At 45.9% G+C, this 243793-nt stretch overlaps 2 protein-coding genes and 1 pseudogene across 4 annotated transcripts; 2 read left to right on the top strand and 1 right to left on the bottom strand.

The window, feature by feature from the left end:
• The first annotated feature begins 6611 nt into the window (after nucleotides 1-6611).
• Ankk1 (ankyrin repeat and kinase domain containing 1) lies at nucleotides 6612-18173 on the top strand. 2 transcript variants are annotated; one of them, XM_036194106.1, is made up of 8 exons: nucleotides 6612-6876; nucleotides 11855-12149; nucleotides 13199-13350; nucleotides 13588-13637; nucleotides 14123-14272; nucleotides 14874-14992; nucleotides 15599-15635; nucleotides 16514-18173. In XM_036194106.1, the coding sequence occupies exons 1-8, from the start codon at nucleotides 6656-6658 to the stop codon at nucleotides 17809-17811; spliced, it is 2322 nt and encodes a 773-aa protein (XP_036049999.1). In that variant the 5' UTR covers nucleotides 6612-6655; the 3' UTR covers nucleotides 17812-18173. The 2 variants fall into 2 exon arrangements, with proteins under 2 accessions (XP_036049999.1, XP_036049998.1); XM_036194105.1 differs by having other exon boundaries at nucleotides 16511-18173.
• A 7734-nt stretch (nucleotides 18174-25907) lies between these two features.
• On the bottom strand, nucleotides 25908-93220 carry Drd2 (dopamine receptor D2). 2 transcript variants are annotated; one of them, XM_036194207.1, is made up of 8 exons: nucleotides 92849-93220; nucleotides 38724-39039; nucleotides 34345-34454; nucleotides 33308-33444; nucleotides 31905-32095; nucleotides 30871-30957; nucleotides 29034-29364; nucleotides 25908-27219 (listed from the first exon to the last, which is right to left on the bottom strand). In XM_036194207.1, the coding sequence occupies exons 2-8, from the start codon at nucleotides 39006-39008 to the stop codon at nucleotides 27026-27028; spliced, it is 1335 nt and encodes a 444-aa protein (XP_036050100.1). In that variant the 5' UTR covers nucleotides 39009-39039; nucleotides 92849-93220; the 3' UTR covers nucleotides 25908-27025. The 2 variants fall into 2 exon arrangements, with proteins under 2 accessions (XP_036050100.1, XP_036050101.1); XM_036194208.1 differs by lacking the exon at nucleotides 30871-30957 and having other exon boundaries at nucleotides 25914-27219.
• Nucleotides 93221-115292: 22072 nt separating this feature from the next.
• Nucleotides 115293-184224, top strand: LOC118587583 (annotated as a pseudogene).
• Nucleotides 184225-243793: the final 59569 nt, after the last annotated feature.

The raw sequence follows: 243793 nt of genomic DNA, 5'->3' as shown, positions 1-243793 counted from the left end.
GTTAGAATTCTGCCCTTACTCCAGGTGTGTGACTGCACATGCACAGTTCAGGAGTTAAGCAAAGGCTCTTGTGTCTTATATCATCAGTGTGTGCTGGTGATTATGTGCGCACGGCATGTGCGCAGGTCATGCAATCAGCACATGCCTGGTGTAGCTCTATAAACCCACCTGTGCATGTTCACTGGGAACCCTTAAAAGCTGGACGCAGACCCCACCCTCTCTCTCTGTTCTGCTCAGTCTCTTCCCCACCATCTTTCCCTCTTACCGAATGTGCTCTTTTCCCAGGCCTGGTTCTTCTCCCCCACCCCTCTCCCTCCTAATAAAGCTCAAAAACTAATACTGGGTTCTGTTGTGACTGTGACCTTTCCATGTGGTAACCAGCACCTCAAACAGCGCGGCTTATCATTCATTTCACCTGCTGCCGTGGATGTGTTCTAGTATAAGGCATTGGGACTCTCTGAAACCAGGAGGCAAAATAAACCTCTCCTGCTTTAGGTTGCTTCTCTCAAGTGCTTTGACCACAGGAATGAGAAAAGGAACCAACACAGAAAGCAGCTGGTGCTTCCAAACTCATCCCCAGGGTAGCTTACCCAGTCGCTGACAGCAAGCACACACTCCTTACAAGAGTTTGCTCAGTTCCATGAGTGGCATTAATCCCTCTTAACAGCTTGATCTTCTTTTAATGCTCACCTCTTCTCATTCCCAAACACTCGTTATCATAAGGCAAAACGCGGTGATTCCACCCAGACAACCCACAGAGTCTTAGCTTGGTAGCCTGGAGTCCAGCTGTGAGCCAAAAAAAAAAAAAAAAAAGCAATTCCTTTCTGAAGTTCAATGACAGAGACCTGGAGAGATGGCCCAGTGGTTAGGGGTGCTTGCTGCTCCTGAAGAGAACCAGTTTGGTTTCCAGCACTCATATCAAGCTACTCACAACTGCCTACAACTCTACATCCAGGAAACCGGATGCCCTCTTATGGCTTCTTGTTGGCACCTGCACACACATGTGCATGGACACACCTACAAGTGCATACACATACACATTAAAAAAGCAAAGTTCAGTGGCAAAACAGACTTAGAATAGGTATTCCTAATGCAAAGGAGAGACATGGGCTGGAAGAAAGGGGTTACAGTCCCCCCAAGCAAGTCCCAAACCCAGGGCAGCAGATATTAAACCTTAAACCTGGAAGACAGTCTTTCACTTCAAAGGCCCTCTTGGGTACACTAAGTGGTCAGACGCCCTGAGATAGCACTGACCCTAGGGTTTTTCTGGGCTCCCCTCTCAGGCTGGACTCTCATGATTCCACTCTCCCCTGCAGGCTTTACATTGTGGTGGCTCTGTGGTTTGGAGGTTTCAACAGTGCTCTGGTCACCATGGCCCCACCATAGATTGCCCGGCGACTCTGCAGCAGCTCCAACTCCACATTTCTTCTCAGCCTGGTCCTCTTAGGGGTTCGTGTCTCTGTCCGAGGAGGAAGGCCGTGACTCTACGGATCTTGTTTTATTTGCCTGTAGAAACACCACCATGTGTGTGCCGTGGAGGCGTACAGTTTGTACTTCAGTACCTGAGTCAAATGTTCTTCCTAGGGCTGGCACTACTTAAGCCATGTTTGGTTAACCAAAGAATAATATGCCAAGATTTAGGGAGCAGAGACCCAAGGTGGCCCTGGGCAGGGATCTCTTCCTGCACTCAAGGTGCTGGAGACAACCTGGGAGATCTCTGAAATGACTTCAGAACCCTCCCAACCCCCTCCCCCAACACACCTGGCTCCCTTCCTTCCTAGCTTCCTTGCTCATCTCACAGTTAGAAAACAGTTCCTCAGCTGCACACTTGCATACCTTTTCTCTTTGTATGGCGGGCTGGATTTTCCAGGTGTCTCTGCCCTGCTTTACTTTTAATTATAAGTTCTGCCTCTAGCTCATCCTTTTGTTCTCACAGATCTCCGTATGTGGGCCGTGAACAGCATGAAACAGTGTGAATGCTTTGCTGCTTAGACGGTTTTTCTGCCAGACTTCCTGGTTCATTGCTCTTAGTTTGGACCTTGCACAAGATCCTCGGACACAGAGAGAATTCAGCTAAATTCGTTGCCAGTTTGTAGCACGAATGGCCTTTATTCTCAGTGCTCCACCATTTCTATTTTAGATCTCACTCACTTGTTCTTAATGGACACATTTCACAAGTGTTTATACCAGTTACCTTGCATGCCGTAATAAACCACCAGACTAGAGTATTTATTTGGGATCCCAATATAAGGGTGGACTTCATCATTGCAGAAAGGACCTAACAGCTGGTCACATTGCGTCCCCAGGAAAAGATGAATGGTAAGGCTTAGCTTGCTTTCTCCTTTTAATTTAGTCTAGGGCCCTAGCCCATGGGGGACTGTACTGCCCACATCCAGAGGGGTCTGGTCCCCTGAAAAAATGAATGCTATTTTATTTCTTGTAGATTTGTCTCAAGTTTGCTGTGATTTCATCACATGTAGATTCATGGGTCAAGACAGAGGACAGTATCCTCATAAGGATTTTGCAGCTGCATCCACATTCCTCTACACCCCACTTCCGACGCCCACCACCCTGTTTTCCATCCCTATGATTGTGTCATTTTAGGAGTGTGAATGGGGGTGTACAGTATGTACTCCTTTTTTTTTTTTTTGAGGTGAGGATCAAACCCAGGGCCTTGGTCTTGCTAGGCAAGCGCTCTACCACTGAGCTAAATCCCCAACCCCAACGCCTTTTAAAACTGGTTTTGAAAATCATTGTCATTCCCCAGAGGTCAACTAAATTGTGCCTATCAATAGTCACTGGGAACTGCTCCATATTGCGTATCTGCCTCAGTGTGTTTAACCTTTCACCTGCTCTGCTATTTCACATGTTTTTGCTGTTCCGTAGGAAACAACAATTCACATCATGTGCAGTGTTTGATACGAACATGGTTTTCATTTCTCTGGGATTTATTTCCCCAGAGGGCAATTGCTAAGTCATTTAGTAATTATGTATTTAATCTTCTCAGAGACTGCCTCACTGTCTTGCAGAGTGGCTGATCCATTCTATATCCCCACTGGCAATGCATATGTGGTCCATTTTCTCATGCATATTTGGCCCTGTTATTTATTTTACCATTCTGTTGCATATACACCGACATCATCTCATTGTGGCTTCAATTTGCATTTGCTTATTAGCTAATGACATTGAGCATCTTCTCATGTCTGTATTTGCCATCGGTATATCTTCCCTGGTAAAGCATGTTTGAGTCTCTTCCCCATTTCCTAACTGGATAACTGTAATGATTTTTTCTTGTTTGCCATTAACTTTGAAGATCTCTTTATATATCCTAGGAACCAGCAGGACATGAATATCCAGGATTCAGTTCACAAATATTTTCTCCCTATGTGTGATTTAGCTTCTCATCATCTTGTGTGGTTCTTCCCAGAGTGCACATTTTTCATTTTGATGTTAAGTTGATTAATTCTTCATTTTATGAAAAATTTAAGTCTCACGGTTTTGTTTTTATTTGTTTGTTGTTGTTGTTGTTGTTGTTGTTTTGCCTTACCCTTGGCCAGGAATATTATATTATAGGGTCAGGAGGAATGACACACACCTGCAGTCCCAGTACTTGGGGGGCAGGTAAGAAGATCATGAGTTTAAGGCCAGCCTTGGTTACATGGTGATCTCAAGATCAATCTAGAACTCATAGTAAAACCTGCCTCAAAAAGGTAAAGGAAAAAGAGCATTTTTTCCTATATGTTTTATGTTTCTATTCCATATTTAAGTCCATGCTCCATTTAGATTTAATGTTGGTATAAGTATGAGTGAATGGATATTCCTATCACCAAATCATTCTATTTTACAGATGGAAAAACCAGAGAGATCTGGAAAATAAAAATAAGGCCCAATAACTGCTAAGGAGAAAAAAGGCATCCATTATTGCTATGGTTGGTCTTCTCCCCTCCCCTTCCCTTTCCCTTCCTTTCCTCCCTTCCCCTCCCCTCCTCCTCTCTTCTCCTTCCCCTCCCCTCCCCTCCCCTCCCCTCTCCTCTTCTTTTCTCTTTCTCTCCTCCTTCTAGAGCATATGTCCCAGCTTCCTGATCGCATTCATTCCTTTAGGGTGACCAGCCCTCCCCTCCACACACAGGCTGAGGTCAGAACACACCCAGCATGCCCTCTGCAACACGTTTGCAGTGTGGAGGATGAAGGCAAATAGGGCAACTTCCCTGTATGCAAATGACTTGTTATTCTGGTTTGGAGAAAGGCTCCACTGGATTTCAGCAGTGCCCAGATTCTTACAGGACTGCTGGGTCATTGCACTGACTCACAACCTTGACCATGCACCCAGGAAGGCTCACTTCTCCTAGAGTTCATCCAGTGACTTTGTCCTGGCCCACGTTAGAGAGACCAAAGGAGGAACACTGTAGTTACTTTAGACAAATGCTTCATATGTTGCCTGATGTCCCAGAGTGCTCAAACATACAGCTGGCCTGTTTCCACAGGTGGCTCGGCATTAAATCCTGAGCTCTGACACATCCATATACCTTGCCCTTGGTGAGAAACCCATAGGGTTGTTTTATTTGAGGTCCTGGCAGCCTGCCTTGAGCCCTGGGTGTTCCCTCTTCCAGGGGTCATGCTTCCTTCAACCCTCCTGTGAACCTCTGAATACAGCATGGATATCTTCCAGGTCCTGATCTTCCTGGATACCCTCTGCATGTTTGACTGGGAACTGCCAAAATGATCCGCATGGCTTGTCGCTGTATTTTCCTCCAGGAACCTAAACTGGTCTTCCAAATGTTGGAGGAGGTCCAGGTCTGAGTGAGACTTCTTGGGGACAAGGGGCTGTTCAAGTTTCCAGTCTCCACATTTACTCACTTAACAGGAGCCCAGAGACCTCCTTCTGGCCTCCAGTTCTCCCTTTCTCAGCTTGCAGTGGTCTTCCAAATCTCCCAGGATCCTGGGAGAGGAGAGGCAGGCAGGGGTGCTCCTGGGGCCCTGCCTTGGTCCAGCCTCAGTGAGCCGGAGTTTTCCCTCTGACATCATTTCAGGATACTGCTCTGTGTAACAATTACCTAAATTATTCTATTATTAATAAAACTCGGGAGTCAAATAATAGGGTATGAACCTAGTAGATCCAAAACATGATGGAGGAAAACCCAGCCGACCCCTCTCTCTGCTTTTCCAAGATCCAAAAAGGCCTGTGAAACTCCTAAACCCCTCCTTCTTCCTCCCTGTGTCCCTCTCTCCCCATCTGAGTCCGCCAAAACACTCTATGGTTTATTCTGGTCAGCTGAGCATGGACTCCATCCTCTGAATCAAGGTTCAGTTTATTGACAGTTTCAGGGGGCAGAGTGAACAAATCCCCCCAAACAGCCCCCTTCATCTCCACCTTCTTCCAGAGAGCACAGCTCATACCACCATGCCCAGGCCATTTCCAAAGGAACCCAGAGATCTAGGTTTGAGTATCAGTCACCACTTAATCCAATAGCTATGTGGAATGAACTGTTTTCATACCTAGTTATCTCGTCCGTAAATAGATGTTGACATCATAACACCGTTGTGGGTTTAAACAAGAAAATGTCTATAAAGTACACATAGTAGGCAGATAGCTACTGGTCCTGGAACAACCTAATGTTCAGGCAGTAGTGGCCATGCCTGGTCCCCATGACAACTGTCTCCAGTCTTCAGCCCTTAATCATTCATCCTGGAGAGTCCTTGTAAAATGTTATGGAAGGGGCAAGTTGCCCAGCTTCCACTGAAACTGCCTTCACCTTTCCCTTTCCTAGGAGCTCAGTGAACTAAGGTGTGCCAGGGGCTTCTGGAGATTTGGGTGTACAATCTAGCATTTCCTCCTCTAGTGGTAGACTCCTCAAACATGAACTTAGTCACTCTTCAAGTTCCCTGCAGGCTTCAGCCCATCTGTCCTGCTGCAGGTGAGGTAGCATCGGCCTGCTGTAATGTCGCCCGCAGCACCTGCCTCAGAACAGTGGCCGGCAGACAGGAAGGAATGTTCCTTGCACACAGTCTGGCTGTAGCCCATCTCTGCTCCAGCTGACCTCCTTGCTGACCTCAAGGATGTGAAGGCTAGTTAGCAAACAAACAATACTAACAAGAGAAGAGTTAAACCAGTCAGATTCAGACCAGGAAAAAAAAAAAAACAAAACAAACAAACACAAACCCATGGCATATTCCACACTCCATGCATTCCAAGGAGAAAGTAAGACTCAGGTCTCCACTCTCAGGAACACTAAGTTCTCTGTAGAGGGGAGCAAGAAGATCAAAACCAGCCTGCTCCCACTTAACACTGGACCACAATGCCGGACCAGCCTCTCCTGCTGCACTGTGGCTTCCAGCAGGAGCAGGCACAGCTCTGCCCCTCCCTAGCTCTGCTTAGGTTGAGCTAGTCTAGGCTGAGGAAGGAAAACCTACCTCAAAGGGACACCCCCACTTCCAGGACCAGCTCTCTCCCTCCCTTCTACAGCCTCAGGCTCTGGACTGGTATGTGTGTGTGTGGGGGGGGGTTCCCCACCTTGACAGGGAGAGAAGTGGGGAGGACCTTCTCACCTCTTCATTCTCACCCTCCCAGACCTGAAGAACAGGAAGCAGAGGCTCCCGGGGCCACCACCCAGCTTGCTGCCACAGCAAGGTGAGGTGCAGAGGTGCATGGGAGTGTATGGTGCCACACGGGGCCAGGAGGCCTCCGGACCCCATGGCAGTCAGCCCCTTGGAGCAGCAGCTGGGCAGCCTCACCATCTTCACCCAAGATGATTTTGAGGAAGAATGGCTCCGAGTAGCCAGTGGTGGCTTCAGCCAGGTGTTCCAGGCAAGGCACAAGCGCTGGAGGACCCAGTACGCCATCAAGTGTTCCCTGTGCCTCCAGAAGGAAACCACCAGGTAGCTGACAGCCCGCTTCCACAGAGGAGAGACTGAGGCAGAACAAGCATTGGTCTGGGAGCTCAGAAAAAGGGATGAGCTGGGGTTGAGGTTAGCAACTGTCTAGGTGCTTTTAAATGGGCCTCTGTGATCTGAATTCTCCAGACTAGGCTTTATCTCCGAGCCCACAATTAAGTAGATAAATAATACCTGCTTGTTAGCATCTCAAAAGGTCATAAGTGACTAGGAACTACCTTGCAAAAATGCCTCCGTCTGTCTGGCTTCTCAACCTTACTCTGCCTCCTTCCTCTTGCGTGATGATGCTCAAACACACTCCTCCTCACCCATCTTTTCTGGACAGGACTGAGCTTTCCAAGAAATGTGACATTTTGCTCAATGACTGTAAGTTATCACCTTCTCCCTTTCCACGTCAGTCACTGTAGCCTGAAGAGGACTGGAGACTGGACACTGGCCCCATAGGACATCACCAGGTAGCTGATACCATACTGCTGGCCTTCCACAGGAGATAAACTGAGGGCAGGACCCACCCAAGCCCCTTGCTGGGGGACATAAATCCTGCTGGAAAGTCAAGTCCAAAGTCCCATGATATCTGCCTGTTTTGGACCCTGGCTGTCCTAGTGTGTGTTACAGCCATTCTTTTCCTGCCTCTGGCTTTACTGTGTGTTCCTGCTATGTGTTCCCCCATTACAGCCGGGAAGAAAACACCTGGGATGTTAGGCCTGGGTATGAAAACATGTCCTCCCAGAAAGCCTCCTGGGACACCAACTGGAAAGCCAGTGACTCTTACTTAGGTGCAATTTGTTCTGTTTTCTGTGACTTGATAATGTCCCCCAACAGCGGCTTCTGTACTAGCTCTTCTCTGCATCCAGTACTCTTGGCTTTGGAGTAGGGCCAGATGACTCTGGTTGGTGCTATGACTTGGCATAGAAGGGCATTTTCAGCCAAGCTCGATCCCCAGTACCCATAGGTGGAAGGAAGAAATTGACTCTTGCAAGTTGTTTTGTGACTTCCACACTCATACATGTGAGTAGTGTCACATGGACATTCACACACACACACACACACACACACACACACACACACACATGCACACATGCACTCAAATAAATAAGTTAATAAATAGTACAAGGAAGTGAATGGCATTGACCTGCCTATACTGTAACTATGATTAAAAAAAAAAAGGCCCCTAGTTTTCCTTCCCAAGTACTTAGGAGTGGAAAGAAATAGTAAAATTATTAATTATTAATTATTAATTATTAATAACTGTAAATATTAGTAATATTTATATATTAGTAATAACTGTAATTAGTGTGTGTTATGTATGAATGGCTATATGTGGAGCTTTATGACTACTGCTTTATTAGATCATCCATCCATCCACTCATCCACCCACCCATCCATCCATCCATCCATCCATCCATCCATCCATCCACTTGATGAAGGCTAATTGCTCTCTATGGGCCCAGCACTATACTGGACCCTGGGAGGAAATGACAAGTGCAGCAGATCAGAGTGAGAGAGACATTAACCACATAATCTGAGTGTGCACCTGTGACATGCACGGGAATGAAAGGTTTACGGTTGGTCGTCTGAGCTCTTCCCAACAGTTTGCCTGAGATCAGAGAACCTTCTCTGAGAAAGTTACCCTGGAGCTGAAATGTGAAGAATGAGTGTGACTTTAGTAGCTGAGGAGAAAGTTTGTATGCGATGGGCATATAAAGGACCTGTGACAAGAAGGACACAGTGTGCACAACGGTGAGGACAAAGGCCTTACAGCAGGAGCTGAAGACATGAAGGAGCAGAGGAAAGCCACTGAGGGCTTTGCAACTAGATTGAAGGACAAGTGTGGAAGGGAAACAACCAGCTGTGCAGCTTGGGGGACAGACTGGAAGGGGTCGAATGGATGCTGTTCTTGTTAGGAGACTCGTGTCTTCAGGCAGGAGATGATGGAGACGCCGACTGTAGAGCTAGTAGTGGAGACAGAGTGAAAGGAAGGGAGGCAAGGAGTAGCACGACCTCATGCTGGTGCTAGCTGACCACAGGAAGCATAACACAAAAGGGTGCTGAGGTATACTCGGCATGCCAGAGGAAGACAGGACCCACCAGAATGTCACTCTACAACAATAGGAACTTGTGTCAGTTTTGCTCACTGCTAGTGTCTGGCACATAGTTATTGTGAAGCAGATATTTGTCGAATGATGGTCTTGGCATAAAAGAGATCATGAATTCCATGTTTGAGGAGGACTGTCCTAAGTCCACACATATGCTGAGCATAAGATGCCCTTCTGTCAAGAAGAGTCAAGTATATGTCAGAATAAAGACTGGCGCTAACATTGTTAACATTCACAGGCTGTGTGCTTTTGGTAGTAATTGAAGCCAGGAACCATTAAGTGAACAAACCTGAGCCCCTGCCCTCATGGAGCTTAGATTCTAAGAGGAAACAATGGTTAGATAAACAAATGCAATTTTTATTTATAGCACGCAGGACTACTGGGCACTTTCTTGATTGATATACCTAAGAGAGTTGAGTAGTGGTGTCTTCCAAGGTTAGATCTGGTCTAGAAGTCTTAATCTGTGGGTCATCTGCATGTGCAGGGATAAGGATTGGTAGAACTGAGGTAGAGATGCCATTTACACAGGCTTGTTTCTGAAGCACTAATTAAGGCAATCTGAGTTGTCTTTGAATGGGCAGGCCACGTGGTTCTGTGAGCGAAGGTGTTCTAGACAGAGGAAACAACACATGCAGAGTTCCTGAAGGGACAACACACTCGGCATGTGGGCAGAGAAAGAGGGATGGGTTAGCAAGCAATGACGTCAGGGAGCCATGGCAGGGGTGGACGTGAGGAGACCACAAGGACCTTTGTCAGGCTTGGAGAGACCCTTGTCTTCAGCTCTGAAGGAGAAGAAAGCCATTGGATGGCTCCCAGCAGAGCAATGTTTTTGTTTTTGTTTTTATTACATCTGTGTGTGAAAGTGGGGTGTGTGTATGTGAGTGCAGTTGTCCACAGAGGCCAGGGACATCAATCTACCTGGATCTGGAGGCACTTCATGTGGGTGCTGGGAACAGAACTCGGATCCTCTGAAAGAGCAGTATGTACTGCTGAGTCATCCATCTCTCCATCCCATACTATGTATATTTATATTTAAAAGTATTTGTTTGGAGGAAGAGGTAACAGCAGAAAGGCCATGTAGGAGGTTTGGGCTCAGAGGCAAATGACAGAGGTAGTAAAAAGTAGCCAGATCCTTGCCGTACTTCAGTGACGGGACTGGTTGTAGGAATGATGTAAGGGGTCAAAGAGGAATCCATCAAGGACTGTCTGAGGCCTGGAGGCTGGAGAGCACATTGGCTGGGGCGCACAAGGCAGTCTTCTGGGGAGATCAAGAGTCGAGCTTCAGACATGCGACGTATTGAAGCATCAAATGTCTGATTGAAGATGCTGATCATGAGCAGAGATATTGGAGTGTGAGGGGAGATGAGCAGAGAGCTTGAAATGAGAGCAAGGGCTGAGCATTCTAAATTAGCAAAGGAGACAGAGAAGGAGAGCAGAGTGACAGTGGGGGACAAGGCCGGGATAGAGGAAGAGAGATTTGGACTGTGCGCTGAGGGCTGAGGGCAATGGGAGCTGAGGCCAGAGAGACAGAAACCCACTGAAGAAGTCTGGGTGTGGCTGGGAGCTGAGGAGGAGCATTTGCTCTCATTCTCATTCTGCAGGTTAAAACCCAGGTCCAGAGAGTCCTGTCCAAAGTCATGCACATCTCAAGTGTTAGAACTAAGCCTTGAGGTCAGAACAGTGTTACCTAAAGCCCCCATAATTTGTTCACCTTGAGGCAGATGTTACTCTGGTTTCTATGTACCCAAGAGAAAGAGAGGGGATGGTTTAAAAAAAACACTCCCAGAGCTGTCTGGAATAACAGAGAAGAGCTAGAGGTGACTAACCCTGAAGTAACCCCCTCTTCAGATGCCTGAGGAATGGTAGATGTTCCTGGAGGCCAGACCCTCTGGCTGGTTTCCCAGGGTGATCCTGAGAGCACATCATCAGCTGTCAGCAGCATCCCACTGCAATAGCAGCACAGCTTGGCAAATACCTTGCTTTTTCAAAATGCCATTCTTCCTTAATCCCTATCCCTGCGGATTCCCAACCAGTCTCTTGCAATTTGCATATTTACAGCTCTGTGGGCATACACAGTGAAGTGAGAGAGAGGGCCTGCCATGCTTGTTTTACAGGGCTTCCCCTTAAGTCTTCAGTTCACTTCCACAAAGACATACTGTGCAGTGCATGGCAATGCGTGGGGGGTGGGGATGGGACAAAGAGTACTGATTACAGTTCATCCATAACACAGACTACCCTGCGTCCATTAAAGACTGCTTCAGGAGAATAACAATGCAGGCACTCCAGAGAAAGGAGGAAGGAGTGAAAGGGAGAGAGAAAGGGAAACGAGATTCCTGGAAAACATCAGAAAAGAGCATACCACAATGTTAGTCAAGGCCAGCTCTGCGAGGTTAGATTACTGGTAGTTTAATTTTCTTTTTTTACAGCTCTCCGTATCTCCTAAGTTTTCTATGAGGTGCATGTATTATTTTCATAATTAAAATGGTAACAGATGTTATTTTAAAACACACTCATGAAGCATAATACTGGTCTTCCAGAGGCTCAAAAGCTGCTGGGGGAGATGAATATGAAAGCGAGTGGGCAGGATAAATGGCAGGCTGTGTTCCAGGCTTTTTATGGCTGGCTCTGCAGGATGGATGGACTCCCGAGCCTGCAAGCCCCTTGCCTTTTCACTGATAACAGCTTGAGCCCAAGTCCTGGCTGCCTGGGATATTCCTATAGTCTCTCACTTCCTTTCCACTACCTTGCAAGCTTCTGAGGTTTCTCTGGGTCTCCTCAGCTTGCTTCATACTAAGTTGGTATGTTCTGCCCATAGCCCTGGTTATTAGTGTTTCCCTTTCTTCCACCCCATTCCTGGTTCCCCATAGCTCTGAGATGAGTTGTCTCTTTGAAGAAGCAGTCAAAATGGAGAAGATTAAGTTTCAACACATTGTGTCCATCTATGGGATATGCAAGCAGCCCCTGGGCATTGTGATGGAGTTCATGGCCAGTGGTTCCCTGGAGAATATACTATCTACCCACAACCTCAGTTGGCCACTCAAGTTCCGCATCATCCATGAGACAAGTTTGGCCATGAACTTCCTCCACAGCATTAAGCCACCCCTGCTCCACCTGGACCTCAAGCCAGGCAACATCCTACTGGACAACAACATGCATGTCAAGGTGAGGGCCTTTAGTGATGTATGCTAGACCTCCTCCATGTAGCAGGATTGTCTACCTGCCAATCACTGAACAAGCCAAGAGTTTGAGCCATTTTCTGTTTGGATAAATAGTGAACACAGGGGTTATACCTGAAACAGAGACAGGTAAGCAGACAACTTTGGAACACGAGACTGGGGTTTGTGGTGCCCATATCAACACTCTCAGATCCACACTTGTAAGACTGCTAGAATAATCTCTACCCCTCATGTTCTTTGTCTGGAGAAGGGATATGTATATAGGAGATTTTTATGAAGTCATAATGGCCCTTTTCTTCAGCGCTCAAAACCTTCAATAATCTTTTGCCCACAAGAGCTTTGCACATTCTGTTCCTCTAACCCTCTTTTTATCTAGAAAGTCTTAATCATATCTCAACTCTCAGATTGATCATTACTCCCTTGGGGAGAACTTTCTTACTTTATCTCAATGTATACTTTTATATTTCTTATACACTCCCATAATGCATTCGTTACTTCATTTTGCTGCCCCTCGTTGCAGTCTATAAGCATTCTACGAAACCTTTCTTAAGGTTAAACAAAATTGAGTGAGAGCTCCCTGGATCAGGGAAAGGGTCTCAACAAAGAGCGAAACTTGTTCTTAATGCATGTACACCCTATCTGAATACCCACCCACCGTGGTGTATGTGGTTTAAAGAGGTGTCTCAGAACCCCAACTCATTGTCCCTTAATGAATGGTAAATGTCTGAACAGCTGGAAAGAGAAGGATAAACAGATGCTGTGAGTGTTCCAGGATCCACGGAGATGGGAAGAACAAGGCTCCTGGAGGAGGTATACAGGTGTTCGTCCTACAGATGAGAAAACTAGGGCTCTGAGAAGATGAACAACTGGTTCAGCCTCATCTAGTGATGTTAGTAGAGCTGGGAGACAGTGAAGTTGAAAACCTATGAGATGTACTAAAACATCACACACTGATAAGGGCAGTGGGGGGAACCACAGATGGCTTCCGGAAGGTGTTTCTTGCTAACCTGTCCTTGGCATCTGGCTCTCTTCCAGATTTCAGACTTTGGCCTGTCCAGATGGATGGAGCAGTCAACCCACATGCAGTACATTGAGAGATCGGCTCTGAGGGGCACACTCAGCTACATCCCTCCTGAAATGTTTCAGGAGAATAGCAAGGCTCCGGGACCTGAATATGACATGTACAGGTGAGTGGACAGTTGGCTCCATGTCATATGACAGAATGCTACCCCAGTTGGGTCCCTATGGCTAACAGGCAGGGCAGGACAAGGATCTGGACTGAGTCCTCCATGTGCTGATGGAAGGGGAGAGATGAGAAAGACCTGGAGAGGCTTCACCTGCAATTGTAGAGATGGTTGGGTCCCCATGGCTAGGGATCATGGATACTAGACTAAGTCTCTCAGCTAATATATTCCCCATTACAGCTTTGGGATTGTCATCTGGGAGATTCTCACTCAGAAGAAACCATATTCAGGTAACAGATGATCATGGCTCTGTGCCTGTGGGAGGCTGGGGTTGGAAAACACAAGAGGAGAAATGGGTTGTGTGAACCATAGTATGAAAATCTCATGGATTTCTACCTTACTCTGCTTCCTCTATCCCACAAATGCTAGAGCAAATGTCAGCCTTGACCTTGTTTCACAGATCTAATACCCCGAGTCCCCTGCTCTTTAAAATGTAGAAAGCTAAAGCCTTTCCCCAAGCCTGTTTGTCTCTTCTGCTGCCTTTGCCCAGAAAAAGGATGTGGGAATCATGTTGAGTCTTGGCTAGAGCTGGACCAGTGACTCAGCTGTTCAACCGGAGTTTCAAGTAGGTCCCAGACTCAGCTGTCTACTCCCTGAGCATGTATAGGGCAGCTACTGCATTCCAATCCTGTCAGGATCCTCCCAACTTCCACCCACTTGCCAGCCCTCTGTCCTCACCTTTTGAAGTCTGCACAGCCTGGATCTTCCCTTGTAGGGCTCAATATGATGACCATCATCATCCGGGTAGCTGCAGGCATGAGGCCTCCCTTGCAGCCTGTGGAGTGGCCAGGGGAGGTCTATCAGATGGTGGACCTGATGAAGCGCTGCTGGGACCAAGACCCCAAGAAGAGGCCATGCTTTCTAAGTACCTACCCTTCATTCCATGCCAAAGAGCTAGAGATGGAGGGACAGGAGACATCCTTAGCACTAGAGATCAGAAAGATGAATAAGACATCTTCAGGGTGGGGCTGGGAGGCAGACTCTCTGAGCTGCACAGCTGAGGATGGATTTTGTTGGAGAGTGTTCACTGTGTGTTTAAGGGAGATAGAGTCTGCAAATGGGAACAGTAGCATCTGAGCCTGGTCCTGCCACTGAGCTCTGTAGCTATCTCTGGGGACTTTGAGTACTGTGGAGTCTATAATGTCATAGGCTGGGAGGGACGGGGTTATCTGGTCCTCTAGGGACAACACACAGAGGGGTGAGAATCTTAGAAATGACCTAGTCCTTGCCTTTCCCTTTTGTGAAAAAAAGACTTACCTTGGGAGGGTCACTGATTTGCCAAGTGTATCCCGGCCATGTTAAAAGTAGGGCTCAGCTTCCTACCTCATTGTGGGCATATGGGAATATACATGAATTTAGGAATGTGTTGAAGAGAACTCAGGAAACATAATATCTAAAATGTGATGAACTCCATTGAATTTGCCTGTTAACCTCCTTTTTCTCTACCCCAAATCCTTGTGGAGCAGATGTGACCATTGAGACAGACATGCTGCTGTCTCTGCTCCAGAGCCCTGTGGCAGACCCTGAATGTGAAACCCTGGCTCGGAAGGTGTCTTGCAAGCCATCACTGAGCCAGCCCCACAAGGTATATATGGCAGGCTGGGCAGGCCACTGTAGGGATGCTGGAAGCCACTGTGTATCATCCATAGTCTCTGGCTGGTCTGTGAAGGAATAGGCAAAAGCTGTCATTTATAAGGCCACTTGACTGCTGAGGGGAACATGGGAACTGTAAGCCAAGCTAGCCCATACTTAGCTCTCCAACCCAGGGAGGCTATCTGGGGGCTGCCAGAATCCATAGGAGAGGACACATTCCCTTACTTACCTAACTGTTCTCTTAAGGCCATGGGTGCTGTGGCTTAGAGCCCCTGGGAAGAACCTTATCCTAAGCTGTCACAATGTGGATGTCAGCATCATCCTTCAAGTCTCCTGTCCCTACTCTGACATGGGAGCTATCAGGGACTATCAGAGGGTTCTAGAGATATACCCTGAAGTCTCTAAATGAAGGACAAGCCCTAGAACTTCCCTGCTGAGTGATTTCTTCCATACATGTGCTGGAAAGGCAATGGTATAGGTAGGTTTCCCAGGAAGGGTAAGGTATCAACCTGATGGGTAACAGAAAGCATTGGAAAGAAGAAAAGCAGGGAGGACCAGAGCTGATCACTGATGAGCCACCTTGTACATGCCTTCCCAGGTCAGCGAGGAAGTTAATCAGGAGCTTTCACATAGTGGTAAGTCTGTCCTGCTGCGATGTGACCAAAGGCTCCCCGTAGAGGAAAGGGTGGGATTGGTCCATTCTCTTTGCTCACCAGTGTCTCCCTCTCTCTTTCTCAAGCCTGTCACACATCAGGGATGGTTCAAAACCACCTAGGCCCTTGGGGTTCTGGATCAGTATCCCCTTCATGTGTGTGATCATATCCCCCTGTTTCTGTCATGAGAGAGAGAACTGGCTCTTGGTATTGGCTTTGTGTTAGGCTTATTTGAAAAACAAAACAAAACAAAACAAAACAAAACAAAACAAAACAAAACAAAACAAAAAAACCAACGAGAAAAAGGTATGTCCAGGGCCTACCCCAAACAAATCAGAACCTGTAGGGTTGGGCCTTGGCAGTGCTCATTATTCAGTTCTGGTACACAGTAGATGGAGCAGGAGGAGGTGAGGCCTGGAGATCTTATATCACACAAGCCCACATTCTATGCAGTTCTGATTTTTCACAGCCTGCCTTCTTCTTGGACCCTTCTCTGAACATTCTTACCTAATAATCTGTCTTCCCACTGGCAGAACAAGCCAGTATTGTTCATCTCCCCTTTAAAGAGCTGGATGTGGAGGCTCAAAGAGGTCAAAACTAGCAGGACTCAGAGGTTGTTCAGAGGTGAAGTAGGGATTTTCATCCAGGCCTCTGGGTTCCAGCTCCATTCTGCCTCCTCTGTGAAGCCCATGCGCTCCAAGCTCTAACAGAATCAATGACCCTTGATACCATGAAAGCCATTGCCCTCAAGTCTAGACTGTTTCACCAAAGTGTCTCCAGGAGGCAGCAGGATTCATAAGGCGACCTCTGAAGAGGTTATGGGTCAATTTTTTTTTCAACCTATCCCTTTATCTCAGCAGGCTCAGGTGACTCCTTGAAGTGGGTCCTTCAGCTCTCTGACAGCAAGATCCCAAGTGATGAAGAACTACATGTCTATGAGAACAAGATGACTCCCCTTCACTTCCTAGTGGCCCAGGGCAGTTTGGAGCAAGTGAGGCTGCTGCTGTCTCATGAGATTGATGTAGACTGCCAGACAGCCTCTGGCTATACACCACTCCTCATTGCCACCCAGGACCAGCAACCTGATCTCTGTGCCTTGCTCCTGGCACATGGTGCTGATGCCAACCTGGCAGATGAGGATGGCTGGGCCCCACTGCATTTTGCAGCCCAGAATGGGGATGACCATACTGCCCGTCTGCTCCTGGACCATGGGGCTCTGGTGAATACCCAGGAGAATGAGGGCTGGACCCCACTCCACCTAGCTGCACAGAATAACTTTGAGAATGTGGCACGGCTTCTGGTCTCCCGACAGGCTGACCTCAATCCACGGGAGGCTGACGGCAAGACACCTCTCCATGTGGCTGCCTACTTTGGCCACATTGGTCTGGTCAAACTACTGACAGGACATGGGGCTGAGCTGAATGCTCAGCAGAGAAACCTGAGGACACCTCTGCACCTAGCAGTGGAAAGGGGAAAAGTGAGAGCCATCCAATACCTTCTAAAGAGTGGGGCATTCCCTGATGCCCTTGACCACGGTGGCTACAGCCCACTGCACATTGCTGCAGCCAGGGGCAAGCAAATTATCTTCAAGATGCTTCTCAGATATGGGGCCAGACTTGAGCTACCCACACAGCAGGGGTGGACACCCCTGCACCTAGCAGCTTACAAGAGCCATGTGGAGATCATCCGTCTGCTGGTCAAGAGTCATGCAGACCTGGATGCTCGTGGAAGTATGCACTGGACTCCCCTGCACCTGGCTGCCTTCCATGGGGAGGAGGCGGTAGTGTTGGCACTGCTACAGGGCGGGGCCAACCCTAATGCTGCTGAGCAGTCAGGCTGGACTCCTCTCCACCTGGCAGTGAAGAAGGAGACCATCCTGAGCATCATTCACCTTCTGGAGCATGGTGCTGACGTCCACGCTTGCAACAAGATGGGCTGGACACCTGCCCACCTGGCTGCTCTCAATGGCAACACAGCCATCCTCAAAGTGCTGGTGAAGGCCGGTGCCCAACTGGACATCAAGGATGGAGTTGGCTGCACACCTCTGCAGCTGGCCCTTCGAAGCCGAAAACGGGGGATTGTGACCTTCCTGGAGGGCAAGGAGCCTTTGCTAGCTGTTCTGGCAGGGTCTGAGCCTGAATCCCAGACAGAAGTTTAGATATAACAGGGCCTCTTTGCCTGGAAGGGGAGAGGATTGTGAAATGAAACTTGGCTTTGGAGCGGCCACTTCCTATCTGCCTGTTTGACCTTGAGAGGAACCAGTGTCCCAGGTGACAGAAGGAAAGGGAGACATTCCAGTGAGCTTGTTCCAGTGAGCCGGGGAGCTACATACAGAGTGCCTGGAGAACTGGTTCCAGCTCCCCTCCAAGTTGTCTCCAGTCCACCTTGTTCTTCCTTCTTTTCAAGTGAGCTCATGTGCCCATGCTAAGCTTCCTTTCCAGCCCCAGACCCCTGCCACCTTCTGTTGCTTGCCTCAGAATAATGGAACCCTTGCATCCCAAGGAACACCCCAAAATAAAGGCCTAGAGATGAGGATAAAGGGCTCCTCTCAGCTCCAGTTTTGTATTCTAGGTGTTTCACCTTAGACTAGAGCAGGAGAATCAGATACCTGCTCTACATTGGGAGCATGCACTTGGAGCTCAGAGGACGAATCTGCTCACTGTTAGTCTCAGCCAGCCTCCTGTCACAATGATGACCATAGCTTCTGGTGGCACTGGTCTCAGTCTCTGGTATCATATATCTTGGGAGTGATAGAAGAATGTGCCCAAGCTGCAGATATATGCTCACCTATGGGATGCCAGTTTCCTGTCTCCAACCTCATGCTTCTCTGTGCCCATTGATATGGTCAGTTTCCAAACTCCAGAGTGAATAAAGCTGATGATCTCATTCTCCCAATTACACATGGATCAACTGGGTACCCATAGGAGCCAATGGGGTTAATATGGCATATGTGTGTCTGATATGTTATATGTGTGCACAATATATGTGTGTGAGCTCATGAGACAGGAGAGAAGTGGCAGCTGAGGGGAGTTGGGTGACTGTGTGTGCATGCATGTGTGATTTGTCTGGTATGGTCCATGTACATATATGATACTTGTGTGTCATTTTATGCAAAAAGAGGTAGAGCAGCTAAGAGAAGTTGCAGGTGTATACACAATGCATGTGTGCATATAGGATGCATCTGTGAACCCATGTGAGGGAGAAGGCAGGGTAGCTAAAAGGTTATGGAGATATAAATGTATAATACTTGTATGTGTGTATAATTGGTGTGTAAATACATGCAAGGGAGGAGGCAGGGCAGCTGAGAGGAAGTTGGTAGTGCAAGGGGGTTGTTTGGGCTTGGGGTGGAGCTACAGGAGCAGGTACTTCCTTTATCCCCCCCTCAGCTGCTCAGAGAACTGCTTTCTATGAACACATATAGGCCACTCACCCATTGGTCTACCCACTAGTCGTGGGCAGGTTGGGTAAGGGCCAGGGCTGCTAATATCCACTGTGTGTATTTGTAGGTCTGGTGCAGTGATCTGTGAGACGGTGGTTATTACAAGAGTATGAGGAGGGCAGGTTCTCCCTTCTGCCTCATCTCCCCACCCCATCAGCACCCTAGCATCATCATGAGGTGAAAGGTGGGGCAAAGAAGACTTGATACCCTATGTGGCACCCTGCTTAGGGTATGAGTTCATTTTGGCAACCTCGCTTCCTCTGTCCCAGGATCTCTAGACCAGCTCCAGCTGGGCTCTGGACTGCTTTGGGACAGCCAATGGTAAACCTGGGGTCAGCACTTGATGGGCTGTATCCTCAAGAAGCAGCTATCAGGCTAGTCTACACATGAGAATATCCTGATGAGCCAGGTGGTAGTGGCGCTTGCCTTTAACCCCAGCACTCGGGAAGCAGAGCCAGGCAGATCTCTGTGAGTTCGAGGCCAGCCTGGTCTACAGAGCAAGAGATCCAGGACAGGCACTAAAACGACACAGAGAAACCCTGTCTTGATAAACAAAACAAAACAAAAAAATATCCTGATGAGGGATAAATATACCCTCAACCAACTAAACCACAATCTGCAGGGCAGACCCTGATGTGAATGAGCACCACGACTCTGAAGTGGAGGAGCCAGGGCCTAGGATGACCACCAGGACGTATACCCAAGGCTTTCTCTAATCCCTTTCTCAACAAAACCATGCCTATAGGAAGTCTTCCTCAGAGATGTGGTAGAAATTCCTGGGCTCTGGGAATATTCAACAGATTGTTTGTCCCTATATTATGCCAGATACCTGCTGTAATTAAGAAAATACCCCCAGTTCTGTCTCCTAAAACATTCAGTGGGAGGAGGGGAGGGGCGAGTCTGTGTGCCCCTCTTGAACCTGAGAATACTGGTGGAGCTCGAAGTCTAGGATTCCAGAAGAGCCAGAGGAGATACAGGGACCACATATTCACATCTGGGTAAGCTCAGAGCAACCAAAGGGAATGTTGATGATGGAACCGCAGGACAAGATGGCGCCTTGCTTATCATATAAGGAAGGGTGTCAGGATAAACCTTGAAGAAAGGTGTTGGGGGAATGCTTTGGCATTCATTATCCAGTACATGATAAGGGTATCCTGGAAGTGTGGTCAGGACATGGCTTTGCACGGAGATCCTCAGATCCCTGCTTCTTTGAATTACCTCCTCTAAGAGCTAACAGAGACAATAGTTTGGGCTCAGTATGAACAAGAGGACTTTGTTGTCTGCTGTATTTTCAAGTTGCCCTGGACAGATACATATACCATGAGTTTCATTTGGACCCACTTGCCTTCTCAGTTATGGAGGGATATTTTAGGTTTGGGTTTAAGGGAGGTCCTTGAAATTGCTAGAAGTAGGTCCCTGGTAGGTTTATACTGTGTGTAAAGTGCCTCAGGATGGGAGTGCTAGAAATTGGGACCCTAATTTCTTACTGGATATCTCTATAAGGAGGGCCTAGAGAACTCTTAAATTCAAATCAACCCAAAGTGAACATTCTCTTCCCATCCACAAATCTCTCACCCTTTATCCATATCTTAGTTGAAGGTCCCCAAACTCCTAATCTAGGACTGGTATTTCCAATAGGACTGTAAAGGAGGGGAAAAATCTTTGGGATCTATCTTGCTTAGTAGGGTACCACTAGCAACTTGTGGGACTGAGTCCTTGAAATATGGTGAGTGTAGCTGAGAGATCACATTTTTAATATTGTTAAACTTAAGTAGCCATATGTGGATAGAATTAGTCTATGACCTCTCTTCGTTATCCCTTCTCCAGGTAGTTTCCAACATAAGCATTGGGTTGATCAGAAAGAGCCTCCTGAAAGATGTAAATATTGAAGATGACATGGATGGACCTGAGTAGGGCCAGAGGCTAGGCTGGGTAGAGGTGGAGGTACTCCATCTGCTCCAAAATGTGGGAGAGACAGGCTTATTTCTACAGGCAAACAATGTGATGTCTTCTCAGTGGGCAAGACTCTGATGTCTACCTTAAGTCTCACTGTGAGAGGATGAGGAGAGCTCCCATCTCCTTCCAAGTAAAGGATGGACAGATAGAGCCTGAATGTCCAGTGAATTCCAAAGACCTGCTGGGAGTTGTGTGTAATGGGGAAGCTGGATGCTGTGGCAGGAAATTGGGATTCCAGGTTATGACAGAGGATTTAGAGGTGGCCAGAAAAACCTGGGCTAGAGTCTTCCTTTTACACTTTTTTAGCTGTAGACTTTCCCTAGATGTTACCCCTAGACAGGGAGGCCTGTGGATGCTCCAGCTTCAGAGTGTAGAAGAATCTTTGTTGTGAGGATGCTGTTAGATCACACACAGCCCCAGCATGCATGGGCACTCACCTTGACTCTGTTCCTCTTCTGTCTTCCAGCTCCTGTCCTTTCTCTTCAACATTATTCCACTTACCTGATCTGTCCTTACCATGTACAGAGGCGGATTTCTTTCCTATTCTAAACCTCTGCTTAGGTGGCTTCTTGCGCTTTGAGGAGTCAATGGGTGAAACCCTCCCAGATATGAGTCCGGGAAACCAGAAGGAACAGTACATTTTAGCAAGCCACAGCCAAGGGATTTAAACTGCAGGCCAGAAGTTCCAACTGGCTTGTGTGACCTTCTCAGATGGGATCTGCAGAAAACTATTGGGGGCTAGAGACACCTATGGATGCATCCTATAAGCACTGAGAAAGTATGGAGTAAAGATGGGGAAAGAAGAAGCCAATCTGCAGGCTTGTGAGAGAGGGGAGAGCAGTCACCAGAGGAGGTCCCTGCGCTTCTGGACACGCAGATGACTGCTCTGGTTGTCGGTTCAGAAGCATCCTTTTATGGAGCTCACCAGCCCCAGGATAATACCACAACCCTTCATGCTAATGCTGAGTTCCCTTCCCCCTTCTGTGCCTGACGGGGTCCTACATAGCTCCCCCCCCACCCACCCAGATCCAACCCACTCATTTCTACCTATGAAGCTTTTCTTGCTTGCCCTGTTGGAGATGGCCACCCTTCTTGAAAGCATTGAATTGGCACCTCTTGCTGTCTGCCCTATTGCTTGCTCAGGTATACAACCTAACTATTCTTACATCCTGTTCTCCCCCCTCTTAGTGCTCAGGACACCCATGTATTATCCATGGTGCTTAGTCAGATTATAGGCAATGGGAGCTGGAAGGTTTTGTGCAATGTCATATAAAGGGCAAAGGGTGGGAGCCAGGCTAGCATGTGCCAGGGAATGGAAGCTGGGGAAGGAAGCTGGGAAGGAAGCTGGAGTAGGGTGGGCTCTCCTGGGTCACAGCCTTGCAAAACCTCAAGTTGCTGAAAGTTCCTTTGCTTCAGTCACACCACTTAGCAGCGCTTGTGTCCTTAGGGTGTTATCATAGTTAAATCTGATGTCAAGCCTATGAAATGGCAAGGCAGTTAATAAGCACTCAACATTTCAGTTTCTCGCAGTTTCTCCTAAACAAGAGGGATTTTTCTCTTGGAATAAAGCACAGATAATCAGGCTTTGGGGGCCTTGTGGAGAACAGTGCTGTAGAGCATAGCTGCCTAGTTTCCCATGCCAGTACATTCTGGAAAGGAAGGGTGAGTCTTTCTGGGCTTTGGGATGGCTGTGATCTTAGAACACATCTACAATAGTGCAGAGTCACTACAAGGTAAGGGCAAGCCCCTGGCTCACTAGTTGTGACTGCAGACCACAGTGTTAAGATGATCTTCAGACTACAGTACAAAAGGTTCCAGCAGTCAAACGCTTAGTGTAGGTCAAGCCAAAGCACCATGTCTGTGGCCATAAGAGCAGGGCAGGGTGCAAGAGGGGACTCTGTGTGTAATAAGGGGCAGTCAGATGATGGATGGAGCAACTTCAAGAAAAGGATGGGAAGTAGGAAGAGGATGGTGGTACTGCCTGAGGATTGACAGGAAGGAAGGTTGGGATCAGGCCCATGCTGCCAGCCCTTCTGGCTCTGAATGTGACTCTGACCTTCTTCTCTTGGTCACCCCATCTTTTCCCCTGCCCTGGATGGAGCTCAGAGCATGGCCTCCTGTGACTCTCTTCCTCATGCTGTACATGCCTGGGGCAGCAAAATAGTGTTTGAAGGTGAGTCTACCCAGATAACCCAGAAGGTAATAAATAGTATGGCTTCTTAGCTTGGTGACTTCATAAATGCCGTCTTTCTTATCCCCTCAGTGGTTTCACTTCCTCCCCTACATAACTGCACCTATCAACTTGATCTCTACTTGGGTGGCTGGCTTTCTCTCTCTGTCTCAGCTCTGCTCTGAGTCTTGGGGTGGAAGGTCATATGTATGCCTATAACACAAAGTTCCAAAGTAATGTTATGGTCATATAGCTGGCATTTTCCTTCTCTTTTCTTTTCCTGAGATAGGCTTGTTAGATGGCCCTGGCTGGCCTGGAACTTGCTATGCTAGCCTCACACTTGCAACAACCCTCCCAACCCAACTTCCTTCCCAGTGCCAGGATTATGTGAGTACACATGTGCATGTATATACTCCTGATGTATGTGGTCCTAAGGACTGAACTCTACTTGGGGCCTCATGGACACTAGGCAAGCACTCTACCAACTGAGCTATACACCCAACAACCTCTATGGTGAACATCTTTTTTTTTTCTTTTTTTTTTTAAATTAACTTGTGCTCTCTCTGACTCCACCTGGGGGTAAAGGATCTCTCTAGAGAGAGCAGCAGCCATTATTACCTTGCTCCCTGCTCTGGAAGTAACCTGGGCAGAGTGAAAACAGGAATAGAATCTATTCTTATCAGGGTCTTCTCAGCCTTATCCATAAAGCTGGGGATGGGTCACTTAGGTTTTTTCACTTAGAAGACACTGTGTTTTCTCTCTACCAGCTTCCTGCTTCGTTTGGTATAGCAAAGCTATAGGCCTGTAATAAACAGGAAAGGACCCTCAGAAACGTAAGACACCAGACTCTAGCCTCTTGCCATGGCTCACTTTGTTCCTGCTCATCCACCAACACCTGCTTCTAAGTAGGAATAGTTGTTTGCATGGACCCTTAGGTATCACTGTAAAGGTCTTGTCTCAAACAGGTTTTCTTTCTCTAAAAATAAATAAATAAACAAACAAATGAAGAAATAAAAATAAAATCTTGCCCACATTAGCCACTTCCAATTACACTGCACAGTCCAGGCCTGTCACCCAAGCAAACCACCTCCTCAAGTGAGTTCAGAGCACAGGAATGAGCCCCCTGGGACTAGGCAGAGCAGACTATCCGGGAAGGAAAAGTCCAAAGCTGCTCTGTACAGAGAGATTCTGAAATCACAGGTACAGACTCTGCCCTTGTACCCAGGAGGACAGTGAACCATTTGGCACAGGGAAGACTAGACAACAGGTGAAGGAAGCCATGTAGTCTCTAGAGACAAGGATGGTCTAGGAATGGGCTCCAGGTATGTGGAGACATCAAAAATGTCAGGGAAAGAAAATGGGGAGGGAGAGCTTTGTGTACTTCCTTCCCAAACCCACCAAGAGGAGCAGGGGCGGGGCCTTTTTGGGGTGCAGGAGCCTGGGATACCCCTTGCTGCTATGTGTTTTCAGGTACCACTCCTCACATCCCTTTGCTCCCAAGTGCTCAAGGGGGAGAGGGCGGAGACCATCCCTCCCCCTGCCCACTCTAGCTGTCAATCTGCTGTCTGGAAGAAAGACTTGAAGCCTCCTGACAATTGTGGGCAACTCTCTCCTGCCCCGCCTCCCGCCCCTGCCCTGCCCTCTTCCCCTCTTCTCTCTGACAGGGCTCTTCTCTGATTGTGCTGGGGCCTGCCTCCCCACCCCACTTTCAGGCCTCCCTTCCTCTTTCTCTTCTCTCTCCCTCTTTGTCATCTCCTCCAGTTCTTGAAGCTGGTAAACTTGAGTGTCCTCATAAGACTTCTAATGACGAAACAAACTTCGAATCTCCCAGCCAGGTCAAGATCATCCATCCTCAGGCTGACGGCATGGTGAGTGCACACATGTATGTGTTGGGGGGGGGAGGTCATTGATTATTAGGTGGGTCAGCAGGAGAGATTCCTAGGGCTTCTGGACTCAATGGGCATTTGATCCACTCCAGGAGATGGCCACCAAGTTATAAGTGGCCCTGAGCTACCCTCGGGGACCTCTTAGCCTACCTTCTGGCAGCAGGGTGCTCCTGGGGACAAGAGCCTTTCCCAAGGCTTAGCACTACATTCAAGTTCAGCAAGAAGATCCAAGTCCATAATTAAATGCTCAGGGCAAGTTAAGTGCTCCAAAGTTTGGTGCTAAAAATATTATATTTAGCATGCAAATTATGCCCTGACAGCTCCCCAGAGCCTGAGCCCGTGGGTGCCACTACCATGTTTGTCATTATTCCTGATTTTTAAGGTGCCAAGAACATTCCCCTTTCACTGGGTTGATTTCTAGCTCTCTTTTAAGGAGACAAATTTCTGCTGTCGGGGCAATGCCGGCCTGCAGACCCTGAAAGCTTGGAGCTGTGAGGAGCCTGGAAATGGGAAGAGGGGCATCTGTCCAAACCACTACCTTCAGGTGTCCCTGCCTTCTCACACTACCCATGCTAGAGACTGGACAAGGGACAGACAGATTCAAGCAAAGCCAACATCCCAGGGGACACCTCTACCATGGAACTATCTTGGCCCTAGTGGCTAAGATTGGTCCTTCAGAAGTACCAGGATCCAGGGAGGAGGGGGGTAGCTGGGCTACCTCTTATTGTTGTCCCCTTTATGCTATATCTAAATGTGAAAGACAGTGTTGATGGTGTTCCAGGCCACCCAAGGGCCCATGGGAATGACTCTTGTCAAAGTTTTATTGGTTTGGTGCATGTATAGTGATGTTACAGAGTTGGAGTCCAGGGCCCTCCAAGCTGCAGCTCCCCTCCCACTTAGGGCTGGACCACACCAGGCCCAACAGTGTCAGTGGCTTCCTACCTACAATCTCCTCTGAGGCAGAGGCACTGGAAAGGAAGAGGAATTGGAAAGAGAAGAGATCAGCAAGGAAGTGGTAGGAGGCTACCCACTCCCCCACAGAGCTCCAAGTTATCACCTCCAACTTGAGCCCCAACATTGATCTGAGGCCTGACTTCCCAGGATGGCCAGCATTTGCTGTGAGGAATGGATGTGTCCAAGACTTGTCAGAGGGTGGCAGGCTGGGTTGGAGGATAAAGGAAGATCAGCTGTTTTTCTCCTTACAGTCCCTCTAGGGGCCCATGAGGATTAGAGTTATTCCCTTCAAAGGGTACAGAAACCACATGGGGTACTATAACAGGATAGGACTCAGCAGTACCCACTGCTATGAAATGTAGGGGTTCACACTGGAGTGAGGGTGGAAAACAGATTTTTCAGCCTCAATTTCTCTGGGGTCCGTGGAGCTATCTGGTGTTTATGTGTGTGTGTCCCAACACTAACATTGCCTGGGGGCCTTGGTATGTCCCTGCTTTCCTGTGTAGTCCCTGTGAAGTCTGAACTGTCCTTCCCTCCCACCACCTGATCCAACCTGGGCAAGCAAGGGCCAGGTCAAGCCAGCCATCGGCATGTGCTTGGCCACCGAGCCAGATTCTGGCCTCAGCAACTCCAGTGCTCCCAGGAAAGGTCAAAGAAGGCCGCTGCATCTTTGGTGCCAAGGAGACAGGGTCTGGAAGTGAGAGGGGGCACTCTGTGAGCTGCCCTGAGCCATGAGTCCAACCCCAGAGCTGGTAAGATACCAGTCTTCCTGGCTCTACCATTGCAGGAGGAGGGTGTGTGGGCAGAGAGGGGCACCGAGCCAAGCTAACACAGCAGGGCTGGCAGGGTCAAGAGAAGGCCAAGTCCATCTGGGCCTTTCTGCCCACAACTTGCAGGGATGAGATCTGGCCTGCCTAGGCAGGGAGGCAGGAAGCAGTTGCTGTGCAGGCGAGGGGCAGACTCTGACTCAACAGTGCAGGATCTTCATGAAGGCCTTGCGGAACTCGATGTTGAAGGTGGTGTAGATGATGGGGTTCACGGCACTGTTGACGTAGCCCAGCCATGTGAAGGCGCTGTAGAGGACTGGCGGGATGTTGCAGTCACAGTGAATATTCAGGATGTGCGTGATGAAGAAGGGCAGCCAGCAGATGATGAATACACCTGGGAAGAGGGTGGGGTCAGGCTGGCCGCAGGCCAAGGAGAGGCTGGCCCTGTATGGGCCCTGCTCCCTATACACCGTCTGCTCTGTCACAGGCTTTCCTGGAGCACCAAGACTGCTAACTGCATGTGGCAGCCCAAGGATCAGAGCAAAAGGAGCTCTGGTCTCAGATCTAAGCATCCTGTTTGCGACACTTATCTGTAGGGAAGGGTCCCTGTACCTTCCTCAGCTTCACTTTTTTTTTTTTTTTTTTTTTTAATCTCCCGAATGGACACGACAGCTGCCTGATAGGGAAGGAAGTTACTTGAACACAAGTGGGAAACATTAGCCTTTTGACTCTAGTTGGTCTCTGCAAATGCACACACAGACTACTTCCCAGTTACTGTTGGGGGCAATGGCATCCTCAAGCTGGTGATGCTGGAGGGAATTTGTTCTCAGCAGTGTGGGACATACAATTTAAGAAAAGAGAGAGATAAAAATCCATCTTACTTAGTATTCACGATGACCTCTTGAATTCAATGAGAAACTAAAGTTCATGGAGGTTCCACAATGTCCCCAGGGGCCACTTTGCTCTAGTAACACAACTGATACCTGGTTCTCATTTGTCTGGGTCCTTCACATGGCAAGGTTCTTGCTCCAGCCTTTCCCAAGATTTCTCAGTGTTGGTAGACACCTTTGTTGGTCCTACTGGAAGACCATGCCTTCTTACACAGGCAGGCCTCAGAACCACTTACTCCAGTTGAACACTCAGTGTGGACATGTAGGAGGATATTTTAGGGACAGAGCATTGTCTTGTAGTAACAAGACCCTAGAGAAGACCTGGTGGACTGCCACATAGAGCGTTGCTCCAAACCCATCCTGCCACATACCCAGATAAATGGAAAATAATCCCTTGCCCTTCTGGGGCCTGTGCTTCTGAGAAGGAGGGCATTAGAACCTGCCCACTCATTTGCCAGCATTTCCAGACCATCAATGGGGTCCCAGTGTTACAAGGATGGCACACTCACACCCAAGCCTCCTTTTCCCAACTGTCTGTATCAGTCTGCTTCCTAGGTCTTTCATTACACAATTTTATAGAAGTTGAAAGAAATTAATTGCACGTGTGCGCGCATGTGCGCATGAGCATCCATATGCCACATGAAGATCAGAGGATAACTTGTGGGGATTGATTCTCCCAATCCACCATATAGGACTGAGGGATTGAACTCAGATTAACAGGCTTGGTGGTGGCAAGTGCCTTTACCAGCTGAGCCCCCTCTTCCAGTCCATAGAAGCTGGAGCTACCTCTCAAAATCCCATCTTATTTTTCAGTTTTATACCATGGGGACTTGGTTAAGTGAAAATGTAGATTTCAAAATTCCTCATCAATAGCAATAGTGTCAAAACACACAACTCACCTATGTGATGCTTTCCCAACCCTGTGCTACCCTGTGACAACAACCCTGAGAGGCAACTTACTCCACAGACTGGAAGACCAAAAGGAGAAGACACCAATGCGGAACAGGTTACGGTGCCTTACCATACACCAGTGAAGCTCGGACACTGTGGTCAAACTGCCTGAGTTGACATAACCATGGTCAAGTTAGGTAACTACACAAAGTCCTGGTTTTCCCTTCTGTACAGTAGGCACAATAGGAGATTCTACTGAGTACTGACTATTTAAATGTAATGAGTGTGACCTGTTACTAAGGATGTACCCAATCCATGACCCTCCAGTCATGGTTCTCAAAACAGGTCTGGGACCTTCGGGGGTCACCCTTTCCCCTGCCAAGGCTGGATGTGACAGGGCTGTAGCCATCAGCCAGATCTGACTCACCCAGCACAATGGCAAGCATCTGAGTGGCTTTCTTCTCCTTCTGCTGGGAGAGCTTCCTACGGCTCATTGACTTTAGGGAGGTCCGGGTTTTGCCATTGGGCATGGTCTGGATCTCAAAGAACTTGGCGATCTTGGGGTTGACAATCTTGGCATGCCCATTCTTCTCTGGTTTGGCAGGACTGTCAGGGTTGCTATGGAGGCCATGGTGGGATGGATCGGGGAGAGTTAGCTGGTGGTGACTGGGTGGGATGGGGCTATACCGGGTCCTCTCTGGTGGACTGGTGCTTGACAGCATCTCCATCTCCAGCTCCTGAGCTCGGCGGGCAGCATCCTGTGGTGGAGGCAGAGAACTTAGGATGAAATCCCTGGGCAGAAGCCACCAAGCCTCCGTGGCTTTCCTGCCCCTCTGCACACTCCTGCAAACAACAGGGTTACTCTGACAGGAAAAGAAAGAAGACCATCACTATCACTGGGGAGGTAGGGGTCATCTGAATACAGCACTCAAACTTATGAAAGTCACTCCTGGCCCACTTCCCAGAGCAATCCTTGGAAAGCCTCAATACCCTAGAAACACTTGGGTGCAAAGTATCCAGGCACTTCTCTTTTTTTAGAACCTAAGTGACACTTTCTGGGTTCTAACTAAGGGCCAGACACCAATCCAGTTGCTAAGATAAGCCCCTGACTGACATTCAGACTTGGCTAACCTTTCAAGAACTCAGTTCTGACTACAAGAAAATCATGTTCCCCGTCCCCCACTGCCAGGTTGGAGTATAGACTCCTGTGCCAGTATGGACCTGTGGGCTGACTAGCCTGATCCAGAAACCAAGGGCTGATTTGGGAGTTCCATATCTTCCCTGTTAGGCTGACCTGGAAGGTCCAGCATAGATCCACACAAGGCTTCCAAGTTCCTCTTTAGATTCTCTTGTCCTGGACCTTGGTGGTCTTAGACCAGCCTCTGAAATAGAGCCTATATGCTCAGATAGTGAAAATGGGCTGCTGCCTTGAATATAACCTGAGATCTGTTTTAGTACCTGCTTCACAAACAGCACATTAGAGTCCTATCCATGGAACACAGGCAAATTTGTGGGTGCCCTGCTATCTATATTGCTGGACTTTACATGTTCTCCTCTGTGGGTTCAAGGCCTGATTCTTGAACTCTGGTGCTAGCTAGTACCAGGAAACTCTCAGGTATGCTATAAATCTGTACTTATAGGTTCCACATTTAAGATATGCTTCTTGCCCACCCCAGCTGCTCTGCTCCTTCCCTACCCCATCACCAGCCACCATCTGCCAGCCCCAGAAGCTGCCTATCCAGAAGGTAGCATATGCTGAATGGAACAGTTTGAGTATGAATTCAGAAGTCACATAGATCTGGGCTCCAGTACATGTCCAATGCTAACTGTTCAGACTTGGGTGAGCTACCTGTACTCCATGAGCCTTGGCTTCCTCTTCTGTGAGCTGAGGACCAATAAGATTTACTTCCCAGGGTCACATGAGGATTTGATGAGATGGCAGAAAGCATGGCAGGTGTTTGGGAAGTGGAAATGCTCCTACTGTCACGTGTTTGGGAAGTGGAAATAGCCCCTATTCACTTGTACTAGGTTACATGGGTGGGTCATGTAAGCTTCTGTGGATCTGTGCCTTGCAGAACCGAGGTATCTCGCTGCACCCATATTTGGAAGTGTGCGAGGTGAATGTGCTCTCAGTTGATGCAAAGTAGGGGCGCCAAAAGGCACTTTTCCCTTGGAATAGCTAACGAAGTCCCAGCATCAGGGACTGTGGAATCCACTGGGGGCAGAAAGATGGTGGCATTTGGGTCCCTGACCTGAGCACTTACCATTCTCCGCCTGTTCACTGGGAAACTCCCATTAGACTTCATGATAACGGTGCAGAGTTTCATGTCCTCAGGGTGAGTACAGTTGCCCTGTGGAGTGAGCCAGTACATGGGTCACACAAGACAGAGGGGAGCAGAGGTGGTGAGGGGACAGAAACCCAAGACAAAGGAGTCCATGGAGAACTCAGACCCTGAGCAGAGGCTCAGCAATTAGAGGACTATGGCTGCAGCAGACCACTGGGGTGAGAATGAAGGTTGGCACTGTGAGGAGAAGAAGTGGGCAAGGTGGGCGGCAAAAGGAACTCATTCTTCATTGAGGAGGGCCTGCTCAGGATCATGCTAGGCATATGCTCACATCCCTTCTCACATCAAATCTTCATGACCACCCTGTGAAGTGCACAGGACTCCCATTTAACAGACCAGGAAACCGAGGCTCACAGAAGCTAAGCAACATGCCCAAGGACACACATCAAAAAAAGGTGAGGATACCAGGATTTGGACCTGATGCACCTAACCCATAAGTTCTTGTTCTTTCCATACTGTCTTTGTTGTGGAGTGATGAGTGGAAGAGGGAGATTGGATGATCAATGGGCAGGGAAAGGATAGACGGACAGAAGAGGGAAGTAGAAAAGAGGAGGCAGGAGTGTACGTGGAGGGAAGGGCAGAGCATCACAGGCAAAAAGAACAGTATGGAGAAGATGGGGGTGGGGACAAGGAAGCAGAGAAGTCAGAGTGAGAAGACAAAACAACATGAGGAGGAAGAGAGAAGCCAAGGACCAGACCAAGCAAGAGCTGCTTTGTTCAGTCACAAAGGTCTTCACGCAGACAATACTAGTTAGCTTCCACTATGGACCCCCATCTTCCCTTTCCAAAGATTCCTTCACTCAGCTAAGGTCCACACCATCACCCAGCCCCCAGAAGCTCCCCCAGTCTAGACTTCCACACTGCTGTGATGTCGCAGGTCCCCACCCAAGTGTAGTATGAGCTCTCTTGGTAACGCTTAGGTAGGGACCCTTGTCGGGGCTGAGTCTGAGGACCTTGAGTGGGGTCTTCAGGTTGGCTCTGAAAGCTCGGCTGCTGCGCTTGGTGTTGACCCGCTTGCGGCGCTTGCGGAGGACGATGTAGATTTTGATGTAGACCAGCAGGGTAACGATGAACGGCACGTAGAATGAGACGATGGAGGAGTAGACGACAAAGGCAGGGTTGGCGATGATACACTCATTCTGATCTGGGGGAAAGGAGAGACCCATGTGGTCAATGTGTCAGCAGGCCCACCGGACCATTGCACCACCAGAGGACATCCATCCCTTTGTTGGGAACCAGAGGCAACTTTTCAGACTAGGTGCTGATGATTGCCTGGAAATGGTAGATGCAAATAAATGCTCAGTTTAAAAAACAAGCTATTAAATCCCCAACTGTTAGCAAGAAGTAATGCTGGTACTACTGACTGCTTCCAGGTTTTTCATTCCTCTTCTCTAATTACTTGCTCATTAGTTTTGTCATTTCTAAGCACACAGGAGAGCCATGATTCAGAAGAAATGACACAAGGAAACATTTTCAAAAGAGGAAGCCATTACTTTAGCCTTTCATTTGTAATGGGGGAAGGAAAGACCCTGTAACTCCATAATTTTGGTAACAGGATAATTTCACCTACTTACTGAACTAACTTACCTGTGTTCTAGTGTTTAATATACATCCATAGTCCCTTCCGGGTAGACCAGATGTCTGTTGATATCAAGCCCATTCTGTATTAATTCAAGTATAATTAGCCTTTTCCCCATTTCTAGGAATCCCTGTGGCACCTGTATTCTGAACTACACAATTCTGGGGCTTCACTGTAGCCTATGAACCACAGAGGTACCTGTAGCTTTGTCTCTCTGCTGAGAAGCAGCTCCAAACTATTAAGTGTTCTGTTCCTCTTTGGTCTGGGATGCTCCTGACTCTGCCTCACACGGGAAGGGCATTGAGATTGGCTCACCTCCTACTTGTTTCTAGCTTTTTGCTCCAGGCATCATGGGACCTTCACTCAGCTGACCCACTCGATTTAAATCTCCTCCCTCAAATATCACTGTCAGACATGGATGAAGTAACCTCCTCCCTGCTAAACATACATCAGCATACACACACATGTGCAAGGCTGTCTGGCTTGCTTCAACATATTAAATGAAATTGAAAATGGTCAGGCCTCCTTCCTCCTCAGTCATTTTCCTTGCTCCTCACCCAGTCCCAATGTGCCTGGAGCCATTGTTTCCTCTCCTGCCCAATATGGAACAACTCTGAGTTGGGCAGGATCTGGAGGGATGCATCCAGCCTCCTTGGGGATAAGAATGGGCCATCATTGGGCTTCCATCCACATCTGTATCAAAGACTCAGCCACTCAGTGTCCCAAATAGAGCAGAGAGATGGAGATATCTGAGCCCCAGGCAAAGGCCAGACTTGCCTGTGTTGTTGAGTCCAAAGAGCAGTGGGCAGGAGATGGTGAAGGACAGGACCCAGACAATGGCGATCATGACAGTGACTCGACGTTTGGAGCTATAGCGTGTGTTGTACAGCATGGGCATGGCCACAGCTGTGTACCTGCAAAGGTGGAGATCCTAAGTCTCGGTTGCAGACCAGAAGACCCCCTCACTCTACAAGATGCACCGCAGATGCCCCTTCTACTTGGTTCTATGATGCCTGACTAATGCACTCACTCAATCCTTCCCCTTGTCCCCATAGTCAAGCACTTAATGAGCAGCAGCTACTGTGGACTCCTGGGTCACTACACTAATTAATTCTCCCACCTGGATTGCAGAATTTCTGATGGATCTTTGCACATTTGAGACCATGCTCACTATCCTGGACTGCAGAAGGTAGAAGATTTTGTTGATAACTGGTATTTCTGTCCCTCAGAGCAAGCAAGGCTCTAACCCCATTTAGCAGGAAGTGATTACAGTGGTAACCATTTTTAATCTTCCCTCACATTCCTCCACCAAGCTCTCCTCATTCAGTAACATCTGATCTTCCAACAGTCCTGTGACAGGGAGCTTCAGGGCCTTTGGAAACCTTCATGACATGTCTGCACACAGGAGTGAAAGGCTCTAAGGATACAGCCTAGTAAAGTGGGTGTGGCCTGGGCCCCCTTGACCAGGTGGCTTGTGCTGGACACAAAATTCAAACTCAGTACAATGGTTTAAGGGATGAGTGTCCTTTTCATGTCCAGAAAACGAATCATGGAGTTCAAATAATTTTTACAATCTTCCCATGAGCTCCAGTCAGAACCAACTCTTTTATACAAGTTACAGTCAGTAGTCCATGGGGAACATGCACTATCCTAGCCAAACACACACACACACACACACACACACACACACACACACACACACACACACACACACACGGCCAGAAATTACAGACAGCCTGACCCCAAGGAGAGGTGAGGCAGTCAGCAGAAAGGTGAATGGCCAGAATCACTTCACCCCACCTGGTTGACCTTACCTGTCAATGCTGATGGCACACAGGTTCAGGATGCTGGCGGTGCACATCATGACATCCAGAGTGACAAAGATGTCACAGTGAATCCTGCTGAATTTCCACTCGCCCACCACCTGGCAACAAAACAATGTCATGGACGGAAAGCAGGGCTGTGGAGATGACTTCCCAGCGGCTCACTACTAGGGAAGGTTGCACAACAATGTCAAAGGGACTGCCCTAGTAGTTGTACTAGCTACATCCCCCCTTTCTGTCACAGAATACCTAGCAAAAGCAATGTAAAAAAAGGGGGGGTATTTTGGCTCACAGTTTTAGGACACTGTCCAACATGGTGGAGAAGCCCTGGTGGTCAGAGCTGGAGGCATCTGCTCATGCTGAGTCAACAGTCAGGAAGCAGAGAAAGATGAATGCGGGTGTTCACCTTGCTTTTCTCTTTGCATTCAGTTCCTGTGGTCCACATCCTGGGATAGCAATGCCCACGTTTAGAGTGGGTCTTTCCACTTCAGGTAACTGAATACTGGAAAATTTCTCATAGACAGGCCAGAGGTCTGTCTCCTAGATGGCTTTAGATCCCATCAGGCTGACATTCCTATTATCCATCACAGAAATCTTGCAGGTCATCAGCTGAGCAGCACTGGGGAGCAAGTAGTACCTATGAGGATTTGGGGCCCGTACCTCTGACCTCCCTTCTTTCAGACGTGTGAAACTACTTTTTGCCAAGAACTTTGTGTTGGAAGAAAGATGACTCATCCAAGTGCCTCAACTTTGAATTTTAATCTGTAAAGCACCTGGGTGATTAACTAATGATCTCTATGAGTCTTCTACACATCCAGTTTTGTCTAGCTAGCATCCATACACCACAGAGACAACCATAGTCACCATACTCTTTGATTTTTGGCAATGCATCTTACAGATCTAGGGTGAGGTCACCAAACCCAGGGCTAGCTAACTCTGCAAGACTGGAGTAGCCCAACCATAGAGGAAACCCTTGGCTTCTACTCAAGAACAGAGAGGGGTGAGGAAGAGCCACCCACATACTGGAGCAGGGAAGCACCCACTGTGTGCTCCCTAGCTCAGCAGGGCCCCATACTAATTGCCATATTGCTCCTCGCCAACACTGCCCTTTCTTCCCTTTCCAGACACAAAACCAAACACCACCATGTAAGCTCCATTGGGGGTGATAGAGTTACCACCACTTCCACAGATGGAGCAGCAGTTTTTCCGTGTACTTCTTCTGGGGGTTCACATGAACCTGTTCCTGCATTGTGGCAGGGCTGAAAACTACTGGATACCCGGCTGTAAACAGACAGGACTTCCATGATACAGAATTTATTTTCAAAGGACCACTGGGCAGGGCATTAGGCCCATCTGGTTCACACTAGCTTTGGAGGCCTTCCTGAGACTCATAGCTAGAAGCTGCCTTCATGTTCCTGGGGACTCAGGTCTTAGATGTCAATGACCTTTCCCCATCTTCTCTGCCCCTCTTCTCTCCCACCTGCCATACATCCTTTCTAAAGATATCTATTTAGCATTGTGCTACACTCTGGCCTAAACTTCTGGATAGAGGGGGTAATGGTCCAGATTGTGCCTGCCTTCAAGGATCTCTCAAATCTGCGCCTCTCCAGCTAGCCTGGAGCCAGGCTGAAGAAGGCAGGTGCTGTTTCTATGATCCTAGGAACAGTGACTCTGGAGAGGAGTTACAAGCAGGGACTCCTCCTTGCAACAAGCCTTCTCGCTACTTCCTGCCTGGATGCATGTTCTCAGCCTCCTGTTGAGACCTGTCCATGCTGCCTCAAGCAGACTGTATGGTGTAAGCCCTCATCAGTTTTTATCATCCATGGCATGGTACTTCCTCCCAGGCTCAAGGGGTGAGTCGGAGAAAATGCTCAATCAGGGTCGAAGAAGCAATCAAACGACTCTGAAACCTCTTTGTGATCTCATCTCTTCTAGACGAGGCTCACAGTGGCTCTCTCTGTGAAGGGTGAGAGACCTGGAAGTCCCTAGGTAGGCAGGCGGTCTCTCTCTGTCCTCTCTCAGTAATCACTCCCTCAGCTATCTAAGTGGAAAGGGGTAGAGTCAAGAAAGCCTTTCTGCACCTTGACTCTTGAAGCATTCTGCTTTACCTCTAAAATAATGGTGAAAAATTATGAATAAGGCCTCTTCTTGAGGGACTGAGGTTCCTAGAGATCCCAAGACAGTTGGTGTAGAGATTTGTCCCTACCCCACAGTCTAATAAGGACATGGAAGCTGAAAGCCAACAGAACCCGTGTATAGCCCTGAGCAGAACATGTTTCACTTCTGGAAAGAAGGGGGAAGAGAAAATCCTTTTTTTTTTTTTTTTTTTTTTTTGGTTTTTTGAGACAGGGTTTCTCTGTAGCTTTGGAGTCTGTCCTGGAACTCACTCTGTAGACCAGGCTGTCCTCGAACTCACGGAGATCAACCTGCCTCTGCCTCCCGAGTGCTGAGATTACAGGTGTGCACCACCACCTCCCAGTGGGAAAATCTTTTCTAAGCCAACTTTGTTATACACTATGAGCCATGGACCATTCTAAGCACTTTTTATATAGGGACTCATTTGATTTTCAAACAGTCCTGCAAGGGAGGGACTGCTGTTCTTCCTAACTTACAAGCAAGGGAGCCAAGGCACATGGAGGCCATTTGTGCTTCTATGTCCCCAGCGCCGTTCCATGATTGCTCAAGGTGTAGAACCCTCCCTTTTTCTAGGGGAGCAGGGGCAGATCAAGTCTGAGAATTAAGAGGTTCTTTGGGGAAAGTTCTGCACATGGCTCGGGCTGGACAGAGTCCAGGGCCCTCCCAAACAAGAGGGTCAGGGAGGAACTGCAGTGGGGCCTGTGGTGGCTAGTTCCAGTTGTCGACTGATGCAGCCTAGGATCACCTGGAAAGAGAATCCGAATGAGAAAGGGTTGGCTTGTGTCTGTGCCTGAGAGGGTCTTGGGTTTTTTGTTGTTTTGTTTTTGGATGGGTTAATTGACATACAGTGACCCACCTTGAATGTGGGTGGTTCTGTTTCATGGCCAGGGACCCGGACTGTACAAGAGTAGAGAGAGCAAGCTGAGCATGCATGCATCTATTTCTTTCTGCTCTTGCCTGAGGGTGAGATGTGACCAGCTGCTTCAAGTTCCTCCCTTGATTTGCCACAGCAATGGTCCGGAACTTGGAATTATGAGCCAAAATAAACCCTGTCTGCCCTAAGTTGTTTTTTTTTTGTTGTTGTTGTTGTTTTGGTTTGGTTTTTTTTTTGTTTTGTTTTTTTGGGTTTTTTTTGGGGGGGGGGGGGTTGTTTTGTTTTTGTTTTTGTCAGAGTATTTTCTAGCAACAGATACAAAATGACAACAATATTCAATATCCAACCATCTTCCCACATACTCAGGCTTGAGACTGCCTTCTGCCCTGGACAGGTCGTCCTAGGCTCCCAGGCAGAGAAAGCAGTAGCACCTCACTTGTGCCCACAGAAATTCCCCAGTTTCCCATATCCGCTTGCCAGGCCAGGAGCATATCCTCAGGGAGAAGGGATCCACTTTGGGACTTCTCCACCAGCAGCTTTGCCCTTCACTGTGAGGCTTGGGTGGAGATGGACAGCATCTCCTCAGAGCCTCTGATTCCTGTCCTAGGAACTAAGCATAGAACTGGCAGTTCTCAGTTTCTCCATCAGTGTCCACATTGTGTCAGCCACAGGCCCCTCAGCAGGGGACTACCTGCTCTCCAGTTTGAGGTACAGCTGGGCTCTGTCCTGGGAGGTTGCACAATCCTCCCCGGGAAAGAGGTTGCAGCATGGGCTGCCCATGGTTGCCTCTACCAGGATACAGACACTAGATTAAACTGGGAAGAGGAGGTAAGGACCCCACAGAATAGCAGCCCCAGTTTCTGAGATGGGACAGAGTGATAAAGAGTTTCAGGCCTTAGAGCAAAGACATTGGAGCACTTAGTAATTCTCACCAGCTAGTACCACTTCTAGTACAATTAATTCCAGGGCAAGACAGAATTCTAGCTTGGAGCTTCCAATTGTGTGAGTAGAGAAGACATTTATCTCCTCTGCCCAACACCCATCATCTGCAAGATAGTGACAATGCCAGCTTCCCAGAGCCACTTTGAGGATCCTAAGGAAGATTTGTGTATAAAATACTTACTATGGGGCCCTGCACTTAGAAAGTACACTGTGAATGACAGCTGTAATTATGACTATCTATTCCATAAAGAGAAAAACTGAGTCCAGAGGAGAAGAAAAGACTCTGTGTGTGTGTGTGTGTGTGTGTGTGTGTGTGTGTGTGTGTGTGTGTGCTGGGGGGTAGTGGCAGAAACTGCTGGGGTTTAAGAATCCAGACTCCAGTACAAGGTCCTTCTACAAGACAGGGATCCAGACCTACCTCCAGGTAGACGACCCAGGGCATGACCAGTGTGGCTACCAGAAGATCGGCCACAGCAAGGCTGACTATCAGGTAGTTGGTGGTGGTCTGCAAAGCCTTCTCTCGGGATACAGCCATGCACACCAGCACATTGCCAAAGACGATGATAAAGATGAGGAGGGTGAGCAGCATGGCATAGTAGTTGTAGTGGGGCCTGTCCGCCTTTCCTTCTGACCCATTGAAGGGTCGGCTCCAGTTCTGCCTCTCCAGATCATCATCGTACCAGGACAGGTTCAGTGGATCCATTGGGGCAGCGGAGCCACTGGGTGGCAAGGCTCTGGCCAGGAGAAATGAATACAGAGAGTGAATGGGAGGACTTTCTGGGCAGGCTTCCCCTCAGCAGGGTGTTCCCTGAAGAAAAACCAAGCACCAGCAAAGTAGAGAATTCTCCAACCTAGGGTTTTTATGCTCATATTCAGTGATCTTTTAATGTTGGGACCTGCTTCTGTTCTTCTAGCAGATGGTATAGTAAAGGAAAAACATACATTTTTTCAAGTATAATAAAATAAATTTCAAAGGATCTGCTTATCCATTCTTTCATTTGTTCAACCCACTCACATGCACAGTAAGCTAGGATGGGAGTTCCAGCATCTCTGGTGGTGAAAACAGGAACAGACATTCATTAATGCTTGATGCCGTAAACATTTATTTATCATCATTCTATATGTGGCTAGAAAATACAGGCAAACAAAATAAATTGTTTTGTATCTTACATTCTAGAAGAAATATAGCTACTGTGCTCAGTGACACAGGCCTGTAATTCCAGTTTCTCCCAACACTGATGCAGGCTAGCCTGGGCTACAGAGTGAGTTCAAAAGTGAGTCTGACAACTTAGTGAAACCCTGTCTCAAAAATTCAAAAAACTAAAAGATGTTTTGGTATATTTCAGTGGTAGAGTGTTTGCCTAGTATCCACAAGGCCTTGGGTTCAATCTTTAGTACTATAAAGAAAGAAAACAATAGCCAATTAATCAAGCAATAAACTTTGTGGTGGTAGGGAATAGGAAAAGGAATGGAGAGAAAGATACACATCTTACTTTATGTACTCAAGCAAGGCTTTCTGATGGAAGTGACATTCAACTGAAATCTGAAGGTTATGTAAGAGACATGTAGAGAGCTGGAGATTACGGTAGAAGTCCAGACAGAAAGGCCCAGGTGCCATGTAAGAGGGCTTAAAAGAGATTTGAGAAAGCATAAACCTAGAGGATCTTGGTGTGAGTTGAATCAGAGCAACTGTATAGGGAAGGTCACAGAGGGCCTGAAAAACCATTTAGACTTGATCTAAGGGCAGCAGAAACCACATGTTCAGATCTGCCTTGCAGAGTGATAAATCTGAGCATAGTACAGAGTGGATGGGAGAGGTCCACAGCAGAAGCATGATACCAGAAGGAAGCCATTGCAGGAATCCAAGCAAGAAATGATGAGGTTCCACAGAACACACCATGGGGTAGGCCTGAGACAAAGTAGGAGAAGCCTGCTAAGCGACTAAATGTTAGTAGATGTTTCCTCCAGGGAGAACATAGCACAGTCCCAACAGCAAATAATTCTGTTCAACTAAAACTGTAGGGCATGGCAATAAGGTTGAGGAAAATTAAAAGAGGGACATTCATCAGCCAAAATGACTGAGTCTTTTCAATCGGGAGTTTATGAAAACTCAGGAGTAAAAGAATGATAGCTTTACATTGGGGTTCTGGAAAGTTCCGTGGCTGCTTAGGGTGGAAGAGAGTGTAGCGTGAAATGAGGTAGCCGTAATCCTATAAGAGATGCCAGTCACTGGATGGAAGCAGTGGAAGTGGATGTAGACAGACCTTAGCAGTCAGTGCCGTGGAGCCTGGTGATAGAGTGGATGGAGACAGGAGAGGGAAGGAGGCTAAGAAGGCAAAGAAACACCCGTAGCAACTCAGGGGTTTCCCTAGCACTGGCAGTGATGCACTCACAGAGAAAATGTAGCCGGGGGCTCAGGAGCAGACTTGAGTGGTATCAGGGCTTGGCTCGGGTTATGGTTGTGATTGAAACAGTGCACACATAATATAGTCTCAACAATGCTAACAAAAATGTTCCCATTTCATCAGATGCAATGAAATGTATTGGCATTCCGAGGCATTCCACACAAACCACTATGACCTCCAGGTGCTCTGCCACCCAGATGGCCTTAAAAGCAGACAATCAATGTCATTTAGGATAAAAATGGGGGGAAAGCAGATGGCTGATCGCCTACTCAGCACCACCACTCTGAGATCCCTGGGGAAACGGAAATGTCTAATTCAGTGTGGTGTGACATGGAGTGCCATCCTGCAGCAAGTTTCCCAATTCAAAGGCAGTGAAGCATCATGTCTTATTGATGCTGTATTCAGCAAAGCCAATGGGTACCTCTTCCTACTTAGAACACACAGCAGGAGACCTGTATGTACATATTGATCAGGCAGCCTAGTTGCTTCTGACATTAATTTATTCAATCAGCATCTATTGAACCTCCTACACACGAAGCACGGTGCAGTGCGCTGAAATCTGGAGAACTCTCCACTCCCATCCTGTTTGCTTGCTTTCTCAGCAATGAGGAATTGAACTACGGATTTAGTACCTGCTAAGCAGCACCTCGGAGCCACCTTTTGGTCCTTTTTCTCTTTTCAGTTTGAGACAGCCTTACTAAATCACTTGGGCTAGCCTTAAACTTACTCCATCGCCCAGGAAGACCTTTAACTAGTGGATCCTCCTGCCTCAGTCTTCTCAGTCACCGGAATAGCATGACTGTGCCAGTAGGCCTGCCTCTACCCCAGATCTCTCTGTTCCCCTTCTCATCACTTTTAGTCCTTCTCCTTGGCTGGCTAGTGGTATCTGCCATGCTTCTCAGTTCCCTGTATCCCCGCCCTTCACCCATTCTCACAACAGATCAGAGTTGTGGTTCTACCACACAGTGGTGAGCAAAGATGATAGAGCCATATACTTGTGGGCTTGAGAGTTTGCCAAGTGATTTTTGGATACACTGTCTCAACCTCTAAACAACTGTCTGCAAGCTTTCAACATTACCCCCCACTTCATAAACAAGGCAAATTATCCGGGAAAACTCCAGTCTGAGCATAGGCATGCTTCAAGGACTGACTCAGAGTTCTCCTTTCCTGGAATTAGCCTGGATTATTTCCCACCCTCCTTGCGGTTCCTGCTTCTCCATTCTGGGTTCTGTCCTGGAATACTTGTGTGTCTGCTTTCTCACTGATGTGCAACCTTGGCTGCATGCATGTGTGGTTCCTGCATGGAGTAAACACAGAAAAAGCACACAGCTTTGTTCTACTCTGTGATCTGCAGGCAGTGGGTATTGAACAGATGTTTGCTGAGCTGAACCAAAGGTCCCACTAGTAGACCTGTGAGGAAAACCCCTCTGGCCCTGAAATGTGCTTACTAATACTGGCCACTAGATTCACAAATGTCCCAAAGTAATGAAGCCCAAGAGCATCCCAGACATTGAATGGTGGTTCCAGTAATGGGCTCTACTGTGTTTCTCATGTCTGCCTTACAAAATTCATATGTTAAAGCCCTAACCCCAGTATCTCAGAAGGTGATGGAGATAGGACCTTTAAATGGGAAATTAACTTAAAATGAAGCCGCTAAGAGGCTCTACTCCAACCTAACTTGTATCCCAAAGGAAGAGGAACTTTGGACACCAAAAGAGTTGCCGGGGCTGCATGAACAGAAGAAAGACCACATGGGGTTGCTGTATGAAGAGAAAAATGTTCCACGATGAGGTAAAGCCTATGCCTGGGCCATGGCTACAGGACAAACGCACAAGTGAGGGGGCAGCTAGCCTGAAGGATTCTCCTTTTCTGGGTCTCCTGCTCTAGCCAACTGCTGTAAGGCCGACCACATTCCTTAGGCTCTCAGAGTGGGATGTAGGCTTCAGTGTTGATTTAGGCAATACTGAGAAAGCAAAAGAATACCATTAAACTCCGGCACAGACCTCAGATACTGTCAGTTACAGAAAGCATTCTGACTTTATAGACACTGAAATGGGAGGGAAGGCATTGCACCTGAGAACGGATTCATCAGAATACCTCTCCAGCACCTTGAGAAAGGCCAAGAAAACCTGGCAGGATCAGATTCCTGCATGCATTCATCCCCTTCCTCTTTTCCTCCAATCTTTGGATTGCACAGGTTGTTGGACCCTCCAAAATACCAAGAGACACAGAGCACCTGGAGGACCCTCCCCTCTGCCCCAGGTCTTTTCCCTCTAACCTTCTGGGTTTTTTTCCATCCTTGTCAGAAACTATCCCTGTGGGGCAGACAATGATAACATCCATACTGAGGCAACTTGAGGTTCCTCCAGGTATCCTGGGCTGGCTGTGACTCTAAAGGAGCCAGATGTGGTCAGCCTCTGCTCCAAGACTTGTACACAGAACACTGGATTGGCCAGGAAAGACCAAAATCTTTGTTCCTTCTTTTTCTGAAAGTTTCCCTGAGTGAATTATTCTTCTGGTCATAAGAATTTTCAGATAAATATGGTCACATGTTAGGACAAAGATTTTTGTTCAGGTTTTAAAAATACAAAGGAATTGCTCACCAGCCTCCAAATGCAACCCCCATTTACTTGTAGGTGGCTCCTACCTCCTGCAAAAGTACAAAAGCTCCCTATTCACAGTTCCCAGTCAATGAGTACTTACTGCCCAACAAATGCAGACATGGCCGTGGCCATAGCTTAGCCTAACAGGCGTAGCCCCAGACTGTGTCTCCTGGGAAACAGATGAATGAGATGGTAGGCTCATTAAAGGAGTGTCTGGGTCAGTCTCCCTAAAGTACCCGCTACATCTCTGTGAGCATCAAAAGGGTGGTGACAATTGCTCTCCACCCACCCCGCCAGGAGACAAGGATCCATGGGTATCACCGTGAGACCTCTGAGGCTTTCCTTCTCGGATGATCCCATGACAGATGGGAACATAGGAAAGGCTCTTATGTAGGTGGCCTACAAGCCTCAGGCCACTGAAGCAACAGAAACCATCTGCCCCTCATCTGTTCCCAAAATTCACTGTTTCTGCCCTTGTTTAGAAAGGCAAAGGTCAACTGAGAGATCTTCCAGAACTGTCTATTCTGGTGCTCAGTACCTCGCCCCACAGGTGTCCCTCCAACATCCAGCCGGCTCCAGCCCCCATTAGTTAGCAGTGGCCTCTATCGGAGCTTAGAGCAGATGTCTGGAATGAGCTGGGGTATATGGAAATAGCAAGCCAAGAAGACGGAGCTAGAGTATCTAAGCTTGGTAGCTTCTACCATTTGCCCCATGGGCCTCATGAAGGCCTACTTCCTGTGTGTTCCCTAATTTGGAAATAAGCCAGCTTTCCCACAGAGAAGCTGAGAGACAGGTTGGTGCTGAGCTGAACCCCAGGCAGCCTAGACTGACACCTTGCAGAGACCACCCTCTGCTGAGTCAAAGACAGGGGGCACACAGAGCATTGGGCAGGGAGGAGAACAGAAGTGACGGTACGGAGGGCCCCCCCCACCTCTCCCAGTCACATCCCAGAGACAGGCAGGCTCCCAGCCTGTCAAAAGAAGCGTCTCCTCACAAGCAGGTTGGGAAGGGGAAAAAAGACTTCTTTGAGATGCCACAGTTGAAGGATGACTCCCAAATGAGGCATTTTCTCAGGGACAGAACTTGAGGGAGGTGATCCAATTTAGTCCCCAGACAGCTGGGGTGAGGCCAAAGGGTTCCTTCCATCTGTTGGGACACCTTGGGTCACCAAAGGAAAGTTGGTTGGTCCCGGCAGGTGGCATCATCCTTTCATGCCTGCCTCAGTGTCTTCTCATTTCTGCTCAAGGACGGAATGCAGAGCTGGCAGGTGGTGAGGGAGCAACTTGAGCGCTGCTGCCTCATGAACCCAAGCAGCCTGTTTCCTGTGCTCTCCCCTCAGCTTCTCTCAAGCTGCCTCCTCTGAAGTTTGGCACTTGAAGGAATCTAATTGTCTAATTAAAATTTAACAATCCCTTATCAGGCTCGATGGCGGGTGAGACACTGCTGTCTTAAACACATCAATTTTTTTTTCTTCTTTTCTAAGACTTTAAGCATTTCAATGAAAAAGTAAAGGGGGGAGCATTTCTCATTTACATGTCAAAAGCGGTTTGGTGGAGTGACTTGCTGGATGGGAATTGGGAGTGAGTAGGTAGGGTGCTCCTCTCCAGGGCCCCTGGCAACCCAAACCACCACCTCCCACCTCTAGGTGGAGGGACAGGCTGTAGTTCAGGACTGGCTCTTTGTCCAGAGTCTCTGGAGGCTTCAGGAAGGCAGAGTGGGACCAGAGGGTGGGTGGGATGGGAGGGGAGGAGATGTTCCCATCAAGTAACAGGTCCTCATGTATTCTTGACCAGGAAGTAGGCTCAGCCTGGGGGTCGGGGGATGGACAGATTCCCAAAGAGTCATAGGTAGAGCATCTACCAAGGATCTATTACCAGGCACCCATTCCAGAGGTGTCCACCATGGAGACCCATAGACCTAGACCCCAAGAGCCTGGAGTGGTAGACAGAGGCATTAGTGTTATCTGAATGTCTTAATGTTTCTTAAATCCTGGGCTGAGGGTCTGGGGGGTCCATGAAAAGGACAAAGAAGAGGAAAGAGACTGAGTGTTAGGATGGAGCAAAGCCATGGCAAGGGGTGGTGGTGGACATGAGGCAGGGTGTGTCCTGTTAGCTCCTGGCTCCCCCCCACACACACACACACTCATGAGCCTCTTTCTCAGCACCGTAAGCACAGGTACACTAAGAAGTTGGGTCCGTCTCAGGTGTCAGCAAGTGACACGTAAGTGAACAATTTGGAGGGAAAGAGGCTCTGTGGTTTGGATCTTAGATGTGCCCCGAGGTCCAGACGCTGACTAATGGCTTACTCCCCAGGTTGGAATTATTGGGAGGTGGTGATCATAATAAGAGGAAGAGCATGTTGGGGATTTGATAGCACGGGGGTGAGTCCTCAAGAACTCTTACACTTCCTCTTCCTCTCTTTGCCTCCCAGCCACTGTGAGGAGGGGAGCTGTCACTGCCACAGGCTCCTGGCATGATATGCTCCCTCTACACAGGTGCCCAAACCACAGAACCAAAGGACTGCCATCTTTCTCTCTAAACCAGTGGTTCTCAACCTTCCTAATGCCACGACCCTTTAATACAGTTCCTCATGTTGTGGGGACCCCCAACCATAAAATTAGTTCATTGCTACTTTATAACTGTAATTTTGCTACTGTTAGAGAACTGTAACATAATATCTGTTATGCTACCCCCAAGGGGGTTATGACCCACAGGTTGAGAACTACTGCAACCCTTCTTCTTAAGCTGATTTTCTCCTGTGTCTGTGACAGTCTTAGGTTTTACTCTCTGGCTCAAGAATAGCCCCCTCCTCAGCATCAGCACTGCTGTGGGGCATCAGGTCTGTACTGTTTAGAGACCTAGACTGGAGGGGAGGCCTTCCCTCCATGACCCGGCCCACCATTGGGGGTGACAGGTTTCTGTAGAGGAAGTAGGAGAGACCACAGACTGACATCATGTGTTTATGTGCCCCCACTTCTGACATGGGTCATCCAGCTTCAAGTTTCACAGCGTAGCAGCAAAGCACATCTCCTTGCAGAAAGAACGCTGTTAAGGCTTCCTTAGAAAGTGTGGGAAAGCCAAGAAGAACCTCAGGCCCTCTCTCCTTTTCATTGTTCCTGCCCCTGCTTTACCAGAGCCAGAAGGTACAGGCTATCTCAAGGGCCTTCAGTGACCCAGTCTGAGGGTGGTAGTTAAGCCATCAACTCGAAACCCCTGCTTCACCGTTGTCCCCCACTTGCTGAAATTAAACCCTTCCTGGCTGCCTCCAGCCTCCTACTTCATAGGGAAAAAAATGGAAGTTCTCTGTGGACCCTCACCCAACCTGCTGTCACCAAATCTACAGACCTCCAGCACAGGGAAGCACTTGCTACCTCCCTGGGTTTCAGTGTTTCCCTTCCTCTGTGGGTCCAGCCCAGACCTGGGCTTAGTTAGGATCCCATCACACTCAAAGTCCAGCCCCATCCTCAAGCCTGTCTTCCCAGCCTTTCTCCAGGGAAGCTTCGAGGATGCCTTTCATCACAGGATAACTTCTAGTAATTCCAAGGATGTAAGGCTATTATTTGCCAATTGTTTGGTATCCGTGTGTCTTATCAAATGTAAGCAACTTGTTATAAGGATGGCTCCCACCTTGTCCACTCCAGATGCTCACCTTCCAGCACAGAGCCTGGCAACCACAGGTGCCTCGTAAATGAAGAGACGAATGTGGAGCTCGTATCTCATGCAAGGGTACAGCTATCAGGCACCTGACTCTGGGTCTTACCCACCTTGTAAGAGTCTCTCCCCCTGGATCCTTCTCCATGGGACCACACTTCTCTTCTGAGAACTCACCTGGCTTTCTGGGTCCCAGTGACAGGGTCCTAGTTCTCAGGATTCTTCTAGGATATCCCTGAAGTGTACTGCGACACCCAGAGCTACAGTATGTGGGAGAGGGGAGTGCATGTACACATGAGAATACAGGTAGGCAAGAGGTGGAGCCGGATCCCAGGGAATTTGCATCCTGTGTAAAGGGAACCCCCAGCTGTACTCTGGGCTACTGAAGGCTAGGGGGCCTAAGATCTCCTAGCCTCTTGATTAGTGATGCACTGAAGAAGTGAAGTTGTCATGTCCAAGTTGTCTCCAGAGCTATCAGCTCCTAATGGTGCCAAGTTGGATGCTAAAGTATTGTAAAGAAGAACTAAGAGCTCGATTATCTATGGGGCATGGAGAGGAGTCTGGGGTCCCCTCAGATAGGTTGGAGCACACACATTTCTTCACTCAGCCACAGAGGAATCCCTGACTGAGAATCTTCTGGAAGAGAAGGGAGCTGAATGTGGCTGAATGTGAGGGTTAGGGTCATTTGTGTCCCAGGCTGAATGTGACGAGTGTCTTCACCTCCCAGACATACTTCCCTGCTTCTCTCCTTCTCAGGGTGACCAGGTGTCACAGGGATGTCCAAGCATCCCTGGCAATATGGATCTCCCCCAGAAGGCCCAGGCAGCAGAGGACTGATGTCAGAACTTTGTCACCTGCCTTGCTTGCCGGCCTTCAGGGTCTGCATTGGAGTTAGGCAGCACCTGGAGACTCAGCAAGGACAAGCAGGCATGTATGGCTCCCAGGCTCATCCCTGTGGATTTTGATGGCTCCTTAAAAATGTCTCCGCACAAACTGTCAAAGTGTCACACATTAATTAACTGTTAGCTGAGTGACTCAGTGGGGGGTGGGGGAGCAGGGAGAAAAGCTCCAGAGGTGCTAAGCGAGGCACCATTCGGCATGTGCTGCCTTTTGATTAAAAATCTTCACAGTGCGAGGGAAGGGGCAGATCTCCAGGGCAGCTCACGTGCAGCAGAAATTTGACAAGTGGGATGCAGGCGGAGGGGGTGGGGCCCAGAGCCCCCTCCCTGAGAAAGGGAACACGGAGGGGAGAGGGGAGCTTCTGGGAACTGTTCTATTCTCTCTCTCTCTCTCTCTCTCTCTCTCTCTCTCTCTCTCTCTCTGTCTCTCTCTTTCCCTCTCTCTCTCTCCTCTCTCTCTCTCTCCATCCTTCTTTACCTCTCCACCCTACCTAAACACACAAAGAAAAGACCTGGGGACTTGGGGAGGTGAGTCTGATTTTCCCAAGGGGGCCGGTCTGGACATCTGAGCTCAAAATGCAGCCCCAACCAACTCCCCTTCTGCAGGAGCTGGGAAGGGAGGGAGCTAAGCCTCAGACCAGCCTCCTTGACCTTTACTTTAATTTCAGGAAAGAATTGAGAAAACACACTCTTGAAAGTCAAGAGGGAAACAAATCCTGAATCTTATTGCTCTAGAAAGAGAGAAAACAATCCTGGCTATTTGGCAGAAAATTGTTCTGCTTTATGAGAAGGCAGCCTTGTCCATTAAAAAAAAAAAAGGCCACAGACTGCAGAGGCTGGACAGCAGCCTGTGATCTTGTTTCTGGGGACATTCAGGAAGCTGCTCTCCCCAAACGCTCCTTCCTAGGATGCAGCCACTGAGGGCAACAGTTATTTCTGTGCCAGGCCAGAAAGGAGAAAGGACCCCTCCTGCAGTGGAGTGAACAGGCCAAGCAAGACTGAACTTGATGATTCCCAAATAAATAGCAGTTTAGTTTCACGACCTCCAAGACCAATAGACAGTAAACTTCACCAAAGGAATAGAAAATTCAGACAGCAGAACATGCTACAGGGCAAATGTCCTGCTTTCTTAAAAAAACAAATGCCAAGTAAACAACCAGACAAAGAAGGCCTCTAGGATAAGAGCCACTCCGAGATGTTCGTTTAACCAGTTACAATGTGTGAAAGTATTTAGATTCTGAATCAAGGAAACCAGATGTTCAAAGTCCATGACATTTCTGAGACAGTTGAGAATCTTAGCAGGGGATTTTTTTTTTTTTTTTTTTTTTTTTTTTTTGATATGAGGACAATCAATGACTAAGGAGCATTCTGGTCTGGTGTTTTTCTTTTTAAGGTCTCGAGTAGCCTAGGCTGGTCTCAAGGTTACTACATCACTAAGGATGACCTTGAACTCTTAACCTTTCTGCCTCCACATCCCAAGAGCTGATATGGCAGACATGTACCACCATGCCCAGCTCTACTCAGGTTAAATTCTGGTGAGTCCTTGTGCTCTAGAGATACACAAGGAAATGTTTATAGATGAAGTTTCATGCTGCCTGAGATTTATTGGAAGATGATTCTGCAAGTGGAGGTGTAGTGGGGATAAAAGTGACCTTAAGTTGTGGTTGGAAGTGGGTGATGAAGACACTGAGTTTGTGCTGCTACTCCTCATGTTCCTGTATATATTTGAAATTTTCTCTAACAAAATGTTTCTCTTTATAATTTCCTTATCACCCCCTCCAACACTAAAAATGATAAGTACACACCAGAACTCCAGTTCTCTTTCCAATCCCTCATTATAAATGCTGGCTTTCTTTCCAGCCAGGCTGGCCAATTGGTCACTCTGTTGGCCTTGTCCAGCATAAGCAGTACCTCTGGGAGTCAAGAACTGATAAACAGGGCTGGTGTTCATATTTTGTAGTCTGAGATGCCTCCTCAAAAACACATCTCCCGGCCTCATGGATCATGTCCTCTTTCCATAGGGGATGGTAGCTCAGCTGGTCAGAGCAGGAGGCATAGTGTAATTCCTACTTTAATGGCAAATAGACAATTCCTGAGCTCCTTTGTATGCCAGGGATCATGTAGTATGCTGTGCATTGCATTGGCTTTGTGCCTCAGCCTTGTAACATTAAATGATCCCATGGTACCAGCGAAGATGCAGACCTAGAGAAGGTAAGAAACTTTTCCAAGGTCACCCCACTAGACGGACTTATTGTGATGGCTAGTTTTACATAAACTTGATACCAGTATGGTCCTTTTAGAGGGAAGAACCTCAACTGAGAAAATGCCTCTACCATATTGAGCTGTGGGCAAGCCTGTGGTGCATTTTTTGATAGATGATTGATGTGGGGGGACCTAGCCCTCTGTAATTGGTGCCACCCCTGGGCAAGTGGTCATGGTCCTATAAGAAAGAAGGTTGAGCAAACTGCAAGGAGCAAGCCAGTAAGCAGGGTAATTCCATGGTGTCTACATCAGTTCCTGCCTTGAGTTCCTACCCTGACTTCCCTGGATGATGGACTAAGAGCTGTTGGATGAAATAAAGTCTTTCTTCTCCAAGGACATGGTCTTTATTACAGAAATAGAAAATCTAACTAAGAAAGAAATTGGTACCAGGAGTGGGATTTTTCCATGACAGTTAATGGTGCAGGTTGACTTGTATCTAGATACTTCCTCATACCAGAAACAGACTCTGAATCAACCCAGGGAGGAGAGGATAAAGTTCTCAGGCCCTATGTCTGAGAGGCAACTCCAGATCCCACCAGCCTGTTAGGAGGCCACAAGATGCAAAATGAAGCCCTCACAGCCTTGTCGACAAGAAGGTTAGGACCCAGGCCACATCCCTGGATATTTTCCAAAACTAGAATATTCTTGGAGTACCTGGGGTACCAAGATGCTCTGAAAAGTGAACTCTGGGAATCACTGAGCCCAGGGGATTCAGGGTAGAACCAATAGGTATGGGAGAAAAAAGCTTGAGTGACCCCCATTCTCTCTTGGCGGCAGAGCAGCCTCAAAGATCTCCCCCCAGGCCCAGTCAGCCTGACTTCCTCCTGTCCATTAGGGCTTCTACTTCCCTGGGCCATGGCCCCTCTACTTCCCAGCAGTACTATAGGTGTAGACCACTTGCTCTCCTGAGCTGTTAGATCCTTAGAGGAAAACAAGATGTGCATTTTGCAGAATGAAGCCTGGAGGCGGTGGCCCTGTCCCAACTACAGGCTGGGGACATGCACAGAGTTTCTTCCTCCCAACTTCTCCAGTCTTTCAGGGTTTTCTAGTCAGTGAGAACCACAATGCAGTGTGACGGACAAGAATTGATGCAGTCTGTGTTTGTGTGTTTTCACCACAGAGACACACCTGGTACCAGTCTCAGCTTACACACTTCAAGCACTGTGTTCCTCAGGTTTCTGGGTTTTTGGTTTTTTGGGGATTTTTTTCATTATTATTTTTGATTTTTGATTTGTTTGTTTGTTTATTTATTGTTTTTGAGACAGGGTCTCACTATGTAGCTCTGGCTGCGCTGGAACTCACTCTGTAGACCAGGCTGGCCTCTAACTCATAGAGATCTGACTGCTTCTGCCTCCCAAGTGCTGGGGTTAAAGATGTGTGCCACCACGGCCTGGGTTTGTACCTCAGTTTTCTTATTTGGAAAATCAGGCAGTAACTTCCCCCTCATTGGAACTGCTGTGGAATTAGGAACTGTGTGTGACTCCTCTAGTAGCGATAACTGGCAGCTGATATCATAAAGAAGAACGTAACAACTGCCATAGACATAGATGAGCCTGAGCCGTGTAAGGGTTCAAGACAAAAATTAACAATGACATCTCATACCAGGATGAGGGGCTGTGAGAGAGCCCTTTGATTTCTCCATAGCTCCAAATCCTCTTCATGCCTAGAGACTTCAGCCATAAGGCCATAAAATTCCCACCAGCTGAAAGCCTGAGATGTTGAGGCACTTTGCAGTGACCCTTAAAGTCTTCTTGATGTGTGCCTTGCAGTTTGCAGCAGCCTTGACTCTTCCCTCTGAATCTCACAGAAGTAAGTCATATCTAGCCTGTAGTCTTTCTAGTAAGTTGGAAGGAAACAGATATGAGACATGTCCTTCCCCTGAAGGCAGAGGTGGACAAGCAGAGAACTCAATCAGGACCATAGGACTCTGTGATCTATAAGGGCAGCATCAACCATGAATTAGTTTATTCAACTACAGATGTCTGAATGCAGCCATTTAATTGTCCCTTTATTAATCCCTTAATAAGCATGTCCCTAATTCTCGGTTAAATAATTAATACTCAATAAGAATCTAATAACGAGTTCTCTTGTTCCTAATTTCAGAGAGTGGAGGAATCAAATAAAATGATACGTTTCAAAGTGATCTACAAACTTGAAAATCTTACAGAAAGTAGTGTTCTCTTGTCGTGCTGGTTCAGGCCCTCCTCTGGATGTCTACAGATTGATGACGCATGTGCTATCACTAGGTGAGGGTGGTGGCTATCAATGAAGCTCAGCTGATAGAGTGCTTGCCTAACATTCACAAAGTCCTGGATTCTATCCATAGCATTGTATAAAAGTAACATGGTAGCACATAAAATCCTTGTGTTTGGGAGGTAGAGGCAAGATGTTCAGGTTTTTAGGCTAGGGGCAGAAACTTTCTCTGCAGAGCCATCTTGCAAGTCTGGGTATTGTTGTATTGTTCTTGTTTTCTTTTAAGGTTTGGGGGGCACGTATGTGCAGGTGCCTGTAGAGGCTGGAAGATTGGATACCTGGAATTAGGAGTAAAAGGCTGTTGTGAGCTGCCCAGTGTAAATGTTGAGAACCGAAGTCCAGTCCTCTGCAAGAACAGCAAGTGTTCTTAACCAGTGAGCTCTCTTTCCAGCTAGCCATTTCTATTTCAAGACAGGTTCTAACTCTATAGCAAAAACTGGCCTGGAACTTACTATGTAGCTCTGGATAGCCTCAAAGTCATAGTAATTCTCCTGCCCCAGCCTTCTGATTGCTAAGATTGCAGGCATGAACTTGCCCAGCCCAGCAGCCACATATCAAAATAATGCTGTGTTGTTTTTATTTTCCGTGAGTGTTAAGAGTGAAGTTAAGCCTTGCCCATGATAGGCAAGCACATGAACTCACCCACATTCCCAGCCTCCCCCTTTTATTTTGATCAACATATCAACAGTGAACCTCAGAGACCCACTTATGGGACAAGGGAGAAATAGAGACGGTACCCCACCCCCTGGGGAAGTGCCGCACTGTTCTGTGACCCTGAGAACTTCAGAGGCAGAACAAACACTTGGATCTTCTCTCGAGCTCCTGGGACACGGATGAACTAAGTTCCCTGAGCTGTCCTGGCAAACAACATAATGTTGCTAATCAAACTTCCTATGCACCCACCCAATTTTATAAATCAGTCTTTTGATGCACTAAGTGAAGATGAATTAGCAGTAATGAGGCTGTGACAGCTCCCTGAGGCAGAGGCTTGATGAGAGAGCTTTGATGGCTGTGGCACAAAGGGGGGGGGGGACTCCTCTCCTTGCAGGCGTCAGTGTGTGCTACCAAGTTCATGCACCCCAGCTTCCCTTGTAAGTCATACAGTCTCCCTCACACATGAAGTCAGTACCTGAGAAATTCCAGCCTTTACAGATCTGAGAAACTGAGTCAGGCAGTAGCATCAGTCCGTGTTTGTATGTGGGAGAAGATGGAGATCAGTTGTAGCAGGCTGCAGCAATCAAGGCTACCTACTCCCTGGACAGTGATGTTAGCTAATCCTCTTTAGCTCAAACGTGCAACCTGAAAGCCTATGGACCACATTTAGTTTTGCAGATAGAATGTGTTGGGCTCAAACAGTGTTGTGGGGAAAATGGAATTTGTTGCCATTATTTAACATTTGGAGATTTCGTATTAAAAGATGAAGCTCTAGCTTTTCTTATTTAAAGAATGCTAAGGTTTTTTTTTTTTTTTAATACTGGGCCAGCTTATTTATTTGATTTATTTTTAGACATGGTCTTCTGTAGCCTAGAGTTGGCTTTGTATTGCCTATGTTGAACTCCTGATGCCCCTGCTTCCACATCCTTGATGCTGGGATTGTGGACATGTCCCACAACTTGCCCTGGGTCAGCATTCTTGTATGGTAGTAACATGCTGGAGCCCTGCAGAGGCAGTCAGCTTTACACAGACACACTGGCTGAGGAAGGCAGAGGGAGGGCTGTGCATGAGCTAAGATAGTGTTCCAAGAGTGTGAGAAAGGGAGGGCTGCCATCTCTGCCCTATATCCCCTTTTATTTTCTCCTCGGTTGTCTCATCTCAGAAGAGGTTAGACCTCAAGAATTAAACAAAAGCCCATCATGACACCCAGTCTTGGCTGGCTGGAGACACAAGCTCCTGGGTGTGCCACAGACTCTACCAGTCCTTATAACCCTACAACCGACAGGTTTCATCCGTTTGCATTTACTGTCAGGTCCCAGAAAGCATTTAAGTTTGTGTCTCCTGTTTTTATGTTTTTAGAGCAACTGAACTGTTACAATCCTAATCAACAAAGTCTATGTGTGAATGAGACTCTGGTACTCTCCCCTGACCACCCCCATTACAGGATAGCAGTAGAAGGACGAATTGGGGAGGCTGGAGGTAACTCTGGTGACTTTTGGGAGGCAAAGCTAGGCGGATCTCTGTGTTCAAGGATACAGCCAGCATGGAGACACACGCCTTTAATCCCAGGGAGTGACGGCAGAAAGAGAAAGATATATAAGGCGTGAAGACCAGAAACTAGAAGCATTTGGCTATTAGCACAGTTCAGCTGAGACCCATTTGGATGAGGACTCAGAAGCTTCCAGTCTGAGGAAACAAGATCAGCTGAGGAACTGGCAAGGTGAGGTAACTGTGGCTTGTTCTGTCTCTCTGATCTTTCAGTGTTCACCCCAATACCCAGCCCAGGTTTGTTTTTATTAATAATATTTTTTAAGATTCCTGTTACAGGTGGTGGCGGTGCACATCTTCAATCCCAGCACTCAGGAGGCAGAGGCAGGCAGATTTCTGTGAGTTTGAGGCTAGCCTGGTCTACAAAGTGAGATTCAGGACAGCTGGGACTGTTATACAGAGAAGCCCTGTCTCAGACAAAAGAAAATAAAAGTTGTATTTGCTTTAGATTTTCTGTGACTGATCATCTAATTACATCAGTAGCCAAGAAAGTGATTATCTCTCCAGGAACTGGGGTACACCCTGCAGGTTGAAACAAAACATTCCATCTTCCTGGCGTGCAACAAACAGAGGGTAGGCCCTGCCTGCCTTTAATTTTCTATCTTTGCTTTATTTAGTATCATTGTGACTCTCTTTATTCTGTGTAGTGCTGAAACCTCTGAGGGATGGCTGCGGTCTGCTACCTCATTCCCTTTCCTCATCTGTAATTCTAACACACATGCCAAGGTTTGCTGGATGTCACAGGATCCAAGGATTCCACTCCTCTCTAGGATGCTGATAATATAACATGATGTAACATGCACTCAGCTGCTGGCACCTGCAATTTCCATGCCGGGGAGCAATCCTGGGAGCATGCTTGCTGGTACAGTTGGTTCATTTGAGAGAATGATGACAAATTCCTTTCTCTCTGAACAGATGTATCACTCATAAGAGACTACCTCCTCTAGGAAGCTTGCTTCAATCTCTCCCAGGAAGAATTATTTGCTTACTCCCCTTCAGAGAACAGCATATGACTTGTTTTTGATGCTGGGGTATCAAAATCCACAAGTCTGCCTCTTCTGTCTCCTAGGTTCATCAATAGCAAGGTTTATGTTGTATTCCTTCTTAGCCATGTGAGCACGTGGAATTTGCTAGCACGGAGTGGGATCTAGGCAGTGGCTGATGAAAGACCATATGCGTGCAAAGGTCTCCAATGACCTCTGAGTTCTTAGTGCAATGGACTAGCTATTGCTCTCCCATCATTGCCTCAGCAAAGGAAACAGATGGATGCCCATGGCAGGAATACTGTTGCTGGAATGATGCAAAGGTCTGCCCCATCATGAACAATCCAGGGAAGGTGCAGAGCCCTGCCCATCATGCTTATTCCTTGGGAGGATCCAAGTCTCTCCCCATCATCCCAGTACTGGGAGAGCTATAGAAATGGGCTTACAAGGAGCCAGCCACTTACCATAGGCTTTTGAGGAGTAGCAGCCTTGAGTGGTTCATAACACAGAATCAGTCCATATAATGAGAGAGAGGGAGGGAGAGAGAGAGAGAGAGAGAGAGAGAGAGAGAGAGAGAGAGAGATGGTAGTGATGAGAGGTGGGAAAATCAAGGCTGCTGACTACCTGGTCAATCTCCAACAATCCAGAAAGAGTAGTTAGTCTGCCTAGGCCAAAAGGCTGTTTTTGACAATGTCATTAATTTCATACACCACGATATATAGACATCAACTAGTGTTATTGACCCATGACAACGAAATGAAATACATGGTAGAAGTTTTCTGACAAAGATGAATTGCACACAAATTTTTTAATTAAAGCTACAAAAGGAGATGACAACAATGTCAACCATGAAAGAAAAGGGGCTAGAGACAAAAAAAAAAAAAAAATCCTGACTAGTTATGAAGGAATGAGATCACTCCAAAAATTGTTTAAAATCTATATTTATATTTTTTGAAATTTAGATATTTGTTTTCCTTAAAAGCACTGGAATTTGTAAAAGATAGATATACTGCTTCAAATAATTTGAGTTAAACTTCAAATAGTGGACTCAGACATAAGACATACTCAAATAATTTGGAGTATGAACGTACATGAGTGCCATAAGGTAAAATGCAGTGATTAATCTGTTACCTGTTAGTAATTCCCTTCTCTAAAGGCCCTTTTCAAGGAGCCCATTAACCATGCTGAATAAAAAGGTGTGGTGGTTAATAAAATACTGTCAACTTGACAAGATGTAGAAGCACCAGAGACAGATCACTGTCATTTTGAGGAAGCTTCTAGACTGGGTTAATTTATGTGAGAAGGCCAACCCTAAATGATGGGCAGCAGCATCCCATGGGCTGGGATCCTGGACTAGATAGAAAGGAGAAAGTGAGGTGAATGCCAGCATTCATGGCTCTCTGTGGGTACAACGTATCTAGCGGCCTCCAGTTCCGACATTCATGACTTCCCTACCACAAAGGTCTGCATCCTTAAACTGAGACAGAGTAAACCATTCCTTCCACAAGTTGCTTCTGTGGGGTGTTTTGTAACAGTAATTAGAAAAGTAGTTAATACAGAAGACTTGTGTAGGCTGGGTGGCTGCTGATACTGATTATGGCAACTCCATTGATTCAGTACATCTTACTGAACCTGTATCTGCAGCCTTGATTAAGAGCTCTAAGTACACCTCACAGAAGACAGACCAGACCCACTGTCCTTTGGGAGTCTATTTAGTTAGAGTGACTGTGAGCACAAGCTGGCCCAGGGTGAGCAAGAAGGAAAAAGCACACACCTCCTGCAGAGGGAAGGTGGCATGGCTAATGTAGCAAGCTAAACAGATTAACTCGCTGCCACTCCTGTAGCTGCGTAGGATCTATCGCTCTGTAGGGCAGATTCTTGGCAGAAGCGGTATCTCTGGCAGCAGAGAAATATAAGAAAGCAAAGTGTCTGAAAGCAAGCCTGCCAAGCTCCGCACAGCCCGCTCCATCACAGATGTTCAAAGTAGGTGTCACATATTCGATAATGCCTCACTGCAGCCCTTCAAAGAGTCTCAAGGGTCACAAAAGACAATGAAAAAGAGGAGAAATGTCCCAGATTAGAGAAGGCTAAGAAGGCTTGACAGAAAGGCATCTCCTTGCCTCCAGGTGAGAGGTGAAGAGAATGTCATTCTTAGATAGTCAAGGAGCTGTGAAGCTGCCCTTTCACATGGGTACCTGAGCATCAGAGGGACATCTCACCTGCCCATTCTGGGGCATCTGTGGTGTTTGTTTGTTTGTTTGTTTGTTTGTTTGTTTGTTTGGGATAGGATCTCACATACTAAGTCTGGCCTCAAACTTTCTAAGTAATTAAGGATGGACTTGAACTTTGACCCTGCTTCCATTGCCTCCTGAGTGATTGCAGGCATGTACTACCATGCCCAGCTTGATACATGTGCTTTATCTGAGGTAACTTTAGACTTAGAGTTGCAAAAGCAGTTCAGAGAGTTTACATACACCCTTCACCCAGCTTTCCCTAGTATCATCAAGTTATATAACCAACAAACTGTCATTCAATGTTGTTAACAAAAGGACAGATTTCTCCTGACACTGTATCAGTTTTTCAGTAACATCCTTTTCCGGTCCAGGCTCCCACTGGGTCTTCCACTCCAGCTGTCCACCCACCCCTTCCAGATCTGTGCTGCTGGATGTGAGACAGCCTATGGCGCTGCTCTATGGGCTGGGCTGGATCCAGTCTCTAATTACCAGGTCCTTGTCATTGAGTGGTTGTTGTGTCATTTCTGCTAAGAAGATGGGTCCCTTCCACCTGCATTGAGAGACCCACGTGGGGCCAATGTTGGAGAAAATTGATTCTTGTTTACGTTAGGACAACAGTAAGAGTAATCATAATAATGCCGATGATTCAAGTCATGAGCACCATGTTGCCCACTCTATGTACCTCTTTCTCCAGCCCCAAAAGAAGCATAGAGGTAAATATTACTAACACTTTTTTAATTACAGATGGAGCAAGAGATCCAGGCAAGCCAATATCTTAGTATAGCTAGTGAGTAACAATGGAGTACCAAACGTCTGAGTTATCTACCAGCAAAGCCCAGACCTCTGGGAATAAGACCACCCACCACTGTCCTATGAAAGTAAGATAGGACATATGGATATTGTAACCATGTGGCTACCGACCTGCACTCTCAAGTCATTTCAATGGCTGGATTTTCCAATACTGATTGACACAGGTACCTCTGGAAACAAGGCTAAGAATCCTGCAATGTTTCCAATGCTGATGCATGCAGGCATGCTGCTGTCTCTCTTGAGATAGGATGCTGCCTGCCTCCATAAATCATTCCTTGGGAACACAATTATCACATGGCTAATCTATGGTCTCTAACCTGTGATCTCTCCATCAACTTCAGAACCAGGTCCCACTAGCCTTACTCTATACAGGTAGGCAGAAATTGGAATGTGGTGCCATAGTGCTACCAGTCAGGATGCAGGTGTCTGTGTCAAGCATAGTAATACACTGTGTCTTCAGGGAGCCATCACAGTTTCCTACCTGCTTGGCTGCTAAACATGCAGATGGACTGATGGAACAGAATTCCTAATTGGCTGCTACTGACCTGTTTGTGACTTTTTAAATTTAATTAATTTTTTAAATTGAGAATACTTTATTATTTTCTATTTTCAAACTCACAAAAATAGGGCCTTATATATTTAATATAGTGCATTACCCCTATTCAAATGGGAAGAAAATAAATTCAGTGTTTCAAGACAGTAGTGGTTTGAATAAGAATGGCTCCCATAAACTCATATGTTTTAGTACTCGGTCCCCCAGTTGGTGGAACTGTTTGGGAAGCATTAGGAGGTGTGGCCTTATTGGAGGAGGTGTGTCACTGGAGGCTGGCTTTGAGGTTTTAAAAGCTTATCCTTTTCCCAGTCAACTCTCCCTGCCTTGTGCTTATGATCAGGATACAAGCTCTCAGCTACTGTTCCAGTACCATGCCTGCCTGCCTGCTGCCATGTTCCACACGATGGTGGCCATGGACTCACCCTCTGAAACAGTAAGCCCCCAGTAAACCCTTTCTTCTATAAGTTACCTTGGTCATGGTGTCATTATCACAGCAATAGAAAAATAACTAAGACATAGGCCGATATGGCTGTTAATTTCTGTAAATGCCAGCTCAACACAGTAAACTAGAAGACTTGTTTTTAGAAAGTTGACAGCACAGCTAAAGTTCCAAAATTTCAAATATATATATTTGGGTTTTTTGAGACAGGGTCTCTCTGTTGCTTTGGAGCCTGTCCTGGACTACCTCTGTAGACCAGGCTGGCCTTGAACTCACAGAGATCCACCTGCCTCTGCCTCCCGAGTGCTGGGATTACAGGCATGCGCCACCACTGCCCAGCTTATTATATATTCTATACATTGTATTTTATTATACTTATATGTTATATAAGAATTCAAAGATATATGTGAGAAGACCAATAGCTGTACACTGTGCGTCAATAGCAGCAACAGCTTTTTCAGGCTCTATGGTCATTTGAACAAAATGGTAGAGACAACTAGTTCACAACATTAAAAATAATATTAAATAAAAAAGAACCCTGTAAAACAGCTTGGTTATATAACTGTTATGGTACCTGGCATGGTTTATTATTATTTATTATCATCATCATTATATTCTTAGTCATCATCTGGAAATAAAACACTCTGAGTAACAGCATTAAAAACAGCTTTGATGAAGCATGGTCACTACCATGCGTCATAAAGCAGGTACAAGTCCTTCTACATCTGCAGAGGTATAGTGCAATGCCATCCCCACATCTATAACCCTGGAGGATGCAGTTAAAGGGCAGCTTTGAGACTTGAATCTACTTTTCAAGCAGAGCTATCTGTGGCTTTGATGCTTAAGAAGGATTAGTACCCAGCCAAGAGTGTGGCTCAACAAACACTAAGTAAACATAGACCTGTGCAGAAGTCCTCCAGCTCTGGGGAACAGATCTTGCAACATGTTACACCCCTTGAGGACTCAACCTAGCCCACCTCAGTGCTCCAGCCCTTGTAGATAGGAGCCCACACATACTCTGGGTCTGGCTGGAGAAAGGAGTGGGCTGAGGAGATGCACAGAGCTGAGCAGTCAAACCCTGCTCTGTGGTGCCCATGCCAGTCTCCGCTGGAGCAGCTCCAGCCACCACCCAGGCTCTCCTCACCCCTTCCTGCACCATTTTGCAGCCTGCTCTTAGGTTTCCTATTGGCTAGGCAGTTCTTGGTACATCTATGGTACATGATGTTGGACGGGCATGAACAGAAGTTGCTTTGAGAAGCAGAGTGGGAAATGTTTGGCCCTATTCAAGATTCCTATTTGAGGGAAAGAAAAAGACATCTTGGTCCACATTCAGAGAAGATGTGAAGCAGCCAGCCAGCAAACACAGTTGCCTTGAATATAAACAATGCCACACAGACTCAGTTAGCATCCAGGATGCAGCTGGGCCCCTGGGCCAAATGAGGCACACAATACAAAATGGCGGGGGGGGAGGGGCAGATAGGAGGGGTGAGATGTGAAGAAAGAGCTCCAGGTTTAAAGCCAGCACCTGAGTCTGGCCCCAACTCTGTCCCCTTTCCAACTATATGGCCTCAAGCAAGTCACCTTGCTCCTCTGGCCCTCAGGTTAAATACTTATGTCTGTGACAAAGGCTACATCCTCCCAGTTATGGACTGAACCTACATGATAAGGTCTCCAGCCCTGTCTGTGCTTATGAGCCAGTGAGCATAGGATTCCCCAGAATCTTCTGGGCTGTCAGTCATGGGACTTTTCTCTACTGTGGCCACTGTACCTGTCCAGCAGGAGTCTATGGCTATAATGAAAGGTGGGCCTAGCAACAGTGAATGTGAATAGATGAGTATCACTCAGTTAGGAAACCATCATCAGTGTGAAATGGAGCCAGATGAGAAGCTAGTGAATGAGCCACCAGGAATAACAAGTTCCCAAATGGGACGTAAGTCTTACACACTTCCAATTAGAGTGAGGTCTGTAGTTCTTGACAGTAGAGTGTCCAAGCCTGGAGCAATGAGAAAGAGCGTCTAGCCTCGGCCTGGTCTAGCCCAGCCTTGGAAGCAAGTGGTTCATGGCTGTATATCTCAGCTCAGGTGAGCTGTGAGTCCCCTGGTCCTCCGTGATGATTCCAGGAATAGGAAGACTTCTGACTTCCTCTAAGCAGCTCCCCACTCCTGTGAGAACAGAAACCACTACCACACTGTTTCCTACTGCAGGAGGTGGCTTCTAGGTGATGGCGCCATGGGGTTCCTTCTACAGTAGCCCTGAACATCTCTTGTCCCCAGCACCAGCATAACGGAGAAGGAAGTTGAGGAAGCAGAACTACAGGCCTGGTGTTCTTAACCATCCTCCCTCAAGAGCACAGCTTCCTGCTCTGTCCCTTCCTCAATCTGATTCTTGCATGTGGGTTATCCCCAGATATGAAAAATCCATCAATAACAGGATGGCTCTCTCTGAATGCTTTGATTTATTAGAGCCAAGTGCAGCCTATGTCAATGAAGCCAGGCTCACAGATCAGAGCCCGGGTGAGGCTGTTGGGAGGACACTGGATTGGAGGTCTCTTCATCGCCTCCTATCCACTAGCCAAAGCCATGGCTTTATGTTTGAATTGTCATACCTGCCTTCCTAAACTAAGCCTCTGGCTCTTCTCCTGTGAAAAGGCAGGGCTGTATCCGGAGCTGCTCTGTTCTACGGCTTTTCCTGCCTCCACGTATCACATCTTCTTCCCAGGCCCTCCACTTGACTGTCACCGTTTCTCCCCTGTCTAATTCCTGGCAGTCTTTGACTTCCTCAAGGAAGCCCTGACTACTGAGCTCACTGTGCCTCTTCCTTCTGGTCTCTGTGTTCTCACGTAGGGCTCAGAAGAGATGTGTGCAAATGAACATCCTCGATCCCTGGGAGAGCAGGGCATGGCACGCCTTGGGAACTTAGGCAGCTAAGGACGGAAGATCTTGGCATTCCCTCAGTTTAGAAATGTCAAGCATTGGTAGAGTACGAGTGGGCAGTGATCTGCTAGCTTCCTTTCAGTCAGACCAATACACGAGCCGAGGACAGGTTGTGAACAGTATTTCCCCACAGACCACAGGAAGCATTCAGTGAATAAAGGCCTGTGTGAGCAGAGTGTGGCAGTTAATACTATCGTCACCTTGACTGGACTGACACACACTTAGATAATTAGTGAAGCTCATCTCTGCCAGTATCTGTGATGGCATTTCCAGAAACAATTAGATGATGAGGCTCTGACTGAGTCAAGAATTAATCTCTGGACAGAGTCATAATTTGGTGGCATTATATGGAGCTGCTAGAAGGTAGGCAGTAGGTCACAGGTAACAGAAGTAGCCTCCTGGTGGAGGGGTGTACCTGGGAGCTTTATCTTGCCCTAACCCTTTCCCATGCTCCTTTTCTCTACTTCTTGCCCAGGATAATGTGAACTGCTTTGCTTTGTTGTGATAGATAGACACCTCCCAAAGTATAAGTCAAAGTAATCTTTCCTTGATGTACATTGTTTATGTGTAGTTTTTGATTCCAGCAACATAAAGTAACAGTACACAGAGTGACAGTCATGACAGAGATGTCTCCACCAAGATGATGTCTCCCATAGAACAACTATTAGGAGGTTAGGCCCAAGATTTTTAAGCTGGAGTGAGAGTGGAGGAGAGGTCAGGAACGGCCTTCATATTTGGCAAGTGAGTAGACTCAGAGACAGGCATGTCATCCACAATTGAAAGCAGAGATGCTATCCAAATGGATAAGTATCACCCAGAAGTGAAAGAAAGATGTTTGGGAGACCGAGGAGGAATGGGAGGGTGGTTTTAGCAAAGGAAGGCTCATATCCATCAGGGTAGAGCTGATTGCTTCCAAAACTACTGCTCAGACTGGAGCAACTCTAGTGGCTGGCTATACTGGACTCATCCCACCTCCTTTTATTTGCATGTACCTGTTCCTGGGAGTCCTCTCAATGAATTCAATATCCATGAATAAATAGTGTAAAAGGGAAGGACCATGGACATAATTAGTCCCTTGATTATGTCCTACTATTAATGTATGAGACTATAACAGAGTTTTCTGTATTTCCAAAGAATACTGAAATGTGTGCTTTTGTTTGAAATCCCCTTAAATTTGGAAATGGTTATAACAAACTGACAGTACCCTGTCAGCCAAAGCTCTTTCATGGGGCAGATCCAGCTTGCTCTCTCTTTCCGAAGCCAAACAGTAGCCACAATCAAGGACATTATACTCTCCAAAGTCATCATAACAGTCCTCTTTAAGTGTTGGAGAAACTGTTCTCAAAGAGGCATATCAGTTTGTCCAGAATCTTTCAGCTACTTAGTAGAAGAAGCAAGGCCAGAACTTTTCAACACTCTCTCTGTAGCACGTTTTAGATTCTGCTGTCTCCAGGCTGGAAAGGACAACAGAGCCTTGGTATTAGGACAGTCTGAGACCTATGGCTAGTCTTGATATTCTTAAAGTAGAAATGGTGAGGCAGGCTGTTGCTTTCTCACGCGGTCTCTAGAGACAGAAGAGTTCTAGATCAAATGGATAGATGCCTCCTTTGGATCACCAAAATTGAGTCATTTCTTAGGGATACCAGATCCTGTTGAGGAAGGTCCCAGCTTCATTGTCAAAAGCCACAGAGTGATCTTTTTGCCAGCCTTCTCCAAAGGGACCTCTGGACTTTAGCAGGATAACTGCACATTACAAAAGGTCTTTGGAATGTACTGGGTACTAGGACTAGTGACTATGAATGACACTAATTCCCAGTGGCCCAAGACATCACTGTGGGTCTCTAGTCCACTAAAGTATTTATGATCATGGAGTCAATGAGCTTTGTCTTAGATCCTCCTCCCAGGGGGTCCAGAAGATCCCCCAAACCAGCTTTCAGTTATCCCTCTGGTTTTTTAATTCATAACTGAGATAGACATATCCAACAACATGTGAAATCCTCCATAACACAGGACCAGCTAAATTTCTTAGAGTTGTTAAGGGTGATGTTATCTAAGGATATCTAAGGGTCATGTTAACCCAGGGAGCTGTATTTTATGTGTTTAGGGTTTGCTGCCCCATAAGGTTTGTCCAATATGGTAGATATTAACAAGAATAAAACCTGAAAACATGCAAAAGATTCCTACTTTAGAAAAGATTAAAATAACCCTATGCTTTTAGATTGTATTGAGTCCTATAATCTACAGAACACTGTGAATTATATAGCAATCTCATGCCGGCTGATATATGTGTGTAAATATACATACATCTTGTTTGCTTTTTGCATTGGTTTTTTAAAATAATATTTTATTTGCATTTTGACAATTACATCCATGTATCATATATATAATATTCATACCCTCCTTTCCTTCTCTTACTCCCCTCTACTCCCTCTGAACCTCTTCTTCTCACCCAGGAACACCTCTTCCCACCTTCATGTGTTTATTTTATGTGTCTGGCTCACTGAGTTTAGTTGGGGATGCTTGCACGCAAATGAGTGTGCAGTCACACAAGTGAGTGTGCAGTGATTTACTAGAGTGTAGGCATCTTCCCAGTGGCTCTGTGACTGAATAAAAAATGAACCTCCTCTCCCCCAATAGCCACTAACTGCCATTAGTTCCCCAGCTCGGGTTGGGTTCTGAGAGGCCCCTCCCTGTCCGTAACATTCTTTGATTTTTCTGAGACTCGTTCTTGCTTTATGACACAGACTATCTTGGTCCTCACTATGGAAGGCAGGCTGGCCTTGAACTCCCGAAGTTGCCTCAGCCTCTCAAGCGCTGGGATTACAGGCATGCACCCCACATTCAGCACAGGCATTTCTTGTACACTTTTGGGAAGCCAACTTTGTCATCTCACTGGTTCCCCATCTAATGAATTATGCAAATATTTGGCTCGTATACGTTTGAGAAATACGTTTTTAACCTTTTGAAAAGTATTACTTTAACAGCTTACATGACTCAAAAGAAAAACAGCTGTAAAGGAATCAGCCAGCTGGATTGGCAGGCAGAAAAATGTCTGGTGTCTCCTGTGGGAGCCCATTTTCGGGTCCCTTGTGGCTTTACCCAGCAGGTCCGCATAGAGAAGGATGATTAGGGTCACCGGCCTGAGTGCAGGTGTCTAAGATGGTCTGCACTTGGCTGTGCTGGGGGAGGAGGTCTTTTGCTCCACCCCCTTGGCGTTTCTATAAATACCCTTGGGGAGAGACAGTCAGGGCCCATTGGAATAGGTTCCAGGCCCTCTTGAGGCTATTCTTTATTTTCTATCTGTTTATCTTTGCACTATAAATCCTTCTATCTAATATTTCCTGCTACTCACACTCAAGAAAACTCTGGGAAGCTGTGGGGTTGGTGGGTAAACGCCCCACAGTCTCCCTTCTTCTCTCACCTGGACCCTGCAGCCTAGCACACTGGACTTCCATCAGCCTCCTACCAGCACCTTGGAGGGTGGGCAGGCTGCAGCATGACCTGCTTATGTATGAGGAATAATGGCATCCTCTAGTCCCAGGCAGCACAACTACACTATGAGAAAGGCCAGTATTGCCTTCACAGCCTGGGGGCAGGTGGCTTCTTTTGGTACTTGTAGTTAGAAAACAAATACACAAGAAAGACAACAGCTACCCCGTCTTTCCCCTGTGGGTCCCATTAGATGGGGTGAGTTTGCTAAGGCTTTTCCTTTGCTCTCCACACTGGGGAATAGGGGCAGGGCCACAGGTGTGTGTGTGTGTGTGTGTGTGTGTGTGTGTGTGTGTGTGTGTGTGTGTTTGAATGCATGTCCATGGCCACAGGTAGGTGTGTGTGTGTGTATATGTGTGCAGCCATAGGTACGTGTGTATGTGCGCGCACGCGCACACACACACGCGCACACGTGTGTGTATAGGCCCAAGCTAGAGGAAGGATGGGAGATGGCACGTGCTGAACAAGTCAGCTTTTCACTCCCCAGGGTACAAAGGCCCACACATTTTCTGCAAGCTTCTCCGACTCCCTGACGTCAGTGCTTCCCTTTTCAGAGCCTGCCCTTGTCATCTAGACTACTGCAGAGCACACTGTCATGCTGGTCATTTGATCAGGAATCAGAAGGTCTGGGTGGCCACCCTGGCTCTGCACCTCGTTAGCCGCACAGTTAAGATTAGTCACTTCACTGCCACCCCACCCCCTCTCCCAAAGCTCGGTTTTATCAAATGATAACAACAGCTACGTTCTTACTTAATGGGACAATGAGCATCAGGCTTGCATCTCGGCTCTCCACGTGCAATGTCAACAGCCAAGAATGTAGAAGTACCTGCTCAGCTGCCACTGCTCATTTCACTCGTGTTTAAGTAAGGTACGAGGACAGTACTGACACTGACGGGCAGTATAAAGACTGAGTCCTTGTCAAGTTGACCTGCGGTACTGAGCAATGTGTGCTGAGTGATTATATCAATGTCTGGCATACCATAGTATTGCAGAAGTGCTAGTTCTTCTAACTATAAACTCCCTGAAGCAGTGGGGTTTGCATCCACTCTGGAGTATTATGTTTATGATTACTTATCTTCTTCTATTATCCTGCTTCAGATTGGTGAGTTTTGTCTCTTTGGGTGTGTCTATTGAATACTTAGAAAAATGCTGGTAAGTGTGAATACAAAAATAAATAAGACAGAGTGCTGGTCTTCCAGGAGATCACAGCTCATGGGAAAAACAAGAGTGGAGGTGACTTAAGACAGTATGTTTAGGAAATGACAGTACCTGGAGGCCATCTGACCAGGCTGAGGTCCTAGGATGCAAGACCAAGTCATGTGACTTGCAAAGCCGACTCCTTGTTCCTCCCATATTTATGTTCTGCTACGAGAATACAGCTTTGTACATCACAGAAGATCAGCATATATTTGTTGAATAAATACAGAGCTGAGTGACCTTTCTTAGTGCATAGGTCATGCAAAGTCCCTCTGCTAGGGAGGAGGAATAGCCTCACTCAGCCCAAGCACCAAGAAAGGCATTTTTCACCTGCACCACTGTGGTGTGCTAACACTCACTGTAGGGATCGCTTTCCCCAGCTGGGCGCTCAGGTGTCTGGCTGGCAGTCTGCTGCAATTTGCCAGCAGCTGCACTTAGGATATTTGTACATGGAAACTGCCAACCGCCACCGTACATGATAGTGTTACCTTTCCTTGGTGTGTTGGCTGTTAAACACTTCTCAGTGAATCTGTTTCACAGATGAGGAAATGAAACCTGAGTCGTTAAGGAACTCAGTCCACTCCGAACCCCATCTTTTCTTGTGGCCCACCCTTTGTCCCTTGGTTGCCTGATGTGGCGTGGGTCACTCCACAGCCTGTACCTTGCCCTGGTTAAAAGGGAAGAAGAGAGGCTCTATTCAGACTCCCCAGAAGGCCCAGAGCTCTCTCGGCCTAGGCCAAGGTCCATGGCAACCCCATGCTATCTGTCTCTTTTATTATCTACTTTAGGACTCTTTGTTCAACTCCATCAGAAAGGATGGACCTATGGGGCAATATTCAGCCTCACTAAGCAGGACAGGCATACAAATATCAGTTAGTGTGGCCATTATGGGAAAACAGAAAAGAATGAGTATTGACAAGGGTGTGGAACAATCAGAACCCTTGTAAACCTTTTAACACAACTGTAAAAAGGTGTGACTGCCACAGTGAGCTGCAAGAGATTATTTTGAAACTACAACTGGGGTTGTCATAAACTCCAGCAATCCAGTTCTGGGGATAGATCTGAAAGAATTGAAAGAACAGTGAGCCACACTTACTACAAGCATTGTTCCCAATAGCAAAAGCTGCGGCAACCCATTGGAGAGATGATAAAGCAAATGTGGGCTGTCCATAAGATAGACTATGACTCAGCCATTAAAAAGAAAGAAGGCCTGGGGGACAGGGAGAGCAGAGGTAAACCTTCCCAGCCACGACTGCTTGATTTTCAACAAGAATCATGAACACACATTACAGAAAGGACAGTTTCTTTAATAAGTGGTTTTTGGAGAAAACTGGTTAGGCACAAGCAAAATAATGAATTAGGACATTTGTATCACCCCTTACTACAAATCTATTCAAAATGGATTAAAATTTAACACTAAAACCTATAACTGTAAAACTACTAAAAGAAAATAAGAACCACTCTAAGATACGAACTGGGGAGTGGTACCTAACCTAGCTTTCATATGGCCCCCAAAACACGGGCAACAAAAGCAAACCCAGGCAAGCAGAATCACACTGGGCCAAAAGCTTCTGAAAAGTAAAGGAAATGATTGGGAGAATGAAGAGACATTGTGAGAGAGTATTTGCAAATCCTTTGTCAGCCAAGGAGTTCACACCCCAAACACACAGGAAAATCGCACTCTCTAGTAACTGGCAAACAAGTAAGCTTTAAAAACTGGTTAGAGCTCAGAGGTCAAGAGTGCTTACTGAGGAATGGAGTTCAATTCCCAGCACCCACACTGGGCAGTTGTGGCCCAAAGGACCTGATCCCCTCTTCTGGCCTCCATAGACATCTGCACATATATGGTACATTATACACACAAATTTATAAACAGATAGAGAGATGGCCTGAGTGACTATTTCTCAAAAGAAGACATTAAAGGTCAGACAACTAAATTAAAAAAACTTTGAGCTAGGCATGGTGGCTCATGGTTGCAATCTTAACCGTTAGGAAGGAACTATGGCAGATGGATTGATGTGAGTTCAAAGAGCCTGGACTGTACAGTTGGTTCCAGACAGGCTTGGTCTACAAAGTAAGACCCTTTCTTAAAAACTAAAACAAATAAAAATAAATCATGAGGAGGAGTAATTTATAATCCCAGGGTGGTACCTCCCACTGTTGGGATGTCGATCATCACCATGGTGAAATGCAATGAGGGTTTCAGGAACAAAGAAAGGAGAACCTTTGTAGGATGGAGAAAGTGTGATGTGGTGGAGCCATCTTAGAAAAAAAGGACAAAGATACTCCCAGAAAATTAAAGTAGGGTCAGCAAGATGGCTTAGGGGGTAAAGGCGCTTGCTGCCAAGCCTGACAGTCCTATTCTATCCCTGGACTCACATGGTGGAAGGAGAGTATTGACTCCTGCAAGTTGTCCTGTGACTTCCACATGTATGTCATGGCACGCGCGCGCGCACACACACACACACACACACACACACACACACACACAAAGTAATCGATATCCATATATGGAAAAGACATCCATTTTCCCACCTGTGTTACAAAATTATTTACAACCAAGATCTGAAAACTAACTTCCCAAGCACAGCTGAATGGATTTTTAAATATGTGGTATGCATATTCGATAGAATATTATTCAGCCTTTAAGAAGACTGAACTCCTCTCACTTGAAATAGCAGAAATATGGAGAGAATTATACTGTATAATACCACAACCATAGAAAGATACACATTACATGGTCTCACTTCTGCCCACAATCTGAAAAATGTTACTGTCAAAGGTAGGGAGCCTGAGTAGTAGTTCCCCAGGTTCTGAAGGAGAGAGGGTGGGCCAGGCAATCAATGCTAGTCAAAGGGTGCAGGTTCCAGCTGACGGGAGGTCCACGTTCTAGCTGTCCACTTCATAGCAAGGTGATTGTCATTAAGAGGAATCCACTGAGTATTTGCACATATCTGAAAGAGTAGATATGAATTGTTCTCACCACAAAGAAGCGGTGGAAAATGACAGACATTAATTTGCCTGCTTTGCACATTCTACAATAAAACCATGTCAAAGCCTCATCCTGCAGTCCTAAATATGTGCAATTATTACTTTCAATAAAAATAATTGTATGGGAGGGGAAGAGTGGAGCAAGTGAAAAAATGAGAATAAAGTTCAATGGAACACGCACATAAAGATGCTATGATGAAGCGATTTTTACACTAGTCTGAGAAGACTAGTGTAGTTTTTAAAGCAGTAATCGCTTTTTTATTTTAAGAGAAATCCTATCACATGCTACAACACTGGTGAATCTAGAGGACATTATGCTAAGATATGTATATATATAAAATACAATTGCACTAATATAAAGTATCTGCAGTGGTCAGATTGACAGGGAAGAAAGCAGATTGGTGGTTGGCAGGTGCAGGAGTCTGGGGAGATTCAGAGCTCATGTTCAATGGTGTAGAGGTTCAGCCTTGCAAGTAGAAAGTGTGCTGGACACACAGTTGTACACCAGTGAAGATATTCTTAACACTGTTCAACTGTACATTTTAAATGATCCATCAGTGGGCCGGGGAGATGATTCCTCCAAGTGCTTGTTGCACGAACAGGAAGACCTGAGTTCTATTCCATGACCTGTGTTAAAAAATGGACAGAATGACACAAGCCTATAATCCCAGCACTAGGGATGCAAAGACTGGAGACTCCCTAGAGCTTGTGGTCAGCCAGCTTAGCTGGATTGATTAGCTCCAGGTCCAGTGAGAGACCTTGTTTCAAAAAATAGAGAGCAATAGAGGAAGGACTCTGTCCTCCACATGCGGGCATACACACACATGCACACACATACAACACACACACACACACACACACACACACACACACACACACACACACAGAATCTTTTATCTCTAGTGGAATTCATACTGCATCCCACACACCTACAAGTATGAATGAATGGATATGGTGGACCTTGTACACATCATCTGAGGGGCATCCATCCCTATGGGAGCTACTGAGATAGAGGAGTCTGGCTTCAAATGACTAAACCAGCTCTGCAGCTAAGTTTTAAAAATGAATGCATATGTTTTATCAACAGGTGCCTATGCCTACTGTATGCAAACCGTAGATGATCTAAAGACAGCACGTTTCTCATCCTGCCTCCCAGTCTGATGGGAGAGGTAGATGATGCTTGGAAAAGTGGGAGTATGCGGAAATCCTGGGTGTGTGTAAGTCCTGACTGTATGAGGCACTCGATCTCTGAGAGGCTTAGGGGCTATATCATAGCATCTCTTTCCCCAGAACCTGGACCATTAAACGGACAATGTCTATTACAGAATGTAGCATGATTCAGTGAGTACACATTCATTTAACTACAGAAGGAGACAAATAACTAAAAAAGGACCTTGCTCTACAGTAAAAAACGATGCTGGAGCCATGACTCAGCCGATAAGAGCACACACTTGTCTTACAGAGAACCCAAGTTCAGTTCTCAGCATCCATGTCAGGCAGCTCACAACTGCCTGCAACTCCAGCTCCAGGGGATCTGATGCCCTCTTCTGGCCTCCATGGGCACCTGCACTCATGAATATACTTCACCACACAGACATATAGGCATGTGCATAGTTTTAAAAATAAAATAAATCTCTTTTTTTTTTTAAGATGGAAAAAGGAAACAGTGCCCAGGCTGGGGAGATGGCTCAGTCAATAAGCTTGCTTTAAAGGTATCAGGACCTGAGTTCAATCCCTAGAGCCCAAGTGAAAGCATGTACTCATAATCCCAGCATTGGAGAGGTGGGAATAGGAGATTCCCTGGGGCTCTGTGCTCAGCCAAGCCAACCTGCTTTGGTGAACTCCAGGCCTGGGGACTCTGTCTCAAATGAAGCGAACAGTACACACACACACACACACACACACACACACACACACACACACCACAATCACACATGTGCAGTCACACCCACATACACATGTGCCATCACACCTACACACACAGAAACAGTGCCCTGTGTTCTTCCTGGCCTGTACAGCTCTGCCTGTGCCTAGGCAGTGAACTTAGGGGTGAATCCTCAGCATCTGCAGGATCAAATGAGATCCTGCTGCAGTAGAGTGAGCTCTAAGACAGCTTGTTTTCCCTAGCAAATATCTCCTCCTACTGCCAGAGACTTTAGGAAGTCAGAATAAGGCTTTAAAATCACACACACACACACACACACACACACACACACACACACACACACACACACACACACACACACACACCACATCACACCCAGAAGCAGGACCAAAGCATCCAGGGACTTTCTGGGAACTAAAGCTCCATTTGCATCTAAATGAATGGGCTAGTGTTGGGTCTGCTTGACTATGAATGAAATCAGTTCCCCTGTCAGATTTCTGTGTCTGCCTTTGCCAGCTTCTGCTGGAGCTGCCTCGGAGCTTTGTCTGCACCACAAAATAATCCAGGCCTCAGAAGCATCTAATTTGGAAATGATGGGCTGTTTGTGGCTGCTCTCCAGGCCACCAGCTTAATCCAGGTCCCTTTGCAGGCAGCAGTTCTAACCAGCCATAGGCTCTGTCACCTTGGTTCTGCTCATTAGAGACAAGACCAGTTACCCCCCAGCCTGGCAAGCTGACCTTCTGGCTCCAAGGGCTGCCCCATAGTGGGTGGAATCTGGCAGGTTAGGCCCCAGCCTGACAGGAGGCAGCTATCAAAAACTTGAGCTCTACAAGGCAGTAGTACACAGGGAGGCTAGACATTAAGATAAAAATAATAATAATAATAATAATTAGCTTAGCTCCCCGAAGGCTCCCAGCAAGCCGGTGACACAGTCAAGACCTGTGATTAGGAAAACAACTACCTGAGGCTATGGCCCAGATGATGAAACGGTGTCTAACCTGAGCGTTTAGCAGATTTCATACATAAGCACACACGTCCCTGAGGCACAGAGGGCAATGAGTCGCCCTTTTAGAACTGTTTTCTGAAGTCCTTTCTTGCTTGAGTCCCTTCTCCTTGGATTTGGTATTCTCTGGCCTATGTGGGTGAGGTGGTATGCCAGGTCTGGACCTACAGAGAGACTTCATCAGGAAAGTGCAGGAGAGAGAGAGAGAGAGAGAAGTTGTGTCTAACTGCTTCTGCAGGAGGAATGTGGTCCTTGATAGTTTCTGATGGACAAGCCACAGGGGTCAGCCATGCACTGCGGGTATCCCTCCTACTTCCTCCCAAAGCATCAGCTGAAATTAAAGCCTTAATTTATTTGAAAGGATATGTACTGTTAAAGAGAATGCAATATAAGTTTTTGGTGTGTTTGGTGTATGTGTGTGAGTGTGTGAATTCACATGAAGACTGCACACTCTTCTTGTACATGGTGCTGTGGGCTGTACTGACACATTTTTTTCTTATATAAGTCTCTAAGTTATCTGTGTTTTAAATCTGCCATTTCTTCTCTCATGGAGGCATTATCCAAATGGTCCTAAGAGGCCATCACTAACCTCTTGTGCTGGGCCACTGATGGGGCACCAAGAAGAAAGAGGTGATCCATGATATTACCTTGTACTATAGATTGTAATAAGTGTGGAAAAGAGCAGAGCGGCCCCGGGGTAGAGTTGAACGGGACTCAGGGGTGTCAAGGCCAGGCTCCACACCAGCTTCAGTTCTCATCGCCAGTGCAGGCTAGAACGCAGTCTCTTGAGTCTCAATGTCCTCGTCTAAGAATGGGAGTGATAATTCGAATCCTTAGGGGTGGCTTTCACAACTATTGAAAATAGCGTGGATGGATAAAGGAGATTCTCTCTCTCTCTCTCTCTCTCTCTCTCTCTCTCTCTCTCTCTCTGTGTGTGTGTGTGTGTGTGTGTGTGTGTGTGTGGTTAGCCGACACAACACCATTTTGTAAAGCTCCTCTGTTTTGGTTAAATAACAACTGCAGGAATTAGAGTAACCGGGTTTATAATTAAAGTAACTTATTGATCTAGAATTTTGTCTTCTCCACCCTATTGACCACCAATAATGGAAGCTGAAAGTCCTGTTTACAGTCTCTTGGCATTTTTAACTCACTAATTGTCTTTAATAACTGCCAACCATAAGCCAAAGAAGGAAAAATCTAAACCCTCTCCTTCCCCTTCTACGTCCTACAATCGCCCAGCCTGTTAGCACAGCCTGTACTTTCTTGTGATTTGTTGTGGTTGTTTGTTTGTTTGTTTGTTGTTTGTTTTCTTTTGCTAGAGATCTCCAACACTGCAGGATTTTTTTTCAAAATGAAAACCTGTACTACCATCAATTTCCTCGTTTCCTTGTTTGGTGTGTGTGTATGTGTGTGTGTGTGTGTGTGTGTGTGTGTGTGTGTGTGTGTGTGCGTGCGCGCGCGCCAGAGAAACGAGAAACTCAGGGGCCAGTAAAAGCCAGATTGCCTGTCTCTACCTCACCAATACTCTCTACATTTTTTTTTTCTTTTTTTCAGACAAGGTCTCATTGTGTAACACTAGCTAAGCTGGAACTCACCATGTAGACCAGGCTGGCCTTGAATTAACAGAGATTCACCTGCCTCTGCCAAGAGCTAAGATTAAAGGGATGCACCGCCATGCCTGGCTATACTTTTAAATCTTACATACAAACACCCAAAATAATGTGAAGAGGACATCTGTGTGGGTAACTGTGTGGGAGCTGGCAGTTAGTAGTGTCTATATGTGAGCAAGGTTGGGGACCCTCTAATGCAGCTTGGGGTAGAAGGCTGTAGCACAGAGCAACTGTTAGAAGTGGCAGTCTGTTGATACTGAAAAGAACTTTACCCAATCACACTCATCTTTCTAGAAATAAGGGAGAAGGGAATGGAAATTTAACTCACATAGGCTGCCAGTAAGGGTAGAGAAGTGGAATTAGAACCAGAAGGCCTCAGACCCCAGAGGCTGCTGGGAGCCCCACAAGATGGACACACACAGGCAGAGCCTGCGGACGAGAGGCAAAGAGCAGAGCCACAGTTCTGGAAGACATGCACTGGGCTCCAGCTCTGCTTGTCATTTCTTTGTTTTTTTTTGTTTTGTTTTGTTTTTTGTTTTTTGTTTTTTTTTCCATTCTGTTATATTTTCCAGAGACTCTGTCTGGAGGGCAGAAACTTGGAAACTGTCATTAGAGACACTATCAAATTGACTGTCCAGACAAGTGGCTCATTTCTGTCATCATTACAGTTCACCTGGTCACACCGTTCCCAGGGCCAAAGAAGCTATTCAGTGAAGGCTCTGAATCTTCCCAGGCAGCCATGTCTCCCATGCCCTTATCTATCCCAAATCCTACAGAGCATAGGAACTGCTGCCAGCAGGCAGGATGGAATCTAAAGAACTTGGGGACCACCAAGGGTGTGTGTGTGTGTGGTGTGTGTGTGTGTGTGTGTGTGTGTGTGTGTGTGTGTGTGTGTGTGTTGGTTAATTTTGTCAACTTGCTTAGATTAAGAAACACCTGAGACATTATTAAGCACACCTTCGGACGCACCTGTCAGGTCTTCCCAGAGCAGACAAGAGGATAACGGATGGTTAAGATCTGCCCAGGATGTGGGCAGCAACCTCCTATGGACTGGAGTCCTGGACTGAATTCAAAGAGGAAAAGGAAAAAGCCAGCTGGATATCAGCACTTATCTCTCTACTTCCTGTCCTGCTGAGATCTGAGGAGGCAAGGAGGCTCAGGACACCCATTCTCCACCCCTCCTTTCCCACCACGGTGGACTGTACAACCCTGAGCCAAAATAAGCCCTCTTTCCCTTTGGTTTCTTCACATCAGGTATTTGACACAGGCAATAAGAGAACGAAGTGACACCGTGGGCTTCCTGGAACCACACAGAACCTGGGTTGTACCCCTTGAATCTAATTCCCACCTAAAGAAGACCCACATACACACAACTCACAAAACTCTAAAAACCTCCTGGACACAGATATTCCCCTTGCTGCTCAAGAGCCACCCGATCGTTGTTGTTTTAGTTTGCTCGTTTGTTTTCTGGGCAGACACATTCCCAGAGGCACTGAGTAGGACCCTCAGCCTCGCCCCTCCTCCCTGCCCCACGGCCAATGGCAGCTGCGCTGTGCAGCAGCAGCACATGGGCGCTGCTGGCCACGTGCCCTCCTGCCTCTGCCCTTTTCTCCTCTCTCCTCCACCAGAACCATAAGCTTAGTGGCTGTGACATTACCATGGAGACTGGGTAGAGAGAGATGTAACAGAGGGCAGGTAGCCAGCTGCTCAGGGATGCAGGGGATATGGAAGCCAGAGGAGCTGGAGGCAATGGGGAATGAGGGCATCGCCCTAGGAGTTCAGGATGCCAGTGCAGGTTATGAGCCGCATCCTGGTTGGACCCTTTGAGAACTGGAGTCCCATCACTGGGCTGAAATAAGATCTAGGGAACCCCACCACTCCCATCCCCTCACTTCCTTTCCTATATCTTCTCTCACTTGCTGCAATGAGGACATTCAGTCTACCCTCTGGACTCAAGCGCCATTCAAGTGGTCCGTCCAACAACAACCACAACAAAAATCTCCTCGACACTAGTAATCTCCCCTATGTCCTGGCACACTGGCCGACATGGTACACTTAATGCAACTCCTCCAGGCCCCACTCGTCCGTGAAGTCCTCTCTCTTCTCCATGCGAGCTTGCTTCCTAGCTCTTTCCTTTGTCATTCCTGGTGAAGCTGAGCTTAATGACAAGAATCCAGAAGCTTCCTTGATCCTCCCTCTCCCTCCAGTCCTGACACAGCAGAAGTATAATGACTTGTGGAAACAAACACCATTCAGTCAATCCCTGTCCAGATGTGGGAATGCCTTGTTACCTAGAGAAGCCACAGGTGCCCTTGGCAGACTGCAGCCTGAGAGAGAAGAACTCAGCTGTGTGTGACATACACTGAGACTTGGAAGCACTGAGTTTGGGGTCATAGACAATTGCCCTGGCCTACCAGGTTACCTGTCAAATAAGTACATTAGATAGAACCTAATGCTCAGATGGGATTAAATAAATGCTTGTAGAATGGATATTGAGGGAACAATGCCAAATCTCGGAGTTCTCTGAAATAGTATAAGGAACCCAACATTTGCACCCAGTCCTTAGGATCACAGGGTGCCCTGGACCTCAGGTTCCCATGGGCCCCTCCTTTCTGGAACACTCAAAGGACTCCCATCTTTCCCCTCCACACTAGCCACCATGCCAGCAGGTCAGTGAATCCCTTTAATCCCCAATCCCAGTTATACTAATTGCTTTCTCTCTTGTCCTTATTTGCCTTCCAACTTGGGAGGTAAGACTTCAGTTAGGTGCATGAGCAGCTGTTCCCAAATACGTGACTGGGAGGGAAGTGGTCCTACCCTGGAGGAAGCAAAGGATGCCTATAGGGACCAGGAGCAAGGGAATCAGAAAGCTCTCTACACTAGGTTGAAAGAACCCAAATTCATGGCCAACCCGGACTTCAGAATGTTATTTCATTTGGGGAAAGTGCCTTGGTAGATGTAGTTAGTAGAGATGGAATCATGTTGACTTGGAGTGGGACCTAAATCAGTGACTAGTATCTCCATCATAAAATGGAAGCAGAGACACAGAGAAGACAGTGTGAAGATGGGAGAAGACACTGCTGGAGTGATGTTCCTACAAGCCAAGAAATGTTAGGAACCACAAGGAGCTGGAAGGCTCAAGAGAAGCTCCTCCCCTAGAAACTTCAGAGGATGCACAGCCCCACCAGTGTGCTGACACTAGACTTCTAGCCCCCCAGAATAGAGAGATAATTAAATCTCTTATGTTAAACTTCCCGGTTTGGGGTATTTTATTATGATAGTTACATGAAACTAATAGATCCCTCAAGTTCTCCCAGCCCTACCACATTTGAGCACATGACTGTGAGCTTGACAGGAGACTTCCCATATCCCTTCTCCCTCTAGAGAGTCTCTTGATGCCCTAGGCCTTTAGTGCCCCAGTCAGATGTACAACCACCATGGCCCAGGTGCTTTTTAATATTTAGTGGTGTTGGGGATGGAGCCCAGGGCTTTGTGTACACTAGTCAAGCACCAAATACTCAACCCTCACAGGACCCACTCTGTCTTTGAGCAAATTTCATTTGCTCATGTATCTAACATCTATTGGCCTGGGAATGGCTTTTTCTACTGTTCTGTCCTTAGTACCCAGTGCTTAAGATCTGACTAGTGACATGAGCCATCAAGATACTTGGTCTATTATTTTAAATGACAACTAGATAGCATCTAATTAGTCATGGATTTTTGTCTGTTCATTTGTTTGTTTGTGTTTTGTGACAGGTCTCAAGTAACCCAGGCTGTCCTTGAGATTGATATATAGCTGAAGATGATCTTGAACACCTAATCTTCCTGCCTCTACCTCCTATGAGTTGGGATTGCATACATGCACCACCACACTTGATGATAAGGATCAAACCCAGGTCCTTGTGCATGCTAGGAAGGCAGTCCAGCAACCAAATTACATTCTAATCTTGCTAATGAACTTTTTGTGTGTGTGTCATTTGATATACAGAACACCAACCTGCCCACCATGTGCTTTTTTGTGTGAGATAATGGGAACACTGGTGGCTCTACAGTCCTGACACTCAATGCTATCAACCCTCCAAAATGTGTAAGTGCTATCCTGACTCTACCCAATATCTCACTTCTCTGGGCTTCCATGAGATAGAGTATGCAGCTAAATAGTCATCAAATCTAAAACATAAAAAGACAAAGAGGGTCGGGCAGTGGTGGTGCGTGCCTTTAATCCAAGCACTCGGGAGGCAGAGCCAGGAGGATCTCTGTAAGTCCGAGGCCAGCCTGGTCTACAGAGCAAGAGATCCAGGGCAGGCTCCAAACCTACACAGAGAAATCCTGTCTCAAAAAACAAAAAAACAAAACAAAACAAAACAAAAGACAAAGAGATTGTTCTTAGAGGAGTGTGAAGTACCTCATCTTTGGCTACAAGGCCCATGTCAGGGCTTGTTTGGTAAAATGACCTAGATGGGTGACATGCCCAGGGTCAGGATCTGGTCATCTGCAAAGCAGTCATGGGACTCCAGTCACATTGCTATCATCTCTAAGAAGGATGTTTTCATCCATAGGCAAAGAGTGGCCTACATCCTCCAAGTTCTTTACACCTTTGATGTCCTGAGATCTTTCTATACTAAACCATTTGCTGGAGGGATTCCCAGGCTGCCTTAACCATACCAAGGATTTCAGGAGCAACCACAAGACTGCCAACTTATGATTAAACATGTGTGTTGCTGGGGGTCCTGACCACCATCCCACTATGGATAGTTGCAATGGGCTGATGGTGTCATGTTGAGTGATGACCCCAATCCAGGCTGGCTGGCCAGGCAATGTAGAAAGGAAACCCAGAGAAGGCTCCCTAGAAAAGGAGATGTTTGTGTTCAGTTATAAAGACTGAGTAGGAATCAGCCTTCAAGGTCAAGGGCCCAAGCATTCATGTTGAGAAATATCATGTTAAGTGATTGGTTTTTATGTACTTGGTGCAGAGAAGCAATGAACGCAGCTGATCTATTCTCTTTCCCTTCCTACTAACCTCCACCCCTTCCATCTCTCATCCCTCTTTTTCTACCAACTCGCCACCCTCCCTCCTTGTTCTCTCATATTCTGCAGATGGGAAGGGAATTAGATCTAGTGAGTCCATGAGCTAGTGAGAAAGCAAAAGAGAAAAATGGTAAGACATGAGTCAGGGCAGAAGTATGGATCATGTCTCAGAGCAGGCCCACCTCTCCCAGCCTCATCTAAGGGCATGACTTCCTCTGAATTCTCTCCAATTCCTGTGCCTCCTTATCACTGCTCTACTCTCTTGTAAGGACACTGGTCTTCAGGGGCCTGTGCCACCCATCACAGCATCTCCATCACGCTTTGTCACAGTTGTCTATGAATTCCTTGTCTGCTCCCTGCTTCACTGAAGCCTTTGGCACCTAGCTTACTGGTTTTCACCCAGTTTCTAGTCCTTCCATTGATGTGGGTGGAATCAGCTTTCCACACCTTGATGTTTCAGATCTGTGACCTTCAGACCTGCCAGTTCAACCTGTGTTTCCCATGACTGCATCTTGGACCCTGCATCATCCATTCTGTGTCCCTGCACTGGGACTACAGCTGCCTCTGCATCCCAGCACAATCACTCAACAAGTCCAGCTTGTTCCAGATCCCTGGCAACATCAGCACCAACAATCTGTTGATTCTACTTCCTCCTGTATCCACAGCCTGACTCACTGATTCAGATTTTTGGCCCAGAATTGAGACACTTTTATGAACATCCTTAATACACTATGCCTTATTGTCCCATAACCATCCTTGGCTTCTCTCTTCATCTCATCCTCTACATCCCACCAGTTACCAGACTCTATTGTTTTCCTAGCTCCATTGTCCACCTTTGTCCAGGTCACCTACACTGCTGTCCTGAACAATGACAAACACTTTTCTGTGCCTCTGCCAGTACGCCCTCTCTGTAATTAGTCCTCCCACACAGGAGCCTCTGCATTTTTAATGCAATTCGAATCAATGAAGCTATTCTTCTGCTCAAAATCCAACCCTTCAAAATGGTTTCTTGGTGCCTTCATAAGACCCGGAGGTTCACAGTATGATCCCTGCTGATACCTCTGGTCATACTTTGGACCATCTCCAACTCAAAATCTACTCTTTATCCATTGAATTCCTGAAACATTCCATACTCTCTCCTGAGAACCACTACACAGAGGGTAAAAGAAAGGCCTGAGGCAGAAGAGGGTGCAATTCAGCCGACTGTTCCCTTGCTGATGACACTGGGATCTTCAGGAAGAGTCGAGTCCTACTTGTCTAGTTGCCTTGTCTGCAATAATGTCTTTCTTCTCTCCAGAAGAGAAGAGAAAATGCAGAACACACATTGGGGAGGGTCCTGCAGACATCCCCATGCATCCTGATAATTATAAGACAAATACCCGTAAATGTTATTTTAATCACGTATTTGTTTGTTTTGTGTGCATATATGTGTGCCTACATGAGTTCATGTGTACCATGTGAGTGCAACACAGGTATGTAGAGAGGCTCGAAGAAGATTGTGATCCCTGGAAGTAGAGCTACAGCTGATAATGAACTGCCTGATGGGAAGGCTAGGAACCAAAGCTAGTTTTCCCTTCCAGAGCCTCAAGTACTCTTAACCAGAGTCATCTCTTTAGACTCCAGTAAATGCCATATGTCACATGCCAAGCCAGATAGTTGATATACATGGTTCATTGACTTAGCACAAAACCCTATCTAATAAGTGCCGCCATCATTTTATAAGAAAACAGAGAAGTCTGTATCTCAAAAAGGTGACAGTAACTTCAGCAACATCACCCAGCTCACTAGTGACTGAAAGGGAAAAAAGAAAAAGATCTGAGAGGAGCCTTTATCACTCTGGCTTCCAAGTTCATATTTCAAATTGCTTTGTAATACTAGATGGTCTATCCCACTTTGTGTGTGTGCGTGTGTGTGTGTGTGTGTGTGTGTGTGTGTGTGTGTGTGCCCGTGCGCGCGCGCATGCATGTGTAGAGGCCAGAGGTTGACATCAGATATCTTTTTAAATCAACTCTCTCTCTCTTACTCTTTTGAGTTGGTCTCTCACTGAACCTGAAGCTTGCTGACTCAGATAGATTGATGGCTAGCTCCAGGGATCTCTGTCTCTGTATGCCTATCCAGCTCTGGGGTTGTAGTTAGATGTACACCACTCTTCCTGGATTTACTGAGAATCCTAACTGAGGTCCTCATGCATGAATGGCAAGCGTTTTACTGATTGAGCTATTGCCCCATCACAATATACCATTTTTTAAAATACTCTTAAGAAACAGAGGTACAAGATCTTCTTGTTTCTGGAGAGTCTTGGATTAACTGATGCTCTTGAAAACTGATGATTGGCCCACCTTGCCAAGCTATGAGTCTCAGCTTCAAAACACAGGCTCTACCAAGAGTCCTACAAACAAACCCCAAGAAGCACACCTCCACCCTGAGCGTCTTGGGTCCCCAAACTGACCTGACCTAATATACTTGTCTATGTTTTCTTGTTTCTCAGTACCTTCATCTTGGTATGAGTGTCTGGCTGATACAGGCTCTACTAACTCATTATCTTGCCTTCCCACAGGCTATAGCAACTATGAAAATATTTCAGCCAAGCCACAACATGGCTATGGCAGCCAGCTAGTATTGGTTGAGGATGAAGAAGTGTGAAGTAACTTGTCGATCCACTAATATGGAGGACACTGTACACACTGCCAGACTCTTGTTGAGCTTCAAGTGAATAGAGAGTATGTGAATCTGTCAGGAAGTAACATCACTCACTGACCCACCACTCACCCGCTCCACAATTTAAGCGACTACCAAGTGCTCAGCATCATTTTCGGCCATAACAATTTCCAGGGGTATATGAGACAGGTTCGCCACTTCAAAACCCTCATGGTCTGGGGGGGGTGGGGAGATAAGAAATGCACAATTAAAATATTAACATCACGATGGCAAGTAAAGATCTGGGGGAACAGCTCACTGGGAAAAGTGCTCGCCATGCAAACCTGAGAACCTGAGTTCAGATTTCAAGCATCCACATAAAAGCCAGGCATGGCAGTGCACATCTGTAACTCTAGTGTTGGAGTGGGTGGATGATACAGATGGACCACCCCTCAGGGCCTTCTGGCCAGCCAGTACAGCTGAAACAGCGGGTTCTCAGTTTAATGAGATACCTCATCCCAAAAAAGAAGAAGAACAACAGAGGAAGACAGGAGACATTGACCACTGACCTCCACATGTGCACACATCAGTGAGAGCACACACACACACACACACACACACACACACACACACACACACGATTTTAGAAAAGCAAAATGTCAATACAAGACAGGACTATGAGGGCTGGGAGTGTAGCTAGGTGGTAGAGCTCTTGCTGAGCATCCTGGGGGGCCTGGTTCAGTCTCAGCACTGAAAACACAAAAGTGTGAGATATCGTGAGGCTGCGACTGGCAACTCTGAGCCAGTCTTCACAACAGGTCGTAATGACTGTCTCAGTGGGTTACTACAAGGAGCTGTGGGGACAGCATACATGAAAGTGCTTCCCAGATAAAAGAGATTATTATTGCTTGATGAGTTCTGAAAATTAAAAGAGGATTCTGAAATGCAGAGTATCATCGCTATTGTTTCACAGGGAATAAGACAATTATTTTAAATGCTTGGTAGTGAGCACAGACTGGATGATTCCACTGTCTAGAATGTCTGTTTTTCCCTCAATGTCTGAACAGCTCACTTCCACATCCTTTAGCTCTGTCCCTCGCGTGTCTTTCTCTCCACGGGGTCCATCCATCCTGCACATCTTATTTATTGCTACAACACTGCCTCTGGTTCTGCACCTCCACATTCCAGATCACTGTAATCCTAATCTGTTCCCTCTGATGTTACCTTCTGTTACCTTCGGACATACTCAGTAATTCACCCTTTGTATTGTTTACCATTTGCTCCTTCCAGTAGAATATAAATTCCAGGAAGGTAGAGATCTTCGTTATGTTCATGAATGTATTTGCAACCAAGATGAGTAACTGGTAAATAGGAGGTGTTCAATAATGCTAGTTAGATGAGAGAATAAGAAACAAAATTCATGCTGCATGGCTACCATAGCAGAGGATATCCAGAGCAGAGGGATTCCAGAAGACAGAACATGAAAACCAGAAGCAGGTCTGAAAAGGTGATAATGGAGGGGATTTGTGGCCATCGTGTGTAAAACACAAGCTTCCAATCTTTAGGATAACACAAGCAAAGGCCACTGAGGAGGCTTACAAAAGTCAGGTACTTTTTTTTTTTAATTATATTTGTGTTTTAATTTTACACATCAGCCATGGGTTCCCCTGTCCTCCCCCTCCTGCCCTCACCCCCTTCCCCCCATCCCCTCCCTTCCATTCCCATCTCCTCCAGGGCCAAGACTCCCCTGGGGATTCATTTAAACCTGGTGGATTCAGTACAGGCAGCTCCAGTCCCCTCCTTCCAGGCTGAGCAAAGTGTCCCTGTGTAAGCCCAAGGTTCCAAACAGCCAGCTCATGCACTAAGGACAGGTATTTTTATACAACAGGCAGTGATAGACTCCACACCATTTCAGAAGACAAATTGGCATAACCATAGAGAATAATTTCTGACTGTGTATCTGTTTATCCATTGTTGCACAACCAATTGTCCTAGAACGTAGCAACTTGGAACAATAAATACATTGTAGATACGTAAATAGGTGTAGATTCTGTAGGTCAGGAACATAGAGAGCTCAGTTAGGAGATTCTGCCTCAAAGTCTTTCAAAAGGTTCTGGTGACAACGTTGGCTACTGTTGCTTGAAGTAGCTCCTCTGGAGAGGAAGGGCCTGCTTCTAAGACAGTTCACCTTTACTAAAGACTGAAACTTTAGTTCCTCACCATGTAGATCTTTCCAGAGGGTTCTAGACATATCCTCCTGACATTTTCTAGCTCTCCTCAGAAAAGCAATATAAGACAGGACCTGGTAGAAGCTGTGATCCTTTTTGGATTTATCTTTAAACATCACATTCTGTCCTTCAGGCCTCAAGCTATTGGTTCATAGGTGTTCCCTGCTCATGGAGGACCACTCATAAAGGTTGACTACCATGGATTGTACCTAAGGAAGCTGCCAGGATGATTAGATGCCAGGGTTGGTCCATGGACATTACCGGTTTCCCCAGAACCTAGAGAACACTGGCCACAGACGTGTTGTCTCCTATCCTGAGTCATACCAGGCCCTCAATTATATACGTCACTGAAGAAAGCCTGTGTATCAAAGCACAGATCTACCTTGGAGATCCTTGCACCTTTTGCTTGGGCCTTGAATGCTAGCTTCTGCTTTTCAGTACTTCTTTCGTTGGACCTGCTGTAAGTGAATGAAAGAGCTGAAGAGGTTCAGAATGTAAAACAGGAACAACTGAGGATGCTGACCTGGGAACAGAATCTGTACCATACCTTCCAAAATCTCTTCCCATCACTGAGAAGCAAGCACATGTAATCGGCCCACAGCCATATCACATACAAGAGTCTCTCCCACAGAAAGATTCATGGACGAATGAAAAGGCCCAGGAGGATAAGTCGCTTTCTGGGGATTAGAAAGCATCAGCACCAGAAGCTATTAAATCCCACTTCTTTCTCAAGCAGGACTGTGCTTCATCCAAAACGTGAATGGCATTTGCTTCTGCTACTAACCTCCCTGGAAGATGGAAAATACATGGGCTGAGTTTTTAGTGTGTGTGTGTGTGTGTGTGTGTGTGTGTGTGTGTGTGTGTGTGTCCATCCATGTGTGCAGGGGAAAAGGAGGATGTTGGGTGCAGGGGAGGTCTTGTTCTTTTGTACTCTGCCTAATTCCCTGGAGATGAAGTTTCTTACTGAATGCAGGCTGGAATCCAGCAAATCTGAGCTGTAGTCCTGTCTGCCCACCCCATGCTGATGTAATTATAAAAGCACATGATCATGGCCAGCATTTTACATGAGTGTTAGAATTCAAACTCAGATCCTCCTGCCTGTACAGCAAGCAGTCATACACTGAGCATCTCTTCAGCCCTTAGCTCTTACCTTAAATTAAACACAGCCTTTTTCAGAGTGCACACTACACCACACATCTATGCCAATCAGGAAGGATAAGCCACGAGGCAGCAGGTAAAGGACTTTGGACACTATGGGGAGGTGAAGGACTTGGGGTGGTTGGGGGATGGGATGAGGCCATGTAAAACCATCACAAGGAAGACTGACATCTCCTGGCTTCTGTGGGGTGGTATGGGAGCTCAGCAGTGCCTAATTCAAAGGGTGACAAGCAACTCAAACCTTCTCCCTTGGAATGAGTAAGCATTCTTGACAGGTGCCGGCCAAATAATTTTGGTAAGGATAAATGTGGAGCATCAGAAAGAATTCTAAGTTTGAATTCTATAGAAGTTTTAGGAATATCATTTCAGAGATGTGAAATCAGCTTTTGAATTAGGGGGAATGGTAGTTAGCAGTAACAGCCCCCACAGTGAGCACCCAGAGATTGCCAAACAGGGTTTAGCAATTTCAATTTTCAAAAATTAAAAAAAAAAAGGCATTTCAAATACCTCATTTTGTCTGTTACCTTTCAGTGACTATCACCAAGCAATCTTAGCATTGATATCCAACCATATAGAAGCCCAGGATGATCGAGATTAATCAGTCAACCTCTGACCACAGAGTAAAAAAGTGTCGGAGTAAGAACCAGACTCCAAGTCTCTGAGGTCAGAGTCTGCATGCTTACCTGCCATCTTAAGTTATTTTAGGGAGTTAAGTAAGGGACTTGTTGGTACAGGTCAGAGTCTGCATGCTTACCTGCCATCTTAAGTTATTTTAGGGAGTTAAGTAAGGGACTTGTTGGTACAGGTCAGAGTCTGCATGCTTACCTGCCATCTTAAGTTATTTTAGGGAGTTAAATAAGGAACTTGTTGGTACATGTCATCCATGTACACATGGTGAGATTCAACAACAAGCTAGACACCTTCTAGCTTCTTTCAAGATAAATATCATTTTTTTCATCAGTTTAATGGCGCCTCTGGTGCTGTTGAATCCTGGGGCGATTCAAATGTGTTAGGAAGCATATTGGCTCCCTTATTTTGTACCTGGAGAAACTCATGTGTAGGTTAGATCAATGATACCCTATCTCTGCCAATCAGAAAAGCACCAATCAGCTAGTCCTTAAAAGGCTCTCAGGAATTTCCCCTCTATCGGTTGGATCCCAGGACTGTCTACCCCTAGCTATTTAGTCAAGAGCTGAGTCCAGGAGACTAGTGACTGTTCGATTGGGTGTCTATTAGAAGAAAGCAACAAACAGGCATGAATGTTGACAGAAGTTTGCTTTCCATTCTGTAGACAGATTGAGTCACTCAGGTGTGGGAAAGAAGGACACATTACCAAGCTTCGGTCCAGCTCGAGAGACACTCTAGCCACCCTTCATCCCTTGCCCCACCCTCCAACTTGGAAGGCTGGAATGATGTTTCTGGCCTTGATTCTGTCCCTGCCTCCTGCACCTAGGATTCTGTTGCTCACTGAGATATGGTCCTGGTGTACCGCATCCAAAGGAAATCAGAGCCAGGATGGAGCAATACTTCTCAGCTGATCCCTAAATTTAAGATCACCACAGAATAAGTCCACGCATCTCCCCTTTCCTGGTAACATCTGCAAAATTTACTAGCACTCCATTTATTAAAGAAGACTTATCCTGACTGAAGAGATGACTCAGTAGTTAAGAGCACTCGCTGTGCAAGCTTAAGGACCTGAGTTCACATCTCTAGCGCCCACATACCATCCAGCCAAAGCCATGCATACCTATAACCCCAGCATAGGAGTGACGGAGGAGGAACCAGGCAGTCTAGCTGAAAAAGGCAAGCTCCAGTTTCAGCAAGAGACCCTGTTTTGAGGGAACTAGGCAGAAAGTGATTAAGCAGAGCACCCACAACCCCTTCCAGCCTCTGCACATATGTGCAAGAGCACATGAACAAACACACTTTTCTCTTTCCCTCTCCCCACCTCCCCACACATGAAAGAAATAAAAGAAGACTTACCCCCATCCCCATTCTTCTCTCTTTCTCATTATTTATGCCGCTTACATAAGTCAGCAAGGCCTATTATTTAACCATCACACAGCCCAGCTTTGAATCTTTACCCCACACCTTAGCTGTGTGACCTTGTATGAGCCACTTATTTCTCTAAGGACATGTGTCTTTCTCTGCCAAATGGGGATAACATTCTAGAGCTCTTACATGATGGTAAGTTGAAACGGAAAACACAAGCCAAGTGCTGAGCACAATGCCCTGCCCTCAGCAAGTGAGCCCTAAATTCTGGACGCTATGATGATGAGGCCAGAAATGGGGGGGGGGTGCTGGGGAGCAGGCCCACTTGTCATAAGCAACCATTCTAAAGAAACTTGTGAGTAAGGAGGCTCTTTCCCAGACCCAGGGTTCCCAGGGAACTGCCCATGATGTTGCTGCCTGGGGTAACAGGAAGGAAGTGAGGCAATTATACAGTATGCACCAGAAATAATTTCATTTCTAATGCCTTTCTCCTGCTGGGCCACTTTAGACCCAAATAATAACAAGGCGGAGGCAGGAACAAGAGGGGCAGGCACGTTCTGAGGGAGCTCCATGATGAATAGACGGGTCCACAGGACTCATTTTGTCTTCCAGACATCTACAGCGGAGAGTCCCTGGGGCCACAGCTGCAGTTCTGTGCTGCAGTTCTGTCCCTTGAGCCCTGGAGCTAAAGCCTCTCCATGGGAGCAAGCTGACATCATTCCAGGGCTCCAGGGAAGCCAGGAGTCCTCCCTTCTCTTCTTACCTAGGCAGACAGCGGACTTCCCTCTTCACCTCCTGGGAAAGGTAGAAGCCCTTGCAGGTGCCTTAAGGTTACAACACAATTGCCCATATTGCATGAAACTGATGCCTATGTCAGCGTATCCTGAGAGCCCCCACAAGCAAGCAAGCAATTCTCCTCGGCTCCCACCTTCACACACACACACACACACACACACACACACACACACACACACACACACACAGCCTATAATCTCTAAAATGCTCCAATCAACCTCCAAGTCTCTTAAGTTCGGAGCTTTGCAGCAAAATAGTCTTTCCTACCTAGGGGAGTTCAGGGAGTCCCCAGGTCCTAGTGACTCATCTCTGGCTCCTCCCTGTACACTGGAGCCAACAAGAGCTCTGGCTCCTCTGAAGAAGGACATCTCTGTGTCTCCTAGGGAAAGAATGAGGTACTCTCTCCCAGGAGTAGCTTGTCTGCCACGGGTGTTGATTTAACCCATTTGTCAGATTGAACTGAAAGGGACAGAGTGAGGCAAAGCCTCTTCTTGCCAACAGGCAAGTTTCTCTCCTCTCTATGGACTCCTCTGCAAACTGAGCGGCCGAGACTTACAGGCCTATTTTTCCTCCATCCTCACATACTGACAAGCTATTTTCCAAGCCTATGCATTTAGATAACATGATTCTATTATGTTTTTTAAATAAGAAAAAAATCTTCAATTACACTGATAATGGGGAGAAGTGAAAGGCAGAGAACATTAGCACTGGACTCCAGCACTCTTAGAGGTATTAAAAATATGGTGATAACATCAGTTTACCAACCAGACTTGGTGAATAAACAGCTTACACATCCCCAGTCTCTCCATAAATTATCACGGAAATCTGGGAGGATGCTTATGCCAAAGACAAACTATGACATTCTCCCAGGGCCCTAAGGTATCTTTTGTGGATAAAGGGGAAGGGGCATGATACAACACATAGTTGTAAGTGCAACACAGAGACATACAGAGGAGGGTTCCTGATGAGAAGCTGAACCAGGTTGTTTCCTTTCTAACATATGTGTTTGTTTTTCAAGCATTTCCTATGTGCCCAGAAGAGTCCCTGCTAAGCAGAGCACCCAATAAGTTTGAGATACTTTGGTCAATAAGTCAAATCCAAGAGTCCAGAAACTGAAATTTGACACAGTTCTTTTGGGAAGGAGTTATAGGAGGGAAGTTCCGTATTTGGGGACAGTTGCCCTGTTTGGCCACAAGATCTTTTAGGATAACCTCCAAGGATCCCAAAGAATCTAAGATTCTAAAGTCCTATAAATAGTATCTGAGAGAAATATGAATGACTGGGCTATATTCTTAGTTTTCTCCAAGACCTACAACTTTAGGTGATAGTGAGTGGTTGATATACAACATGATTCTGGAAGGTTCTGCAAATATGGCTTCAAAAAAAAAAATCTCAGCTTGGATTCTACATAACCTGTGAAGATGTAAAATCACCTTTCCTGCTCTAATTCTGTAGATATTATCCCCAAAGGAAAGAAGGATTAGCAAATAAGAAAACACGAGTCTCTGTATGAGGGAGGGTTGGCTCATCACACATCATTCTCATCCCATGTGCTCATGTATGCATGAGTGTTTGCACACACAGAGATGCACGTATACAGGCACCACATGGTGTTCACAGCCATACTTCTTCTTAATATCACAGTGCAGCTTTTGCCAGCAGGGGGGATGGAGACAGCTCTCTCCACGCAGAGTCCATGCATCTTTCCCCTTGCTCTTGTTTCTCAGAGAACAGTGACAGAAGAACCATTTGGCCTTAGGAGATTGATCCAGGGACTATTTAAAGCAGACTTTCTTATGAGACTCTGAGCTTCCCTCCACTTTTCCCTGGTATCAGAAGAGAAGCCAATGAGTTTCTCTCACATTGAAGTTCTTCTAAATTATTCTCAATATTGCATTTGCATGTTATAAACAGAATTAATCCAGCTTGGAAGCTAGAAGACTGATGGCTGATTCATCCCCACAAACCTTCCAGTTTATGGAACAAAGACTCAAATCAGCAGAGTTAAGGAGTCACTGCCAAGAGGGCATGAGTGGCTACCAGCCTTGGGAAGCATGCCATGTACTAGGCAGAAGTAATCATGTCTTGGCATTTCAAGAGCAGTTGTGCTAGCAGGAAAGACTATCACTCACAAGAGGGGGAGGCTAGGAGGCACACATTAGGTTGGCCTCTGGAGAAAGACAGTATTTACACAAGGCCATCTGCACCCATATATAGTGAGTCTTGGGAAGGGGAAAAAATCATTTGAGAAAAATCAAAGCCTGAAGAATCCTGGGGAAGAGGAAATTGGGGTGTACCTTTGCTGCCATCAAAGGGACTAAATCAGATGAATGGTTCTTCCACCTTCAGGCCCATATTTGAAGAATTTAACATGAACTTTAGGAGAGTCGAATAAATGAGAGGTAATTTTTGATGGATAATTTGTATCTATTAAAAAATGTTCACAGACTCTCTTAGAAATCTAGGCTTTCATGAGAGGTGATTACCCCAAAGCATGCATATATATAAAATACATACATACATATATATGAAAATCACCCATATCCCTGTTAAAACATAACTTCATAGGCCTTGGCTTTAGATTCTAACTCAGCATCTTATTTGGAAAAGAAGCAAAAATATTCATTTTTAACCAGCTTCCCAGATGATTCAGATGCAAAATTCTTCTTTGCAATCCCTCAGGGAAATGCTGCCTAGGACCTCTACAGCAGATCAGAAGCTTTGTGTTCCAGGCAAGGAAGGTAGATGGAACTCAGATCATTCTTTAGGAGACCAAAACTGAGAAATGCTAGGGATGTATCTCAATAGTGAGGCACTTGCTTGGTGTATACAGAACCCTGGGATTGATCCCCAGCTCCACAAAACAGCAAGAAGACCACAGCTGAGAGGTCCCCACTTATTTCTGGATCTTGCCCTCCCAAATCTCCTCCCTGTTCCACATCTGAGCTCAGAAGTATTATCAAATCCCCCGGAAAACAAATTTGCAGTGCATTTGTGAATATGAAACAGTGAAGTCCGAAGCTGACATCCAGCAAATCAGCTTCCTGATCCTCTTGAAATTGGTTGCATTCACTTAGGCCGCTCTCTGCCCACCCTCATCAAACAGCAGCACATGAGAAAGACAAAAAGAATGCTTTCTCAAGTGGCCCTAATGCAGCAAGATGAATCAGAAGTAAGCACAGTATTTTCATCTGAAGCAGGGTTGGGGGGCAACACTGAACATCTGGTTCCCAAGGAGAGGAGCAAGGATTAGCCTAAAAGGTTTGTAGCCTCGTCAGAAGCCATAAATGTTTGGATGTATAAAAGGACCTAGAGAGGGAGTCCACAAACTGGCTCGCACCTCATCCAACCTCAGGAGCTCCAGAGCAGAAAGTAGCAGAACACCCAGTGAGGAAATGATGAGTCGCTGAGGCAGCTTCCCTGTGGCTGAGAACCAGGGCCTATCCCCAGGGAGCTGCAATGCTGTGCCTTGTGTCCATGGCGAAGCCTGTTGTGTAAACGGCAACGCAACGTGCTCTCTTACCTCTGCTCCTCAAGAGGAACCTCACAGGCTGCCCGCTGCAAAAACGGATAGGGAAGTGCTCTGCTTGACGCTTAGAGAAGAAGCTTTTCTTCTCCGCGTTGGGACCTAATGGGCCTCTTGCTCCATCCCAAAGATGGACAGTCACCCTCTGCCTCTGTCTCCCGCCCCCACTGCCACCTGCCCTCCCGGGGGAAAAGGTTCTGAAATCCCTGGCTTTCTTCAGGACTGGGTGACAGAGAAGTAGACAGAGAACAGACATTCAGCACCAAGGACAGCGGAAAGCCTCCCGGTGGAAGACTGCTCTGGGAAGCCGCTTCTCCACCATCCTTGGCTTTTGCCCTTTCAAAAGTCTCAGTTGCACCAATAACAGGGATGTCAAAAGGCAACCCTTCTTCCTTTGGGGTGGTGGGAAACTCTGATGCGGGCCTGGGGTCCTAAACTTACATGCCAGGAGGACAGTGCCCTACCAAAATCCTCGGGGGTGAGCCACCCTCCGAAGCCGCTGCTACAGCCCCTGGTACCAAGGATAAGGACTCCCACCCAGGCAGCGCAAGGACGCCAAGGAGGAAGGAGAGGAGTTGGCATCTGCCGGGTTTCCAACGCCCGGGACGCAATCTGCCCGACGGAGACTCAGAGGAAAGGGTGCTCCGGGACAGGCGGCGCTAGAGTGGCCTGACAAACTTCTGTTTCCGAACGCTCAGCTCTGGACGCTCCCTCTCCTCTCCCTACGACCCTTGCAGATGCCACGGGCGACTTGTCGCTCCATCCCGCCGGTGCTTACCTTCAAGCCATAGGGCGCCCAGGGGCAGAGACGGCGCCGGCTGCTCGAGGCTTCCGGCTCCCGCCGCATCCACGCACGGCCGCCCCTCCAGCAGCCGTCCGGGGCCGCCGGTCCCCTCCGCGGGTCCCTCGGCTCCCGGCCCCGCCGCGCCGTTCAGATCCCCGGCGGGCAGCCTCTCGGCCGACTCCGGCCCGCGGGGAGCAGTGGACGGGCAGCGGCGGGGCAGGGCGGGGCGGGGCTGGAGGGCGGGAGCGCAGCGCGGGGGACCAGGAGCGGAGGCGGGCTGGCGGCGCTGCGCGCGAGAGGCGACCAGCTCCGGCACTGAGGCTGGACAGCTCCGGGAGACGGAGCGCCGGGAGCGCGGGAGGAGGGGGCGGGGCCGCCCTGGCCACGAGGAGCCGGGAGCCCCGCCCCTGGAGCAGGCCCCACCCACCCTGGGCCCTAGTGCAATCTCTGCATTGTCGGGCCAGGGGAAAGAACCCTGGAGCGCTGACACAGCGCACCATCCCTGGCTTTGGATAGAGGATAGCCTGAGCTCTGGACTGCCCACCAGTGTGCCCCTACACTCATCAAGTAGCACCCTGTCCATCTAAACCTACTCTGGCCCAGCACTGGCAACACCAGCTGGTCGATACCCCTCCTTTGAGGAGCCAGGGCCAAAGACTAAGGGTGCTAAGGGTGATACATCAAGTCTTGGAAGGAGAAATAGATTCCGGAAGGATGTTCAGGGTCTGTGTACAGACCTCAAGATCACAACGGTTAGTCCTGCTGCTGTGTTTTCCCAGAGGAAGGCCTAGACAGAGCTGTTATTCAAAGATGGAAATGATAGAGAAAGCCCGGGGGTCCCAGATCACCCTTGTCTCAGCACTGAGGCGCGCGTCTGGGACAGCGGGAGGAAGAAGAGGAAGAGAAAAGAAACCGCGCTCTTCTTCAGCCCTCCCCATGGCCGTTTCCCACACAGGGGAACCTACTGTTCCTTCCTGCCTCTCTCTTTCGCATCTTTTTCATGCAGTTGGTGCTGTCTGCCCTGCTCCCATTGGCCTCCACGTCAGATTCAGAAGTCACAAAGAGGAATGAAGCCAGGTCACTGTTCTCACGTAGGACCAATCCACCAAAGCTGAGACTTCCGAGAAAATACTTGGGCTTAAACAGGTGATGTGGAGCATCAAAAGGGAGCACTCACAGGAACTGAGTATTCAAGGGCCCTTGCAAGTCCCTTAGGAGAAGGTGGCTCAGAATTCCAACAGCAGCACAGAGGACTGTCTGCATGTAGCAGGGAGTCAGCCCTACATAGCTACAGTCATGCCACTTAGACACAAAGAAAAAATTTCTTCCATCGGCCCACACAATGCTAGAAAATTGGGATTGGAAAAAGACGTGGTATTCAACTTATTCCTGTTTGGTTTCGAAGGGGAAAACTGGGCCCAGAGAGAAGGTGTGCCCTTCTAAAGCCCGCGGGGACTGAGCAGTGGAACAGTCTCCTAAGACGTGCACATTTTCCTTAGACGTGGCTATCTAGGGAGGCCTTTGGAGGAGAGGAAACTGTGAGGAAATGCAATGCTGTCTCTCCATGCCCACTGTCCATTATATATGGCTATCTATGAAGACCGAGGAGGTGAGACTATGTACTGCCCTGTTCATTATGCTATGGATCTAGCCTTTCCCTGCTCTCCTTTAGGCTTGGTAGGGAAATGTTAGGATGACCAGAAGCATCAGCATTTTTCACATTTGCTTTTAAGGCATTCAAACATTACAGATATGGCTGAATGCCCCGTGTCCCTATGTGTCCTCGGCATGTTCTTATGATCAACTTAAAGGGTCTTGGTACCTCTCAACCCACCACCTCTATGAAGTTTCACCTAGCCCAGAGTCCTGCCTCTGTCATCTACCAGTTGTAAGATGTTGCCTAAATTATTTAATCTTTCCGGGTCTCAGTGTTCACATCTTTACATTGGTACACACGGTGCCTGGGATACACTGAAGATAATAGGTAAATTCTCAGTATAAATTAACACTCTGGCTGCTCTTAAATGGGGAGGTTAGTTTTGCTGATTGAGGAGATAGAAATAGGAGCCAGGTGACCTGGGTGAAGAGGCCTCCACCAAAGGATACCACACCTCCGCACTGCCTTTTTTCCCCACATCTTGCATGGCTGAGTGATTTCATGCTGGCTGTGAGTGAGACGGATGGATCTTTTAGTTTTCAATTAGCAAAAGCCTTGCTTTTTAAACAAGCACTACAGCAGGCAGATGCTCTGGGTGATTGATGGCAGGGAACATCTGTGGCCAGGCAATGGCTGTACCATAGACTCCCATCTTCCCGTGCCAGGGCCCTCTGGGGGTCATTCAGTGCCTCTGCTACCACCAGACCAAACTGGATCCAATCCAAGTAGGTCAGATGGTGACAAGATACCCCCTTTCCTCATAAGCTTCCTGGAAAATGGGGGGGGGCTACAAAAATTTTTTTAACTCCTTAATTGTATACTGCAGATCTCGGGGGTTAAGATGTTCTACCTCACATGCCTCCTAAATCTTTAGTTTACCTCTCTCTACCTTTGGTGTGTGGGGAAAGTAGATACACACATTTGTGTGGGCCTGTGTGTATGTGTGCCCGTGAATGCCAGAGATCAATATCAGGTATCTTCATCAGTCTTTCTCCACCTTAGTTTTCAAAACAAGGTCTCTCATTGTACTGAAACTCATCGATCTGGCTAAACTGGCTGGCCAGTGCTCCACCTGTCTCTGCCTCCCCAGTGCTGGAATTATAGGCCTGAGCTATTGACTTTTGCTTTCGAGTGTCCTGGGGGATCTAGGATAAGGTTCTTGTGTCTGTGTTGCAATCACTTTATCGACTGAAATTTCTGTCAAGTCCAAGATCAAGGCACTGGCAGATTCAGTATCTGCTGTGGGTCTGCTTCCCAGGAAGTCTAGGGAGGGGATTGGCTGGGCCAGGGGATGAAGCAAAACAATGTACTTGGCCTTTTGTGCCTGGTAGTGTCTGTCATGATGCAGAAACCCTGAGAGAGGTGCAGTGTTCCTAGTTACTAAGGTTGCTGAGAGCCACAACCCTCATGGACAACCTTAGTGAAAGGACTGATGGTGGCGTAGATGAATCCCCCTGATGAGGAGGAAGGCTCTTCCTGAAGGACAGGGGTTCAGGGCACTGTTTTTCACCAACACAGGAGAGCAGTTACCTGAGAGCTTTGACAGCTGGGTGTGAACAGCACCCTTACAGACCAATTTCCTTAATAGCAGACTCTAATGGGGCTTTGCGCCTCGGTGTGAAATGGACATTTGTAGATGTTTCTTGCATCCTTCTAATGACAAATAATAAAGATACAGATGTGACCCACTTTAAAAAATTTAACTGTACAACTCTTTCTAGTTACAAAGCAGATAAATTAGAGTGTAGCTACCCGTGTAGTTTATTCCTGAAAGTATGTGACTTATTTATACACCCATGCTCACAGAAATAATGTTTTTAGTAGGTGACTTTTACTTTGTCTTTTTTTTTTTTTTAATTTTTGGCAGGCAGTTCCAATTACCTGGGCTGGCCTTGAACTTGTTGTGTAGATGAATATGACTTTGAACTGCTAATTCTCTTGCCTCTACCCCCTAGTACTAGTATTATAAAATGTCTAGTTCTGTGCCTGGTTTATGTAGTACTGGAGTTTGAACCCAGGGCTTCATGCGTGGTAGGCAAGCGAGCACTCTGAAACTAAGCCACATCCTTAGCAACATTAATAGTAGCCAAAATGTAGACATGATATCAACATGGATAAGTAAAACATATGTACACACATGGAATATTATTCTGCCTTTAAAAGGAGGAGTTTCTCACAAATGATACCATGTGGATGAATTCTGAAGACATTATGTTAAATAAGTCACTCACAGAAGGACAAACACTGCCTGGTCTCCCTTACACAAGAAACCTAAAGAAGCTAATTCATACAGAGAGTGGACTGGGTTTTGCAAGGACTGGGGGCAGAGGTGAATGGGGAGCTATTTGAAAGGCTCTGAGTTCAGTTTTGGAAATTGCAGTAGTTTGAGAGGTGGCTGGTGGTGATGGTTTCACAAGAGTATGTATGCACTTAATGTCACCCAACTGGACACTTGCACAGTAGTGTGTTAGTAAGCAGGTATCCTGTAACAGTGACTATGTGAGAAGTTACTTCTTACAATGTGGTGGTCTGAATGAGAATGGCTCTCATAGGCTCGTGTGTTTCAATATTTGGTCCACACTTGGTGGAACTGTTTGGGGAGGATCGGGATGCATGGCCCTGTTAGAGGAGGTGTGTCGCTGGGGGCTGGGGTGGGCTTTGATGTTTTAAAGGGCCTATGTTCTCTCTGTGTCTGTCTGCCTATCTGCCTGCCTGTTTGCCTCTCTCTCTCTCTCTCTCTCTCTCTCTCTCTCTCTCTCTCTCTGCCTCCAACTTGAAGATCATAGTAAGCTCTCAGTTACTGTTCCAACACCACGCATAACCACCTGCTGCCATGCCACCTACCGTGATGATCATGGACTAAACCTCTGAAACTTCAGGCCTCCAATAAACGCTTTTTTCAATAAGTTGATTTGGTCATGGTGTCTCCTCAGAGCAATAAAAAAGTAACAAAGACATATCGTGTGTGTGTGTGTGTGTGTGTGTGTGTGTGTGTGTGTGTGTAGGTACATATGCATGTATGTGTACACATAAATGTGGAGGTCAGAGGTCAACCTCTGGTATCATTCTCAAGAGCTTCTTACTTTTTAAAATTGATTTATTGATTGATGGATGGATTGATTGATTGAGATAGGTCTCTCAGTTTCACTGGAACTCACTGATTTGTTAAGCCCAGCTGGTCAGCAAGTGGCAGGAATCTTCCTTGTCTCTGCTCCTCAGCTCTGATAGTATAAGTACATGCCAATGCACCAGACTTTTATATGAGGGTCCTGGAAATATAACTCAGGTTCTCATGGTTACATAGCAAACACTTTACTGACTGAGCCATATGGGGGGTCTCCATGACTACCATGGCCAGCGAAGTAATAATCTGTGGGAAGCAAGAAGGTAATTCAGTTCAACATGACTCAGTAGCCAGTGTTGTAGCCAAACTTCAAGTATGACTTCGAGCAGTTTATTTTAGACGTATTTAAGCACAGTACAATTTGGTGAAAAGTTTCCTGGTGATAAAAAAATTCAATCCTATGCACACAACAAAACTTAATAAGACATGACTACATCAAAACTCTTTGTAAAGTAATATGACATCTTTCATAAAGATGGATTCTACAGACTGACTAAAATACACGAGTTCATGATAAAGATCTGGAGGAGGGTCCAGTGTGGAGCCACACAGACAGCACAAAGCTCACCTGGCTATTAACCATGTATGCTCCCAGCCTTCTGAGAAGAAAACAAGTTATACAACTCTCTCTTTAAAGAGACGACCATCTGTGTTTAACATCCCTGGTTCCCTAGTGCTTATGTGGGGACACAAGAACCTCTGTGCCTCCCACATCTCCCTCCATTTTTTGAAAGAGAAAATTGTGGCTATAATAAAGACCAAGGTTGATTACTACCTGCATGGCTAGTCTAGCATAGGCAAGCATAAGGGGTAAGAATAGCCAATAGAGGACCAAGTAAAGGGGAAGCCATCTTAACTATGATGGCCATCCAAAGGTCACTTGAGAGATTTTGTTTATCTCTTTCTACATACCATGAATTTGACCATCCACAGTATAAGAAAAACCTGACACATTAGCAATATATACTAGTAAGTTGTTGACAACCAAGATTATGCTTGAGCTAAAAATAATCTATAGTTGCTCTATTTTGTAAAACTGTGGTTCTCAATTTGCCCATCTCTTGACTAATTTCTGCTAATGTTTTTTGCTTTAATACTAGTTTTACTAAATATAAAGGCCATTTTTGAAACCTCTTTTCATATTCCAGTAATCATTTCTGGGACTGGCAAGTAAAAAAAAAAAAATAGTTGTGCTAGTAGTACTCCATTGTGTATACGTGCCACATTTTCTACACAATGGAGTACTAGGTTTGCAGGCAAATGGATGGAACTAGAAAAGATCATCCTGAGTGAGATAACTCAGACCCAGAAAAACAAACATGGTATGTACTCATTCATAAGTGGATACTAGATATAAAGCAAAGAATAACCAAACTGCAACTCACAACTCCAGGGAGGCTACCTAGAAAAGAGGACCCTAAGAAAGACACAGGAATCGCCCAAATGACAGAGAAATGGATGAGATCTACATAAGCAAACTTGGGGTGAGAAGGTGTAATAGAGGGCAAGGGTCAAGGCAAAAAGAGCTTAGGGGAGAGAGGGGTCCCAGCTGGATCAGGAACAGAATGGGAGAATGAGGAGGGAGATACCATGATGAATGAAAACCCCAGAGGAATAGAAAAAGTAGAGTGCTAGATAGGTCCCCAGAAATCCACAAAGATACCTCCATCATAGGCTACTGACAATGGCCGAGAGAGTGCCTGAGCTGATCTACTCTGGTGATCAGATGGCCGAACACCCCAACTGTCATGATAGAACTCTCATCCAGTGACTGATGGAAGCAGATGCAAAGATCCACAGCCAAGCCCCCCTGAGGTGGAGCTCCAGGAGTCCAATTGGTGAGAAAGAGGAGGGATTATATGAGCAAGAGATATTGAGACCATCATTGGAAAAAGCACAGGGACAAATAGCTAAACTAGTGGAAACATGTGAACTGTGAACCAATAGCTGAGGAGCCCCCATGGAACTGGACCAGGCCCTCTGGATAAGTGAGACAGTTGATTAGCTTGAACTGTTTAGGAGGCCCCCAGGCAATGGAACTGGGACCTGTCCTTGGTGCATGAGCTGGCTTTTTGGAACCTAAGGCCTATGCTGAGACACTTTGCTCAGCTTTGGTGTAGGGAGGAGGGGACTGGACCTGCCTCAACTGAATCGACCAGGCTGGGCTGACTCCCCAGGGGAGACCTTGCCTTGGAGGAGGTGGGAATGGGGGGTAGATTGGGAAGGAAGGCTGGGGGTGGGAGGAGGGAGGACAGGGGAATCCGTGGCTGATATGTAAAATTAAATTAATTATAAAATTAAAATATTTTTAAAAAATGGTTGCAGCTATTACATGATCCAATAGATCAAAGAATCAGCACAATATTCAGAAAAAGCTCTCTTAATTCTATAGATCCGATTGCAAAGATTTACTGACCAAAATGGGTGTGGTAGGCCTATCCCACATAAACCTTTATAATCTGCAGGACAAGCAATATAAGTAGAATTTTTTGGGAAAAAAAAAATGGTCCAAAGGCAGCTGTTTACCAAAGAGAAGGGTATGGTTAGTGGTGGAATTGCAAAGAAGAGGGTTATCTGTACATTTAAAGTATAATGTGATTTTAAAAATAAATGCCTACTAGTAACTCCTATGCCATATAAATTTCTCTTTAAGAGGCCAGGAATAGCCAAGTCTCCTCTGATACAAAATGATTGTTCTTGTCAAGTGCTGTGTGCCAAAAGAAGCCAGGGGTTATTTTCTAGACTATTGGCAACAGATACATTATTCTAGGTACAATAACATCAACTTCAGTAAGCAATACATCAGATATTCCTTTTTTGTCTTCATACAACTATAATTTTCACTCTCAGTGCTTTCTAAAGAGTACTTAATTATTGTAAAATCTACATTATTGCTTTTGGACTGATCATTTAGATTAGTACAACCATTCATGTGGCTACATATTGTATACCATCTTTTGTTCTGACAACTAGTCCAAAAGGATAAAAACAGTCCTTAGCATGGCAAAACAACATTATACTGTCTCCTATTATATTCATGCCTTTTATCACCCCTGACAAAAGGCATTTGGATTCTGCATTAATAAGTTGAGCATTAACATGTAATAGAGTCAGTAAACATAGCAGCCTCGTTGGGGTTCAGTAATGTTGTGTTCTTGTTGTCCTCCTGAGTCACTGGCTTATTCTTCCTCTTGAAGCATCTCTTCTTGATGGGTTTGCCATCTATCTTCAGAAGCTTCATTTCTCTGTGGTGATCTCCTGGTCAGGCGCATCAGAGTGAGACCCATCTGGGACTTGTTCATTTTCTGGAAATACACAAGTATAACCTTGCCCTGATGTTAGAAGAACAACAGGCCCTTTCCACTGATTGGTTTTTAGATCTTTTCATTTAATATATACTTTAGATTGTGTCTTCTTTAGGACAAAATGTTTTGGGGCAGCATAAGAAGCGTTATCTTGGGGCTGGGGACTTAGCTCAGTGGTAGAGCACTTGCCTGGCAAGCACAAGGCTCCAGGTTCGATCCTCAGCTCCAAAAAAAAAAAAAAAAAAAAAAAGAAAGGAAAAAAAAAAAAGAAGAGTTATCTTTTAAAGTGAAAAAAAATTGAAGTTAGCATAGCTAAATGTAGCATAGGATGTGGGGATTCGGGTGGATGTATACACCACCTTTTACATTTTTAAAGTTGTCTATTTAAGTATTTGATGGTCTCGTTCCACAATCGCTTGACCCTGTGGATTGTAAGGGATTTCTATAACATGATTAATATTTCATAAATTGCAAAAGTCCCCAAAGCATTTGCTAGTATAAGCAGGACTATTATCAGTTTTTTAAATTGTAATGGGAGTCCTAGAAAGAAAGTGCATAAAGAGCTATTTGACAAGTCAAGTTCAACATGTGACACAATGTTATTTTCCTGAAGCCCCCAGGGCCCATGCCATGCCTGGGGCCATGCTCTACAGCTGACTAGTTAGGGAGAGACACTGTGCCCTCTGGTAGTGTACTCTGAGCACAGGTTTCTACACTCCTGACAGCAGAGAAGGCCTCAGACACAGACATCCCTAGTCCCAGATGTCAAGCTGATGTGAGAACAGTCCGTTACTAATTATACACTAGAAGCTTGGGATACTGTGTAAAATTTGTCTTCAGTGAAGGATAGGCTCTTGTGTGCCTCCTCCAACTTGTCACCTTGCCAGAGTCTGATCATTTATGTCAGACCAACTACAAATGAAACTAAAAATCAAACAAAACCCACTTAATTAACAATGGACATTCATTTCTAAAGATTTAAACCTAAGGCTATTTATGTAAGATTTAGGAATCTTCAAAATTCAGGGCAATTTTAATTCTCAGCTCAGGAAGGCTCTCCTACTGGGTAACAGGATACTCAAAAGTACCTGAGGAATAATCATAGAAAATCCTGAAGGAGAAAACAACTGAGTTTTCCCATGCAATCATGGAAAGTACATACCCAGCTGATTCTGTAAATGAAACAGACATGTGAGCAAGATCAAAGCAGAACAGGTCCATGGAAGGAGAACTCACTGGAGGGCTCTGGTTCTTACTACGTTTTGCAGACTGTAGATGTAACTGTCTTGTTAAATAAGAAATGCAGAGCTGCCGGGTGGTGGTGGTGCACGCCTTTAATCCCAGCACTTGGGAGGCAGAGGCAGGCAGATCTCTATGAGTTCAAGGCCAGCCTGGGCTACAGAGTGAGTTCCAGGAAAGGCGCAAAGCTACACAGAGAAACCCTGTCTCCAAAAACCAAAAAGAAAAAAAGAAAAAAAAAAAAGAAACGCAGAGCCAATTGCAGAGTTAAAAGCCAAGAGGTCAGAGCAATAGCTGAGAGCTGAAAACTTTACCCTTCACTGCTGCTCTGTCTTTCCGCAAGAGACTTACTTCCTGTGTCCTGTCTTTTATATAGACTTTCTGTTCTGCCTTCTCATTGGTTATAAACCCAGCCACATGACCTTCTTCTCACTGCCTGTCTGTACAGACCTCCAGGTCTTTTATGGTTGGTATTGAGATTGAAGGCGTGTGTCGTCATGCTGGCTGTATCCTTGAACACACAGAGATCCTGCCTAGCTCTGCCTCCCAAGTGCTGGGATTAAAGGCATGCACTACCACCACCCAGCTTCTGCTGTGGCTTGCTCTGACCCCAAGGCAACTTTATTAATATACAAATAAAACCACATTTCAGTACAAATAAAATATCACTATATTTCCCCTTTTCTATTTTAATAAAAAGGAAAAAGTTATAACTAATATATGAAAAAACTATATACAAAAGTACAATAACTATATACCATATATACAAGCAATAAATACCTAAACAATGTCTAGCCCATTTGCATTTGACAAATTCAGAGAAAATAATGCCATTATATACCCTATTTTGGTAAGTCCAAAATGTACTTGAATCACTTTCTATCCTAACTTATATTACTAACAGAACTGTCTTATAACGTCTTTCAAATGTATACACTTATACCTCTTAGTGAGTTTCTTTTCTGAAATTCTTAAGGAAAACTATTACTATAACTAACTGATCTTCAACTCCCTCAGAGACCTAAGAAGGAAATAATACTACCTAATAAAAAATAAAAACAGGAAGTGCATGCAAGCAGCTTCCAAAAAAAAAAAAAAAGTGAGTTGACAGAAACAGCCATCTGCCTGGACAGTTTCTCCACAGTGTTGGGGCATCATCTTCAGCCTATACGCTTAGCGTATCTGACAGGCTCATTTGTGAATTAGAATGTACACAAGGTCAACAGTTTGACCTCACTTTTGGTGAGAGCAGTCTGTGTACCAGAAACACCTGAATTCCACTAGTGTCATGTCATGATTCAGGATTTTAAATTCTGGAAATGGTTGATGTTTTTTGAATTCAGCTGTCCATTCTTCTTGGCTGTGTGTGTGTGTGTGTGTGTGTGTGTGTGTGTGTGTGTGTGTGTGTGTGGTTTCATCTTGGCATTTCATTCTTCTCCATATCCCTCTATTAAATGCCAGTCTATTATTGAGAGGGGTGAGCTTAGTTATTTTTCAAGAATAACATTTCATCTGCTGTTCCACTGCACCTCAGAAGCCATTGGCCCACTCCCTGTTCAGCTGCCTTAGAAGAAAAGGGCAGGGTACCTTTTACAGATTGCAAAGGCCACTCACTTCAGGGATGGCACCATATTGTCCTGGCTTCAGAAAATGCCTTTTGATAAAGCCACAACCACACTTGTTTGGGCAAGAATCGGTAGTCCTTTGTTTCATGTCCTGTCTGTCCTGTTTGTCAGCAGTTGATTAAAGGATACTTTGTTCAGTGGCTGACTTTTGCCACAATGAAAGTTAACTCCATATGCAGTTTCTTCAGTGCCCATATTTTCTCTGAAGTAGATTGGTACTGACAGGAGCCAACAGGTCTCATAGTCATAACAAAAAAGAAAAATTTTCTAAGTTATTAAAACATTGTAGGGGCTGGGGATTTAGACAGTCTGACATAACAGATTCTCAGGCTGTACCAAAAATAATTGTAGGTGCAAACTTTGAGAATAATCCAATTCCTACTAACCGCACTTTGATGTCACCCTTTCTGGCTTCCAAGGGAACTTGAGGAACGTGCAGCTGTTTGCATCCCTTGGCCACTGCATTATCCAGAAAAAAATACTCTAAAAAACTTGCTTGACTTCAATTTACCCCCATTTTCCTTTTAAAATCCATCCCAAGACAGCTAGAATTGTTATTTTTACTTTTTTATGTTGTACAAAACACAAATTTTAAAAAATGAAGTTTTAGTAATCATAAATACAGAGGAATCTGGGTGGTGTTTGGACTCTCAGTGCATGAAAGGCCTGGATTTCAAAAGTCTCCACTTCTGATTGTAAAGGACAAGATGAGATTCCTTAGTTTGCTAAAGCACTCAGGTAATGCTGCAAGGTAATTTGACCAAGCTTCAGCAGGGCAAGCATTGCCTCCAGTCTCTGTAACAGACAACTCCACACCTCCGGGATAGCCTCCTACCAGCAGGAGCCACAGCTGTTCATGGGATCCTTCCTAGGCAGGCTCTTTTTGCTCCTGTTGTCTAGAGACAGAGGTGCCAGCAGCTCAGTATTACTGTCATGTTTCAGTAGGATTGAGTTTATTTTCCAACTCACTTTTTATCTTCCAGGCAAGGAAACTCAGCTGAAGGAGCCTACTAACCCTTTCTTTTGTGTCTTTCTCCATGTCCCATCTGTTTCAACCTTCCATTTACTAGACTCCGTCCTAGAGGAGCTCATCCCAAATGTCTCCACCCTTCCTCTCTACATTCACAACTCTTCTGTGACATTCCTTTTCTCTCAGTTCAGCCAGTTCACATTCTCAGTGCATGTTTATCCCATGTGTGCTGGTTTATGGTGAGGTTAGTATGCTGAGCCTAAGTCTTCCTTCAGGATACCCACTTTGTGTAAGAATGTATAAACTGGGCTCCAAAGCTACCCGCCATAACTGGAGGTCTGATTCCTCCTCAGTCAACCCAATGAGCTGCCATCCAAATGTAAATGAACAGCAGGGTCTGTTTTTTCAAGACCCATTTCTGCCTCTCGGCCTTTTCTGTTCTCCTGAGATTCAGGGATCTTGACCACTCTGGCTCTTTCCAGTCTCCTCAGCCTGTCTACCCAGTCCACCATCAGTATGTAAAGAAACAGAGGGAAAGCAGTCTTTTAAGTCAAGTATAATAATGCAATGGCCTTGAGAAGTCATGGTAGGAGCAGGGAGCCCTGGCTGGAGGGGCCCCATTGTTTTCATAGTAGCATTTATGTCCCTGCGATCACCTAACAGCCGAAATTTATTTTTTGCCCTTTTATGAATACAAAAGTAAGGGAATTCCAAGGACCTACTGAAAACTCAATGTGTCCTAGTTACAGTTATTTCTGTACTAGAAGTTGGACCCATTCCAATTTTTCCCCATGAAGCGTCCATTGGTAAATCTGTATTGGGCCATTCCTGCTTTGAGGAAAAACCAAGATCCGAGCCGCCATGGCGCTCATACAGCAGCGGAGCCCCGCCCACCACCGCTTGGAACTCCGGTTGCTCATCAGATGCTGCTCAGGCCATGCTCCAGGCAGCTGAAAGGGATGTAGGGCCCAGGGGGCTCCAAATTCCTGTCAGATCATGCCCCCAAGCTGTGCCTGGCTCAATGACCACAGGTAAGATGGAGTAACTTTGAAGTCCACTCGGCCCGCCCTGCCGAGACCTGGCAAAGTTGTGCAGCTGAGAAAGTTTTTTATGATCCTCCTGAGAAGGTCCAAGCAATACATTACTGTAGTCCAGCTTACAAAATAATTGACAGGGGTTTTGTCCTTCTTCTCATGGGTTCTTTTTACATTAGCTCCTATGTGCTCCCAACAATCAATATCTATGATTCTTTGTTCAGGAAACCAACGTTAAACTTCACAGTCACTTGTACGAAGTTACAGAGCTGTTACTCTGAATATTTTGCTCCTCTCTGTCTTTGCAAACATCTTAATAATTGTATAAAATGCTTTGCCTCAGAGGAATGAGAAGAGCCCATGGTATTTCACTCTCTCACTTACAGTCATGATCCTTAGGTAAAGAGGACTGGATTCCTACCCTCTGTTTCTATTTAAAGAAAAATTTTCTTATCTTCTCTGAGGGCTGAGCCACACAGCTTGGGGGCCAATTGTGGGGATCTCTGTGACCACCATGGCCAGCAGAGTAACAATCCATGTGAGGCAAGAAGATAGTTCACTTCAACACAACTCAGTAGCTGGCATTGGTTCAAACTTCAAGGCTAACCCAAAGTAGTTTATTTTAGAAATATTTAAGCACAGGACAATTTGGTGAAAAGTTTCTTGGTAATAAATAACTCAATCCTGTGGGTACAACAAAGCTTAAGACAAGACTACATAGAAACTTGTTGTAAAGTACATATGACATCTTTTACAAGATGGTTTCTCTAGATGAACTGAGAAAAACAAGCTCCTGATAAAGGTATGGGAGAGGATCTGGTGTGGCTCCCCTAGGGCAAGAACCTCTGTGCCACAAAGTTATTTTGGTATTTTTTTTTTTTAAGACAAGGTCTCACTGTGTAGCTCTGGATAGTTGGCTACTCACTATGTAGACTAGGCTAGCCTCAAAATTATAGGCATCTACCTGCTGCTGCCTCCCAGGTACTGGGATTGAAAGTGTGTGCCACCATAGCTGACCTTTTTCTGTATTTTGCCACAATTAACAATACACAATTCAGCCAGGCGGTGGTGGCACACGCCTTTAATCCCAGCACTCGGGAGGCAGAGCCAGGCGGCTCTTTGTGAGTTCAAGGCCAGCCTGGTCTACAGAGCAAGATCCAGGACAGGCACCAAAACTACACAGAGGAACTTGAAAAAAAACACAATTCTCTTCCAATGGTCACTACAGGTACACACACACACACACACACACACACACACACACACATATATATATATATATCAAACACCTTGATAAATAGATGCAACGAGGCTGTACTGTAGTGCAAAGCCCTGGAATTCTCCACCCTCCTCACCCCCAGAGCATGAGGCCCTTTTGCATTTGTGTTCTCATTACTTTCCAGTGGCCTCATGATGTCAACAATGGACTTGGGAGGGTGCCATGTAGGTTATGAAAGCTTTTCCCTTCCAGAAGGTAAGACTAGGCAAGAATAGGACCGTTTTCACAATGACTTGTGAATACAAGGCTCCAGTAACTTCAGGTTCTGAATGGAGTCGTGCAGCTTACAGATAGCTCTCTGCTGTGAAGAAAGCTCCACCCCAGCTAGATTTATTGGGGATGGGCAGATAAGGAACAGGGGTGTTTTTAGTCTATAAACTAACCAGCATCCAGGGGGTTCCTGCCCCTTTTCCCAGGTGTGCATTACCGTTTCTGAGAACTGCAGCATCCAACTGCTCATGGCCCCCCGTTCTGCCAACACAGTTGGGATGGAATCAGGGACCACAGATGTGGGAAATAGTTCTGGTAATTTGAGCAGAAACAAATTTCACTGAAAATATCATAGTAGCTTGCCAAGTCACAGGGGAGATTAGAAAACCTGGCTTGTAAAATCAGACAGTAACAAAATGCTTAAACTCTTCTATTTTGCAGCAAAATCAAGTCTGAGCAATACTAGCAAGAAGGCAACTACTGTAGCTAAATGAAGGTGCCAGATGGCAGGTCCATGGCTGCTGGCACTGAAGGCTGACATCCTCCAGGCACTCTGTGATGCTAGTCTTCTTGTACACTAAAAGTTGTCTCTGCTTGTGCTACCTCTGTAACTGATGCTCCCCTGTCTTCACTTCTGAGGTTCGTGAATTCCTCAGTGGCAGTGTAGAGTAGCTGCCTGTCACAGGCTGAGCTGGGTCATGAGCATTTCTCAGTGGGATAAGGGCTCTGCCTTCCACCAAGAGCCATATGCCCCATATTCTCAACATAGAAATGGGACGAAAGGTACCACAGAACCAAACACCCCCCTTCAAATCCAAAGTGTGGGGATTCTGGAGTCCTGCCCATTCTACTTTACTAACAGGCCACAAATCAGTCTCCCCATTCCAGCCTCGGCTCTCATATAGTCCAACACACTCCTTTATTCAGATCATTACAAAGCCTTCCGACGACTTCAGCCTCCAGCCGTCTTCCCCACTGGATAAGAACACCATTTCTAAAACATAAATCTGATTGAATCGCCTACTTAAAACCCTTCCGAGTCATTCCTGTTGTCACTGAGATAAATTCTAACCTTACTAAAGTGAATTAAAAGCTCACGTCATCTCTCACTGCCTATCTCCAGCCACTTGCCCGTCATTTCCCTCTGAGGGAATGAATCCGTGAATGAGAGAGTGAGATTCGGAAAAGCAAGCCGAGAGGATCTATACTAGAATTTCCCTCAAGTCAGTGATGGGATTGAAGGCAACAGCAGAGCCTGGAAAACTAAGAAAAATATACATAATTAAAGTCCCAACTCCAAATCTACTAGACCAGAATTTAGAATGCTAAAGCTAGGGTTCCCTATTTCCACAAAGCCATCCAGTGTTTCCAAGCTCCAGCTGGGGTTAGGGGGAGACACATTAATCTATTACCTTTATTTTACACGTATGGGAGCTGAAGGCCAAAGAGGTAAATTCTCAAGGTACATGCATCTCATCTGCTATTGCAATGAAGCAAAAATTTGAGCAAAGTTATTTTGACACGTTTAGTGCTATATAGATTCCTTATTGTGCCATATGAAATTAGGTATAAATGGTGGGTAAGCTAGTCAGGGAGGACTGTTGTTACACTTATAGAAATCAAATATTGGGAGAGGAGGGCCAGCCCAGGGGAAAGGGAGCCATCAGGAAAGATTAGCTGCTGCCCCAAGACCCCACAGAGGCACCCAAGTTGGCAACCTGTGTTCTCACAGATCCAAAGTCAGGTGCATCTGCAGTGGAGTTGATGAGTCCACAGTGGGAACTCTTGGCAGGAGGTGCTTCAAGGCAAGCCCTCAGACAAGAATGGAGAGAGGCCAATACCTTCTGGCCCCTTCCTTTAAAGAGTAGGAAGGAACTATGAGAGAAGAGAAGGTAGTCATTGTGGGCATCAGGTCCTTCCATGGAGAGAATAAACTAGGGGTGGGATTCACAGAAATCCCATCCTCTGCCTATGTTCAGCAGAAGCATCTCCTTGGAATGGAATAAACCACTGTTTTCTGGACACAGTTTCCAGGTCCATGATTTCCATCACCTGAAGTACAGGAACTGGAGAGTGAACTTATCTACTTCCATGGATATTGCATTCTTATGGGGCATGGGTGAGGCTCCCTAACTGTGGGATAACCATCCTTCCCCATCATCCACAGCTCCATGCAGATTCCTACAAATCTTCACTAGAGAGGCTGGCCTTTCCACTAAGCTTCCTGCTTTCTTATACCACTTTTACTCACTAAGAACTCTCTGAATTTCCTGAGAGCTTCGGAAATCCTTAATTACCCCAACGCAGAAATATCTGCTGAAATCTATGACTTTTAAGTAGTTTAGGATCAGTTGCTGCTCAGACAGATAGCAATGAAGAACAGCAGCCACAGTGCATGGGCCCTGATGGGAGGGCTCTCAGTCTCATGTTAAGTGTGGTGAGAATAGCAGCCATGAATTCTGAGCATCTGCTCTGATGGGTTCTGTGGGGCTCTGTGGGGGCTCTGCAGGGCTCTGTTTTGGCTCTTTAAGGCCATTTCTGATAGACACTCTTGCCTAGCTCAGGCCCTCACTTTCACCAGTCTGCACTATTACAATATTACCCTCCATTGCCTCTTAGATCCAGTTTCCTCCAACCTCTAGAGGACCCTGCAAATGCACTAGACACTACCTGTTAGCCACACTGTGATGTGTACTCCTCCTTGTTTGCTCCTGGGAGGTACCCAAGCTGCCAAAGAGTGCCTCTAACCCATCTTCAGCCACATCTTTCACTATTTTTACCTCTCCTTCTCCTCTACAGCAATGCCTGACCATCCTGCAGCCCTTCCTTCACAGGCTCTGCCTGTTCCTCCATCCTTGGCCTGACTCTCACCCTATGAAAGAGTTCTGGAATCTTTGTAGCAAGTCCCAGATCAGAATGGGGGGGCAGGTCCTAAAAACCCCTTGATACCTCTATGTAATCATACTTCACATTAGACTGAAATTATTTTTGACGGTGTTTTTCTAATTAGAAAGGATGCCCCACTGTGTATTCCAGGCTGGCCTAGAACTCATAATCCCCCTGCCTCTGTCTCCTAAGTGTAAGCATTATAGGTGTGCACCTCCATATCTGGCTCTGGAAAGGATTTTCTTCTCCATCTTCAGTTTCTCAAGGCCTAGTATGGAGGGAGCTCCAGAAGAAAATACTTAGGAACATTGAGATGAATTTATCTGCTGAAGTCTGTGAATCCTGTCCAAGAGTCCACACGGTTGTGCCTAACCCACTGGATAGACCATCTGTGTCCCTCCAGGCTGAGTCTCCCTGTGCCTGTGATTGCACCCATCTTGGTGCCTTTTGCTCCATTCTCCAAACATCATCTACCTGTCAGACTAACTAGCTATCCATACATTGCAACAACCCTTACCCTACACTCTGCTTGCTTGACACCAGATGACCTTTATTACCATATAAACTTCTTTTTCCTCTTCCCAGATCTCTACCAGCCATGGCACAGATCATTAAAACTAAACCAGGAAATGCAGGTACCATATGAAGTGTCTTCTGATTCTGGATTGGAAGTGGCTGCCAGGTTGAAAAATCCTGTAAGCTGGAGATCTCTTATCTGCCCTTCCAGGCCTCCTCTCTTTTCTTCACCTCATGCCCCAGCGTGGATTGCATCAAGGATGCTGCTCTGTGCCTTCCGGGACTCTGACTGGGATACTGGAAGGGAATCAAGGGAAGGGAGACCATCACTCCTGGGAGCTAGCTAGCCTCTCTCCTCCATTGCAGGTCATAGCTCAGACCTCTCCTGCTCTTGTCTCTCCTCCCTCCCTCCCTCCCTCTCTTCCTGCCTGACAGTAACTGCTTCCTTTGGCCCCTTCCAATAGCAATGAAGTCCCACTGTCACTAGCCCTAGAAAGCTACATTATTCCTTCTGACCCTTCTACATGTTGTCTTCACGTTTGTAGTAATCTTTCTTACTAAATCCTTTCCAATGATCCCATTTGAGTTTGCCATCTGTTTCCTGCTGAGGGTCTGAAAGCTCAAAGTGAAGATCAAGATACACAGACAGAGGCTTCAATCAAGGAGAAGTCAGTGATCCTAGTCATGAGTATGAGTGAGAACCAAGACCTCACACAGCCAAACAAGGCTAGACATGTTAGGGTGCTGAACAGTATACAAAGCAGGTCCAGTTCATTCAAGCAGCAGGTTGGAGATAAAAGCAGATTTGGGTTTTTTATTTATTTGTTTGTTTTGGCTAATTCTGATTCATATCTGGTAAGAATCTTCCATTATGATTAATTTTTGGGGTATTTTTGTTTTGGGAGGTCTTTGGGGTTTTGTTTGTTTGGTTGGCTGGTTGGTCTGGTTTGGTTTGGTTCGGTTTTTCAGGACCATTTCTCTATGTATCCCTGGCTGTCCTGAAATTCCTTTATAGACCTGGCAGGCATCAAACTCAGAGAACCCCGTCTGCCTCCAACGTGCTTGGATTAAAGGCATGCACCACCGCCCTGGTCTATTATGATTACTTTGGTGGTTCTCACTGCCCAGCCCTCCAGTACATGCTCAGGTAGAGTCTTTGTCTCCCTCCCCCTTGGCAGTACCATGTGGCCTAGAATGAACAAATGGATGCTTATAGTTCTACTTTGCCCCTGGAGCCGGTGACCCTATAGTGAAGAACATTAGGAGTACTGCACAGCGTGATTGGGGTACCCTGTAAGAGATAGTGACATCTTAGACTGTCACTGATAAAAGACATGTGTGTCCCCCTCTCTCACAGCATCCTTGGTGCCTGGCCATCTTCATGCCAAGGTCTTTGTTCTGAGAGTTGCTGTGCCTTTCTATTCAACTGTTTTGCCTATTTATGCTAGCCAGTGTCAAACTCTGGTGTCCACAAGCAAGGACCCTGACTTGTACGACAGCACCAGGTTCTCTGAAAAGGAATCCCGGGAAGGAACTCCATGGGCCAGGCTGAATTTATCCTTGAGGAGACTCTTTAGGTCCTGCCCATCCCACGCTAATCTGCAGCCTAGGACAATTAGACCCTTTGACTTATGCCAGGAGACTCCTCCCAGGTTACTTTACCCAGCTGCATCAGTGTCCTGAGCCCAACTGTGTCACATTGTAGTAACCATTCATCTGCCCTCTCAGTCCACTGGGCCTTTGTACAAATTAGAGGTTCCCCCCACCCCGAAGGCATGAAGGCATTGAGGTTTGCCCTGAGCACAGCTCAGAGATCAAACCTTGTCATTCTAACAAATATAAGACATAATTCAGATGCACAGCAGTAAGAAACCCTAGATAGTGGCCCTGGGATATTATTTGGTTTCATATACTCTGGAAAATCTCTTCATACACTGTGAAAGGGAAAATTTGAGAAGATGATATGCAACAGCATCCAGTCTCTGTACTAGACAACTAGGATCAGTTAAAAACCGGAGCTGACTTCAGCTGACTAATGCAGCCTGACACTGCCTGTTTCTTTCTCATACAGGAAGGTGTCTTAGTCAATGTTCTATCGCTGTGAAGAGACCTTGACTACAGCAACTCTTATAAAGGAAAGCATTTAATTGGGGCTTGCTTACAGGTTCAGAGGATTATCAGCATGGCAGGAAGCATGGTGGCACACAGGCAGACATAGGACTGGAGAAGGAGCTGAGAGTTCTATATCTGGATCCACAGGCAGGAGAAAGGGACACTGGGCTTGGCTTGGGCTTTTAAAACCTCAAAGCCCATCCCCAGTGACACACTTCCTCCAACAAGGCCACACCTCTTAACCCTTCTAAGTAGTGCCATTCCCCGATGACTAAGCATTCAAATATATAAGCCTATGGGAGCTATTCTTATCCAACCATCACAGTAGGGGTACTTGAATTATGTTCCATTTCCATCCCATCTGTTTCAGGACCATCTCTGATTGACTTAGGATGGGGCAATTGTTCTAATGAATCACTCTCCTGGAGCCTCCAGTCTGGACAGACAGTGGAGCAAGGCATTCTGAGTTCAGTGAGAAATGCCTTTTCTCATTTTCAGACAGTTAATGTATGAGGTGGTCTGGTGTAAAATTTCTCTTATTGGTGACAATTAGAATCAACTTGGACTTCTAGGTGTTCTCTGTCAGAAACTGGAACTATGGGATTCTATAGATAGGATTGTGTTATTGGGATTGGGAGCAGAAAGGAATGTGGAAGGCAGTCAGGATGAGTCAAGGACCACGAACAATCATGAGTAAGTGACATTTCAGAGCAACCTACAGTTATGAATGAGGGAAGATGAGAGAGGAGCTAGAGAATTGTTCCGTGGCCTGGGCCATCGATAACCACTCAAAAAGCAGATGTGTAGAGCAGAGTGCACTTCAGTGAAGAGATAGAGCTGATCAGGTTTGGTCTAGGCTTCTTGTGAGTCCAGGTTGGAAAACCCTTCCTGGCATCCTTGAGGCCTGGCCCTGTGGTTAAGATTTCTAATCACTAAGTGATGTATTCTTCCTCTTAGCCTTCCTTCCCTTACCCCATACACATGCACACTTACTGATGGAACCCAAAAAGGCTTTAGTCCTTTCCTCAAAATGGCCTAACACCCCCTCAAACCTAGGGGGATACCTAGTTCAGAACAGTGGTTTCCTTCCTTCTCCCCTGGACCTAAGCCCTCTTCTGGTTGTTTGTTAGCATTGCCAATTGGGGACTCCATCTGAGCCTTTCCTAATTCTGCTAACTTGAAGCCAAGACCTCAAAGGGGCAAATGAGACAGGAGACCACTAAAGCTCAAGGGAAATATTCAATGGTTTATTTAATTATACAATTATAGATTTATAGATTGGTAGATAGATAGATAGATACCTAAGTCAGAGTTAGAGGAAGACTTTAAAGCCCAGATGGTTGATTTCCTGTGCATCCTCTCCCATCCCCAAGAGTCCTCCTGGATCTTCCAGATTCATGGTTCTTCTCAAGATGGTCAGTGCCCTCCATGCCACTTGTAACTCCTCACCTTCCTTTCTTGTTGTGGGCAGTTCCTTTCTCCCCTTAGATCAATAAAAAAGTTGATATTTTACAACTGTAGAAAACTGAGGGAAAATCAAACACAGCCCAAACGGGAAAATAATGAAATGGAAAATAATGAAAAGGCCAACCAAGACACACTCTGTTTGTCTAGTACACAGTCTTTATCCCAGGGCTCCTTGGGCCTCCTGCCTAGGTCACTTAAGGTTTAGTTTTGCATCCAGGTTGGGCCTGGACTCAGAATTCTCAGCATCATCCTCTAAAATAGAGTTACTGACCATGTTATTCCATAGAGCCCTCTCCACACCTTTGCTCTTTGGTACACATCTAGCCAACCACAGTCTCTGGCCCTAGGCCTTCAATTCCCATACCTCCCCTGGGATCTGGGTGATTGGATCATTCACTCTTTCACCAACAGAAGTGTTTCTAGGACCTTGACAAATCTACACTTGACCCTGAGCCAAGTCTGAACTTGATAATGGCTCTGTGAGAGAAGGAAGCTAGAACCCACCTTAAAACAGATTTTTCAGGTGCTCTGCTTCCCCCATTGTTATAGAATATTATTTTAAGATGTGTTACATTTGTTTATGCTGTGGAACATTTCTTTAGTGATGCAAAGTTGTATTGCATTCTTTTATGTTACATTGTTTAACTCTGTGAAGCTGAATGGCTTTGTCTGTCTAAAACACCCGATTGGCCTAATAAAGAGCTGAAAGGTTATCGATAGCGAGACAGGAGAGAGAAATAGGTGGGGCTGGCAGGCACCGAGAATAAATAGAAGGACAGGAACTTTAGAAAGGAGGAGAAGGAGCAAGAAAAGAAGAGGAGGACTCCAGGGGCCAGTCACCCAGCTACACAGCAAGCCATGGAGCAAGAAATAAAGAAAGGTATACAGAAATAGAGAAAGATAAAAGTCCAAAGGCAATAGATAGACGGGTTAATTTAAGTTTAAAAAAAAAAAAAAAAAAAAAAACTGGGAGTGGCTCAACCACGTTGGGAGTGGCTCTCAGCGGGACGCAGGATGGAGGCTGGAAAGAGCAAGCGGGAGCCTGGGGGCCAACAGCGACACAGGGCAGAGGATGAGTGGCCACCGTGGTAGGGAAGAAGGAGCCTCTGAGCGCCTGACCTGTCTCACTCCGCCGGCCCCACACCCCAGCCGCTAGTGCGTCCCCACCCGCCCTGAGCCGGGCTGCCTGGGGCCACCACTGCCGTGGAGCCCCGGGGAGCAAGCTGGTCCCCAGACAAAAAGAAAAACAAGTCCTCAGGGAGAAGCAAGTCTCCACGGGCTAACAGAAGCCGAGTCCCCACTACTGCACGGTCAGAGTGAATCAGGAATGTGAGAACCATCCACCGGGAGGATGAGAGGATCTGCAGCGCCGGGAGTCATCAGAACAGGAGCAAAGGAGAGCTCCGAACAGTGGGCGAGAATGGCACTGGGGCCATTCCCACCAAAGGAGTAGGAGCTCCGATGAGAGAGAGGCCTGTCGGTGGGCAGGGCCCAGACTGCCAGAATCTGCAGGCCCGGGAAGAAGAGAGGAACGAACTTTCATAATGCCAGGCGCCTGCGCTGGGAGGTGGTCACTTGCCCTACTGGTAACAGAAGCAAAGAGGTGTCTGTTAGAGAAAAACCAAGCTTTAAGCTTTCTGGGCCACTTCTTGACGACACCAATAGCTTCCGGGGTGTGGTTATTAAGTACAGCGAGTCCCCAGAAGCCTGGACCCCAGAGAAACAGTGGTGTCTCTACCCCTTTAAAAATGATGAGGTACTTCCGGTCATGTACATCCATCGACAGAGTGCTTGCCTTCCGGGTGGAGATCACCGCACGGCTGCCGACCTTCCCGCCGACCTTCCCATCGACCATCCCTCTTGCTCAAAGCAGCATGCAGTCTTCCAGTACCGGCGTATGGAGTACATGCGTGCTGACGGCACAGTTGGACAAAGGGTGAAACCTCCTCCATTGGCTTCGGCTCAGGCAACGGAACCTTCTTGAACAACAAGCATATTGAGCCACAGAGATACTATAAACTGAAAGAAAAAGATGTCCTTTAATTTGGGTTCATTAGCAGAGTATGTCTTGCTCCACGATTCTTCAGACAGCTCTGAAATAGACAGGAAGAAAGATGAAGAGGAGGAAATGGGAGGCAGAGGCAGAAGGATCTCTGTGAGTTCGAGGCCAGCCTGATCTACAGAGCGAGCGATCCAGGACAGGCTCCAAAGCTACACAGAGAAATCCTGTCTCCAAAAACCAAAAGAAAGAAAGAAAGGAAGGAAGGAAGGAAGGAAGGAAGGAAGGAAGGAAGGAAGGAAGGAAGGAAGGAAGGAAGGAAGGGGAAACCATTCCTACTGGAGGCCGTGGGGCTGACTCTCCAGCGCCTCTCCAGCGCCTCTTCTTGCCTTAAGTCTTTCTTCTGTTGCTGCCCAGCTGTGTTGGCAGTTATGAGAACTCTCACCTTGTGTTTTGTTGACCTCGGCACAGCAGCCGCCTGCCTGTGGGCACTTGTGTTCAGAACAATCTCACCAATTACATACAGTATGTCGAGTTTTGGTCAAAGTGTGTGGCTGTAGTGGGCACCTTCAAAACTGCTGCACAGGAACCTTAAGCCCTTGGAAAGGGGATTGTGGCTTGTTCTCTTTGTACAGTTTCCTATTTCTATGGTCGTTGAGCTTTGTGGACCAGGAGTTTTGTTTTGGGGACAAACCCTGGAACAGAGAATCTCAGTAAGCATTGGCTGTCACCGAAACAACCTCCAGCATACACCAAAGCTTTGACCTGGGTCAGCTCTTGAGTCATAGAAGCTGATTTTGCACTTGGTTTGTTTGGGGATGACTATTTACCACATGACCTCATTATTGACGGTCTAAACAGACACTCTGCGATGCCTGTGTAGACACGACTGTGTAGGGAGGTCATGTCTTCTACTAATGGGTGCTGGTATCATATCATGCACTGGGTTGTGTAGCTGCATACTGTGGGGATTCCTGATTTCCCCATGAAACACAGACATGACAGTTTTGATTGTCTGGTCTTTTTCCTTCAGCTTTGCATTTTTACTCAAATGTTACCTCTCTTTTCTCCCTTTGAGAAACACATTGACTTTGTAGCAGGGGCCTTGCTGTGGCCTAAGGTCGTGTGTCTGTGTCTAAAGGAGGTTGGTAGCTTCCACAGTTCTATGTTTTATCTTTGACCATGTGCTTGTATTTACTTCCCAAGGATGGAAAGCAAGGGGCAACCCAGCTTCTGAACTTCCCACTTGGGGTCTGTATAAGTAGAAAGGAGGCCATTACTTACAGTATGTGTGCTTGTAAGGGGTGTGTTTCAGAGCTATGTGCTGATCTTCATATGGCATTGTTTTGTGATAGAAAGAATACCATATGCTAGGCAATGCCTGCCTGCATTTGGAGAGCAGGTTTGCTGTGGGATGTTCTGTATGTTAAATGTGTTGCTCTGATTGATTAATAAATAAAATACTGATTGGCCAGTAGCCAGGCAGGAAGTATAGGTGGGACAAGCAGAGAAGAGAATTCTGAGAAGTGGAAGGCAGCAGAGAGCCCGCTGCCAGCCTCTGTCATGACAAGTGACATGTAAGGTACCAGTAAGCCACGAGCCACGTGGCAACCTATAGACTAATAGAAATGGGCTGATTTAAGATAGAAGAACTAGATAGCAAGAAGCCTGCCATGGCCATACAGTTTGTAAACAATGTAAGTTTCTGTGTGTTTACTTGGTTGGGTCTGAGCGGCTGTGGGACTGGCAGATGAGAGAGATTTGTCCTGATTGTGGGCCAGTCAGGAAAATTCTAACTACAAAGAGAAAACTCTAGCCACACAGGTTTTCATTTATCTGTATTTTTTGGATTAAAAAATAAAATTTATAAATATAAAAAGAAGAAAAGCTGACTAGAAATAAGTCAGGCTAAGGCCAGGCATTCATAAGTAAGAATAAGCTTCCATGTGATTTATTTTGGAGCTGGGTTGCAGGCCCTAAAGAGCCAAAGAGTAAAGAGTTAAAATAAAAATCAACAATACTCCATTAGCAGATTTTTGTCCCATGGAGTCCTCACCTTCCTTCAGAGTTCACTGACAGTGGGACATCTTTGGGAATCACTTGAAGAAGAGGAAACATAATCCTAAATCCATGAAAACTCAGGACACTGCTTTCAGCCCCTTTTCATGGGCACCTCTAAGTCAGTGACAGCAAAGAAGCTTCATCTCAAATGCCAGTCCTGATTGGCTGCCTGGAGTGATGGGGCAGGAAGCAGTCAACCACATCTGGACTCAATGAGAGAAAGCATGTGATATGCTGGAGGTATCTGGAAATAGCTCCAGAGATTGATGGTCTACATAGGTGCCCTGCATTCACCACCCATGGACTATGCTATTGTGGAAGGCACATGGCAGTATTTCTGTCCTCAGAAACCCTGCTTCCCATCAGTGTCCTGCCAGGAGGAAGTGTTAGCCTCTTCACAATCAGCCTTCAAGCCTCAGCTTTGCTGTTCCCAAACACGGGACATTAAACAAGCTGCTTACCCTCTTTGGGACACAGTCATTTGTACATTGCAGCAATCACAGTAGATACTATAAAGTTTCCTTTCATCATGAACAGAGTATGTGACACGAATGACTTAAAGGAGTGGGAAAGTTTTTAGAAAAACATCAGTCTGGAGTATTGAGGAAGACATGATGGCCGGAGCCTGGGATGGAGTCTTACTCACATGTGGTGGGCCAGGAAACAGAGAACAGCTGGAACTAGGGGTTGGGCTTTATCTTTTAAAGGGCTTCTCCCAGGGACCTACAATCTAGCTACCTCCTAAAGGTTCCAGAGCCTCAAAAATAGTACCTGTGGGAGACACTTAGCTTTCAAACTGTAACACCGACATCATAAGACTTCCGTATAACAAACTGACACAAGGCTCATAAAGCACCAGGCACACCACCTTACTCAAATCGAGCCTTTGACAAGGGATACTTGTTGTTGACTGCCATTCTATTAATGTCAAAGCCTACAAGTACACTGTTGTGGATACCAGCTTCCTGTTCCTATGACCTGCCAAGGTAGAGAGCACCCAGTCTTCCCAGATGGTCTATGCTCTTCTTCAAATGCCAGTGGACTTGTGGTAGCTCTTCTAGGGTCTGTGTTTACCTGGAAGTCCCATTATTCTCCACTCTAGTGTTAGACATTTCAAATCCTCCCCATGAGTTCCCTCCCTTGTTAATGCGATTACACATGGTGATTGTTTCATTAAGCGCCTTTTCATAGAGTGTTTGGTAAATACCTGGCAGAATGTGAAAGCTAATTATCATCTTAATTGGTGAAGATGAACTGGTACATAATATGTGTGATTTAATTATCAGGGCAAGCCCTATGAAGGTTAATGAGAAATGAAAACTCATAAGCAAAAGTTCTGGGATTTCTGGTCAGGTAATTGCTAAGCTTTGGAGACAACAGAGCTGATCTCTATAACTTTTGCACCTCAGGGTGCTAGCCTTTCCCTTTGCCTAGATCAAAAGATGAGGGCTGCAGTCTTATCAATACAAAGAATGAGTCCCCTGGCTGCTTAGTGTGTTCACTTATGTGAACACATTTTTCCTCTCTCTCTGTACATTTTCTCCCCAACTTCACTGAGATACATGAGGTACATGTGAAACAATTTTAAGAGAGAGAGTGTGTGTGTGAATTAGGGCTATTGTATCTTTCAAGGGTATCTGTCATTTCCCCCACATAGTGAGAATCATGGGAATTACTCAGTTAATTGTCTGTGTGCTTTTTTTGGCCTTGGATCCCTTCTTTCCAAAATGCCTGGGATGTTCTTCACATTGACTGTCCCCCCCCACGTCCTTGTTTTCATGTCCCATGACTGACCTCTTTTCTCCCACCATCTTGGACTTGTTCCATCACAACACAAGATCCCAAAGTTTGCTTGAGAACCAATTCTCTGGTAAACAAATGTTGCCTTTCTAGAAGACTCTTCAATCACAGGGACTCTTCACCTTAACTGCAACTCTGCTCTCTCCCAGGGCTGCTGCTTCCCTGCAGGCTCCACATTAGGATCTCTTCTCTCCCTTCTTCAACACAGAGATCTCCATCAGGAGCTGGGGGTGGCATCCTCTACCCTCTCCAGTGTTATGTATGGACATTTCCCTTCCACTCTCAGGACAGGATAGCACCCGTCCCCCAGTCTTGGCTTCCCCAGAGCCCCTGATAACACACTTTCTTCACTGGGAACTCCAACCCTACCTCTAGGTCCCTTGCTGCAACCCCTTATCCAGCTGTCCTTTCATTGCACATCTGTCCATCGCATGGACCAACTCTCTAACGTCTAGGCTTCTCCCAGGACTGTTCTCCTCGGCTTCCACTTCCTTCACCTCCTATCTAACCATTGCCTGAATCTGACAGCATCCCAACAGCTCCTTCAATATCTTATTTACTGTTCCTGCTCAGACACTTGTACCCTCACTCATCTTTATGCTGGTTATCACCCCTTGCTCCCTGTATCCTCTCCACAGCCTCCACTTCCTCCTTCACCATCTGCTTGTGGTTTATCATTTAAATTTAATTATCATTAAATGTTATCATTTATCATTTAAATTACTTTCCTGCCACCATTTTATTCTCTTCCCATTCCAAACTATTACTAACCCACAATTCTTTCTTCCTCCCCCTCTTTGCTATGGATCACTGCAGGCAGAGTACTTCTCCCTGCTTTATGGTGGTTGAGACTGAGATTTCCATGTGACTTGTTTTGAATAGCTGAGTGTGGGCAGGGGTGATGATGTGCTGGTTCTGAGCCAGGGCCTTAGAAGACCTCAAATATTCCTGGTCCTCCTTCTTCAGCATTTGCCAACAATAGGAGAAGAACATGTCTGGGTAGCTTTGGGGTTTGAGGAGAATGGAGCAGACTCAGACACACAAACCTGCAATGTAATCCAGAACCACACATGAGCTCAATATGTGTTTATTATAACTATAAACCATGGAGATTGGAAGTAGTTTATTACATGACATCATTGCATCAGTAACTAATCCTGGATCTCAATCCTCCTTCCAGACCCTTCCCATCAATATTCAAACGTATATCTCTCCCATCTTATAAAGAAAGCTGATTCTCCCCCACCCCTGTCCCCTCTGTGGCCTTTCTACCTGCTGCCACCTCACTGTCTCCTCTCAGGTGAGATCCGCCTTTTCTTACAGTCTTCCAGACTCACCTCCTTTTCTTGCCTCACCCTCCTGCAGTCTGATTGTGTTCCCCACTTCCCTGAACCTGCTCTTCCCGGGGTTTATCCAACTAATATTTACTGGGTACCTGCTCTGTGCTCTGCCTAGGCATCGAGAATACAAATATAAAACACTGGTAGGAGCCTTGACCGTCTGGTGGAGCATTTGGATATGTGAATACCCAACGTACTACGCTACACAGGAGGGAAAAGGATCTGCAGAGAAGTACAAAAAACCTAAACCCAGAGATCAGGAGCTCTTCCCTATCTAGAGGCCTCAAGTTTGACAAAGGATAAGCAGCACTCAGCAGGCAACAAAAAGGTGTGTGGGAGAGACACTTTCCAACCATCGAGGGGAAAGAATTGCCTCCCTTAAAGATACAAATCCCATCACTCCCAGGCTTAAACCTTCATTTTTTGTTTTTGTTTTGAATCTGTGCAGCTGTGTGAGAGAAGATCTTTGGTGGTCATTTTATCCTCACTGTGCTTATCATAAGAATTGGATAAATATCTGATATGAACAAACAAAAAGTTAATGATTCTCTCTGGTGAAACATTAGCATTACTAGACATTGTTACTCCCTAAATTCCTTGGCACAGTGTTATTGATAATTAAGTGCTAGAGTAAAACCAGTATTTGTTTCCTGTCCAGCACAATATCATATGCAGAGTTGGTACTCCATACATGCTTATTAAATGCATACCATGGTTGATATTCAAGAACTTGGGATGTTCTATAAACCTATAGTTTGCAATCCAGTCTCAGGGAACAGAAAGTGATATACTGAAAAGATATAACAATTTTATAAGAATACTCCATGAATAAGTACTGATCTCATCACACTTTAAGCTTCCTGTGGCAAAATCTATGGTTTTCCTCAGAGCAAATCAGGTCAAGATACTGGCAGACTGCAGCACTGAGGGAGTCTCACACAGATGGAACGCGAGCTGGACCTGAGATGTTAGTGGAATTTTGTAAGATGAGATGATAGAGATATACCTGTTCAAATACTGATAAATCAAAACTTGTTGAGAATGGGAACTGATGGCGAAGTGACCAACAGCAACCCTGGAACAGAAACAGTGATATGGATAGATTGGTGGGCTAAGGGTCCACACTGTTATGAAAGCCCATAACAAAAGGCCAGATTGAACTCAACGTCAAATAATAACTCTTGCTCCATGATAGCTGAGTCTCAAATGAACTCAAATGATTGAAAACATCTGGAGCAAAAGGAAAATGTGTTATCATATACACAAATGTTACCAGGCAGAAGAAAGGACACCATCATCTTTTCCCTCTCTATATACAAGTTCCTGTAAGACAGGGACACACATTCATAACAGTAGATATTGATGCACAACTCCCAAATTGAGTTACACCACTAAGACCAGAGATTCATTTCTTAGACAAAGCTGCAAGTCTGTTGGAATTCCTAAATCCTTAAATGGGCCTTAATTAAACTGTCAGTTTAATCTGTTTACAAATCTTAATGGATCAGGAAGTATCTGGGATGAAACAAGAGAACCACTGAAGCTAACAGACTCATCATAAGAGTGCTCTATGGGAAACTGGTACTGCCTGAGTCCCAGCTATGGCTGCACATGGTGGCCAATAGCATCAGGTGTGTTTGTGGGAAGGGAGTGGACACAGCCTTTGTGACCATCCAGAGTTTATTGAAGCCTATAATGTTGATTGATATTCTATGTCAGTTGTATTTACATCAACTTGCTCTTTACAATTTTGAGCCATTTCATTCTTGTATCACAGAGAGATTAGGATTTTCCTGGCACTAAGACTTTAAACCTACATTTTGGTGGGGTTTTGTCCTGGGAACTTTCACTTCTTTATAACTTGAATGCAAATGAAGTATAGGAGAAACTATAGCTGGAAAAAAAAAATAAGGAACGAAACTCAACTAGCTGTAATCCCAGCAACCTGGGATAGCTGCTGTTAACCGGCTGATATATAATTCCCCTGGACCTTGGCATAATTTCTAAAGTAAAACATAGAGCATACCGTGCATATAATTTTATATCCTGATTTTTATTTGACAGTGTACACTGAACATCTTTTCATGTCCATAAATCACTCCCCACACATCTCATTGTTACAGCCATGCAGCGTTCTACTTTACAGGTAATGATAATCTATTGTCTGACATCTAAGTTGTCAGCGGGCTTCAGATGTCGTAGCAGTAAATGATGGCTCAGTGGACCTCTTCATGCATTCTGAATTACCCCCTTGACTCTTGCCCTCCTTTCTGCTCTCCCTTCTTTATCCCTTTGCCTTCCTCTCACTCTCTGTCATCTTTGTATCCAAACTGTACCTCCTAGGGCCTTAAACCACCACGTTCTCTGCTCTTATGCTCTAGAATCTACTCTTCTCATGTCTCAGAAAGTTCTCCCATCACATGCAATTCCTCCCTCACCATCTCTCATTCTAGGTGTAGTAGTATCCCTTTCTTTTCCCTTTCACTGGTTTGTAAGGTCCATGCATTGGGGAAGGGATAATGTCTGCCTTGGTCAACTTCCTGGAAACAATGCCAACACACAAGCAGCAGTCCATCAACATCTGCAGAGTATTCAATGAGTAAATTCCTCAGGACAAGACTGCTAAGCCAAAAGGCCCACTTGTCAAGGCATACAATGCATGTCCTAACTGGTCGCTTGCAAGGCCTTGCACTGACTTGCTTTTGCTCTGACAGTGTGCAAAGTTACTCATTTCCCCACAGCCTTGATGCTTGTGAAAATTCGAGAATCATTGCTCTCTATGGAATCTGTCTAGGGAGCCCTGACTGGAATGATGTGCAGTGGTTCGTGGAGGAGGCTCAGCACAGTAGGGTAGAAACATGAAAGTTCGTGTTTTCCAAGCTTTGCTTTCTGCTATGTTCTGCTGAATTCCCTTTCCCCATCACTTAGTGATATTTTGGGCAAAAAAAATAAATGTTCCTGTCACTTTTAGTTATTAAAAACTCAGTCTATTTAGTACCAAACTCAAAATGTGTGTTTGTTTCAAAGCTCTTCTTCCCCCTGCCATCTCAAGGCCCTGGAAGCTCTCGGGACCCAGAGGTGGAAGGAGCTGTGTGGCATCTGCTTTCACTTCTCTACTTTCCTTCTCTTGTCTTTAGCTTTTCTAGACTTGGGAGTAGGGAAAGGGATGAGGAGATGACAGGCATTTCAGCCCAGAAGGGAGCAGCAGAAGTCATGAGGGGGCTTCACCAATCTTGATCTAATTAGGTCTGATTCTGTGGGAAGTAGTGATCAGCCCTGGTATGGCAGTCCCCATGTGGACTATAGGATTCTTTGTTGAAGCAATGTTCAACTCAACCAGGACTTCAACTTCATATAAGGACTAACTCACTTGGATAAAGATAAAGTCTCTACTAACATGTGCCCTGCCACCTCTGAAAGGAGATCTCATCACTTGCTCTAGCAGCCAGCCTGGCAGGTCTCAGCTCTTGCCCCTCCTAATCCCACACCCCTTTAGGTCAGTCCACAGAAAAAGTTGGTTTTCCTCTCTGTCCTTCAAAGATCAAGGAGGAAAAGAATGGAAGCACCTCCAGTTCTTCCTCCATAGGCCCTGGAGGAAGCTATTGCCTCAAAATGAAGCAGTCCTTCCTCAAGGGTGTGGGGAGGCTCAGAAGATTCAGACAGTACAACTCACTAGGTTCAAGGAGCTCCTGAAAGTAACAGGATTCACAAGGTCCCTCCCTAAGGTTATAGAAGCACCAGCAATGGCTAGAAAGAAGAGATTTAGGCTGAGCTGCCTGCACGTTGTGTAGGAAGCTCCAGAAATGCAGCTTTGTGATTCACTGCCCATGTTGAGGTGGGCTTTTAGATGATGTAACTGCTTTTGAGTCATCCATATTCTTAGAAGTAACTCCTTACCCATACTCCTGTAGGTAACTAAAATACACTACCAGTGGTTTGTTCGGTCTTTGGTACTCTATCTAGGGTGAACAGAGATTTGTTCATGTCTCAGCAACCCTACACAGCATCCTCCTCCTTTGCTGACATGACCTACATTCATAGACCTTTTGCAAAAATCTCTAGACCACAAATGGCCACTGGTTTCTGGCCATGTATGTTTCCCAGGGGAGACAAAGGACATGATACTGCAATTGAAATAATTCTGTAGCCATGTCATCATACCATTTCCTATCCTCACCTTATAGAAATGAGAGTAGACGGAAAGAGGTCAGAATATAAGGCAGGTCAGAGGTGGTATAAGTCAATCCTGCAACCTGGGACTCGCAAACGGCAGTGTCAGAATGTGTTGGCTCTGTTCCTCGGCCTATCTAATTGGAACACAGTCTTCATTGATGTTTCTCTCATGCTTTGGTTTTGGTCTTGGCAGCAGTTCTGGGCAGCATAACAATCTCATCATTTTGCTGCAGATGCGCCCATCCTAAACCACAACAATATTTATGTAATTACTGCAGAAATCAATTGCATATGGCTATATCTTGAAGTAACACTGGGGGGGAAAAAGCTGCAGGTGAGACTAAGAAATTTGCGATTAAAGGGAAAATGTCCACACAAAAGAAGTGAGGTTGAGTCCAGGATCTTGCAAGGTAGGGCTTTGGGAGGATAACGAGTGGCACCATGAAGAAGTACTGGCTCTTGTGCCTCAAGGAGCCTGGAAGGTCAGGAACCTCTTGTTCAGACTTACCTGTTGTTGGGGACAATCAGATGTCGCATGAAAACTGCAGAGGGAGAAGAGGCCCTAGTGAAACACTACACTGACTTTGTCCTCCAAATGCAAGTGCCATATCCAGTTGAGCATAGACTGGCTGAAATCCCTGCCTTCCCACTGTCAATGTGTGTAATGGTCCATTTGGTCACTTCCAGCACCTGAGCTTTTAAAGCCGTTTGAAGAACCCGTGGGTGGGAGAATGAATGGCAGGAATTCTTCCAGCCCCAGTATCCACTGGAAAGAAAATCTGGGACAGGGTCTCAATGAATCATTCGCAATGACAGGGCCCTCTCTTCCTTGCTAGGTGGTCTGTGGAAGTCAGATGCTCACTGAAGCAATTACAGTCAGCATGTTGGTGGCCTTGGGATTCATTAATTTTGACTTCAGTGGCATTGATTTCTTGTTTAGTAATTAGCTTACCAGAGCCCTTGATGGCATAATCTGTCCATTTACATAATTAAAACAGAAGTCTTAGGTTTGGATGGTAGCCAGGGCACTGGAGACTGGACACTAAGGGCAGCAGGTGCAGGACAGCTTGGAGTCCCAGCATTATGGTCTCACCAGCTGATCCCATTTACCCCTGTGACTTCAGTGGCCTGAGAACTTCTCTTTAGGCACATATATTTGAAGGCTGATGCCAAGGAGATTAGCTTACTAAAATTGGACTTTGAGAGAGGCTCTGATTTTTTAAAAAATATCTTCACAGTTTCATTCTTGTTTCTTGAAAAAACAAAGCCCAGTTATCCTTCCCTTTAGTATAGACCAGTCAGTGAATCAACAACAGTGCCCCCCCCCTCTCCCCATCCCTCTCCCCTCCTCCTCTTCCTCTCAATTTGTTCTGGGGTGGAGGAATGATTACTGGATTATGATGCTATTCCAGCAGCTCATTGAAAACCCACACTAGGGAGAAACTGAGGCCTTCTACCAACTAACAGCATGCACTGTTTAGCCACACTAGTGAGCTTCAATGGAAGTGAGTCCTCCAGTCTCCGCCAAGCTTTCAAATGACTGAAGCCAATAAGTCAAGCCTATAAGACCCCAAGAAAGAACCTGCCAGCCAAGTTTTTCCCAAATTCCTGACTATGAGATAGTAAATGTTTATTCGGATATATTTTTTAAAAAATGATTTATTGCATAAGTAAACCATACACAACAAAGGGTTTCATTAAGACATTTTTATTCCTGTACATAATGTATTTCAGTCACACTCACCATCCTATTCTCACCACCATACTCTCTCTTGTTCTCCTCACACTCTTGCTGGTCCCTTTCCTTTACTAATTCACCCTCTTCCACTTCCATGCCCGATGGATTTTATGAAGGCTTCTCACAGGAGCATGGGCAAGGATTTGTTTGCAGAAGCACAGGTACTTTCCCAGAGACTACACAACAGAAGAAATTCTCTCTCTTCTCCACCAACCATTAGCTGCAAATAAATTCTCAGGGAGGGCTGAGCCCCATGATTCCCAACACATACCATAACAGGCTACTGATAGGCTCAATTATGTGCAAATTAATCATAGCTTCTATGAATTCAAGAGTGTAACAGACATGACATGCCCATAAATCAGCATTCTACACTTCCTGCCCATCCTCTGACTCTTACATTCCTTCTGCCCGGTCTTCCGAAGTTCGCTGAGCCCCAGAGGGAGTGATATAGATGAACTAGTTATGACTGAGCATTTAACAGTCATTCTCCTAATTACTTTAACCAGTTATGAGTCTCTGCAGGCAATTTTGCCCACTGCAAAAAGAAGCTTCTCTGACCAAAGCAGACAGGAGTGCTATTGTAGTGGGTCACTGTTCCAGCTTTGACCTGGAAGTACTACCCCCACTGAGGCCTCTGGTAACTATCATGCCTACTTATGCCTGGCCCAGAGGCAGGGCCAAGATGGGAGCCTTAAGACCTGGGATCCAGATGTTCTGGTCTCTTGGTTCCTGGTAATCCTGGATGTTGGTAGACCAAGCAGAGTTCTCCAGAGAGCACCACTGGACTGCACTTCACCTCTCCCAGACCCTGTAACCAACCCCTTTACTTGTAAGTTACCTCCCAAAATAATCCTCCCTTTTAACTATGTGAAGTTGCCTTAATAATTCCACCAATGTGCTATTCTATGATCCTAAGCATAGTTAATTAGAAGGCAGCTTGGTAGGCACATCATGTCTCTATTTAGCAAAATAGTAGCATCCTCACTAGGGCCTATGATCTCTCTTGCCATGGTCTTTTGACTGGGTATACAGAACCAGAAGTAAATTCTTTCCTGTGAATCAGGCCTCATATCCAATCAGAAAGTAGTTGGCTACCCCATAACAGACTGGTTATTATTGCATCTTTGGGCACACCTTGCCTGTCTGGTTAGTATAGCTGCCCACAGGGTCCACAGCTGAGTAAAGCTGTTGATGACAGTTCTCTGTAAGCAGCCTGTATAGCATCTTTTGATACTGTGAGGTCTAGACAGCAGGAAGGAAGCTCCCAGCCCAGTTCCAGCCTGACTGCTCTATGGCCTGCAACCAGGGTAAGACACCAAGTTGTGAGGTAACCTGTTACATACAATAACTAATACATAGAATATTAATTTTTTCAATGCTGGTCTGTTTGTTTGTTTGTTTGTTTATTTATTTATTTATTTATTTAGCCAGAGCTGAAGACTGAACCCAGGGCCTTGTGCTTACTAGGCAAGTGCTCTACCACTGAGCTAAATCCCCAACCCCATCAATGCTGTTTTTAAAGTGTGCATGATTTGTCTGCATGTATGTATGTATGTCTGTGCACCACATCTGTGCCTGGTAACCCAAGGAAATGAGAAGGGGGTGTCTAATCCTGGGAGTAGAGTTATAGAAAGTTGTGAGCATCTGTGTAGTTGCTGGGACTGAAACTCAAGTCCTCTGCAAGAGCAGTCGATGATTATAATCACTTATCCATCTCTTCAGCCCCCAATGCTGTTTCTTGAAGAAAGAAAAAATCTGATCAAAATAGCAAAACAACTGAAGTGTCATGTTCTAGACCATAAATTCCTCTGGCAAGAATTTGCCTTATAAAAATGTGTCTAAGATGTAAGTAATCATATTTATAAAAGGCTCATTGTGGCATCCTCTCAATAGTAAAAAGAGAGAGCAATGGGCATTCATATCAATAGAGTTGAATAAATTACACAGAAAAGCCGAATAATTCCACCTAGGCATTAAATTTGCATTTAAAAAAAAACCTCAGAATTCCAAATCCAGATGGTTTAATTAGTAGATGTCTTAGTGGGGATTTCTAGTGCAGTGACTTTTTTTTTTTTAATGAGCAAAAACAATTTATGGAGAAAAGGGTTTGTTTCATCTTACAGCTTGTGGTTGATTATCCAGGGAAGCCAGGGCAGGAACACAAGACAGAACCTGGAGGCCAGAACTGATGCAGAGGCCCTGGAAGACCCGCTTACTGGCTTGCTCCTCAGGGCTTGTTCAGTCTGACTTCTTACGCTCTCTAGGACCACCAGCCCAGGAATGGTGTTGGTCACAGGGAGCTGGGCCCTCCCACATCAACCATCAATCAAGAAAGGATACCACAGGCTGGCCCACAAGTTTTTTTCAATCAAAGTTCCCTCTTCTAAAAGGACTCTAGCTCCTGTCAAGTTGATGACATAAAACTAGACAGCACTGTAAGTTTACCAGCAATTTATGGGGGGGGGGAGGAGTATAAATCTTTATACAAACAATCTTGAAGAAGAAAAAGAGAGAGGGAGAAGAATTCCCAAGTTAGGCAGAATGTTGATTCTAAAAGTTGACATAAGTAATTTTTAAAAGGAAAATTATATGTAATCATGATTCATTAGCAGACTCAAAAATTTTCAAAAAGCATCTAAGAAATAGCAGTAGGGGCTGATGAGATGAAGGAACCTGCAGCCAAGCCTGATGAGCTGAGTTTGATCCCCAGAACCCACATGGTGGAAGGAGAGAACTGATGATCAGAAGTTGTTTTCTATCATCCATTTATGCAAATGTACTCCCTATAAATATAACACAGAAATGAAAGACTGATTCAAAATTGTTTAAAAAAAAAAAGAGTAAACGGAAGCAACTTACTTTATGGAGAGGTAGTGAGGACTGAGTGTCCCAAGGTCTCTCACTCTCTGCAGAAGGTCTCCACCAAATCCCTCAAACCCCGGGGCTCAGACAACCCTGCGGAAGAGGAGACAGAAGAGCAGAAGAGACCAAAGGGATGGAAGACATCAAGAAAGCAAGGCTTTCCAAACTAACATGATCAAAGTTCATGGGGACTCACAGAGACAGAGGCAGCATGCGCAGTGCCTGCAGGGTCTGCACTGGTAGGTCCTCCACATAGATTTTTATGGTTTCCAGGTTAGTGTTTATATGGGATTCCCAAGTGAACAAGTGGGTCTCTGACTCTTGTGCCTTCTCTTGGGCTCTTCCCCTTCTGTTGTTTTGTTTTGTTTTGTTTTGTTTTTGTCAAATTCCAATGTGTCAGCTCTGTTTTTATTTTATTATTTTATTATTATCCCTGTTTGTTTCCTAAGAAGAGACAGAAAGGGAGTGTGTATGGATGGGAGGGGAAGTGAGGAGGAATTGGAAGGCATACAGGAAGGGGAAATTGTAATTGGGATATGAGAGAAAAAAATCTATTTTCAGAAGAAAAAAAAGAAAAAGAGACCACAATTTTGGGAGGGAGCTGGGGGGAGCATGGAAGGGGTAGGAGGGAAAAAAGAAGGGGGAATGATGTAATCATATTTTAACTAAATATTATTTTTTTTTAAAAAAAAAGAAAAGCCGTTGGGGAAAGCGATGGGGAGAAAAACACATTATTACAAAGTGGGAAATTGTCTCTTGACAAAATGCAATATTTATTGATGATTTTAAAGACTCATTTACCTGGAGAAACACAGAAAGAGTGCTTTCTTAACACTAGAGAGAAATGTTAGGAAATAGAGACAGGTGTTTAATACTAATGCCTGCAGCCTAGCATTGTATAGCAGATCTTGTTTGGAGCATTAATGCAAAAAAAAAAAAATCAATCAAAAATACAAAGATTACAAATGAAGAAATAAAATGTCACTGCTCACTGACAAAATTATTATGCACCTAAAAATTATGAAAGAGTTTACAATTAAACTACTATCATTAATAAAAGATTGGTAAGCATGCTATATACAAAATATGGTATTTTGCATACCAGCCACTAATAGAAAATGAAATTTTGGAATTATATATTTTGTAACACCATCAAAAACTATAAGCATCTAGGAATACAGTTGTCTTCCACTGTGATGGACATTAAAGAGTTTTGCTAAAATGGAAAGAAATCAAGGCTTCTGGGGTTGCATGATATAAGATGCTGCCTCCTTGTGACAGGGTAGGTTAGAGGAGTCAGGATAAGAAATGATCAATTCTACTCCAGAGAGAAAATGACAAGATCACTGGGAATAGTTAAAGGGGTAGTGGGAAAGGTGGTAACTAGAGAGACACAGAAGCACAGAATGGTGAAAAATGGCTTCAGCCATGGCTCTGCAGCATGACAGTGAGTGGGGAAAGACAGCAGCTTCATCGAAAAGGTGAGCTACGCAGATTTGGCAAAAAGAATCCAGGACCCCTGCCCAGGAAAGAAGTCTTCCAGCATAATGGGCCAGCCGTCTAGAAGAGGTTCATTCTATCAGTCACCGTATACTGAAGGGCTTCACTCAGAAACCCTCTTGCAAAGACACCTAGTAGCTAAGACTGAGCTACCCTGAAACCCTGACAACAATAACAATCACAAGTCAAGGATACTGAAGTCAACCAACCATAGGTCCAGGGTGGACACAGGTTTGGGAAGCAGTCTGGAAGATGTAGTGAACATACCAAGAAGTACAGATGCCCCAAGGGTCAGCTTGAAGGATACAGGGGTTGGAAGCCCCATTCTTTGTAGCAAGCCATTGACCTCAATACCTGAGAATAGCTGTAGAATTTGTTAGCCCCAAAGTCAGTGGGTGGCCCAAATTTTGGAACCACCCATTTGTCACAAATTTGATTACCAGTGGGACTGAAAACTCTGAAGTTGCAGTGTCCTCCTTGACTTCTACAGCCCGGCTCTCCAGCACTGTATTTGCTGCTGAGTATGTTTGGAAAGCACAGACACTGATTCTCTTTTTACAGATAGATCTCAGTGATGTTTTCTCCTACTCTTCAATGTACTCAGAAGTCACTTAGCCAGAACACTGGCTCGTTGTGGAATATTACTTTAACAAATACTAAGAAAAAAATCAAAATTAGTTCTTGTATCTTATATCATAGTAGAATAAAACCAGAAACAATTAGCAAAATAAACTAATGAATCTATACAAATATATGAAAAGTTGACCAATATACTCTTGAATGATCAATAGGTCATTGAAGAAATTGAGGAAAAATATTTTAAATCCTAGAATAATAGCACAAGTTATCAGAAATGTTGGGATTCAGCAAGTTCTAAGAGAGAAGTCTTTAGGTAAAAGCATTTACACCTTAAAAATATACACCATGAGGACTTAACGAAGCAAGAACAAGTCAGACCTGGTGGTGCAGGCCAGTAATCCTAGCTAAGGATTTGCAAGTTCAAGACCCACTTGTATTACAGAGTAAGGCCAAGGCCAGCCAAGGTAACTTAGTGAGACCTTGAGTCAAACTTGAGAAAAGAATTTTAAGAGGGCTGAGGATATAAATATGTGTCTCAGTGGTAGAGCACTTGTTGGCACAGATGAAATCTCTTATTGAATTCTAATACTGAAGAAAGAAAGAGAGAAAGAGGAGAGGGAAGGAAGGAAGGGAAAAGAATGAGTAAAACCCAAATCAGCAGGTGAAGAGAAATACTGAAAATCGGGGCAGAATTAATGAAGTGGTGATGGAAAAAAACAAAACAAAACAAAACAAACAAACAACAACAACAACAACAAAACAGCCCAAAGAATCAAGAAACCAATGTGTTACAGCTTAAACGTGAAATGTTCATGTGGTTAAACACCAGGTCCCAAGTGGATGACACCATTTGGGGATGTTATGGTGATATTTTATTTGTACTGAAATGTGATTTTATTTGTATGTTAATAAAGTTGCCTTGGGGTCAGAGCAAGCCATAACAGAAGCTGGGCAGTGGTGGTGCACGCCTTTAAACCCAGCACTTGGGAGGCAGAGCTAGGCGGATCTCTGTGAGTTCAAGGATACAGCCAGCGTGGAGACACATGCCTTTAATCTCAATACCAATCATAGACGACCTGGAGGTCTGTACAGACAAGCAGTGATGAGGAGGTCATGTGGTTGGGTTTACAACCAATGAGAAGGGAGAACAGAAAGTCTATAAAAAAGGAAAAATACACTGAGAGTAGACCTCTTGCAGAGAGGAAAGATAGCAGCAGCAGTGAAGGGTAAGGTTTTCAGCTTTTTGCTATTGCTCTGACCTCTTGGCTTTTAACTCTGCAATTAGCTCTGTGTTTCTTATTTAACAAGACGGTTACATCTACAGGATGTTATGGAATCTTTTAGACCTGGTGCCTAACTGGCAAGTGAAGGCCATTGGAATAGAGTCAGAGAGTCATAGCTAACTCCAAGTATGTCCCAAAATAGCTGCTTCCTGATATGCCAAGATGTGAGCAAACCACCTCATGCTCATTCCGTCAAAGACCCAGACATTTCACCACCAAGCCTTTCCCACCATGATTGTCTGGGTGCTTTCAAAGTATGAACCAAAATAAATCTTTACTCCATTAAATTGCTTCTTGTAAGATATTTGGCCATAGTGACAATAACAATAACAAAAATAACTAATACCAAAAAAAAAAAAAGTTGGTTCTTTGAAAAGCTTGACAAACCCTTGGCCAAACTAACTAAAAGAAAGTGAGGAAAGGTTAGTATTAATAAAATTATAATTAAAGTGGGACATTAAAACAGATGCCAACCAAATCCAGAGACTTTGGGGAATACTTTGAAAATGGATTTCTGAAAGGATAGAAATGATAGATCTGTAGACACGCCTGACCTACCAAAATTAAATCAAGAAATATAAGCATCGTAAAGGGATCTACAATGAGCATGAATCGAAACAGTCACAAAGAGTCTCCTGTGGTGATATATTGTGTCCCCCCAATATATTGTGCATCCTAATAAACTTATCTGGGGTCAGAGGACAGAACAGCCACTAGATAGACATAGAGGCCAGAAAATGGTGGCACACACGCCTTTAATCTTATCACTTGGGAGGCAGAGATCCATTAGGATCTCTGTGAGTTCAAAGCCACACTGGAAACAGCCAGGCATGGTGACTTACACCTTTAATCCCAGGAAATGATGGCAGAAAGCAGAAAGGTATATAAGGCGTGAGTACCAGGAACTAGAGCTGGTTAAGCTTTTAGGCTTTTAGCAGCAGTTCAGCTAAGATCCATTTGGATGAGGACACAGAGGCTTCCAGTCTGAGGAAACGGGATTAGCTGAGAAATTGGCAAGGTGAGATGGCTATGGTTGGTTCTGTTTCTCTGATCTTTCTTTCAGCACTCACCCCAATACCTGGCTCCAGGTTTGTTTTTATTAATAAGATCTTTTAAGATTTGTGCTACAGTCTCCCAATAAAGAAAAGCCCAGGCCTAGGTAGGGTCACCACAGAATCTTACCAGGCTAAATAAAAAAATACAAGTTACATATGATTTCATAAAAAATAAACTGTCAAACTCATTCTTTAAGGACAGTAATATTCTGGTATCAAAGCTGGGTAAGTCATAACAAAAACAGAAAACTAATAGACCAACTTCTCGGATGAACATAAATGCAATAATTCTCAATAGAGTACTATCACACTGAGCTCCACAACACATTAAAAAAGCCACACACTATAATCAAGTTGTTTTCATTCCATGGGTGTAAGAATAGTTCAATATCATAGATCAATAAATGTAGTACAGCATACAGACTCGGGGCTAGAAACCACATGGCTTCTCAAATCAAAGGGATCATGCAGAAAATACATTTGACAGAATTCAATACATTTTACTAGAAAAGCCCCCAAAGAAAGTAGAAGCACAAGGAACATGCCTCAACATAATAAAGGCTGTATGATAAATCCATAGCCAGCATCACATGAAATGGAGAAAAACCAAAAGCATTCCATTTAAAATTAAGAGTGAGATAAAGGGGCCCACTCTCTCTGTACTTACTCAATACAATGGGAACACAAATGGGAAAAGAGGAGTGTGTGTGTGCTGGGGGAAGGGGTGTATCATGCACACTAGCTGAAAAAAAAAAGGAAAGGAAAAGAAAAAGAAAGTGGGAATAAAACCTCCCTCATTGACAAGCAATATGAGCCCATATTTAAAAGATCCTGAAACTCCACCAGGAAACTTTACTGTCAGTTAAAAACTTTCAGCGAAGTACTGGGATGTAAAATCAGCACACCTTAACCGGGGGTTTTTCAAGCCAGGGACAGTGTGGCTCACATGTAATGCACTCAAGAGTCTGAGGCAGAACAGAGTGACTTCCAGGACAGCCTGGGCTATAGAGTAAGTCCTTGTCCAAAACACAAACAAACAAACAAAAAAGAAGCCTTCCTACTGTTTGTTTAGTTTTGTTTGTTTTTCAAGACAAAGTTTCTCTGTGTAGCTTTGAAGCCTGTCCTAGAAGTAGCTCTGTAGATCAGGCTATTCTTGAACTCACAGAGTTCGGCCAGCCTCCTCTGCCTCCTGAGTGTTGGGAGTAAGGGTGTGAGCCACCACCACCCGGCCGGTGCCTTTCTACTTTTACCAACATACTTACTGAGAATGAAATCATGGTGTGTGTGTGTGTGTGTGTGTGTGTGTATGCGCGCGCTGGGGGAGGGGAGACGTATCATGCATACTAGCTTTTAAAAAAAAGAAAGAAAGGAAAAGAAAAAGGAAATGGAAATAAATCCCCAAGGAAAGAGGTGAAAGATTTCTACAGCAAAGGCTCTCAAACAATGAAGAAGACAATGGACAGCAGCAAGCATCCTGTGCTCACAGACTAACACTGTGAAAATGGCTGCATTGTCTAAGTGATTTGTAAACCCACCATAACCCACCCTTCTTTGTCTGTTTTCTTGATGACAGCCACTTTGATTTGGCTGGGATGGCTTCTCAATGACCAGACTGCTGAGGATGACAGGAAACACTTTGTCTCATACCATAACAACTCACTTTTACATATGAATGCAGGCAGCTAATCCACCGTGACTTTTAGCACACGGACACAGACAGACAGACAGACAGACACACACACACAGAGAGAGAGAGAGAGAGAGAGGCATAGCCTACATGTTGACTCAGAACTTCTTTAGAGACTCTATAACAAAACTATCAAGTAAACACCACTGTGTAAGTACATTCTCACTTGTTTCCTTGTCCTATGTGTGACAATGCAAACAATCTGGAAGCAGCTTGGCTGCTCATCCCCTGAGGGGCAGCTAGCTAAATGGTGGTTCATCTGTGGGACACTGTGTTTCAGTTCAGTGAGTTGCAGCTGCATTACTACATGCATACTCTTAGCCACTGCACCATGCTGTATGTCAACCTGTACTATAAAAATCATTGTACAGTTTCAATGATAGAGTATATAACAGCATCATAAAGGACTAATGAAAGGTTGAAACAGGACATTCTCCTGTGAAGACTCTAGTAGTAGTTAAGCAACTTTATCTTCTAAGTCATTCCTATAACCCAGCTGGAGGAGGATGAGGAAGAGGAGGAGGCATCCAAGGGTAACCAGAGTCACTGACCCTGAGGCCCGGGGCAGAAGCAAGAAAGAACCCTGGAGTCAAACCAGGGAAGCAAGCTGAGGAGGAGAGCCAAGCATTGAACAGAGTTGACACTGGAGTTTGGATCTGGTGATGGCAACGGGGTTTATTCATTGAGAATCCAACTCTTACAGGGTCCAGCTGGAGAACAGCAGATAGCTAAATTACTAGAAAGACTTGGACCAGAAAATGTGGGTTTGAGAATCTGGCTTTTCCATTATCTGTGGGGCAAGGTACATGCTTCACTGTTTCATTGTTTGTAAAAGAGGTGGAAGAGTGAATGGTGATAGAGCTAGGTGCCTATCGGCAGCGTTCAGAGGCAAAAGCCATGTTATTAGTATCTGAGTTCATACAGCAGATGCTCAGCAAGGATGACAACAGTCATTATCACATCTTCCTGTGCAGACCATTCATTACAGGTGCTCAACCATGTCACTGTTGGCAACAGTATCATGATGTCTTCTTAGTCCTCGGAGATGAAAGGAGAGAAACACTCTGCCTTCCCTTCTCTCTGTTCCACAGTCCAGGAGCCTCCTGTTTCTTCAGCTTTTATTATCTCTGTGTGCAGCTGGGGAATGCAGCATTTAAACAGCTCAAATGGCTGAAAGCCAAGGGTAGAACTTATCACAACAGTGTCCTGGTAATAATTGGCCCTGATTCATTCAGGCGAAATGGTTCATGTGCGCACTGTGCCGATGAAGACATCAGGGCTTGGGGACCGAGCTTAGGTATCTGGCTCAGAGACAGATTTTAATTACTCTGTGGGGAGGGGGGAGAAAGAGCAGAAGAATAGACAGCAGTTGGAGGAGGAGGAAGAGGAAGGAGGAGAGAGTAGGGAAGAGGAGAAGAGAGACAGAAGAGAAGCCAAGACTGGAGCAAGAAAAGGTTGGCTTTCTCTACAGGGACAAAGTGGATAGAGAGGCAATATGAAGCTTGAGTGTTATTCATGAGAACCGTTTCCATAAATTAGTTCTGGACATGTTTAGATTGAGTGTTCCACTCTGGGACATTCCATGGTTCAGCCCTGTCCTACACTCTGTCTGGTTGGATGAGTTAGATGGCAGGAGATATACCCATGTGCCTCCAGACTGAGAAGCCCAGAAATCAAAGAGGTCCTTCCCCATCCTCTCATCGACTGGGTGAACCACCATCACATCTCAGATGGAAGGAAAGCCTCCAAAAACTTTTCACACTGCATTCCACCTTGTTCCTTTCTAAACAAGTCAAATCTTTTGACTTTCTGTCTCAAATATTCAACAGCCCTCACAGGGGAGGAAACCTTTGCTGGGTTTCCCTGGCAAGTTTGCCGCAGAGCACCACTCTCTTTCTCTGGGTGAAGGAAACCCAGTTTCTTCTTGAGTGCTCATAGAACTTCAGGTTAGAGTCCACCCTCTGTAGTGGATATCTGTTCTACCTATGACCTTGAAGTGCCAGCCCCTGGGGCACTGCCTTAGGGCTACCCTTAAGACTGGAGAGGCAAAGAGAGCGCTCTTCTCTCCCTGGGGGCTTGGATGGTGCAGACTGACAAAGGTGGGACAGCACCTCAGACCCTGCCACCATTCTCCTATTCTGTTTAGTGGGTTTTCTTTCCTAATAAATTCCTTCTACCCTTTAAGCAGACTCCCATGGATTCCTCATTATAGCCCTCCATGAAGAATATCCAACTCCATTGAAACTTCATATTCTGCCTTCATTATGAACAAGTAGCTGGGGTCACCCTACTCTCCATCACCCTTCAGGCCCACCAACATTTCAGAGGTGATGGGGAGAAAGAAAAGAGATGGCTTCCAAGAAAGGTTAAGGTTAGGGTCATCTGTCAACTGGAGTTATCCACAGCAGCCTCAGTCCTCAAGATTCACCTGATTCTTGGATCTCAGCAGCACCCTGCCATTTGCCTTCTTTATAGTACTGTGACCATATCACCTCTCTGTTGCTCCCAACTCTGTATCACTTTCCACAACCCTAAAGAGTAGAGAGTGAAAGTAATTATGCTGGTTGACTTTAACTGTGAGCTGACAATTACCTGAGAAGAGAGCCTCAGTAGAGGCTAGATCAGGTTGGTCTTTAGGGGACTGTCTTGATTGCTGATCAGTGTGGGAGGACCCAGTCCATTGTAGGTAGCACCATTACCTGGGTAGGGGTTCCTGGATTGTATAGGACAGAAGAAATCTAGATGAGTAGAAAGTAAACAAGAAGCCATTCATTTATTCCCTGTTGCTCTTAACCAAGGACATGATGTTTCAAGTTCCTGCCTTGTCTTCCCTGAAAAACAGGCAAATAAATGTGGAACTGTAAGCTGAAGATTTCTTCCCCAAAGCTGCTTTTGGTTGTGGTATTTTGTCACAGCAACAGAAATGAAACTGGAATAAAATTGCTCTCTGGGAAGGCTGGCCAGCCTCTTCCACCTTAGCCTCTTCTACTTCCCTCCCATCGCCGAAGTCTGGAAACTAAAGTTTGTTCGGTTTTATCTCCCTTTGGCAAAAGTCTCGCTGTACAGTGCCAGGATCTGTGGCTGCTGCCCTGGGTTGGCCTTCCTGTCTGTCCATTGCATAACAAGCGCCTTTGTTCCTGGCTGAGTGTCGACATTACTCAAAAGTGACAATGCTTCCTTTGCCTTTGCCCCCCTCCTCCCAGCTCATCAGCCTCCACCCGTCCACACCACATCACTGTGAAAACTGAGTCAGCAGGAAACAACTGGACACTGATATGTGATGCCTGACATGCTGCTCTGGGTGCTAAAGAGAAACCCATGATTGGCAGCTTCTCTTGAAGGTCTCAGAACTGTTTGGGGGCCTTGTCACCTGTCAGCGCACAAGTAATATGCTATTAAAGTTCACCCACCCTATCCAAGTGTATGGTCACTGCAGGACTCGGGCTTCCCTAGTGTTATAGATGCCCAAGAAAGACAGGAATCTGACAAGGTCATTGGGTCCATCCTCTAGTTTCCAGGCTAACCAGACTCTAAGACCAAGGAGAGTCCATCATTTTGTTTAGTCATGAGATCCACAGTGAGGGAGGTATTCCATTCTCATTTCACAGATGAAAGCACCAGCTTTGATGAGGAGACAATCAGGAACACAGATGTAGGCTTGGTTTCAGCAATGGCCTTGAAAACTTAAAACATTTCCAGGTCATTGCCCTGTCTTCTGCCTCTCAGGTACTTCTGACCAAGTGCAAAGACGGTAGGATGGGAGCCAAAGGTCTGAACTCTAAAAGGGTGTTCTTTGCAGAATGGAGCCTGGGGAGAGCCTACAAACATGATTGCCCTGCAGGAGCACCCTCCTAAAGAGGTTACTCACTCTTAATATCTTGGTATGAGTAATTAAATCAGAAGCACTTGTGAGATACAAACACACATGTCTCCAGCCCAAAGGGCAACTGCCTCACTAAGATCTAACCGAAAGGTACCAGACTAAAGAAGCAGGAGGCTGTAGGTGGAAGAATCCAGGATCCCCCACTAAAGCTACAAGCTGCCCACAGACTTGGGTCCCACTCATCAGCTTCTTGCTGAGAGAGAGGTCTCCCTGAGATTGGTTGGGAGCAGGTGCGTTACCCAGAGCTTGAGGATGGGGTTACTTCCCCTACTTGTAACCCAGCTCCCAAATGCCACCGCACAGGCTTTTGTGGACCATTTAGGTTAGAATGTTTGTTTCTCAGGCTGGAAAGGTTTTATCTTTCTTTTTTGTCTTTAGAGAGCAACAAAAGCTATTCCTCTATGGGGGACTCCATTTCTTTGGAGAAATTTGTGGGAGCAGCACCTCCAGCCTTTGTTTATACCTCCACTCCCAGGGCTGCCCATTCTGTGGCTTGAAAAGAACGTAAAAGCAGGGATCCCAGGATTTGAGTAAAAGGAGGCAAGTATAGAAGGAAAAGTACGAGGTGGGGAGGGGTGGAAGCCATGTTTGAGAAAAAAGGGAGGAAAGAGGATGTGATGGTCAATACTGGTTGTCAACTTGACAGCATCTAGAATCTTCTAGAAGACTAGCCTCCAGGCAACATGTCTAAAGTGGATTAGGGTGGGGAGCCCATTCCAAGGGCTGTGTCCTGGAATAAATAAGAGGATAAATCGGGCTGCACACAGGTGTGCATCTTCTTTCTGCTTCCCAACTATGGATGTCATGTGACCTGCTGCTGCTATCATGACTCCTGCCACCACGAGGGACTGCATCCTTGGTCCCTAGGCCAAGCAAACCCTTCCTTCCTCAGGTTGTATTTGCCAGCTGTGTTATCACTGCAATGAGCAAAGTAACAAACACAGAAATGAGGGAGAGGAGGAATCTGGGAAATGATAAAGTGAGGAAGGGGTGGGTGGGTGTAGATGAATTTCTAAGCGGTCTTATTAAATAAAGAACATAGAGCTAAATATAGGGGTGAGAGCCTTAGAGATCAGGGAAATAGGGAGAGCCACCAACCAACCTTACCTCACCAGCTCTGCAGCTCCCAAAAGTGAGCCACTTCCTGTCTTACCCGTGTCTTTACTGCCTTGCTGTTCTGCCCTCTCATTGGCTCTTAGTCCAGCTACCTCACTTCCTTGTCACTGCCTGTCTGTACAGACCTCCAGGTCTCTATGGTTGGCGTTGGGATTAAAGGCGTGTGTTACCACACTTAGCTCTGTCCCCTAGTATGACCTTGAACACACAGAGACCCTGCCTTCCAAGTGATCAGATTAAGGGTGTGTGCTACCACTGCCTGACTTTTGTGTTAATGGCTTGCTATTTCCTCTGATCTCTAGGCAAACTTTATTTATTAACATGCAAATAAAATATCACCACACTTCAGCACAAATAAAATATCACCACAGGTGGGGAAAGAAGATGGGGAGGTGAGTCGCAAGAGCTCTCCATTTCAGTCTGCGTTGTATGACTCTGGCCCTCCACACTTGCTCAGAACTGGCTGTCGCTGATAGTGCTTTCCCTGGAGGGCAACCCAGGCTACACAGCAGAAAATAAAAGCCGCTATAGTGGTGATGATAATATTAATAAATAAAACAGACTAAAGGCAGGGGTTATTAAGTCAAAGAAAAGCTGGCTGCAGGGAGAGCGCCCCACTTCCTGCGCAGCTTTGATTGGCACCTAGGGAGGGTTTTAAATGCCTCAGCCACATGCTATTCCAAAGCTAGGAGAAACCTGGACATCTCAGGGGCTGCTCCACTCCTTCATTTGACAGAGAAGGCTCTGAGAAATTCAATTATTTTCTCAGTACCCCTCAGCAAGTTAATAACAGATTCTGACTTAGGGGAAGCTCGGTTCCCGATCGGAGAGGTGACTTTACAGATATGAGAGTCTGGGAGCTTTGACGCCAGTCAGCTCTGAGTTCCAGTCCCAGCTCTTTCCTCTGGCCCTGTGGTTGGGGTCTGGCTCTTTTAGAGTTTCCTGTGGGAAGAATTAAGTGAAATGCAGCAGTGAAAAAAAGTGGATATCTCTCTTTTTAATATCAGCCTTGGTCAAAATTGCTTTCTGCTGCGTGAAATAGGGTTCAGCTGTGGTTCAGGCCTCCTGTCCTGGTGCTGGGGATGGGATCATAAGAAAAGACCCTTCTGTGTTAGCCCCTGTGGTGGCCTGAATTTGGAATGGCCCCCATGTGTCATTTGAATGCTTGGTCATTAGGGAGTGGTGCTCATTGGCAGGGACTAGGAAGTGTGGCTTTATTGGAGTAGGTGTGGCCTTGTTGGAAGAAGTGTGTCACTGGGGTTATGGGCTTTGGGATTTCAAACGCTCAAGCCAGGCTGTCTCTTGCTTTTCCTGCTGCCTATGGATACAGATATAGGACTCTCAAGCTCCTTCTCCAGCACCATGTCTGCCTGCTTGCTGCCACACTTCCCTCTATGATGACAATGAACTAAACATCTAAACCTGTCAGCCACAATCAAATGCTCTCCTTTATAAGAGTTGCTGTGGTCATGTGTCTCTTCCCATCTATTCAACAGTGACTAAGACAGCCCAAGACTCCAAGAGACCACAGCTCAGAGGGACTCCAGCGTCTCACTATGAGGATAACATTTTTATAAAGGGTCCTTTCCAAATAACTGGGACTTGGAGGTGTTCCTCAGTTACCCATTTCCTATCCTGCCCCAAGCTCATCTCCTACCTCCCCACAAGACAGAGATTGACACCAGCCACTATGATAGCTACTAGATAGAGTGGCTTTTTCATTTAAAGTATTGAGAGAAGATGAAATGGAAAACTCCACACACTGTACTTCAACTGTGACACATAGCTGATGGCTATCACATAGGACATCAGTGGAGAACATTTTTGTCATTTCAGAAAATGCCGCAGCATCCCCCTTATTATCCGCGTTTTCTATTTCTGTGTTTTCTGCATCATCTCTGCTCAGTGTGATGGTCAATCATCAGTTTAAGTGGCTGGGCCAGCACCTAACAGGTTAGGAAAACCCACTTCGGGGTACAACCGTGAGGGTGTTTCCAAGGAGGACTGAGTAATCAGGGATAATTGCCCAGAGTGTGCAAGGCACTATAGCATAGGCTGGGCTCTAACAGGAAAAGGGGGAGGGGTAAAAAGCCAGCTTCTGTCCACCACCATGTGAGTGGCTCCCTCCCACCTGCCCACCCTGCCACAATGGACTGAAACCTCTCAAACCGTGAATTAAAACCCATCTTCTCTTCTTTAAGTTCTTCTGTTAGGTGTTGGTCAAAGTGACAAAATGTCCAACACTGTTAGCTATCATGCCTGGTTCTCAGTTCAGACAATTTTAAATTGCATGCTCATCTTAATGGCTGGCAGAAATTTTGTACCACCCTGATCAGAACTTTGTACTGAGTTTGACTCCTCTCTTTGTCACATTTAGCCATACCATACAATCCTTAGTCACTTAGTAGTCACAGTACCACTATGTCTGCCTTCAAGAAAAAAACTACAAAAAAGCCCCGATGCTGAAGAGCAGTGGACAGTTACCACATGCCAAATCTCTTTGTGTGCCATTAGTGAAATGAGAAGCCAAAAGTTCTCCACAGATATGTGAATACAGAGGCAAAAACATAGTACTTGTAGGGCTTGACATGATCTGTCGTTTCAACATCCACGGAGGGGAGAGGTGTATCTAAAACTGCACCCCACTTGCATAAGGAGTGACTGCTGTACTGCACGTTGATAGTTAGGCCCCTTTCTGGAGTCGCCTTGTTTTCCTTTATGTTTTAATGTGCCACCAAAAATTGCCACAAGCCCAGCTGTTGGCTCCTTTCCAGAACCCAAAGTTTGAGGAAAACGGTTTCACACGCTGCCTCACTGCTCCTGACTGGCTGTGGACAGCTCTGCAGGGGTGCACTGGTACTGAGCGGCTGAGGTTCCTCCCTCTGGAACAGCAGATGGCCAGAAATCAGGTCGCCCCGCGTGGCTGACAGTGTGCTGACTTGCTTGTTTGTGTCTTTTCTTCTTTACCTCCATCCCTGACTTGGTTGTAGCTCCCTGGGGACTGCAGGTTAAACAGCCTGAACTCTTCCTCTGGTGCCAAGGTGCTGCTTGCTGGGTTGGGCATAGTCCAGGGGAGAAGGAGAGGTGGATGCTGAATTAACTGTTTCCTCATTCCCTCTTCTTGCCATGACCTCAATTTCCAATCCAATATATGTGCTAACTGCAATAGCAACCATCACTTCCTGCAAGTTGGAATCTCAAGAGAAATAGCCAGATTCTTGGTTCCAGACAATTATTGGCTTCCCCAAGAATGGAGGAGGAGGAAGAAGAGGAGGAGGAAGAGGAGGAGGAAGAGGAGGAAGAGGAGGAGGAGGCTACAGGGAGGATGAGGAGCAGGGAGGAAGGGAGGCTTGCTCTTGCTCCCCAGCAAGGGTTTATTTTGTCAGGTGGGAAGAAACAAGCCTAGTGGAGGAACATACCCACCAGCTGCCTTAAACAAGTGACAAGTGGGTTCTCTGCACCTGCACTCTGATTTCTTCTTTGCAACTAAACCTGATGAGCTCAGCCATCTGATAGTGGTCCACTCACTCACTCAGTTTTCTGAGCCACGCCTTCCCACTGGAATCATCTGGAGAAGGTTTCTTATTTTCAATGGGCATGATCCCAGTCTGTAGCCCAGGAAAACTGGATCTGAATCAGTGGATGGCCAGAGTGGGTAGAACTGGCTGTGGGCTTGGGTGTTGCACAACATTCTCTGGGCATTCAGTTACTGGCTCCTGGGTAGGAACCCAGTATTCACTCCCCAGGTTGCCACATTCTCAGTCAGCAAACATACCTTGGATGGTAGGTGATAATGGAGCTCATGTTTAAATACAGAGGTTGCCGGGGCTTGGCTACCCATTAGAAACACCCAGAAAAGTTTTGAAAACCCCTATGGCAGACGCCTATTTCCAAAGCAATGACTTCCAATTCTTGGGAAGAGACCCAGGCCCCAGCATTTTAGAATTGCCACTTTAGGATAGGAGAATTCTCTAAAAGCTCACGGGGGGGTGGGGGAAGAGATGATGAAGCTCCCATTTAGCTTTGGTGGGGAGATCAACACAGCATCCCAGTAGAGAGACATAGTTACAGTGAGCATCCCAGCCTGCTGTCTTAATTATCCTCCTTCTGGTAGACGAGGCACAAAGGACCAGCCCAGGGCAGAATTCAAAGGACGTAGTCATGTGTGCTGTCCAGAGACAGAAGCTGCTGAAGTCAGTCAGACTGCAAACTTAAGAATACAGAATCCATGTCCAAGCAAGTTTGTAGATGTGGAGATGTTACCACTGCTAGGGAATAGAAATAGAAGCAGCCATCACTGACATCCCACTCTGTTTACTGCTTGGCAATAATTTCATCTATATTGCATTTGTGTGTGTGTGTGTGTGTGTGTGTGTGTGTGTGTGTGTGTGTGTGTGTGTGTGTGTGTTTATGTGCTTGGGTTTGCACCCAGGGCCTTACATGCGTCGATGAGTGCTCTACCACACAGCTCCATTCCCATCCCTTATCAACACTTTTGAATACCTGCCACAGACCAGACACTTGAGTGAAATGAAATGAAAGAGATATGTCAGCTTTTAGGGAGAACATGGTCTGGGCAAGGGAGACTCCAAGTCTCAGTTTCCTGATCATAAAAGGAGGATGTGTTTGTAACTTGTCTCACTGCTGGGACAAAATCAGGAGTTGAGTTTGGCTTGCCTGTTGAGGGTACCACCCATCACTGTGGGGAAGGTGTGGGAGCAGGAGCCTGAGGCAGCCCCATCACATTGTGTGGGCAGTCAGGAAGCAGGGGTTGCTGCTGCTCATCCACTCGCTCTTGCTTATTCATCTAGAACCTCAACCCATGGAATGGCGCTACCCATAGTCAGCGTGGACCTTTCCACTTTGGTTCACCCAGTCTAGAAACACCCTCACGAACACGCCCAGAAGTTAGTCTCCTAGGTGATTTTCGATCCTGTCAAGTTGATCATCACAGTAGTGATGAAAGTTAATGATGCCAGAAGGTTCCAGTGACTCATGGACCCGTGATACTGTGATAGCTAGCGGTGGAAACAGAAAGATGTTCTTTGCCTCCTACACTGACTTTCCTAAATGGCTGGTGGGTTTGGTTACTTCTCTAGCCGCTGAACAAATACTGACAAGAAGAAGCATCTTGGGAGAGGGAGGTTGTATTTTTATTCCTGGTTTAAAGAAGGTCACAGGCGCCCGTGCAGGCTGTGGCAGCAGGAGCATACGGCTGATTCCAACATCTTGGTGAGTAAGAAGCAGACCGAGAGAAAACAACGGAAGTGGGACTGGACTCCAAAGAAGCATCTTCCAAATAGGCCCTGCCTCGGGTCCCACAGCCTCCCCAAACAGCGCCACCGTGTGGGAACCAGTTGTTCAAACACTTGAGACTGTGGGGCGTATTTCGCACTCAAATCGCTGCTCTGTAAAGTTTTCATTTTTTGTTTTTTACCTACAACCTAGCCCAGCTGTTCTCTTTTTGAATTTTTTGGAAGTCCAAATGACATGTTCAAAGTCAGGTATTTGGTTCTGCTGAGAGGTATATGTTCCACTGAGCCTGAGGTAGTCATGAGATAACACTCTGGCCCATTCCCTCCAGGGTCTCTGCCTCCCTCTGCCAAGCTCGTGGGCAGTGTTGTGTGTGGATCTGTGTGTTTCTATACAGTTTCTTTGTCTCTGTTTTGATTTGAGCCCAGAATTTGGGTGGTTTGCCTCAGCTGAACAACCCTGAGAGCTGTCTCCTTTTCAGAGAAGCCGTGCCTCTTAGGTCAAAAAAAGAAAAGGCTTTCCAGAATCAAAGGAGGAAGGCAGCAGAGCTCACAGTCCATTCTGCAATACCAACCCCTTCCTGTGTTGTCACTCAGTTCCAAGATCCCACAGAAGGACGGCTGTGTGACAGTTGGGGAGGGAAGAAAAATTGGTGTTAGGAAAGAACCGGGTTCAAATCTTGGCTCCTTATAACTAGGCTGAGCCATATGAAGCCAACGACGGTTCTGCACTGCTACCTACAAAAGCAACTATACACAATACAATAGGCTCTCTCATCTCAGTTTCTTCATCTGTACAGCTGGAGTGTACTAGTTACTTGTCTGTTGCTGTGATAAAGCGCCATGACCAAGGGAACTAATAGAAGAAAGAGTTTGTTTTGGTTTATGGTTCCAGAGAGATGCAGGGTAAGAGTCCATCATGCAGTAAGCAGCATGATGGCAGCCAGAGCAGAAAGCAGAGAGGTCACAAGGGGTCAAGTTACTCAGCATCCAGGGGCTACTTGCCCTGAAGCTCAAATAAGGTGATTGTGCCCAGGTACCTGAACACACTTTTTCCCCCTTTGGCAAGGATTTGTTTGAGGTGGGAGATGTTCGTGCTACAGCATTCATGTGGAGACCAGAGGATCACATATAAGATTCTCAGCTTCTACCATATGGGTCCTGAAGATGGAACTTGAGTTGTGAGACTTGGCAGAAGACTCCTTTACCTGCTGAGGGCCAGCCCTGAAACACTTCTTTCAGGTAAAGCTGATCATTCAGTGCATCCTGAATGGGAGGCTACTGACTCAACAATAGCAGCCATCACCACTGTAACAAGCTGCTTGACAGCACACGGGTCATCTCTCCTTGTCCTAAGCCCAGATTTCTGAAGAGGTCTTATCCACAGAGACATAGAAACTGATATTCAGTGACGGATCTAGGTGACAAGCACAGGGTGGCCTGAATGAACTCTTGCTTCCCCTGTCCAGAGCTGGAGCAAGTCAGACCCTCCCAGATCTCAGCCCTCTCTTGGCTGAAGGAGAGAAGCATATGCTTGCCCCAAAGCTTATTTCGAGAACTAAATGATTATGTATGTAAACTGCTGGCAGGGTAGGTTTTTCATCAATGACCTTGGTCACAAGATGCACAGAGTGGGGGTGGGGTGTAAGAAGCTTGGATTGGTTTCCCTACACGTGCTAAGATGTCACTTTGGGAGAGAGGTGTCTAGTGTTCCTGGTCCTGGAAGAGGGATTCCCTCTCTCTGGAAACCATACAGGAAGGTGAAAAGAAGAGAGAGAAAGTAGAATAACCCCCAGGCACTACCAACCAGATGCCGGAAGCAGTTGGGCTCAGAGCCTTAATTGGGGATTAGAAGCTCAACTTTGTCCACACACTGCCTTGGTAGCCTCATTAAAAGCTGGAAAATTCACCAGGCAGGTGCAGTGACCTTTTAGGAAGTGACCTGGAGGCTGCTAGGGGCCCCAAGGAGCATCCTGCCCTCACCTGACACCAATCACCTATTCCACTCCCTGCCCAACATGACAGGAGTCTGCCCTTCTGTCTCTGCTCTCCCACAGCATGCATCCTGAGTGCTAGGGCACAAAGACAGACCGACAGGAGACTGGTTCACCTGGATGTTCCACTGGATGGAGCTTAGGCTTTATACTTCCCTATCCAGGGGCCACTTGGTCTAAACTAAGGTCCCATCTTCGAGCCTTTCGCTTTGTGTATGTGGGGTTTTTCTCAGTTCGGGTTTTGGTTTTGCTTGGTTTGGTGTTTTGAAACCATAAGAAAACAGAAAACTGACTGTTTCATTCAGCCAAAGCTGGCCTCGAACTAACTACACAGCCAAGGGCAGCCTTGAACTTCTGATCCTCCTGCCTCTACCTCCTTGTTGCTGGGATTGCAGGTGTGTGCCACTCCACCTATTTTGGGTGGTCCTGGGGAATCCAACCCAAAGCTTCTTGAGTGCCAAGCATACACTCCACCAGGTGAACTACATCCCTAGCCCTACTAAAACCTTTTAGACTAGACACCTCAAGGTTTCCATTTCAGATCAAAGTGACAGGGACCCCAGCTCCAACGTTCTGAGTGGATCCAGGACCAGGTCATCTTTTTTGTGTCTCATAATGATCCTAAAGGTGAGCAAGGGCTTAAACACAGAAACTGAGTCCAGAAGTTGTCAGGTCCCAGGGTGGAAACCTGAGGCCCAGTCTTCTTGTGGTCCTGCTTTGAAACTCTCCAAGAAAGTAAGCCAGTTTCCACCTGCTATCCCTCAAGGGCCCTCCCCATTAGGCAAATGTCCAGTGACCTTTACTCCCGCCCAGGCACCACTCCCTTTGATCCTCCAGGTTCCAGGGAGAGATCAGTAGATCAACCATGGGATACACTTTGACATTCACAAAGAAGGAAGAAGATTTCTCTTCTAATTTACAGAGTATTCAAAGTATATAGACAGAGAGGTGGCCATTTAAAGCCAGAAAGTGACAACACCACCTCAAGGCATTTATTACTTACATGGGACTGTAATCTCCTCTTTATCTCTCTGTGTAGGAAGCATTTAGATGCCCTGGAGAACATAAATGTAAAGCTAGTGCTGTAACAATATTTTTCATGGTTCGCAAGCTACTTGAGAGAGACACTGTTTTATTCATTTTTTGCTTCTGCACCTGGTCTGGCATGTTTTGATGGCAATATGGGTAAATATTTGTGAATGCTTAAAGGTCATCACACCTTCCCAAAATGTCTGTGGAGGGATTTTCTTTTCTTTAAAGGGAAGGAATCGGAGACACTACCAGGGAAGGTGGCATACAGCTGGTAAAAGAGCCAGGGCTGGGAGGCATGCCATGCCAATTATAAAAAGAGTGTGTGCAGACTGGAGTGGGTGGGGAAGGCCTGGGCCGACATTTTTAGGCTCTTTTATGGTGAGTGAACTCAGAAAAACACAGAAGAAAGAAAGAAGATTCAAGGATGAGATTGCAGGAATAAGATACTGAAGACACAGGAACAAGTGGGAAGAGGCTTGGAGGAGCGAATCCAACTCCACAGGGACAATACCTGGAAGACCTTGAAGGCTAGAGTGGTCAGATGGAGGCCTGAGGATTTATCCTGAAATCCATAGGTGCTGGGTACCATCTGAACCACTTTCCAGCCACAAACAGAAACTCTAAGCCTGTTCTCCTCTGCTAGAGATCTTGGTGTTGCTCCTAAGGACTATATCCTGTAGGTAAAGGGGTCCTTTAACCCCAAGACAGAGCCATATGCTAGGCAACATGTTTCATGCATTAGCAATCTGCCTTAGTTCTTAATGAGAAATATTGGTGCCCACAGATGCATGTTCATTACCAAAGGTGCTACATTAATTATGAACTCCAAAAAGGAAGGGGAAGCTGTGTGTTCAAGCTGAGGAGCCAAGGGCGGCCATCCATTAGGGAAGGATGACCCAAGGGACATGCATGCAACCCTGAGCTCAGCCTCCAAGACTCACACACATTCCCCCAAGGAATGTCACATAGCTCTACATTGATTCATTCATTCACTCTACAATCATTTCTTAAAGATTGTCTTTGCATATAACACCTGTTTTAAGGTCTGGACCTGTGCCCTCCAGAACTCTAGAATGTGGTGACTATTGGCGACAGACTCATGTTCAGATGTTGGAATAAAATCTTTGGAATACACACCTAAATCACAGTACCTTACTTGGTTTGAGGGTGACTAAGTGGGCAGAGGTGTCTGAAACATTTTTCAAAGCACCCAGGGGGCTTATTTGGTGGAGAGAATAAAAAAAGGAGAGTCTCATGGTCAGATGTCACATCTCTCTGAGAGGCACCCAGTACCTTTAGCATTTCACAGCTGTGTTTGCTCCCCACTCTTCTCTTCTTGGACATTGTCTATCCTGGACTCCATCTCTCCAGGGACACTATGTGTGGTTGTGCTACTCTGTTGGAGTTGGTGTGGCCAACACTAGGACAAATGTCTTGAATGCAGAGTGACTACAGGTGAGATCCAGGACTAAGTACTCATTTCATCCCTCTTATCTGCCACCAAAAGGGCTGAGGAGGGTCCTGCCGGCCCAAGGCAGAAGTCAGTTTGCCAGAGCAATGGCTGACTAAGGGATCTGGAACCAGAGGGTAGAGCTGGAACCTTCTGGAGACTGTGCGGTAAATGAAGGCAGAGCAGCTCTGAAAAGGTCTCAGAAAGATCCAAGATCCATGGTTGCAGCTGTCCTGCACTCCTGATTCCCCTCCACAAACTAACCAGATCTCTGCCCACAACCTGGTTTTTGTTCCCATTTGGACCTCTGTCCCATGCTCTCCTCATTTCCTCTACCCATCCCCCTAGGTGGTACAGTCAACAGTATTCTCACACCATTGGAACACAGAGCTCCAGTCTTTACAGCAAGAGGGGAGAGTGGTAGGAAAAGAAAGAAGCTATGACCAACAGCCATGGTCAATGTTGAATGGAAGCCTGGCGGAGCTGTGAATGAATGAACACTCGGGCTCAGCCTGGTCACTCTGCTCTCATTCTGCAGAGGTCATTCCACCTGCCAAGTCCTTCTGAAAGCCTCCATGTGGCACTGACTATAAAGTGCCTTGCATTTACTGGCCAAAGTGATTTAGTAGGGTAACTATGAGTCTAGTATAATGACTGACTAGCCAGTAGGAAATTAGACATCCATAAAGGGGAATATCCTTCTATAAGTATAGTCTCCCAGCTGGTCATGTTTTGTTATTGGTATTGTTGCTGCTACTATTGTTTTTATGTTTTATTTCATTTTATCTGCACACACCCATGCCCTGATGTACACAAAGAGGTAGGAAGATAACTTTTTGGAATTAGTTCACATCGTCCACTCTCTGGGTCTGGGGACTCAAACTCAGGTTGTCAGACTTGAAAGCAGGCACCTTTACCTTTGGAGCCATCTTCTCAGCCCTATCATTGTTGTGAGACTCATGTAGTCCATTTGGCCTCAGTTTACTATGTAGATGAGGATTCTCCTTCCTCCAACTCCCAATTGCATAATCACAGAAGGGTACCACCATACCAGGTTTATTGAGTGCATGATGAATGATAGGCAAGCACTCTACTACTGATCTGAATCCATAGCCTCGGGGTTCTTGAAACACTCCTCTCCACTAAATTTTCACATGACAAAGTTCATGCCAAATGGGCATAAACCCATGTCTTCTGTCACTAAATCATTCAATGACCTACAAATATTCATCATGCCCCCACCAGTTACCAGGCATGCATGATATCCTTTCTCTCCATTACACTATGGTAGATACAGGCCAGAGGCTCTCCCAAACACCCATGGTGGACCATCTCATTCACCTTGTTCATCTCTCAGTGACAGAGGGAGTTCTGCTTGGTGACACACACAGGGACTGGGAAACAATAGATGTGAGCTTCAAAGACCTGCTTTCAATTCCTGGTCCTAGCTCCTTCTATTCCGAATATTTCTCACTGCTCTTAAAAGTAAGATCAAGGTTCTGTTTCCCAAATATGTGAGACAGCAGTAGTTACACTGTACAAACAGATGGATAGTAGAAATTGAGAGAGGGAAGGAAGAGAAAAGAAAAACAATAAAAGGAGGAGATCTTACTGGGTCCCCAGGCAGAATAGATGTCCAGTGGGGCCCTCTAGGAATATTCTAGGTGGTCTTGGCAACACTGAAGAAACACAAGTATTAAATTAGGACCAAATTCTTCCAGGTGGTTCTCCAAGGTCCAGCCATTGGATCCCCTCTTTTCTCTTGGGATATATGTCTGGAAGTCCATCCTTATGTTTTCATTCTGGTTTCCTTTCTGTTACTATAATAAAGTATTCTGACAAGAGCAGCTTAATGGAGAAAGTTCTTATTTAACTCACATTTCTATGTCATGGTTCATTATGGTAAGGATGTTAAGGCAGCAGGAACATGAAGCATATAATCTCATTACATACACAGTCAAGACCAGAGGACAACAAATGCATGCACACTAGTGTTCAGCTCATTTTCTCCTCTCTTCAGGATGCCTTGCCCAGGGAGTGGTGCCACATACAATGCCAATCTTCCTGCTAACCAAGTTATCTCTGAACAGACACACTACAAATCAACCCAGTCTAGACAATCCTTCATTGAGAATCCCTTCCCAGACAATCTAAGATCAAGTTGACAAGATGACACTTAAAAGCAGCAGTCATACCATCTTTGTCTCCTGGAGACGGTGCAAGTAGATAAGTGTGAGGTAGAGGAATTAAGGAGGAAGAAAAGGACTTGAAAGGGTTATGCCTCCAAACCCCATTGCCCGATTCTGAATTACCTCACTGGGGCAAGTGTGTGTGTGTGTGTGTGTGTGTGTGTGTGTGTGTGTGTGTGTGTGTGTAACTCCAGTGTTGATGGAGGCTGGCAAATATAAAATGAGCAGGTGAGCAGGACAACTGGGAAGGAAGTATAGATAATGTTCCAGTTTAAGCCCATAGGCAGCCTGCTATGGAAACAGAAAGAACCAATGTTGGCAGGTGATGTCAGATATCAGTCTTTCTTCAGGCGGGGGTAGGGGAGGGATTGTCCTGTTCTCATCTGGTAGGGTAAGTCCCACCTACGTTATGGAGGGCAACCCAATCCACTCAAATTCTATTCACTTCTTTTATTTTTATCTTAAAATTTTTTGTTTGTTTGCAGTTTGGGGGATTGAGCTCAAGGCTCACATAAGCTAAGTAAGTGCTCTACTAAATTCTACCAGTCTATGGATAATCACATCCAAAGACCTAGACACCCAGAAAAGTATTTGACCAAAAATTTAGTCATCTCACTGCCCAATCAGGTGACTAGCACATTAAGCATATGTGGTGATGAGTGATGAGTTTGAAGATATAATGGCTCCAACACTGAAGCCAAGAAAGGCCCCTGCCATGGAATTCAGGTCATGATAAAACATATCTCACCCACACATCCTTTCCTAAGTGTTCAGGGATCTTACTTAGCCTTGATGTGAGCATGTTCCCATGCTAGAGTGGCCCAGCTGTTGTATTCTATGGAGGCCCTTGTACATGGGTGTCACCTACTACTGAGTCCTGAGTGGTAGAGAATAGGTGCGGCCAGATGCTGGTCACAGAAAACCTGTCTCTCAGCACTGATCAATGAACTGAGCACCTGGTCCTCCCACTCACGTTGATTGCCATTTTCCTGGACCTGATGATGCATCATTGTCCAGAAAGGCTGCCATTATCCAGCTGCTCAGGGCGCTCTTTGCGAGATCACAGAAGGGCTAAGCAGGAAGTGTCACATCAAAAGACTCAACATCAGTCTGACCTACTGATTAGAGGGGCTGATGCACTGCCTGTCCCAAGAAGCCCCTGGCATGTTTATCAAACTTGGGAGTGTCTGACAGAACAGAGCTGGGTGAACTTGGCATTCTCATTTCAGGAACCATTAATGAGTCAGCTAGGCTTACACCTCACAGTCTTTCTTTTACCTCACCCCCATTCCCTTTGGTCTCGTTAGAAGTGGTGCTGTTCTCTCACCAAGGCCTCTCCCTCCTTCTTCAGCTCATGCTGACGTTTTCACCACACTTGCATTTCATTCTCTCCACTGCTGTCTACCTCATGGTTTAATTCACTGTTGTGTAATGTATCATGGTGGCTTTATCTTAGCACCGCTGAATTCATTCCCTTCTTAGATCTTCTTGAGCAGTGTGTGTGCGTGTGTGTGTGTGCACACAGATATGTAGGTAGATAGGTCTACCTATGTGCACATCCAGAGACCAGAGGAGGACACCAGTTCACTACTCTATTAGGACTCTTTTGAAACAGTCTCTTACTGAACCTGGAGCTAGACCGGCAACCAGTAACAATCAGGAGATCTTCCTGACTCAGCCCCATACAGCACTGAGGTTAAAGGTATTATGTGAGCATCTCTGCTTGACTTTACACGTGGGTGCTGGGATCCGACCTCAGACATGTTTGCACAGCACACTCTTACTCATTGATCTACCTCTCCATCCTCCTTAACCATTCTTTCTCAAAGATGCTCTATCTGTTTGTGTCCTTTATTCTGCCATGTACCTTTTGAAATCATTTTGTCAGATTGTAAGACTATCCCACTGGGAATCTGGTTAAAACTGCACAAAACATTAACAATGAATCGGGAGGACATGGCGGCCTTACAGTGCCGAGTCTTCACATTCACCAACGTTAGCATCTCCCTCTTTGTTTCAGTGGAATTTACTCCAACAAGGTCTTGAACTTTGTGGGTTAGGTGTATTGGTTTGAGTTACCCCAGAAGCAACTTCTGAGCTATAGGTTCAATTTCACAAATGGTTTGTAGAAAGCCCAAGAACACAAGGAGTAGTACAAGAGCAGAAAGAAGGTAATAAAGTGCATTAACCACCAATGTCCCCATGAGCAACTGGAGCTTAATACTCCTAGAAAAGCCAACTCTAGAAAGTGGTGCAACACATATGCCTCAGGATTATTCTAGGCCTGGGACAAGGAAGCTGGACATGTATACCACTGCAGCCACAACTCATCACTCATAACTTGAGAGGATGCTAATTCCCAGGCTCTTTGGTCTAGAGTGCACAGGCAAATGAGCCCCTGTAGCCGTCACAGCATCTACAACCCCTGTTGTCGTGGTCTGTGTGAGAATGTCCCCCATAGGCTTAGACATTTGGGCACTTGGCCTCCAGCTGGTGGTGCTGTTTGGGGAGGTTTAGGAGATACGCGCTTGCTGGAGGAAGTACTTCACTGGGGCGGGCTCTGAGTGTTTATAGTCTCACCGCACATCCAATTGGTTCTCTCTGCTCCAGGCTTCCATTTGAAGATGTGAGGTCTCAGCTTCCTTCTGCAGCCGTGCCTACTGCTTACCGCCAGGCTGCCCTGCCACGACACACTTTGATTTCTCTGGGATTATAAGCCCAAATAAACCATTTATAAGTTGCCTTGGTTATAGTGTTTTATCATAGCAACAGAGAAGTAACCAATACACCTGTCTTGGGTACCTGGTGGGAAAATCTCTTTCTTTGAGCAAAAGATGAGACAAGGCATGGAAACACAGGTCATTCCGCAGTGGTGAGAGCTTTCTTTGCAATAAATACCTGGGGTTTGTGAGAACTGCCGTCCCGGCCATTCCCAAAGGGGTGCAGGTGTCAGGGGTATACAAAAGGGCTTCATTCTCGGGGAATTTGACCTGGAACAGCGAGTCTCTGTGTGATCACAGGAGTTCCCACAGCAGATACTGCTAACCTGAGACCCTCACAGCAGTTAACTTCCCAGCTCTTACTTTCACAACCAGGAAGGCTTAGAATGCATTTAAGTTCGGGCTAGTGAGATGGCCCAGTAGATGAAATGCTTCCCATGCAAGTGTGAGGAGTTTGGATCCAAGGCAAGCAGGTGGAGTTTGATCTCTGTTAACTGCACCTGTCATCTTGGTGACTGAGGAAGACCCCTGAGCCTGTTGCCTCCATGAATGCCATGCACATATGCACACATATTTTAAAAAGCAATTGAATTATAAACTGTAACTTTAGATGCACTGAAATTTTCTGTAATAAATTCTTTGCAGTTCTTTGTACTTGGTTACTTATCCCCAGCCCTCCAAATCATCCATTCAATAAGAAACTTCAGAGCAAGATGTCCAGTGAGGGACCATCTTAGTTAGGGGTTTCTATTGCTGTGAAGAGACACTATGACCATGGCAACTCTTACAAAGGAAAACATTTAATTGGGGCTGGCTTACAGTTCAGAGTTTTAGCCTATTATCGTCATGGCAGGAAGCATGGCAGACATGGTGCTGGAGAGGAGCTGAGAGTTCTACATCTGGATCTGTAGGCAGCAGGAAGGAAGAGTTAGCCACTGGGCCTGGCTTGAGTATCTTAAACCTCAAAGCCCATCCCATTCCCCACACCTCCCACTCCCCACCCCTCACCCCCATGACACACTTGTGGGAACCCACAAAAACTTCCTAGTGAGTTCTGAGCTTGCTTTACACTGCAGGGCTACAGTAGGGAATGGCTTGATTGTGTGCATGGTCACCAGGTATCTCAGATAGTCTGCACTTGGCTGTGCTGGGGGGGAGGTCTTTTGCTCCACCCCTTGGCATTCCTTTAAAAGCCCTTTGGTAGAGACAGAAGAGGCTTGTGGGTTTTTACCCAAGCCCTCCAGAGGCTATCCTGTGTTTTTAACTATCTTTCTCCTCTATATTTCTATCTACATGCTTCTCACTTTTTCCTCCTCAAGAGTCCCCTGGGAGAAAAAAGAGGAAGCTGGTCTCCCTCACACACTTCCTCCAACAAGGCCACACCTACTCCAATAAGGCCACATCTCCTAATAGTGTCACTCCCTGAGCCCATGGGGGTCCTTTTCTTTCAAACCACCACAGGGACCATCCTATGTCAGACTCCAGAAGGTGAACAGATGGGTCTGCTGTGCATAGGACCTTGCTCCTTGGCCCCTTCCTTCCTCTCCTGGCAAGTTTCTGGACCTGTTGAACAATTTCATATTCACTCATTTGAAGAAAATATCACAATTAATTATTTGAGCCTGAACAATCAGGGTTTTGAGCACAGCAGGCTCCTGGAGGGGGTTGTGGCTGGATTAGCACCAGACAGATCATCTATATAGAAACACTTTCAGAACATGGTATCAAAGTAGTCATTTCTTTTTTGGGAAACAGATTGAAGGAAAGGGCCAGGAGGGAAATTAAGCAATTTTCTGTACATTGTAGAGAAAACAAAGCACTTGACCCTGGTGTCCATTCCATCTCTATTCTGTCAATGAGTTCCTGGAGTTGCCATGATGATTTATCACTTCCCATGAGTCCTTAAGTGATAGCCACATGTTCTGGGGTACCAGCGACTAATCAGCCAGGGTCATTCCAACAGGCAGAGCACAGCTCACCCCCCCCCCAAAGAAAGGAAGATATGCTTCAGCTTCTAGTAATACTTCTCGTCCCTGACCAAGCTGAGATTTCCATTCAATGGATGTTTTTAAAAGTAAAGAATGTCTGGGGACTAGACAGTTGATGAGTGAGAACAGGAGTCTCTTCCTCTCTCCATCTCCTCATTCACTCCTTTAAAAGAATTTTTACTATCATTATGTGTCTGTGTATGATACATACATGTGAGTGTGGGGCATGTGCATGCCATGGTGTGAGTGTGTGGAACTCAGTGGACAACTTTTCAGGAATCAATCTTCTCCTCCCAGCATAGGTTCTGGGAACTGAACTTAGGTCATCTTGCTTGGCAACAGGCTCCTTCACCTGTAGAGCCATCTCACTATGCCCTCACATATATTTTATATCGATGCAGAACCTATCATATATCTTTCTAGTTGCTGAGAATGTAGTGGCATGCCCAATACAAGCCTTGCTCCAATGAAACTTGTATTCCAGCAAGAAAAGCAGACAATTTATGAATTCACACATCCAGAAAGTAAGTAGTCGGAAAAGAAAGGAGTTGTGGGCATCTTGCTGGTGCTGGTCCTCACAGAGGGTCAGGCACAATGTCTCTGAGCTGATGACAACTTTGAAACAGAGACCAGAGGAAAGAGTGGAAGGTAAAGGTCCTGTGCACAAAATGAAGAAGGAGGAAAAGGCTGTTTTCAAAGTGAAGAAAGTGAGGAACACACAGGAAGCTCAGGGCATCTAATTAGAGGGGGGATTGGAGAAAGTTTGGGGAGGGCTGGCTGATGAGGGGTGCAGACTGGAAATGGGGCTGGTAGAAGCAAGGCCTCACAATGCAGCGGTCCAAGGTCTGCAAAGGTTGCCTGCACTACAGCACTGCCTTCCTAGGAGACCGTGCTGAGATCAAAGCCTTGTGGGGAGGTTTGTGTGGCAGAGCACGGAAGAGGACAGAAGGCCCAGCTGGAAGACAAAAGGTTGATCTGCTTAGACATCCCTTTCCCCACTAACTCTGCACTCCCCCGCTCCCCGTGGTAAATGCAACACGGCACTCTGAGTCCTCCTCCACCGACTAAATGGGCTGAGGGGTCAGGGCCATGGGCCTGTAGAGAGAACTGCAGGTCATCTGCCAGCAGAGATGCCTCCGCTCCTTACAGCCAGGCATCCGTACCTGAGCACTGCTGGCCGGGTGGCCCGTGGGACTGAAACAGGTACATCAAATCTGCTTTTGCTAATGAGGCATTGAATCCTTGCCAGGCCTACAAGATTACTAAAAGCAAGATGAGCTCCTGTCTTCTCTGCCTTCATTTTGTGACCTCACTTCTGGCTCAAACTCCTGCTTGGCTTTGCATATCTAACCTGCCTCATCTGCTTTCATGGTTGAAAACACAGAGGTAAGTCATTGTTCTAAACCTGCAACCACCTTGGATAACCAAAAGATCTAAACCTCACAGAATACATACATACATACATACATACACACACACACACACACACACACACAGAGAGAGAGAGAGAGAGAGAGAGAGAGAGAGAGAGAGAGGGAGGGAGCGCTGAAGGCTGTTATCTACAAGGACAAAGTTGCACCCTGGAGTACAAGTGAGCATCATGTGGAAACCATATTAATCTCTTCAAAGTATTGGCAGAAAATAGTAGTAAAAACTTTAAAAAACAAAAAACAAAAACAAACAAAACAGGGTTTCATGTAGCCCAGGTTGACTTCAACATTGCTCTGTAGCTAAGGATGACATTGGGCTTCTGATCCTCTGACCTCTACTTCCCAGGTGCTGGAATTACAGGCATGCACCACCTAGGACTGAACTGAGGGCCTCATACTTACCAGATGGGCATTCTACCAACTGAGCTATACCTCCAACCCTAAGATATCTTTCCACCATCTTATAGAACTGGAATTGAGGTGGTGGTCAGTCAATGCTGGAACCTCACCTCAACCAGGACAGCTATATTAGTTTCTTTTCAATTGCTGTGAAGAGACACGATGACCAAGGCAACTTATAGAAGAAAGAGTTTACCGGGGCATACAGAGTCCATGGCCACTATGGCAGGAACACAGCACCAGGCGAGCGTAGCACTGGAACAGGTAACTGGAACAGCTGATCCATAAGCAAGAAGCAGAAAGGGAGCTAACTGGGAATGGTGCATGTCTTTGAAACCTCAAAGTGTAGCCCTCAGTGACACACCTCCTCTAACAAGGCCACACCTCCCAATGCTTCCCAAACAATTCTACCAACTGAGGACCAAGCATTCAAATACATGAACCTATGGGGCCATTTTCATTCACCACTCCAACAGCTTACTTCTTACCCTCTATTTTAATCTAAACCTCAGAGCAGTACACAGAGATGGGCTTGGGGTATTAGACCCCATTATCTTTTCTTCTTCTCAGTGTGGTCTCATCACATAAAACACCTCCTGTTACTTTTCTTATTGCTCATCTTTTTAATAGGCACAAGAGGATGAATTTCCAAGCCTATCCTTTTGCTCAGGCTTTTGTCCTAAAAATTCTGGCAACAGGACCACTTCATCCACATCTGTTCTTCCATCTCTATAACCCCTGAGACTCAGACCGCCCTCACCCAGACCTCCATCGCCTTGTGTTCAAGCAGAACCAACTCAGGGCCTGTCAGCACAGTTGTACAGCCATGGTATCAAAACTGCCAACTCCCAGTTTTGATACAACTACAACAGCAGGAGGCTGGCATGCCCTCATTCTCTTGTATACCAACTCAGCTGTGAGGCAAATGAGAGGCAGGAAAAGAAGTCCCGCTGCTAGTGACCAGAGAGACCTGTCACAATGACACACTTAGAATCACCAGGTAAGTGGGAGTTCCACTGGGACCACGGAGGTCGGGCTGGAAGAAATGCAGAAAGGAGCCCTAGCAGCCAAGTCCTGGGAGAATATTTGCAAAGATGTGTCTGGAAAGTGCCCACCTTGAATGTCAGACCTATTGAGGTCATGCCCACAGGGATGAAGTACATGGATGTCTACAAGAAGCTGCCTGAGCTTAACACCAGGAATAGAGAGGGCAGATAGAGAAAAAGAAATTTCACAGTCTAGCCATCATCTCAAGAAATGGTATCTTTAGTTATTAGTTACTTTTCCCATTGCTGTGTTAAAATAACAAAAGCAACCTGAGGAAGGGATGGTTCCTTTTGCCTCACAGTTCTGGGGTACAGTCTATCATACTGGAGAAGCCACAGTGTCAGGAACTTGAAGAAACTGGTCCCATTGCATTAGCAAGCAGGAAGCAAAAGGAAAAAAGCAAAATGCTTATGCTCAGTTTATTTTCCTTTCTTCCATATAGTCCAGTAGCTAAGCCTAGGGAATGGTACTACCCACAGTGGGCAGACTCAATAGCCTAATCAAGACAATTCCTCAAAGGTACAGGCATGCCCAGAGGCTCAGATTCCTGGTGATTCTAGATTACAGGTTGACCATTGAGACTAGCAATCACAGTTGGTGACAGTGGGAAAGAAGGAGAAGGTTTTGCCTTGTGAGTAGTCACATACCTGCTTCAGGTCACCTTCAGGAGAGAAGGAAAACCCTGGGTCCTAGTACTAATTTCTAAAGCCTAGAATGCAGCCCAGCCCACCTCACCTGTGAACCAGCTATTGGGGGTGGGAAGGACTCCCTCCTTTCAAAGCCAATATCAGAAAAACTGTCTATATAAAGAAAGAGGAAGGAAGGAAGAAATAGGAAAAGCAAGTGGCAGAAGAGTTGAGAGAAAAATGTTTTCACAGTGCAGAATAAATTGTGACTAAATATTTCACCAAGACTTTTAAGAAAGAAAGTAATGAGGCAATTATCTCAGGAAGAAAAAAGCATTGAACCAAGATACAAGAGAAATTACCACCTATTATCTAAAGACATAGAGGGTTGAATATATTGTGTAGAGAATTATCTGGCACTGTCCAAGGAGGTGGGAATTTAAAGTTTATGGAGGTTGTAAAGATAACTGTCAGAAAAATAAAATCCTTCCAAATTAGAAATACAAAGGAAAGGGGGGAGACCTGAACTTAAAGAAGTCTGGCAAGCTGGAGAAGCAGCTGAGGTGCTGAGGTGCTCACTTCACAGGCAGGAAGCCCTGCATTTCATCCCCAGCACTGTCTTGACTAGGTGCATTGGACATGCTTGCAATCCCAAGACCCAAGAGGTGGTAGGATCAGAGAGGTCAAGGTCACCCTCAACTGCATAGGGAGTTGGAGGCCAGCCTGGGCTAGCAATTATCTAAATAAATAAATAAGAAAGATCTTCTTAAACTATTAAAAACAAAAGGCATAGCATAAAATAATGACAAACATATTTGTCATATAAACAGATGTTAATGAAATAAACTCACCTATTAAAAGATAGTAACCTCAGATTGTATTATAAAGCAAAATCAACCCATCTGCAAATAAGAGACAAGTCTAAAAGGAAAAAAAAAATATTTGAAAGGACTGAAAACACAAGACCTACAGCAGTGTATGAGAGACTAAAGCCATACACAGAAAGATTAGATGGGTCAAGATTTAAATGTGAGGCCCGCTAGATTCCACGCAAAGCTCCTGACACAGAAAGACACCGTGTCTGACTAAAAGGTCCAGTTCCCAAGGAAACAGGTCTGGTGAGATGGCTCCATGGGTAAAAACACTTGTGGTGCAAGCATGAGGACTTGAGTTCAAATCCCCAGAACCCATGTAAAAACCACATGCAAGTGTCTGCAATCCCAGCACTCCTCAAGAGAGATGGGAAGCAGAGACAGGGGACTCCCCGGAAGCACCTGGGCCAGCTAGCCTGCTAAGTACTGTAGAAAAATAACAAAGTAGGGGGCAAGAACCAACACCTGAGGTGGTCCTCGGGCCTCCACATAAGTGCTGTATTCATATACAAGAATGTGTGCACACACACGTGTATTGCACACACACACACACACACACACACACACACACAGTATAGGGGGCAGACAGAGACAGAGAGAGACAGATAGACAGACAGACAGAGAGTGCAAAGAGAGACTGGAACAGTCATGACAATATGACAATACACAAAAGAACAAATCAGTACTGATAAGGAAAAAGTAGGAGAAGCTGTACAGGAAACAGACAAGCCATGTCAGTAGTAAAAGGCTCTCACTGGCCTCAACTTTATAATCAAATATCAAGTAGCTAAAGTATTATTACCAGAAGACCAAAATAACAATTCAACAAGTACACATAGTTGATACATTTAAAGTCCCCAATCCTCAAAATTGGAAAGCATCTTTCCTTTGGAAGCAACCAAAATAAAACAACATACATTCCGTTCTCTGATTACACTGCACTAAAAGTAGAAATCAATAATTAGACAAAAAAAATTAAAAACTATCACCACTGGGGGGGAAATTTAGGTCTTTTAAAATAACTCTTAGGTCAAGAAAAGGCAAATAAATGTAGCAGAGCAGCTAGAATACGAGAATTCACAGAGCTGAAGCACTAGCAAAAGGAACATGCAGGCTCAGCAGTGAGTGCCTGCTGTCCCGGCTACTTTGGTTGTTGAGGCAGGAGGATTTCTTGACTCAAGGTTTCAAGATGAGCCTAAACATCATTGTGAGACCCCGTCTCAAAAAAAATTTTTTTTAATTATTTCTTACATACTGATAATGATTAATGGCAAATAAAATAAATGAGGTGAGTATTCAATTCTAGAAGTTATAAAAATAATAAAGCAAGCTTTCGGAAAGCAAAAGGTAGGGCTTCATAGCTAAGGGCAGAAATCAACATGTTCATTTAATTTTTTAAATGCTAGGGAAAAAAAAAACCCAAGAGCTGATGATGAGAAAATAATCCAACCAATAAAATAGGAAGAAAGGAAAGCTCCCAACACGCAGGGTAGGAAGAGGGGCAGATGCAGACAGGGAGACATGCAAACACCGAATTCTGCAGGCCTGGCGACATCACTGACAGCTTGAAGACAGTGAACAGCACAGGTCATGCAGTTCACTAAGCGGACTCTGCAGTGGATAGAAAGTCTGTTCAGGTGAATCACTGAAGGAGACAGAAAATGGTGGCAAACTTTCTCTCCATAAAATGACCAGACCAACTTGTTTTTACAAATATATATTCTCTAATCTTAAGGTTTGAAGAATACAAGAAGACAAAAAAAAAGAAAGAAAGAAAGAAAGAAAGAAAGGAAGGAAGGAAGGAAGGAAGGAAGGAAGGAAGGAAGGAAGGAAGGAAGGGAAGAAAAAACAGTGATTACTAAAGGCCTTTATTCACTGTGTGTGTGTGTGTATGATATGCACATGTGTACATAGTCACTACTGTGGAAGTCAGAGGACAACTCACCAGAGTCTATTCACTCCTCTTACCATGTGGACCCAAGAGACCCAGCTCAGGTTGGCAAGCTTGGTAGGAAGCACCTTTACCTACTCAGCCATCTCACTGGCCCGGAGTGGAAAGAAGGAAAGAACTCCTCCACATTATTTTGAATGAAATAAGCAAAACACTGAGTCCAAAAGGGAACTGTTGACCAGCGAGTACCCCAACCCTAAACATCAGTTCAGGATGCTAGTGACAGACATTACCACAGGCAGGAAGGCTTAACCAACAAACATTCGTTGTTTACAGCGCTATAGACTAGGAAGCCCAGAAGCAAGAAACAGGCAGATCAAGAGCTCATTGGCAGAGCTTTTTTTTTTTTTTTTTCCCCTGTGGTCTCAGTGGCCCCACTATCTGGATCTCAGAATGGTGACGGGCACTGTCTCTGCACACATAACGTTATACTTTTTGAATTTTGAGCTTTATTCCATAAATGGACAAAAACTGCTTTTGACAGTATTAAAGCTTCAATTTAGCAAATGCTCTCAGCATCCCAGCACTCTTGTGAGAGTTTATATGCATTAGCCCGTGTAATCCTCACTAAAGCCCAGCCTCATGATTTCCCTAACCCCGATTCCTTTCCAAAGCCCCATCTTCAAATGCCATTACACCACATTAGATTTGGGGTTGCAACCATGAAGTTTTGTCAGAGATAAACATTCATTCCATAACAAAATCATGCAAAATTCTAGGCAAAAAGCAAAAGCATGTCTATGTAAGAGTCTTTTCCAGGAGTGCAAGAGAGATTCAATATTAGTAAATAAACATATCCATTTTGTCAGTACTAGATATAAAGAGAAAATGACAGATCAGTCAGCTCCCCTGATGCTTTAGAAAGTACATGACAAAATGTAATCTGTTTAATTTTTATTTACATGTGCTACACACACAATAAGAGCATAAATACTGAGTGCACAACTAAATGATGTCATCTTTTGTAGGGGAGGGGTTGTTTGTTTTTGAGGCAAAGTCTTCCTGTATAGTTCAGGCTGGTCTGAGCTCCCTACATGACCCAGGCTGGCCTCAATCTTGGGATCTTCCTGCCCCAGCCTGTCAAGGCATTGGGCATTACTGTTCTAATTTACATGCAGTTTTCTGCCTTTACCTCAGTTCAGGCTGCCATCAAAACATAACTATCGTATATTGGGGTAATGTATTAGGTTTCCTTGATATAGGTGAGTACTCATCAACCTCTAGACTTGTTGATCAAGGGTAAGTTGATGTCATTTCTAAGGAGCTTGGCAATATCTAACAAATTAAAAATGCATGTACCTGGGCTGGGATTGTAGCCTACTGGCAATAGTACTTGTGTGGTGTGTATAATGTCCTGGATATGCCCAGAATTGTGAAAAGAATTTTAAAAATTACAATAACATGCCGGGCGGTGATGGTGCACGCCTTTAATCCCAGCACTTGGGAGGTAGAGCCAGGTGGATCTCTGTGAGTTCGAGGCCAGCCTGGACTACAGAGTGAGATCCAGGAAAGGCGCAAAGCTACACAGAGAAACCCTGTCTCAAAAACAAAAAAATAAGAAAAAAATATTATAATGTAAAATAATAATTTTGATTCCAAAATCATATTTCCAGGAATTTCTCCTTGTTCATTCGTAACTACTACATGAGTGAAATGATGTCATTTAATCTTTATTATGTCACCCTTTAGAGGAAGAGCCCAGTTGAAGAACACATCAATTTCCCTACTCAACAGCAATTGCAACCAAATAAATAGAAGTAAGAAAGCACCATTTGTGTAGCGTTATGAAGCCCATCAGCACTCACTCAACAACAGGAAAAGGGGTGTATTATCCTCTTGGATTTGCTCAAGCTATTTTGAGAAGAATGTTCACAAAGTGAGAAACATTTGTCACAGCTAGGAAGAAAGCCTGGCTATCTATGGGACAGTGTTACATTGAATCCTCTACTTTAGATTTTGAATCATATGAAAGCTTTCTCTGTCCCATGCATGGACAAAAACTAGTTTTGAACAATGCTATTGCTTCCACTTATCAAATGCTTTCTATAGCCCAGCACTCTTGTAAGACTTTACAAGCCTTATCCTATATAATCCTCACTAAAGCCCTCTGAATTAACCTTCTTTTTACAGATATGAAGCTAAGACATAAAGCATTTAGGGAAGGTAAAATACAGAGCTAGAGAGTACTTGACTATGGATGGGACCTCAGGGATCCTGCTTAAGAGTCCCAGGGTCCCCCAGTAGCATATGACCCCTAAGTATCTGCATAGAATATACAAGGTAGACTGAGGCTAGAGAGGTGGTTTGGCAATTAAGAGCACTTGCTACTCTTGCAGAAGACCAAAGTCAGTTCCAGCACCTCCATCAAATGGATCACAACTGCACACAAACACAGACAGACATTTACACATTAGTAAAAATGAAATTTTCTTAAACCAGATAGACAAACAGTCAGTCCTGCTCCTTCCTAGAGTCTTGTTTGTAGAGTCACATCTCATTTGAATACCCAGCTTGTCAAGGGCTCCCATGGTCAAGCTAGGCTATCTGTGCTCACTAGAAGCAGACCCATGGTTAGGAAGACAGCAACTTACACTTGGCCTCCTAAGGGCTTCTCATTTTTCTCTCTCCTTCTTCCTCATTCCAACTGCCTTCAATTCAGTTAAAGCTTCCATCAAATTATAACGGCATTTTGATACCAGCCTCCTTGCTCAGTGGGTGGCAGCCAGGATAATGCTGTCTCGTTTATATTTTGTATGAGTAAACATGTTTATTATAGGAAACAATTTACATGTCATTATGCATAAAGAAGATGCCTTTCTTTCAAAGGACTGGAGCATAATAAAGTACAAGAACATTAAAGCTCTAGGCTTTCCTGTCTTTCCTCCCACATAATTCATTCATCCCTCCATCTATCCAGCCTCCTGCCTCTCTTTCCCCCTCCCTCCCTTCTCCTCCTTTCCTCTTCTCTTCCTTCCCCCTTTCTCCCTTCCCACTTTCACCTTTTTCTTTTTCCTTCCTTCCTTTCTTCATGTGGAACAAGGAAGCCCATCCAGCTTTCTAGCTAGTTGAAGTCATGCTCTTTCCTAAGCCTCTACCTAGACAGGTGTCTTCTGGGCTTGGAACACCCAGCTGGAAATATACTTGCTACTTCTTATTGTCCCCAGGACTCGGTCCAAGTCTTTCTTCCCTATGGGACTCTTCAGCCTGATTTAAATTTCTTCTCTTTTGGACTGCATAGTAGCCACAACCAAATTCAGCTCAAGCACAGAACATATTTGTTATGGTATTGCTCATTTGCCAGTCACAGCTCATTGATCTGTGAGCTCCCTGAGAGCATGTTGGTACAGCAGAAGGTGTATGCTGCAGACCGTGGTAGACATTTGGATGACTTAGTACTTGTTGAACAACTGATTGGATGAACTACAGGATGGCCATGTATACGTCCCAGAGCTTCTCTTCTGCCATCTAGTTCCATCAAGCCCTGCACTACTTTCCCAGCAGCTGTGCTTTCAAAAGCCATGTGGCAAGTACAATATGATGTTTGTGGTCCTTGGTATATCCATCTGCAGAGACTCTGAGATTGACCATAGGACTTATGTGGCCGGCAAGTCAGGAACAAGAATGGCACAAAGAAAGGCAAGTAAAATAAGTGCTTGAACCCCAGGGCTTTTTCCTCTTGGAAGATGGATGCTATGTTGTCAAGAAGACTAGAATACAATTTTTAAAATGTGATGGGAGACCACATGGAAAGAAACAGAGGTCATCCTGGATGTTCTGGACTATAGAACTCTAGGCTGGATGTGTTCTCATGAGTGACTCCAGCTGTCCTTTACAGAATAGAAGAACCACCTACTAGAACCCAATCAGTCCATAAAAATTGTGAGAAATGGGAATCCTACTGTTTATCTGAGCCACTATTTACTGTGATAGTTTTGAGGTAATTTATTATTGGTCACAGCTCATAGAAACAGGCAAATCTGGAAAGTCCTGCCACAGCATCTGGTTGATAATTTGTTGGGACCACAGCTGTCAGGAAACACCAGACGAAGAGAAAGAAAAAAAATGGGAGCCTGTGAACCAAAGCACAAACCAGGAAACTGAAACCCACTGGAAGGAAGGGCCACAGCTGTGTGTGAACTTGGGCAGCCTGTTTTAGGAAGGAGGAGGGCTGGGCACACTTGTGTGATGGCTCCATCTGAAGCCTCATCACAAGCATACCTATCAGCAAAACTATGTGAAGATCTGATTACCATATCACTCAGGACCAACCCCTTCTCTATGAAGACTCATATGGAAGTCTGGAGAGATGGCTCAGCCATTAAGACTAGGCTCACAACCAGAACTAGAAGAGACTCAGATGGTCCTGGATCCAAGGAAGAGACCATGCTCTGGCTCACTTCTGATGTAGGTAGAACTCACTTTTCCCCTTTGTCCAGGATCCCCGTGAACCTCTGGCACCCTACACAGTCCTGTGACTGACAGATTGCTGATTGATTGAGTGATTGATTGATTGATGATTATAGTGCCTTAGCTCAAACTCAGGTCCCTCTTTACAGGCAACAGGAAACAAACCACCTACTAAGAGGCAAGTCTGCCTCTCTAGGAGCCTACTGTGGGAAGTGCTGAGAGTTGAGAAACCCCTCTCAACAGGTAGAATGTCTTCTGTTGACATATATGCAGTGTTTACATAGTAGAGGAACCTCACCACCACCACCACCACCACCACCACCACCACCACCACCACCACCACCAATTCTCTAATCCTGGATCCTACCTCTGAAACACCACATTTCAGGGTCCAAAGGGATGAAATCCGAGAGTCGAACAACAAATTCAGTGAGCCACTTGTCCCAGGTATAGCTCAACAACCCAGGGAGCACCCAAGCAGCTGTGGAGTATGCAGCAGAACCTGGCATGAGGAACTCTAGGGCGCCCCCTAGAAGTCAAGAAGACACACTGCAAAGAAGGCCTGGGCATTGCATCTCCCAGCCCAGGGAATAGAAGGGAACAGAATAGCTTCCTCGTGGGCTGGTTGCTCTAGAGATGGGTCATTCAAAGGCTGAAAGGCAAGCTTTCCCAGTTGCAGACATGGAGCCTCAGACATGAACCCCCATACTCCTAACACTAATCACAGAAGGGGGACAAGTGACAAGTGTTATTCTGGAGACCAGGAAGTCCCCCTGTGTAATCCCCCTGTTAGAGAGGGTACTGCAGAAAAAGAGGAGAAAACTCAATGTCAGGCATTCTGTGCTCAGTATCCCCTGCCTGGGCCTGCCTGAGATCCTGAAGGACGAGAGCAATCGACCTGTTAGTATCTACTGAATGAAAGAAAAAGAAAAAGAAGGAAAAAACATCGTCACAAATTAGTTCTGGGGTGCCTCCACGGAATGCAGGTTTTATTTACTACAAGGGCACTAACACATGCCTCAGAGCGGGGGCTGGGCATATCTGTTCCGGCAGAGTTAATCCAGAGCTTTACTGCGTGCCTCAGATGCTGGTGGAGATGCAGACCTGTTGAGCCTTTGTCTTCCCTCCCACCTTGGTCTTCACTCTTGCATTTAATCCTAAACCTTCTACCTCAGCCTTCTCAATAACCCTGCAGGACAGGATTTGCAGTCCTCACTCTACAGACGAGGAAGTCGAAGTGCTAACACAGTGTCCCAGAGTCCATGTCCCGAAAGGAACGGCATCCTGTTTTTAACCCAAACCACTCGCTCTTTTCACATTGTTCCCTTGGACTTGGCTCAGCAGCCACTTAGCATGGAATCACTCTGGCGCCCTCTGGAGGTCCCTCCTCCAACTTGCCCCTTGATTTCAGACCAATAAAGGTCTTAGCATCCTTCAATAATGTTCTTATTTGCAAGGTCTGGCACCCGGAGGAGATTCTTAAGGGAGATCTAGCAGGATGTTACTTTTGAAAATTGTTCAAGGATGGCGACACGTGTCGTGCCCTTCAGCCCACTCCCACAGCCTAAGGAGAGGGAAGATGAGATAGGAGGAGGTGACATGCCCCCGCCGCCCCCGCTCCAACCCTAAGCCGTTCCCACAGCTGTCTGTCTGTGTCAAATGTTCTGAGCAGAGGTGGGGGGCTTCAGCTCCCCACACAAAGAGCTGGGAGCTGTCAGCACCTTTCTCTCAATGCACTGGGTGCTGTGGAACAGGTGATAATTGCAGCCCTGTCACCCTCGTCACCCCTGAGCTGGCTGCGGGTTTCTTTTCTTTCTAAAAACAAGTGTTGTGCTGCCTTAGAACTCCAAGTCAGAGCTGCATTTGAGGAAACACATGGGCTGGCTTTCGCTCTCTTCCATAAGCACCAACCGGGAAACCAAGTGGGGAGACTCTTGGGTAGCTCTCTTCTGGCCTCTTCACAAGAAGACGTCTGTCTAAAGTGGGTGGCCAACCAGCCTCCATGTATGCCCCTCCGGTGGCAGGGCCTCCCCTTCCTAGAAGAAAAGAGCCTTCTCCCACCAGCTTGGGGAGTTAAGGGCCCTTATTTCTGCCCTTTAGAAGAAAAGGACTTGCTGACACCCTTCATGTCTTAGAAGGACTACTTTACCTTCTTCTGAGCTGCATCCCCAAAGACAACTCTCCAGATCCCTACATTTTGACACCCTTTCTCTTTTCAGGGCCTAGGGGCTGATGGGCAGAGAACCTAGTCTCTAATTCATGGTAGGCAAGTGCTGTACCTCTATGCTGTGACCCCAGCTCATTCTTTAGACTCTTAATATAAATTATTATAGTCTCCTCTCTCTCAAGGTCTCCCTATGCTCAAGACATGTGGTGCCATGGGTCTGTGAACATCTGTGTTTTACAGACGTAACAAAACTGAAATAGCCCAAAATCATTCTCAAGTTTTCCCACTGAGACCCACACTACAGATTTAAACCTGACAGTTCTCCCAAGAACTTGTATGGTCCATCTAATAATATCTAATGTTGACAAAGTATTTTCCTATAGGCCAGGCCACTTGCAAATATTATTATCCTCTTCGGTCTTCAAATATCCTTTCAAGATGTAGAGACAATATATAATGCCATCTGTCTACAAGTGAGAGAACTAAAACTCAGAGCTGGAAGCAGTAACACAGGTGTGAATCCTTGGGAGGTGGAGGCAGAGGATCAGGACTTCAAAGTCACCCTCAGCTATGTAAGGGTTTGAGGCCAGCCTGGGCTACATGAGAATCTATCTCAAAAAAAAAAAAAAAAAAGAAGAAGAAGAAGGAGCCTGGAGGTAGTGGTGCACACCTGTAATCCCAGCACTCAGGAGGCAGAGGCAAGTGGATCTCTGAGTTCAAGGCCAGCCTGATCATAGAGATAGTCCAGGACAGGCTCCAAAGCAACAGAGAAACCCTGTCTCAAAAAAAAAAAAAAAAAAAAAAAGATTTAAAAAAAGAAGAAGGAAAGAAGGCAGGAAGGAAGAAAGTGAGGGAGGGAAGGAGGAAGGGAGAGAGGGAAGGAGGGAGGAAGAGAGAAAAGGAAGAAGAGAGGGAGGGAGAGAAGGAGGGAGGGAGGGAGGGAAGGAGGGAGGGGAGGGAGAAAAATTAAAGCTTGGACATGTTAAGAATCTACCCAACTTCAAAGCAAATAAAATATTGAGAAAGCACCAAATCTCCATCTATTTGCATAGAAAACTAATTCCATACTCCTGTCTGTTCCTTCATCGGCCTTGCATAAAGCTACTCAGTGTTGTTCTACACTCTGCCCATACGTTCTGAAAGGACTCTTGCTTAGACACATCCTCATTTGTAATTGCATAAGCATGCTCACAGAGGAGAGGAGGAGAGAGAGAAAGAGGGGAACCCAAGTGAAAAGTTTCCTTCAGAAATATGGTCACCTCCCCAACTGATTTACCTAATCCACTGTATTTACATGAACCCCTCATTGTAGGAACTACCATTCAGGTAAAAGCGATGATTGCATGTAATATAATCATGATTTGCTTCAGGAATTTAATATCTAATACCACCGAGGTGGGAGGAACATCTATTTAGAGACTAACTCTGCTCTAACAAAGGTGAACTGGCCAGAGAAGAGATGGGAAAGGAATCCTGAGAATCAGTAGCCAGATTATCTCAGAGTTCATACCATTCAGGCAGAAAGGGGTTAGTTATGGCCTGATGTGAAGCCGAGTCTACCCAGGCAGACTACAGAACCTTGAAAGGAAAGATAGGCTGATCTCATGACCTGATACACTCAGTAAAGACCAGCCCTGCAGGCTGGCTTTAAAGAATGGAATTCTGGCTGTACTGTTCCACATGACTCTGATGGGGAAGGGACCTGCTTATGCAGGATGAGTACAAAGGGGTGGCACAGGCCCTTAAGAATAAGGTTAGGAATGCTGACGTCCCACGAAACCTAAGTCAGAAGCTCATTGTTTAGTAATAGCCTGTAGGGCCCTGGCTCCCATTTTGGGTAACTGTTGCCTTGCTTGCTGACCTTGACCATGACATCATCCCTATGCTAATTCCCTGCGAGATTCCACCCTCCTGAATGCTTAAGGGATGCTCCTTGTCTATGTATCCAGCATATTGGGCGTTAACAGCTTAGATGCAAGATTGTAAAACATCAGAAGTGGGGTTGGGAATTTAGCTCAGTGGTAGAGTGCTGGCCCAGCTAGCTCAGGGCTGGATCCTCAGCTTAAAAAAAAAAAAATCAGAAGCTAACTTCTGCCCACGGGGGTTCTCCCATTGCACTGTAAGCCTGCATTTAAGACCTCCCTCCTTCAATAAACGGCATTCAGCATTTAGAAGAAGAAGAAGGAGAAGAAGGAGAAGAAGGAGAAGAAGGAGAAGAAGAAGAAGAAGAAGAAGAAGAAGAAGAAGAAGAAGAAGAAGAAGAGGAGGAGGAGGAGGAGGAGGAGGAGGAGGAGGAGGAGGAGGAGGGGGGGGGCCCCTCAGGGGAAACCCACAGAGACAGCTGACCGGTACTAGTTGGAGCTCATGACAGCCCGGGAACCTGCATGGGACTGAACTAGGCCCGCTGAATGTGGGTGACAGTTGTGTGGCTTGATCTGTTTGTGGGGTCTCTGGCTGCAGGACCAGGACTTATCCCAGGTTCATGAACTGGCTTATTGGAGCCCATTCCCTGTGGTGGGATACCTTGCTCAGCCTTGATACAATGGGGAGGGGCTAGGCTCTCCTTCAACTTGGTATGCCAGACTTCGTTGACTACCATGGGAGGCCTTACCCACTCTGAGGAGTGGATGGGGTTAGAGTGGGAGGGAGGTGAGGAGGCGGGAGAAGGGGAGGGAGGGGGAAGTGGGGTTGGTATTTAAAATGAAAAAAAAATTAATAAATAAATATATTTTAAAAATGCAGCCTGCCAGCAAAAGAAATCGCTGAGAAAAAAAAAGAATAAGGTTGGGAAAGCTAGAGCTCAAGATGAGCCACAACACCACCATAAAAGGCCTTTTGGGGGAGACTCTGGGTGATGGGAAGAGAGGAGAGGTTCAAACAGGAACTGCTCTAAGTACCAGGCATATGACTGACCTTGGGCAATTTTCTTAACCTTCCTGAGTCCCGGTTTCCCTGTTTGTGGAAATAATAATTCTGACCCTCCAGGTTGGCTGGAAGGATTATGCAAGGATGACGCATTAGGAAAACAGCAAGACAGAAGCATAGCATGAGGTTTCCGAAAAAGAGCAGTCAGCAGTCCTCTCTGGCTGACTGAAAGTAACAAAGGGCAACAACGCTCTTCATCTACTCTCCACCCCTCTTTCTGTGGAGGGGATGATCCCCAGAATAGGACATCTAGAAGGGATGTAAAGCAAAGGATAACCAGACTGCAACTCACGGCTCCAGGGAGGCTAGCTAGTAAAGAGGACCCTAGGAAAGACACAGGGATCGCCCAATGACAGAGTGGAGATGAGGGGGGTTAATGGAAGGCAAGGGTCGGGGAAAGAGAGCTTAGGGGAGAGAGAGGTCCCAGCTGGACCAGGAACAGAGTGGGAGAACAAGGAAAGAGATACCATGATAAGTGAAGACACCCTGGGAATAGGAAGAAGCAGAGTGCTAGAGAGGTCCCCAGGAGTCCACAAAGATGACTCCACCATAGACTACTGGCAATGGTCGAGAGGGTGCCTGAGCTGACCTACTCTGGTGATCAGATGGCCGAACACCCTAACTGTCATGATAGAATTCTCATCCAGTGACTGATGGAAGCAGATGCAGAGATCCACGGCCAAGCCCCAGGCAGAGCTCCAGGAGTCCAATCAATGAGAGAGAGGAGGGATTTTATGAGCAAGAGATATTGAGACCATGATTGGAAAAAGTACAGAGACAACTAGCCAAACTAGTGGAAACATGTGAACTGTGAACCAATAACTGAGTAGCCCCCATGGTACTGGACTAGGCCCTCTGGATAAGTGAGACAGCTGTTTAGCTTAAACTGTTTAGGGGGCCCCCAGGCAGTGAGACCAGGACCTGTCCTTAGTGCATGAGCCAGCTTTTTGGAAACTAGTGCCTATGCTGAGATGTTGCTCAGCCTTGGCGCAGGGAGGAGAGGACTGGACCTGCCTCAACTGAATGTAACAGGCTCTGCTAACTCCCCAGGGGAGACCTTGCCTTAGAGGAGGTGGGAATAGGGGGATGGGTTGGGGGGAAGGCTGGGGGTGGGAGGAAGGAGAACAGGGGAATCCATGGTTGATATGTAAAACGAATAGAAAACCTCTTAATAAAAAAAAAATCAAGAAAAAAAGAAAATCTAGAAAGAACACTGAAAAGGAGAATTTAAGAATGCTAATAGAAAATAAAGGGGTGGGGGGTTGTTAAGATGAGGTTGAGTGTCTTGACCCAAAAGATAGCACAGCAATGCAGACCTGCGAAGTGGGTCCTTGCAGAACGGCTCTGCCTGAAGAAAGGGACAAAAGATTTATTAGGACAAAGTCAGTGCTAAAAAAAAAAAAAAACGCCAAAAGTTGTCTGTGAGAGAAGGCTGGTGAGAAACAAACTTTCAGTTTTCTGAAAAGGAGAAGACATTTGTGCCTGAGGTCTACCTCAGGTAAAATTCCACAGCTGCTTTAGACAAGCTTTAGACTCACGGGCTGTGACTCAGCGGGGCTGGCAAGAGGCCATCACCAACTCCTCACTCTGACATGGCTCACTCCTTTCTCTGATACAGTTGTGAGATGGACAGTTGGAAAATATTATCTTTGTTCATCTGTGATCACAGTCGGGGAGATGTGACATGGATGATAAGATACACAAGGGCTTCAGTGACTGAAGCCAGAGAGGAAATAAACCAGTCAAAACCAGCCTGCAGTGAGAGGCCTGTCATCCTGAGGCAGCTCCCTCCTCTTGGCCAGCCCAGCTTGTTCAGCCTTCTTATCTGCAGAGGGAATGATTGCTGAGAACTGGCAGATCAGATGTTACAGAGCAGATTCAGAATGCAGCTATCTGCTGAGCAGCATCTGGGGTTAAAATGTAAAATCTCAGGCTGAGAAGATGGTGCATTCCCATAACCCATGTTAAAACTATTGTGTGTGATGGCACTCATTTGTAACCCAGAGGTGGAGCTATGGAGACAGGCAAATCCCTGGGGCTCATGGGCCACCCAGTCCAGCCTACTTGGTGAGTGTCTCAAAGAAAAACAAAAAGGGAAAAAAGGTGGGTGAGTCCTGAGGACCAATACCTAACTTGTCTATCTGGCCTCCATATGCATGTACATGCATACACACACACACACACACACACACACACACACACACACACACACACACATGAGCACCCACTTGTACACACACATGCATACACACATACTGCTGACTGCCTTGCCCCCTCTGTCTTGTTTTGCCTGCTTTCTTGTACAGCCCAGGACCACCTGTCTAGGCATGGCACTGTCCTCCTCCAGTATCAATTAGCAATTAAGAAAATGCCTCAAGCCGGGCGGTGGTGGCGCACACCTTTAGTCCCAGCACTTGGGAGGCAGAGGCAGGCGGATCTCTGTGAGTTCGAGGCCAGCCTGGGCTACAAAGTGAGTTCCAGGAAAGGTGCAAAGCTACACAGAGAAACCCTGTCTCGGAAAAGAGAGAGAGAGAGAGAGAGAGAGAGAGAGAGAGAGAGAGAGAGAGAGAGAAGAGAAGAGAAGAGAAGAGAAGAGAAGAGAAGAGAAGAGAAGAGAAGAGAAGAGAAGAGAAGAAAAGAGAAGAGAATGCCTCAAAGACATGGCTACAGGCCATCTGATGAAGGAAATTCTTCAGCTGAGGTTCTCTTTTCCCGAGTGACTCTAGGTTTGTGTCAAGTTGACAGGTGAAGCTAACAGTGACAAAGGACAACATTAGGGGAAGGGATAAAATACCACATATTCCCTAATACACAGAACCTAGATTTAAAGATATGCAGGCATGCACATAGGAATGAACGCAGAAGGCAGCTATCTGGAAGAGGAAGGAGACCAAAGAGAGAGGAGGTAAGGAATGGGGGGACAGTGGGGGGAGCAAATGTGAGAAGAGAACGAGACCCAAGGCAGGACAAAGCAAACCAAGGAATGAACGCAAAGGAATGAATGAGCCCAAGGGAGGCCATGGTAGCTTCTCCATGGAGATAGCAGGCGAGCTTTGAATTCCACTAGGTCAATAAGCCATTTTGAGAACTTCCACGGAGCACTCCCGCCAGAGGGGACAGTAACAACAGAATTCAGGGGTAGCACTGAGCTCCACCTGGAGGGACAGTCAGAGGTGAGGGAGGCTGGTACCCAGCGATCATGGGCTGGGGAGGATGTGAAGTGAGAGCAGAGACATAGGCAGGCTTGGGGAGCAAAGGGTGCCTCTGCAAGCCCCTCCTCTTCAGTACCCCTAGAGCCCAGAGGAGTCTGGGCTAAGAGCTGTTGGCTGAATGAACAAGTAATCGAGAGTGGCTGGATTAATGAGTTACAAATGGATCCAGAGACAAAAGTGACTACTGGTGGCTGTCTTCTGAAACCACCCCAGAGTGGGCTGGTTTCCACAAGCCCATCTGTGCTCCCGAAAGGTGGGTGTCCTAACAAGGGTGATCCCTAAAGCAGGAGGAACCAGACTTTTTAGTTTCGCGTCTGAGGCTGACTCCAGTCCCTATTCTTTACTGAAGAAGTGTGAGACTCTCCAAGACCCTATGTGGGAAAATGGTTCACTAGCCAGACATCTGTCTTCATAACAGTGCCTTTGACCCAGGGGTATCCAGGCTTTGTCACCAATTGGAGCTTCTTTCCATTACTGAGAAACCTGAGGCAAAGGAGCTGGGCTGCTGATTCTGGTGACCACTGACCGGGTTGTGCAAAGGATCATGTTTGTTTTTAAGGAAGAGCTAGGGTTGCTGTTCCCACTTGTCATGAAGCAGGACTGAGGTACCTAGTCTGGTAGAGGTGTGTAAACACACATGAGCCAGCTGGCTAGGGGTTGCACACCAGATCTGCCCAGAGCTTGAGGATGATAACGTGCAGCCCCCGCATCAAGCTGCCCACACGGAGAGAACCTCACGCCCTTCAACACAGAGGGCAGGATCAATAAACGCCTGGGGCACTTCTCGAGAGCCCCAGAGTCAGACATCAGAGGATGTATCTCTCTTGTTCCTCTGCCCTGTGTCTCCCTTTTTGTTCAGTACACGGGCAAAGACACACAGTGAAGTTTGGGGTTCTCGAAGTTTGTTATTGCCAACTGGACTGTGAATTATTGAAATGCTATGCTTGTTAATAGCATACTTCCAAACCTCTGGTGTTTACAAGGCTGCAAGCCACTGGGGGGTAGGGAGGGGGACAGGAGGAGGGCTGTCTGTCTGTTCAAGCCAAATGCTATTCAAGGACTCTGTTGTGACTTTTTTTTCCCATTTTTTTTTAAAGACTCAGCTCACTGTGTAGTCAAAGATGATCTTGAATTTCTGATCCTCCTGCCTCCACTTCTGGGGTGTTGGGATTGTAGGCATGCACCACCAGGAGTAGGTTATGTAACAATGAGGAATCAAACCCTGAGCTTCATGCATGCTAAGCAAGCACTGATTTTTGAAGAACTGAAATGTCCCTCTTCCCCCAGGTATGTAACCCAAAGGCAGTGGAGGCTAACACCTGGCACGGGCTGTTTTAGAAGCACTGAGCAAGCCAATTCACGCAAACTGCTAGAGTACTGTGCAAACTGTGAGGTACACCCTCACAGCCTGTGGTTCCATTGCTCAGTCATCTACCTGACTCTCCTGGGACCCACATTCCACATGTATGAGCCTCATACCAGCCAGCATCTAGCATCCTCCTCAAGAGATAGACCTTGGCACACAAGCACCCTACATCCCTCTTCTTAGTTATTGTTGGCCACCAATAGTGAATCGATCACTGGATCTGTTCCCTGCAAATGAACTAATATTTCCTGATTTAAGAATAATAGGCAGCGTTAGCAAGATGGCTCCCTGCTTGCCACCAGAGTCTACTTCTGGAATCCTAATGGTGGAAGGAGAGAACTGACTCTCAAAAGTTGTCCTTTGGCCCCACACAAGTATGCATTTGCACACCCATTGCCATAAGAAGACAAATGTGCTGAAAACTTTTAGTTTTTATGCAGGTAGGGGAGATGGAGATAGAGGAACCCCTGGGTCCTAGTGAGAGACATACCCTGTCTCAAAAACCAGGCTGGATGGCCATCCTAAGGCCCAATACCTGAGGCTAGTCATTAGCCTCCAATGAATGTGCACACATGCACACCAAACACACACAAAAAAATTAAAGAAAATGAGTCTCTTGTGAATGCTCTGTGATCCATAAATAACTCAATCATCTCACAATTAAAAAATAAAAAGTAATCACTAGGGAGAATGTAGCTCAGTGGTAGAGCACTTGAAGGGGAAGCCTGAGGTCCCAGGTTCAATACCTGATAGTGGCAGAGAAAAAAAGAAGATGGGGTTGAAGAGATGGCTCAGTGGTTAAGAGCACTGGCTGCTCTTCCAGAGGACCTGGGTTCAACTCCCGGCACCTACATGGCAGCCTGTAACTCCAGTTTCAGGTGATCTGACACCTTCACACAGATATACATGCAGGCAAATGGGTGCATATAAAATAAAAGTAAATTAATTTAAAAAAAGAAGAAGAATGTTGCATACCATTGATTCAGCAATTTAGGCATCAGTCAGTATTCTCCTTGTAGCACCCAGTCATTCTATTCCCTAAGTGTGGATTTAACAAACCAGACAAACTGGACACTGTGTGGTAGCTACAGAAACCTAAGAGGAGCAACAGTCCATGAAAACAGTACTGACCAGGGAGCATCTAGGAGCAGCAGAAGCAGTTCTAACCATCTTCCTTTCCAGCCACTCATCTATACATTTTAATATGCTCCAGATCATGCTAGACACCCAATTTTTATTGATTTTTTTGCACATATAATATGTATGTCATAGGGGTGTGTGTTTTCATATGTGTGGGCACACTTGTGTGTGCGCAGGAATAGGTGCGTGCATGAGCTTGGAGGCCTGAAGATGATGGTTATCCTCCTTACCCACTCTCAACTTTATGCACTGAGGCAGGCTCTCCCAGAACTTGACAGTCGCAGCTAGTCTGGCTAGCAAGCTTGCTCCAAGGATCCCATCTGTACCTTCCCAAAGTTGGGGTTACTGGTAGCCCCCACACCCACCTTTTGTATGGGTCCCAGGGGTTTCTCCTGCTTGCAAGTAAGTTACTTTATCCACTGAACCATCTCCCCGGCTCCGATATTTAAATTAAGAGTTGTGTCACAATCATCTCCTCCAGATACAACAGCCAGAAATAGCAAATAAAAATGCAGGGTGTCTGGTTAAAATTGCATTTCCTAGAAACAATAAATAAATATTACCTTGGCACCATGTGGGGGTACACAAATACTAATGTTACTGTCGTTGTTACTCTGAAATGCAGTTTTAACTTATGTCCCGTGTTTTACTTGACAACCTTCTGTGACATTGCTGTCCCCGCTAGTCCCCTTCCCCCTTCTATTTCCACCAACCTTGGGCAGGTCATGCCTGCAGCCTACTCCTCCCCCCCCCCCCCCCGCTTGGGTGCCCATCCCCTCGAAGTAAAAGCAAGTCTCATGGTCATCTCTTTCAGCTCATAAACAAGCCACCTTAACAAATGACACTGTCATTCTCCATCTCTGCTGTCCTAGCTGAAACTCCTCACAGTACTCATTCCCCCATCATTCTCTCTACTACTGTTTAGCTTTGGACTTCATTTGTAGGGTGTAGGAGCCCCAGGAAGAAAGTCCCGACCTGCTTGGCTTTGCTTTTCGTCTTTTGTTTACCAGCCATATCCTGTGTGCACATCAGCTCCTGGCACCCAGGAAGTGTATTAGCCATCGTTGTAGTCGCTATGACAAAATGAGAACTTAAGCAAGAGTCTGTTTGGGCTCCCAGTTTAAGGATGCGGTCCATTCGTGGGGAAGTCACATGGCATCTGAAGTCAAGAAGCCCAGAAAGGACTCCAGCAAGGGAAGCAGATCAGTGCCTGCCTGGCTCAGCCATCACCAGAGAAGCTTCCTCCTGCGGCCGACCGGAATAAATACTGAGACCCACAGCCAGACACCACACAGAGACTGAGAGACATTGGGACACTCAGATCTAAATGGGATGTCTCCCTTTCTGTCTCTCAAGAGAAAACAAAGAGGGGGAACGGGAGAAGAGGGAGGGGAGACTGTGGTTGGTATGTAAAATAAATTTTAAAATTTTAATTAAAAAAAATCAGGATTCTAAGGGATAATATAATTAATATAATACATGTAATATGAAATAATATTAGATAAAACAAAAAATAACACATTGGAATAGGACAAAACAATTAAACAGAAGGAAATCCCTCCCCTCAGAGGCAGAAAGAGTGTAAGAGCCAGAGGGGGTGGAGGACAGCAACGAGACAAGGTCGTCTAACTCAGCAGGATCCATGCACCTACGGACTCACAGAGACCGAGGCAGCATGCACAGGACCTGCACAGATCTGCACCAGACGGGGTCCTAGAGCTGAAAGGAGAAGTGGACATGTGCCCCATTCCTAACCCAGTAGCTATCTCCAGTTGATAACCACTTGCAAATGAAAATTTAGTTTTCTCCATTGTAGTCTCACTGGGAAAACAAACCATTCTTAAGGTAGACCTCATGCCCAGCAGTAGATAGCCAACAGAAGACAAACTCAACAGCATTTCTGGAGGTTCCATTTCTCATAATGTGTCAGAGCTTGTTTTTAATCTTTTTCATTTTTATTTTATTTACATTATTCATTTGTTTTTCTCTTTGTTTTACCCTACAGGTTCTCTGCATATATATTATGGCTTCCAGTTCTGTGTTTTTATGGAATTTCTGAACACTAACTAGTGGGTCTCTACTTCTGTGCCTTTTCTTGGGCTCTTTTCCTTCTGTTTATTTGTTTTTTCCTATTCCAAAGTGTTAGTTTTTATTTTATCTTATATTAGTTTACATCATATATAATATTACGTTATATTTATTATATTATTATCCCTTAGAGACAGAAAGGGGGTGAATCTAGATGAGAGGGAAAGTGGGAAGGAACAAGGGGGAGTAGAGGAAGGGGAAACCATAGTTAGGCTATATTATGAGAGAAAAAATATTTTCAATAAAAAGAAAAAAAGAAGCAGAGAAAGTACTAGAGAGACGGCTCAGTAGTTAAGAGCCCTTACTGCTCTTTTGCCTCTGGAGCCAAGTTTGTTTTCCAGCACCCACATCAGGTAGCTCACAGTCATCTGTAATTTTATCTCCAGTGGACTCAATGCCTCTGGCCTCAGAGGGCACCTGCAGATACATGCACTTACTTACACACACACACACACACACACACACACACACACACACACAATTCTTAAATTAAGTTTTAAAAAGAAGCAAAGGGAGATGAATGCTGATGTTCAGCTCAGTTTCTCCTTTTAATTCAATCTGGTATCCTAGCCTAGGGAATTGTGCTGCCCACATTTAGGATAAGTCTTCCCCCCTCAGTCGTCTAGAAATTCTCTCAGCAGAGATTTGTTTCCATGATGATTCTGAATCCTATCAAATTAAAATTAACAGTAGCAGAAAGCAATCAAGAACTACCTGCCAAATAAAGCTGTGTGTGTCTAGTTATTGATCCCATTCTATTGTTACTTGTTACTAAAACAAGTCATTAGTTTTGGATGATTACCATACTGACTTAATTATTAGCTTCATAAACAGTGTTTCATTTGACCCAATCTCTCAATTCTTTACATTTGTAAATGTTCACCACTGTTTAGTGTGTATGTGTTAAGATGCACTGTCTTCTTGATGGGCCCACCAGTATGAAGTAACCAGACTTTCTTTACCTCTTCTGACTAGTTCAACTTTGAAATTTATATCATCAGAAACTAGAACAGTGGTGAAAGACCCCGCTTATAGCAAACTTTTACTTAGCCATAGGGACGCCATTCTGCAAGGCAAATACCAGAAAAAGCAGGAGTTCACCTCAAGTCAAGGAAACAAAAATAACTGTGGTCGACCACCCGGCCTTGTGAGAGATGACTATGATCTGTGGCTGGCCACCCTGCTCTGGGAAAACAGCCGTTGAGTCAAAACAGGATGAGACAGTTGAGTCAAAACAGGATGGGCCACCTGGCCTTGGGGAATAAACAGTTGGGCTAGAAAAACACCACTATGCCCTAGAGAAGGCCAGGTCAGCCAGGTCAGCCACACACATCCAAAATCCGAGAAGTCCCCAAGTTCACCCTAGCCTTATTTGAATCAACCAATGGGAACCCTGTAACTATGCTTCTCGCTTCTGTAACCGCGCCTCTGCCCCTAGAATCCTATAAAAAGTCCCCCTTTCCCTAGGAAGGTGCGCAAGTCCTCCAAGAGACTTTGTCGCCCCAGGTACCTGTGCATCTAAATAAACCCTCTTGCTGTTTGCATCTGATCCGTGGTTTCGGCGTGTTCCTTGGGTCCGGGGTCTCTCCTGAGGGAAGATCTCCCTTGGAGATCTTTCATTTGGAGGTCCCACCGAGATCGAGACCCCTCCCCCGGGACCACCGACCCACCGTCAGGAGGTAAGCCGGCCGGCCTCACTTTATGTCATCCCGGTCCTGTTTGAATGTTGTCTGTCTGTCTGTGCGCATCTGATAATCTGTCTGTGGCGGTGGGAGCTGAAGGAGCTGACGAGCTCGGACTTCGCCCACCGAAACCCTGGAAGACGTTCCAGGGGTGTCTGAAGTCCCCTCAGGGGCACGGTTTTTTGGGGCCACTCACGAATCCGAAGGATACGTGGTGTTGGTTGGAGACGAGAGATCCGGACCCTCACCGCAGTCTCCTTCTGAGTTTTTGCTTTCGGTTTGGAACCGAAGCCGCGCAGCGCGTGTCAGTCTTACTTGTGTTTGTCTGTCATTCCTCATTTTCTGTTTAACCATTCTCCTCCTAGAAACAGCCATGGGACAGACCGTCACCACCCCCTTGAGCCTCACGCTTGACCACTGGTCAGACGTGAAAGCACGAGCTAACAACGAGGGAGTTGTAATCAAGAAGAACAAATGGATCACCCTTTGCAAGGCCGAATGGGTCATGATGGATGTAGGATGGCCTCGCGAGGGAACCTTTAACCTCAGTCTTATTTCACAGGTGGAAGGAAAAGTCTTCGCTCCGGGTCCACATGGCCACCCGGACCAAGTCCCATACATCGCCATATGGAGACTCCTGGCGACAGAACCCCTCTCATGGGTTAGGCCATTTCTCTCCCCTCTGGCGCCCCAGGCCTGCCCCCCAACGGCACCGCCGCCCCATCTCGCCCCTCCTACCTCCTCCCTTTACCCTGTTCTCCCATGAAAAGATCCCCCTAAGACCCCTGTCCTTCCCCTGGACCCCAATTCTCCTCTTATTGACCTCCTGACAGAGGACCCACCACCATACCCGGGGGAATCGGGGACAAGGGGGACCGGCAGCCCCTGCAGCGGCACCGGAGGGACCGGCGGACCCCACGGCGGTGCTAGAACTGCTGGTGGCCCCCGAACATCCTCTACAGAGAGAGTGAGAGGATGAGGCTCCGGCCACCTCCCCAATTGCCGGTCGCCTACGAGGCAGGCGCGACAAACCAGCCAAAGAGTCCAGAGTCTTCCTCTCCGGGAGGGCCCTAATCACCAGTTTCAATACTGGCCATTTTCAGCCTCTGACCTTTACAACTGGAAGCAGCATAATCCCCCTTTCTCTAAGGACCCTGTTGCCTTGACTAACCTGATTGAGTCCATTTTAGTGACCCACCAGCCCACGTGGGACGACTGTCAGCAGTTGCTACAGACCCTCCTAACAGTGGAGGAAAAGCAGCGAGTCTTCTTGGAGGCTCGGAAGCAGGTTCCTGGCGACGATGGAAGACCCACCCAATTGCCTAATATTATCGATGCAGCTTTTCCCCTCACTCACCCGAGCTGGGACTTCATGACCCCAGAAGGTAGGGAGCACCTACGTCTTTATCGCCAGTTGCTCTTAGCGGGTCTCCGGGGGGGGGGGCTGCTAGGCGCCCCACCAATTTGGCTCAGGTTAGGAGTACGGTCCAGGGAAAGGATGAGATGCCAGCAGCATTTCTGGAAAGACTCAAAGAGGCCTATCGGATGTATACCCCATATGATCCGGAAGATCCAGGTCAGGCACCGAGCGTCATCTTGTCCTTCATCTATCAATCAAGTCCAGATATAAGGGCCAAGTTACAGAGACTAGAGGGATTATATTCGTTCAGTTTGTCAGATATATTAAGAGAGGCAGAGAAAGTGTTCAATAAGAGGGAGACTCCCGAAGAACGGGAGGAGAGGATGTGGCAGCAGCAGGAAGAAAGAGAAAAAAAGCGTCATAGAGAAATAAGTAAAGTCCTGGCTGCTGTAGTGTCACAGGGACAGGTCAGAGAGGGAGTTAGGACGGGAGGTCAAAGAAGGATACTGCTTGACAAAGACCAATGTGCTTACTGCAAAGCAAGAGGACATTGGGCTCGTAACTGCCCAAAGATACCTCAAGAGTCTCGGAGAACTAAGCCAAGGACCACGGACCTCCTCAATCTACAGAATTAGGGAGGTCAAGGCCAGGAGCCCCCCCCCCGAGCCTAAGATAACCCTCAAGATCGGGGGGCAGCCAGTGACCTTCCTAGTGGACACCGGGGCTCAACATTCAGTCCTGACCCAAACCGGAGGCTCTCTCAGTGACCGCACAGCTTTGGTCCAGGGGGCCACGGGTAGCAGGAGATATCGATGGACCACTGAGAGAAAGGTTCAGCTGGCATCTGGGCAGGTAACCCACTCTTTTTTGCATATACCTGATTGCCCTCATCCATTGTTGGGTCGAGACCTATTGACTAAACTCAAGGCTCAGATCTATTTTGATGACAAGGGGTCGACCGTTACGGGGCCCAAAGGGACCCCCCTACAAGTCCTATCCCTAAAACTGGAAGAGGAATACCGCCTGTTTGAACCCGAGCCCTCTAAGGGGCCACCACAGGGGATGCAGGGCTGGTTGAGAGAATTTCCCTCGGCATGGGCAGAGACTGGCGGCATGGGGCTGGCTCACGACCAACCCCCACTTGTCATACAGTTAAAAGCCACCACCACTCCTGTTTCAATCAAACAATACCCCATGTCCCGGGAAGCCCAGGAGGGCATTAAACCACATATCCGGAGGCTCCTGGACCAGGGAATACTTATGCCCTGTCGATCCCCTTGGAATACCCCCCTTCTGCCTGTAAAGAAACCTGGGACAGGGGATTACAGACCGGTTCAAGACCTGAGGGAGGTTAATAAACGAGTTGAAGATATACACCCCACGGTGCCAAACCCATACAACCTCCTCAGCACTCTTCCACCAACCCACATTTGGTATACGATACTGGACTTAAAGGATGCCTTCTTTTGTCTGAGATTGCATCCCCAAAGTCAACTGTTATTTGCTTTTGAATGGAGAGACCCAGAGATGGGACTTTCAGGTCAGTTGACCGGACGCAGCTTCCCCAGGGGTTTAAGAACAGCCCGACCCTCTTTGATGAAGCCCTACACTCAGACCTGGCCAAGTTCCGGGTCGAACACCCGGCCTTGATCTTGCTCCAATATGTGGATGACCTCCTCCTAGCGGCCAAAACCCAGGCTGAATGTTTAAAAGGCACTCGCGCCCTTTTGGCTAAACTGGGACAGAAGGGCTATCGGGCTTCGGCCAAGAAGGCCCAGATTTGCCAAAACAAAGTCATTTACCTGGGTTACACCCTGGAGGGAGGACAGAGATGGCTCATGGAAGCAAGGAAGGAGGCCATAATCTCCATACCCCCTCCAAAGAACCCCCGCCAGGTGCGGGAATTCCTAGGTACAGCCGGCTACTGCTGCCTCTGGATCCCAGGTTTTGCTGAGATGGCTGCCCCCCTGTATCCTCTCACCAAGCCCGGAGCCATGTTCCACTGGGGAGAGGAGCAGCAACAGGCTTTTCAACAAATTAAGAGAACTTTACTCGAGTCACCAGCTCTTGGCCTACCAGATCTGACTAAGCCCTTTGAACTGTTTGTGGATGAAAACTCAGGCTTTGCAAAAGGAGTGCTAATGCAGAGACTGGGGCCATGGAAGAGACCTGTAGCTTATCTATCCAAGAAACTGGACCCGGTAGCTGCAGGTTGGCCCCCTTGTCTGCTGCATGGTAGCTGCCATTGCTGTCTTGCTCAAGGACGCAGGGAAACTGACTTTGGGACAGCCATTAACTGTGTTATCCTCCCATGCGGTGGAAGCTCTGGTCCAACAGCCCCCAGATAAATGGCTCTCAAATTCCAGAATGACCCACTACCAGGCACTGTTGTTAGACACAGACCGAGTGATGTTCCGACCAGTTGTCTCCCTCAACCCCGCAACCCTGCTGCCTTTGCCAGACCCATCCGAGGAGCACAATTGCCTCCAGATTCTGGCGGAGGCCCATGGCACCCGCTCCGACCTAACAGATCAACCACTGCCGAACCCAGATTTCATCTGGTTCACGGATGGGAGCAGCTTCCTCCAAGAAGGAGAACGGAGGGCCGGAGCAGCCATCACCACCGAATCAGAGATAATTTGGGCCTCGCCACTGCCGCCTGGAACATCGGCCCAAAAGGCAGAGCTGGTCGCGCTGACCCAGGCCCTCTGGATGGCGGAAGGTAAGAAACTCACAGTCTATACCGATAGCAGATATGCCTTCGCCACTGCCTATATACATGGAGAAATCTATAGGAGGAGGGGCCTCTTAACCTCCAAGGGCAGGGAAATTAAAAACAAGAAGGAAATTTTGGACCTCTTAAGAGCTTTATTCTTCCCACATCAGCTCAGCATTATACATTGTCCCGGGCACCAAAGAGATGACTCTGTCATAGCACGGGGAAATCGGTTGGCCGATCTGATGGCCCAGACAGTCGCCTTACAACCCCCCAGGGGCGACCAGCTGCTGGTCTTGCAGGACCAACAGCCAAGCAGGGACCCCATGCCCTACAGCCCGGAGGACCAGGAGCTAGCTAAGAAAATGGGGGCGGAATGGAGCCCCGAGCGACAAGCTTACATCATGGATGACAAATTAGTTATGCCAACCTCCCACACCAAATACATGCTCAAGTTCCTCCATGCGCTAACCCATTTAAGCAAAAATAAGATGAAGACCCTTCTGGCTGATGAGACATCGAACACTATATTATTAAATCAGGAACAGGTCCTCCAACAGGTGACTTCCAGCTGCCCTGCTTGTGCCCAAGTTAACCCAGGTAAAGCCCATCTGAATAGAGGGAGCTGCCTGCGAGGCCACCACCCCGGAGTCCATTGGGAGATTGACTTCACCGAGGTGAAACCCGGACTGTATGGATACAGATACCTACTGGTGTTTGTAGACACTTTTTCAGGATGGACAGAGGCTTTTCCTACTAAGAAGGAGACCGCTAACGTGGTAACCAAGAAACTCCTGGATGACATCTTTCCCAGGTATGGAATGCCCCAGATATTGGGATCAGACAATGGGCCCGCCTTCATCTCCCAGGTAAGCCAGAGGGTGGCCAGGCTATTGAGGATCGATTGGAAACTCCATTGTGCATACTGCCCCCAGAGCTCAGGACAGGTAGAACGCATGAATAGAACCATTAAGGAGACTTTAACTAAATTAACGCTTGCAACTGGCACTAAAGATTGGGTGCTCCTACTCCCGCTAGCCCTTTACCAAGCCCGAAACACTCCTGGGCCTCATGGCCTAACCCCGTTTGAGATTATATATGGGGATCCCCCTCCAATTATAAATTTCCTTCACCCTGATATCTCCTCTTTTGCCACCAGCTCTACCCTGGAGGCTCACCTTCAAGCCCTCCAACTGGTACAAAGGACGGTGTGGAAACCCCTGGCCGATGCATACCGGGAGCAACTGAATCACCCGGTGGTGCCTCACCCATTCAAGATTGGGGACTCTGTCTGGGTCCGACGCCATCAATCCAAGAACCTGGAGCCGAGGTGGAAAGGACCATACACTGTCTTGTTAACTACTCCCACTGCACTCAAGGTTGACGGGATAGCGGCTTGGGTCCACGCGTCGCATGTAAAGGCCGCAAAAGAACCCAACGAAGCTGAGAGCACCGAGACATCTACATGGAAAGTTCAACGCTCTCCAAACCCACTAAAGATAAGACTTGTACGAGGGAAGGGATCCCAGTCCTGATATGGGTACTCTTAGTCCTGAAACCAGGGACAATACAGGGCAGCCCCCACCAGATAAAGAGGCTAACCTGGCAGGTCATTTCACAAACGGGGGAAATAATATGGCAGACTACGGCACACCACACGCCCTACACTTGGTGGCCGGATCTTACTCCTGATTTCTGTCAGCTGGCTGCAGGGTTGGATACATGGGATATTCCAGATAGAGCACACAATCAGTTAAACACCTCGTATGCAACACATTCAGCAGAGCGACTAGTTTCTCTGACGGTCTTATAGCGGATGCTTGGGCCCCACGTCACGTTGCCACCTTGCCCAAAGCGATTTCTATGTATGTCCTAAAGACGGTAGAACACCAAGCCAGGCATACAAATGTGGAGGGTACACCCAATATTTTTGTGCTAAATGGGGATGTGAAACCTCTGGAAGTGCCTACTGGAAACCTTCCTCTTCCTGGGATTTATTTACTGTTAAAAGAAAATATGTTAAAGTCGATACATGGGCCAGCGGATGTTATTGGAACAACATGCCAAAAACCCTATTAAATGGATTATCCCTCCCCCTAAATATATCCTTCACCAAGACAGGGAAGTCCTTCGCAGATTGGACAATGGGTCGCACCTGGGGTCTACGCTGGTATCTATCAGGCGAAGACAAAGGGCTGACGTTTAAACTTAAGCTTAAAATAGAGGAAATAAAACAATCCATGGGGCCAAATTCAGTTCTGTCCGAACAAAAGCCCCCTTCCCCACCAGCCAGGTCCCCGGTTACGAATGATAAAAACCCTCAGGTTACGCCAGGGCCCCTGATGGACACCAGCGCCTCTGGTCCCGCTGTCAGCAGGTCTATACTAGACCCCACCCAGAGGACCGGCCCCGGGGGATAGGCTACTCCAATTGATGCAGGGAGCTTACCTGGCTCTAAATGTCACCAACCCCGACCGGACCCAGGAATGTTGGTTATGTCTGATAAGCACCCCCCCTTATTATGAAGGTCTAGCAATCCTCGGAAACTATACCAACCATACCAGTCCACCCACCTCTTGCGCCAACAACCCCCGACACAGGCTGACCCTATCCGAAGTATCCGGACGGGGGTCATGTATAGGAGCCGTACCTAGAACCCATCAAGCCCTGTGCAGCAGGACTCAAGCCCTATCACCTGGGAACTACTATCTGGCAGCCCCAAATGGTACATACTGGGCATGCAGCACCGGACTCACTCCTTGTGTGTCCGCCGCGATTTTAAACATCACCAGAGACTTCTGTATTCTAATTGAACTATGGCCTAGAGTCACTTATCATGAGCCAGATTATGTATACCATTTCCTGGAAGGAAGAACCAGGTATACAAGGGAGCCTGTTTCCATAACTCTGGCTTTGATACTGGTGGGCCTCACTATAGGGGGCATAGCTGCAGGGGTGGGCACCGGTTCGACTGCCCTCCTAGAGACCCGCCAATTTCAACACCTACAGGCAGCAATGTACACTGACATCCAGGCCCTAGAGGAATCTATAAGTGCCCTGGAAAAATCCCTTACATCTCTATCTGAGGTTGTCTTGCAAAACAGGAGAGGGTTAGACATCCTCTTCCTACAAGAAGGAGGCCTATGTGCGGCCCTTAAAGAAGAATGTTGTTTCTATGCAGACCATACCGGGCTGGTACGGGATAGCATGGCCAAATTAAGAGAAAGGCTTAAGCAGAGACAGCAGCTCTTTGAGTCCAATCAAGGATGGTTCGAAGGATGGTTTCACAGGTCACCTTGGTTCACCACCCTCATTTCTTCCATCATGGGCCCCTTGATTATTCTACTCCTAATACTACTCTTTGGGCCTTGCATTCTTAACCGGCCCGTACAATTTATAAAAGACCGCATGTCGGTCATACAAGCCCTGGTTCTAACCCAACAATACCAGAGACTAAATCAGTCAGAGGCCAGATTGATGTCAGTACCATAAATGAAAGATTCCATTTTGGGACCATAAGAAAATGGGGGAATGAAAGACCCCGCTTATAGCAAACTTTTACTTAGCCATAGGGACGCCATTCTGCAAGGCAAATACCAGAAAAAGCAGGAGTTCACCTCAAGTCAAGGAAACAAAAATAACTGTGGTCGACCACCCGGCCTTATGAGAGATGACTATGATCTGTGGCTGGCCACCCTGCTCTGGGAAAACAGCCGTTGAGTCAAAACAGGATGAGACAGTTGAGTCAAAACAGGATGGGCCACCTGGCCTTGGGGAATAAACAGTTGGGCTAGAAAAACACCACTATGCCCTAGAGAAGGCCAGGTCAGCCAGGTCAGCCACACACATCCAAAATCCGAGAAGTCCCCAAGTTCACCCTAGCCTTATTTGAATCAACCAATGGGAACCCTGTAACTATGCTTCTCGCTTCTGTAACCGCGCCTCTGCCCCTGGAATCCTATAAAAAGTTCCCCTTTCCCTAGGAAGGTGCGCAAGTCCTCCGAGAGACTTTGTCGCCCCAGGTACCTGTGCTTCTAAATAAACCCTCTTGCTGTTTGCATCTGATCCGTGGTTTCAGCGTGTTCCTTGGGTCCGGGGTCTCTCCTGAGGGAAGATCTCCCTTGGAGATCTTTCAGTGGCACCCCTTTTTTCCTGTTCTGCTTGCTCTGAATTCCTTTTCCTGTCCTTTCACTGTAAGACAGTGTCTGTCTTTGCTAGTTAGATGCATTCCTTGCTGGCAACAAATAGATGGATCTTAGTTTTATTACCGTTATTGTTTGTTCTTTAACAGTTTCAAAAAGTATACAGTGCATTCTGATTACTCTTATCCTATACTCTCTCTTACTTCCCTCCCTCCCATTCTTATTGGTCCTCTCCCTCCCAGCCTATTTGCCAAATTCAATGTCTTTTGTTTTGTTTTGTTTTGTTTTGTGATCCACTGTGTTTCCATTGGAACTTTGTGTGCTTGCCAGGAGGCACACAATTAAAGGCAATGACTCCTCCACTCCAAATCTGCTAGTCTGTGTATTTTTGTTTGAAATTATAAATGTTCAGAGCTGTCAGTGATAGATGCATGCACTAATTCCTGTTATTTTGTTTGTAGTGTCTGGTATTTTCCTAGTCCTCATTTGCCTAGCTACCATTCTAGCATGTTTATTGTGTCCTAAGGGGCCATGGATGTGTTTTTAATCTTTCACTTAATTCTTAAGGATCCCTTCAAATATCTTCTGTAGAGCTGCCAAATGGTCATAAATTCTGTTAGCCTATTTTTATCAGACAAAGTTTTTTCTCTCTCTTTCAATCATGGCAAGTAGTTTTGCTGGGTATAATAGTTTGGGTTGGCAACTGTAGCCTTTCAGAACTTGAAATGCATCATTTCAGTAAAAGTTTCTGGTGAGAAGTTACTCTTTGGTAATAATTCTTATTATTAGGCATGTGTGAATAGTTTCCTTCTCTTCCGATTCTATATTTTTGTTAGGAGTTAACACAAGTGCCTCTATATTGGTTATTTTTCATAATTATCTAATCCTAGGCCATGATTATTGAATTTAGTAAGGATATAGCTTGACTTGATCATGCAACTGTTATGCCCAGATCTTGGGGACCCCTAAAAGACCACCACAAATATTGAATCCTGTATGTAAAAGCAAAGAGCCTTTATTTCAAGCTCTGAGCTTGGTCCCTCTGTCTGTCTGACAAAGTGATGAGAGCAGAGAGCCCTGAGCTCAGGTGGGGTGGGGTTTTTAATCATAACAGAGGTTTGGGTGAGGGGATTCCCAGGGTTCAGGACCCTGATTGGCTGACAGTTGTCTAGGGGTATAGGGAATGTTCAGAATGTCAGGTATTTCTCCTTCCCTGGGTGGATCCCTGAATGGGGTCAACTTATTGCTTTTCCTGGGTCCAGGTGTTGCCTTCCAGAAGGAGTGTCTGGGCCTCTAAGCTGGTCAATGGCAACTGTGTGGCCAAGCTGTTTGGGGGTCCCTCCACAACAACCATCTTGAATCATAACTGCCATGACAGCCCTTTAGCAACAATGAGAATGTTGGCCTAATGTCCTCATTGTGTAAGGTGCTAGAGCTGAGGGAATATTCTCACAGTCAGTTTCATGCCTCTGCCACTCAGCAAGTGAAAACTCTATAATGTGAGCCACATTGCCAGTAGGACTTTAGGTCTCCAAGTTGGTCTCAGAAGAGAATTGGGCCCCAGAGAAAATGTTCCTTTGCTATCACTTGTCCTCCAAGAATTCCACCACCCCAGAAGAAACTACTGTCCCAGAATGTTGGTGGAAGCTTAACCACCCCAGCCCTAGTCGCTGCACTGTTTGCACAGCAGAGAAACTTGAGGAAAGATCTTCAGAAGAGTTACTTCGAATACATGTGATGACTATGAGCCAAACTGAATTTTTCATCCAAACGCCTGGGTTTGAGTTCTGAAATAATTCAAACTCTTGGAGAAGTTGTAAATAAACATGGAGCCAGACAACAGGCAGTAATTCTCTAGGACATTCTTGGATGCATTATTTATAAGGTGGGAAATGTACATTATGCATTTTTTCTTCCTGGATATTCGTTGAAAACCACAGGGCAAACAAAGTCATTCCTAAAATTAGGTTCCGACACGGCCAACCACGTGTCTCATTCCCAACTCTCTTCCTTAGGTCCTCTCCAAGGCCCTTGGGACAGAAAGGCAACTGTGGGTATCTGGTAGACCTTCTTCATTTTACGGAAAAGGAGAGAGAAGCTCTGAGAGGGAAGTGGTTTGCTGGTGGTCACTAGCAGGCAACGGCTATGCTTAGGTGGGGACACTCATGGGCTCTAAGCAGCGCTGTTAACACCCACAAAAAAAAAAATCACATGCTTAACGGTGCATTTATTTCTGGATAAAGTGCCTTAGGTTTCATGAGATTTGCAAGAGGTCCATGCATCTCATGGCCCCTCATGTACTGCTGATGGGACTATAAAGTAGAGCTTTGGCTACTTTGGAAATCATCTTGGTGCTTCCCTCAACAACTACACTGGAGTTACCCCCGTGACCCAGGAATTTCAGTCCATGAGGAGTGAGCATACACATGAGTTAGAAGTGTTAAGAGACACTTACTCCACGTGTCTAATTCTCTACCAGCCCTTCTGCAGAGAACCACGGAGTTGGCTTGGCCTTGCTGCCTTGAGAGGCACGTGTCATGTTTTTCAGGTTAGACTCCATGGCTCCTGAGGCACAATGTGCCTTCAAGTTCCTGAGAGACTGGTGCTCTCCCTCAGGCAGTGAAGCATTCAGGCCACTTTGTATTTCTCTGTACGTTCCCTTAGTATGTTCCCACAGAAGCATGGAAACATGACAGAACGATTGGTCTTAGACATTAATCTTGTGCATCCTGTATGACTGGCAAACTTCACTGTATCCTGGCAACTACAACTCTATTGATCCTGGCAATTGACATTATATTCTGTTTCTGATAAAGGTATAACAAGTCTGACTCCTCTCAATAAAATTATTATAGCCTCAATTGTACTGTGGCCCCTCCAACTGTGCTGATTTAATTCCTCATGGCCATATCAGATGACCTTGGCCCACCCTTCTCCCCCCACCCATTGCCTCTAGCCAGATCCCCCTCATCAAGCTCCTGTACTCTGCCCTGATAGCTCTGTGTAAAATGTAAACCTGCCTCCATCACCACCTTCCACAGAGAAAACCTTGAGCTAAGCTGATCAAATACTGACCTTATTCTTCTCACCTTTTTGCTGCCTGTTCAGAGTTCACTATTTCACTGTTTGCCTTACTGAGAGCAAGAGCTGGGGCCTCAGCAAGGGGTTTGAACTCATGGCCATCTGGCATCAAAGCCCCTGCTCTTCAGATAAAATCTTGTTCCACACTGGTGGGGAAAGCCCCTTCATTTCTCAGACCCATTGATGACCTGGTCACTCTGACCATATATACCACTCCCTCCAGCAGAAGAGGTTTCTGATGTGACTCCTTCTGATGCTCAGGATTTTCCCATCTGCCCCAGTGTGCCAAGTGCTTATGTATACCCAATGATAAAGTTCAACTCCCTAGTGATCAGGGGCAGCAGGGAAATCAAAGCCACAGTGAGACACTTCTTCATCCCCACTGTGATAACCTAAGAAAGAGGTAGAGAATAGCAAGTAGTGATGAGAAATGGGAGGAGCTGGAAGCCTCATCCACTGCTAATGAGAACAAAATGGGGCTTGAGAGGCTTAGAAAAACAGTCTTGTATTTCCTCAGGTGATGGAACAGGAACTCACAACTTGGTAGAAGGCTGTTGCCATCTGCAACTCCATCTTACTTTATTCCTTTTCCTGATCTTCTTCTCTGAATAGTGCCTTTATTTTTCATTCTGGGACTTTTTTTCCTCCAGATAAGAATCAGCTGTCACTGTGTCATCCTTTCCAGTTGGTGTAGGACTAACTCAGTCTCCTAGGAACACCAGTTTCTGCACACAGCCCGCTGATCTGGTCCTCAGATAACTATCCCTGTGTTCTAGTTCGCTTTCTGTTGCTTCAATAAACACCAAGACCAAACCACCATGGGTGGAAATGGTTTGTTCCACCTTACAGTTTATAGCCCTCCATCCAGGGAGACCAAGGCAGGAACTCAAGGCAGGAACCAATACAGAGAGCATGGGGGGGGGAAGGATGTTTATTGGCTCACTCCCCATGGCTGAATCATTTTGCTGTTGTGCAACCCAGGATCACCTGTTCACAGTGGGCTGGGCTCTCCTACATCAACCATTAATCAAGAAAATACACCCCTACAGATATGCCCACAGGCCAATCTGATGGAGGTAATTTCTCTGTTGAGATTCCTTCCTCCAAGGTGGTTCTAGTTTATGAGAAGATGACAAAAGCCAATTGGCATATCCCACATTCCCCAAAGACTTCAGGGATGCGCTTTAGACATCGGCCTGCCTTCTTCTGTGTTGCTCACATCCTCAACAAAGCCTAGTTTCTTTCTCTCAACACTTCTGTTTTGGATGTTGGTTTCCATGAGGTGAGTTCCCAAATCTGACTTATTTGACCCCCAAAATTTCACTCCTAATAGTGTATCCTAGAAAAATGATCACACACACACACACACACACACACACACACACACACACACACACACTGGCTGGCACACAATGCTCACAGCAGCAGCATTCCAACAAGCAAAAATTTCCAACACCTGATAATTGGATAAATAAAAGGGAATGAATTGCTGATCACTGTTTCAACATAAGCAATCTTGCTGCAAGGATGATTCAGTTCGTAAAGTGCTTGCCTATGCCAGCACCAACACCAGACCCCATGCTAAGAAAAAATAAAAAGCCAGGCATAACAGCACATGTTTGTAATCCTAGCACTGGGGAGGCAAAGTTAATTAAAGCTATGGGATCTACTGGCCAGCCAGCCTAGCCTCCTGGGCAAGTTGCAGGCCAATGAGAGAGCTTGTCTCAAAAACCCAGATGGTCAGTGCTAAAGGAAAAATACCTGAGTTTGACCTCTGGCCTCCAAACACACATGCATACATGTGCATGTACACTCTCACCTCACATGCACTCCCACAAACATAAACACACACATACACAGAGATACATGCATATATACAAGGCCATGTAAATATCGTGTTAAGTGAAAGAAGCCATCATAAAATGTCACATATTACATGATTCCATCTATATTAAATGTCCCAAATACTCAAATCAATAGAAATATAAAGTGGATAACAATGGTGATCTAGGACAAAGAGAGACAGCTGGAGGGCTGTCAGCTGAAAACAGAGTGATTGTTAATGAGGATGGAGTTCCTTTGGGAGATGATGAAAATGTTCTAAATTGATTATAATGATGGTTTCATAACCCTGTGAACATACTGGAAATGACTGAATTGTATGCTTTCCATAGCTGAGTTGTCTGGTGTGTGGTAATATTCATGGTTTAAACAGCAACGTCACACTGCACCCACCTTCTACAAGTCCTCAGCCTAGGCAGTAACCAGAGTGACTACCTCATCTCATCTTGGTATGTCTAGGACATGCCCATTCTTATCACTAAAAGTCACATGTCTAGAACAAACAAGGAGAGATGATCATCTACCTGAAGTAACTTTCAGCTACTGCTGTGGCCACCAAGGACCATAGAAGCAGAGACAGCAAACTGGCCACCCACAAGTTCTGAAACCTTGAACCAGCTGTTAACATGACAGGGAAGCTGAATATGCTTCCTCTGTGGAAGGGAAAGGCTCCAGACCCTGAGCTGGTGGACCTGCCTACAAAAGCCTTAAGTGAATTTGTGGCCATACTTAATTTACAATGAACTTGTGGCCCAATAGTAAGATTCCCCCAGACTTCCTTTAAGGGCTGGTAGAACCAAGGCTATAGGGAAGCTAGTCTCCACTCTGAATAGTGATTTTGTTTTTTCGATTCACACAATCATTTTTCCAGTTATATTTTTCTAATTAATTTTCTTAGTCATTATACAAAATAATGGGTTCCTTTACAACATGTTCATTCCCATTTATCATTATACCTTGCTCATATTTACTCCCTGCTAATCTCTCCAGTTTTCCTTCCCCTCCTCACTTGTTACTTCCCTTCACAGAGACCTTCTGCTTTGATGTCATGTACATGTATAAATAGATACATGTGTATATATTCATATTATATAAATCATATTAGAGAACATATATTTTGTCTTATCTGTTCCCTTTTCTTGCTCAGCTTTTTTACTCTCTCCCTTCCATTTAGACTTCTTCCTTGCCCCATTTCTGCCTTCATCTCTCTCTCTCTCTCTCTCTCTCTCTCTCTCTCTCACACTCACACACACACACACACACACACACACACACACACACCTATGTTCTACATAGGAGAGAAAACAGGCGATATTTATATGTGAGCCAGTTATATGTCAACTTGACAAAAACTAGAGTTATCTGAAAGGAGGGAACCTTAATCCAATTGAGAAAAGGCCTCCATAAGATCAGGCTCTAAGCAAGAAAACCTGTAAGACATTTTCTTAGTTAGTGATTAATAGGGGAGAGCCCAGCCTATTGTGGGTGGGGAGACCCCTGAGCTGGCTGTCCTAGGTTCTATAAGAAAGCAGGCTGTAAGCAAGCCAGGAAGCCGCTCTCCTCCACAGCCTCTGCACTAGTTCCTGTCTTCAGGTTCCTGCTGAGTTTGAGTTCCTGCCTTGGCTTCACTCACTGGACTGTGAGTCAGGATATGTAAGCCAAATAAACCCTTTCCTCCCCAAGTAGCTTTTAGTCATGTTATCCCATCACAGCAATATTAACCCTAAAGAAGACAGTTTGTCTCTGTGAGTCTGGCTTGTTTCACTTAACATGATCTAGTTCCATCCGTTTTCTGCAAATGATTCATTCTTTGTACAGCAGAACAAAACTCTACCGTGTAACGTAGCATCCTGTCTTTATCAGTCAGTTGATGGGTATCTAGGCTGACTCCACCTCTTGACTATTGTGAATGGTGCAGCAATAAATATGGATGTCCGTATATCTTTATGGTATGCTTCTTTAGACTTCTCTGGGTATAGGCACAGGAGTGGTATACCTGGATCATATTGGAGTTGCCAGTCTTAGTTTTCTGAGGAACCTCTAAACATCTTGTTAGTGACTGCTCCAGTTTTCATTCCCATCAACAGTATGTATGGGTTTCTCTTTTGCCCACATCCTCACCAGCGTTGTTGTGGGTTGTTTTTCTGATGATAGGTATTCTGACTAGAGTAAATGGAATCTCAATGTAGATTTTAATTTGTACTTCTGTGGCAGCTAAGGATGTTCAACATCAAGTGTTTATTTCCCATTTGTATATTTCATTTGTCCATTTATGATTAGATTTTTGGTATTTAATTTTTGGCATGTTTTTATAGATTCTAGATACTAATGATACTAGTGCCCCATCAGATGTATAGCTGGCAAAGACTTTTCTCCCATTCTGTTCACTGTTTCCTCATTCTGCTGACTTTTTCTTTTTTTACTGTTCATTTTCTCCATTTCACACAATCCTGCATTGATAACTAATGAGTTCCTATGTTATTGAAGTCCTTTTCAGAAAGCCCTTGCCTGTGTCCCCAGTGTTTTCCTTTAGCAGGTTCTGGTCTTACAGTAAGGTCTTTGATCCACTTTGAATTGGCTTTTGAGGAGGGTGAGAGATACGTACCTAGTTTTGTTCTTCTACATGTGGAAATCTAATTTCCCTAGTACTGTTTGTCAACAAAGCTCTTTTCTCCAATGTGTGTTACTGACACTTTCATCAAAAACTAGGGGGCTGCACCCTCATTTGTCTCCAATTGGTGATTCAGCCCTGACCCTTGGGGAAGCAAGTGTGGGAGTTATCAAAAGCTAGAGACAGAAGAACCCAGGGTGTGCCCACCCTCCTGGCCAGGGTACATGTGCCTTGGTGCCAGCCACATTCTACTTAGAGATATCTAGTCAAATGCAGTGTCTCTGGGGCCATACTGGGGGAGGAGGGGCTCTTGGAAAGTTAGAGGGATCTACTTTGTTGGAAAGTTAGAGGGATCTACTTTGTTGGCAGTTAAAGGGATCTACTTTGTTGGCAGTTAAAGGGATCTACTTTGTTGGCAGTTAAAGGGATCCATTTTGTTGGTAGTTAAAGGGATCTATTTTGTTGGAAATTAAAGAGATCTACTTTGACATTCATTTCTCTTTCCCTCTATCCAGCTGAATCTTCTCTGATTATTTATTTCTTTTGTGCTAGGAGGGAACAGCAGGAGAACCTGCTTGTTGGGTTGGGGATTTAGCTCAGTGGTAGAGTGCTTGCCTAGCAAGTGCAAGGCCCTGTGTTTGATCCTCAGCTCCAAAAAAAAATAAAGAGAGAACCCATTTTTTTAAATAAATCCTGAATTGTGTTTATGTTTTAAAAATTAGGTAGCTGTGCTTTACTGGTGTGTGTTTATATCTGGATTGTGTATTCTGTTGCATCTATCTATGTGTCTGTTTCCCACACTGCCATTTTCAATTTGATCTACCATTCCCTTGGCCCTGCCTTCCAAAACTCTCCTCCATCTCCATCAAAGAGCCACCATCTCCCCAATGGCCCAACAGCTACACTAAGCAGCCCAGGCAGAGTGCTTTCCGGAGAGCAGATCTGTGAGGTGTAATGGTATTCGTCTTTCTAAAGCACTTGAAATCATTTCCCATTTCTGTGATCCAATTTCAACTCTGCCAGATGCAGTGCAGCATAACCTGGGAGCCTCTAAATGCTACTGAAGGCTGAGGGCTGGACCATATCATAGCTGAAGAGACAGGACTGGCTGTGGTCAAGGTTCTGCCCATGCTCCAGATATGACTGACCTGCCAGGGAGCCCAGCCTTCCAGAATGGGTACCACATGGAGGCTGGGCTCCTGTCACCCTTCCTGTGAGCTTTATCCCAACTAGACCAGAAATGTCTTGTTTCAGCTACAGGTAATTCTTTTTTAAATAAGTCTTATGTCCTAGAAAGTATATAATATTTATTGTATCTGCTATGGGCAAGAATCATAATGAGCATTTTAAATGTAGTTCATAGAATTACTTTAAAACTTAAGTCAGAGCATGTTTCATCTTTGCTCAAACCCCACTGGCTTTTTACTTTCTTTAGAACAGAATCCCAAACCTTCATCATGGCCCCGACAATGGTTTCTCCTCAACCTTATGTCAACTATTCTCCTTCCTTCAGCTCGTGCTGAAGGCATGCTCCTGCCTCGGGCCTTAGAATACTCAGCCTCTTTGACACAGAATACATTCCCCCGGATATCCCTGGGCCTTTCTCCTTTACTCTATCTGGTCACTACTCAAATGTCACTTTTTTAACAGGAATCCTTGACTGTAGTTAACTAAATAGTCCCCATCCATTATCCATTATCCTCCACTCCTCCTCTTCCATTGCATTCATTGTTGTTTTAAACATTTCTTTGCCTATGTGTCTGTCTCCTTTCACTGGCACCTGAGCTGCCTGCTGTCCCCCAAGCCTAGCCTAATACCTGACATGTATATTGTACTTGTTCAAAAGTAGATATTAAATGACGAAATCCATTGTCCCATAAGAGGCAATAATACCTAGTCTCTGTCCACTTCACAGGGTAAACTGAGATTCAAAGAGGACCCATTGCCAGTCCCAAGTCATGTAACTAGTAAGTGACAGATATAGAGCATGAACCAAAATTTCTCTGATGCCAACTCCTGTGTTCTTTCCATTACACCCCGTGCCTCTCTTCTGAAACAGTCCTTTGTGGAACTGTGTGGGTGGAGAGCTTAAAAAGGAAGAGGCTCCTTGGAGAAATAAGGAACCCGCCGCCCTCCCTCCCCGCCTCCAGTTCTCAGCTGATGTTTTGCGACATTGAAACTGGGACAATACCTGTTAGAATCCTTTATTAATCCTAAAGCCAAGGACTGCTCCAAGCTGGAAGTGAGGCAGCTGATGGCAAGAGAGGGCTAAAGCATGCCTCAGAGCGACAGCGGTTATGCTTGTAGAGCCTCTGTGCATTAGAAAAGAAAGCAGGGAAGGGGGCTGGGGAATGAATTAAGAATAAATTTAACATCTGAAAAGTCAAGCCATGGCCTCGTCCAAAGGAGATCCAGAAAATCAATCAACCATTTTTTATCACACGGAGCCATGAACATTGTGTAAATATTTCACAGAATGCTAAAAATACCCTATGCATAAATATCTCAGAGTTCAATCGGGCCGGGAATCAGCAAGCCTTTTCCATTAAGAAGCAGAGAGTAAATATTATAAGCTTCCAAGCTACATCTTTGGAACTCCTCACCTCTGCCATGGCAGCACAAGAGCAGCTGCAGATAGTGTGTAAACAAGTGAGCACTTGTTCCAATAAAGCTTTATTCATAAGAATAGATGGTGGGCCAGACTCTGTTCACAAGATATGTGTAGTTTGCCAACTGTTGATCTGGGCCAACAGGCTGCTATGACAAATCAAGAAATGGAGAGACGAAAACAATTTCTCATTGCCAGTTATGAGAGAAGGAAAAGAGCAAGGCCTCCAACATTCATTCAATAGATGTTCCTGAGCATGAATTCCATCGAGGCTGCTCTCAACACAGGAGAAGCAACAACAAAGACAATACAGAGGTTTCCTGGATGAGACTGCCCACATAGCCTCTTTCATTTATGTTCAGCCAGGAGGAGAACAAAGGGGGGGGGGGGGGAATGAATGACATTATATCAGATGGCTTTGATGCTGTGAATCCAATGGAAACAAGACAATGGAGTAGGAGACAATTGGGGACAGCGATCAAGGGACCAAGGTCACATTTATTAGGCACTATGTATAAGCACACACATACAGACGACACAGACACACACGCACACGCACCTCATTCTTCACAGTCTTATGTTGCATAGCTTTCCACCGCTATTATGGATACCAGCGATGAATCAACTTGAAAAAAGAAAGTTGTATTTGTCTCCACCACTGCTCTGTAGTCCCACAGGCTGGAAACCAGGTCTTCAGCACATACACCTCGGAAGGGTATTGTAAAGTCCGAGTCAGAGCAATTTTGCTGAAGGAGGGTGGACAAGGGCTGAAGCAGTTGAAACACTTGCTTGTGGTGAGGCCCGGAGAGGTTCTCCAGCCTCCATTCCTCTCTGACTCGGGTGTGCGGACTCTCTCTGTCTCTCACATCAGTGCTTCCTAGGCATTTCACAGTGAGATGACTCAGAAAGCCCCTTAGGAATTTTAAAAGGCCATCTCCACCTAACATGTTTAGTCCAGAGTCAGAACATGTATTAAAATGCAGATTAAATTTTAACAAGATATAACGGCATCAAAACCTGCTTTGATGACCTGGTGCTTGAAATTACTGCCTCTTGCACTTTAAAATTTAAATCAGCTTTTTTTTTTTAAGTATTTCATATTTTATTTCTAAACAAGTTAGAAAGTTTCAGGCTGCCACTTTCAAACATCTGTGCAAACAAAAGCTTCATGAATAATATTTATTTCCAACAAATGAAAATCCCAAAGTGAAATGTGCTTTTTTTTTTTTTTAATACTGGTTTTTGGAGTATGAGCAACACTTGGATATGTTAAAGCAGAATTCATAGCAGCTTCATGCTCCTTGCTGATTTGATCAAGGTGGCGATGAGGCAAGTGCTCTTCATTGTCTTCTTGAATACTAACACGAGTGTTAATTATAACACCTATCCTCAACCAATGCTCTGCCAGGAGTGAAATGTTACACCAGGAGGAACCCTGGGACTAGCCTATCGCTGAGGAACGTTCACACCCACCAGAGCAGCGAGGCACCCACTCCACATGCACCTGGAGCCTCCAACCGCTCCTTTTAGATGGAAAAGAATATTGAAATAATCATTCTGTATGGTGACTGCTCTATGCTAGAAATGGAGACGGAGATCTTCACTACCTAATGAGAAGGCCCACACAAAGGCTCTGGAGGCTACTGGGGTGCAAAGAGAAGATCCTGTGGTGATTGCCAACTTGACATGGTCTGGCATCACCGAGGACCAAGTCTCTGGGATGCCTGTGAAAGAGTATTTAGATTATGTTAATTAAAATGGGAAGGCACACCTTAATTGGGGGCTATACCATATCGTGCACTAGGATCCTGGTCTGGATAAAAATCCAGAAAGCAAACTGGGCACTATTCGCCAAACCCTCTCTGCTTCCTGACTCCTGACACAATGAGACTAGAAGCCTAAAGCCCCTGCTCTCAAGACTTTCCCACCAAGATGGACTGTACCCTTGAACTGTGGGCCAAAATAAATCCCTCCCTCCCTACCTCTCTTTTTCCATTTCTTCTTTCCTCCCTTCTTTTCTTCCTTCCTCTCTCCCTCCCTGCTGTTAATCCCACAGATTCAATGAGAAAGACCACCAACCCATGGCCAAATTAATTAAAACAAGCGTTTTTATTTGTGTGCATGGGCTGTTCCCCCCTAAGGCAGAGTTCAAAAGATCAGCATTGGACATGGGGAATGTTGTATAATATTTTGTTTGTGTTTTGACAAATAGAGCTTTCCTGGAGATCAGAGGGTCGAGCTAGCCACTAGTTAACCATAGAGGCCAGGCAGTGGTGGCATACACCTTTAATCCCAGCACTTGAGAGAAGGAAGCAGGAAGGTCAGGAGTTCAAGGCTACCCTGGGCTACACGAGATTGAACCCATCTAAAGGAGAAACAGAGCCAGGCAAAGCTGGTGTGCGCCTCTAATCCCAGCACTGGGGAGGTGGAGACAGGAATATAAGGCAGGTGGAGACAGGATCTTGGCACCCCCATTCAGTCTGAGATTTTGTAGAGGTATGAAGTCTCCAGTGGCTGCTGCTCTGCTTCTCTGATCTTTCAGTTTCCACCCTAACATCTGACTCTGGGCTTTTATTTAGTAGGACTAATTAGGAGGATGAGAGTTTTTACAGCTCAGGAGTAGGGGTTTCCAAATGGGGAATTTGGCAGACAAATAGGTGGGGTTACAGAAGGAGAATATAAACATAACGAATTTGTTACAACAAACTCCTGAAACGAAGACATGGTTGCAAGGTGGTCATAAAAAGGGAGACATAACCAATTTTTAAAACAAAGACATGGTTGCCACTTCCTGGAACAGGCAGTTCAGAACCATATGTGGTTCAGGATACAGGTCGACACAGCCCAATCCTTGACAAACAGGCATTTAATCATAAACAGGAATGAACCTGGTTTGCTTTACTGTAAGATGGCTTTCGAGCCTAAGATGGAGGCAGGATGGCTCATCCTTCCTCATCTTCCTTCCTTTCTTCTTGAAGGTCATTTCCTATCCAGTATTTTGTAACTTCAATGGGGCAGTCAATTCACACAGCCTTCTCCTGAGGGAGACCCCGCCCTCCCACCATTCTGAGTGGACACCCCTAGGGTTAGAACTTTAACGGCTTCATTTGTCTCCTTGGCCTGGCTCTGTCACATGCTTCGCCACACGCTGCCATGCAGCCTCCCCATAAATCAGCAGGTCAGTGGCTTGCTCCTGAATAGCCTCCAGGCAAGTGCTGAATCTGCCTAGTGGGTCCCTGATGGCTCTGGGATTGACTTGTGTTTCCAACTGTTCCTCAAGACTATGAGTTTCCCTGGCATGGGATCTGAGTATCTTTTATTTATTTATTTTTCTTTCTTTCTTCTTTTTTTTTATTTTTTAAACAACTCACATGGTAACAAAAACATTCTCTTTCATAACAAAAGGCAGTATGGGAGGAAAGCCCCAAACAACGTATCAACTATCATTGAATCCTCCAACAGCTGCTGACAGTTTTTAAATTATGAAAGGCTTAAGCCAGAAGGGATTCTCAGAGGCCTTTGGTCCCAGATTCTGCCTTCAGCCAATCTTAGCCGAACACCTGCCTTTCCAGCCTCAGCATCCTGAAGCCCAGAGTCCAGAAGCCTGGAGGCCCAGAAACCGGGATGGGGGCCGAGTAGCCTGATGAAGCTGCTCATCCTCACGGTAGAGTACAGGAGAGTCTGCCTCGCCCTACACTGCAGTAACTAAGGTCTCCACTGCATGCTTCACAGGATGTCGGGAAGGCCAGCCTAAAGTTATTTACACAGCAGCACTGGGGGGGAAAGTTCTGTGACCATAAATCAAGACACATTTCATCTCTCAGAGTGAAGTTCTTGGGATCTCTTTGTTACCATCTCTCAGTCAGCTGTAGAGAAAGGTTTTTTTTTTTTGTTTTTGTTTTATTTTTTTTTGTTGGAGTTTTTTGTTTGTAGGTTGGTGGGTCAGTTTGGGGGCTTTTTGGTTTTGGTTTTGGTTTTTTTCTTTTTATTCCTAGTACCACGGAAGCCAAACGATAGTGTCAGACCCCCTGGAACTGGAGTTTCAGACATTTGTAAGCCTCCATGTGAGTGCTAGGAACTGAGCCTGGATCCTCTGCAAGAGAAAGAGTGCTCTTAATTGCTGAGCCGACTCTCCAGGTGAGTGTCTTGCTGCCACCATTAGTGGGTGTGTAACCTTAAGTAAGTCTCCGAGTACCCATTTGCTCATGTGCAGAATGAAATTGTTAGTTCGTAATTCAGTGAGCCGTTCGTATGGGCTGAATGAGAAGCACCTGTAGGCACAGTCTCAGGAAATAGTATTATTTACGGGTTCATTACAAAGACAAATGTTTCTAAGGATACATTTCATCTCTCATTCTCCCTCGGAGTCCATGGTTTGGTTACTTCAACTTGTTCCTAGTCACTGATTTTTAAATTTTGTTTTTATAGTTTATGTGTATGGACATTTTGCCTGAATGTGTCTGTGCCCTACATAAGTGCAGAGCCTGAGAACGTCAGAATAGGGTGTCTGATCCCCTGGAACTGGAGTCACAGACCCTTGTTAGCTTCTATATGGGTGCTGGAAATCAAACCCAGGTTATCTAGAAGAGCGCCAAGACACTGCTCTTAACCTCTGAGCCATCTCTCCAAGCCCTAATCACTTAGCTTTAAATAAGAAATTCTGGAGCTCTTTGGGGGTTATTAGTCTTATTAAGACCCCAATAAAAACGCCTGATCTTCCCATTAGAAAGATTGCCAGCAAATTTCCACACAGTTTCAAGAGATCTGGAAACTTCCAGATGCCCATCCACACTGCCCACCCCCCACCCCGCCCCCAGAGTCCCTGGGCCTTTTTTCATGACTCTGTAAAGAGCCCCTACCTCCCAGAAGGCAGCATATTTGGAGAAATACCTTGTCCGAAGAATCTGGTTTCCAAGGACTTGACCTCCCTGTGGTGACTTGCATTGCAAGCCCAGGGATCTTGGAGGAGCCTGGGATTTAAGCAGAAGTAATCAAGCTGAAGGGAGATGCTCCTCTGCACAGCCTAAGAACAATTACCAACCTCAGACTTTCCAAATGTCAGGCTCGGTTTATCAGAACTCCTTCCCAGCTAAGAGGCATTAACAGCCCCAAAGGAGAAAGCTGAGTCAGTGCAGTGCTGGTGGGGATGGGGAAGGGGGCACAGTCAGGAGCATACAATAACAGGTCCTTTAGTAGTATTGCTAAGACAGGAAGACCATTGGAAAAACTACCCCCCTCCCATGGTGATGGTGAAATCCACATCCGGGCTACACACAAACAGGCTGCTGAGAGTCTGTCACTCACCGTCTACAGCCATGAACAGAGTCAGAGGCATGTGGAGGTCCTGTATGAGCAATTATTCAAACAGTTCTAGAACCATCTAGAATATGTGACTGGATTCAAAAGCATGCAGTTCCCTGAGAGACCAGCTGAGCATTCTGAGGCCAAGTTTCTGAGTCTATAAAAAATGGATAATCCTCTTCTACAACTGAGCTCAGCACTAAGACAATACATGCAAAGAGCATGACATATAAGACACCCTCAGTGAACATCACTCGTATCATTACAATGCTTAGAATTAATTACTCATAGACAAAGGAGATTGCACAGAGGTTTCCATATGACTAACATGATGAAGGACAAACCTACTATGTGTAGGTACAATAGGCAATACAATACAGGCAGGATGAAAGGGAGGAAGAACTGCTTTAGACTATTACAAATTGTTATTTGCTGCCAACTGGTGAGGTGTGATTTTTGCTCTTGTAGACCTTCTAGAACCTTACAGGGAACATAAAATATGGTCACTGTGTGTGAAAAAGTACAGCTACTTTGGAACAAGTGAGGAAAAACAGGAGTTGACTTGTTGTTGTTGTTGTTGTTGTTGTTGTTGTTGTTTGTTGATTCTGACTGGCCAGTGTCTGATTAAAACCAGTGCGACTGTTTTATAAGGAAAGAAAGCCAATTGGTTGAACATCTGTGAGCTAGAAGCATTTTACAGACATTTAAGCTTCACACTCCTGTGGTGATATATTGTGTCCCCCAAAATATTGTGTACCCTAACAAACTTATCTGGGGTCAGAGAACAGAACAGCCACTAGATACAGAAGCCAGAAAATGGTGGCACACAGGCCTTTAATCATAGCATTCCAGAGGCAGAGAATGCTCAGTGGTAGAGCGCTTGCCTAGCAAGTACAAGGCCCTGGGTTTGGTCCTCAGCTCCAGAGGAAAAAAAAAAAAAGAAAGAAAGAAAGAAATGCTAAATAGATAATGAAATGGCTCTACTAATCACTTTGATTGATCATTATATAATGAATGTATCCATGTATCCAAATGTGTTACACCTTTTATGTTCAATTATTGTCAATTAAATAAAAAAATAAGAATGAAATAGAAAGACAAAAGGAGCTTGTAGATGTGATTCAATGGTTTTTGAACCCACAGGCCATGCCTGGACAGCCTGCCATTTGTGGAGGTCACAATGACTCTACTGGGTGGGAAAATCTTTTGTGCTGGAATAGATTGGAATAGAACCTGTAGTCTGGTTTGTTTTGGAGGCTGAGACAAGTGGTAACCAGATAGCTAGAGCATCCTCCCAAGTAATATGCTACAGAGATTTTTATCTGAGAACTGAGACTCATGAATGGGGTAGCACTCCAGATGGGAAGGTGACCAGAGGGGTCCTTTCAGTCCGAGGACAGTGGAATTTTATAGGCTGGAGGAAGAAGTAAGAGAAAGAAATGTTACTTGACTGACCATATAAGCAGGCATCTGCTTTATTTGGGTATGGCCCTACAGCAGAATCCAAGTTACATAACTACGTAATGGCTGGGTACCCCCAGCACTCAGTGGGCTGAGGCAGGAGGAATGTGAGTTGAAGGCCAGACTGGTCTACACACGGAGTACCAGGTCCAGATGAGCTACATGTGAGGGCTTGCCTTAATACACACACACACACCCTCACCCTCTCTTTAACGCTCACAAGCTCACAAACAGCAAACCCCAGTAGCCCAGTTGACTGCTTGGTTGGTGTGATTAGCTGACAGTTAGCTGAAAATGAGTTAGTTACAGAGGCTGTGAAGGGGGGGGCGGGGGAAGTGGGGCATCAAAATTAACACATGAAAGAAGCCAGTTGGGAGAAAGACTAGAAACTCTCCCACATGTGATAGGTAAAGATAGCCCCCAGTCTCCAAATCTGGAACAAGGAAGGTGTTATGTAAATGACCCCAAAGGGTCACTATCCTCAGGGGCTTAGGGCATTTGATCCTTGACCTTTCCCAGCTCTCTGGTCCGATTTTATGTTTGTGATTGTTCTCTCTCTTAACAGCCCCCTCCCATCACTGTGTGTGTCTGGCCCAAATCTTGGTTCTGGGTCAAAAGAACCTGGAACGATCAGCAGGTGTCTTCTGGACTCTGACTCACACCGGGGCAGACGGCATTGCCCCTAAGGTAAGTTTTGCTCTACTTGAGAGAAAGTTCTGGGTGCACAAGCAATGCCCATCTTCTACTTGCTTTGTTCTGACTCAGCCAGGATGTCTTTCTTTTTAGCCATACTGAAACAAAACATGAATGTGAGACAGAAGGGTATGAGGCCGGAGAGATTGGAGAAGAGCCTTACCAGCTCTTCTTTCTGAGGAAGGTGTAATCTTGGTTCAGAGCAGAAAGCCAGTGTCGAACAATAACAATGATAAGCTGCCATGTATCAAGTGGCTACTAAAGAAGCAGGAACCATGAGAAGATCAGGTACAGACATAGCGTGCCTTTCCCTCATAACATCTGGGGTCTCTTGTCCATTGCTCTCATTGAATCAAGATTCATTCATTCATTTATTTATTTATTTATTTATTTATTCATTCATTCATTCATTCATTCATTCATTCATTCATTATTTACTTATTCATTCATTCATTTTTTTAAATTTTTTTATATTATTTTATTTTTATTTTTTGGTTTTTCGAGAGAGGGTTTTCCTGTGTAGTTTTGGTGCCTATCCTGGATCTCACTCTGTAGCCCAGGCTGGCCTCGAACTCACAGAGATCCACCTAGCTCTCTCCCTCCCAAGTGCTGGGATTAAAGGCGTGTGCCACCACTGCTGGACCTGAATCATGTTTTAAAGAGCAGATTCTAGCAGCTGAGGTGGTTAAACAGGAATCCCTGTCTTTGCTGGCATTTCTTGAAGAGCAACTTAATTCGAAAAGTCACCCAAGTCCCCTGCTACGCTGAGCCCCTGTACTACTTGAGGACCTCTCACTTGGCACCTGCTCCCTGGGGATTCCCAGCAGTAGTTTTTCCTGCTGTTTCCCCCATCCCCCTCCCCACTTGGCTCTTCACCCTCCCTTGTCACCAGGAGAACAGACGGACGCCTCTTGCACCCTGACTTCCTTTCTCCCCTCTCATCTGTTCCCCAAGTTCTCCAGGGCAGCCTTGGCCTGAACCACCCGAAGGCTGGGAACTCTGTCTTCTGGCCTCTAGCTAGCTCTCTTTGCTTGCCTTCTTCCTAAGTCACACCCTAAAAATGCATAGAAGGAGACAGGAGGTGAAGGACACGGGTGAGGCAAAGCCAGACAAACTTCTTGGGGTGGTTTGGGATGTGGATAGTGAGACGGGGAAAGATCCAAACTGAAAGTGCTGATGTGTAAGGAGAGGAGAGGAGAGGAGAGGAGAGGAGAGGAGGAAGAGGATATCCTCCTTATGCCAATTCCCTGCAAGATTCCACCCTCCTGAATGCTTAAGGGACGCTCCTTGTCTGTGTATCCAGTATATTGGGCATTAACAGCTTAGATGCAAGATTGTAAAACATCAGAAGCAGGGTTGGGGATTTAGCTCAGTGGTAGAGCGCTTGCCTAGCAAGTGCAAGGCCTGGGGGTTCAATCCTCAGCTCAAAAAAAAAAAAAAATCAGAAGCGAACTTCTGCCCTCTGGGGTTCTCCCATTGTGCTGTAAGCCTATATTTAAGACCTCCCCCCTCCTTCAATAAACGGCATTCGGCATTCAAAAAAGAAGGAGGAGAAGGAGGAGAGGAAGGACAGGAAGGACAGGAAGGAGAGGAAGGAGGAGGAGAAGAAAAAGAAGGGGTCAATATCATGATGGGGAAACCCACAGAAACAGCTGACTGGTGCTAGTTGGAACTCACTGACTGGGAATGAACTAGGCCCGCTGAATTTGGGTGACAGTTGTGTGGCTTGATCTGTTTGTGGGGTCCCTGGCAGTGGGACCAGGACTTATCCTAGGTGCATGAACTGGTTTATTGGAGCCCATTCCCTGTGGTGGGATACCTTGCTCAGCCTTGATTCAATGGGGAGGGGCTAGGCTCTCCTTCAACTTGGTATGCCAGACTTTGTTGACTACCATGGGAGGCCTTACCCACTCTGAGGAGTGGATGGGGATAGAGTGGGAGGGAGGTGAGGAGGCAGGAGAAGGGGAGGGAGGGGGAACTGGGGTTCGTATGTAAAATGAAAAAAAAATTTAATAAATAAAAAAAAGGAATTTTTTTTTTTTTTTTGGTTTTTTGAGACAGAGTTTCTCTGTGTAGCTTTGGATCCTGTCCTGGAACTCACGCTGTAGACCAGGCTGGCCTTGAACTCACAGAGATCCACCTACCTCTGCCTCTCAAGTGCTGGGATTAAACACGTGTGCCACCACCACCCAGCTTGCACATTTTCTATTTTGAGATGCATATTATTGTTGAGGACAGTGCCCCAACTGTGCAATAGAGCACTCAAAATTATTTCTCATATCTGCACCCATTGGCCAATCTGATTCACTCCCCTCATCTGTTTTCCAATAATGGTTATTTTAGCCTGTATTTCTAAGATGCCATTTTTTTTAGATTATCATACATAATATTAGGACTCATTATGATGTTTTCAAACAAAATCTGTTTTTGTTGATTCTCATCCCCCATGGACTCTCACATCCTATGACTCCTTCTTGTACCCTTCTACCCAGGCCCCATACTTTCCTTTCTGACTTCATTTCTTATGTGTTCCATTACCCTTGCCTCTTCCTCAACACCTCCTTTCCCCTCTCATGGTTACATTTCCCCTCTGCTGGTCTCATTTCTAGTTTCATAGCCAACACCCACACTCACCTACACATACATATATACATACACATAAACATTGTAAGCTGGCATGCATCCACACTGACAAAGAGCATGCAGTTTCTGCCTGTCTGAGTCACCTTGATTACTACTTTTCAGCTCCACAAGTTTTCCTGCAAAGTTCATCACTTCGTTTTTCTTTGCAGCTGAATACAATTCTATTGTGTATACCTGCCACATTTTCAGTATCTATTCATCTACTGATGGACAGCTAGGTTGCTTCTGTTCCTCCCTACAAGCTATTTTTTAAATGTACATTCATATATTCTCTGTCGTTTTCTATTTTCTTGATTAACATACTCTTATATCATTGCCATCAAATGAAAAGGAACCTTAAATATGTTTCTGATGTACAAAAGGTCCTTATAAACAACAACAAAATACCAATCTTAGCATCCTCTAGGGCAAGAGCTGTACCCTCTTCTAGGTTCTGGAACTCTCTAGGCCTTGCCAGAGAATTAGCAGTCAAGTTTTGTCCCGAGAGTCACTTGACATCCAGCACCTCCTGAGAGACTCCCAGCCCTGTGAGGGACCATGATGTAGAAAGGCCAGTCTGGCATCCAGCCCTCCCTCAGGCTGGCTAATTTTAGTCCAATTCTACTGCTTACGTCAGTGGAGACAATTTGTCCCTTTGCTCAAGGCCTCAGTCCCTCCAACTGAACAATGACAGAATGTGGTGGTTAAATGGTCTCAGAATTAAGCTACTGAAGTGAGGGCTGGCACTTTTCTAGCCTCAAGCTTGCAAGGAAGATACCCTCAAATCAAAATATAGACCTATGCCTGAGTATTATGTGTCGAGGGGCCGGAGCAAGAGAAGGGTGGAACAAAGGGCAGCTTTGTGCCTCGGATCTTTCAGCAACTGCTTGTTGGGAAGCACATCAGAATACACACTGTGCCAGACACCCAGACAGGCTTGGAGTGCATCGGATCACATGAGGTCTTTAAGTTTTCACCCCCAAATACCACGTTACAAAAGACTTTTCCTTTTTCTTTTTTCCATTATGCAAATCACCTTGATGTCTATTGATTGCATTTGCATGTGAAGAGGGACACTAGGTTTGTAACTGATGTATTTGCATGTGCATTTTTACTAATCCGCTTGCAGGAGGGAGGTGATTACAGGCCCAGGTATGGAAATATTACTGTCTGCAGCTAATAGAATTTGGCACCTCCGGAGGGTAAGTGCAGTCTGACAGTGGGATTATTACAGGCAGGTGGGAGCAGAGCTGGAGCAGACGCAGCCCCTCCTAACAGTCCTCATCAAGAATTCTTGCTGCAGGCTGCTGCTGGAAGCCACTATCTGACCCAGCCTGGGGACCCTACCCAGTGCGGAGAGGTGAGTTCTTCGATAGAGCTATCCTGCTCCACCCTGCCCTGGGTCTGCATGCAGAACAGCTTCCTTCTCTTTACACCATTCCTTTTGTGCTTCCGTGTGGCTTGGCAGGAGTCATCAGAAAGCCATCACCTTATGCCTGCATGTTGGCAAAGCAACTAACTCCTCGGCTTGTCTAGTCAGGAAAATAAAAAGGCCTCACATCTGTTTAACTATCTCCTCCATGCTTTGCTCTTTGCAGCCAGAGTTAATATTATGCCTCATTTGCATCCAACATTTAAATTTACTCATTAAGTTCTAAAGGCTGTGGCACCTTTTGTCAGCCCAGTCTCTAATAAAGACACAATCTTTTGGGAAAAGATGTGTCCCTTCTCACAGAACCTAATTTCCTAAAACACATTTTCCCTAAATATGAGGTTTCTGTCTGCAAAGATATCAGGTTGACTTCTCTCCTGGATGTCCCCAAGAAATACAGAGCCAGAGTATAACGGCGACAGAGGGCCTGAGGCTGGGGGTGAAGCTTTCCAGCCCTCCCCACAGCCCTACGTAATGGCTGTGAATAAAACTTGGGTTTTATTTGGATAGCTGTTTTGTTTGTTTGCTTGCATGTGTCTGTATATGTGCTGTGAAAGTGAATGTGTGTCTGTGTGTGTGTGTGTGTGCGCGCGCACGCGCGCGCGAGGACATGCGCTATGCATGTTCACATATCTGCATGTGTGTGGAATACATGTGTGTGCTTACATGCAGATGCTGGACAGTTCAGCTGCTCTTAGCTAGCCAGCTTGCTCCTGGGATGCCGTCTCCAACTCCCATATGGGAGTGATTACAGGCACCATTGGACATTTACGGGAGTGCTGGGGATCTGAACTGTTTCTCAAACTTGCTTCACCCGCTAAAGCATCTCCCTGTCTCCTTATTGTTTGTTGTTTTTTTGGTTTTTTGTTTTTATCATTTTCTCAAACTCAACTGAGGTAGAAAAAAAAAAAAAAAAAAGGTAGTGAATGAGAGAGGATGCAGGTTCTCCAAGAGACAGCTTAAAACTTTCACATGACAACCTTTCAGCAAAACCTGCTTGTCACGCTGCTTGGTTAAAAATGAACCAGAAGAGTAACTTGAGGCTTGTGACTGTCAGGGGAAAAAGTGAACCCTGATGGCAGGGGCTTTAAACTGACTATAAAGCCAACTGGTAAACTGATGACAGTGAACATAATTAGCAGTTTATTCCCAGCCCAAAGCTAGCAAAAGCTAGAAGGCAAATCCTCACCAATAACTGCTGTTGGCTGTTTTCTGTATCAGAGAAACACCTGTTAGGGTTTGGATGGATCAGGTAGCCCAAAAGGACACTGAACTGGATTGCTGGGGACTAAGGTATTATTAGATGGACAGACAGACAAGGGGCAACAACACAGAGGAGAGTTCAGGTCCCAGCACCAGAGACAGACAGCATACCAGGGTATCTGAAGAGGATCAGAGCTCATGAGGCGGAGGGAGCCTCTTTTTGAGGATGGGAGCAGGGGTTTTCCAAAAAGACCTGCATCTAGGCTCTCAGATATCCCTAAAGGACTCAGATGGGAGACAGGAAGAGGGATGTGGCCCTTTCAAGGGATGAATCTTGGGGTTCACAATGTCCCAGTAGGGTATCTGTCAATATTTGTGTCGGGTGAGCTTAGGCAGGGCCACCGATAAATGTCAACATTACATTCTCACAACACCCGTCCTGAAGTTCACACCACATAGCATAGCCTCAAAGTCCAAACCAAGGGCAGTAGAATATGGTTAATCATTTTCTTTTCCATTGCCTTCAAGGGGTTAATTCTTAACTAATAGATAAGAACATAAAAATTATATATACTACTGAGATGACATGTGGCTTTCAGTAATGTACGTCTTGTATTCTATTTCATTAGGGTTAAATACATTTACCTTTTCAAGTATTTTTCATTTCTTTGTAGTGAAAACTTTCAAGATTCTTTTAAGCCTTGGTTCTGAGTTGATCAGCTGCAGTACTTTTTCAGAAGTTGTTTTGGACTCAATAGTCAGGCCTCACTGACTACAGCCAACCTCTGAATGATGGCTAATATGCATACAGTCCACCCAGTATGCAGTAAGCAAGGCAAACTACTTGAAAACAGACTATCTTTACATTTTTGTTTTCAAATGAGGAGTCTTCAGATATCAACTAAGAACAACACAGTGAGAAGGACGTTCAGAAACCAGTGGGGAAGTTTGGAAGAAAGAGAGTCGGGGGCTGGAGAGAGAGCCCAGCAGTCAAGAGCACTAGCTGGTCTGGCAGAGGACAAGGTTCAATTCCCAGCTCCCATATCTTGGCTCACAGCCATCTGTGACTCTAGTTCCAGGAGATCTGATGCCCTCTTCAGGCCGCCACAGGAACTAAGTACTGCCCTGGTACACAGACATACATGCAGGCAAAACATCCGTACACAGAAGTAAATAAATAAAAATAAAATTAAAAGAAATAGCCACAGTTTTTGTTCAAAACAACAAAGAAGGAAATTTATATTGTGAAAATTGAATGTTGTTGCTATTTGTTACTTGATCTTTTTTTTTTTTTAACTTTTAAACCATGTAACATAAAGTTCTGACTGAGAGGGTGATTTCCTACTCTACTGCCCAAGTTTGAAGTCATTTGCTGATGCATCCAGACACCCAAGAGATAGAGGTCAGGTGATTCTGTCTGAAGAAGAGTGGGTTCCCTCCAGGAGCTCTGAATTCCACGTGGAAGTTTGGGGAGCCCTGCCTGGAGACTCCTTGATTCTGTCCTACTCTCCACTCCACATGCACCGAACCGCCTCCCAAGCCCACCATCTCATACATCCACCCAACTTAATTTAAATCATCCCTGGGTTGGCTACCTGTCCTCTCACACCACCACCGAGGCCACAGTCCTGACCTTCTGCCTCCCATAGTCTGATGTCTTCAACAGTGAAACTAACCAAAGTTTGAACATACCCAGACAGAAATTCGTTAAGTAACAAAATGCTGAAGTAGTTAAGACAGAATGTCTCCAGAATCCACTTGAAGTCATCCTGAAAATAATTTTGTTGTTGTTTTGTTTTTTAAGACAGAGTTTCTCTGTGTAATAGACCTGGCTGTCCTGGAACTCAATCTGTAGACCAGGCTAGCTTCAAACTCACAGAGATCTGCCTGCCTCTGTATCCTGTCCTGGGGTTAAAGGTGTGCACTGCCACCACCCATCAAAAATAACTTTTGAAGAATAAACATGCAGGGCCAGTGAGTTGGTTCAGTGGGTAAAGGCACGTGCCACACAAACTTGGGAGCCTGAGTTTGATTACCCCATGCCATGTAGAAATGAGAGGATAGAACTGACTCCACAAAGTCCTCTGACCTTCATATATGTGCCATGGCACGTGTACCTATCATACACACAGTCATAATAATAATAACCAGATATGCACAGAAGAAGGTCACTCATGCTGTCCATGATCCTCTTCATCTTCACAAACTCAAACACCTGTGCAGAGAGAGCATCACTCCTACCAAAAAGTAGCCTGTGAAAGACATATTAACCTAAGCCTGAACCAAAGACCCTAACACCTCCCTTCTTGCCATCCAACCAAGAGCTTCTCCCTGGTGCTTTTCACAGCTGCTGTGATGAGAAACCTAACAGACCCAATTTAAAGGAGAAAGGACTCCATTTAGACTCACTGTTTTAGAGGGTTCAGCCCATACCTGCTCAACTCGAGAGCCTGGGCAAAATATCAGAGTTGTGAGAACATGTGGCTGAGGACCCTGTGGAAGACAGGAAGCAGAGCGCATAGGCCGGTATTGGGGGCTCAGGTATATGTTGCCAGGAACTTACTTCCTCCAGGTCAGCCCCGCCTACCAAAGTTCCAAAATGGCACTGCCATCTGGGAACTGAGTATTGAAAACATGAACTCACGAAAGATATTTCATGTTCAAAGCCACAGCAGCGCCTCTGGGGTGGACGACTCCAATAAGCACTCTTACCCACCTTACCCTCCTAACAGCTCTGCCTCGCCAACTAAGAGACAGGCTTATGAAAAATGCCTGTCTTCTTGAAAGATGAGTCAACAAAACTTTTTCTTGGCTGGGTGTGATAGCTCAGGCTTGTAAGCCATTGGGAGGATTAAGAGAGGAGTAGTGTTTACTCAAGTAGTCTTGTGGGTGAGATTCGCTTTGGCACACGTTTGTTACCTTTGAGAAAACACTTGACAACAAGCAAGAGCTCCCCCATACTTTACCCTCCAACTGCTCATGCTCCAAACTTTGATACCATCTCTAACTTCTTTCTCTCACTTCCCACATCCAACCTGTCGTGGGGTCTTATAGCTTTTGCCTTCATAATACATACAGAATTGAACCACTCTACCCCAGTCCCATTGCTTGGCAGGCTGGTCCAGGCCCCCATCATCTCTCACTGGCAGTCCTGTACATTCCCCGCCTGCCGCCATCTCAAAATTGTCCTTTCCCCTGATTACTTTATCTCCATAGCCTGTAGTCCTTCTCCCTGTACTAGAATACAAGACAAGGCTTGATGTCCAGCCCTCAGCTTCTAGAACTGCAGACAGTACTGAATGGATGAATGAGTACTTTGGAGAACCAGGCAGTGGTGTCAGTATTTTATTTATACTCACTGAACACCCGTGTCCCTATGTTGCTGAGAAAACTGTGACCTAAAGATTCAGTTATTTGCTCAGTTTTACAATTAACAAGTCATCGATGTGTAATTTGCCTGTAGGTTCCTGTGACTCCAGAACATCAAATAGCAAGCATGATTTCTGAACGAAAGAGTCGTCCTCAGATATTGCACAGATGTTAGTGAGGAGATGCTGCCTCCTGCCTACAACTCTTCCCAGGTTTGTAATGAAACTGATCTAGGTGGGTCTAAAGAGGCTAGGTGTGGGCAGCAGCCACAGCCCTCTGCTCCTTCACCAGGGATCTGTGTTAGACCTGGGCCCCGGAGTGGATCAACCCATTAGCTTCACCTTCATCAAAAGCTTGAAGACACTCAACTAAGCCTCACCATCACAGCAGGAGATGGCGGGGAGAGCCTTTGAATGCCAGGGCTCTAGCTGTCTGAGTCTTAATCTCCTCCCAAGTGTAAGGAAAGGAACTGAAGAAAATTTAGAAAGCCATCTCAGCTTCTAAACGAAACCTTGGTGGTTCCTAAAACATACAACTTCTCTTCCCCAAGTCTTGCACAACCTCATTTATAGCACTGACCTTCACAAGATACCTTAAAGGAACTCTTATGGTCTCCATGAACACAAGAACTGAAAAGATTCAAGCTGACATAGAGGAGCAGGCCTGCGATCCCAGTTACCAGGGAGGCTGAGACAGGAGGATTATAAACTCAAAGCCTGCCTGGAATAAAGAGTGAGTACAAGGCCAGCTTGGACAACTTAGTAAGACACTGTCAAATGCAAAAGGTGAGGAGAGCTGGGGATATAGCCCAGTGGGTAGAGTGCTTGCCCGGCACATGTAGTACCTTAGGTTCAATCCCCAGTACCACCAAAAAAAATTTTTTTTTCAAGAATATGAACAATAGGTTTAAGAACAGATCACCATGCAATGGCAGAGCTGAGAATGAACCCCAGAGCATCCTCCTCCCACACCTGATGCTCCCTTCCGGTCCTGTGCCCCCCACATCCCAACCTCTGGCCAGGCCCTCAGCCCAGCCTAGCAAAAGCAATTTTAGCCCCACAAGAGAGGCCTGATGACTGGGGGTTGTGGGGGAGCAGTGATCTTGCATTGAAGGCAACTAAGATGAAAGAGGGCAATCCCAGGGAAGAACTTGGGGTTCGGAGACAGATAATCCCAGGGTACACTGTCAAGACAGGAGAAGCCCAGTGTGGTGAAATCGGAGCTGCAGGAAGGAAACTGGTAGAAAACGGGAACGACTGGAGTCACAGCACAGAAGGCCTGACCTTGCAGGCCCATGGGGATGCCGGCCGCTTCTGGACAAGCGAGTGAAAAATCACAAAAGTGGGTTCAAAGGAACTGGGAAACTGAGACCAGTGGGCTGGAGAAGAGCCAGGCAGGATGGCAGTACCAAGGGAGCGAGAAATGGGTGTCAGGAATACTTTATCCCATCCATGGGAGGCTCCAGCTTCTGTGGCATCAGGACATTAGGGCACACAGCTTCCTCTGCCTAGACTCTGCCCATAACTACCCATGACTCCCTCCTGCGCACCCTAGGGTCTCTGTCATAACCTTCCCAGACCAGTCCTAGGCATGGGCTGAACATTCTTCTTCATAGTACTTTCCCGACTGCCTTTGTCATTTCCATGTGAGACTGTGAGAGACCCTCCCTCTAGCCCCACCACCACCACCACCGGCTCCCACCAGTCCCAGAAGCTTCTAGTACCACCCACGCAGGTAGCATGGCTAGGCTGCCACTAACTCGTCCATTAAACTGTCTTTGCTGTGTTTCAGAAGCAAATGGTCCAGGGGCCCATTATATTGGTGCCTGAACTCACTTGGAGAGACAGTGGCCTAATCAAGGGTTGTGAGGACAAGGTGGATAGATCAAAAAGTGGGAGCTTATGCAGGTCCCCTCGCTTCACCACCACCCGGGGCAGCCTCTCACAGCCTGAGCCACAATCTGCCACCATGCTCTTGGCAGGCTTGCAGAACTATTTATCATTTTCCCAAAGTGATTGACTTTTGATGAGAGGTTCCGGAGCTCAGGCAAACACGCCTGGCTTACAGGGTATTGTGAGTAAAAGAAAAGAAATAACAGGTACTCTTCAAGTGTGGGAGCTGAAAAAGAAGCTAATTAAATGTCAGGGCTGGAGTTTAACCCACTTGAAGAGGGTGTTTCTATTCTGGAGTCACTGAGTTTTCTCATTCCCAAGCTCAGACTCTGAAACACCCGCCCTGCCTAGAAAACTTACGTAGGAACACCGTGAGCCCAGGAGGGCTGCAAAGCTGGCCACTGGATTGGATGACCGTTCTGGTCTTCCAGCCTACCCAGACATAAGACTTCTGAGATGCAGAGGGCCCGGGACAGCCACAGGGCTCATTCGTTCTTCTTTATTATGTCTAAAGGAGGTGAAAGCAGAATCAGAAGACAAAGGTCTACCACCATGGCATTGGGAGGGTCATGTCTTGAATGTCATTGGAGAGAGGCTGCTTAGAAGCAGTTAACAGTGACATCATGAGGCCTTGTGGCTTGAAGCCAATGCAAGTGACTGCCTGACCCTAGCATCCCCTAGTGAGGTTGGGCTGGCCTCAATCAGACCCTGGTCTTTCTACTGTTCATTTGCATTTCTGTCACAGAGATAAGTCTCTGTGACTGCCTCACAGAGAGAGAACCCGCACCGTGCAGAGGTTTTTCCAACCTTCTCTGGCTAGAGAGGTGAGCAGATTGGTGGCTCAGGGTTGTCCCCACGAGGAATCACGCTGCCTGGGGCTGGAGTCACTACTTTCCTGAAGGGCCCAGGCCCCTCTGGTCCCTGTCATCCTTATCAGTCCATACTATTGTTTCCACCTTACGAGGGAAGGAAGGGGGTCCCTTCCTGTCCCTAACTGTCATCTGCATAGGAGTAGGGCTTGCAGTAGCCATGAGTTGATCCCCTCTGTAATGAGTCCTCTGCCTAGCAGCTTGCAGAATGTTCTTCCAGGCAATTCTCCCCGCCAGCACCCACAGCCACCCTGCCTGTGCTCATCTCCACTGCCGCACTGTAGCCAGGGAAATGGGGGCCCACGGGTGACATGATGAGCATGCTAGTAAGGAGCACCTTTTCTGGTGCTCTCCCTGCCAACTCCTTGGCCACTATTCTACAGTGCCCCTGCTGTCCCAGAGCCAGGCCCCTGGCAGGCTAGAGCCTGGAAGCCCAGCTGGGGCCCTCAGGGCGTACCAACAGCTGCTCACCGGGCCTGATAATCCCTCCTCCGACCTGGAAGTCCAGGGGCTCAGAAACCAGTTTGAGAGGTGTGAATAAATCTATGCTATGAGCTCTTTTAATCGTTATTTTAACCATCCACTTAAACAAGCAATTGTTCACCATCTATTTTTTTCTCCTGCCATCCACAAGTACTGGAGGAGGGATGGAAAGAGGTGGGGGGGGGGGGCTGAGAGTGAATGAAAGGCGCACAAATCCCCCCACTCCAGGCAGCAGCATAAACCACTCATTATGAACAGAGGCCCCGGGAGAGTCTTGTTTTTAATATGATTTGGATTAAGGGAAGAAGAGGAGCAGGGCACAGGCTCCCACACACCTTGGTATAATTAAATCAGCCAGCGGAGCACTAGCCTGCCTACCCCCACATGGCAGGCACTCCCAAGCTCCAGGCCATCTCTGGGAATGGGGATGGGGATGGTGGGAGAGCTTTGGTCATCTCTGTCTGGGCAAACAAGGGATTTGGAGTTTGTTCCATCAGTGTCCCTGAGACGTTCAGGGCATACATGCTTCATCAGAGACAGAAAACACTACCCTAGGGGGAGCCACCTGACATCCATCATCCTGCTACCCAGGGGTTCTTCCTCAAAATTGATTTGTGTGTGTGTGTGTGTGTGTGTGTGTGTGTGTGTGTGTGTGTGCGCGCGCGCGCGCACTCTTTGAAAATCTTGATGAGCACTTACCCAGGAATCAACAAGCTCTGTCACAGCATGAGCTGGGTGATGTGACATTTCACAACATGGAGTGCATGTCGCCTTCAACCTGCTGTCTGCCCTGCAGTCACATGGCACATAGACCCACGTTTCCACAGAGCGGCGGCACTTCCAGATTTCAGAAATATTTTCATTGCTAAAGAAAAGAGCTTGCCCTTTTAGCATGTAGTCTCCACCTTGGAACCCTGGAAGGTTTCTTGTGTGTGTATGTAACTGGGCTCTTTGCTGGCTCCAGACCTAGAGACCAGGGTAAGAGCCAGGTTAGAAAAGAAGCTTAGTAATATGCAACTTATACTTATTCATATTCGAGAGTGATACCTAAGAGGCTTGGGAGACAGCTCAGTCGGTTAAATACTTACCTCATGAGCATGAGGATTCAAGTTCAATTCCCAAGACCCAAATAAAAATGCCAGTCATGGTGGCATCTGTGTGTAACCCCAGTGCTGAAGAGACAGAGATGGAAAGAACCCTGAGGCTCGATGGCCAGCTTCTCTAATCTAATTGGTGAGCTCCAGGCTAGTGAGAGACCCAGACTCAAAAGAAGTGGATGGCATTCCTGAGATGAACGTCTGAAGTTGTCCTCTGACCTCCACACATGTGTGCACATGCACCTGCACATGTAGGCACACTGCATACTCAAGTACACATGCACATGCTTAAAACACTCCTTGACTGGTTTATACAGTGTGGGAGGATAAAATAACTGTTCCAGGGAAGATTCCTGGGCATGCTATGAATTGGTTATTCATGAAACCTTAGGCCTCTTGAGAAGCAGGAAGAGCTCTGAGACGATGTCTTTCTGAAGAAAGAGCTCACATCCGCCTGTATTAGTAAACAATAAATAATGCCATTCATAGTTGCTATTACCCTGTCCCTGACCTCAATGTACAGACAGAGATCTTACACAGGAGGAAGTCACTGAGGAACTGACACCAATCTAAGAAGAGGTGATCAAAGGTGGCCAGAAGCTAGGAGAGCTAGCTACCTGCATCACAAGGTCACCCTGGCTTGCTGTGCGGCATCACCCCCACCCTTTCATAGACTAGCCTCTTCCCTCTGCCCCAGAAGTCCAAGTCCCATCCCTTCAAATTCTTAGAAAAGCAGACTGTCTCCCGGCCCTTTCCTTGAGTCCAGTGCTCCAATGCTGTGGGGATGCAATAAATTTTGTGTGTATACCTTCCGAATGTCAGTCTATTTCAAAGACTAAATAATTACTAAACCTTCTTAGGGAATAAAATAAAAGACCTCCTTCAAGTGGGCACCATGAAATCAGAATAGACACAGACTGTAATATCCAGTCATGAGACTGGAATGGCTGGAACAAGAAGTGTGCATTTAGACATGCTGAGTGCTTAGCACCTGGGCTACAATAAAGGGTCCTCTCAGGAGGTTCTGCTGTCAGAGTTGTAAGCCTCTGGTTGTGGTCCATGGAAACCACTGCATCTCTCACTGTGCTTGACTGTACTATGGTTGTTCACATGCTCACCCATGCCTCTAACTCCTTGGATATTAAGCTTGACTAAGTACCTTGCTTTGGCTTATGGGATTCAAGTAGGTGAAGCACATGAGTCCAAAGCTTTGAGAAGGACTTTGTATTTCTTGAAACACTCTTCAGTTCTTACTCTTCAGGGCCAGAACAATAGGCCCCAAATTAGTGAGGCTCTTCAGCCTCATGATAGGATGAGAATTCACACAATGCAACCCTGAGCTTAACCTAGGACCAAGTGCAACAGAGCCACAGATGAGCAGCAGCCCTTAATTAATTACAGTAAGTGTGAGGCTTAGAGGTTCTGTCCACAGCCAAAGCTGACTCTGTACATTCATTTCCCTGATCCATGGCAGATCCTACTTGGATGTGAACTGAATGTTCTCATTCAAAGAAACTTGGAGTAAAGACATCCCTGGGCTTAAGAAGCAGAGAGCCCTAATCCCAGATCTCACACTTACAAGCTAGGTGGTATATTGGACAAGGTGCTTCAGATCTCTGAACTCCAGTTTCTTCTACATAAAGAGGAGGATGAAAACTGCCTGACATAATTTTATTTTATTTGTTATTATTTGTGCATGCATGTCTGTGTGATATGTGTCCATGTGTGCAAATGAGGCACACATGTGCCATGGCACACATATGGAGGTGAGAGAATGGCTTTCCACAATCAGTTCTTTCCTTCCATCAGGAGTTCTAGAGATCAAGTTCAGAGTGTCAGGCTGTGTAACAAGCATGTTTAACCACTGCACCTACTCACTGGCCCCTAGCAGAACTTTTTAATTGGTAAATATGAAACACACACACACACACACACACACACACACACACACATATATACATATATATATATTCAGGGGAATGTCCCCTGATATCTCTGAGCCCCAGTGTCTTTGGGTATAAAAAGTAACAGGAGAACCTATAACTACTATTTACTAAACCAACATAATCTCTAACAACAATCTAAACATTTGTTCTCATACCCACAGATAAGCATAGTCCTCACCGGTCTGTAAGGAAACTTCTCTTTGAAACAGACGGAGACCACTACAGAAAACAATCCAAATGCAGAGCTGTGGAGGCCAGTCCTGGTGGATATGTCTACAGAATAAATCCCACACCTAAGGCTCAGGGAACATGGTAGAAATGGGGGCAGAGAGATTGTAAGAGCCACAGAATCAGGGAGTTCGCTGTGAGATTGTGTCTCCTAGTAATGTCAGAAGCTAAACCCATGAAGTCTCCTCAACATGGCTGCCTAAACATGACCTGAACAAGGACAACAATGATATGACAAAGCAGACACGGTAAAGCTCAGGAGACCTCAGCCCTAAACAAAGAACTGCAAGCAACCAGGGACAGTTGAGAGCAGGAGAAATTGTCTTCCCCAGGGAAGAGCATACCAATTGGTCATCTAAGCAAAAGGTCAGCCCTGAAAACATACATCCAAGTATATAAAGAACTTTTGAGCAGGTTATAGGAGAGAAAGAGAGGGAGAGAAAGAGAAAGGGGAGGGAGGGAGGGAAGGAGGAGGGAGGGAGGATATATATGCATGTAGTCATAATTAATAAAAAGGGGGGCATGAACTTGAAAGAAGCCAAGGAGAGATATATAGGAGCAGGATTTGAAAGAAGGAAAGGGAAGGGAGAAATGTCGTAATTGTATTATAATCACAAAAAGAAAAGAAAAGATAAAAATAAACTGTAAGATGGAGCAGGAATCTGTAAGTTTCTCTGTGTTCTATTTCCCAGGCTAGATACACACTCATTCATTCATTTATTCACCAGCACACACTGTGATAAGGACACAGGCTCCCAATACTCCCTGACCTCAGCAGCCCCAACTTATCCTCTCATCGCCAGTAAAACTCACCACTAACACTAAGAGCCTAGACTAGTAAAGGGCACAGATATCCTACCACCGCTTGGGTTTGAATTTGTGTATGGAAGGTGACTGAGGTTTTTAACAAGAACTGAGACCTCGTCTGAAGGTAGAAAAGACAAGAATACCTTGAGGCAGGAGACTAGAGACAGGCAAGGACAGAATTAACCAAATCAAGGGCAGATAAGGGAAGACACTTCCAGGCAGGGCAACAGCATCTTAAAGATTCAGCATGCCTGGATCAGTGAAGAGAGCATCATTTAGGAGGAGGGGAAGGAGGAGGTAGGTCACAGTGCCTCATAATGCATGTTGAAACATGAGGCTTTCATCCTAAGCAAACATCGGGAGCCGGGGATGTGAAGCCCAAGAGAGAGATCAGGCTCGTTGCTTTAAAAGCTCACTCTGACATGCCTAACACAAAGTGATTCAGAAATGCTGGAAATGGAAGCACAGATGGGTCCCAGCCAAACACAGGGCTGAACACGTTTCTCTCCTGGTTCCTCTCAGATGTGACTAAAGAGGTGACAGTACGGGGACTTAAAAAGCATAGAATGACAACAAAGAGAAGGAGGGAGCCATGAAAGCACACCGAAAAACAAAATTTCCAAATTTGACGCAAACAAAAGCTAAAGGCGAAAGAAAAACACAGCAAAGGAAAAGACAGAGCCAACCCACCTGCCCAGGAGAAGATGAGAAACAGGGATGTGTGTACATAAGACGCTGGGTGACGCAGGATAGGGATGCGCCAAAAACCTTCCTGGCAACATGTAGGTATGGAACAACAGAGTGTCTCCAAGTCCATATAAGATGGTGTTGTACACTGCCCTTACTTGCAGCCAGGAAGCTAGGAGTCCTCAGGAAGGGAACCCAGAAATGAATAGCAAGATGGCAGACAGGAACAAGGGTATTGATCTAAAGTCTATGTGTTAAAGGTAAACGTCCCCTTTCCCACCACCCTCTCCCATCCAGCTCCTAGAAGCCAACATCTACTAGGTATCTGGGTATCTCGTCCCTCACCACCCAAGTGGGAGACCAATAGAATGCCCCCCCCCAAGGAAATGGACTGGTCAAATGGAAAGCTAATGGCATGGCAGGCTGGGGAGGATCCTCAGTGAATCAGCATGACCTTCATAAGGGAATCACTGTCCTCAGTGTAATTCCCTCTCAGAAATCCAACTCATGTACCAGAATTCTCAGGCTGAATCCTAATGCTGCCATCTTAAGTACCAACCAGCCGGCGATCGATAGATTTAAGGAGGTCTCTAGGTGGGGACAGTAATGCATACCTATAATCCCAGCTTTCTGGAAACTGGAGCAGTATGAGGGCTGGAGTTCAAGATCAGCCTGGGCTACACAGGGAGACTCTAGATCAAAAACAGAGAAAAAAGGGAGGGAAGGAAGAATGGAGGGAAGGAAGGAAGAAGTGAAGACTATGAAATTAGACACCAAACACACAATGAAACACTCCCTGTTTGGGGACTCTTGTTTTGACCGAGTCTTGTCATGGAGCCACAGCTGGCTTGAAGCAAGGTGGCCTTGAACCTGTGACAATCCTCCTATCTTCTTGTATCCAGCCCCTCAAGTGCTGTGATTATAGGTGTGCCCCAAACTGAATCAAAGCAGGAAGGTTGGGGGGGGGGGACCTCTCAAGTAACACAGAACAATGCTCCAAAGATAGAAGACATTCGTGGCATACAATCCTGGGGACTAGAATGAGATTTAAAACAAACAAACAAGGGAAAAAAAGAGGACCTGGCACATTTAAAAAAACTAAACAATATTGATTTAAAAAGCAATAGAAAGTTTAAAGAACTCATGCCCTTGTGCTGGAAGAATTACTATTACAAAAATGTAAAGCTGGAGAGATGGCTCAGCACTTAAGATCATATCTGCTCTTTGAGAGGACCTGAGTTTGTTCCCAGCATCCACATTGAGTGGTTCACAATTGCTTGTAATTCCAGCTCCAAGGGATCTGATACCCTCTCTGGAAACACTACTCATACATGGCACACATGTACATAAATAAAAATGAAACCCATAAATCTAAAAGTATCTTAGTATTGTAAAATGAAAAAAAAACAGTATTTTTCAAAGATTTTTATTTATTCTTTGAGCTAAGAAAAACACACACAATCTTAAAACAAATTTGGAAGCACAAAAGACCTCAGAGATGGGTTGAGGATTTAGCTCAGTGGTAGAGCGCTTGCCTGGCAAGTGCAAGGCCCTGAGTTTGATCCTCAGCTCCAAAAAAAACAAAAACAAACAAAAAAAAACCTCAGAGAGCCAACACAATCCTGGAAAAGAGGCATCACCATATGAGATTTCAAGTTGTATTGCAGAGCCCTAGCAACAAAAAAAAAAAAGGCATGTAGATCAATGGAACAAAGCAGAAGATCTCGATAGAAACCCATGCAGCTGTAGTCATATTATGTTTGACAAAGATGCCAAAAATACATAGTGGAGAAAAGACAGCCTCTGTAAGAACTGGTGCTAAGAAAATCAGATATCTGTATAAAAGAATAAAACTAAATCCTATGTCTCACCCTCTGTAGAAATCAACTTCACATGGATCAAAGACCTTAATGGAAAACCCAAGCTGAAAGAATTAGAGGGAAAACAGGGAAAATTTCAATATATAGGTTTAAACAAGGGACTTTCTGTATAGGACTCTAGTTGCTTGGGAAATAAAGCCCGCAATTGATAAATAAGGCCTCCTAAAATTGAAATGTTTCTCACATCAAAAGAAGAAATTAAATGAGTAAGGAGAATGGGGGAGTGGAAGATTCTGGAAGCAATCTAGCTAGCAAGACAGAGAATTCTAGGTTTGACTGAGAGACCTTGCCTCAATAGATAAGGTAGAAAAGCAATCAAGAAAGATTCTCAACATCAGTCTCAGGCTTCCACATGCTTGAATACATGTGTGCACATACACCCCCATGCATATGTGAACATGCATACAAATGCACACCATTTACCTACACATAAAAGGAAGGAAAAAAGAAAACTATACATATTAATGCAGACAAAATCTTTTCTTGCTGTTGGTCAATCAACCAGAAGTATCAGCCTCATCAAAACCACAGACTAGGCTCAGATGATACTTTCTATGTAAGCTTGAGGACTTCAGTTCAAGCCCCAATACCCACCTAACAAACCAGGCATGCAGGCACACACTTATAATCCCAGCACCTGGGAAACAGAAGACAGGAGGATCTTGGCTTGCGAACCAGTCAGTCTAGTCAAATCAGTGAACCACAGGCCAGTGAAAGACTCTGTGTCAAAAATAAGGAGGACTGAAGAGACAGCTCAGCAGTTAAGGGCACTTGGTGCTCTTTTAGAGGACCAGAGTTCAGTTCCCAGCAGCCATATGGTGGCTTACAACTGCTTGTAATATAGCTCTAAGGGATCCAACTCCCTCTTCTGGACTCTTTGGGCAATTGCACTCACATGCATGCACACATCAGCACTCATAAATAAAAATAATTTTAAAATAATAAGGTGAATGATACTCCTGAGGAAAGACACTCAAGGCTGCCCTTTGATCTATGCATGTGTGCTTGCACACACATATACCCACATACATGAAAACACACACACACACACACACACACACACACACACACACACACACACACACAAATGTAATAGCTTTTTAATGCAGACTCTCAGAGCCAGTTCCAGACGGAATGAGTCAGAGTGTGCACTTCAGCAAGACTCCCAGGTGATTTCTATTGCTCATTAAATATTCATTGATAAGAATCTCATTAAATGAGCTATAGTACATTCATCAGAAGCTTACATATACCTATTAAAAAATAAAAGACCTCTCAATGTGCCAAAATAGAAGAGTTTATATTACAGTTTCTATTACAAATTACACTGTACAAGGTGGGAAGGTCAGAACAGCACTGGCGTGTGCCATCATTTATACAAAAGGAACAAGAAGGGTTTGCATTCCGCTTCTGTGATCTAACTGGTGACCTCATTGGTTCTACTCTCGCCCCAGTTAAGTCCCCACCTTCTTCTTCCTCTTTCCCTGGGATCACAGCCAGCAAGGCCATTCAGTTTCACCCTATTGAACTCCTAGAGGAGGTCGTTAAAGCCCTCTCGGGGTCTCCCAGAATAAGTCACTGCATCAGCCCTGGGGTCCTTTAAGACAATTTAATAGTTTATAATCTCAATGGTTGGGAGGCAGTGACTAGAAGCTTGTCACAGTTTGAAGCCAGCCTGGTCTGCAGAGCAAGTTCCAGGCCAGCCAAGGCTTCGCTGCAAGACACTGTCGCAAACAAACAAACAAACAAACATGCAGCCCAAAGCAACTGATTCTGTCCATTCTTCACAGCACAGCTTTATCTGAGGCCCATGCAGGACCCAGAGACAGAATTTAAAAGTCCTCCCCCTCCCTCCCTCTCTCTCTCTCTCTCTCTCTCTCTCTCTCTCTCTCTCACACACACACACACACACACACACACACACACACACACACACACACAAATACACACAATTACAAACACACAAACACATCTTTGACATTTTCCTCCCTTCCACCTCACCCCCACTCAATTCTCTGCTGGTGTGTTCCAGTGCTCTTCCCCAGACCAAGACAAAACATATGGACAGAAACTTTTAAAGGACCCAGAGAAAGCTAGGTTTAAAGTGGTCATTTGTCACTTGCAATTTTCTTCTCCTGTGGTCAATAGTCATTTTGTAAATGATGTAATAATAGCCCCTAAGAGCTGGCTCAGAGGCAGGTATTGATCAGGTCTGAGGGAGCACCGCAGTCCCAACTGGCTCCTGGCTGAACCCTGAGACCTAGAGAAAGAAAGAAGGAGGGTGATGAGTGATTAAAGGCACCATTTACTTTCCTTTTTAGCCAAGTGATTGGCAAGAAGGAAAACTAAAGTGGCCCAGCTCTCATGTCCAAGATTGGCAATCAGCCCCATCAGCCAGTCTGAGCGTGCACTCCAGCACCCCACACCTTGCTGTAAGTGATAAGAAGTTTAATATGGAAAGCCTAAGATAGCCAGTTGCAGATCGTTTGGGGCTGATACTATGGCCCAGTCATCGGCTCTGGGAGCAAACAGTTCCAAAGTATGTGTCACGTGATAAACATGATTTCATCATGTTCACAGATTTTATGAGTCAGCAATAGGTATGAAGAACTATAGGAATGATTTTGTAAGCCTTTATAAGTCTAAGATCTTATCTGAGAACCTTCAGAAGGAGGGTGGGGCTGGGGGCCAAGGGCACACATGGCTAGAGGCTGAATTATCTGGAGATTCTTCCCTTTTAGGGACAGTACCTGGGACCGGGGTGACTTGAAGGCTGGGCTTGGCTGAGACCTCATTCTTATATGTGGCTTCTTTAGCTAATCTGGGCTTCCCACAAGGTAGTAGTAGGTTCCGAGAGAGACTGTCCCCAGAGGAAGTATCTCAAGAGTCAATGTCTCAAATGTCCCAAGACACCAGGCAGAAGCTGCCTATCCTCTTATAAGGCTCCTCTCTGGGCGGCATGTCCTTTGTATTTGATTGGGGACAGCCATCACAAGCCTACGCAGGTTCAGGAGAAGGGGTTTAGACTCCTCCATGGGTAGGGTGAGAGTTTAAGAATCGAAGGCCTCCTTTGTTAAAAAGTCACTGGATTTGTTATTTCCAGTGTTGCTGTGAATTAAGGGAGGAAAGGATGATTTGGGCTCACTGAGGGTACAGTCCATCCTGCCTGGGGAAGGATGGTGGCAGGAGGCTGAGGTGGCTGACCACACTGTGTCCACAGCTGGGAAGCAGAGAGAGAGGATGCTGGTGCTCTGCACACTTTCTCTTTTTATGCAGCCCAGGACCCCAGCCACGGAATGGTGGTACCCACATTTAGGGTGGGTCTTGCCATCTAGACACCCTCTCACAGACACACTCAGATATTCTTCTCTAATTCCTGTCAAGTGGACAGTATTCACCATCATGGTCACTGAACATGGCCTTTTTTTTTTCTCCTGTGATGCTGAGGATCAAACTTAGGGTCTTGCTCATGCTACATAAACAGTCTACTACTGAGTTACAGCCCAAGGCCCAACACAGTATGTTAAAATTCATTTTAGTTTTAATTATGTGTAAGTGTGTGCACATGAAGAGGAAGCTGAATGCCCTGGAATGGATTTAGAAGCAGTTGTAAGCCTACTGACTGACTTGGGTGCTAAGAACCAAGTCCTATTAATCACTGAGCCATCTCTCCAGGGCCCTGCCTCTTATGTAGTAATTTTAAAGGGACCCTTCTAGAAATATGTGTGTGTGTGTGTGTGTGTGTGTGTGTGTGTATCTATAGATATATATGTATATGTGTGTGTATTGAAATGCTAAAGAAATATAGAAATAAAATATAAGTTTATAAAATCTTAAGGATTTATTTTTATTTTTATTTTTATTTTATGTATAGGAGTATTTGCTTGCATGTATGTAGGTACCTGGTGCCCACAGAAGCCAGAAATCATATCATATCATATCATCCCCCTGAAACCACAGTTATAGGTGGTTATGAGCCACCACTCGGATGCTGAGAACAAGCTGAGCAAGTGTTTTTACCCACTGAGCCATCTCTCCAGCACCCAAATTGAAGATTTTGAAAGGCTAAGACATTCTAAACTTTCTTTGAAGCGTTTTGGCTCAAACTTGGAGTCCCTATGAGACTTCAAAATCTGTGACCTCAAGGGGCCTCAGTTTACTCATCTGTAAAAGAAAGTAACTGTCTCTTCCCTCCCACACTGGGGTTGCTAAGGTAACTGGGAAAAAGCGCTCACAAGCATAGTAACTATATAGTGTGAGGAGTGGAGTCCAGTGCTTGCACTAGTTTTTAGTCAATCTCAGCAAATAAGGATCTTCTATTAAGGAGATGTTAGACAAATGACGTCAAGGAGCTGACCGATCTGAGTGGACACGTGCAGCCAGTGCAGGAGTCGGGGCAGAGCAGGCATGAGGAGGGCAGGGTAGGTATGCTGAAGCATGCACTGTCTTGTCTTGAAGACTTTTTCCAGGTTTTGACACCAGAAGGCCAGGACACCTTTTCCTCTGAAGTCCACACTCCTAGAGGGTATGTTAGCCCCCAGTGGTAAATCATGCCCCACCCTTGCCCCAATCCCAAGAGAAGGCCAATGGTGGCCAATGTGGAGAGCAAGGTCCTACAGCTCTCCCACACTCTGGCCAGGCACAACGCAGGAGCATAAGAACTGAGAGACCACCGTTCCCTCTCACTTATCCCACTGCCAACCTGAGGAGCAGGTATAAGGTTGTCTGGAGATGAGGAAAGGGTGAATCAGGGGTGCAATGGCCTCATCTCCGCTTGCTCCTTTGGAGTTCTCACCACCTTTCTGGAACACTTTCTGGAACACTGCATTGAGAGCTCGGCCCCTGAGGCTTGTGTTCATTCTTCTTTGGTACTGGCTACTTTGATGGGGAACCTCCACCCCGGAGGGGGCCTCATTTTGTCTTTTGACCCAGTCACTTTCTCCTATCTGATTTTATTAGTAATAAAACCAACACGGTAGTCCTGTCTGACACATGTGCTTGTTACCCAATTTAACAGCTAGGTGACATATTAATGTCATTCTCAGCTCCAGCTCCAGCTCCAGCTCCAGCTCCAAAGCTATCCCTGTTCAGTCTGGTGGTAATGTGCCTCCTAGACTCAGCCCTCAGGCTGCAGAACACTAGCCTGACCCAGCAGCTCAGAGAAGCCTTCCAGGGGAAAGAACACCTCCACACACTAGAAGGGTAACTTGAGCTTGGCAAGCAACTAAAAGACTTTAAATACAGCATGGGTGGCTGGGCGCTGCCCACCGAGGAGGGCTGTTCAAGAGAAATGCAGCGTGTGCTCCTGAGATGGAGAAAGGATGTGGCAAGGGTTGGTTGGTGTCCAAGCAGGAAGACCAGCAAGGAGGCCATCACCACTGTCTCTGGCAGCTCACTTTGGTATAGATGGGAGCAGCAACGGAGGAGGACATGCAATAGAATGATCTGAGGCATATTCATGAGTTTAATTTAAAAAAAAAAATACAATGTTTTTATTAATTCTCTGAGAATTTCATACATACATACATACATACCTATAGTGTATTTTGTTAATATTCACCCTTCATTCCTCCTAGATCAACCCTCTTTGTACATATATTTTTGTAGCCTAGTGAATCCAATTTGTGCTGCCCATATGGTCATGTGTATGCAGCCATCCACACTGGAGTATGGATGGGATGACCTCTCTCCTCCAGGATTTGATTAGTGGCCAGGCATCTCCAAGGGCTGCCTTATAGGACCCAGTGACCGACCCCTACTTCCTAGCCTCCTAGCCACCCCTGGATTGGGTTTCAGTATGCTCCTCCAGATCTGACTGGAGCTGAGGAGGGAAAGGGGAAGTGTAGGAGGAGAGAGGAAGGCACAGCACCCTGATACTGAGGTGTGTTTTTATTTCTACGCTAATGCTCCCCTAATTAATACCAGGAGGCTGAGACTACCATTTCGCTATTTTCACTCTGCTGATTTGCCCCTTGGGACAAAAGGAAATTGGAATTAAGAGGAGACAATGGAATTGCTGGCAGGATTATTAGCTTCAGTGAAGCTAATAAAAGAGTGGGAGGGAGGAGGAGAGGAGAGCCTCAGGGGGCCTGTGACTCAGATTGGAAGCTGCCTGAGGAGCTGGATGGGACAAGACCGTGATGGAAGGTCTGTACCCTCTGGGCTCCAAGATCCTGTCAGACACCAAGGTCAGAGGCTATGGAAGCCCGGTCAATGGAGGAGGACAGCATTGGGGGTTGCTTTCTCCAGCAAAAGGAGCACAGAGCGTGACAGAGAAGCCCTGAGCCACTGAGCCCCTGAGCCCCTGAGCCCATGAACCCTGAAGAGGCAGCCAGCTGAGGCATTGGGCAGTTCCAGTTGTCCTCTTGGCAGAGGTGGAGTCCAGTTACCTGACCCAGTAGGGACAGATAGATAAAGGCCTTGTGTGTTTCAAACTTGGGCCCAACTGATATGCCTACTGCTCTCCAGGAGACAGCAAGGCCCTGATCAGATCCCTATCTCTAAGCTACTCAACCGCAGCTCTGGTCCCTAAAGCCCAGAGGATTCAAACTTGATGAGAATCCAGAATATTTAGAGCCTAAGACAAAAGAGAAGCAATATTCAGGCCAAGACACATTTGCAAGTATACACACCACTCACATTCATACACAGGAGCTTATGTGCTCCTTAAGCAGGCACAGCCAAGCCACCCACATGTAGACATGCACCCAAACTTGAAAGCACACGGGTAACCCACACACCAGCACACTCACCCAACAGGCCTTGGGTGGTCGCTAAGGTGATCATGACTGTCCTCTTTGCAAATCTATTCATAAGCCAGCCCTCTTCTACTGGCTTAGGCCAGTTTAGTGTCCCATCACTCCAGCATGTGTCCACCCAGCCCTCCTCCCTGCATCACTGGACCACTTCCAGGGTAGGTAAGGGTTTAAGATCCCTCCAGTGGGATTGCCAGGACAATGGGTTCTGCTCTGTACAGCTATGCCCCCGGTTAGCCCCACAATAGATGCAAGATTAGTTCAGAAAACACAGTGCAGTTTCATTTCCAGGCTGCATTTTTTCCCTTCTGTGTAGCTCATGAGTCACTAGATTAGCACCTTTCCAATTACTGGGAGGCAGAAACCCTATTATCATAGAGACCCTCCTGCAGAATGACGGCTCTGTTCTTTTTGACGGCAGCAACCAATCCCACAGAGCTGCAGAGCTTAGCAAGCTGAGAGCCTAGTGTTCCAAGGAGCTTTGTGTCCTTGTTGCAAAAGTGAACTTTAAAGAACTCTCCTCACAGCCTCAGCCGCACCTCGCATGCTCAGTGAGACGTGCCAGGGCAGCCTAAATGGAGTCTCTGAGGAATCAAGGAAGCACATCCTGGTGCCTGCACCTCTCATTTTGGGGGTGCTTTGGACTCCCCTTCTAAGAACCACGGTGTGGAATGCTCTGCCTAAGACAGAAGAGAACTGTGTTCAAGGAAGAGTCACTGGAGGTCCCTTTAAAGGACCTTTGAGATCAAGCTCATTGGGCAGGGTCTCTCTGAACCTAGAGCCGATTTGACTAGACTAGCTGGCCAGCAGGCCCTATGAATCCTCCTGTCTTGGTCTCCCCATTGCTATAATTATAAAGGCTCACCAGTTTGTCCCACTTTTCTACGTAAGTTCTGGGCCCTCATGACTGCATAGCAATACTTTACTGCATGAATCATCCTCCTAGTCTGTGGGTGCATGTGACTCCAGTTTGTGGCTTGATTCCATCTTGACTCAAGGTCAGAGAGTTCAAGCTTTGCTCCTTAAGGCTGGATAACGGATGTTTGGCCAAAGGTGTCGCTACTGGATGTTTTGCTCTTCAAGGCTGGGTAAGAGGATGTATGGCCAAAGTTGTGGTTGCCAGATATCTTGAGACTTAAGGAAGTATCTATGCTTGTTTGTTCCTTGAACCATGGTTTCCTTGAGAGGGGGAGGTCTTTTGCCCCCTCCCTTGCTTTGGGTATAAAAAGGCTGTGAGAAATAAACTTGGGGCTGCTGTGGGATTGACTGAGAGCCCTCCTGAACCTATTCTGTGTCTCTGTCTTTTCTTTTATGTCTGTTTTTCCTATCTGTTTTTTCTCAGTTCTCACTCCTCTATTCAGGACTGTTTGACAGGTCTATCAGGACCTGACATGAGTCCCCAAAGAATTAATTTTAAAATGTGTGTGTGTGTGTGTGTGTGTGTGTGTGTGTGTGTGTGTGTGTGTTAGTCAAAGACAGGACATGAAGGAACTGAGCTAGTACTGATTAGGAAAGCATGCTCCCTACTGGCTAGCTTTTGTAGTACCAAAAAGTGCTATGCTGGCTGAGGGAGGAAAAGGTCATCAACAGTTTTATCTAGCTGTGAACCCTGTGAACTGCAGTAATGATTGGCTCAGCAAGATATGCCCATGATGCACCAGTGTTAGAGGAGCAACCAAACACTTTCTGTTTGGTCCACTCCCCAGGAGGAAACACATGCTTGGTACTGTAAACGTAGGCATGAAACCATGACTGGAGAGCTCACAGACCCCAGGGCTGAACCTACTGTTACTAGACCCCAGGGCTGAACCTACCATTACTATTCTTCTGCATGGCCGTAGTACAAACCGCCCTCTGAATTCATCTATATTTACAGACTAGCGCAACTCTCAGACCTTATCAGAGAAGATTCTTTATGCAAGATGGATGGTGGCTAACACAAAAACTTGTAACTGATCAAAGCATAGAAAAATAAATGTCTGATGGAGTGATCTGCCGCAAATGGGACATCTGTATCATGCCTCCTCCTTAAGAAGCAAGGATCATTTTGGAAGAGGGAGTGGAAAGACTGAGACCTTGGAAGACCAGAATGAAAGTGTCTTCTGGACATAACAGAACCCCTGCACTCCTGAACTCACACATCCCGCACAGTCAAGCCGATCAACAGTCTACCATACAGTATGAAGGGGTTTACAGGCACCTCCCCTTGCTGAGGAGCCATTGACAGTTGATGACTTCTGGGAGAAACAGAATCAAGTTTTTAAGGGTGTGGCTCCCAATAGGTTGACCATACTTCAATGGGTGGCCCACACCCAGAAGTAAATGGATACCACAAATCAGAGTCAATGGGTTATTTTTCTTTCAAGGGACACAAAGTTGGAGAGCAGAGGGAAATGGAGGTGGACCTGGGAAGAGTGGAAGGAAGAATGTAAACAAATACATTGTGTGAAATTCTCGAAGAACTAATACAATTTTCTTAATGTGCATGCGTGTCTGTGTGTGTGTGTGTGTGTGTGTGCTTACTGTGCTGAGGGTAGAACCTGGGGCCTCACTCATGCTGAATAAAATGCTTTACCACTGAACTACACATACTAGCCCTGACTTTTAAATTCTTTATGTCATACCTAAACACTGAAACTCCCCCTCTTAACAGAAACAAAACAATAGCCTCAGGACCACAGCTTTCGACAATTTTTTTAGACCTAGCTTTGTCTTAAACAAGAAAGTCATTTGTCAGCAGCGGCCATCACATCTTCTTTATGCTTAGTTCAAATCTGAAATGGCAACAGAGCCTACTGCATAGTTTGTTTGGGTTTTACACCTATAAGCTCCATGTTCTCCAGCTCAGTGGATGACAATGGCATAATCAGAATCTGTCGCATTATTTAATTAATTGGAACATTTAATACTCCCCCAAGTGTTCCTTTGAAGTCATTTGCACATAAGTGCAATTCTACGAAGGAATAAAAGATCTCTATAAATATTGCAGTAAAATTTTAATTACACTTCAATTGCTCAGCAGATTTATTTGCATTAATCAGGGAGGTCTCTTATCCTCATATGCCTATCTCAACTTCTCAGCTCCTTCTTAAACCATTAATTAGCCAAATAACCATCTCACTTCTTGACAGGCCTTGGAACTGCTGGGGAAGCTGACAAACGTCCAGGGACAGGCCTGGAGAGAGAGAGTTTCAAAGTCTGTTTCTGCCAAATTGAGTTGCCTTGTCTTCCCATCACACTTGCTATGAACTACTACAGTATTAACTAACAGCCCCAAATCGGTATGTCCTGAGAATGTGCAGCTGTACAGGAATTCCCCTCCATGCTCCCTATGCATTATCTAATTGACTTCTTGCATCAACATAGTACAAATGAATAATCAACAAATGACAGATCTGGGATTCAAATCCAGGTTTATCTTGTTCCACCATTTATTTACTTCACCAGTGAACTTCTGTACTTTCTGCTAATCTTTGCAAACATGTAGGCCCATAAAGGATGAATTTTTTATCCAAACGTGATCCTTTCTGAAGTTTCTGTCCCTAATAATTGCCAAAGTGACTGCCATCTGTAAAAGATGTTCTCTTAGGGAACCATCACTAAGCAAAATGCAGGGCTCTGCTTCTGAGCTCTGTCTCTCTTCCCAACCCTCTTGGTCACTCTGACTTTATTTCCCTCCCCAGGACCACAGAATGCCATGTTAAAGATGGAAGAGACCTTAAGCATTGGGTAAGTCTAGCATCTTCCTTTTACACAGGCAGAGAGCTGTACTTTGGCTCATGGTTGCAGACGCCCCTTGTGTGGCCCTAATCCTTTTGGGTGTGTGGTGGGACGGTCCATTTTGACAGGAAGCACATGACAAAGAAGCTGTGCCCTCATTGCATACAGGAAAGCAAGGACTACAGTCTCAATAGCTCCATCAAAGGCACACCCACAATGACCTTCCTTCCTATCATGAGGCCCCACCTGCTGAAGGGCCTTCCACCTTCCAACAACTCCACAGGCTAGTGACCAAGTCTTTAGTTCATAGCCTTGAGATGTTAGACCAGCTATAGTGCTATACAGCTAGTTAAGGTCAGAGTGCAAGCTACTAACTGAAGTGATCACTCTATTGAATAACCCCACACGGTACTCCCTAGTTCCCCAGTCAGGGCACCTTTGTTTCTACTGTATTCTCTCCAATGAGTAACTCATGCGACCTCTTATTATGTCCAGAAGAATCACCCAGGTATAAGATTCTATGCCTTTGACTATATTTTTTGGTTCCTATTTATTTTGAGACTCTGTGTAAAACAGCATTTTCCCTGGTGTCCCGTGAAGATTTGAAGGGTTCTCCTCTCAAATCTCTACCCACTACATACACACTTTCCCCCTCCCCCATCTCTCCCCCACCCCCCGCACAAACACACTCTCCAGATAGATGCTGTTCTAAAGCAGGACCCTCCTCATCTAGAATCATCTTGTGACTCTCCACACTTTTCTGTTTTTATGGTGTCTTTTTAGGGTATAGTATCCTGAATTAGCCTCCCCATCTGGAAGAAAGCTTGCTTTCAATTTCACACATTCTCTCTGCCCTTCAGATTCCCAAGCCAAGACCTAGCCTCCCTGTAAAATTCACACAGCACACTAAGAAGTCACAGAACTTGGCAGGGGCAATTCCCAAGAATAACCAGGCTTCTCCTGCCCCATCCACCTGTGAAGTCTCTTCATACCCAGCTACCTCAGTCAAAACCCAGGACTCATGTTCCTAAACTAAGGTAAGGCCTAGTCATTTTTACACAATTCCTTTGGACCCCAAATGTTCTCGTCTATATAGGTAAGAAAATGTCCCCCCCACCCTCCCAACCTCCTAACCAACTTTGTGTCTTTGATCAAGTGACTCTGCGAGTCTCAGTTTCTTCACTGACATCTGGATTGTTTCTGCTTTTGCTTCTCAGGGATAGTGCTGTTGTAAACATTGACGTTTTGGTATGCACAGGGGAACACGATGACAGAGACCATATCCAAAGCCTGCTGTACAGCTCTGAGACAGGCAGAGCAGGACTGGAAGGTGGCTAAGGGCTCTGGAGAGGTTGCTGGGCTCTGTGTGGGGAGACTAGAGGAGGCAACTTTTGAGCTGGTTTCAAAGCCTTGTTTGGACAGAGCGGGAGGAGTGAGGCAGGGAAGTAGCAGGCGAGTGGCAAGAAGATGTTCCAAGCAGCCTCCCTGCACAGCTTGAGAATGGCCTGGACCATCAAAGAACCCATGGCAGAGGAACAGGAGTGCATCTCTGGTGAGGAGATGTTGTACTTCACACAAGCTCATTAGACTTATTCCTAAGGGAAGCTCTCAGGACCGCAAGTCAAATAGCCATAACACCTCCATAAGCTGTTTACATGAACCCCAACTTCCTCTATATAAAATGCAGCTTATAATAGAGACCATCCCAGTAGTTATTTACTGCTTAACAAGGTATATCTACTCTGAGGTGATAAAATACTGGTGTGTGTGTATGTGTATGTGTGTGTGTGTGTGTGTGAATGTGGGTGGGGGGGAGGGGGGAGAACAAGTAGCCCAGGCTGATCTCAAACTTGTTGTGTAGCTGAAGCTGGACTGAATTCCTGATCTGGCTCAGTTTACCAAGTGCTGGGATTATAGTTATGTACTACCATGTGTGGTGAAATTTTATTTGTACTGAAATGTGATTTTATTTGTATATTAATAAAGTTGCCTTGGGGTCAGAGCAAGCCATAGCAGAAGCTGGGCGGTGGTGGTGTATGCCTTTAATCCCAGCACTTGGTAGGCAGAGCTAGGCAGGATCTCTATGTGTTAGGCAGGATCTCTATGTGTTCAAGGATACAGCCAGCATGGAGACACACGCCTTTAATCTCAATACCAACCATAGAAGACTTGGAGGTCTGTACAGACAGGCAGTGACGAGGAGGTCATGTGGTTGGGTTTACAACCAATGAGAAGGCAGAACAGAAAGTCCATAAAAAAAATAGAAAAACACAGGAAGTAGGTCTCTTGAGGAGAAGAAAGACAGCAGAAGCAGTGAAGGGTAAGGTTTTCAGCTCTCACTATTGCTCTGACCTCTTGGCTTTTAATTCTGCAATTGGCTCTGTGTTTCTTATTTAACAAGGCAGTTACATCTACAACCATGTCCAACATAAGGGCATATTTGAAAAAGTGATTGGCTCATACCTGCAATCTCAGCACTCAGGAGACTGAGGCAGAAGGATTGCCAAAATGTTGAATCCAGGCTGGGCTACAATAGAGAGTTATAACCATCCTGGACTACAGTGCACGTCCCTTTCTAATACAAAATAAAATAGGAAAAAGCCCTCTAGCACCCATTCATGGCTGTCTCCCATGCTCCACTTCCTCATGCTCTGATCTGCTCTTCCTGATCTTTTTTCAAGATGACCTTTTAGAAAAGTCCATCCTCACAATCCTGCTAAAAACACAGGCTTGGATGTGCATATTGCTAAAATATAATCAGGATCTTTTACATAGGTACAGTCTATATAAGGATACAATCATGGGCAAAAATAGAGCATTGAGGAATGATATTAATGAAGAAATGGACAAGTATCACAGAAATGCCTACTGTATATAAATGTATACCTCTCAAGTTTGGATGCTTGACTTCAAGAACCCACATGATTAATGGGTGTACCTTTATAAAATGATTTTGATCTAATTATGTAGAAATTAAAACAATGACATATAATAAATACTAAATGCAGACAAAGAAAGAAGAAGGAAGGAAGGAAAGAACCCACACAGGTCTGCCATAGGAAACAGATTCCATTCAACAGTGTCTCTGCTCAGCCAATCCACAGGAGAAGGCCACAGAACTTTCAGAGGTCCCCAGGCCCAGGCAGAGGGAAGTGACCCCTTTCTCTGTAGCATTGCTGTCTTTTCACTACAGACAGAACTTAAGGAAAGGCTCCCACCCACACCCAGAGCTCCAGACTCTGACCTCTGTGTAGCTAGAGCTATCTCCAGACCTTCCCAGGGCCAGCAGCCACTCAGACTCAAATAAACACACAGATGCTTGTACTATTTAAACTGTTTGGCCTAATGGCTCAGGCTTTTTGTTATCTAGATCTTACATCTGAAATTAACCCATTTCTATTCATCTATAAGTTGCCATGTGGCTTGTGGCTTACCAGTACTTTACATCTCCTCATGGCAGTGACATCAGGCAGCATCTCCTGACTCAGTCTTCCCTTCCCAGCATTCTTCTCTCTCCTTATCCCGCCTACACCATACTTCCTGCCTGACTACTGGCCAATCAGCATTTTATTTATCAATCAAGCAGAGCAACACCTTCACAGCATACAGAAAGATATCCCACAGCACCTCTGACCTGTGCACTGGGGATAGAGGAGCCTGGGAACAGAGCATCTCCAGTCACTGGCTGTAATCACAGCTAATTGAATCTCAGCTGATGCCAAAATTGACTCCTGATTGAATTCAGAACTTTTGTTTAATTAATTATCATTTACCTGAACATTGATGCTTCCCTCAGACCAAGGTTAACTGTTTCCTCCCTCCCGAGATTCCTGGCTTCCTCTGAACCTTGAAATCTACTAAGAGGAGATCTGCTTCCAGAGGGGTATCTATCATTCCAAAGATGAGGCAAAATGCCAATGACTTGGGAAAGTAAAAAGGAATTGCAGGTGGGAAGACTGTATCCTGACTCTGTAAAGAACCCCGGACTGTTGAGATGACGAGACGTGTGAAACACCAGCTGTGCAAGGGTGAGGAAGCCAGTTCGAAACTCCAGACCCACCTAAAAGCCAGACCTGCAGGCATGGATGTCTGTAGTCCCAGCTCTCTCCAGGGAAAATCACTAGAAGCTTGCAAGCCAGCTAGCCTGGCGTCTGCACCAGCAAGAGACTGTCTCAAACAAGGTGGAAGGTAGTGGCTGATACATGAGGTTGTTCTCTGACCTGCCTGTATGCACACACACTCACAAGTAGAAACTAAAAAGAAAAGAATTTTATGATACAATAAGAAAAACCAAAATAACCTAAGTAAAGAAAATAAGGCTAGGTGTGGTGGCACACGCCTTTAATCCCAGCACTCAGGAGGCAGAGGCAGGCAGATCTCTGTGAGTTCAAGGCCAGCCTGGGCTACAGAGTGAGCTCCAGGATTGGTGCCAATGCTACACAGAGAAACCCTGTCTTGAAAAACAAAACAAAAAAAAAAAGAAAAGAAAAAGAAAAAGAAAAAACAAGAAAATAAGCAAAGTGTGATAGATAGTTGTATGGGTTCATATTTGTATGTGTTCTCATCTTTCAAAATGCTTGGTTTTTTTTCTTTCATTTACAACTTTCTAAAAAGATTGTAATCTTAAGTGTAATTTGGGAACAGTTTAAATTTTCACTTACTTTGGGAAGTCTCATTTATAATGACATGGTGGTGAACTTCATAATTTAGTCCATAGGCAATGGTGTGCAGGCCAATTTATAACAAATAGCTTTCCAGGAAACAAAATGCAAACATGTGTAAGTTTATTGTAATTTTTTACTGATAAAAATGTGTTATGCATGTTTTCCCATTAATCCTGAACCATATTCTATTAAAATTTCAGCATAGCCTGCTTTTATTGATATTTGTTAGTTACATTTTTATGTCCCTAGCCAATCTGTGGCTGCCTGTGATGAAGTTGAGTAGTTTCAACACATTTGTAGCTATTTCCATTTTTGTTAACAATAAGATGGAAGCAGAGCTATAAAGCTATGAACTATGACATCATTTGTCTGTTGACTGCATGATAGATGACATTGATGAATCAGAGAGCAGTTTTGAATAGCAACTGTTTCCTAAACTTTCGTGCTATAAAAAATGTAACAGGGGCTGGAAGATTGTGCAGTCAGTGAAATGCTTTCTTTGAAAGCTCTAGGATCTGAATTTGATCCCCAGGACCTATGCATAAATAGATAGATAGATAGATAGATAGATAGATAGATAGATAGATAGATAGATAGATAGATAGATGGATGAATGATTGAATGAATGAATAAATAAACAAACAAACAAATAAATAAATAAATAAATAAATAAATAAATAAATAAATAAGCAGAGCATGGATGCACATCCTTGTGATCCCTGCACTGGGGAGGGAGGGAAGGGTTGACATATTCTTGGAACTTGTTCCAGCCAATCTAGACAACTTGAAAAGTTCCAGGTCACTTGTCTTTAAAAAAAAAAAAAAAAAAAAGGCAGACTCCACTTGAGGAATGACACCTGAGGGTGTCTCCTGGCCAGCAAAAACACACACGAGAATGTACACAATGGGACAGTTATAGGGATGATGTACTTTTACAACTAACCATCACTATTAGCATTTCCTCTATCACTTTCTTAACCCTAAATACCATTCAAAAAGAAGTAAAAGAAAGAAAGAAACCAGCCTTGAT

This window comes from Onychomys torridus, chromosome 7 (genome assembly GCF_903995425.1).
Source record: "Onychomys torridus chromosome 7, mOncTor1.1, whole genome shotgun sequence".
NCBI lineage: Eukaryota > Metazoa > Chordata > Mammalia > Rodentia > Cricetidae > Onychomys > Onychomys torridus.
The sequence above is the reverse complement of the archived record's forward strand: the minus strand, read 5'-3'. Positions and strand labels throughout refer to the sequence as shown.

Excerpts from the sequence above, each read along its gene's own strand:
- Ankk1 (XM_036194105.1), top strand. The coding sequence starts at position 6,656 with ATGGTGCCACACGGGGCCAGGAGGCCTCCGGACCCCATGGCAGTCAGC. Across the intron at positions 6,877-11,854 it reads CTCCAGAAGGAAACCACCAG|CTCTGAGATGAGTTGTCTCT; the intron begins GTAGCTGACAGC and ends GGTTCCCCATAG. Across the intron at positions 12,150-13,198 it reads ACAACAACATGCATGTCAAG|ATTTCAGACTTTGGCCTGTC; the intron begins GTGAGGGCCTTT and ends GCTCTCTTCCAG.
- Drd2 (XM_036194207.1), bottom strand. The coding sequence starts at position 39,008 with ATGGATCCACTGAACCTGTCCTGGTACGATGATGATCTGGAGAGGCAG. Across the intron at positions 30,958-31,904 it reads ACCTGAAGACCCCACTCAAG|GGCAACTGTACTCACCCTGA; the intron begins GTCCTCAGACTC and ends CTCACTCCACAG. Across the intron at positions 27,220-29,033 it reads GATGCTTGCCATTGTGCTGG|GTGTATTCATCATCTGCTGG; the intron begins GTGAGTCAGATC and ends CCCTCTTCCCAG.